At 42.2% G+C, this 246,763-nt stretch overlaps 5 protein-coding genes across 5 annotated transcripts; 1 reads left to right on the top strand and 4 right to left on the bottom strand.

Annotated features, from left to right (window-relative positions):
* Window positions 1–76,587: 76,587 nt before the first annotated feature.
* On the bottom strand, window positions 76,588–122,855 carry LOC118945281 (laminin subunit beta-1-like). Its single transcript, XM_036967593.1, has 4 exons — window positions 122,357–122,855; window positions 80,692–80,956; window positions 77,279–77,320; window positions 76,588–76,916 (listed from the first exon to the last, which is right to left on the bottom strand). Exons 2-4 carry the CDS (start codon window positions 80,882–80,884, stop codon window positions 76,912–76,914), a joined length of 240 nt encoding a protein of 79 aa, XP_036823488.1. The 5' UTR covers window positions 80,885–80,956; window positions 122,357–122,855; the 3' UTR covers window positions 76,588–76,911.
* On the top strand, window positions 120,897–127,418 carry LOC110509525 (actin-related protein 2/3 complex subunit 5-like protein). Its single transcript, XM_021590445.2, has 4 exons — window positions 120,897–121,330; window positions 123,003–123,075; window positions 125,011–125,187; window positions 125,401–127,418. The coding sequence occupies exons 1-4, from the start codon at window positions 121,191–121,193 to the stop codon at window positions 125,461–125,463; spliced, it is 453 nt and encodes a 150-aa protein (XP_021446120.1). The 5' UTR covers window positions 120,897–121,190; the 3' UTR covers window positions 125,464–127,418.
* Window positions 127,419–133,839: 6,421 nt separating this feature from the next.
* Window positions 133,840–152,824, bottom strand: LOC110509524 (protein SCAI). The gene is made up of 16 exons (XM_036968173.1): window positions 152,669–152,824; window positions 152,447–152,594; window positions 152,163–152,364; window positions 151,306–152,056; window positions 145,411–145,507; window positions 145,016–145,114; window positions 144,460–144,612; window positions 144,261–144,362; window positions 143,969–144,070; window positions 140,810–140,888; window positions 140,627–140,726; window positions 140,328–140,409; window positions 139,825–139,897; window positions 136,856–137,029; window positions 136,667–136,767; window positions 133,840–136,530 (listed from the first exon to the last, which is right to left on the bottom strand). Exons 4-16 carry the CDS (start codon window positions 151,362–151,364, stop codon window positions 136,381–136,383), a joined length of 1,371 nt encoding a protein of 456 aa, XP_036824068.1. The 5' UTR covers window positions 151,365–152,056; window positions 152,163–152,364; window positions 152,447–152,594; window positions 152,669–152,824; the 3' UTR covers window positions 133,840–136,380.
* Window positions 152,825–157,414: 4,590 nt separating this feature from the next.
* LOC118945358 (protein SCAI-like) lies at window positions 157,415–170,606 on the bottom strand. The gene is made up of 13 exons (XM_036968277.1): window positions 170,453–170,606; window positions 170,231–170,378; window positions 169,947–170,148; window positions 169,090–169,840; window positions 163,205–163,301; window positions 162,810–162,908; window positions 162,258–162,410; window positions 162,059–162,160; window positions 161,767–161,895; window positions 158,611–158,689; window positions 158,395–158,494; window positions 158,096–158,177; window positions 157,415–157,665 (listed from the first exon to the last, which is right to left on the bottom strand). The coding sequence occupies exons 4-13, from the start codon at window positions 169,146–169,148 to the stop codon at window positions 157,546–157,548; spliced, it is 1,020 nt and encodes a 339-aa protein (XP_036824172.1). The 5' UTR covers window positions 169,149–169,840; window positions 169,947–170,148; window positions 170,231–170,378; window positions 170,453–170,606; the 3' UTR covers window positions 157,415–157,545.
* Window positions 170,607–183,946: 13,340 nt separating this feature from the next.
* LOC110509523 (serine/threonine-protein phosphatase 6 catalytic subunit) lies at window positions 183,947–208,204 on the bottom strand. The gene is made up of 7 exons (XM_021590440.2): window positions 208,049–208,204; window positions 193,120–193,215; window positions 192,914–192,979; window positions 190,017–190,158; window positions 186,591–186,670; window positions 186,274–186,483; window positions 183,947–185,751 (listed from the first exon to the last, which is right to left on the bottom strand). The coding sequence occupies exons 1-7, from the start codon at window positions 208,121–208,123 to the stop codon at window positions 185,503–185,505; spliced, it is 918 nt and encodes a 305-aa protein (XP_021446115.1). The 5' UTR covers window positions 208,124–208,204; the 3' UTR covers window positions 183,947–185,502.
* Between the last annotated feature and the right edge of the window lie 38,559 nt (window positions 208,205–246,763).

Raw genomic sequence — 246,763 nt, 5'->3', positions numbered from 1 at the left:
CCTTCATCTGCATGGGTATGGAAAACGAGACAGGCGGGAGCATCATTCCTTGTAGACATCCAGCAAATTGCTCTCCCTATTCTGTGACCTCAAATGAGGTACACATGAAGGAGAAGAGATGAGAGGTAGCCACTGTGGAATATTTGGACATACTCACACCATTTAGACCTGACATGTAGTTTCTGACACTCATCTCTTCTCTCCAATCTCCCCCCAGGGAACCAACCTTCTGCTCTCTATCCTCCCTTTCCATCTCAATCTGGGGATCTGGGAAACTAATTAACAGAAAAATCACATGGACTGACAAGGGAGTCATTTGCATATTAAATTAATTGGTTCTTCACTTGGGTCTCTGTCTACTGGTGACATTGCAAAAAGGAAGGCGTGGAGAAAAAAGTGGGTTTGTATCTTGACAATTCTCTGTTGGTCGTGTCAGGCTAGTCGATATGGCAATGTTTTTATTTTGCTTACTTGTCGTAGGAAGAGGTTAGGTACATCATAACAACAAACATTTATTTCCCGATGTCTTTTATTTCAGGACCACTGATAAATTAGAAAACTGAAGAGGTTTCCACCGTAGATGCTAACGTGTTAGGATTGACCTGCAATTACAGCAGAGCCAGTTGCCTATTGGAGCCATGCTGGGGTTTCAGTGCCTGATCTGAGTCTGGCAGTGATATTCCTCTAGTGCAAGAAATGGATGGATCCATCCATCCATCCTTCCCAGAAGCAATCACAGAAGTAATGGGAATAATATGTAACCTGAAAATGTGCTGTTATTGGTAGAGAGGTTTGGAATTCACTTTGTTTATTGGTCTATTAACTTATGCATTGTCACCAGGCAAGCAAAAACTCCACCCATGCAAAAACCTGCTGATTAGAAGGTCCTATGTAGATTGTATTTTCAACCAGCAACTGTTGGGAAATAACACTGATAAAGAAAACACTTTCAGTGTAAATATGAAACGTAACAGAGAGGGGAAAATATTTTGACTGTACTGGGCCTTTAGCAAGACCTTTTGCAGCCAGTCCAACAAAGTTCAAGTCTCGCTCTCGTTTCTCAGTTAGCCACCGTATCATCATCATCATCATCATCATTGCCAAAAGGACACCCACCCACGTTGAAGGGCATGTGTTGGCACAGCAGATGTCGTTACCACAGCACACACTACCACGTTGACCTCAGGTCAGTGCCCCCTCCTGCTGCGATCAGACTCTAACGGTCTAACGCAGTGGTTCCCAAACGGTGGGTCGGGGCTCACGTGGGTCGTTGAAAAAAACCAAAACATTTTTGCGATGGAAAAATGCGTTCAGTGTGAAATTAATCGACTTAAACCAAATAGAAAGTATGTAGAAATTATAATGGACCTACATATGTTTTAATAATAGCTTAGAATCTTTGAAAATGTATAATCAACCAAATAAAAACTAGAAAATCAGGCCTCAATTGATTTTATTTTTGAGCATAGTAGCACAACATTAGCCATGTCAAAATGTGTAGAATTGCAGGAAATGTGGACTTATTCTTTGGTCTGTATGTTTTTTCACCTCTCAACCCTTATGGTGGGTCGCGACTCAAAAGTCACCTCAATTGGTGGGTCACAAAGAAAATATTTTGGGGAACCCCTGTCTAACGGATGGGTGACCGCCCCACGCAGCAGATCCCAGGTCAGTTTCCAGAGGCCACAGTGACCCTTGGAGCTAATTAAGGCTAAAGATAAGGGTATTAATGAGCCAGGGGCCCTGATCAAAGGAGCATGACAGCTGAGCCTGGGAGGGGGGTGAGGAAGAGGGGGGGGACTGCTCTGTTTACACGAGTTACCCGCAGTAATTGGGAGGGATGGGGATAAGATACAGGCTGATCCTTTTGTCAAATGGGGGTGGGGGGGGGACAGCTGTCACACACACACACTGTTGTCGTTACTCAGAGCATGTGTCGCCTCGATGCTTTGGCACTTGGAGGGTCCTGGGAAACATGTACCGGCTGGTGAATGACATTGGTCGGAACATGTGTAACCTTGGAGACCAAAAGTGGAATGTCTTGGCACTATCTAGCTTGAGTTTCTTAAGGCCATGACGGTCTACAGTGGATCAGAGCACAGAGAGGGTACAGTATATTGAGGGTAGTTTGATGGATCTAAAGTCCACAGAGTCATGCAAATACAGTGCCTTGCGAAAGTATTCGGCCCCCTTGAACTTTGCGACCTTTTGCCACATTTCAGGCTTCAAACATAAAGATATAAAACTGTATTTTTTTGTGAAGAATCAACAACAAGTGGGACACAATCATGAAGTGGAACGACATTTATTGGATATTTCAAACTTTTTTAACAAACAAACTGAAAAATTGGGCGTGCAAAATTATTCAGCCCCCTTAAGTTAATACTTTGTAGCGCCACCTTTTGCTGCGATTACAGCTGTAAGTCGCTTGGGGTATGTCTCTATCAGTTTTGCACATCAAGAGACTGACATTTTTTCCCATTCCTCCTTGCAAAACAGCTCGAGCTCAGTGAGGTTGGATGGAGAGCATTTGTGAACAGCAGTTTTCAGTTCTTTCCACAGATTCTCGATTGGATTCAGGTCTGGACTTTGACTTGGCCATTCTAACACCTGGATATGTTTATTTTTGAACCATTCCATTGTAGATTTTGCTTTATGTTTTGGATCATTGTCTTGTTGGAAGACAAATCTCCATCCCAGTCTCAGGTCTTTTGCAGACTCCATCAGGTTTTCTTCCAGAATGGAGCCAAATACAGGACCATCCATCTTCCCATCAATTTTAACCATCTTCCCTGTCCCTGCTGAAGAAAAGCAGGCTCAAACCATGATGCTGCCACCACCATGTTTGACAGTGAGGATGGTGTGTTCAGCTGTGTTGCTTTTACGCCAAACATAACATTTTGCATTGTTGCCAAAAAGTTCAATTTTGGTTTCATCTGACCAGAGCACCTTCTTCCACATGTTTGATGTGTCTCCCAGGTGGCTTGTGGCAAACTTTAAACAACACTTTTTCTGGATATCTTTAAGAAATGTCTTTCTTCTTGCCACTCTTCCATAAAGGCCAGATTTGTGCTATATACGACTGATTGTTGTCCTATGGACAGAGTCTCCCACCTCAGCTGTAGATCTCTGCAGTTCATCCAGAGTGATCATGGGCCTCTTGGCTGCATCTCTGATCAGTCTTCTCCTTGTATGAGCTGAAAGTTTAGAGGGACGGCCAGGTCTTGGTAGATTTGCAGTGGTCTGATACTCCTTCCATTTCAATATTATCGCTTGCACAGTGCTCCTTGGGATGTTTAAAGCTTGGGAAATCTTTTTGTATCCAAATCCGGCTTTAAACTTCTTCACAACAGTATCTCGGACCTGCCTGGTGTGTTCCTTGTTCTTCATGATGCTCTCTGCGCTTTTAACGGACCTCTGAGACTATCACAGTGCAGGTGCATTTATAGGGAGACTTGATTACACACAGGTGGATTGTATTTATCATCATTAGTCATTTAGGTCAACATTGGATCATTCAGAGATCCTCACTGAACTTCTGGAGAGAGTTTGCTGCACTGAAAGTAAAGGGGCTGAATAATTTTGCACGCCCAATTTTTCTGTTTTTGATTTGTTAAAAAAGTTTGAAATATCCAATAAATGTCGTTCCACTTCATGATTGTGTCCCACTTGTTGTTGATTCTTCACAAAAAATACAGTTTTATATCTTTATGTTTGAAGCCTGAAATGTGGCAAAAGGTCGCAAAGTTCAAGGGGGCCGAATACTTTCGCAAGGCACTGTATATTATAGAATGTTGTGTGTGCTGAATTTGCACGTGCAAGCCAAGCGCCACCACTACAATCAGCACTGTCAAAGCTGTATAAAAAAAGTTGTCAAACAAGCACACACCGGGCCACGAACCATGTGCTTACAATACCGCTTTGGTGAAAATAGACCAAATTATTATGATGAGGCACATGGGCGACTAACAGCTTACTTACTACACAACACACACTTAGTATTACTTTCTTAGCTACAATATACAGTAAATATCTCCCTTGGATTTAACATAATTTATGCAGCAGCATACAAGACATTTTTGGACTCACCTTGTGAAGGTGGCGCAGCAGTCCTTTGTGGACAAATTTTGTCATCAAAATCTGGCATTCTCTGGATCTATGGTGGGAACTTGGGGGGGGGGGGGGGGGGGGGGACACACAGCCACTCCATTGAATAGCAGGCTAACGTTAGTGGTTGCTTTGCAACTCTTGGAGTTAGCCATTGATTCCTTCCAAACGACTCATTGTTGAATTTGCGAATTCCAAATTGTTGTGTCATCTTTATGTCCAATGGCCGATGAGCACCGATACGTTTTATCTATAATTTCTCTTCACATGACAAGAATAAAAAAGGATTTAGCAGTAGATTGTCGACTTGATTCATGATGATGACTGCTAGAAAAGACTTTGAAAGTAAGATGGACATGATCAGTCCAATCAAAGCTAGTGTACATATAAAGTGATTTGACGTTACTTTGTCTGTGGCCAATGACCTTGAGCCTTCTGGGAAGGGCACTTGTAATATAACTCTGTCAGGACCCAAAGGGCTGAAATGTTGGATGTCTACCCTTTCTAAGCACTTAAACTTGGCGATGACGTACTGTCCCTATGAGTGACAGAACACTGAGCCAATCACGGTGCAACGCTGCGTATTTTCTTCCGGCTCGCCCCACCACAGATAGCACTGAGCTACTTACTTACTCGAGAAAACAAAATGGAGACCATGTGTGTATGCAGCTTTATTAACTGAATGATATACAGTTGAAGTCTGAAGTTTACACACACTTAGGTTGGAATCATTCAAACTCGTTTTTCAACCACTCCACAAATTTCTTGTTGACTAACTATAGTTTTGGCAAGTTGGTTAGGACATCAACTTTGTGCATGACACAAGTAATTTTTCCAACAATTGTTTACAGACAGATTATTTCACTTATAACTAACTCACTGTATCACAATTCCAGAAAATTATGTCATGGGCTTAGAAGCTTCTGATAGGCTAATTGACATAATTTGAGTCAATTGGAGGTGTACCTGTGGATGTATTTCAAGGCCTATCTTCAAACTCAGTGCCTCTTTGCTTGACATCATGGGAAAATCAAAAGAAATCAGCAAAGACCTCAGAAAAAAATGGTAGACCTCCACAATTCTGGTTCAATCTTGGGAGCAATTTCCAAACACCTGAATGTATCACGTTCATTTGTACAAACAATAGTACACAAGTATAAACACCATGGGATCACACAGCCGTCATACCACTCAGGAAGGAGACGCGTTCTGTCTCCTAGAGATGAACGTACTTTGGTGCGACAAGTGCAAATCAATCCCAGATCAACAGCAAAGGACCTTGTGAAGATGCTGGAGGAAACAGGTACAAAAGTATCTATGTCCACAGTAAAACAAGTCCTACATCGACATAACCTAAAAGGCCGCTCAGCAAGGAAGAAGCCACTGCTCCAAAACCACCATAAAAAAAGCCAGACTACGGTTTGCAACTGCACATGGGGACAAAGATCATAATTTTTGGAGAAATGTCCTCTCGTCTGATGAAACAAAAATAGAACTGTTTGGCCATAATGACCACTGTTATGTTTGGAGGAAAAAGGGGGAGGCTTGCAAGCCGCAGAACACCATCCCAACTGTGACGCACCGGGTGGCAGCATCATGTGGTGGGGGTGCTTTGCTGCAGGAGGGACTGGTGCACTTCACAAAATAGATGGCATCATGAGGTAGGAAAATTCTATGGATATATTGAAGCAACATCTCAAGACATCCGTCAGGAAGTTAAATCGTGGGTCTTCCAAATGGACAATGACCCCAAGAGTCCTTCCAAAGTTGTAGCAAAATGGCTTAAGGACAACAAAGTCAAGATATTGGAGTGGCCATCACAAGGCCCTGACCTCAATCCTATAGAAAATGTGTGGGCAGAACTGAAAAAGCGTGTGCAAGCATGGAGGCCTACAAAACTGACTCGGTTTACACCAGCCCTGTCAGGTGAAATGGGCCAAAATTCATCCAACTTATTGTGGGAAGCTTGTGGAATGCTACCCGAAATGTTTGACCGAAGTTAAACAATTTAAAGGCAATGCAACCAAATACTAATTGAGTGTATGTAAACTTCTGACCCAGTGGGAATGTGATGAAAGAAACAAAAACTGAAATAAATAATTCTCTATACTATAATTCTGACATTTCACATTCTTAAAATAAAGTGGTGATCCTAACTGACCTAAGACAGGGAATTTTAACTAGGATTAAATGTCAGGAAATGTGAAAAACTGAGTTTAAATGTATTTTGCTGAGATGTATGTAAACTTCCGACTTCAACTGTACACTACCGTTCAAATGTTTGGGGTCACTTAAAAATTTCCTTGTTTTTTAAAGATAAGACCATTTTTCGGCCATTAAAATAGCATCAATTGATCAGAGATACATTGCAGACATTCTTAATGTTGTAAATTACTATTATAGCTGGAAACGGCTGATGGAATGATGTAATGGAATATTTACATAGGCGTACAGAGTTGATGGCCAAAAAGCTACATTTTTGTCTCATCTAACCAGAGTACCATCTTCCACATGTTTGGGGAGTCTCCCACATGCCGTTGGCGAACACCAAACATGTTGGATTATTTTTTTCTTTAAGCAATGGCTTTTTTCTGGACACTCTTTTGTGGAGTGTACGCTTGGTGGTGCCCAAGCAGGACCACTTTTCCATGATTTTTTAAAAATTTGTTAAAACAATTTTTTTTTTTTTCACTTTACCAATTTGGACTATTTTGTGTGTGTCCATTACATGAAATCCAAATAAAAATCAATTTAAATTACAGGTTGTAATGCAACAAAATGGACAGCCAAATACCTTTCTCATTTCCTGACATTTCCTGGCATTTAATCCTAGTTAAAATTAACCTGCACATTTTAGAGTAATTATTTAGAGTAACTTTTTAATTTTATGGTATTTATTATTGCAAGGCAGAACACTTCTAATAAACAAGCCACATTTAATGTTTTTAATTATTTTAAAGACTTCTCTCGAATGAATAAGAAAAATATGCTACATTATCAGCTGCCTCCCCAATGTCTTTACAGTCTGCTGTGAATTAATAACTTTTCAATATTCTCAGGTCCACTCCTCCGAAGGCAGGGAGGCAGCGGCATTGCAGGCAGCAAACAGCTCAGCAGAAACAAAGGCTATTTTTTGAGAGCCACCACATTGATTAAAAAACATCAACTAATTTCCTGTGTCTCTGTGTTTATATGTTAAAGCTAGAATCCTTAGTTGCTACATCCATTTTTGGGCTTCTAAATGAATACCCATTGATCCCGTTGCTTCTTGAAGAATAGCACCCCATAAGAACCCAAAATACAAGCTTGTTTTACTCCAATAAATATTTGTAAACAATGTTAAATGTAACTGTATAGCCTCAAAAACATGGTTAACTATTTATGACTACTACAATTTTGATATCACAGATGCTTTGAACCCCGGCCAAATACTTACTGTTAAGATTCCCTAACCTCAACCCCAAACTAATTTAATCTATTAGTTAAACGCCAGGAATTTGAAGCATCTCAATATCTCATATGCCACTGCAAGCTAACAGTCTCAAAGAAGGAAAGTAGAAAGACTCAAGTGGATCTTCCACAGCCTGCCAAGAGATTACACCATGCAATCTTTGAGGCTAACTGTCCTCTTGAAAGTGTCAATAATATGAGTCAACTGCACATTAGTGCAGCAATAATATTGAAGCGTAGTGGATTTGCACACTTTACTATTGACATTTACCTCACGAGTTTGAATGTTGCATGCAGCAAGCTTGATTTTTCATTTTTTAAGCATTTTATATTAGATTTTTTTAGGCAATGCATGTCACTTCAATGTTATTAATATATCTAGTGAAATATGTCAATTAGATAGATCAGCACTGTATTGTCAGTAACAAGTATCTGGAATCCTCATTCCTTTAGATAGAACAGCCACAAAGTCAAGGAAATATTAAACATTTTCATTTGTTATCGTGCTGCCACCTTATGGTACAATTGAGAATTGCAGTACCTGGTTGATGAATTTGACAATGAACTATTCGAAAATACTTTTTCTCGACCAGAGGTGACTGAATTAACGTTCAGGGTTATTGATAATCGTTATTGAAATAGTAATCAAGTATAACGTCAAAACTTAGGAACAATTCAGATAATAATAGTAATGAATCATCATTATATTAATTCACAGTCATACATTTTTTTACCTTTATTTAACCAGGCTAGTCAGTTAAGAACAAATTCTTATTTTCAATGACGGCCTAGGAACAGTGGGTTAATTGCCTGTTCAGGGGGAGAATGACAGATTTGTACCTTGTCAGCTCGGGGGTTTGAACTTGTAAACTTCCGGTTACTAGTACAACGCTCTAACCACTAGGCTACCCTGCCACCCTCACAGTAATCTGTTCAAATACTTTTTTAAACACTATTATGTTGCTGTGTAATATCTCAAATGTAGCACAGAGACACATACAATGAAAATGATCCATGTTTAAAATTGTTGCACCGACACTCCTATTCTAGTGAATGTAATCGCAAGAACAGCACGTTTTTGAGGCATTTTACTATAGTCCACATTAGAGCTAGTGAGAGGCAGACATTCAAAACAATATACCAAAAAAGTCATACAAATATAATACACTGCTCAAAAAAATAAAGGGAACACTTAAACAACACAATGTAACTCTAAGTCCATCACACTTCTGTGAAATCAAACTGTCCACTTAGGAAGCAACACTCATTGACAATAAATTTCACATGCTGTTGTGCAAATGGAATAGACAACAGGTGGAAATTATAGGCAATTAGCAAGACACCCCCAATAAAGGAGTGGTTCTGCAGGTGGTGACCACAGACCACTTCTCAGTTCCTATGCTTCCTGGATGATGTTTTGGTCACTTTTGAATGCTGGCGGTGCTTTCACTCTAGTAGTAGCATGAGACGGAGTCTACAACCCACACAAGTGGCTCAGGTAGTGCAGCTCATCCAGGATGGCACATCAATGCGAGCTGTGGCAAGAAGGTTTGCTGTGTCTTTCAGCGTAGTGTCCAGAGCATGGGGGCGCTACCAGGAGACAGGCCAGTACATCAGGAGACGTGGAGGAGGCCGTAGGAGGGCAACAACCCAGCAGCAGGACCACTACCTCCGCCTTTGTGCAAGGAGGAGCAGGAGGAGCACTGCCAGAGCCCTGCAAAATGACCTCCAGCAGGCCACAAATGTGCATGTGTCTGCTCAAACGGTCAGAAACAGACTCCATGAGGGTGGTATGAGGGACCGACGTCCACAGGTGGGTGTTGTGCTTACAGCCCAACACTGTGCAGGACGTTTTTCATTTGCCAGAGAACACCAAGATTGGCAAATTCGCCACTGGCGCCCTGTGCTCTTCGCAGATAAAAGCAAGTTCACACTGAGCACATGTGACAGACGTGACAGTCTGGAGACGCCGTGGAGAACGTTCTGCTGCCTGCAACATCCTCCAGCATGACCGGTTTGACGGTGGGACAGTCATGGTGTGGAGTGGCATTTCTTTGGGGGGCCGCACAGCCCTCCATGTGCTCGCCAGAGGTAGCCTGACTGCCATTAGGTACCGAGATGAGATCCTCAGACCCCTTGTGAGACCATATGCTGGTGCGGTTGGCCCTGGGTTCCTCCTAATGCAAGACAATGCTAGACCTCATGTGGCTGGAGTGTGCCAGCAGTTCCTGCAAGAGGAAGGCATTGATGCTATGGACTGCCCCGCCCGTTCCCCAGACCTGAATCCAATTGAGCATATCTGGGACATCATGTCTCGCTCCATCCACCAACGCCGCGTTGCACCACAGCCTGTCCAGGAGTTGGCGGATGCTTTAGTCCAGGTCTGGGAGGAGATCCCTCAGGAGACCATCCGCCACCTTATCAGGAGCATGCCCAGGCGTTGTAGGGAGGTCATACAGGCACGTGGAGGCCACACACACTACAGAGCCTCATTTTGACTTGTTTTAAGGACATTACATCAAAGTTGGATCAGCCTGTAGTGTGGTTTTCCACTTTAATTTTGAGTGTGACTCCAAATCCAGACCTCCATGGGTTGATACATTTGATTTCCATTGATAATTTGTGTGATTTTGTTGTCAGCACATTCAACTATGTAAAGAAAAAAGTATTTAATAAGAATATTTCATTCATTCAGATCTAGGATGTGTTATTTTAGTGTTCCCTTTATTTTTTTGAGCAGTGTATATATACATATTCTGTATATAGTCCTGTAAAGAGAGTATGATTAGCATATCTTTGAATTAAGTAAAATATTAAATAATAATAATAATAATAATATAAACATACAGTACCAGTCAAAAGTTTGGGCACACCTACTCATTCAAGGGATTTTCTTTATTTTTACTATTTTCTACATTATAGAATAACAATGAAGACATCAAACTATGAAATAACACATGGAATAATGTGGTAACCAAAAAAGTGTTAAGCAAATCAAAATATATTTTATATTTGAGATTCAAAGTAGCCACCCTTTGCCTTGATGGCATTCTCTCAACCAGCTTCATGAACTGGAATGCATTTCAATTAACAGGTGTGCCTTGGTAAATGTTAATCTGTGATATTTCTTTCCTTTTTAATGCGTTTGAGCCAATCAGTTGTGTTGTGACAAGGTAGTGGTGGTATACAGAAGATAGCCCTATTTGGTAAAAGACAAAGTCCATATTATGGTAAGAACAGCTCAAATAAGCAAAGAGAAACAACAGTACATCATTACTTTAAGACATGAAGGTCAGTCAATCTGGAAAATGTCAAGAACTTTGAATGTTTCTTCAAATGCAGTCGCAAAAATCATCAAGCTCTATGATGAAAACTGGCTCTCATGAGGACCAATCTTAATCAAATCAAATTGTATTTGTCACATGGGCCGAATACTTGGGGGTAGAAGCTGTTGAGAGCCTTTTGGTCCTAGACTTGGCGCTCCAGACCGCTTGCCGTGCGCTCCAGTACCGCTTGCCGTGCGCTCCAGTACCGCTGGAGTCTTTGACAATTTTATGGGCTTTCCTCTGACCAAGGAATTTGAAACTCTCGACCTGCTCCACTACAGCCCCGTCGATGTTAATGGGGGCCTGTTCGGCCCGCCTTTTCCTGTAGTCCACGATCAGCACCTTCATTGCTCACATTGAGTGAGAGGTTGTTGTCCTGGCACCACACTGCCAGTTCTCTGACCTCCTCCCTATAGGCTGTCTCATCATTGTCGGTGATCAGGCCTACCACTGTTGTGTCGTCAGCAAACTTACTGATGGTGTTGGAGTCATGTTTGGCCACGCAGTCGTGGGTGAACAGGGAATACAGGAGGGGACTAAGTACACACCCCTGAGGGGCCCCAGTGTTAAGGATCAGCGTAGCAGACTCTTACCACCTGGGGGCGGCCCATCAGGAAGTCAAGGATCCAGTTGCAGAGGTATTTAGTCCCAGAGTCCTTAGCTTAGTGATGCGCTTCGTAGGCACTATGGTGCTGAACGCTGAGCTGTCGTCGATGAACAGCATTCTCACATAGGTGTTCCTTTTGTCCAGGTGAGAAAGGGCGGTGTGTAGTGTGATTGAGATTGCATCATCTGTGGATCTGTTGGGGCAGTATGCAAATTGGAGTGGGTCTAGGGTGTCCGGGAGGATGCCGTTGATGTGAGCCATGACCAGCCTTTCAAAGCACTTCATGGCTACAGATGTGAGTGCCACGGGACGGTAATCATTTAGGCAGGTTACCTTCGCTTCCTTGGGCACAGGGACAATGGTGGTCTGCTTGAAACATGTAGGTATTACAGACTCGGTCAGGGAGAGTTACCTCTGCTGCAGAGGATAAGTTCATTAGAGTTACCTGCACCTCAGTTTGCAGCCCAAATGCTTCACAGAGTTCAAGTAACAGACACATCTCAACATCAACTGTTCATAGTAGACTGCGTGAATCAGGCCTTCATGGTCGAATTGCTGCAAAAATAATACTACTAAAACGGACACCAATAAGAAGAAGACACTTGCTTGGCCAAGAAACATGAGCAATGGACATTAGACCAGTGGAAATCTGTCCTTTGGTTTGATGAGTCCAAATTTGATATTTTTGGTTCCAACTGCCGTGTCTTTATGAGATGCAGAGTAGGTGAATGGATGATCTCTGCATGTGTGGTTCCCACCGTGAAGCAGTGAGGATGAGGTGTGATGGTGTGGGGGTGCTTTCCTGGTGACACTGTCGTGATTTATTTAGAATTCAAGGCAAACTCTACCAGCATGGCTACCACAGCATTCTGCAGCGATATGCCATCCCATCTGGTTTACTCTTATTGGGACTATCATTTGTTTTTCAACTGGACAATGACCCAACACACCTCCTGGCTGTATAAGCGCTATTTGACCAAGAAAGAGAGTGATAGATTGCTGCATCAGATGATCTGGCCACCACAATCACCCTACCTCAACCCAATTGACATGGTTTGGGATGAGTTGGACCGCAGAGTGATGCAGCCAACAAGTGCTCAGCATATGTGGGAACTCCTCTTAGATTGTTGGAAAAACATTCATCATGAAACTGGTTGAGAGTATACTAAGAGTGTGTAAATCTGTCATATAAAATATATTTTGTTTTGTTTAAAACGTTTTTGATTACTACATGATTCCATATGTGTTATTTCAAAGTTTATAGGTATTCCTCTTGTCCAGATGGGTTAGGGCAGTGTGCAGTGTGATTGTGTCGTCTGTGGACCTATTGGGGCAGTAAGCAAATTGGAGTGGGTCTAGGGTGTCAGGTAGGGTGGAGGTGATATGATCCTTGATCCTTGAGTCCTAGTTCAAACTACAAAATGTAAACCACAAAAAAGGAAAATGGTAGCAGATAAATAATTAGCTGCTTAAATAAAAGACTGCTCTTAGAATTTTGAGTCTGCCATTGTATTGGGGAAATAGGGACATGTCTATTTGGCCAAATATCTCAAAATGTATGTATTTATTTATGAAAACGTTAAAAACGTACATTTCTACACATGGAACTCTAAAGGTCATCCCATTGTTTCTTTTAGGTGAAATAGGTGTACGTCTGTCTTTTCCCAAAATATCTCAATGTGCATATTTGGATTTTTTTCAAGTCAGACACCATTTCAAATCAGGAGAATCTCTGTTGTCATCAAAAGCTGGCTGTGTGACTACAGGAAACGAAAGACAGATCACTCCCCCATTTACATTGACAGGGCTGAAGTGGAGTGGGACTAGAGCTTAAAGTTCCTCGTTGTCCTCATCACTAAGGATCTATCATGGTCCAAATACACCAACACAGTCATGAAGAGGGCACAGCGATGCTTCTTCCCCTCAGGAGGCTGAAAAGATTTGGCATGGGCCCTCAGATTCTCAAAGGTTATACAGCTGCACTGTTTTTACTCATCACACATGTCTCTGCTGTTTACTATCTGTTACTTTATTCCTACTTATATGTACAGTACATACACTGCATGACCAAAAGTATGTGGACACCTGCTCAAACATCTCATTCCAAAATCATGGGCATTAATATGGAGTTGGTCCCCCCTTTGCTGCTATAACAGCCTCCACTCTTGTTGGAACATTGCTACGGGGACTTGCTTCCATTCAGCCACAAGAGCATTAGTAAGGTCAGGCACTATTGTTGGCCAATTAGGTCTGGCTCGCAGTCACCATTCCAATTCAACCTAAAGGTGTTCGATGGGGTTGAGGTCAGGGCTCTGTTTAGGCCAGTCAAGTTCTTCCACATCGATCTAGACAAAACATTTCTGTATGAACCTCGCTTTGTGCACTGGGGCACTGTCATGGTGAAACAGGAAAGGGACTTCCCCAAACTGTTGCCACAAAGTTGGAAACACAGGATCGTCTAGAATGTCATTGTCTGATGTAGCCTTAAGATTTCCCTTCACTCAAACTAAGGGACCTAGCCCAAACCATTATTCCTCCTCCACAAATCTTTACAGTTGTCACTATGCATTGTAGCGTTTACTGGCATCCACCAAACCCAGATTCGTCCGCCTGACTGCCAGATGGTGAAGTGCGATTCATCACTTCAGAGAATGCGTTTCCACTGCTCCAGAGTCCAATGGCGGCAAGCTTTACACCAGTCCAGACAGCGCTTGGCATTGAGCCTGGTGATCTTAGGTATTTGTGCGGCTGCTCTGCCTTTTAAAACCCATTTCATGAAGCTCCTGATGAACAGTTCTTGTGCTGATGTTGCTTCCAGAGGCAGTTTGGATCTCGGTAACAAGTGTTGCAACTGAGGACAAGACGATTTTTACACTCTACGCACTTCAGCACTCAGCGGGCCGTTCTGTGAGCTTATGTGGCCAACCACTTCACGGCTGAGCCGTTGTTGTTCCTAGACGTTTCCAATTCACAAAGAACAGCTCTTACAATTAACCAGGGTAGCTCTAGCAGGGCAGACATTTTAAAAACTGGCTTGTTGGAAAAGTGGCGTCCTGTGACGGTGCCAAGTTGAAAGTCTTTGAGCTCATCAGTAAGGCCATTCTACTGCCAATGTTTGTCTATAGAGATTGCATGGCTGTGTGTTTGATTTTATACACCTGTCAGCAACGGATGTTGCTGAAATAGCAGAATCCACAAATTTGAAGGGGTGTCCACATACTTTTGTATATATAGTGTATCTACCGCAATTACCTCGTCCCCATGTACATCGACTCCGTACTGGCATCTCTTCTATATTGCCAAGTTATTGTTTCTCATTGTGTATCTATTATTACGTGGTTTTACTTTTCTATTATTTCAGAGCCAGAGCTCTGATGTCATGTATAGCATGTTACTGTACAGCAACTATGTTCCAATGTAGGCACTAATTAGTGCCCAAATCTCCCATTTTTAACATGTATACAGGTACAAGTGAAAAGGGCTACCCCCCTAAAGTCAGTGCGTCAACCTAAGTAACATAATCAAAAAATCCCCATCAAAATCAGTCAGTTTAAACTTGAGATATCTGTTTTTTTTTTGCATGGGCTGCGTCTCAATCTAATACTTCTGCCTACTGAGGCCAAGAAGGTGGCCAAGATACAGCAGTGTTTGTCAGACCATGAGACATCCCGAAAATCGTTCTTCTCACGGAAACGCTGTGGCGTCCCGAACGGTTTGGCTAATGTGACTCCGGCCCACCATCACCACTCCCCTGGCGGTGGGAGAACTTGTCAGCTGAGAAATGCCTGCTAATTACATCCGCTGCATTCATCAGCGTCACACACACATTGGGCCAAGGCCCTGAGACCTCTGGCATACAGTGCAAATGAGAACTTTGACACAGGTTAAAGCTACTGTGAGGGTAAGCTGTATGTGTGTGTGCATGTGTTTATTGACAATGTGTGTATATTCAACATTCTTGCAACCCCATAAAGGACAACCAAACAAGGCTATAATTCCACACAAATATCTAGGTTTAACTCACTCTTTCTATCTTTCCCACTGTCCTCTGTTTTCCGCACGCTGTTTCCGTCTTTCTCAATGTCTGTCTCTCTATACCTCTTTTTCTCACTCTGTTTCTTTCTCCCTCTTTTTCTCCCTGCTGCTCTCTCCTATCCTCTGCTATGACACAGAGGCTAGGGCCAGGCTGGTTCTCAGTGGGCCCACTAGGAACAAGGGCCTTAATTAGCACTCTGTAATTAGGAACAGATGCAATTTGCAGCACGGGACCTCAACACACACGCACACGGCTCGGGTGGCATCTCTCTCTCCCCTCTCTCTCTCTCTTTCTCCTCACCTTTGAAACCAAATCACTCCCTCTGTTACTCCTTCTCAGTCGCATGCACACACACACACACACACACACACACACACACACACACACACACACACACACACACACACACACACACACAGAGTTCGGAGCCATATGTGTAATTAAGAAAACTTCCAACTTGATAAGATTGAGCTGCTCTCCCTCTGCTCTATCCCTCACTCCTCAACTCATTCTTCCTCTCCAATTTCACTCAACCCCTCTTCACACAGTGTCTGTATTTCTATACAGTAGGAATACTTGTAATCTCTTAAACTATTGTGTCCTAGTTAATGAAATGTTGCATTGATCTGATAATAGATTATTGCTCAACTGCATTACAGCTGCCTACCCAGAAACTGTAGGAGGAATGCATGGTGTGTGTGAGTGTGCTGGGGGTAGCTATGTGTTGCTGAAGCAGCAGATATCCCTGTGGGAATTAATAGGAAATTCAAAGGATTTTTATCCTGGTTTACAAAAACAGCTCCTGCTGCTCCTAACCAAACCTCAGATCTGAGGATAATACGGATCAATATCTACATTTAGTTATGTCATGTTGCTACTTGGCTTGTGTTTTGTGAATGTAGGCCGGGGCAACTGAGGTCAGCATTTGTTTTGTTTTATCATGGGAAGATCAGTTCTAAATAAGGGTTTGATAAATTCCTGGTTTACATAGCTGGCTTGATAAACTCCTGATTTCAAGTGGATTACATAGCTGGCTTGATAAACTCCTGATTTCAAGTGGATTACATAGCTGGCTTGATAAACTCCTGATTTCAAGTGGATTACATAGCTGGCTTGATAAATTCCTGATTTCAAGTGGTTTAAATAGCTGGCTTGATAAATTGCTGATTTCAAGTGGTTTACATAGCTGGCTTGATAAATTCCTGATTTCAAGTGGTTTACATAGCTGGCTTCTTAAATTGCTCAATATAGGCATTACAGGGTTTAATAAAAAAATATATATTTTATTTCAAATTTATTTAACCAAGTTCTCATTTACAACTACGACCTGGCCAAGAAAAAGAAGAAGAAGAAGATAAATAATAATATGGGGATGAGGTAGTTGGGTATGCTATTTACAGATTGGCTGTGTACAGGTAGAGCTGATGCTTAAAGTTAGAGAGGGAGATATAAGTCTTCAGCTTCAGTGATTTTTGTTTTTTTTTGTTTGCAATTTGTTCCAGTCATTGTTAGCAGAGAACTGGAAGGAAAGGCTGCCAAAGAAAATGTTGGCTTTGGGGATGACCAGTGAAATATACCTGCTGGAGCGTGTGCTACGGGTGGGTGTTGCTATAGGGACCAGTGAGCTTAGATAAGGCGGGGCTTTATCTAGCAAAGATTAATAGATGCCCTGGAGCCAGGTTTGTCGACAAATATGTAGCGAGGGCCAGCCAATGAGAGCATACAGGTCGCAGTGGTGGGTAGTATATGGGGCGTTGGTGACAAAACGGATGGCACTGTGATAGACTACATCCAGTTTTCTGAGTAGTGTTGGAGGCTATTTTGTAAATGGCATCGCTGAAGTCAAGGATCGGTAGGATGGTCAGTTTTACGAGGGTATGTTTGGCAACATGAGTGAAGGAGATTTTGTTGCGAAATAGGAAGCTGATTCTAGACTTATTTTGGATTGGAGATGCTTAATGTGAGTCTGGAAGGAGAGTTTACAGTCTAACCAGACACCTAGGTATTTGTAGAAGTCAGAACCGTCCAGAGTAGTGATGCTAGTCAGGCGAGCAGGTGCGGGAAGCAATCAGCTGAAGAGCATGCATTTAGTTTTACTAGCATTTTAAAGCAGTTGGAGGCCATGGAAGGAGTGTTGTATGACATTGAAGCTTGTTTGGAGGTTAGTTAACACAGTGTCCAAAGAAGGGCCAGAAGTATACAGAATGATGTTGTCTGCATAGAGGTGGAACAGAGAACCACCAGCAGCAAGAGCGACATCATTGATATATACAGAGAAAAGAGTCGGCCCGAGAATTGAACCCTGTGGCACCCCATAGAGACTGCCAGAGGACCGGACAACAGGCCCTCCTATTTGACACACTGAACTCTATCAGAGAAGTAGTTGGTGAACCAGGAGAGGCAGTCATTTGAGAAACCAAGGCTATATTGTCTGCTGATAAGAATGCGGTGATTGACAGAGTCGAAAGGCTTGGCCAAGTCGATGAATACGGCTGCACAGTAATGGCTCTTACCGATGGCGGTTATGATTTCGTTTAAGACCTTGAGCTTGGCTGAGGTGCACGCATGACCAGATCAGAAACCAGATTGCATAGTAGAGAAGGTACAGCGGGATTCTAAATGGTCGATGATCTGTTTATTAACTTTGCTTTCGAAGATTTTAGAAAGGCAGGGCAGGATGGACATATAGGTCTGTAACAGTTTGGGTCTAGAGTGTCTACCCACGGCAGCTTTCCAATCATTGGGGATCTCAGACAATACGAAAGATAGGTTGAACAAGCTAGTAAAAGGGGCTGCAATAATGTCGGCGGATCATTTTAGAAAGAGAGGGTCCAGATTGTCTTGCCCAGCTGATTTGTAGGGATCCAGATTTTGCAGCTCCTTCAGAACATCAGCTGTCTGGTTTTGGGTGAAGGAGAAGCGGGGGCAGGGGCGGCTTGGGCAAGTTGCTGCAAGGGGCGCAGAGGTGTTGGCTGGGGTAGGGGTAACCAGGTGGAAAGCATAGCCAGCCGTAGAAAAATGATTGTTTAAATGATCGATTATTGTAGATTTATCAGTGGTGACAGTGTTTCCTAGCCCCAGTGCAGTTGGCAGCCGGGAGGAGGTGCTCTTATTCTCCATGGACTTTACAGTGTCCAAAAACATTTTGGAATTAGTGCTACAGGATGCACATTTCTGGTTGAAAAATATAGCCTTTTCTTTCCTAATTCCCTGTGTATATTGGTTCCTGACTTCCTTGAAAAGTTGCATATCGTGGGAGATATTCGATGTTAATGCAGAACGCCACAGGATGTTTTTGTCCTGGTCAAAGGGAATTCAAGTCTTGAGTGAACCAAGGGCTATATCTGTTCTTAGTTCATCATTTTTTGAATGGGGCACGCTTATTTAAGATGGTGAGGAAAGCACTTTTAAAGAGCAACCAGGCATCCTCTACTGACGGGATTAGAAAGGGCTGCTCGCAGAAGAGTTTTAGGGAGTATTTGACAGTGTTTGACAGTGTAGAGGGGTGGACGTTTGACCGCGGACCCATTACGGACGCGGGCAATGAGGCAGTGATTGCTTAGATCCTGGTTGAAGACAGCAGAGATGTATTTAGACGGCAAGTTGGTCAGGATGATATCTAGGATGATGGTTACAGATTAGGGTTGTACCTGGTAGGATCCTTGATAATTTGTGTGAGATTGAAGGCATCCATCTTCGATTGTAGGACGGTCGGGGTGTTAAGCCTATCAATTATATAGTAATTGTAATAATTTGCGTATACTTTTGGAATTATGTGGCACCTTTTTCACAAAATGTGCCATATTACAAACAACGTGCCACATGGAACCACTATCTTTATTTGCCAAACCTTTGAAAGACAGTATGGTAAGAGCTTGTATGGCAAAAATAGAGAATTGTGAAGGATTATTCCTGCATGACTATTCCAAATCACATGACAGAATGCTTATCTCACTCATCTGAGTTAAGATCAACTGAGAAAATAAAATTGGCTGAAAATTAATATGACAACACCTTCCTCTAACAGTCAAGTGGGAACTCTTTTTCACCACAACACCATTTCAGATGGAACACCTGTGCTGTTTGATATCGCTCACAACAAACTAATTCCCTTTAACTCTTGCAACAGACAGGTTTGTATTGTTGTAATGGAAACCTTTTTAGTCTTAGAATCCTCTTATCCTGACTAATCATAGTCAGGATCTGTTTCCCTGTACTACCATCCTTAAAAATGGCTGCCTCCTGGAGTTAGTACCAACACGCCCGCAACCCTACACCACTCTCTCCCTCACACACACACTACCCCCTGCCCAGCAACCCCCAACCCTTTCCCGAAATCTCCTGTAGCAGGAGGGAGGCAGTCCAGACACGTCACCAATTGCCTTGTTAAAGTCGGCACACAGAATCCAAGCCAAGGACCCTAATTAGACACCTAAAATAAAGGAAGGGGACTTCATGGCGGAACGTGGCCGGTTTGGGGAATGTTTTAATGAGGAGAAAGAGCTGAGAATAGCGTTGGAGTAATTTGTTGACGCAGGCCGGGTCTCCTTCCATGCACACACACATACACCACCCCAAGGGCTTTCATAAACTGGCCATGTAATCCAGAGATTCTTCAGTTGCCTCCTGAGTGACGCAGCGGTCTAAGGCACTGCATCGCAGTGCTTGAGGCGTCACTACAGACCCGGGTTCGATCCCGGGCTGTGTCGCAATTGGCTGCGATTCGGAGACCCATGAGGAGGCGTACAGTTGTCCCAGCGTCATCCGGGTTACGGGAGATTTTGGCCGGCCGGCATACCAATTGAATATAACAAAAAATGGGTAAGAATTACAAAATTCAATAAAAAAATTAAAAACATACAAGCTTGTTGTTAGCTACATCTTTGCACAGCGTGTGTATAGTTATCCCATACAGTGATGATCTTGTTTGCTCCAAGGCGTTTTTAGTTGGTCAATTACACCAACACTTTGTCTATGTAACCCAATATTCAGACTAAGTAAGATATTGTCACATACACAGGATAGGTGCAGTGAAATGTGTTGTTTTACAGGGTCAGCCATAGTAGTACAGCACCCCTGGAGAAAATTAGTGTTAAGTGCCTTGCTCAATGGCACATCTGCAGATTTTTTTACTTTGACATTCTAACCACTACGCTACCTGCTGCCTCTATGAAGTGTGCCAGTCTAAGTTCTGTCTGGATGAGGTAACCCACTAATGGACTGAATTTAATTGATCTGAAAGCTCTTTAAGGTTCACCTCTACAGAAGTACGTACAAAGAATCAATCAATTGCAGATAAAGGAAAACCGAGAGCTCGCTTCATCTGTTTATGTTGTATCAGAGGTGTTAACCACTTTATAACAACACACCCCACAAGCTGTTCCTTCTCGCATACATTTTCCGTGGGTTAGATAAAAAAAACTACACCGGTACTTAAAACACAAACATTCACAATGCGGGTTTACTTTATCTGCAACTGATTTAATTAATGTCTATACTCTATAGTGTCCATGTCTCTGTCTCTAAACTCTCTTGAATGGCAGTTTTCCCTGCATTCTCTACAGGGCTTTGTGGTTTCCACTGCTTGAGACATCTGTTCCACTGAACTTTCTAAAAGTAGAGAGAGAGAGAGCAAGAGGAGAGAGATAACATGTTATCCAAGAGTGTTGGCCAACAGTGTCTCCCTCCCTCCTTCATTTGCAGACTATCTTTGTCTTTATCTGGCTAGACTCCATTTGGTTAGCAGTACTCTAACCCCAGACAGGATCCATGTCTGGCCACCAAGCACTTCAGAGAGAGACCGCTCCAGAAGTGGAGTCTGGCTGAAGAAGCCAAATGCCACAAAGAGCCTATTCACTAAATTGAGAGTGCTCTCCAGTGCCCTCACCATTGAAGTTCTGACTTTTTGTCCTCTAAATTGTGAAACAATACAGTCATGTCTGTTTCCTCAATGTCAGCTTTTGGTATCTGTTAAGCAATGGGACAGCCCACTCAAATTGTATGATTTCCCCCGGTCTTCTCTTACCCTTGGAAGAATAATTTGTTGTTAATGCCTGAACTTAAAACCTGTTGGGGCAAGGCGTTCCCCTCAGGGAACTCCACCCCCTCCCCCCGTTCAGCTGAAAAGGTGGCGCAGGGAATTCATCCAAAGTGAAAATACTGCCCCCTATCCCCAACAAGTTTTAACCCTAACCTTACAAATTTGGAGTTAATGCCTAAACTTAACCTTAAACACTTTGAAATTTGACCTTTGCGAAACATGGATGAATGTCTAATTCTGACGTGAGACTGTGAGAGCTGGTAGAAAATTCTAGCTGGTCACTTAACTCAAAACATTGTTTTTGGTGACAGCTAAAACCATGATTTGGTCAAACAGTAGCATCCGAATTCCAGATGGAGAGAAATGGAGATGGAGAGAAAGGGAAGAAGAGAAAAATGTATTCTTATTGCACAACATTTAAAAAGACAATAATGTGAAAAAACAGTAGGCTGTTGTGGTTTAGGTTTAGAGTTTCCCCTTCCTCAGTGATTAGCCCCAAGTGAGTTAGCCTATGTGATATTTGTACACAACAACATGTAAGCAAATTAATCTAAATTGAACAAAATACATCTGTAATTCGTATTTTAACAGTAAAACTATAGCAACAATAGTCTAATTGTCAACCCAAAATGGTCTAGGTGTTGCACATCAAAATACCGTTATCATGCATTCCTGCTTGGACACACTGTAGATGATATTACTTATTTCTTGAATCATACCATATCAATAGCATTGTGAATTACTTTACATTCTTAGGAAAAGAGGTGCTATTGCATCTAGAACCTAAAAGGGTTCTTCATCTGTCCCCATAGGGGAACCCTTTAGGGTTCCATGTTAATTTATTTAACTAGGCAAGTCAGTTAAGAACAAATTCTTATTTTCAATGACAGCCTAGGAACAGTGGGTTAACTGCCTTGTTCAGAACGACATATTTTTACCATGTCAGCTCAGCAATCTTGCAACCTTTCGATTACTAGTCTAACGCTCTAACCACTAGGCTACCTGCCGCCCCATGTATCAATTAATAAATCAAATGTATTTATAAATCCCTTCTTACATCAGCTGTGGTCACAAAGTGCTGTACAGAAACCCAGCCTAAAACCCCAAACAGCAAGCAATGCAAGTGTAGAAGAACGGTGGCTAGGAAAAACTCCCTAGAAAGGCCAGAAACTAGGAAGAAACCTAGAGAGGAACCAGCCTATGAGGGGTAGCCAGTCCTCTTCTGGCTGTGCCGGGTGGAGATTATAACAGAACATGGCCAATATGTTCAAATGTTAATAGATGACCAGCAGGGTCAAATAATAATAATCACACTGGTTGTAGAGGGCGCAACAGGTCAGCAGCTCAGGAGTAAATTTCAGTTGGCTTTTCATAGCCGATCATTCCGAGTATCTCTACCACTCTTGCTGTCTGAAAACAGCAGGTCTGGGACAGGTACCCCTTCCGGTGAACAGGTCAGGGTTCCATAGCCGTAGGCAGAACAGTTGAAACTGGAGCAGTAGCACGGCAAGGTGGACTGGGAACAGCAAGGAGTCATCATTTCAGGTAGTCCTGAGGCATGGTCCTAGGGCTCAGGTCCTCTGAGAGAGAGAGAGAAAGAAAGAGATAAAAAGAGAGAAAGAATTAGAGAAAGCACAATATATATTCACACAGGACACCGAATAAGACAGGGGAAATACTCCAGATATAACAGACTGACCCTAGCCCCCCGACACGTAAACTACTGCAGCATAAATACTGGAGGCTGAGACAGGAGGGCTCGGGAGACACTGTGGCCCCGTCTGATGATACCCCCGGACAGGGCCAAACAGGCAGGATGCAACCCCATCCACTTTGCCAAAGCACAGCCCCCACAACACCAGAGGGATATCTTCAACCACCAACTTACCATCCTGAGACAAGGCTGAGTATAGCCCACAAAGATCTCCGCCACGGCACAACCCAAGGGGGGGGGGGGGGGGGCGCCAATCTGGACAGGAAGATCACGTCAGTGACTAAACCCACTCAAGTGATGCACCCCTCCTAGGGACGGCATGGAAAAGCACCAGTAAGCCAGTGACTCAGCCCCTGTAATACGGTTAGAGGCGGAGAATTTCAGTGGAGAAAGGGGAACCGGCGAGGCAGAGACAGCAAGGGCGGTTCGTTGTGCCAGTGTCTTTCCGTGTGAACTCCTGGGCAAGACTACACTTAATCATAGGACCTACAGAAGAGATGAGTCTTCAATAAAGACTTAAAGGTTGATACCGAATCTGCGTCTCTCACATGTGTAGGCAGACCATTCCATAAAAATGGAGCTCTATAGGAGAAAGCCCTGCCTCCAGCTGTTTACTTAGAAATTCTAGGGACAATTAGGAGGCCTGCGTCTTGTGACCGTAGCGTACGTGTAGGTATGTACGGCAGGACCAAATTAGAAAGATAGGTAGGAGCAAGCCCATGTAATGTATTGTAAGTTAGCAGTAAAACCTTGAAATCAGCCCTTGCCTTAACAGGAAGCCAGTGTAGAGAGGCTAGCACTGGAGTAATATTATCAATTTTTGAGGTTCTAGTCAGGATTCTAGCAGCCGTTTTTAGCACTAACTGAAGTTTATTTTGTGATTTATCCGGATAGCCGGAAAGTAGAGCATTGCAATAGTCTAACCTAGAAATGACAAAAGCATGGATACATTTTTCTGAATAATTTTTGGACAGAAAGTTTCCGATTTTTGCAATGTTACGTAGATGGACAAAAGTTGTCCTTGAAGCAGTCTTGATATGTTTGTCAAAAGAGAAATCAGGATCCAGAGTAACGCCGAGGTCCTTCACAGTTTTATTTTAGACTACTGTACAACCATCAAGATTAATTGTCAGATTCAACAGAAGATCTCTTTGTTTATTGTATCCTATAACAAGCATCTCTGCTTTGTCTGAGTTTAAAAGTAGAACATTTGCTGCCTTCCACTTACTTATGTCTGAAACACAGGCTTCAAGGGAGGTAAATGTTGGGGCTTCACCATGTTTCATCGAAATGTACGGCTGTGTGTCATCCTCTTAGCAGTGAAAGTCAACATTATGTTTCCGAATGACATTACCAAGAAGTAAAATATATAGTGAAAACAATAGTGGTCCTAAAACAGAGCCTTGAGGATCACCGAAATTTACAGTTGATTTGTCAGAAGTCAAAGTGATATCTTTCCGACAGATAAAATCTAAACCAGGCCAGAACTTGTCCGTGTAGACCAATTTGGGTTTCCAATCTCTCCAAAAAGAATGTGATGATCGATGGTATCAAAAGGAGCACTAAGGTCTAGGAGCACGAGGACAGATGCAGAGCCTAAGTCTGACACCATTAAAAGGTAATTTACCACCTTCACAAGTGCAGTCTCAGTGCTATGATGGGGTCTAAAACCAGACAAGCATTTCGTATACATTGTTTGACTTCAGGAAGGCAGAGTTGCTGCGCAACAGCATTTTCCTTTTTTTTGTTGAGAGGACTGGGAGATTCGATATAGGCCGATAGTTTTTTAGATTTTCTGGGTCAAGGTTTGGCTTTTTCAAGAGAGGCTTTATTACTGCCATTTTTGTACAACCCTTTCCACTGAAGAACCCGGTTTTGTAAGAGTTTATAACATTATTACAACATTTTTTAATTGCATGGGTTGGTGCCTCAAACTTAAATTGTTAATGGCTGATTCATAAGCTCAAATCTTGATGATTAGTTGATTTGAATCAGCTGTGTAGTGCTAGGGCATAAAGCAGAATGTGGACCCCTAGGGGTACCCAGGACCGAGTTTGGGAAACCCTGGCTTAAGGCCATGTCGAACAGGGGTCTCTAACTCTGTTTCTGGAGAGCTATCCTCCTGTAGGTTTTCACCGAGGTTGTAACTAAGACTGTGCCTTTAAACAGCTTGGAAAATTCCAGATGCTGTCATGGCTTTAGAAGCTTCTGATTGGCTAATTCACATAATTTGAGTTAATTGGAGGTGTACCTGTGGATGTATTTGAAGGCCTACCTTCAAACTCTGTGCCTCTTTGCTTGACATCATGGGAAAATCAAAAGAAATCAGCCAAGACCTCAGAAAAAACTGTAGACTGGTAAACTGGTTCATCCTTGGGAGCAATTTCCAAACGCCTGAAGATACCACGTTCATCTGTACAAACAATAGTACGCAAGTATAAACACGGTGGGACCACGCACCCGTCATACCGCTCAGGAAGGATACGCGTTCTACCTCCTAGAGATGAACGTACTTTGGTGTACTTTGCCGCTCAGCAAGGAAGAAGCCAATGCTCCAAAACCGTCATAAAAAAAGTCAGACAACAGTTTGCAACTGCCCATGGGGAGAAAGATCATACTTTTTGTAGAAATGTCCTCCGGTCTGATGAAACAAAAATAGAACTGTTTGGCCATAATTACCATTGTTATGTTTGGAGGAAAAAGGGGGAGGCTGGCAAGCCGAAGAACACCATCCCAACCGTGAATCACGGGGGTGGCAGCATCATGTTTTGGGCGTGCTTTGCTGCAGGAGGGACCGGTGCACTTCACAAAATGGATGACATCATGAGGTAGGAAAATTATGTGGATATATTGAAGCAACATCTCAAGACATCAGTCAGGAAGATAAAGCTTGGTCGCAAATGGGTCTTCCAAATGTACTATGACACCCAAGCATACTTCCAAAGTCGTGGCAAAACAGCTTAAGGACAATAAAGTCAAGGTATTGGAGTGGACATCACAAAGCCCTGACCTCAATCCTATAGAACACATATGTCAGAGTCAAGGCCCGCGGGCCACATTCGGCCCGCAAGAAGGTTTTTTACGGCCCCTGGGATGATCTTGATTTATTATTAGAACCGGCCCGCAGCAAGCCGGCAGCCCGCAGATCTTTTACACGCACCAATACTACATTTCCCACAATGCAAAGGTGACGCACCGAGCAGTAGGCTGCTTCATTTCAATATTTATTGGCACAGCAGTCGTCAGCATCACAGTAAAATTAACTTTCAGATACCCATCAAAAATGGCAAAACGGAAGGTGGATACTGAGAACCGGGGGTTTCAAACAAGGTGGGAGTCGGAGTATATGTTCACGAAGGTAGCTGGAAAACCTGTGTGTCTTCTGTGTGGAGAAAGTGTGGCGGTACTGAAAGAGTATAATCTGAGACGACATTATGAAACGAAACACGCGGACAAAAACAAGAATATGGACATGGAACAAAGGCTACAAAAGGCAGAGGAATTAAAACGAGGCCTCAAATCTCGACAGGCTCTGTTCAAAAAAGCCAAATCACAAGGCCAGGCTGCTGTCAAGGCCAGTTTTATTTTGGCAGAAGAGATCGCTAAATCAGCCCGGCCATTTACGGAGGGGGATTTCATCAAAAACTGCATGATTAAAGTTTGTGACGAAGTTTGCCCAGAAAAAAGGCAACTCTTTTTAAATGTGAGTCTGAGCAGAAACACCATTGCCGAGAGAGTAGACCAGTTGTCCATCAATCTAAAAGAGCAGCTTGTGAAAAAGGGAAAAGATTTTATTGCATATTCCTTGGCTGTGGATGAGAGCACCGACATTTCTGACATTGCCCAGTTGTCAATTTTCATCCGCGGAGTGGACTCCAACCTAAGCGTGACAGAGGAGTTTTTGGCTTTACGTCCTATGCATGGCACAACTACGGGGCATGATTTGTATGAAGAGGTGTCAAGATGTGTAAATGAGATGGAGCTGCCTTGGGAAAAACTCGTGGGTTTGACAACCGACGGAGCACCTGCGATGTGTGGACACAGGAGCGGACTGGTGGCGAAGATACGGGAAAAGATGCAAGAGGAAAACGCGACAGGTGAGCTGACAGCTTATCATTGTATCATACACCAGGAAGCGTTGTGCGGTAAAGCCTTGAAAATGGAGCATGTAATGAGCATCATCACGCGCACAGTTAACTTTATCAGAGCCAAAGGTTTGAATCACCGCCAGTTCAAGGCATTTCTGACGGAGTTAGAAACGGAGCATGGTGATTTGCCTTATCACACAGAGGTGCGATGGCTAAGCCAGGGAAAGGTGCTTCAAAGATGTTTCGAGCTTCGTGAGGAGATTTGTCTGTTCTTGGACAGCAAAGGGAAAGACACAACACAACTCCGAGACGAAATGTTTCTGTGTGAAATGGCTTTTCTGTGTGACATTACGAGTCATCTGAATGCAATAAACTTGCAGCTGCAGGGTCGGGATCGTGTCATCTCTGATATGTACAGTACAGTGAAGGCATTTAAAACCAAACTGACTCTGTGGGAGACGCAGATGCGGAAAGAAAATTTGAGCCACTTTCCCAGCTGCCAGACCATGAAAGAGAAGCTCTCTACCAGTGCGTTCCCGAGCACACAGTTGGCTGATAAAATAGGTATGCTTGCCGCTGACTTTCGACGCCGATTTGCTGACTTTGAAGCACAAAAAAGCAGGTTGGAACTGCTCGGTAACCCATTTGCTGTTGACGTGGAAAGCTCACCACCAAACCTCCAAATGGAGTTGATTGACCTCCAATGCAATGATGCACTGAGGGCAAAATATGCGGCAGTGGGTGCTGCGGAGTTCGCCCGTTTCCTCCCCGGCACAATGCCCCAGCTGCGCATCCAGGCTGCTCAAACGTTGTCTATGTTTGGCAGCACATACCTGTGTGAACAACTGTTTTCTTTGATGAACCTGAACAAAACATCACACAGAAGTCGACTTACTGCTGAACACCTCCACTCAATTCTGAGGATTTCTTCAGCTCAGAGCCTTACCCCGAACATTGATGAACTTGTGGAAAAGATGGGACACCACCAAGTATCACCCTCAACCTCAAACAAGTGAACATTACTGTGCAATCACATATTTAGAGTTTTTACTCAGTTCAAGTTTAAAAGTTAAAATTTAATATTTGTTTTCACTGCATGTTACTTCTCCTTAAACAAAGTGTTGTTTTTGATTAATAGATTTTTGCACTTTATTTTTTTGTATTTCAATCCAATTATATTTTTAAAATATTTCAGTTGAGTGGATGATAGAAAATTGCTATTATTGTTTTTTCTTTGAAGTAAATTTAGCCCACTTTTGCTAAAATAGAAAATATAGTCTACTGATGGTGCCTTGAATACCGGTTTCTTTCATTTAATGTTCATGTTATGGGGATATTTATATAAAGGAAATTTGTCTTTTGTGTCTGTTGAAAATTAAAGATTACTGACAGAGCCATAAGAAAATATTGCTTTATTTATCTGATCATATTGTAATATATTTGTTAGGTTTTCAGTAGGTTCAATTAGGTTCACTAGACTATATGCGTCATTTAAAAATTTTTCAATGAACATTCGAACAGTCCGGCCCTCGTCTTGTAGCTGATTTTTTTATTTGGCCCTCCGTCCATTTGACTTTGACACCCCTGCTATAGAACATTTGTGGGCAGAACTGAAAAAGCGTTTGCGAGCAAAGAGGCCTACAAACCTGACTCAGTTACTCCAGCTCTGTCAGGAGGAATGGGCAAAAATCTTTTGGAAGGCTACCCAAAACATTTGACCCAAGCTAATCAATTTAAAGGCAATACTACCAAATTCTAATTGAGTGTATGTAAACTTCTGACCCACTGTGAATGTGATGAAAGAAATAAAAACTGAAATAAATCATTATCTCTGATATTATTCTGACATTTCACATTCTTAAAATAAAGTGGTGATCCTAACTGACCTAAGACAGGGAATATTTTACTAGGATTAAATGTCAGGAATTGTGAAAAAACTGAGTTTAAATCTATTTGGCTAAGGAGTATGTAAACTTCCGACTTCAACTCTAGCTCATCCCTTTTTCCAACTGATCTGTCGATAGCACCTGCTAAATTCAGAGCATCAATGTTGTTGAGAAAAGTATCAAAACTTTTGCAGTTCTCAATGGCTAACGTTATATCTTTCAAAAACGGCCCAGTAGAAAGGAAGGTCAACACGTACTGAACAGCAAACGTTATAGACAGAAGCATGCTAGATGGCAGACCAATCCAAACTCATCTCCCGACATGTCCAGCCCATCGATTATCTCAGCCAATCATGACGAGCGGGAAGGTTCCTATCTTGTTCCATGGCTAAACCAACTAGGCTGGTAATTTAACCATTTTATTCGTATTTATGAATGGAATACAAGTTTGTTGTTAAGGCACATGAAAGTTAATATCTTCCAGAAGGCATTTCTGCCAAAAGAAAAATGCAATTTGGTTAAAAAGAAATGTTTATGTTCAAATGCCTTCTGTAGTTTTGTGTGACATACGTCTAGTTTCCCAAAACAAGTCACATATTCATCATTGCTCTAACACACAAACAGAGAGTGACTTAGCAATATTGACAATTCTATTTTTAGAAACTGAGTTTTTTCCAGACAAGGTTGGAATAGGTTCTACGAAATTGAGATTCTTATTTGGTAACATTAGCTAGTTTACATTAGATAACATCAGTCAAAGACAGAACAAACATGTTTACTCTGCTGAAGGCCAGTCTAGCAGTGACTACCATAGCATAGGTCAAATTGATTGACAGTGTGTATACCAAAAGATAGCTATATGATTTAGCTGATGGCTTTCAGAGTTCAATACAGGACAGTAACATTAGCTAGCTAGCTAACTTATTTATGTTAGGTTACCTTAAATTGAGAATCTTCCATTTTGTTGTAAAGGAAAAAACTAGCAATGTCGACGAAAACTCCGCTGTCGACGAAATGGATTCCCCATCAGTTCTGCCTGAAAATCCCTCTGATAATCTTTGAACACGGTATCATTCTTGATATCCACAACTCAGAATAGGGGTGAATCACTGGTAGGTAGAACGGTGAAAGATAACACATTTTAGCACAGAACACCACATGTGCATCTTTTTCTTCTTCTTCTCTGAGGTTTATTGGCAGACTCATAAGGTATATTGCTGCCACCTACTGTACGGGGTAGTAAAAAATACCCCAAAAACAAAAAATGCTTTGGACGAACAAATCATCATGCCACTACCCTGAATTTCGAACAAAAAATGTACTATTGAGATCCCTACACAGGCTCAGGAACCTGGGATGGGGGAACCTCTTCATTAAGTACTTTTCCCACATTTAATTACTTTGTAGCCTTATTCTAAAATTCATTCATTATTTTTTTTCTCAACAATCTACACACAATACCCCATAATGACGAAGCAAAAACAGTTTTTAAGAATTATTGCTAATTTATTACAAATAAAAAACTGAAATATCACATTTACAGCATTCAGACTCTTTACTCCAGCGTTGTCTCGGCTGTGTGCTTAGGGTCGTTGTCCTGTTGGAAGGTGAACTTTTGCCCTAGTCTGAAGTCCTGAGTGCTCTGGAGCACTTATCAAGGATCTCTCTGTACTTTGCGCCGTTCATCTTTTCCTTGATCCTGACCAGTCTCCCAGTCTCCTCCCTGACCAAGGCCCTTCTCCCCCTTATTCATGACCTCATTACATGAGGTGCAACAAGACCACTCATGATCTGTAAAGTTCTCTACTTTTGATCAATTTAAAAATAACAATATTTGAATCACCATAGCAACAACCTTAACTTTCAACTTCATCTGCCATCTCCATCTCTCCATCTGCTACCAAGGCGGAGTCCCACTAGTACTACCGCTGGTGTTGCACACAACCCACAAGCTTAATATAGAATATGAATGTTGATTCAAATATGTTACACTGAAGAAAAATTAAATTGCTACTCTGTTGAATAAAGAATAAACCACTTGAATGAAGAAGAAAAATGCCATTCTTGTCAACTCCATAAATCATCAAAGTCAGACGTTTGTCTAACGTCAACTCCATCAGAGTGCTGAAAGATCTGATAGAACGGTTATGTTTTTATTGGGGAATCATTTTCCATAATTTACAAATGTTTGTGTTGAAGTTTTATGTTCAGAGGCAGAAATACAGTATGTCTGTTTTGAGTATCTCTTGTCAACTCTGTCACGGATGCTAAAATTGTGTAATCACTGTTCTGCAACATATGCTTAAATAATTTAAAGTATTTGCTGTGCTAGACCTAATAGATCATGTTTGCTTTATAAATGTTGTTCTATGTTCTAAATGTACAAAAACATGCTAAAATGCTAACACAATTAGCCCTAGAGTATTTAATAGATAATAATAAAACAAACTAAACAAAAAGACGTTTGGTGATTTGTATTACGTATTTAAATAATTTAATGTTATAATTTAGACAATCAAGGCCTTTAAACACTTGTTGGACAATAATTGTAAAAATGAAATGCCTTTTATGTTATCTGACAGAGTTGACATGAATCCAGAGATGGCCGCCTCGCTTCGTGTTCCTAGGAAACTATGCAGTTTTTTGTTTTTTTTACATGTTATTTCTTACATTGGTACCCCAGGTCATCTTAGGTTTCATTACAGTCGAGAATAACTACTGAATATAAGAGCAGCGTCAACTCACCATCAGTACGACCAAGAATATGACTTTCGCGAAGTGGATCCTGTGTTCTGCCTTTCACCCAGGACAACGGAATGGATCCCAGCTGGCGACCCAAAAAAACGACTTCGTAAAAGGGGGAAACAAAGCGGTCTTCTGGTCAGGCTCCGGAGACGGGCACATCGCGCGCCACTCCCTAGCATTCTTCTCGCCAATGTCCAGTCTCTTGACAACAAGGTTGATGAAATCCGAGCAAGGGTAGCATTCCAGAGGGACATCAGAGACTGTAACGTTCTTTGTTTCACGGAAACATGGCTCACTGGAGAGACGCTATTGGAGTCGGAGCAGCCAGCTGGTTTCTCCAGACAGAAACAAACATCTTTCTGGTAAGAAGAGGGGCGGGGGCGTATGCTTCATGGTTAACGAGACGTGGTGTGGCCACAACAACATACAGGAACTCAAGTCCTTCTGTTCACCTGATTTAGAATTCCTTACAATCAAATGTCGACCGCATTATCTACCAAGGGAATTATCTTCGATTATAATCACAGCCGTATATATTCCCCCCCAAGCAGACACATCGAAGGCTCTGAACAAACTTTATTTGACTCTTTGCAAACTGGAATCCATATATCCTGAGGCTGCATTCATTGTAGCTGGGGATTTTAACAAGGCTAATCTGAAAACAAGACTCCCTAAATTGTATCAGCATATCGATTGCGCAACCAGAGCTGGAAAAACTTCCGCAACGCATATAAGGCCCTGCCCCGCTCTCCTTTCGGAAAAGCTGACCACGACTCCATTTTGTTGATCCCTGCCTACAGACAGAAACTAAAACAAGAAGCTCCCGCGCTGAGGTCTGTTCAACGCTGGTCCGACCAATCTGATTCCACACTCCAAGACTGCTTCCATCACGTGGACTGGGATATGTTTCGTATTGCATCAAACAACAACATTGACGAATACGCTGATTCGGTGTGCGAGTTCATTAGAACGTGCGTTGAAGATGTCGTTCCCATAGCAACAATTAAAACATTCCCAAACCAGAAACCGTGGATTGATGGCAGCATTCACGTGAAACTGAAAGCGCAAACCACTGCTTTTAATCAGGGCAAGGTGTGCGGAAACATGACCGAATACAAACAGTGTAGCTATTCCCTCCGCAAGGCAATCAAACAAGCTAAGCGTCAGTATAGAGACAAAGTAGAATCTCAATTCAACGGCTCAGACACAAGAGGTATGTGGCAGGGTCTACAGTCAATCACGATTACAAAAAGAAAACCAGCCCCGTCACGGACCAGGATGTCTTGCTCCCGGGCAGACTAAATAACTTTTTTGCCCGCTTTGAGGACAATACAGTGCCACTGACACGGCCCGCAACCAAAACATGAGGACTCTCCTTCACTGCAGCCGACGTGAGGAAAACATTTAAACGTGTTAACCCTCGCAAGGCTGCAGACCCAGACGGCATCCCCAGCCGCGCCCTCAGAGCATGCGCAGACCAGCTGACTGGTGTGTTTACGGACATATTCAATCAATCCCTATCCCAGTCTGTTGTTCCCACATGCTTCAAGAGGGCCACCATTGTTCCTGTTCCCAAGAAAGCTAAGGTAACTGAGCTAAACGTCTATCGCCCCGTAGCACTCACTTCCGTCATCATGAAGTGCTTTGAGAGACTAGTCAAGGACCATATCACCTCCACCCTACCTGACACCCTAGACCCACTCCAATTTGCTTACCGCCCAAATAGGTCCACAGACGATGCAATCTCAACCACAATGCACACTGCCCTAACCCATCTGGACAAGAGGAATACCTATGTGAGAATGCTGTTCATCGACTACAGCTCGGCATTTAACACCATAGTGCCCTCCAAGCTCGTCATCAAGCTCGAGACCCTGGGTCTCGACCCCGCCCTGTGCAACTGGGTACTGGACTTCCTGACGGGCCGCCCCCAGGTGGTGAGGGTAGGCAACAACATCTCCACCCCGCTGATCCTCAACACTGGGGCCCCACAAGGGTGCGTTCTGAGCCCTCTCCTGTACTCCCTGTTCACCCACGACTGTGTGGCCACGCACGCCTCCAACTCAATCATCAAGTTTGCGGACGACACAACAGTGGTAGGCTTGATTACCAACAATGACGAGACGGCCTACAGGGAGGAGGTGAGGGCCCTCGGAGTGTGGTGTCAGGAAAATAACCTCACACTCAACGTCAACAAAACTAAGGAGATGATTGTGGACTTCAGGAAACAGCAGAGGGAACACCCCCTATCCACATCGATGGAACAGTAGTGGAGAGGGTAGTAAGTTTTAAGTTCCTCGGTGTACACATCACAGACGAACTGAATTGGTCCACCCACACAGACAGCATCGTGAAGAAGGCGCAGCAGCGCCTCTTCAACCTCAGGAGGCTGAAGAAATTCAGCTTGTCACCAAAAGCACTCACAAACTTCTACAGATGCACAATCGAGAGCATCCTGTCGGGCTGTATCACCGCCTGGTACGGCAACTGCTCCGCCCACAACCGTAAGGCTCTCCAGAGGGTAGTGAGGTCTGCACAACGCATCACCGGGGGAAAACTACCTGCCCTCCAGGACACCTACACCACCCGATGTCACAGGAAGGCCATAAAGATCATCAAGGACAACAACCACCCGAGCCACTGCCTGTTCACCCCGCTATCATCCAGAAGGCGAGGTCAGTACAGGTGCATCAAAGCTGGGACCGAGAGACTGAAAAACAGCTTCTATCTCAAGGCCATCAGACTGTTAAACAGCCACCACTAACATTGAGTGACTGCTGCCAACACACTGACTCAACTCCAGCCACTTTAATAATGGGAATTGATGGGAAATGATGTAAAATATATCACTAGCCACTTTAAACAATGCTACCTAATATAATGTTTACATACCCTACATTATTCATCTCATATGTATACATATATACTGTACTCTATATCATCTACTGCATATTTATGTAATACATGTATCACTAGCCACTTTAACTATGCCACTTTGTTTACATACTCATCTCATATGTATATACTGTACTCAATACCATCTACTGTATCTTGCCTATGCCGCTCTGTACCATCACTCATTCATATATCTTTATGTACATATTCTTTATCCCCTTACACTTGTGTCTATAAGGTAGTAGTTTTGGAATCGTTAGCTAGATTACTTGTTGGTTATTACTGCATTGTCGGAACTAGAAGCACAAGCATTTCGCTACACTCGCATTAACATCTGCTAACCATGTGTATGTGACAAATTAAATTTGATTTGATTTGCATTTTATGAAGGAAAAATAGGTTGTTCCTTACATGGTGTGATAGCTGATAGTTTGGTCTTTAATTGAATTTGCATATATCCTGACCATTCTCCTCCCCATATCAGAATTTGTGCCACCCATAAGTTAGAAACCAAGTTAGTATGCCAAGCATACACAATATATTGTGTTCCCTTACAGGTTATAGAAAAGAGCAGAAGCTAAATATCCATTCAGACCTCATTCCTACCTCCACGTTTTGGAATATTAGCTTTTGAGTGTCTAGTAGGTGTTCTCAAGGACAAAGCCCCCACTGCTATGCCAAAGAGATTAAAATATATATATAGATATATATATATATATATATATATATATATATAGTAAATACAACAGTATACTACAGTCTGAAAAAACACTGCAGTAATTGTAAATACTATAGTATATATTACTGCTTTTTACTAAGGTATACAATAATAAACTGTAAATACTACTGTATACTACAGTCATGTCCACAACAGTACAGTGGATACTTCAGTAAAACCCACAAAAACAATACAGTGAATACTATAGTATTTATACCATAGTATAATATAGTACATTTTCATGTTGGTGACTCCTAGCGAATATAGCTGTAAAATATGAGCTCACTTGTATGATTCAAAGCTGGTCTACATCCCCAATTTCCCTGGGATAAGGCCGTCTGTTGGGTAAATAAACCACTTCATTGAGTGTGAGGTAATGCAATTTGATTTCATGTAATGTGATATTCATCTGTAGGAAATTACTCAGCATAAAAAACTGCAGAGGCCTTGGGGTGGGGGGGGGGGTCTGAAAGATTGAGGGAAGTCATTTAAAGTGATATACATCTGTCCCCATCTATCCACTTTTTCATACTGTATATTAGTATTTCCCTAAAACCATTCTTTGGTTCACAACTGAATAACGTAGGAGTGTTAGGCCAGTAACTGAAAGGTTGGTGGGTCGAATCGAAGAGCTGACAAGGTAAGAATCTTTCGTTCTGCCCCTGAGCAAGGCAGTTAACCCACTGTTCCCTGAAGACGTGGATGTCGATTAAGGCAGCCCCCCACACCTCTCTGATTCAGTTGAATGCATTCTGTTGTACAACTGACTACGTATCCCCTTTCCCCTAACATGTCAGCCAGGCAAGCCATACCTGTGTGTGTTCTACCTCACCCAGCCTCTAATCTAACCATTTAAGAGGCATTTACTTCGATAGACATCTCTGCCAACTCCTCTCTCCCTCCACTGTTCCTCCTCTTTTTCCTCCTTCTGCATGCGCTGTGACAGGGAAAGTCTTTCCACTCCAGCTTGGGTTGGTGGGACTGATTAGCATTGCAGGGACAATTAGCGGCACTCTAAATAACCACAACCACCATTATTAGCCTACCGAACATGATGGAACAGTGATGGAAATCTCTTGGCCCCAAAGTCAGATGACCACACCACCACAAACACTGTTGCTGAAATTAAAAGTTTGTTATGGGTGATTATATTTCCTGTCTTGTTCTTATGGTATACAGCATATTGTCGGTTCAACCCAATGTCACAAATTATTGTGAAATAGAGACAAATTACTTAATTAGCAACTTTGCAACTACTTACTACTTTTTAACTACTTAGCTAGCATGTTAGCTAACCCTAACCTTAACCCTAACTTTAACTCCTAACCCTAACGTTAACTCCTAGCCTAGCTAACGTTAGCCACCTAGCCAGCCTACCCCACACACAATAAGTGCATTGATGATGTCGTCCCAACACAGTGACCGCACATACGTACATACCCCAACCAGAAGCCATGGATTACAGGCAACATCCGCACTGAGCTAAAGGATAGAGCTGCCGCTTTCAAGGAGCGGGGCTCTAACCCAGACGCCTATAACAAATCCTGATATGCCCTACGACAAACCATCAAACAAGCAAAGTGTCAATACAGGACTAAGATTAAATCCTACTACACCAGCTAAGACTTGTCGGATGTGGCAGGGCTTGCAAACTATTACGGACTACAAAGGGAAGCCCAGCCGCGAGGTGCCCAGTGACACGATCCTACCAGATTAGCTAAATGACTTCTATGCGTACTTCGAGGCAAGCAACACTGAAGAAATCATAAGAGCACCAGCTGTTCCAGACAACTGTGTGATCACTCGCTCCATAGGCAATGTGAGTAAGACCTTTAAACAGGTCAACATTCACATGGTAGTCCCTGTTCCCAAGAACACCAAGGTAACCTGCCTAAATGGTTACCGACCCGTAGCAGTCACGTCTGTAGCCATGAAGTGCTTTGAAAGGCTGGTCATGGCTCACATCAAAACCATCATCCCAGAAACCCTAGACCAACTCCAATTCGCATACTGCCCAAACAGATCCACAGATGACGCAATCTCTATTATACTCAAAGCTGCCCTTCCCCAGCTAGACAAAAGGAACACTGACAGTACCAGTCTTGGTTTCGACACACTTACTCATTCAAGTGTTTATCTTTATTTTTACTATTTTCTACATTGTAGAATAATAGTGATGACATCAAAGCTATGAAATAGCTCATATGGAATCATGTAGTAACTAAAAAAGTGTTGAAGAAATAAAAATATATTTTTGAGATTATTCTTTGATGACAGCTTTGCCCACTCTTGGCAAAAGGCTTCTTAACAGCTTCCAAGCCATAAGACTGTTGAACAGCTAATCAAATGGCTACCTGGACAATTTCCATTGACCTCCCCCCTTTTTTTATGCTGCTGCTACTCGCTGTTTATTATCTATTCATAGTCACATTACCCATTACAGTGCCTTGAAAAAGTATTTATCCCCTTTGGCGTTTTTCCTATTTTGTTGAATTACAACCTGTAATTTAAATGTATTTTTATTTGGATTTCATGTAATGGACATACACAAAATAGCATTTTATGGTCAGGTCACCTGTTGTATTCGGCACATCTGACAGATACAATTTATATTTGCATTATGGCATGTGACAAATGCAAATCATTAGGCGTTATGAAGAGGAAAATGGTGTGGTGGACACAGACATGTTTACTTTTTCCTTTGCCATAATTTCATTTGAAGAGGCCGGGCAAAGTTGATAAATAAGCCAATCAAGCTTCTCGAATGTTATTGTCATGCAGTGGAGGCACCCCATAGGAGGAAGGGGAGGAAAACATTAAAAAAGTTATCCTTTTTAGATAAAACTATACTAAATATCTTCACATTACCAAATAATTGATTAAAACACACTGTTTTGCAATCTACAGGTCTACAGTAGCCTCAAAAGCACTCTGTCGGGTAGCACCATGGTATAGCCGGAGGACAGCTAGCTTCTTTCCTCCTCTACATTGGCTTCAATACAAAACCTAGGAGGCTCATGGTTCTCAACCACTTCCAAAGATTTACACAGTAATTATGATAACTTCTGGAGGACGTCCTCATGCAGCATGAAATGTTGTCCACCCAATCAAAGGATCAGAGAATGAATCTAGTACTGAAAGCATAAGCTACAGCTAGCTAGCATTACAGTGCATGAAATATGGTGAGTAGTTGATTCAAAGAGAGAGAAATAACATCGTTTGAACAGTTTTTAACAAATTAATTTCTTAAAAAATGAATGAGAAACAGGAGAGTTTTTTTCCCCTTTCACTTTCACATAATTAGCTAGCAAATACAGCTAGCTAGCTATTTTAGCCTACTCAATGGCTGGCTATGACTATCCAACACAACACTGGAACTCTCCCAAGTCAAGGTAAGCTTTTGGTTTTTACCTTTTACTGAACTGTTTACTAACTGTACACTATAACGTTACTGCATGATTGTTGCAGGTTTACTAACACATTACTTCTATTAGCTATGTTGACTATGACGTTACTTTAGCTAATATGATGACAACAATGTAGGCTGTGTGTAGCAGTTATGATATGGTTTGTCTTGAAAAGTGATTTATGCCTGGTCACATACAGCTGATGTGTTGTGCATTGAAGTCCATAAGCAAAGAGAAAAGGTGAAAGGAGGAGAGCCCATAGAAGCGTGAAGGAATACACCTTGGCTGCTATGAAAGTGAACTGTGTTTACGTGTGATCAGGTGTGTATTCATTCTGCCGATGCTGTTGAAAAACGTTTAATAAAGGGAGCAAACAGAACAAAATGGGGATAAACATACCTGAATTTGTCCAATAGAAACTCTTGTTTGCAACTGTTGGAATAATGTTGGACGAAGGAATTTGGCCCGCTTCTGTTTTTTTTTATGTTCATCGTTAGACACAAAAGACTGTAAAAACACCAGGAAATCAGCTACAATTGATTTTAATTTTGGAAATCTGGAAACCCATGTATTCCCACTCATAATAGAGAGACCTGATCATATACAAATGTAAGGTTCGAAATGATGATGTTTTATGTTTGCGGTCAATTTGCAGTCTAGAAATGATTTGAAATTATGTGTGTGTTCATAAATCCACTCGGGAGTGGGTATATTCAGATTGCGGTCAGATTGTCCGTTTTTAAATTCAGAGCGTTTTACTCCTGGAGTGTTCAAAACGCACCCTGGACGCTCTGGCCAAGGAGTAGGGTTGATCCGAATGTTCTGACCTCACAACGGCAGTCAAGCACCCAAGCTAACTGGCTAAAGTTGGCTAGCTTGCTAGCTACTTCCAGACACAAATGAGATAATACCTCACTAGGCTGTTTTCATGTTATCTAGAGTGTTGGTGACTGTAACTGTGCTGCAGACGGCAATTTAATTATGTTTTTTTGCCGACGTTTACTGACACCAGGCATATTCGTGGGTGTTGCACATTCGTAAATTAATAAATTATTCTGCGCTGTGACACACTTAGATGAGAGTGCTCTCATAATGGAATAGATAGCCAGAGTAAATTCATCTTCTGTCCCCCCGACTATCCGCTCAAGAAAAAATTGCCTGCGGCTGAATCTAATTGATGATCCCTGGACTAGGTTGTAGCAACATCGTGATGGGTGTAGGGAACATTTGAGTATAATGGAGTAGCCTAAACCTATCGATGTTACATTGAACTGGGCTTGTGGAATATAAATGACAGTCATCCAATATGCTGTAAAAGGAATAAGGCCATGCTTATGAAAAAATATATCATCCTCACTCCTGGGCTCCCGAGTAGCACTGCATCTCAGTGCTAGGGGTTTCACTGCAGACCCTGGTTCGATTCCAGGCTGTATCACAACTGGCCGGGATTGGGAGTCCCATAGAGCTGCACACAATTGGCCCAGCGTCATCCGGGTTTGGCCGTCATTGCTAATAAGAATTTGCTCTTAACTGACTTGCCTAGTTAAATAAAGGTCAAATTAAATCTTAAACGGAAGCGACTATCACTGTTGTCACGTGTTGCTGCTTTGTGTCACGACTTCCACCGAAGTCGGCCCCTCTCCTTGTTCGACGGTCGACGTCACCGGTCTTCTAGCCATCGCCGCTCCACTTTTCATTGTTCCATTTGTTTTGTCTTGTTTCCCCGCACACCTGTTTTACATTCCCTAATCACACTACATATATATTCCCTCTGTTCCCCCCATGTATTTGTGTGGAATTGTTTTGTTACGTGTTTTGTGTGACAGGCCAGGCTGGTTTTCCCCGGGTACGAAGTATGTTTAATTGTTAAACATTTGCATCATTGTGACTGTTGTCGCGCTTTTCACTTTTGCCTTTGGCTGGAGGTTTCTTGACCCAGTTGCATCCGTCTGTTGTTGCTTCTGCCAAATAAAGTGTGCAGCTGATCACAACTCTGTGCTCTCCTGCACCTGACTTCAACACCAGTAGATCACAACTCTGTGCTCTCCTGCACCTGACTTCAACACCAGTAGCGCACAACCTGACACCTTGCTATGTTGTTGTCTTAGGTCTCTCTTTATGTAGTGTTGCCTCTCTCGTTGTGATGTGTGTTTTGTCCTATATTTATATTTAATTTGACTTGCCTGGTTCAATAAAGGTAATAAAATCTTAAACGGAACTGACCGCCACTGTTGTCATGCCATGTTCAACAGAAATAGGCACACAATCAAATATTGCCTTTGACTCTCAATTTTGTTTTGTCTGGTTGTATTTCTGCCAGCGGGAGCCTCATTCTAAAAGTCCAAACAGTCATTTTGACTGATGATCTTCCCCCATGTTTCCCAGCAGCATGAATGGTTGCTACAGACAACAGGATGAGATTCTCTAAACAATTGGTAACTAGAGGTCTGGATCAGGGAATACCTGAAAATTACCTTTCAACTTTGCACCCCGCTCAGTCGACGTGGTGCGTGAAAGACGCCAGCGTTGTTTTTGATCCGTGAGAAGCGAACCATACCAGAGATTTAGGCGAGTGATGGATATAGTTATTACAAGAGAGAAAGAGGGGGAAGGAAAGAGTCAGTTAGGCTCGAAGCCACCCAATCAGCTCACTCCTCTTTCCATCTGCCCCATTTTCGCTCCGTTTTTTGTCCATCTCTCAAAGTTTTGAGAACAGTACGACTTTCTATTTTGCTGTGCTTTCACAATCCCTGTCAAACGACTTTGTAGACGCCCACTAAAATCTGCAGCAGCATCAATGGTCAAGTACAAACGCTCAACTACAGCAACTGAATGAACACCAGCATCAGTGAACATGACATGTGAACACGATGAGACAGTGGCAGAGTTAGTTTGTTGTTCCCGCTAATGTGCAAGTGATGCCTACGCCCTTTGAACAAGACAACATCAAATTTGGTTCTGATAGATTGGCATTATTGACAGTGTGAACAATCCATTTTCCAAGATAGCAGAGAGGGAAGGACAAGTCATATGGGTGGGAGAGTGTGGTTTTTGGTGGAATATAAGGACAGTGGGCCCTCTCAAAAGAGACGTATGGAGAGGGAACAAAATATATCTTATCTGTGAAGATGTGGCTCTGATTACAATACAGCGGAAATTAAACCATAACACTGCATTACACAGCTCAATCTCAATTTGTCCAGGGCTGAACACACACTCAGACAGACACACACACGATTGACCCTCATGACCATCTTATTACAGACAGCTGACAGTGTCCAAATGTAGTATGTACTCTACGGCTAACTGACTTTACCTCAAGAGGACACAAACACACACCACATGTCCTCAGAGGCCACACACAAGTCAGGCCGCCTCGGCCCTCTCATGCAGTTCCCTGCACACATAATCCCCAGATTTCCTGCAACAAACCAGTACCAGCCACATACTATAGTATTCACTGTAGTATTTTTGCAGACTTTACTGTAGTGTTGTGGAACTGACTACTGTAATATTTACAGTTTACTGTAGTTTAAATACTGTAGTATTTTTTTGTTGTTGTACATACTATAGATATTTCTGTAGTGTTTTTTTGTGGACATTAATGTTAATGTTTTTGTTGTATTATCTTTGACAGAAGTGGGGTATTTCTCCTTGAGGAAACTTACTGGACAAATACTAAAAAAGCAAATGTCCATTACCTGTAGGTAGACAGGACTGGGGTCTGAAGGGATAGTTCAGCGATTCTGCTCTTTTCTATAACCTGTAGGTAAACAGGACTGGGGTCTGAAGGGATAGTTCAGAGATTCTGCTCTTTTCTATAACCTGTAGGTAAACAGGACTGGGGTCTGAAGGGATAGTTCAGAGATTCTGCTCTTTTCTATAACCTGTAGGTAAACAGGACTGGGGTCTGAATGGATAGTTCAGAGATTCTGCTCTTTTCTATAACCTGTAGGTAGACAGGACTGGGGTCTGAACAGATAGTTCAGAGATTCTGCTCTTTTCTATAACCTGTAGGTAAACAGGACTGGGGTATGAACGGATAGTTCCGAGATTCTGCTCTTTTCTATAACCTGTAGGTAAACAGGACTGGGGTCTGAAGGGATAGTTCAGAGATTCTGCTCTTTTCTATAACCTGTAGGTAAACAGGACTGGGGTCTGAAGGGATAGTTCAGAGATTCTGCTCTTTTCTATAACCTGTAGGTAAACAGGACTGGGGTCTGAATGGATAGTTCCGAGATTCTGCTCTTTTCTATAACCTGTAGGTAGACAGGACTATGGTCTGAATGGATAGTTAGAGATTCTGCTCTTTTCTATAACCTGTTGGTAGACAGGACTGGGGTCTAACGGATAGTTCAGAGATTCTGCTCTTTTCTATAACCTGTAGGTAAACAGGACTGGGGTCTGAATGGATAGTTCAGAGATTCTGCTCTTTTCTATAACCTGTAGGTAAACAGGACTGGGGTCTGAACGGATAGTTCAGAGATTCTGCTCTTTTCTATAACCTGTTGGTAGACAGGACTGGGGTCTGAAGGGATAGTTCAGAGATTCTGCTCTTTTCTATAACCTGTAGGTAAACAGGACTGGGGTCTGAAGGGATAGTTCAGAGATTCTGCTCTTTTCTATAACCTGTAGGTAAACAGGACTGGGGTCTGAATGGATAGTTAGAGATTCTGCTCTTTTCTATAACCCGTAGGTAGACAGGACTGGGGTCTGAATGGATAGTTCAGAGATTCTGCTCTTTTCTATAACCTGTAGGTAGACAGGACTGGGGTCTGAATGGATAGTTAGAGATTCTGCTCTTTTCTATAACCTGTAGGTAGACAGGACTGGGGTCTAACAGATAGTTCAGAGATTCTGCTCTTTTCTATAACCTGTAGGTAGACAGGACTGGGGTCTGAAGGGATATTTCAGAGATTCTGCTCTTTTCTATAACCTGTAGGTAGACAGGACTGGGGTCTGAATGGATAGTTAGAGATTCTGCTCCTTTCTATAACCTGTTGGTAGACAGGACTGGGGTCTGAATGGATAGTTCAGAGATTCTGCTCTTTTCTATAACCTGTAGGTAAACAGGACTGGGGTCTGAATGGATAGTTCCGAGATTCTGCTCTTTTCTATAACCTGTAGGTAAACAGGACTGGGGTCTGAAGGGATAGTTCAGAGATTCTGCTCTTTTCTATAACCTGTAGGTAAACAGGACTGGGGTCTGAACAGATAGTTCAGAGATTCTGCTCTTTTCTATAACCTGTAGGTAGACAGGACTGGGGTCTGAAGGGATAGTTCAGAGATTCTGCTCTTTTCTATAACCTGTAGGTAAACAGGACTGGGGTCTGAACAGATAGTTCAGAGATTCTGCTCTTTTCTATAACCTGTTGGTAGACAGGACTGGGGTCTGAATGGATAGTTCCGAGATTCTGCTCTTTTCTATAACCTGTAGGTAGACAGGACTGGGGTCTGAATGGATAGTTAGAGATTCTGCTCTTTTCTATAACCTGTAGGTAAACAGGACTGGGGTCTAACGGATAGTTCAGAGATTCTGCTCTTTTCTATAACCTGTAGGTAGACAGGACTGAGGTCTGAATGGATAGTTTAGAGATTCTGCTCTTTTCTATAACCTGTAGGTAGACAGGACTGGGGTCTGAAGGGATAGTTCAGAGATTCTGCTCTTTTCTATAACCTGTAGGTAGACAGGACTGGGGTCTGAACTGATAGTTCAGAGATTCTGCTCTTTTCTATAACCTGTAGGAAGACAGGACTGTTGCTTGAAATGATAGTTTAGAGATTCTGCCCTTTTCTATTACCCGTAGGTAGACAGGACTGGGGTCTGAATGGATAGTTAGAGATTCTGCTCTTTTCTATAACCTGTAGGTAGACAGGACTGGGGTCTGAATGGATAGTTAGAGATTCTGCTCTTTTCTATAACCTGTAGGTAGACAGGACTGGGGTCTGAATGGATAGTTCAGAGATTCTGCTCTTTTCTATAACCTGTAGGTAAACAGGACTGGGGTCTGAACAGATAGTTTAGAGATTCTGCTCTTTTCTATAACCTGTGGTAAACAGGACTGGGGTCTAACGGATAGTTCAGAGATTCTGCTCTTTTCTATAACCTGTAGGTAAACAGGACTGGGGTCTGAAGGGATAGTTAAGAGATTCTGCTCTTTTCTATAACCTGTAGGTACACAGGACTGGGGTCTGAATGGATAGTTTAGAGATTCTGCTCTTTTCTATAACCAGTAGGTAGACAGGACTGGGGTCTGAATGGATAGTTTAGAGATTCTGCTCTTTTCTATAACCTGTAGGTAGACAGGACTGGGGTCTGAACAGATAGTTCAGAGATTCTGCTCTTTTCTATAACCTGTAGGTAAACAGGACTGGGGTCTGAATGGATAGTTTAGAGATTCTGCTCTTTTCTATAACCTGTTGGTAGACAGGACTGGGGTCTGAATGGATAGTTAGAGATTCTGCTCTTTTCTATAATCTGTAGGTAGACAGGACTGGGGTCTGAATGGATAGTTTAGAGATTCTGCTCTTTTCTATAACCAGTAGGTAGACAGGACTGGGGTCTAACAGATAGTTCAGAGATTCTGCTCTTTTCTATAACCTGTAGGTAGACAGGACTGGGGTCTGAAGGGATAGTTTAGAGATTCTGCTCTTTTCTATAACCCGTAGGTAGACAGGACTGGGGTCTGAATGGATAGTTAGAGATTCTGCTCTTTTCTATAACCTGTAGGTAGACAGGACTGTTGCTTGAACTGATAGTTTAGAGATTCTGCTCTTTTCTATTACCCGTAGGTAGACAGGACTGGGGTCTGAATGGATAGTTCAGAGATTCTGCTCTTTTCTATAACCTGTAGGTAGACAGGACTATGGTCTGAATGGATAGTTAGAGATTCTGCTCTTTTCTATAACCTGTTGGTAGACTGGACTGGGGTCTAACGGATAGTTCAGAGATTCTGCTCTTTTCTATAACCTGTAGGTAAACAGGACTGGGGTCTAACGGATAGTTCAGAGATTCTGCTCTTTTCTATAACCTGTAGGTAAACAGGACTGGGGTATGAACGGATAGTTCAGAGATTCTGCTCTTTTCTATAACCTGTAGGTAAACAGGACTGGGGTATGAACGGATAGTTTAGAGATTCTGCTCTTTTCTATAACCTGTAGGTAAACAGGACTGGGGTATGAACGGATAGTTTAGAGATTCTGCTCTTAGGGTCAAACATTTTTATTTGGTTGCTTGAAATAGCGTTGTGAATCTTTTCAAAGCAATCTACATCTCATTTGAGAGAAACAGAAGTTATATGACCCTAATCCCCCAGACACGGAAAAGAAAAAGGCAGTTAGAGAGGCCGACCGCCTCTACGCTATGTTCTATTGGAGGACGTACAATCACTGTAAAACTGGATGTGCTCCGTTCTAAACTGTACTATCAACTAGACCTGAAGAACTGTAATATCCTGTGTTTCACAGAGTTGTGGCTGAACAAGGACATCAAATCAAGTCACATGAGCCTAATACAACAGGTGTAGTAGACCTTACAGTGAAATTCTTACTTACGAGCCAATAACCAACAGTGCAGTTTAAAAAAAATATGGATAAGAAGAAGAGATAAAAGTATCAAGTAATTAAAGAGCAGTAGTAAAAAATAACAATATATACAGGGGGGTGCCGGTGCAGAGTCAATGTGCGAGAGCACCGGTTAATTAAGGTAGTGTGTACATGTAGTTAGAGTTAATTAAAGTGACTAGATGTTCAGGAGTCTTATGGCTTGGGGGTAGAAGCTGTTTAGACGCCTCTTGGACCTAGACTTGGCGCTCCGGTACCGCTTGTCGTGTGGTAGCTGAGAGAACAGTCTATGAATAGGGTGGCTGGAGTCTTTGACAATTTTCAGGGCCTTCCTCTCACACTGTCTGGTATAGAGTTCCTGGATGGCAGGAAGCTTGGTCCCAGTGATGTACTGGGCCGTTCGCACTACCCTCTGTAGGCCGAGCAGTTGCCATACCAGGCAGTGATGCAACCAGTGGCTCTCGGTGGTGCAGCTGTGGATCCTTTTGAGGATCTGAGGACCTGTGCCAAATCTTTTCAGTCTCCTGAGGGGGAATAGGTTTTGTTGTTCCCTCTTCATGACTGTCATAGTGTGCTTGGACCATGTTAGTTTGTTGGTGATGTGGACACCAAGGAACTTGAAGCTTTCAACCTGCTCCACTGCAGCCCTATCGATGAGAATGGGGGCACGCTTGGTCCTCTTTTTCCTGTAGTCCACAATCATCTCCTTTGTCTTGATCACGTTGAGGGAGAGGTTGTTATCCTGGCACCACACGGCCAGGTCTCTGACCTCCTCCCTATCGGCTGTCTTGTTGTTGTTGGTGATCAGGTCGGTGATCATGACACTGTTGTGTCATCAGCAACACTGTTGATGGTGTTGCAGTTTTGCCTGGCCATGCAGTCATGAGTGAACAGGGAGTGCAGGAGGGGGCTGAGCACGCACGCCTGAGGGGCCCCCGTGTTGAGGATCAGTGTGGCCGACGTGTTGTTGCCTACCCTTACCACCTGGGGGCGGCCCATCAGGAAGTCCAGGATCCAGTTGCAGAGGGAGGTGTTTAGTCCCAGGGTCCTTAGCTTAGTGATGAGCATTGATGGCACATTGGTGTTGAATGCTGAGCTCTAGTCAATTAATAGAAATCTCACATAGGTGTTCCTTTTATTCAGGTGGGAAAAGGCAGTGTGGAGTACAATAAAGACTGCCTCATCTGTGTATCTGTTAGGGCAGTATGCAAATTGGAGTGGATCTAGGGTTTCTGGGATGATGGTGTTGTGCTACGGGTCGGTAGTCATTTAGGCAGGTTACCTTAGTGTTCACAGGCACTATGGTGGTCTGCTTGAAACATGTTGGTATTACAGACTCGGACAGGGAGAGGTTGAAAATGTCAGTGAAGACACTTGCTAGTTGGTCAGCGCATGCTCGCAGTACACGTCCTGGTAATCCATCTGGCTCTGCGTCCTTGTGAATGTCTTACTCACATCGGCTGCGGAGAGCGTGATCACACAGTTGTCCGGAACAGATGGTGCTCTCATGCATGTTTAAGTGTTATTTGCCTCAAAGCGAGCATAGAAGTAGTTTAGCTCGTCTGGTAGGCTTGTGTCACTGGGTAGCTCTTGGCTGTGCTTCCCTTTGTGGTCCGTAATGGTTTGCAGACCCTGCCACATCCGACGAGTGTCCAAGTCAGTGTAGTACGACGTGATCTTTGTCTTGTATTGCTGCTTTCCCTGTTTGATGGTTTGTCGGAGGGCATAGCAGGATTTCTTATAAGCTTCCAGCTTAGAGTCCTGCTCCTTGAAAGCGGCAGCTCTAGCCTTTATCTCAGTGCGGATGCTGCCTGTAATCCATGGGTTCTGGTTGGGGTATGTTCGGACAGTAACTGTTGGCACGACGTCATCGATGCACTTGTTGATGAAGCCAATGACAGATGTGGTATACTCCTCAATGCCATCGGAGTAATCCCGGAACATATTCCAGTCTGTGCTACCAAAACATTCCTGCTTCATTTGATCACTTTTTTATTGATCTAGTCACTGGTGCTTCCTGCTTTAATTTTTGCTTGTAAGCAGGAATCAGGAGGATGGAATTATGGTCAGATTTTCCAAATGGAGGGCGAGGGAGAGCTTTGTATGCATCTCTGTGTGTGGAGTAAAGTCCCCGACTACTAGGAGCGCTGCCTCTGAGTGTATAATATACAGTGCAATCGGAAAGAATTCAGTCCCCTTTCCATTTTCCACATTTTGTTACGTTGCAGCCTTGTTCTAAAATTTTATAAATACTATTTTCGTGTCATCAATCTACACACAATACCCCATAATGACAAAGCGAAAACAGGTTTTTAGAAATGTTTGAAAATGTATTCAAATAAATACCTTATTTACACTATTCAGACCCTTTGCTATAAGACTCGAAATTGAGCTCAGGTGCATCCTGTTTCCATTAATCATCCTTGAGCTGTTTCTACAACTTAATTGGAGTCAACCTGTGGTAAATTCAATTGATTGGACATGATTTGGAAAGGCACACACCTGTCTATATAACGTCCCACAGTTGACAGTGCATGTCAGAGCTAAAACCAAGTCATGAGGTTGAAGGAATGGTCCGTAGAGCACAGATCTGGGGAAGGGTACCAAAACATTTCTGCTTCATTGAAGGTCTCCAAAAATACAGTGGCCTCCGTCATTCTTAAATGGAAGAAGTTTGTAACCACCATGACTCTTCCTAGAGCTAGGCATCCAGCCAAACTGAGCAATCGGGGAAGAAGGGCCTTGCTGGGGAGGTGACCAAGAACCCATTGGTCACTCTGACAGAGCTCCAGTGTTTCTCTATGGAGATGGGCGAACCTTCCAGAAGGACAACCATCTCGGCAGCACTCTACCAATCAGGCCTTTATGGTAGAGTGGCCAGTCGGAAGCCACTCCTCAGTAAAAGGCACATGACACCCCGCTTGGAGTTTGCCAAAAGGCACATAAAGGCCTCTCAGACCATGAGAAACATGATTCTCTGATCTGACAAAACCAAGATGGAACTATTTGGCCTGAATGCCAAGCGTCACATCTGGAGAAAACCAGGCCAACCTGGTCAATACCATCCCTACGGTGAAGCATGGTGGTGGCAGCATCATGCTATGGGGATGATTTTCCGTGGCAGGGACTGGGAGACTAGTCAGGATCGATGGAAAGATGAACGGAGCAAAGTACAGAGAGATCCTTGAGGAAAACTTGCTCCAGAGCGCTCAGGACCTCAGACTGGGGCGATGGTTCACCTTCCAACAGGACAACGACCCTAAGCACACAGCCAAGACAACGGACTTTAACCAGATCGAACATCTCTGAAGAGACCTGAAAAAAGCTGTGCACCGACACTCCGCATCCAACCTGACAGAGCTTAAGAGGATCTTCAGGGAAGAAGACTCAAGGCTGTAATCGCTGCCAAAGGTGCTTCAACAAAGTACTGAGTAAAAGGTTTGAATACTTATTTAAATGTGATATTTAAGTTTTCAAATTTTTATACATTTGCACACAAATTTAAACAGATTTTGCTTTTCATTATGGGGTATAGTGTGTAGATTGATAAGGGGGGGGGGAACAATGTAATCCAATTTAGAATTAGGCTGTAATGCAATAAAATGTGGGAAAAGTGAAGGCGTCTGAATACTTTTCAAATGCACTGTATATTCTACAGTAAGTACTGCATTATTGTATAGTAAACTGTAGTAAATCTTTATGTGGGTATGCTCTCTCTCCTTCTCTCTCTCTCTCTCTCTCTCTCTCTCTCTCTCTCTCTCTCTCTCTCCCTCTCTCTCTCTCTCTCTCTCCCTCTCTCTCCATCTCCCTCTCCATCTCCCTTGCCCCTCCCCAAGCCTGTATGTTTAGGGTTACATCTGTCTCTGTCTCTCACTCCCCCTCACTCACACTCCCTCTCTCTGTCTCTGTCTTTCTCCATATGCCTCTGTCTCTCTCTTTCTTCTTTCCTACCCCCACACACACACCTGGCCACGTCCCAAGTAGGAAGGAGAGAGGGGGTAAAAGAAAACTCCAAGAAACCTTCCTCAGGGGACTTCTAAAGCGTCCCTGAAGGATTTACGGCACATGTTCTCAGCTTTATGCCATTTCCCCTGCACTCAATAACGCAGGTGTAAAGCTGATGTGAGATGTGTTGAAACATGGCCCTTTGTCTGTTGCACTGTGCAAAAATCCCTCCCCTGGCTAGATGTTATTATTTCCCACAACGTTTGTTGTCGGTTAGAGAGTTAAATGTGCGTTCCAAATGGCTCCCTATCCCCTATATTGTGGACTACCTTTGACCAGGACCCACAGGGCCCATAGGGCTCTGGTCAAAAGTAGTACATTATGTAGAAAATAGGGTGCCATTTGGAACACAGCCATGATTATGTTCCTCTATCTTATTTGTCCAGTTTTTTTCTCCGTGACAATTCCCCCCGCTCTAACATTTCCCAACGTTTCCTTGCGTTCCAGCAACGTTTCCAAAACATTTCCGGGATGTTTCTGTAAAGTGGCTCCTTGTCTTTGTTCTATGGCTGCTTGGAATTGAATCCAACATTCTTTAGAAATGTTTTCACAGTGCACATAAACGTCATTCGTCTCTCCATTCCCCAGGGTTGTGGGTTTGATTCCTATGGGGGACCATGAAATGTTTGCACTCACTACTGTACGTTGCTCTGGATAAGAGCCTCTGCTAAATGACCAAAATGTCTCCCAGTTGGGCCAACATAATCATGGTATCTCAATAACATTACAATCACAGGGATGTCATGAGAAGTCAGTCCAAAGTAAGTGATGTGACTTCCACAATAGTCCTTAGCAACATTCTGACCAATACAATATCTCCTTCACATAAAATAGCCCTGAGCAATGTGAGTTTTCAATGACTGACAATGCTGAGGTGTTATCAAGTTATCATCTGGCCCACGGTGAACTTGTGTGTGTGTGTGTGTGTGTGTGTGTGTGTGTGTGTGTGTGTGTGTGTGTGTGTGTGTGTGTGTGTGTGTGTGTGTGTGTGTGTGTGTGTGCATGCGTGCTTGTTTGCGTGTGTGTCAGAACAGTATGGTTTTCTTTTAAATACTTGGTATAGTTTGCTCAGCGCAACTAATGGAGTCGTCCCAAAAGTACACACCCTGCCCACCTACCCGGCACGCACTAAGGAGGGTAAATCAAGCGCACCTAAAACATTTTTGGCACAGGTAGGCATGTGTGAGCGTATGTGACAGCCCTTGTGGTGTTTATGTAGTGTGCATACAGTATGTGTGTGCATACTAGTGAGCATGTGTATTTGTTTGGTGGGTGTGGTCCCAGTGGATGAGGGAGTATAGATAGAAGGTGCCCAACTGCACAGATTCAGGATCAGATTATTTTTCACCGGACAAAATGGCTAAGGTTAGGACTGGGGGGTTGGTAATCTGTTCCTAGATCTATGGTTACTGGCAGATCGAGGGCTCTCACATTAAAATGCAGTGTTGGAGTTGCTGGGAGGTTTCAATAAAGCTCTTTAATTGCATAGGTGAGTCTCCATTTACAGCGTTGGAGCTAATTGGCTATAAATGAGTCCATCTGGTTTAATTTGCAGATCGGAGGCAGCGGGGGAGTGTACGTGAATGTGTGAGGTAGGTTGGTGGTGGCTGAGTTTAACCTGAACCATTATTTTTCTCTGCACACAAGCCTCCAGAGTGTGTGTGGGTCTGTGCATGTGTGAAAACGTAATCTACTCTGTAAATATGAGTGACCTCACTGGGTGGCAACCAACTGGCTTGTCAGATGCCCAGAGAGAAACAGACAAGAGAAGCAGAGAGAGGCAAAAGGATAAAGCGATTGACTAATGCAGGGATAGAGGCAGACATAGGAAAAGAGTCGATAGAGACATTGGGAGAGTGAGAAGCAGAGAAAGAGAAAGAAGAGCAGATGTAGACAGAGAAAAAGACTGAGATAGAGAGTGAGAAAGACATAAACACAGACATTTGGAAACAGAGGGAGAAGCGTGGGTATAGGGCTGATGATAGGCCTGGGCCTCTGCCATTGAAAACAGAGCGGCCCTCTCATTGCAAAGCCCCACCGCCTCGGTGAGTTGAGGAGAGAGCAGAACGGCACGCTCTACCAAACCCACAGAGGGATTCTCCAGGAGACTACTGTGTGTGTGTGTGTGATGTATGCTCTCTGGAGCTGACTAGAGAGACGAGGGCTTCGTGGCCTGGCAAGAAAAAGAGAGAGTAAAGAGCAGGCTGGGGGGGGGGGGGGGGGGGGGGTGAAAGACACAGAGAGAAGGCCTTGTGTATGCAGTGAAAAGTGATGTCCCAAAGAGAGGAGGGTAGGAGGTGTGATCGTGTGATTGTGCTTGCACATGCACATGAGAAGTGTGCCCACTACGCTTTCTGGTCTGTCTGTTTATCTACATGTGTCCTTGCCCGTACACGGCTGGATGTATGGGATCAGGCTGGTCTCATAGATGAAACGTAACATAGTAAATTAGTATGACATGTTACGTTGGTATGGTTACATACTCCCCCACCCCAACTAGACGGTACAATTTTAGCCATCTTGGTTGATGCAAATCGTACAATCTGGCCAGGTTGATATCAAGATTTGGACAAATCGCACAGTGTGACATAATAATTGTAAAAGACTGAATCTGACATACAGTCTGCAAAGGCCTTTAGACAGAAGGTTACTTATTAAGGCAAAAACTAAATGGGGCTAGTTGGTCGGGGTGGAAGGGTAGGCGTATATAGCGAACGTCTAGCAAATCAAAGGATATTTTGGTTGCATGTTCGAATTTCATCATGGACAACCTTAGCATTTTTGCTAATTAGTAACTTTACTACCTTTAGCTACTTTGCATGTTAGCTAAGGAAAGGGGGAATACCTAGTCTGTTGCATTCAATTATAATTCGCAACATATCTTATTCGAAATGGATGATGAATATCCCAAAATTAATACATACCATACCAAATGTAACATATACTAATTTTGTTTACTATGTTACGTCTTCCCCTGAGTCCAGGTTGATGTGATAGCGGTGGTAGTGGAGGGGGCTTTGGGGGGTGAGTGTCAGAGGCGTCTTCGCAGATTGCCTGTTATTTTCTTTACCAGTGTTTGCGCAGCTCGTTAATTAATCAGCTTGTGTGTGATTACCACTGAGCCACACTGATCAAGCCCTGAGGAGAGGAGCCAAGTCATCCCCCATCCTTTCTCTTCCTGATCCTGATCCTGCTCCCCACTCCCCCCGCACACAGTCACAGACAAAATCCCAATAGTCTAAACTGGCCTCTCTCTCCTCGTATTCTCTCCTTCATCTGCACCGATCTGACAACAGGTAATGGTAATGGTCCATTCCAGGTATTTGCGGTCATTAAGCCAAAGTCAACCCAGTGCCCTTTGCAGGTCTCACGGAGAAAGTTTCCTCTAACTCAGAACATGGAATCAGTTATAACTTGACTTATGGAAGTGTGGTTTTCCTGGTTTGGGTCATCAACAGGTATGCACAGTTTTCCTTATACAGTATCCCTTGTTACTTCGGACTGTTTCAAACCATTGTCAATTTTGACGGATCCCAAAATACGTAGTGAAACCAGTTGCTCAGGTGGTAATTCCTAAACTATTTTTTTTTAACACATTTGTGCTCACACTCACACTCACATTCACATAAAAAAAACATTCAACAACAGATAGGGCTCTAAAGTGCGACCATTTAGGTCATACCTGGTCATTCCTGGTCAACTGTAGGTGCTGTTATTGTGAAGTGGAAACGTCTAGGATTAACAACCAAAGGAGCAGCCACAAAGTGGTAGGCCACACAAGCTCACAGAATGGGACTGCCGAGTGCTGAAACTCGTGGAGCATAAAAATTGTCTGTCCTCGGTTGCAACACTACAGAGTTCCAAACTGTCACTGGAAACAACATCAGCACAAGAACTATTCACCTGGAGATCTTCACAAGCCTAAGATCAATGCCAGACATCGGCTGGAGTGGTGTAAAGCTCACAGCCATTGGACTCTGGAGCAGTGGAAACACGTTCTCTGGAGTGATGAATCAAAGCCTACATGTAAATATTAAAGAATGTATCAGTGATTTGTATTTCTTGCAACTTTCTGAAGACGGAACGGCATGGGAATGCCTGTTTGTGTAGCCAGTTAGTAGTGCTGAGTGATTAGTGCGGTGTAGCCATTTAGTAGTGCTGAGTGATTAGTGATGTGTAGCCAGTTAGTAGTGCTGAGTGACTAGTGATGTGTAGCCAGTTAGTAGTGCTGAGTGATTAGTGCTGTGTAGCCAGTTAGTAGTGCTGAGTGATTAGTGCTGTTTAGCCATTTAGTAGTGCTGAGTGATTAGTGCTGTGTAGCCATTTAGTAGTGCTGAGTGATTAGTGCTGTGGAGCCATTTAGTAGTGCTGAGTTATTAGTGCTGTGTAGCCAGTTAGTAGTGCTGAGTGATTAGTGCTGTTTAGCAAGTTAGTAGTGCTGAGTGATTAGTGATGTGTAGCCAGTTAGCAGTGCTGAGTGATTAGTGCTGTGTAGCCAGATAGTAGTGCTGAGTGATTAGTGCTGTTTAGCCATTTAGTAGTGCTGAGTGATTAGTGCTGTGTAGCCATTTAGTAGTGCTGAGTGATTAGTGCTGTGGAGCCATTTAGTAGTGTTGACTGATTAGTGCTGTGTAGCCAGTTAGTAGTGCTGAGCGATTAGTGCTGTGTAGCCAGTTAGTAGTGCTGAGCGATTAGTGCTTTGTAGCCATTTAGTAGTGCTGAGCGATTAGTACTGTGTAGCCAGTTAGTAGTGCTGAGTGATAAGTGCTGTGTAGCCAGTTAGTAGTGCTGAGCGATTAGTTATGTGTAGCCAGTTAGTAGTGCTGAGTGATTAGTGCTGTGTAGCCATTTAGTAGTGCTGAGTGATTAGTGATGTGTAGCCATTTAGTAGTGCTGAGCGATTAGTGCTGTGTAGCCAGTCAGCAGTGCTCAGTGATTAGTGATGTGTAGCCATTTAGTAGTGCTGAGTGATTAGTGCTGTGTAGCCAGTTAGTAGTGCTGAGTGATTAGTGCTGTTTAGCCATTTAGTAGTGCTGAGTGATTAGTGCTGTGTAGCCATTTAGTAGTGCTGAGTGATTAGTGCTGTGTAGCCAGTTAGTAGTGCTGAGTGATTAGTGCTGTTTAGCAAGTTAGTAGTGCTGAGTGATTAGTGATGTGTAGCCAGTTAGCAGTGCTGAGTGATTAGTGCTGTGTAGCCAGATAGTAGTGCTGAGTGATTAGTGCTGTTTAGCCATTTAGTAGTGCTGAGTGATTAGTGCTGTGTAGCCATTTAGTAGTGCTGAGTGATTAGTGCTGTGGAGCCATTTAGTAGTGTTGACTGATTAGTGCTGTGTAGCCAGTTAGTAGTGCTGAGCGATTAGTGCTGTGTAGCCAGTTAGTAGTGCTGAGCGATTAGTGCTTTGTAGCCAGTTAGTAGTGCTGAGTGATTAGTGATGTGTAGCCATTTAGTAGTGCTGAGCGATTAGTACTGTGTAGCCAGTTAGTAGTGCTGAGTGATAAGTGCTGTGTAGCCAGTTAGTAGTGCTGAGCGATTAGTTATGTGTAGCCAGTCAGCAGTGCTCAGTGATTAGTGATGTGTAGCCATTTAGTAGTGCTGAGTGATTAGTGCTGTGTAGCCAGTTAGTAGTGCTGAGTGATTAGTGCTGTGTAGCCAGTTAGTAGTGCTGAGCGATTAGTGCTGTGTAGCCAGTAGGTAGTGCTGAGTGATTAGTGCTGTGTAGCCATTTAGTAGTGCTGAGTGATTAGTGCTGTGGAGCAATTTAGTATTGCTGAGTGATTAGTGCTGTGTAACCAGTTAGTAGTGCTGAGTGATTAGTGCTGTGTAGCCATTTAGAGGTGCTGAGTGATTTGTGCTGTTTAGCCAGTTAGTAGTGCTGAGTGATTAGTGATGTGTAGCCAGTTAGTAGTGCTGAGTGATTAGTGCTGTGTAGCCATTTAGCAGTGCTGAGTGATTAGTGCTGTGTAACCAGTTAGTAGTGCTGAGTGATTAGTGCTGTGTAGCCAGTTAGTAGTGCTGAGTGATTAGTGCTGTGGAGCCATTTAGCAGTGCTGAGTGATTTGTGCTGTTTAGCCAGTTAGTAGTGCTGAGTGATTAGTGATGTGTAGCCAGTTAGTAGTGCTGAGTGATTAGTGCTGTGTAACCAGTTAGTAGTGCTGAGTGATTTGTGCTGTTTAGCCAGTTAGTAGTGCTGAGTGATTTGTGCTGTTTAGCCAGTTAGTAGTGCTGAGTGATTAGTGATGTGTAGCCAGTTAGCAGTTCTGAGTGATTAGTGCTGTGTAGCCATTTAGCAGTGCTGAGTGATTAGTGCTGTTTAGCCAGTTAGTAGTGCTGAGTGATTAGTGCTGTTTAGCCAGTTAGTAGTGCTGAGTGATTAGTGATTTTGAATGTTTTTTGAGGGTCAGTTCGGTTTCAGTTTAGATTCTGAAAAAATTATCAAGGTTTTCAATGTCGGTTTTGATAATTGTTTTGAACCATTAAAATCCGTATGCATTATGTGGGTTGAATGTTGTAACAACACAGAATAAAACAATTCATACAAATCCATGATGGTAGAGACCGCCCATTACTGCTTGTCACTTATTAACCATCATTTATTCACATTACTTTAATCAAATACAGTGCCTTGCGAAAGTATTCGGCCCCCTTGAACTTTGCGACCTTTTGCCACATTTCAGGCTTCAAACATAAAGATATAAAACTGTATTTTTTTGTGAAGAATCAACAACAAGTGGGACACAATCATGAAGTGGAACGACATTTATTGGATATTTCAAACTTTTTTAACAAATCAAAAACTGAAAAATTGGGCGTGCAAAATTATTCAGCCCCCTTAAGCTAATACTTTGTAGCGCCACCTTTTGCTGCGATTACAGCTGTAAGTCGCTTGGGGTATGTCTCTATCAGTTTTGCACATCGAGAGACTGACATTTTTTCCCATTCCTCCTTGCAAAACAGCTCGAGCTCAGTGAGGTTGGATGGAGAGCATTTGTGACATGATTGTGTCCCACTTGTTGTTGATTCTTCACAAAAAAATACAGTTTTATATCTTTGTGTTTGAAGCCTGAAATGTGGCAAAAGGTCACAAAGTTCAAGGGGGCCGAATACTTTCGCAAGGCACTGTATTTCAGTTCTTGTGTATATTACATTTGTTTTATTTGATGAATTTATTATTTCATTCCAAGTCATCATCTCATGTCTATAGAGCTGCTGCCTGTGCTGTCTCACAAAATCATCCCTTTAGTGTAAAAAAACAAGCACATACCGGACAAGTAGGCACGCAATGGATTATGGTCATTGTAGTTAATTACCACGTTTTCTGTTCTAAACTACGTTGAATGGCCTGTTGGAAACTACATTTTCTTACTACATCGCACAGTTCGGGCTTGATCTGATTTATCTCTACAGAAACTCTGCAATGTGTACATTGATCTCACAGAAAAAAAGCTGAATGAAATAGAATTCAAATAATTGAACCAACTTTGGTCAATTAGTTGTTTAAAAAAACAATTAATAACTGACATTTCAGTTCATCGCTCAACACTACCAGTTACCAGTTAGAAACAGTCATTTCTAAAGGCTTTCCCATACAACTTTCAAAATAACATTTCAATTGCAAAGTAGGCTTACCCAGCAGAATGTTATGATATCATGATGGTTTGAATCAATCTCTGCTATTGTGCATGCAGTACAGAAACACAGCCAGCCAAACACCAGTCACTTGATGTGTGCAATTGAAATTAAAGGGCAACCATACCCTCAAAATATTATATTTTTTTCCGCAGATCTCAAAAGTGGTCTCCTGATGTGGTTTAGTATTGTTGTGGACTTGGAAAAACAACTAAATTGGATGTTCTATTTTAAAAAGTGTGATTTTGAGAGTGAAAACCCGAAGAAGAAGAAAAAACGGGGGAAGGGGGGAATCCAAAGCCTGGAAAAACTAAACTTACAACACTTTTTGGTGCTTTGTTTTTGGTGTTCTGGCGAATACAACCAGGTGAGGGGAGTTCCTTAACAATCAGTTCCCTTAATTCATCAACCAAGTACATGTGTGGAGCAAAAACCTGCAGGCCTTCCGTTTGACACACGTTGATGTAATGCATCTCAATAAGTATTGCTTTCACACAATGTAGAAACCTAATATTCCACAAATGACTTTGTAATCTCCAATTGTAGCTTTTTATAATAAACAAATGTCTTTATCGGGTTAAAATGTAGTTTCTAGAGAACAACATGTGCTTCAAAAATAGCTAGAATTCATATAGGCCCAATATTCTATATCTCAATCAATTATAATATACCTGAGTATACCAAACATTAGGAACACCTTCCTAATATTGAGTTGCATTGAGTATACCCCCTCCCTTTTGCCCTCAGAACAGCCATCAATTCGTCAGTGCAAGGGCTCTATAAAGTATCGAAAGTGTTCCACAGGGATGCTGGCCCATGCTGATTCCAGTTGTGTCAAGTTGGCTGGATGTCCTTTGGGTGGGGGACCATTCTTGATACACACGGGAAACTTTTGAGTGTAAAAAACCCAGGAGAGTGGCAGTTCTTGACACAAACCACCTGGCACCTACTGCCATGACCGGTTCAAAGGCATTTAAATATTTTGTCTTGCCCTCCCTGGATTTAAATATTTTGAGCTGACCTCCCTGGAGCTGACCTACCTGGAGCTGACCTCCCTGGAGCTGTCCTCCCTGGAGCCTACCTACCTGGAGCTGGCCTCCCTGGAGCGTGAGCACAAACAGAGGCATCCTGGGGAAGTACAGCGGCTATCGTACAGAGATCGTGTGCCTGTGCACGTTCACGTGTGTGTCGTAGGGAGATTGTGGATTACAGAGAGGATGTGACTAGGCCGTGAGATTTTAGTTTTGAGGAATTTTCCCAGTGTGCGGTCAAAGAATGCTCAAACTTATTTCTGACCTACTGTTGTGTCATAGCTCTGAGGTCAAGGGTTAGGTATCAGTCTGTCTAATTAAATGTGATCTGTATGGAAAACCATACTTGTGTGTGTGCATGTAGATGTATATTTTGCATGTCTCTGTATGTGTGTGTATATGTGAAAAAGACAGTTTTAGCAGACCAGTTGGCAGTTAAGTGTGTTTGAGCGTGTACATGCATTCATGCATGTGTATATAGTGTGCGTGCGTGCATGTGTGTGTGTCTTCATTTCACAGGATATGCTGCAATCCCCACCCTCCTCCCCATGGCTGTGAAGTGAAAAGGCATTGTTTGCATAAGTGTGGAAGGAAGATAACTAGTGGAGTTAGTGAATTAGTAAGCCTCTCGGGTATAAAACGGTCTTGTTAAGAGAAAGGGGTGAGACAAGGAAGGGCTCTGTCCCAGTACTAAATAATGTCCTTAGGAAACGGAGCTACAGTCAAGTATTGTATTGGGACACTGCACAAAGTGGATGGTAAGGGGCAAAGGAGTGGGGAAAGAGAGTGGGAGCAGAGATCTGTGAAGATGCTTCCTTCATAAAAGACTATGGTTTCAATTGTAAGCATTTATCAAATAAATTCAAGTTGGTTTCAAGTGTGGAGATGTATCAAATGAATACAACAAAAACAGCTCGAGACACTTTAATAGTATCTTAATGAAGATTGCTTCTTTCAAACAGCCTCAAAATGACTCTTACATGTTCCTTGTGCCAGCGGGATGAGTCTTCACACAAACGTTTAGAGGGCATTGGAATTCTTGGAGGTCCTGACATGAATTTAATGACACTGAAAGTGACACAAGCTCTTTTATGAAGCACAAACTGGTACAGGTAAACTACTGCCGATGTCAGTTTGTGAAAGTGTAATGTACGCTCCTATGCATAAAGGACAGGTGTTCAATAACAATAAAGACAGGTCCGGTGATGTGACATTCTTATCACAGCATTGTAACGGTCTTACGCAGTGTCTCCCCTCTCTCCCAGGAACTTTCTTAAGCCCTCCACCTTAGTGCCATACTATCTCCCCTTTTCTCTCACCCTTTTTCTCTCTCCCTCTCTCTCTCTCTCCCCCTCCCGTTTCCCTCCCTCTCTCTCTCTCTCTCTCTCTCTCTCTCTCTGCTTTGTTCATTGTGAGTGGTCAACAAAGGAGGAAAGTCCATTGAGACCGAGCACACAAACAGGCCAGTACAGAGTACAGTATCTTTCTTCCCCCTTGCACACAGATGCCGGATGGTGCGTTTGGGCAGTGCTGATACCGCTTCCCTTATCAACTCTATCACTTCCTCTTCCTCCTTCCTTCTCCGATAACCTAGGACGAGCATTGTGATGTCACACCGACCCTTCCTTTTTCCAGGGAGAGTGAGTGCAGCTGGGAGATATCAGCCACCGCCGCACCCGCCGCTCAGTAAACAGAGAAAAGGCTCCGTCTCTGTTTGTTTCTTTGCTGAGTACAGTACGGCAACAATGCTTGCCAGTCAAGGAGTGAAATGTCCAATGCAGACGTTTTCATGTCAATTTCATTTCTAGACAACAGTGAATTACCTTATATAGAAACCATGTTTTAATCCGTTCCATGCATTCCATTCCAGCCATTACAATGAGCCCGTCCTCCTATAGCCTCCCACCAGCCCCATGATTTCTGGGTCACAATTAAGTACCTTACTGTCATTGATTTCAAGTAACTAAGAGCAATTTCTCAAGCAAGAATTTAGCTAGAACTGTCTGGGAATGGATGGAAGGGGGAGAGTGGAGGACTGAAACCCAGCTGGTAATGGCAGAGAGGTTTGGAACCCTTGATCTTTTTATCATTTTATTGTTTAAATCATTTTATTTTACCACTTTTTTCCCCAATTTCGTGGTATCCAATTGGTAGTTACAGTCTTGTCTCATTGCTGCAACTCCCATACAGACTCAGCAGAGGCAAAGGTCAAGAGTGTGTCTTCCGAAACACAACTCAGCCAAGCTCCACTGCTTCTTGACACAATGTCCACTTAACCAGGAAGCCAGCCGCACCAATGTGTCGGAGGAAACACCGTACACCTGGCGACCGTGTCAGCGTGCACTGAGCACGGCCCACCACAGGAGTCGCTAGTGCGCGATGGGACAAGGACATCCCTGCCGACCAAACTCTCCCCTAACCCGGACGACGCTGGGCCAATTGTGCGCCGCCCCATGGGTCTCCCGGTCGTGGCCGGCTGAGACAGAGCCTGGACTCTAACCCAGAATCTCTAGTGGCACAGCTAGCACTGCTATGCCTTAGAGCACTGCGCCACTCAGGAGGCCAGAACCCTTGTTATTATTGGTCTAAGTTACCGCCTAGCAGGCCAAAACTCCATCCCACCACAACAGGCTGAAATTTCTTCCACTAAAAGGGCGTTATCATAATGTTTACAATTTCACCGTATTTTTCCACCCTCATAGTGTGGAAATATATATAAAACACAGGAAAATCTAGTTGACTGCAATGGGCCTTATTGGTTGTTTGATACTATTTAAATGTGTTATCGCTCAGAATGTCCCTGCTGAGAAAGAAATTGCATAGACCAGCATACATTTCACGCTGGTCAATGCTAGTCAAACTGGTCTGACCAGCATGGTCTAGCTGGTTATGCTGGTTTACCAGCATGGTCTAGCTGGGTATGCTGTTTTGGCTACCGTAGTCTAGCTGGTTATGTTGGCCGACCAGCATGGTCAAGCTGGTCTGACCAGCATGGTCAAGCTGGTCTGACCAGCATGGTCAAGTTGGTCTGACCAGCATGGTCGAGCTGGTTAGGCTGTCAGACCAGCTCATGCTGGTGACCAAGCTGGTCCAGCATGGTCTAGCTAGCAAAACAATGCACATCTTTATCATATTTCACAGAATGCTGTATTGCAGTTAGATTTTACAGTTGTTTGTTTCAATATCTGTGTTTTTAGGAAAATGAATTAAACATCACTTTGCAAACAAGCATAATATCACTTGCAGGCCTGTTGTGGCCACTGTATTAGGGAAAAACTAGGCCCTCAAAGTACGGCCTTATGATATACAGTGCATTCAGAAAGTATTCAGACCCCTTGACTTTTTGACACTTTAAATCAAACCAAATTTTATTTGTCACATACACATGGTTAGCAGATGTTAATGGTCACATACACATGGTTAGCAGATGTTAATGGTCACATACACATGGTTAGCAGATGTTAATGGTCACATACACATGGTTAGCAGATGTTAATGGTCACATACACATGGTTAGCAGATGTTAATGGTCACATACACATGGTTAGCAGATGTTAATGGTCACATACACATGGTTAGCAGATGTTAATGGTCACATACACATGGTTAGCAGATGTTAATGGTCACATACACATGGTTAGCAGATGTTAATGGTCACATACACATGGTTAGCAGATGTTAATGGTCACATACACATGGTTAGCAGATGTTAATGGTCACATACACATGGTTAGCAGATGTTAATGGTCACATACACATGGTTAGCAGATGTTAATGGTCACATACACATGGTTAGCAGATGTTAATGGTCACATACACATGGTTAGCAGATGTTAATGGTCACATACACATGGTTAGCAGATGTTAATGGTCACATACACATGGTTAGCAGATGTTAATGGTCACATACACATGGTTAGCAGATGTTAATGGTCACATACACATGGTTAGCAGATGTTAATGGTCACATACACATGGTTAGCAGATGTTAATGCGAGTGTAGCGATAGGCTTATTCTAAAATGCTTTATTTTATTTTATTCCTCATCAATCTACTCACAATACCCCATAATTACAAAACAAAAACAGGTTAAAAATAAAAAACTTAAATATCACATTTACATAAGTGTTCAGACACTTTACTCAGTACTTTCTTGAAGCACCTTTGGCAGCGATTACAGCCTCGAGTCTTCTTGGGTATGACGCTACAAGCTTGGCACACCTGTATTTGGGGAGTTTCCCATTCCCCTCTGCAGATCCTCTCAAGCTCTGTCAGGTTGGATGGGGAGCGTTGGTGCACAGCTATTTTCAGGTCTCTCCAGAGATGTTCGGGTTCAAGTCCTGGCTCTGGCTGGGTCACTCAAGGACATTCAAAGACTTGCCCCAAAGCCACTCCTACGGACAATTCCTTTGACCCCATGGCTTGGTTTTTTTCTCTGACATGCACTGTCAACTATGGGACCTTATATATTTATATTTATATTTATATATTTACCTTATAAGACATAACCTTATATAGACATGTCCAATCAATTGAATTTACCACAGGTGGACTCCAATCAAGTTATAGAAACATCTCAAGGATGATCAATGGAAACAGGATGCATCTGAGTTTAATTTCAAGTCTCATAGCAAAGGGTCTGAATACATATTTAATAAGGTATTTTTGTTTTTCATTTTGAATACATTTACAAACATTTCTGAAAGCCTGTTTTTGCTTTGTCATTATTTTGTGTGTAGTGTGTAGATTGCTTATTGTGTGTAAATTGCTTAGGATTTATTTTATTTTATATCAATTTTAGAATAAGGCTGTAACGTAACAAGAGATCAAGGGATCTGAATACTTTCCGAAGGCACTCTATGTAAAGTATTGTCTTAAATAACTAAGCACTTTGATGCTGGTTTTGCATGCTTGTATGCTGGTAGTGGCGGACTTACCATCAGGTCTCACATTATTAAGGAGATTTGTAAACTGGGCATAATGAAAAAGAACAATAGGCCTACTGCTGGAATTATTTTGGATGAACGTGTGAAGGCTACTTTTTGAAGTGATTTGTTTGACAATCAGATGAAAACATCATGACCGGTTGTGTTCATGGCACATTAAAATGTAATACATTTTAACAGTTAAATTACATGTGTGCACACGCTCAGACTGGCCTCTGCCTGGGGCCTCCAAATCACTAAGTCCGGCCCTGTATGCTAGTTACCAATAACGCTATGCTGTTTTCTTCAGCAAGGGACTGTCTGACGTTTACTTTGTAGGGGCACCACGTTGTGACATGATTGACAATGAGGTTGTTGCTTTGTTTATGACATTTGTGACTTTGTTTCTGACTGGAACAGATTAAAAAGTGATGGACGACAAGTTCAAAAGAAGTTCAGTACTGGGTAGAGAGGGAGACTGTGTTCCGTCACTCATTTTCATTACACATCTAACACAGACTAGTGTGGGGTTTCAGAGGTCCATAGGGATGGAGGGAGTTGTGGAGGAGGAGAAGAAAGAGGAGTAGGAGGGGAAAATGTACAGAACCCTGTCTGATCCCAATCTGAACCACGGTTGGAAATGAGTGTTGTAACAGAACACTGCAAGACCCCTCCGGCAACGACCGTAATATCCAACCAAACAAAACAATACACCCTTCAAACATAACTCCAGCCCTCTTCTCCCACACGTTTTCCATATCTTATCCCCCTCATCCTCCCCTTTCTCCCTACCTCCTCCTCTTTGCCCGCTCTTCTCCTGAACAGGAAATGAAAACCATTTTTAAATAATTTCTAAACCGCAGGGGCTTCAGTCCAGGAAGTAATTAGCATGGGAGTGAGGGCTGGGGAGTGGACGAGGGCCAAGGATGATCGCGGGATTTGGGTTGGGACAGGGCTACCATCCTGTCCCTGTCTCTCTCGCTCAAATCCAAACAAGCTTTATCAGCATGAGGAGAAACGTAAATTGCAATTGTGGCCCAAAATAGATCGATTATACAAAGTTACAGTAAAAAACAAATAGGGAATTAAATCAGAAAATGCCCTAAATACCTTAAGTGAAGCTTCCATCCCTGTGTTCTATCCACTAGTCCTTTTGGATCTGAAAGTGCTGCAGTAGCCTACTGTAGGTGGTAGAGGCCAAGGTGACAAAATCAGGCCATCTTCCTTTCAACTGCATTTCAGTGGCATCTAGGGAATAGCACGTAGGAAGGAAAAGCTGAAAAGTTTTCAGAGCGATAGCAAATCTCCTTTACATCTTTCTCTTTGTCTGTCTGTCAGATCCTCCCTCTCTTTTTCCTCAGAGGAGGGGTGTACAGTAAATTGGAAGATGTTAGCATTCGTCTGAGTTATCATCCCCTTTTCCGTCCCCTTGGCGACCTCCACCGACCTCGGCGCAAAGTCACCAAAGTGGGCCACCTAGGGGACGCTCTTCATTGAAAACCAGCTGATAACATCTCCTCTGACATTTCCCCCTCCATTCTATCTGAAAGGACCCAGCCACTGAAATTACAGCTAAGCAGCTCAAAAGCCCAGTTAAATGGTTCTTTCTTAGATGGCTGGCAGGTCAGTCTCTCTGGGAACCCTGGCTGAGGAATCACATAAAGGGGGAGATGACAGGCCCAGTCTGGGTCTCAGAGGCTCAGAGCCATCACACCAAAGCAGGATGGTTCACACGTAACGTTGGGAGAACATTAGGACAATGTGACCTCAGTTATTCATAAATATATTGCCATGTGCATGGTTTCATAGCTGTGTGGTTTGATATAGCGATACATAGGCCTTGAGCAGCCTACATGTTTTCACGTCTGGTTTGGACCATGACAACAGTAATGGTTTGGACCATGACAACAGTAATGACAACAGTAATGGTTTGGACCATGACAACAGTAATGGTTTGGACCATGACAACAGTAATGGGTTGGACCATGACAACAGTAATGGTTTGGACCATGACAACAGTAATGGTTTGGACCATGACAACAGTAATGGTTTGGACCATGACAACAGTAATGGTTTGGACCATTTTGTTCCCACCAGGTTAATAAAGGTATAAGTAGTTTTCACTGCAGAAAATAGACACTTTTCATGTAAAACACTGTGTCCAGGCTCACTCTATTACTGTTTACCCTCCACTGCCTGCCCCCTGGTGGGAAGAAACACCTGTTAGCTGTCTCCTTGGGAGAGCACATAACAGAATTTACTGGAATTTTGATGGAATGCTTACAACCTTTTTGTCTGTCAGCACACAAACACCTGAACATCATTTAATCTCCACTGCTTTAATTCCAATTTGTCTACAAATGAATCATTAACATGTTGGAAAATCTAAGTAAAATAATAATACTAAATCAAATCAAACTTTATTTAAAGTGGATCTAAAGTTTGATTTAACGTGGTCCTAATCTTTAACTTTGGTTTTTGGTTGAGATGGAGACATGAATCCAAAATCAATGATACATTTGTAGACAAACTGGAATTAAAGCCAGACTTAGTCAGTGGCACAGACAGAACTATCCAAGCAGTAGATACATCTCCTTCAAATGTTGATATTTGGTTGTGTTGTCAACCAAACACAATTCAATATTACTTTTGTAATACAGTAAATATCCTAAAGTTAGGGCTATCTTACAAACTAATGTAACCTTCAACATTAAAATGAGCAACACATTGAGGTTACTGTAACTATTAATGTCTTCTTATGTAATCATATAATGCCTGCATGTTCAGGATAGCACGCATAGGTTGTCACAGGTCTGTGGAGATCTTCACAATTGCTTTAATAATCCACACAGAATATCCAACGGCATTGATCATTTGCACCATGCACTTTTAGTGTCATCTCAACTGCAATCCAGTTCATTTGGTACTGCTATTAGATGAAGTAATAACGCATTAATCTGTTGTATAAATAAACAAAATATCTGACATTGTAAATGGTTGAAAGCACTGTGATAGACATTTGGATGACAACGAAATAAAACATCTGCCATTGTTTTTCCATTGGAGTTTGGTTGTGCTTTTAGATGGTTGAAAGCACAGTGATAACACATTAGAAATGCAACTAACTTTTGGATGTATTTTTGAGTGGGTGAATATAAGTTGTAATCTCATTGATCAATGTCTCTACCGTTACCCAATTATCCACGTTGAAATGACGTGGTGTGCCCAGTGGGTTTCTACAACCTTGGAAAGAGGTAATTCATTTAGAATTGAATAGCAGAATGCGGTTCGAAAGACCTTTAAACAAAGTTTACCGTAACTGGGAATGAGCCACATCCCACAGAAACATTTGATAGATAAAGTCAAACCACGCTGCAGCTTTACTCAGACTGTTCACACTATATTCTAAGGACAGGTGTGGTTTCGCGTCACTATCCAATGATGATGTCCGCAAGAGGAACAGCTTGTTGAGAGTGTCGGTTGTACAGTAATATGATTGCCACCTCGTATACAGAGTGAACATTCTAAGTGAACCGCGGTGCAATTTTTCCTCTATTTGCTTTTGATTGAATTGGGGCCTCGGTCTGGGTAAAAACAGACACCCTGGTGTGTCATGTTCTATATGTGCTATCAGAAACTCAGAAACTCTGCCATCCTCAAACATGTCAATACTCTAAGCTTCCGGTGTTCAAAATTGTTCGTACTGAGCCTCCAAGTGGTAAATACCAATGGGAAACTCAGATAGCATTTTTGTAATCCCAGAGTTTCCTAGTTCCGAGTAGCACATGAAGGCAGCATTAGCTGATTCTGATTGACTGAACCAGTGGGAGGTGGGTTTTAGCCTGAAGGGATTGAAAGAGCAGTCTTGTGCCTGAAACACTGAGTATCACAATATTCCCAAGCTCAAGCTCCTACTACTAGGAGTCCCAACTTTGAGGTGACACCATGGGTATTTTGGTAACACTTTCTTTCTACAAAGTGTAATCCATTGGGAATACGTTTATGTACCGGTAGTTTAGTATTAGGAGTTGTGAACTGGGATAATGCTTACAGCATATCATATAATGCACTATATTGTTCCACTTTTTAAGTACTGTTTGAAGTGTTACCTTTTTGGTGTTTACTTGGACTGTATGACATTTCTCTGCATGTCAGTGTTCATGTGTCTGAGTGTTTGTGAGTATGTAAGCATCTGAAAGTGTGTGTTCGTCAATGTGTCAGTGTAATAGAGAGTGCCTTGGACAGCGCCTCCTCTGTGTGTCTTGGAGATGTCTCGCACACACCCATACATACCCTGCACCCCAGGATTTAGACAGCTCCGGTGAGGCGGGCCGTGATTGATAAGCCCATTCCAAATGTTTTTTCATCCAAATCAGTGGGAGTTTAGCTGCAGCATACATTTTAATACCAAACAAAACGTTAGCCTGAGAGTCCCTTGGCTGCCTCCCTCTCCAGATTTCATTAGTCATCTCTCTGTGGCAAACAAACCCGCTGCATGGCTCTGGGACACGCAGGGGTAGAGAGGGTACCCCACTGTTAGGGAAAACCCCTGAAAGTACTGTCGAGAATGTCTTCTTCTTTCCTTGAGCTGGTTTCAACCAGGGTTTTTGATTTTCACCTCAGGGCCTTCTCACTATCACTGTTTTAAGATACTCTGTTGTTAAGCCAAATAGAGTGGTTCCCATTTAGCATATGGGTCATGGCTAATAGTGGAGTTGTAGAGGGCTTTCGATTTTTATTTTTGCTTTATTGCCAAAAAACACAAAAAAGCACAGCAAATAAAAAGAACAATGTTCCCTGCTTGATTCCAGGGTTTCCTGAAAGTACAAGTGCAAATTAAATAAAATGTCAAAAATGAGTCACTCTCCCAACTCACTTTGTCACTGTGGAAAGGGAGTATACAGCCAGTCAAGCCTTCGCATTAAATGATCATCTATGCAACTCCGCCACAAGCCATACGTGTGTGACTGTGTGTGCTCCCCCACCCAAAACAAAACAGATTTCTGTGTGGCTATTGGCTCCAGACTGTGTTCATTTCAGCATAACCCCGCTCATGCGCTCCCTCCTGGGCTCTGATGAAATTACACCCCCCAGATCTGCAGGGGGCTCTCTCTCCGTTGCCCTGGCCCCCATTTTTAGAAGGGCGAGTCGGCAATGTGGTGTTGGAGGGATTGATGCGGGAGGCTCGTGCTCACGATTTGTAGTTAATCAATCATTGCAACGCCTTAAGGGTGTCCCGCTGCTCCCCTAATGTCTTCTGGCAGGGGCTGGCTCTGAACTCACGCAGGCACACATATGGCCGCCTCTCGAGTGAGTGACAGGACCCCTTTTGCGCGAGGCACCCCTCGTGTCGGATGCCATCAGCCACACACAGCCTCCACAAGCAAGGAGTGAAACGGTGGAGAAAAATAAGAGAGAGGGAAAGAGAGAAAGAAGATGAGAGAGCCTCTTGAGTCCTGCCTGCCTGTTTGGCTGGGCTCTGCTGTAAAAGTGAGATGTGGGGAACAAGGCGAGCAGGGCACATTCTGTATCATCTCCAACTTTATTTTCTAACACCCCAAAGAAGTGTGAACTCTGTTTATTAACTTGTTCGCAGAATATCAGATGGTTGCAGCCTGAGAGACAACATTTTTGTTTTCTTTTTTTAAAAGCTATGGAGGAAGATACTGAAATTGTAAGTGTGTGACATTTAATCATATTCATGTCAAAACTACTATTTTCTTTCACATTCTTTTAGGATGGCAGGTATTGTAGAGGTTAAAGAGGGTCTAATCCCTTTTTTGAAATTTCAAATCAATCACCTAAATGGACTACAATGAAATGGATATGACCCCACAACAAGTGGTGGAGATAATCAATAGTGTTGTTTCATGGCAAGATGGGAAGGAAGGAAGGAAGGGGGACTCTTTGGGCCCTGGAATTTGCATGCAGAGGGAGCGATCGTAGCCCCCATCTGTCCACCAAAATGCTTCCTAATTCATGTTGGCTGTTGTCACCGCTATCTAGCTATCCCTCTCTCTCTCTCTCTGTCTCTGTCTCTGTCTCTGTCTCTGTCTCTCTCTGTGCTTCTTCTTGTCTTTGGGCTGGGTCAGGCCAGAGCACTTCATTGACATCACAAGCATTATTGTCCCTCCTGAGGCAACGGGGGAAGAAGCCTCTTGTGTGCCTTATCCAGCCCTGACATGATTCCTCACCTATATCACCACAGGCTAAATCCATGGCTGGCAGCAGATTTACTCTGGTGTGGGGTTGTGTTCTCTATTTGTATTTGATTGTTGCCACTTGTTCTTACCAGTATGGATGACATGTGCATTAGAGTGCAGAATGTGTTTTGAGAATGAGAATGTGTTTAGAGTTTTGATGAAAAGTCTAAGTGAGATCTGCAAATTGTGTTTTACCATGTGAAATGGTTTAAGGTATTGACAACCGACTGCATAATAAGCTAAATGAGTCCAGGCAACTGAGAACTTTGTTCAGCCAATGGGTTTTAGTGTTTTAGCAATTAAGAAAAACTGTAAAACTAAGGGAACTCAGGTGATTGGTGCACGGTAGAGGATGCGGAAACATCTGATGACAAATAGACATCCAAGTCTCAAACACAGAAAATCAGTGGTCAAGGTTTAGCAGATCTGTTTGCGCTATCATGTCAACTCCTTGCCTGCTAAAGAAGTGTCAAGGAGTTAGATTATGGCACAAACAGACTGCTACCTGGGCTACCATTTCTGCCACTACAGTGCATGAAACAGCAGGTGTTGATGTTTTGACAGGGCAACTGTCGTGATGCAGAGGAAAGATTTTGGCAGAACTTGTCAGGGATGTGTCTCGCTGTCTATCCCAATGTGATGGTCATTGTTCAAGACATGAATGCACATCGCAAACATTCCGAGAAAAATCTGTTGCTTTTAAAGAGTAAAAATATTGCATAATTGCTGATCTAGTGGAGAAAGTGACTTCAGCTGGCACAAATGAGACTAATTACTGAATGCCATGTGTGGTATCAAATGCTATTGTTTTTGTAATGAGGCAGGCTCACTTCTGTGCTCTGTATACACCATACAGATGATTTAATGAATGTTCCCTCCTCTCCCTTTTGTGCTCTGGCAGTTGAAAGGCAATGCAACGCAGCGCTCCCTTGATGTATCATGAAATTAGGCCATATTGTTGCGTCTCTTTTAAGTAATGCACCATCGCCTCCGGGGTAATTATTTGTCTTTCTTGGGATACTCTCTTGTGAGGTGACTTCAACACCTCACACACCTCGTATGCAAACTAAATACACACTCAATAACATGTCATACTCTCATACACTTGTCTACCGACTCTCAAATGCACACACAACCATACAAAACCATGGGCACACGCATATCGCTGTTTCATTGCACCACCTGCAAGGCTGCCCCCCTCCCTAAAAAACAACCAAACAGCCACTCACAAAGTAAAGACTACCGATCGATGCCCATGGTGCTGAAATTGCGACATTGACTCTATGATAGACTTTCAGTGGTGCCAGAGTATGTAGCCTATGGCTTTGCTTGCTAATGGTTAAATGTTTGTTGGTAGGCCTATTTGGTCGTAATTTTTTTCATGTTAAACATAACAAGGTTATAAGGTTATACACAGGAGGAGGCAGGTAGCTGGGTCCAGGGGCAGGCAGAAGGTTATACACAGGAGGAGGCAGGTAGCTGGGTCCAGGGGCAGGCAGAAGGTTATACACAGGAGGAGGCAGGTAGCTGGGTCCAGGGGCAGGCAGAAGGTTATACACAGGAGGAGGCAGGTAGCTGGGTCCAGGGGCAGGCAGAAGGTTATACACAGGAGGAGGCAGGTAGCTGGGTCCAGGGGCAGGCAGAAGGTCATACACAGTAGGAGGCAGGTTGCTGGGTCCAGGGGCAGGCAGAAGGTTATACACAGGAAGAGGCAGGTAGGTGGGTCCAGGGGCAGGCAGAAGGTCATACACAGGAGGAGGCAGGTAGCTGGGTCCAGGGGCAGGCAGAAGGTTATACACAGGAGGAGGCAGGTAGCTGGGTCCAGGGGCAGGCAGAAGGTCATACACAGGGGGAGGCAGGTAGCTGGGTCCAGGGGCAGGCAGAAGGTTATACACAGGAGGAGGCAGGTAGCTTGGTCCAGGGGCAGGCAGAAGGTTATACACAGGAGGAGGCAGGTAGCTGGGTCCAGGGGCAGGCAGAAGGTCATACACAGGAGGCAGGTAGCTGAGGGCAGGTAGGTGGGTCCAGGGGCAGGCAGAAGGTCATACACAGGGGGTCCAAAAGGGCAACAGTACAGGCAGGGAAAAGGCTAGTAACGTAGTCCGGGAGATCAGACAATAGGTAGATAGGAAATCCTATAGGCTAAAATACAGGCATGGAAAAGGCTCGTAACGTAGTCCGGGAGATCAGACAATAGGTAGATAACAGGAAATCTGATAGGCTAATGTACAGGCAGGGAAAAGGCTCGTAACGTAGTCCGGGAGATCAGACAATAGGTAGATAACAGGAAATCCTATAGGCTAAAGTACAGGCAGGGAAAAGGCTCGTAACGTAGTCCGGGAGATCAGACAATAGGTAGATAACAGGAAATCTGATAGGCTAATGTACAGGCAGGGAAAAGGCTCGTAACGTAGTCCGGGAGATCAGACAATAGGTAGATAACAGGAAATCCTATAGGCTAAAGTACAGGCAGGGAAAAGGCTCGTAACGTAGTCCGGGAGATCAGACAATAGGTAGATAACAGGAAATCCTATAGGCTAAAGTACAGGCAGGGAAAAGGCTCGTAACGTAGTCCGGGAGATCAGACAATAGGTAGATAACAGGAAATCCTATAGGCTAAAGTACAGGCAGGGAAAAGGCTCGTAACGTAGTCCGGGAGATCAGACAATAGGTAGATAACAGGAAATCTGATAGGCTAATGTACAGGCAGGGAAAAGGCTCGTAACGTAGTCCGGGAGATCAGACAATAGGTAGATAACAGGAAATCTGATAGGCTAATGTACAGGCAGGGAAAAGGCTCGTAACGTAGTCCGGGAGATCAGACAATAGGTAGATAACAGGAAATCCTATAGGCTAAAGTACAGGCAGGGAAAAGGCTCGTAAGGTAGTCCGGGAGATCAGACAATAGGTAGATAACAGGAAATCCTATAGGCTAAAGTACAGGCAGGGAAAAGGCTCGTAACGTAGTCCAGGAGATCAGACAATAGGTAGATAACAGGAAATCTGATGGGCTAAAGTACAGGCAGGGAAAAGGCTCGTAACGTAGTCCAGGAGATCAGACAATAGGTAGATAACAGGAAATCCTATAGGCTAAAGTACAGGCAGGGAAAAGGCTCGTAACGTAGTCCAGGAGATCAGACAATAGGTAGATAACAGGAAATCTGATGGGCTAAAGTACAGGCAGGGAAAAGGCTCGTAACGTAGTCCAGGAGATCAGACAATAGGTAGATAACAGGAAATCCTATAGGCTAAAGTACAGGCAGGGAAAAGGCTCGTAACGTAGTCCGGGAGATCAGACAATAGGTAGATAACAGGAAATCCTATAGGCTAAAGTACAGGCAGGGAAAAGGCTCGTAACGTAGTCCGGGAGATCAGACAATAGGTAGATAACAGGAAATCTGATGGGCTAAAATACAGGCAGGGAAAAGGCTCGTAACGTAGTCCAGGAGATCAGACAATAGGTAGATAACAGGAAATCTGATGGGCTAAAGTACAGGCAGGGAAAAGGCTCGTAACGTAGTCCAGGAGATCAGACAATAGGTAGATAACAGGAAATCCTATAGGCTAAAGTACAGGCAGGGAAAAGGCTCGTAACGTAGTCCAGGAGATCAGACAATAGGTAGATAACAGGAAATCCTATAGGCTAAAGTACAGGCAGGGAAAAGGCTCGTAACGTAGTCCGGGAGATCAGACAATAGGTAGATAACAGGAAATCTGATGGGCTAAAGTACAGGCAGGGAATTGGCAAAAGGAGTTGTAAGTGAGGCAGGAAAAACCCATACATGGGAGGAGTAAATCACAGAGTAAAACAAACATTATCTTACAATGATGGCGTGCAAAGACCTGAACTAAATAGTGTGTTTCATTATGCAGTGTAGCCTACTATCTATAGCTATATAGCCTACCGTATTTACTGTGGCTGCTATTTAGGTGCTATTTATAAAGGGGAAATGAAGGAGAATGAGATGCGCAGTTAAAGATGTTGCAGAACTGCTGTAACTGAAGCACCACTCCCTTCTGCCCAGTTTCCCTGATGTTGCTACGGCAATCAAGCTGTTTTTACCATCCCTGTAACTGTCGCTTCTGCGGAGATCGTTTTCTAAACTAAAAACCCACAAACAACTACTTAAGAAGCATTAGGCTTTCGGTCTGATGTGCGGTTCTGAACACCCTGGTAAGCGCCACTCATTGCACTGCCGCTGTCGTAACCTCGACCACGGCATTTGTTCAGCGATATCACCTTACGTTCAGTCACTAAAAAAAAAAAAAAAAACATGGCCTGATGCACTTTTTCAGTCACATTCCAGAAGCCCAAGAAAAATAGCACATCGGTTCATCCTAGTAAATATGAAACATTTAAAAAAAGGCTTATGAATGGCTCTTTGGGGGGTTACTGTCAAAATCAGTTATTCTATTACAAACAATTGACATCGATGACAGGTGCATGGGCCCCCAGAGCTCATATGTCGTCGCCCCTCCACTGTGCGGGGGTATCCGGTACGCCAGTGTGCACACGTCAGTACACACACACACACACACAAATTCAAACACCCACTACTGACCAGGGGTTGGAACCGGTTCAGGAAAAAAAACAAGCCGGAAATGTTTGAGTAACAGAATCAGAACCGGGAACGTAGGTGATCTATACTATTCAAAAACTGAACTGTTATTTTAAGAGCATGGAAACTGGTTAATAATGTTATTTTACGTTCTGGGGATTTCTTTCAGTCCCACAAAAAAACTGCTAAACAAAGTGCCTATGCAAAATCCTCACTATGTCACTCAAAAACGTATTCCAATGTCTGCCTGTCAGCTGAAAATCCTTGCCACTGTGTGTGCGTGCGTGTGTAAGCTACCTACCCCTCCCTCTCCGAAGCATAGGCTACTGGAGCCAACTGACATTACAAGCTTGATTCAGAAATTAGGGAAAGAGATGTTTTATTAGAGAAGGATAAACTTTGTCAATGCTAGTTAGGGGTACAATAGTTATCACGTTTCACATTGTATTTATTAACTAAAAAGGTTATTTGAACTCTGCTGCCACTCTGCACATACATGCTTGATTGCTAGCTAGGTAGCTCAGGTCCAATGTTAAGCCAACTCTCGGAAGTTAAAAGACATTCAAATAGATGATCTCATTGTATTTCATTGCACCTTTTCATTGTTGTTACACGTGTACACTGAATGATCTAATTGTACCTACAGTTGAAGTCGGAAATGTACATACACTTAGTTCGGAGTCATTAAAACTAGTTTTTCAACCACTCCACAAATTTCTAACCCTAACCCTAACTATAGTTTTGGCAAGTCGGTTAGGACATCTACTTTGTGCATGACACAAGTAATTTTTCCAACAATTGTTTACAGACAGATTATTTCACTTATAATTCACTGTATCACAATTCCAGTGGGTCAGAAGTTAATATACACTAAGTTGACTGCCTTTAAACAGCTTGGAAAATTCCAGAAAATTATGTCATGGCTTTAGAAGCTTCTGATAGGCTATTTGACATAATTTAAGTAAATTGGAGGTGTACATGTGGATGTATTTCAAGGCCTACCTTCAAACTCAGTGCCTCTTTGATTAACATTATGGGAAAATCAAAAGAAATCAGGCAAGACCTCAGCAAAAAAATTGTAGATGTACACAAGTCTGGTTCGTCCTTGGGAGCAATTTCCAAACGCCTGAAGGTATCACATTCATCTGTACAAACAATAGTACGCAAGTATAAACACCATGGGACCACGCAGCCGTCATACCGCTCAGGAAGGAGACGTGTTCTGTCTCCTAGAGATGAACGTACTTTGGTGCGAAAAGGGCAAATCAATCACAGAACAACAGCAAAGGACCTTGTGAAGATGCTGGAGGAAACAGGTACAAAATGATCTATATCCACAGTAAAACAAGTCCTATATCGACATAACCTGAAAGGCCGCTCAGAAAGGAAGAAGCCACTGCTCCAAAACCGCCAATAAAAAGACAGTCTACGGTTTGCAGCTGCACATGGGGACAAAGATTGTACTTTTTGGAGAAATGTCCTCTGGTCTGATGAAACAAAAATATAACTGTTTGGCCATAATGACTATTGTTATGTTTGGAGGAAAAAGGGGAAGGCTTGCAAGCAGAAGAACCCCATCCCAACCGTGAAGCACGGGGGTGGCAGCATCATGTTGTGGTGGCAGCATCATGTTGTGGTGGTGCTTTACTGCAGGAGGGAGTGCTGCACTTCACAAATTGATGGCATCATGAGGATGGAATATTTTGTGGATATATTGAAGCGACATCTCAAGACATCAGTCAGGAAGTTAACGTTTGAGGAGCACTTGGCTTGTAGACAGTTTAGTGTATTGGGGATTTTGTTTTCTCAAGAGGGTATTGTGCTTTCATAAATACATTTGGCTGTCCTGGCTTGTTTTGGAGTCTAATGATGTTGAGTTTGAGCTTGTTCCTGCCTGAAAGCTTTCATCCAATGGGTCTACAGGCTCTTTTCTACTGAAGCTGGTTTCAAGGTCATCATCAGCAGCAGCAGGAGCAGGATTAGTCTGTAGGACACACAGTAGTCAGTGATTAGCCAACATTTTACTACTTTGTCCGCATCACTCAAACAAGGTACTATATCCACCCACCCCCCTCGTGTCAATAGATCATGCATACTAACCTTCACACACAATACCCACCCCAGCAGACACCAGTCAGCAGACACCAGTCAGTCACCCACACCATCCCCTCCTTGCTAATATCCCCTTTTCTGCATGAACAATCAACCTCCATAAATCCAAGAAAACTAGCCTACTTATAAACAGACCAACTCTGACGACAAGACACAGACCTTGTTTATGCATAGCTCCAGTATATGTATTTGCTCATTCTGGTGTCATGGAAAAATTTAGCAAAGGTGACTTACACTTGTTCCTGGTGCTGAGCTTGATGTTGATGGGATTGGACTCTATATAGAACACACAGTCAAATTAGCTTCTGTGAAAGTCTGTAGCTAACGTAACATGACCAAACTAACATGTTTTATTTATTTCACCTTTATTTAACCAGATAGGCAAGTTGAGAACAAGTTCTCATTTACAATTGCAACCTGGCCAAGATAAAGCAAAGCAATTCGACACATACAACGACACAGAGTTACACATGGAGTAAAACAAACATACAGTCAATAATACAGTGGAAAAATAAGTCTATATACAATGTGAGCAAATGAGGTGAGATAAGGGAGGTAAAGGCAAAAAAAGGCCACGGTGGCGAAGTAAATACAATATAACAAGTAAAACACTGGAATGGTAGATTTGCAGTGGAAGAATGTGCAAGGTAGAGATAGAAATAATGGTGTGCAAAGGAGCAAAATACATGAATACAGTAGGGGGAGATGTAGTTGTTTGACCTAAATTATAGATGGGCTATGTACAGGTGCAGCAATCTGTGAGCTGCTCTGACAGCTGGTGCTTAAAGCTAGTGAGGGAGATAAGTGTTTCCAGTTTCAAAGATTTTTGTAGTTCGTTCCAGTCATTGGCAGCAGAGAACTGGAAGGAGAGGTGGCCAAAGGAAGAATTGGTTTTGGGGGTGACCAGAGAGATATACCTGCTGGAGCGCGTGCTACTGGTGGGTGCTGCTATGGGGACCAGCAAGCTGAGATAAGGGGGGACTTTACCTAGCAGGGTTTTGTAGATGACCTGCAGCCAGTGGGTTTGGCGACGAGAATGAAGCGAGGGCCAGCCAACGAGAGCAGTGGTGGGTAGTATATGGTCCTTTGGTGACAAAACGGATTGCACTGTGATAGACTGCATCCAATTTATTGAGTAGGGTATTGGAGGCTATTTTGTAAATAACATCGCCGAAGTCGAGGATCGGTAGGATGGTCAGTTTTACAAGGGTATGTTTGGCAGCATGAGTGAAAGATGCTATGTTGCGAAGTAGGAAGCCAATTCTAGATTTAACTTTGGATTGGAGATGTTTGATGTGAGTCTGGAAGGAGAGTTTACAGTCTAACCAGACACCTAGGTATTTGTAGTTGTCCACATATTCTAAGTCAGAACCGTCCAGAGTAGTGATGTTGGACAGGCGGGCAGGTGCAGGCAGCGATTGGTTGAAGAGCATGCATTTAGTTTTACTTGTATTTAAGAGCAATTGGAGGCCACGGAAGGAGAGTTGTATGGCATTGAAGCTCGCCTAGAGGGTTGTTAACACAGTGTCCAAAGAAGGGCCAGAAGTATACAAAATGGTGTCGTCTGCGTAGAGGTGGATCAGAGACTCACCAGCAGCAAGAGCGACATCATTGATGTATACAAAGAAGCGAGTCGGTTCAAGAATTGAACCCTGTGGCAACCCCATAGAGACTGCCAGAGGCCCGGACAACAGGACCTCCGATTTGACACACTGAACTCTATCAGAGAAGTAGTTGGTGAACCAGGCGAGGCAATCATTTGAGAAACCAATGCTTTCGAGTCTGCCGATGAGGATGTGGTGATTGACAGAGTCGAAAGCCTTGATTGCATAGCGGAGAATGTATGGTGGGATTCAAAATGGTCAGTAATCTGTTTGTTGACTTGGCTTTCGAAAACCTTAGAAAGGCAGGGTAGGATAGATATAGGTCTGTAGCAGTTTGGGTCAAGAGTGTCCCCCCCTTTGAATAGGGGGATGACCGCAGCAGCTTTTCAATCTTTGGGAATCTCAGACGACACGAAAGAGAGGTTGAACAGGCTAGTAATACGGGTGGCAACAATTTCGGCAGATAATTTTAGAAAGAAAGGGTCCAGATTGTCTAGCCCGGCTGATTTGTAAGGGTCCAGATTTTGCAGCTCTTTCAGAACATCAGCTGACTGGATTTGGGAGAAGGAGAAATGGGGAAGGCTTGGTATAGTTGCTGTGGGGGGTGCAGTGCTGTTGACTGGGGTAGGGGTAGCCAGGTGTAAAGCATGGACAGCCGTAGAAAAATGCTGATTGAAATTTTCAATTATAGTGGATTTATCTGTGATGACAGTGTTTCCTATCTTCAGTGCAGTGGGCTGCTGGGAGGAGGTGTTCTTATTCTCCATGGACTTTACAGTGTCCCAGAACTTTGTTGAGTTTGTTTTGCAGGAATCAAATTTCTGTCTGAAAAAGCTAGCCTTGGCTTTTCTAACTGCCTGTGTATATTGGTTTCTAGCTTCCCTGAAAAGTTGCATATCACAGGGGCTGTTCGATGCTAACGCAGAACGCCATAGGATGTTTTTGTGTTGGTTAAGGGCAGTCGGGTCTGGTTCATTGATAATTTGTGTGAGATTGAGGGCATCAAGCTTAGATTGTAGGATGGCTGGGGTGTTAGGCATGTTCCAGTTTAGGTCACCTAGCAGCACGAGCTCTGAAGATAGATGGGGGGCAATCAGTTCGCATATAATGTCCAGAGCACAGCTGTGGGCAGAGGGTGGTCTATAGCAGGCGGCAATGATGAGAGACTTGTTTTTAGAGAGGTGGATTTTTAAAAGTAGAAGTTCAAATTGTTTGGGTACAGACCTGGATAGTAGGACAGAACTCTGCAGGCTATCTTTGCAGTAGATTGCAATACCGCCCCCTTTGGCCATTATATCTTGTCTAAAAATGTTGTAGTTAGGGATGAAGATTTCAGAATTTTGGTGGTCTTCCTAAGCCAGGATTCAGACACGGCTAGACATATTAGCTTGCGAAATTACAAATCACATCGCCAGATAGCATCTGGCTAATTACATTGATTTGCTTTTTAATGTGAGAGCTAGCTAGCTAGCTAGATTTTAGTTTAGATACCTCAGCTCAACTTCTTTCTGCTATGCTGATGTTGGCTGATCGAATATCTTCCTCTTTGAAGGTGAAGAGGAAAATCGATGGAATAGCATCACTTTTCAATGTTCAACGACTTGGGCTCCCCATGAGTTGAGACTTCAGCTCCATTTCAAAATCCTCTGGCTGAAAGGGCTGGATACAAATAGATATTTCTCCAAATCAACTGTATACACCGGGGCGGTTCTACGTCCTGTAATCGCTAGGAATTCTGAATATTGTGGTTTGCTTACAACAAGGAAATGTAGATAGCGGTGAGATGCAGAAGCGTTCGTATTTGTGTGTAGTGAGGAAATCCACAATGTGTATTACATATATGATATGTTAAGAACATATTCAGGGAAATGTATAGTGAAATAGAGCAGTGGTGAAATGTCCCTTTAATTTAACACAGACAGTAAGAGAGTTAAATGTAACTCTGACAGAGTTAATTGCTTTCAAGCACTCTGGTTTGCCTCATGAAAAGGTGCTTGATTGAAACAAAGATGAAGATGATCATTATTCTAAAATGATTCTGACCTTCGCAACTCTGGATGATGGCACTACCCACGCAGCCCTCTGCGCAGTGCTCACAGTGTTTCCCTGTGGTGCTGTAGACGCAGCTCAGGCAGTGGGCGTTCTCTGAGTTACAGATGCGGGGGTGAGGTCCCGGGGTCGGCGTTCCCGCTGCAGTTGCAGGGCAGGCAGATGCTGACAGCGTTGTAGAATCCATCCCTGCACTGGTCACAGTTGGGTCCCTGGTACTCTGGCTTGCACTGGTCACACACGGAATGTCCACTCGGGTCTGAGAGGAAGATAGAAATATCACAGCAGGGTTTCAGAATGGGGAGTCAAGAAGACCTTCTGCCACTAGGTGGTGGTAGCGTACTGTATGATAAACGTGAGTTTGTAGAGATTGAATGTAGCGCACTGTAGGGTGTTTGCATGATAAACAATAGAACACTGAATAAAACTAAAACGAATAATCCACATTGACATTTTATTGTGAGAAGGAATAGACCATTTCAAACAGTTTCTGTTTCCAATCCTCCCCTATGTTTTCAAGATAGAATCTCTGCACAAAACAACATTTCTCAGGATGCACTGATAACTGTGGCAGAGATGGATATATACACACTAAAGAAAAAACTGTGAAGCATTGACAAATTTGTTGGGGGAAAGTGTTACATTTGCTCTTTCTGTGGATAACTCAACAAACGTCATTGCCTTGCTCAATGTGTTTTGCTAAATATGCTAGGAGACTATCACTAACTTCCAATACCCCCATACTGGACCTCCTATATGTGCACATGCACCAAACATAAATAGGATCTCTGTTTGCCTTGTCGTAAAGATTTGTCACTTAACTTTTGTGGCAAACACAACCAGTCATTATGTTTTCATCTGATAGTCAAACAATCACTTCGAAGGGCTCCTTTACTAGGCTACACATGCACGTTCATCCACTCGCAACATACACTATACGGTGCATTCCGAAAGTATTCAGACCCCTCCACTTTTACCACATATAGTGTATGTTGTGAGTACCAAAATATGGAAAAAGCCAAGAGGTCTGAATGCTTTTCTGATGGCACTGTATACAGAAGAATGTGGGCACCCCTTCAAATGAGTGGATTCGGCTATTTTAGCCACACCCATTGCTGACAGGTGTATTAAATTGAGCACACAACCATAGACAAACATTGGCAGTAGAATGGCCTTACTGAAGAGCTCAGTGACTTTCAACGTGGCACCGTCATAGGATGCCACCTTTCCAACAAGTCAGTTCATCAAACTTCTGCCCTGCTAGAGCTGCCCCAGTCCTGTACGTGCTGTTATTGTGAGGTGGAAACGTCTAGGAGCAACAACGGCTCAGCCGTGAAGTGGTAGGTCACACAAAATCACAGCCTGGTGCTGATGCACGTAGTGTGTAAAAATTGTCTGTTCTCGTTTGCAATACTCACTACCAAGTTCCAAACTGCCTCTGGAAGCAACTCAGTGCAATAACTGTTTGTTGGGAGCATCATGAAATGGGTTTCCATGGCCAAGCAGCCGCACACAAGCCTAAGATCACCATGCGCAATGCCAAGCGTCGGCTGGAGTGGTGCAAAGCTTGCAGCCATTGGACTCTCTGAAATTATGAATCACGCTTCACCATCTGGCAGGAGAACGCTACCTGCCCGACTGCATAGTGCCAGTGGTAAAGTTTGGTGGAGTGGGAATAATGGTCTGGGGCTGTTTTTCATGGTCCCTTAGTTCCAGTAAAGCGATATCTTAATTCTACAGCATACAATGACATTCTAGACGATTCTGTGCTTCCAACTTTGTGGCAACAGTTTGGGGAAGGCCCTTTCCTGTTTCAGCACAACAATGCCCCGTGAACAAATCAAGGTCCATAACAAAAATGTTTGTCAAGATTGGAGTGAAAGAAGTTGACTGGCCTATACAGAGCCCTGACCTCAACCCCTTCGAACACATTTGGATTGAATTGGAACGCCAACTGAGAGCCATGCCTAATCGCCCAACATCAGTGCCCGACCTCACTAATGCTCTTGTGGCTGAATGGAAGCAAGTCCTCGCAACAATGGTCCAACGCCTAGTGGGAAGCCTTCCCAGAAGAGTGGAGGCTGTTATAGCAGCAAAGGGGAGAACAACTCCATATTAATGCCCATGATTTTGGAATGAGGTTTTCGACGAGCAGGTGTCCTCATACTTTGGTCAATGTAGTGTATTTCCAGCCTCCAAACCAATGCTCGACTTGGGCTGTAGTTCACCGGAGCAGAGTACCGAACCTCCAAATGATGTATTGTTTGAGCTCCTGTTCCTCGTATAGAATATTATCTTGCACTGAAATATAAACAGTACCGGCACCCAATTCCAGTCCAAGTCAAGCACTGCTCTAAACAGTCGTGAATGGAAAGAGACATCTGTTACACAAAACACCAAAAAGTGCAATGACATTTGGCAATTGTCATTAGGCTAGAATGTGTTCTTCCACTGCTGTCTGCAACCATCTCTGCCTTGGCAAAATTTCAGTGTTCTGATCGAGCCACATCGGATTTTGGAGCATAGGCTATACCACCAATTTTCAAGTCCATTCACTCATTTTGTTGCCTCTTACATGCGGTAATGATAAGTGGTGTAATAGCCTACAGTTTCCTTGACATTTTGTTTAAATTATTGTGATAGACTCATGTTTTACCTGTACGGCGTACACCCACTGTGTATTTTGCTGGGACACGTACCAGACCCCCTTACTTTCATCCCTGCTTTCAATGCAGATCCTACCACACTCGTTTCAGATTATAGTTGACCATGCCACTGCATATTCTTCACACTCTTTTTGGCCACAATCCTATATCACCAGACACATTTTAATAGCAGAAGTAGACAGGGCCCACCAGTTCATAACACTAAATATTACAAAGGCTTAAGAAATTCTCTCATTCATGCACCTCCTAAACAGTGGAATTACATGACCAGCTTGTCTTGCACTATTGAACTGAAGCCCTACATTTGAGTGCTACATTTCTGTTCTACATCTGAGCTCCATAATCCGTGTGGTTAGTTCCTCTTCTTTCCTTTGTTTCAGTGCTCCGCTATCATAGCTGATTGTATCGACTTCAAAACAGTCTGAATGGCAATAATGAAGCCTATGGATTGAGTAGAATGTACTAGAACTTTATTGTGCCAAGGATGCAAGTCGTATATACAGTACCAGTAAAAAGTAAAAAAACACACCTACTCATTCAAGGATCTTTCTTTATTTTTTACTATTTTCTACCTCGTAGAATAATAGTGAAGACATCAAAACTATGAAATAACACATGGAATCATATAGTAACCAAAAAAGTTTTAAACACATCAAAATAAATATTTTAGATTTTAGATTCTTAAAAGTAGCCACCTTTTGCCTTGATGACAGCTTTGCGCACTCTTGGCATTCTCTCAACCAGCTTCATGAGGTTGTCAAGGTTACATTGCACATTCATTGTCAGGTAGAGACACAGTAGTGCATTGGGACCCAAAAGCATAATCAGTGCTCTAACTCCCCCTTGGTCGTTAGGGCAAATCTGGTCTGTGATAGGAGGGGGGTTCACACCTAGTTCGGCTATTAGACTATTCTTTAGTAAAGGTTGAATAGTCTAATGTTCAGCTATTAGCCCCCCTCCCCAACTTGCAACAAATTGTTGTTACTCCCATCTCGTTCCTCGACCTCTTCCAGGAGTCATTCCCCACCTGACTGGCTTTTTGTCGAGATAAAAAATAAATATGAAAGCAACTTTTTTCTTTTCAATCAAAAATAATTTGTCTGAAAGAAGAAACGAGGCTTCAAAGCAACAACAAAAACATTTGCAATCAAATATTTTGAGATATAGCGCAAAAATGCATTTTATTCCCCAAAAATATATTGAGAACAAAAAATGTATTTCAAAAGAAAATATTTCGCTATCAACCACCCTCCATTTTGTCAGTTTGGCTACAACCAATACTGTTCAGCCTTTCTTTCTGACACAAATGAAGTCATAGCGGACACCTACGAAGGACTGTGTGATGAAGGCATCTCAGGTAAGCAGCACTGGGCGTTCTTCCGTCAAACTTCTACATAGCTAGTAGTTAGCTTCTACGATTCAGTGTATGTTCATAACATTCTACTATATTACATACATGCATACCGTAGAATGATAAATCATGCAATTATTATTCTCAAGCTAACCAAAAACATTTAGCTATGATCGCCTGTTCTCGCCATTTTCAGTTGAATTATTCTAACTTTCTTTCATGACAACTCATAAGCAAGCTATGTCATATGTTTCATAGTCGATATATAACCATATTTCATGACAGTGTAACGGTTAGATGTTTTTTTACAGAAGGATGAAAGAACACAATATGTCTGTCAGGGAATGCTATTTGGATATGTCAGATGAAGAGTTAGTCCAGAAAGTCAGGACCATTAAGGCAAAGATGTCCCATGCGGGCTTTAGAATGGTCAAAGGAAGTCTCAGAGCAGTGGACCATTGTGTACAATGGCGAAGAGTTAGGGAGTGTTTGCAGCGTGTAGATGGTGCAGGTATCATTACTAGACATTTTTTTAATGATGTATGAAATTGGAGTTGTTCTTCATCAACTGGTAATACATAAATAACGAAGCAGGTTAATAAGTTAAACATTTCACTTTTGATTCCAATGCTTTTTTTTCAAGATACAATATTGTCATCTTTAGCAGTATAGATGGATTTTCAAGGAAGGTAAGTATAGTATTTTGTATGCATATTGCATATTTCCCATCACCTAATGAACAACCACAATACCAGTCTGGTGTTAAGCTTTCTGTGCTGTATTGACGTATCCTGAAATATGACATCTGCTGCTTTATATCTCAGTTATTGTTTTCATATCTACAAAAAATAAGACATTTTCTTTACTTTCAGAGAGCGAGCTGATCAAGGGGTCGAAAATGTAGCTATTTCCAGATGTTCACGGTTTGAGGAACAGGCCTTGGAAGCTTTACTGTGGCAAAAGTGTCCATAACCAGAGGTAATTGAAATGTTCTGTGTTATTTTTCTCCATCTCTGCCTGTCTTGTTGTACATGGAACCTGTCTCACATGCATTAATTAAAAAAACCTAAAGATGTCAGCTGCTCATTTTCAGATTTACACCACATAAACACACATTCATTTTCACTGGACTATCAAGCCCCTGTTGCTGCCAAGTCTTGATTTCCCTGGGGGTTAGCCTTGTAATAACCAAGTGGTGAGACACATAGCCCTCTATATTTAAATGTTTCAGGTGCACTCAGATAGGTGTCTGCATCACATACAGTTAGTAACCACTCACAGAGGCACACAGAACTTGCATTTTTATAACCTCGGACCCACCTCAGTGTTCACTATTCATGGAGGAAGACCACAGAGATTATGCCCCCCCCCCCACACAAAACCTTTTCTTTCTCTCTGTTAGAGTGGAACGCTATGGAGAGATGTTTGGAGTGCTGTGACACATCAGTATCACAACTTGCTGCACAGTTTGGAGGAAGACGGCTACCCTGACCTGCCAAATTCTATCCACCTCTTCTGTGTGGGATATGTGTTCCTACCTTGTCTGCGGGTAGATCTGCAGCATTTCACAGAGAGTTGGAATAATCACCCTTTAAGTACAGAGGCGAACCTGACGCCTCACCAGCTGTTGCCTTAGCACTACACAACAGATTCAAATGATCAAGTCATCATCAAGCTTCAAGTGGTATTTATGTTTTCATTTGTGATCTGGTAATGTAAAAGTTTAATAATGACATTATCTTCTATTGTTTGTCCTCATGTGTCTGTTTTTCAGCATAAAGTACTCTGTAGCCACTTAGTATGGACACCAGGTGAGACTACACACACACAGTTATATCAGCTGTATTGATGAACACCTCCCGCATCTGAACTGGCTGACACAGAGGGCACAGCATGATCATAGGTGAGTGGTCACTTGGTCGGGTCAACAGGAAGTATTATTAAGGAGATGCTTTACATTGAAATACAGACAGAGATGTAGTAGTCCCAGAGTTAATGATCCCAGGTCAGTTTATATTATACAGGAAGTATTATTAAGGAGATGCTTTACATTGAAATACAGACAGAGATGTAGTAGTCCCAGAGTTAATGATCCAAGGTCAGTTTTGCATTTCACCTCCTGATGATTATGATGACTGGCCGTGTTAGAATAAAAACACAAGGCTTAATCATGCTCTCTCTCTATCTATCAGTCTCTCGTCTGCAGGGGTGATTTGATGTGAGAGAGGAAGCCAGTCCCGTCATCGACACCTCACCCGCTCTTAAGATAACCTTCGGGCTGACTGGGAGCCCAAGGCTGGTTAGGAGACACCGCTAGAGACTCTATGTAATTGTGATGAACTGAGAGAATATTAGGGTAGCCCTGTAATTCATTAATCATATGCTGTCTGCCTCTGTTCTTACCTCTCTCCCAACCTCGTCTTTCTTACTCGGTTTTTATGCACACCATATGTGCATTGAAGTACAGAATGAACTTGTATTTATAATATAACATCACAATTTTCATAATTATAATGCATCTATGTATTTATAACACCTGGATAATGAACTTTCAATAAAGCGTTTCACATTCTCCGCTGGTTGAAATTAAGTGTCTCATTGAAATTCTACACCTATCCTGTGTCCTCAGATTAATGCAGATGAAGGGAGTTAGATATGCATAGGAAGTGTAGTGTACTGTTTTTTTCCTTGTATATATGAATTACAAATCAGCCTTTACTTAAATCATGTTTCCAGTCTATTGCATAGTTACAATGTGTAATCATTGATGTCCCAGGAGCAGGAGTGGTAAACACTGTTGAAGTGTATAATTGTAATACACACCTGCAGACACAGCATCATTCAACGAATGGAGTTTGATACACCTGGTATTGGATATGAGAGTACATGATCAGTGAATATATTCAATGTACAGGCTACATTGTGGAAATCTCATGCGTGGTAATAACTACAGTACATGTATATAGGACTTGCATCCTTGGCACAATAAAGTTATTATATTCTACTCAAACCATAGGCTTCATTAATGCCATCCAGACTTGAGGTTGATACAACAACTATGATAGCTGAGGTTAATAGGTTCTGAACTAATATTTATAACAAACGTTTTAGTTTCCATACACAGATCGGCTACATACTGTAGCTTGCTACACATCCATAGGCACACAGATCGGCTACATACTGTAGCTTGCTACACATCCATAGGCACACAGATCGGCTACATAATGTAGCAAGCTACAGATCCATAGGCACACAGATCGGCTACATACTGTAGCTTGCTACACATCCATAGGCACACAGATCGGCTACATACTGTAGCAAGCTACAGATCCATAGGCACACAGATCGGCTACATACTGTAGCAAGCTACAGATCCATAGGCATACAGATCGGCTACATACTGTAGCAAGCTACAGATCCATAGGCACACAGATCGGCTATAAAATGTAGCAAGCTACAGATCCATAGGCACACAGATCGGCTACATACTGTAGCTAGCTACAGATCCATAGGCACACAGATCGGCTACATACTGTAGCTAGCTACAGATCCATAGGCACACAGATCGGCTACATACTGTAGCTTGCTACACATCCATAGGCACACAGATCGGCTACATACTGTAGCAAGCTACAGATCCATAGGCACACAGATCGGCTACATACTGTAGCTTGCTACAGATCCATAGGCACACAGATCGGCTACATACTGTAGCTTGCTACACATCCATAGGCACACAGATCGGCTACATATTGTAGCAAGCTACAGATCCATAGGCACACAGATCGGCTACATACTGTAGCAAGCTACAGATCCATAGGCACACAGATCGGCTACATACTGTAGCAAGCTACAGATCCATAGGCACACAGATCGGCTACATACTGTAGCAAGCTACAGATCCATAGGCACACAGATCGGCTACATACTGTAGCAAGCTACAGATCCATAGGCACACAGATCGGCTACATACTGTAGCAAGCTACAGATCCATAGGCACACAGATCGGCTACATACTGTAGCAAGCTACAGATCCATAGGCACACAGATCGGCTACATACTGTAGCAAGCTACAGATCCATAGGCACACAGATCGGCTACATACTGTAGCAAGCTACAGATCCATAGGCACACAGATCGGCTACATATTGTAGCTAGCTACACATCCATAGGCATACAGTTCTTTTTATACTCCACTACACAATAATCAAGTAAACAGTTAGCTAGATATCTTACTTCAGTTGCATTGCAAGGCAAGCGTACATAATTGTTCATTCAATTTGCAGTAAATGCTTTAGCTAGCTAGATTCTTTACATCCACTGTTTCACATGACGATAGCCTGGTTTGCTGGTTTTCTCAGGAGTCCCTAAAACATTAAACAACATGAATTACAATTTCATACTTATGTCATAACACTAGCTAGCTGGCTAATGTTAGATAGTCAGTTAACTTGCTAAATAGCGATTTTCGTAAATGAACTTTGACAAAAAAATAGGCACAATCGTTTGTCTCTACATTAACTAACATATTCCTCTCAATTGTAAATGTTTTGCTTGACTCGTTATGACGTTATATTTACTTGCATCATAACGTTTTGTTAGCCATCTTTGCTGAAGAAAGTCACCAGGGACAGATGGGAGGGGTGGCTCGCATCAAATTCATCATTGGAACCACCCGATATGATTCGTCATATGAAAACCTTTAGACCCAAATCCATAAGGAGTTCTCTAACTCCCCCTTGTGGTGGTCTGGACAATGAAGCCGTGACGCTGGGTACCTCTGAGTCCCGCAGTGTAAGCTCACATCTTTTAAAGGACCAACCACTGTATGTTGTTATCTTAGGTCTCTTTATGTAGTGTCTCTCGTCGTGATGTGTGTTTTGTCCTATATTTTTATTTACTTAATTCTTGTTTTTAATCCCCAGTCCCCGCAGGTGGCCTTTTGCCTTTTGGTAGGCCATCATTGTAAATAAGAATTTGTTCTTAACTGACTTGCCTGGTTAAATAAAGGTTAAATAAAAAAATTTAAAAAGTTGTTGCCTGTACATTGAATATATTCACTGATCATGTACTCTACCTTGGCAAATAAAGGTGCGGTTCAGGTATGAATGTCTGTGAAGTATTTTCAGTCAGTCCTATCCAACACCAGGAGTAAAAATAATGCCAGTCTTTGAATGATGCTGTGTCTGCAAGAATGTACAGTATTACAAGTATACACTTCAACAGTGTTTACCAATCCTGGTCCTAGGACATCAACGGATACACATTGTGTACTCATATACATATGCAATAGACTAGAAACATGATTTAAGTAGTTAAAGGCTGATTTGTACTTCATACATACAGAAAGAGAATTTAAAAAACAGTACACTACACTTCCTATGCATCATGTAAATACTCTATAATCGGTTCATCTCAATATCAAATTTCCTTAATTTGCATTGATCTGAGGACACAGGATAGCTGTAGTATTTCATCAAATGAGAGATTTCATTTCAACCAGTAGAGAATGTGAAACATTTTATTGAAAGTGAATTATCCAAGTGTTATAAATGCATAATACATGCATTATAAATATAATAATTGTAATTTATTATAAATACAAGTAAAATCTGTACTTCAATGCACATCTGGTGTGCATTATAAAAACAGGAAGAAAGAGGTGTGAGAGTGTAAAAGAACGAAAGGGAAAGAGGTAAGACCAGAGGAGCAGGGAACACAGCATATGATTCATGAATTACAGTGCCACCCTAATTTCCCTCAGTTCATCACAATGACATAAGTGTCTGTACCAGTGTCGCCTAACCAGCCTTGATCCCCCAGTTGGCCCGAAGGTTAGGAGACACCACTAGAGATCGCACCTGTACTACCATTACTGTACCTCAATTGCGCCTCGCAAAGTTGGTCAAAGTGCCATAGGGGACTTCGCTGCGGTCACTTGTCTGTCGCTGCCATTTTTCCAACTGTTAACGACGATAACGTAGTACTGGAGAGTCGACTCCAAAATAATTGATTCCTCAATTCCTTGCACGTCGACTCCCGGTGTCAACTCCCATTTCTGAGTGTCAAGACTAGAGGTTGACCGATTAATCGGAATGGCCGATTTTCAAGTTTTCATAACAATCAGAAATCGGTAATTTTGGACGCCGATATTGCCGATTATTATTAATTATTTATTTTTACACCTTTATTTAATCTTTATCAATGACGGCCTAGGAACGGTGGGTTAACTGCCTTGTTCGACGGATTTTTACCTTGTCAGCTCAGGGATTCAATCTTGCAACGTTACGATGAACTAGTCCAACGCTCTAACCACCTGCCCCATGAGGAGCCCGCCTGTTATGCGAATGCAGTAAGAAGCCAAGGTAAGTTGCTGGCTAGCATTAAACTTAATCAATCATAATCACTAGATATAACTACACATGGTTGATGATATTACTAGTTTATCTAGTATGTCCTGCGTTGCATATAATCAATGCAGTGCGCATTCGCGAAAAAGGACTGTCGTTGCTCCAACGTGTACCTAACCATAAACACCAATGCCTTTCTTAAAATAAATACACAGAAGTAAATATTTTTAAACCTGCATATTTAGCTAAAAGAAAATCCAGGTTAGCAGGCAATATTAACCAGGTGAAATTGTGTCACTTCTCTTGCGTTCATTGCAACCAGAGTCAGGGTATATGCAACAGTTTGGGCAGCCTGGCTCATTGCGAACTAATTTGCCAGGATTTTACATAATTTTGACATAACATTGAAGTTTGTGCAATGTAACAGGAATATTTAGACTGATGGATTCCACCCGTTAGATGAAATATGGAACGGTTCCGTATTTCACTGAAAGAATAAACGTCTTGTTTTCGAGATGATAGTTTCCAAATTTGACCATATTAACCTGTTAGAGCTCTAGGGGCGCTATTTCATTTTTGGATAAAAAACGTTCCCGTTTTAAGCGCGATATTTTGTCACGAAAAGATGCTCGACTATGCATATTCTTGACAGTTTTGGAAAGAAAACACTCTGAAGTTTCAGAATCTGCAAAGATTTTGTCTGTAAGTGCCCCAGAACTCATTCTACAGGCGAAACCAAGATGATGCATCACCCAGGAATTAGCAGAATTTCTGAAGCTCTGTTTTCCATTCTCTCCTTATATGGCTGTGATTGCGCAACGAATGAGCCTACACTTTCTGTCGTTCGCCCAAGGTCTTAGCAGCATTGTGACGTATTTGTAGGCATATCATTGGAAGATTGACCATAAGAGATTACATTTCCCAAGTGTCCGCCTGGTGTCCTGCGTCGAATTCGGTGCGCAATTGCCAGCTGCTTCCACTTTACCATTTGATTCAGGGGAGAAAGCATGTGTCCAAGAACGATGTATCAATGAAGAGATATGTGAAAAACACCTTGATGATTGATTCTAAACAACGTTTGCCATGTTTTCAGTCGATATTATGGAGTTAATTTGGAAAAAAGTTTGCGTTTTGAGGACTGAATTTATGGATTTTTTTTGGTGGCCAAATGTGATGTATAAAACGGAGCTATTTCTAATACACAAGGAATCTTTTTGGAAAAACTGAGCATCTGCTATCTAACTGAGAGTATCCTCATTGAAAACATCAGAAGTTCTTCAAAGGTAAATGATTTTATTTGAAGGCTTTTATGTTTTTGTTAATGTTGCGTGCTGGATGCTAACGCTAATGCTAACGCTAAATGCTAACGCGAAATGCTAACTCTAGCTAGCTACTTTTACACAAATTATTGTTTTCCTATGGTTGAGAAGCATATTTTGAAAATCTGAGATGACAGTGTTGTTTACAAAAGGCTAAGCTTGAGAGATGGCATATTTATTTCATTTCATTTGCGATTTTCATAAATAGTTAACGTTGTGTTATGCTAATGAGCTTGCTGATAGATTTACACAATCCTGGATACAGGGTTTTTTTCATAGCTAAACGTGACGCAGAAAACGGAGCGATTTGTCCTAAACAAATAATCTTTCAGGAAAAACTGAACATTTGCTATCTGAGAGTCTCCTCATTGAAAACATCTGAAGTTCTTCAAAGGTAAATGATTTTTTTGAATGCTTTTCTGTTTTTTTGTGTAAATGTTGCCAGCTGAATGTTAATGCTAAATGCTACGTTAGCCATCAATACTGTTACACAAATGCTTGTTTTGCAATGGTTGAGAAGCATATTTTGAAAATCTGAGATGACAGTGTTGTTAACAAAAGGCTAAGCTTGAGAGCTAGCATATTTATTTCATTTCATTTGCGATTTTCATGAATAGTTAACGTTGCGTTATGGTAATGAGCTTGAGTCTGTATTCACAAACCCGGATCCGGGATGGGGAGATCAGAAAGGTTAATGACCTAAGGCTCACATTTCTGTGTGTTATTATGTTATAATTAAGTCTATGATTTGATGGAGCAGTCTGACTGAGCAATGGTGGGCAATGGCAGACTAAATAACTTTTTTGCCTGCTTTGAGGACAATACAGTGCCACTGACACGGCCTGCAACGAAAACATGCGGCCTCTCCTTCACTGCAGCCGAGGTGAGTAAGACATTTAAACGTGTTAACCCTCGCAAGGCTGCAGGCCCAGACGGCATCCCCAGCCGCGCCCTCAGAGCATGCACAGACCAGCTGGCCGGTGTGTTTACGGACATATTCAATCAATCCCTATACCAGTCTGCTGTTCCCACATGCTTCAAGAGGGCCACCATTGTTCCTGTTCCCAAGAAAGCTAAGGTAACTGAGCTAAACGACTACCGCCCCGTAGCACTCACTTCCGTCATCATGAAGTGCTTTGAGAGACTAGTCAAGGACCATATCACCTCCACCCTACCTGACACCCTAGACCCACTCCAATTTGCTTACCGCCCAAATAGGTCCACAGACGATGCAATCTCAACCACACTGCACACTGCCCTAACCCATCTGGACAAGAGGAATACCTATGTGAGAATGCTGTTCATTGACTACAGCTCGGCATTCAACACCATAGTACCCTCCAAGCTCGTCATCAAGCTCGAGACCCTGGGTCTCGACCCCGCCCTGTGCAACTGGGTACTGGACTTCCTGACGGGCCGCCCCCAGGTGGTGAGGGTAGGCAACAACATCTCCTCCCCGCTGATCCTCAACACTGGGGCCCCACAAGGGTGCGTTCTGAGCCCTCTCCTGTACTCCCTGTTCACCCACGACTGCGTGGCCACGCACGCCTCCAACTCAATCATCAAGTTTGCGGACGACACAACAGTGGTAGGCTTGATTACCAACAACGACGAGACGGCCTACAGAGAGGAGGTGAGGGCCCTCGGAGTGTGGTGTCAGGAAAATAACCTCACACTCAACGTCAACAAAACTAAGGAGATGATTGTGAACTTCAGGAAACAGCAGAGGGAACACCCCCCTATCCACATCGATGGAACAGTAGTGGAGAGGGTAGCAAGTTTTAAGTTCCTCGGCATACACATCACAGACAAACTGAATTGGTCCACTCACACAGAGAACATTGTGAAGAAGGCGCAGCAGCGCCTCTTCAACCTCAGGAGGCTGAAGAAATTAGGCTTGTCACCAAAAGCACTCACAAACTTCTACAGATGCACAATCGAGAGCATCCTGGCGGGCTGTATCACCGCCTGGTACGGCAACTGCTCCGCCCTCAACCGTAAGGCTCTCCAGAGGGTAGTGAGGTCTGCACAACGCATCACCGGGGGCAAACTACCTGCCCTCCAGGACACCTACACCACCCGATGTCACAGGAAGGCCATAAAGATCATCAAGGACATCAACCACCCGAGCCACTGCCTGTTCACCCCGCTATCATCCAGAAGGCGAGGTCAGTACAGGTGCATCAAAGCTGGGACCGAGAGACTGAAAAACAGCTTCTATCTCAAGGCCATCAGACTGTTAAACAGCCACCACTAACATTGAGTGGCTGCTGCCAACACACTGACACTGACTCAACTCCAGCCACTTTAATAATGGGAATTGATGGGAAATGATGTAAATATATCACTAGCCACTTTAAACAATGCTACCTTATATAATGTTACTTACCCTACATTATTCATCTCATATGCATACGTATATACTGTACTCTATACCATCGACTGTATCCTTATGTAATACATGTATCACTAGCCACTTTAACTATGCCACTTTGTTTACATACTCATCTCATATGTATTTACTGTACTCGATACCATCCACTGTATCTTGCCTCTGTACCATCACTCATTCATATATCCTTATGTACATATTCTTTATCCCCTTACACTGTGTACAAGACAGTAGTTTTGGAATTGTTAGTTAGATTACTTGTTGGTTATTACTGCATTGTCGGAACTAGAAGCACAAGCATTTCGCTACACTCGCATTAACATCTGCTAACCATATGTATGTGACAAATAAGATTTGATTTGATTTGATTTGGGCACCAGCAGGCTCATAAGCATTCATTCAAACAGCACTTTCATGCGTTTTGCCAGCAGCTCTGCTGTTTATGACTTCAAGCCTATCAACTCCCGAGATTAGTCTGGTGTAACGATGTGATGTGAAATGGCTAGCTAGTTAGCGGGGTGCGCACTAATAGCGTTTCAAACGTCACACACTCTGAAACTTGGAGTGGTTGTTCCCCTTGCTCTGCATGGTTAACGCTGCTTCGAGGGTGGCTGTTGTCGTTGTGTTCCTGGTTCAAGCCCAGGTAGGAGCGAGGAGAGGTACGGAAGCTATACTGTTACACCGGCAATACTAAAGTGCCTATAAGAACATCCAATATTCAAAGGTATATGAAATAGAAATGGTATAGAGAGAAATAGTCCTATAATTCCTATAATAACTACAACCTAAAACTTCTTACCTGGGAATATTGAAGACTCACGTTAAAAGGAACCACCAGCTTTCATATGTTCTCATGTTCTGAGCAAGGAACTGAAACGTTAGCTTTCATACATGGCACATATTGCACTTTTACTTTCTTCTTCAACACTTTGTTTTTGCATTATTTAAACCAAATTGAACATGTTTCAATATTTATTTCAGACTAAATAGATTTTATTGATGTATTATATTAAGTTAAAATAAGTGTTCATTCAGTATTGTTGTAATTGTCATTATTACAAATACATTTTAAAAATCGTCCGATTAATCGGTATCGGCTTTTTTTGTCCTCCAATAAACGATATCGGTATCGGCGTTGAAAAATCATAATCGGTCGACCTCTAGTCATGTAATGGAGGAGCATCTTTCATAGCGAGCCAGCGAGGGTATCCACTAGATAGCCCAACCACAAAGTCAAAATTGGCTATTTCGTAAACATGAATGAAAACTAAAATTAGTTTAATGTAAGTTTATAGTTAGGCATAAAGTTAGCCATGTGGTTAAGGATAGGATTCAAATAAAATTTTAAGAAGAAAAATGGTAGAAATATGCAGGATTTTTGACTTTGTGGCTGTGGTATTTAGTGACAACCGCTAGCGAGGGACGGAGAGAGAGGGGAGTGGCAAAGTATATGCAGGTCGGCCACTAGGCAGTCAGAGCTGTGCACTCGGCCTATCTATAGGCAATAAAAAGGCTTGCAATGTCTCGCAACTTCAGTAAAGCAGGGCCTATCAGCGGCAGGTAAGCCTAGCGGTTAGAGCATTTGGCCCAACAACCGAAGGGTTACAAGATCAAATCCCAGAGATGACAAGGTAAAAATCTGTTGTTCTGCCCCTGAACAAGGCAGTTAACTCACTGTTCCTAGGTCCTCACTGTAAATAATAATTTGTTCTTAACTGACTTGCCTAGTTAAATAAAGGTTAAATAAAATGTAAAAATGAATAGGCTAGGATATTGAAATGAGAGAGATGCAACACTTTGCTCTCACACAGCATGTGCAAGGGTTTGCTTCACGCTGTGGTCAGGGGCCTCATTTATAAATGTTGTGTACACACAAAATATGGCCCAAAACATACATGCAGCAGTTTTCTAGCAAAAGACAAAGACAGAAAACAATCACCCACAAACCCCAACACAAAACAAGCTACCTTAATATGGTTCCCAATCAGAGACAATGACTAACACCTGCCTCTGATTGAGAACCATATCAGGCCAAACACAGAAACAGACAAACTAGACACACAACATAGAGAACCCACCCAGTATTGTAGTGTATTTCTGTCTGTAAAAAGCCCCCTTGTGGGTTAAAGACTCATTCTGATTGGCTGGGCCTTGATCTGGCTCCCAAATGGGCGGGCCTATGTCCTCCCCCCTCCCCCTTTGTCCCTCAGAACAGCCTCAATTCGTCTGGGCATGGACTCTACAAGGTGTAGAAAGCATTCCACAGGGATGATGGCCCATGTTGACTCCAATGCTTCCCACAGTTGTGTCAAGTTGGCTGGAAGTCCTTTGGGCGGTGGACCATTCTTTATACACACGGGAAACTGTTGAGCGTGAAAAACCCAGCAGCGTTGCAGTTCTCGACACAAACCGGTGCGCCTGGCACCTACTACCATACCCTGTTCAAAGGCACTTACATTTTCAGTCTTGCCCATTCACCCTCTGAATGGCACACATACACAATCCATGTCTCAATTGTCTCAAGCCTTAAAAATCTTCTTTAACCTGTCTCCTCCCCTTAATCTACACTGATTTAAGTGGAGTTAACAGGTGACATCATAAGGGATCATAGCTTTCACCTGGATTCACCTGGTTAGTCTGTCATGGAAAGAGCACGTGTTCTTAATGTTTTGTATATTCAATTTATGTTTGAGGCTTTACTGAGCCAGACAAACTTTTCTCTTCGAAGAGAGCCCAAGCACTTCCCCTGTGTTTCCCCAGATCAAGTATGAAGACATTGCGCATCTCTAGTCAGAAAAAGCCTTCCACAAAGCTTTTCCTCCTGGCACATTTTCTGGCTGGCGCCCGCATTGCCTTCATTGTTGTTTTCCTTACAAATAATAACTTTGGACATGTGTGCATTCCTATCAAAGTAAGTGCTTTATTTTCTGTATATCGTCTTGTCGTTTCTACTGGAGCATACCGTACGCATGCATAGAACATAATGTATTTACTGTTTAATTCACTTATTTTCAAGTTCGGGTGACAAATTATGCATTCTGATTCTTGCATATATTGTAATGGACACATATGATGTTTGGGAAGGATACCTCCGTTATCTGTCAAGTTTCCATCCAAAACTTTGTCGATGTGATATGATAATGGATCAAAGTATTTTTGTAAAGATAGGAATGTGATTGTAGGAGTCATAAGAAATAACTTCTTATCACATCCTTTGCACAGTAACTAGCCACGCCCCAAGTGAGGTCAGAAGAGCGTGTCAGTGTGATGGAACCGCCCTTTTCGACCAGAGTGCTTAAAAGGATTGGAAGAGAAATTATCAGACCAGAAAGATGTGAGACCATGGTCAACATGTTTGAAATTATGAGAAATTAACCTCAATACCAGAAGAAGATAAACTCTCCAGAATAGACCCGAACACTGACAGGCTGCAGCTGTGCATGTAACATGTTTAAAACTCTTGACTATCCACACGAGCAAAGAACAAGCTCTCAACAAAAGACACCACTGGTGACACACTGGTGTTTCTGATCAATTTGATGTGATTTTAATGGACAAAAAAATTGCTTTTCTTTCAAAGGCAAGGACATTTCTAAGTGACAGTGTAGACATTGTTAATGTTGTAAATGACTATTGTAGCTGGAAACGGCAGATTTTTTAATGGAATATCTACATAGGCGTACAGAGGCCCATTATCAGCAACCATCACTCCTGTGTTTCAATGGCACGTTGTGTTAGCTAATCCAAGTTTATCATTTTAAAAGGCAAATTGATGATTAGAAAACCCTTTTGCAATTATGTTAGCACAGCTGAAAACTGTTCTGATTAAATAAGCAATAAAACTGGCCTTCTTCAGAATCTGGCGCATCAGCATTTGTGGGTTTGATTACAGGCTCAAAATAGAATCAAATATTCTTTCTTCTGAAACTCGTCAGTTTATTCTTGTTCTGAGAAATGAAGGCTATTCCATGTGAAAAATTGCCAAGAAACTGAAGATCTGGTACAACGCTGTGTAATACTCCCTACACAGAACAGCACAAACTGGCCCTAACCAAAATAGAGTGGGAGGCCCTGGTGCACAACTGAGCAATAGGACAAGTACATTAGAGTGTCTAGTTTGAAAAACAGACGCCTCACATGTCCACACCTGGCAGCTTCATTAAATAGTACACGCAAAACACCAGCCTCAACGTCAACAGTGAAGAGGCGACTCTGGGATGCTGGCCACCTAGGCAGAGTTCCTCTGTCCAGTGTCTGTGTTCTTTCACCCATTTTTATATTTTCTTCTTTTTTTATGAGCTGGATAACCTGTCCTTACAATTAGCTTGTTTTCATTTGCGCTTGTTAGTATATTTAGCTAGCAGCCTTTATGGAAAGGCACTAGTACTTGTGCTAATATTGTTAGCATTCTGTTAAGCCAATGGGCTTTTTATGTTTTGAGAGCCCCCTTGTGTACTAAGCCGGAAATACCGGAAATCCCAGGATGAGAGAAGGACGTTATGACTATATGAAAATTTTGATACCGCCCAAACCTAATTCAATTCATGGATGGATTATTTCCATTCAAAATAGCCTTTCGCAATCTGCTTGAGGTGAAAGGAAAACTCCAGATGTACTGGAATTGAGGATCTATGACCGGTACTATAGAAATATAGGAGTGAATCATGCTATTACATACATGTGCAAATAATGACACTGTACAGATCATCATAAAGCAAGATGACCAAAAAATAGTAAGTGGTTGTGCAATCAAGGTCATGTCAAGGCCCAATAACTAGAACTTTAGCTTTCAAGGGCCTTCCATATCTCTGCTCCTTAGCTAACAAAACATACAGTGAAAAGGGGACCTGAAGAGAGGTTCTGTCTTGAGTGCACTTCTCCATCCCAACAGCATTTACCTGCAGTACGCATGATCAAACAAAGGCCTAGGGCAGAGACATGGGCCGAGTCCAAGGCAGACAACATTGCAGTTGCCTGCCATATCAAACAATACATGGATAGGTTTTTGACATCAGCTAACCACATCATCTAATATAGCAATATGACGCCCGACTGTGAAGTCGATGACATGGCACGCAAGCATTGGTTGATGCGTGCAGCTCATCTGAGATAGCCTGGAACGCCACCCTTGGGAGATGTTGATGGATGTTTGAACCGGACACACATCTCCTCTTCTCTGAATATACACAAGGCATGATCTGATTGTAGAGTGTGCACTTCTATTTGGTATCGCTGTATGGTTAGATGTGTGCCTTGTCCTAATCATGTGCTTTGTCTGCAGAATGTATTGCAGTAGCCAGTATGATGGAATTGTTCCTTCTGTGTAAATACCAGAGGTATGTAGAGTCCTAAAATCTGCACTTAAAGGTACAGTTACTTTTTAGGATGTGCATCTTGCCACTTCAAGGCAATTAGATATATAGACTGCGATACGATACAGAAACGACACATTTTGGTTTGAAACAATTCTGTGTGATTTGGTTTGATTAGAGGAATGCAATTCGGTTCGATGCGATACGGTGCACTAACATTTGTTGCAGAAACACGTTCATTTTCCATTCTAAAATCAAATCTGCTGCTGATGGAGCGCATGAGTTGGGCCTGTCTGAGCTGACTTTTTTGCAGATTGTTAGAGCTAGTAATGTATCAACATTTATCTTTTAAATGAGCTATTACATACACTGTAGCAGCATTCGTCCTCCTCTGTCGAGGAGTATGAGAGATCGGACGGTAAGTGTTCATGATATTTAAAAGAACAGAACACTTAAATACAAAAACAACAAGAGACCGAAAAAATGAAACCGAAACAGTTCTGTCTGGTGCAGACACAAAACAGAAAACAATCACCCACAACTAAAATGGGGAAAACAGGCAACCTAAGTACAGTATGATTCTCAATCAGAGACAACGAACGACACTTGCCTCTGATTGAGAACCCTACCAGGCCAAACACATAAACACAACATAGAAAAAAGAACATAGACTACCCACCCCAACTCACACCCTGACCGAACTAAAACAAAGACATAACAAAGGAACTAAGGTCAGAACGTGACATGCACGGTGTACACGGTGTCGCAAGGCTGCCATTTAGACTGCTGGCTGGCAGCAATAATGTAATTGCTTGTTCAGTAATTAAAGTTGAAAATTCAAACATTGCAACCAATTATTATTTGTTTTAATATACAACTGTTCTGTATAGCCTACATGAACCTGCATGACATGAGCCGTCCTTGCACTCTCTCCCAGCTTGGACAGAAAGTTGTGCATATAACCAGGCTATTAATGCCAAAAAATAGTCAGTCCACCCTCAAAACACTAGCTTCCTATGGATTGTTTAATTATGCACTGTAGCCTACTATCTATAGCTACATTGCATTCGGAAAGCATTCAGACCCCTTGACTTTTTCCACATTTTGTTACGTTACAGCCTTTTCTAAAATTGATTTTTTTCCTCATCAATCTACCCACAATACCCCACAATGCCAAAGCAAACACTGTTTTTTTTTTTTTTTACATTTTTGCTAATGTAAAAAAAAAAGAATAACAATATCACATTGATTAAAACTTTTTTTGAATTCATTTTAGAACAACATGTTGAAAAAGTCAAAGGGTCTGAATACTTTCTGAATAAACTGTATATACAGTATTCAGCTGCTATTTATAAACGTTTTATACAAATCATATCAAATAGCCTAACAAATTTGTCGGCTTGAGGATACCTTTTGCCACTATTGTTGAACTCAGCAGGATTTGTCTGGCTTGTAGCCTACACAAATGGGCTGCAATTAAGGTAAATTAAATTAAATCCAATTTGAGAGACTCCATTGGTCTAATGAAATCCTCCTTCCTGCTTCTTTCTGCGTCTCTTTTTAACTTTGAAAAAGTCTCTGTCTGTGCTTCTCTATTTGTTTCTACGTTGAGGCCTATAGTAGCTACAGTATGCAACTGCGTCACCTTGTATTTTTATGTGCAAATGTTTTCACCATGATCTGTGGGTCCAGGTTGTGCGCCCAACTGTTTTCTATACTGAGTCTTTCCTGAAACATTGTGCATTATATGTCCATTGCACTGCACACAATTTTGTCTTGAATGATGCATGTCAAGATATAGCAACGATTTATTTTCAATGTTGTTTCCACGTCATTTCAACAACAAATAAATCAATGTGATGACATCAAATCAACGTGGAAAAATGATTGGATTTGCAAAAAGTCATCAACAGAAGGGCATTTAATCTTTTTTTCCACCTAACCTTTACCCTAAATTCAATGACATTACATTTTTTGTTTTGTAAATCAAAACTAGACATTGAACTGACATCTGTGCCCAGTGGGAAGAACTATTGCCCACTGAAGATGACAATCTGTTTGCATCTGCCTCTATGCAGTTAAACTCTTCCATAACGTGTTGAGACCGGCAATGAAGGAGAATTTGATGGGCTGAATTAACAATGTTGCAGAACTGGTGTATTTGAAGCGCCACTCCCTTCTTCCCAGTCTCCCTGGGAATACATTCTAGCAAATTTATTGAAAATAAAATACAGAAAAAACTCATTTACATAAGTATTCACACCCTTGAGTCAATACCGTGTAGAATCAAATCAAATTTTATTTGGCAGCGATTACAGCTTTGAGTCATCTTGGGTATGTCTGTATCAGCTTTGCACATCTGAATTTGGTCATTTTCTCTCATTCGTCCTTCCAGATCTTTTTCAAGCTCTGTTAAGTTCGAAGGGGAGCGGCGGTGAACAGCAATCTTCAAGTCTTTCCACAGATTTTCAATGTGATTCCAGCTTGGGCTTTGGCTGAGCCACTCAAAGACTTTTACACTATTGTTCTGAAGCCATTCCAGCATCGCTTTGGTTGTATGTTTGGGGTCATTGTCCTGTTGGAACATAAATCTTCACCCCAGTCTAAGATTGTTTGTACTCTGAAGCAGGTTCTCATCAAGGATTTGCCTGTATTAGGTTCCATTCATTGTTCACCCTATCCTTACCAGTCTCCTAGTCCCTGCCGCTATAAAAGCATCCTGAATAAAGATATAAAACTGTTTTTTTTGGTGAAGAATCAACAACAAGTGGGACACAATCATGAAGTGGAACGACATTTATTGGATATTTCAAACTTTTTTAACAAATCAAAAACTGAAAAATTGGGCGTGCAAAATTATTCAGCCCCCTTAAGTTAATACTTTGTAGCGCCACCTTTTGCTGCGATTACAGCTGTAAGTCGCTTGGGGTATGTCTCTATCAGTTTTGCACATCGAGAGACTGACATTTTTTCCCATTCCCCCTTGCAAAACAGCTCGAGCTCAGTGAGGTTGGATGGAGAGCATTTGTGAACAGCAGTTTTCAGTTCTTTCCACAGATTCTCGATTGGATTTGACTTGGCCATTCTAACACCTGGATCTTGTTGATTCTTCACAAAAAAATACAGTTTTATATCTTTATGTTTGAAGCCTGAAATGTGGCAAAAGGTCGCAAAGTTCAAGGGGGCCGAATACTTTCGCAAGGCACTGTATGTGCGTAGGTTAGAATGGTATATAAACTAATGTACCTGGTATTTTGAGCAGAGCTCTCGGGAATAAACGTTATTGATTGATTTTGAGACTGATCTTTGTCTATTTTATGCAAATAAGAACTTTACAAATTCTTAGAAACGGACAAAGTGTTTTGCTTTGCTATAATTTAATTGGTTAATGAACATATAGGAATTAAATTCCTCCAACAATACCACAGGTATGACAAAACATTACTTTTACAGGGGTGCGTGCTCAGTCCCCTCCTGTACTTCCTGTTCACTCATGACTGCACAGCCAGGCACGACTCCAACACCATCATTAAGTGTGCCCATGACACAACAGTGGTGCACCTGTAATAGCGGGGTGAACAGGCTGTGGCTTGAGTGGTTGATGTCGTTTTTGGCCTTCCTGTGACATAGGGTGCTGTAGGTATCCTGGAGGGCAGGCAGTGTGCCCACGGTGATGTGTTGGGAAGACCGCACCACCCTCTGGAGAGCCCTGCGGTTGCGGGCGGTGCTGTTGCCGTACCAGGTGGTGATACAGCCCGACATGAAGCTCTCAATTGTGCATCTATAAAGGTTTGTGAGGGTCTGAGGGGCCAAGCCTAATTTCTTCAGCCTCAACGTTAAAGCTAGCTAGCTAAACAATGAACCATAATCCCAACTCATGATGTTACTACCCTGCATGAATCTGCAGGTAGCTAACCAACCAGATTCAATGTTCTGAGTAAAAGGTCTGAATACTTTATGTAAATGTGTTTTTTTTTTTACAATTATATACACTAAAGTGTGGAAAAAGTCAAGGGGTCTGAATACTTACTGAATGCACTGTAGGTGCACCAAAACATTCAAGGGCAATTTTCTCAAAAGCGGGGTTACAAGTTTATCAACTTTGAAATCAGATTTACTTTTCCATGTTTCCTCAACTGTAGTGTATGATACAATTTTCTAGCGCTGAGTCAATACTTTTATTCAATGTATAAAAAAAAACACAATTTCATATTTTGCTACGTAAGATCGAGCCGGGCGCAGCGCTTGTTCCTTACCACCTTTTTCTTGATCTTTATTTTCCACAGCAAGTCAAATTTATTCCCTACACCTGACTTCCCCTTTACCTCCTGAGCAACCAGTAACACAGCAAATCTAAGCCTGGCCCTGCAAAATCAAATCAATTGCGGTTGTACTCTAATAATTTGTTCTTTAATTATTGAATCAAACATTGCGCTTAAAACATCAGACAAGCTCAGTGCATATCGTTGATTTGATTAAAACACAGAATGTCTATATGGGAAAACTACACATTTTAAAATTTAGACCAATCGATTGAACGAAAGAGCAGACGACTCTCGATTGACAAATTTATTATTTTTTAAAAGTCAGGGACAGCCCGCATGCATGGCACACCAGCTCAATGAGAGCGTTGTGACGGTCAGTGTAGTGGGTTACCAACTCATTTAAATTAAGCCAATTGTCACCTCGCCAACCGACACTCCCAAATCTGCCAACTCCAGACATGGAATTTGCCACAGTTCTTTAAAAGCAAACCGCAGACACCTGCCTAATGTTGCCCAGTGTCTGAATAACATTTAAATAATATAGTTAAATCCCAAACCTGTTAAGTCTACCCCCTCCTTTTTCGAACATTCTGTTAAAAATTGCGCAACATTTCAGCGTCCTGCTACTCATGCCAGGAATATAGTATATGCATATGATTAGTATGTGTGGATAGAAAACACTCTGAAGTTTCTAAAACTGGTTAAATCACGGCTGTGACTATAACAGAGCGTGTGTTTCATCGAAAAGCGCAAGAAAAACTGGTCACTGAAAACTGAAAAAAATATCCATGCGCCACTTGCATGTATTGTTTAAGGGGCACCAAATTAAATAGGGCCGAGATTGCAATTCCTACAGCTTCCACATGAGGTAGCCAAAAACGTAATTTTCATTGACAAAAATTCTTTGTGTCATGACAAATAGATCCTTCATTCCGTCCAGCAAACAGCAATCGATTTTGGAAAAGAGAAAAAGGGACATTGTTTTCTTGAGTAGCTGCTATTGAATACAGATCGCCCAGTGATCAATTTGATCGCTTATTAACGTTTACAAATACCTAAAGTTGGGTTACAAAAGTAGGTTGAAGTGTTTTGTCAAAGAATATAGGCAACTTATATAATTTTTAAAAATGACGTTGCGTGTTGGAAGAGAGCTTTTTTCCTGAACCAGACAGGCTATACAAATGGATATTTTGGGCATACATGGACGGATTTAATCGGGAAAAAGACCCAATTGTGATGTTTATGGAACATATAGGAGTGCCAACAAAGAATATCATCAAAGGTAATGAATGTTTTATATTTTATTTCTGCGTTTTGTGTAGCGCCGGCTACGCTAATTCTTTTGTTTACATCCCCTTCAGGTATATTGGGGTGTTGCATGCTATCAGATAATAGCTTCTCATGCTTTCGCCGAAAAGCATTTTAAAAATCTGACTCGTTGGCTAGATTCACAACGGCTTTGGCTTTAATTCAATACCCTGCATGTGTGTTTTAATGAACGTTTGAGTTTTAACGAGTACATTTAGCGTAGCGCATTTGCATTTCCAGGTGCCTAGTTGAGACTTCTGCGTCTCAAGTAGAATCAACAGGTTAATGCCATCTAAAACATCAAATGTTCATGTGTAAATGAGCCAGCAGTGCTAAGAGCTTCCAGCACCTGACGATTTCTGGGCCAATTAATCCCCCTGACTTTTTGTCTGGCTTTTCCAATCAATGAAAACGATGGACATTTTCACTGAACTGTGAAGCTCAAAAGCAGAGAGCGACAAGAATTTTGAATGACAACCTATGACCAATGTCATTATGCATCCCCTGAAACCTTTAACGTTCACACAAACTTACTCCGATATTGACCAATCGTCAGATATTGGCCAATGTACCCAGACTTTCCTTTGTCACCTCTATGTATGAAGCCTACTGAAATGACTTCATCAAATTCTCCCATACCCAGTCATCATAAGGCCCTAGACCCAGACCATAGCCCGTGGGTTGGTGGCCAACAATACTGGTGGTGTTCTGAAGAAGCGGGCTATTCCACACTGTTACAGTGGTTCCACCTTTAAAAGTTGCGAGCTTACACCGCAGGACTGAGAGGTACCCAGCGTCACAGCTTCATTGCTCCAGACCACCACAAGGGGGAGTTAGAGCACTCATTATGCATTTGATCCCAAGGTTTTTATATCACCAATCATATCGAACACTTTCCAGCTACAATAGTCTTGCAGGATTCAATAGTTGGAATTGTAAGAGTTCTTGCCCTGTCCAATTCTCTGCGATTCTGGATTCCATTAGAATGACAGAGAACAAAACCCTGTCCTCAAACGTTTACACCAAAAGCTGCAAAGTTATGGGCAAAGACAAAAACAGCCACGTCTTTTCACAAGTGAGTGGGGTTGCAAAGGGTCGGAAACTTATTTATCTGGAAAGTTAAGCCCAGGAATTCTGGGAATTTTGCTTAAATTCATCAAAAAAAGTTAGCTTATAACAGTGAACTTTTTTGTGGGATACACAAGGTCTTGTGGCATATTTTGGTTAAACTATCACCAATTCAATGGAATTGCAACCCTCTGCATGCACAGTGCATTCTTCCATCACATGTGCAGTGCACTCTTCCATCATATGTACAGCTGATAGGATGCTATTGAGCCCACATTACTACACTGAGCCAAGGACTACATGCTTTCTGGTATGTTTTGATTACAATACTGGGTGGGGGTGAATACATTTTATATGACATATATTTTTTTTGTTAACTAGTAAATAGTAGCCTACAGCAAAGTGTGATTAAATCATTTCTAACTTGTTAACAATTTCTGCTAGTTAGTTTTTGCTACCATGTGGGTTTTAGCTTGCTTGAGCCTACTAACTGAGTGTTGATTCACCTGTTTCCATACATGTTTCATTTTAAAACATGTATCTTATGAAGGAGTTGTTTAATCTAACTGCTTAACTATTTATCTGCACACATATTTGGAGTTTTCTTAACAATTTGTTTTCTAATCTTTACAGGAAAATGCCACAGGCACTATCTGATGTGTGGAGACATTTCACTGCAGCAAATGTAGAAGGAAAATCTGTGTACATTTGCAAATATTGTGCCAAATCATATGTGAAGAATGCAACAAAGATGCAGAATCATCTGGCCAAGTGCATAAAGTTCCCTCAGCGCTCACAACAAGCAACCTCTGACAAAAGCCCCTCTACTTCTATTCGAGGTGAAATTTATGAATCAGACACCTTATCGATAGCAACAGCTCATGGCCCTCCTGGAATCAGAAGTGTTTTTAACTCAATGGAGGAACGTAGTCAGAGAAATGCTGATGAAGGTCTTGCTCGAGCTGTGTATGCAACTGGTTCACCTCTGATGCTCACAGGCAACGTGTATTGGAAGATATTGCTGAATGTTCTTCCCCCAGCATACACCCCTCCAACCGAGTTCAAGTGAAGGTCAAGCAGAGAAAGAGAGAAAGCAATGACCTTGGACCACAGAAGGTATTTGCACTGGTGACAGACAATGATGTGAACATGAAGGCTGCTTGGTCTAAAGTAGAGGAGTCCTTCCCTCACATCACACCCATAGGCTGTGCTGCTCATGCATTGAATCTGCTCCTCAAGGACATAATGGCACTGAAAACAATGGATACACTCTACAAGAGAGCCAAGGAAATGGTTAGGTATGTGAAGGGTTATCAAGTTATATCAGCAATCTACCTCACCAAGCAAAGTGAGAAGAAAAAGAGCACCATATTGAAGCTGCCCAGCAACAAACGTTGGGGTGGTGTTGTCAACATTTTTGACAGTCTCCTGAAGGGGAAGGAATCTCTCCAAGAAATGGCCATATCACAGTCTGCTGATATGGACAGCCCCATCAAGAGGATCCTGTAATGCCCGGGGTGTTGTGGAGGAAGGAGTCAGACGCAGGAGACAGAGAGTTCAGAGTAGCGCTACTTCTTTAATCACCAACCAGGTGAAAACAGACGGCACTCAAAACAAATGCCCCAACAACATAGGGGAACTAAACAGTCCCAAAAACAACTCACGTACATGAACAACCGTGACTTACAGGCGTGTATAATGAGTACACATAAAACAATCCCGCACACCCAGCAGGGCTGGCTAATAAAGCCCAACTAATAAACCTAATTAACAACAGGTGTAACTAATAAACAGACAAGGAGGGGGAGGAAAAGATCAGTGGCAGCTAGTAGGCCGGTGACAAAGACCGGCGAGCGCCACCCAAACGGGAAGGGGAGCCACCTTCGGTAGGAGTCGTCACAGATCCTCCTGGATGATGTATTTTGGGAGAGAGTGGTAAGCAGCCTGAAACCAAAAGCAGTAGCCATTGCACAGATTGAGGGAGACAATGCCATCCTGTCTGATGTTCAGACTCTGCTTGAGGATGTAAGAGAATAAATCCGTACTGCCCTGCCCACTTCACTGTTGCTCCAGAGGAAACTGCAGTTCTGAAATACATCAAAAAGTGTAAAGACTTGCCTAAAGACCTGCCTGAAGCCCAAACACGCCGCACCGTACATGTTGGACCCCAAGTATGCTGGCAAGAGCATCCTGTCTGGTGCAGAGGTCAACAAGCCCTATCGTGTCATCACTACTGTGTCTCGCCACCTTTGCCTGGATGAGGGCAAGGTTCTTGGCAGTCTGGCGACGTACAGTTCCAAGCAAGGGCTTTGGGATGGAGATGCAATATGGCAGTCGTGCCAACATATCTCATCAGCCACCTGGTGGAAGGGACTTTGTGGATCTGAGGCTCTTTCCCATGTTGCCTCCATCATACATACAGTACACACACACACACACACACACACACACACACACACACACACACACACACACACTGCAAAAAACATCTACATTTAAATGTTATTAATATAAATGTTCATATATTTCCGTTAATTTCCATATATTCCCACGGAAAGTTTCCACCTCTGAATATTAACTAAAATGGCCAACCCTACGCGTGAGTTTCAAATATCTCTAACGGTCGTCCCCAGCGTGAGTTTTTTTTATGCGTGTGATGTCAGAAAGCACTCACTGTTCCAAAATGTGATTATTACACCACAGGACAGTTAACCCGCGGTGCCCTCAAACCAAAACATACTGCCTGCTAATTGTCTATAGGCTATATTTCAACTTTCGAACAAGTTGTATGTTTTAACAGTGTGAATTGAGGTGTGTTCCGCCTCCACATTAATTCACATAGAAGTAACCTCTTCCCCTGTTGCGGACAATTTATGTTTGAGGCTTTACTGAGCCAGACAAACTTCTCTCTTCGAGGAGAGCCCAAGCACTTCCCCGGTGTTTCCGCAGATCAAGTATGCAGACATTGAGCAGTCTTGAACAAACTTTTCCCCCGGCACATTTTCTTGCTGGTGTTCGCATTGCCTTCATTGTTGTTTTCCTTACAAATAACTACTGTGGACATGTGTGCATTCTTATCAAAGTAAGTGCCTTATTTTCTGTATATCGTGTTGTTGTTTTTACTGTAGCACACAGTATGTATGCATGTATGGAGCATAAGGTATTTACTGTTTAATTCACGTTTTCAAGTACTGGTGACAAAACATGCATTCTGATTATTGCATAGATTTTAATGGTGTGTGTAAAATACTTTTTTGAAGGTTGTACTGATTATGATGCGCTTATACTAAGCTATTTGCCAGCTATGTGTGGCACCATGTTTGTTGACATTATACAATGCATTCTGGGTGTCACAAACATCTGTCAGACCAAAGATGTTATAACAAAATGAGGTGAAGGGGATGGTTCACTCTTCTTTCAATGAAAACTTCCAGAAGTGAATGAAGAGAAGTGAATGAGCGTAGACAACACACCCTCTTCAGCATGCAAACAGACCAAACTCATCTTGTCTCCTATTCTCATCTTTGGTTGACTCGAAAAAACAACAACATGGTGGCGTGCACAAGCTACCCATCGTCATTTTACTTTCTATTTTTAGGAAGTATTTACTCAATTATTTCGATCAATGGTGAGATCACCCGTGATGTGGTGAATTGAAAATAGTAATTGCTATTAGCTAATTCATATGTGGTTTCTGTCAGAGGAGAGTTCTTTAAATATGACCGCTTGTGTAATGTCAGTCTTTCTTCAGTTAGCGCTAGGACTAATGTAGCCTACATTTTCCAGTTTGGATGATTGTGTCATGCTTTCCCTACTTCTGTGAATGTCTGAACATTGCATCCAAAAATAAACTGGTCACATTCAGGATATAATGTTGTAAGGACTGTGTTTGTGCAAAATGTTTCTGTGAAAAAACAGTGTGGCCAGCTCAAACGCGGACTTTTGCGTCAATCTAAACTGGATGTTCTAAATAAGTGTTCTAATTTCTAATCACACTGGTTAGAGCGTACGCTGCAGGGACTACTGTAGAATGATCACACCCATTTGTTGGAAGGTGTCAAAGGGTTCAATATTTTTCTTGATCAAATAACATGGAAAACAACTACTTTTGTGCAGTATTAATTGACCATCCTTACAAACCACATAATGTAAATGTACATTACTGTATTGTACATAGGCTGGTCATCTAGGTTTGTACCTGTGGACTTTCCATCACCATGAAGACAAACAATGCACAATACAGTAATTGACTACATTGAAACATCAAGTGGTTTGTGATGATGTGGCTTAGTTGGGAGAGCATAACGCTTGCAATGCTGGAGTTGTGGGTTCGAATCCCATGGGAAAAATGTATGCACGTACAACTGTAAATTGTTCTGGATAAGAGTGCTAAATACATCTAGTAAAAGGAAAAAACTAGTGCACTGGGCCTTTACTAGTTCTGTATTAGAGGACCAATATGGACCTCTTCAGCATGGGCATTTTTTTATTTATTCAATACCCCCCCAATACCAATTAATTGTGTATTACAGCTTGATTAATCAGAGTAAGAGAGACTTACTTTGTTGCCTGTCAGTGGTGAGGATGGGTGGGGGCTGAGAGGTAGGCTTAGAATTTGTCTTTGTTTCAGAAGCCATCGATGTAGAAATTGTCAGAGCAGTTGGTGTTGAAGTTCAAATTATTCCAGTATACATTGTTGACGTTATGTCATTGCTTTATACTGAGGGTTTCTTGGATAGGGTCTCATTTATGGTGGTCTTTTCTGCTCAGCTCAATTTGTTTGTTTGGAAAGATTGAGTGGTTTTACCATTAATTCTGTTTGGTGTCGTGGTAGAAACTGGGTTGAGTGCAGAAATAGTGGACAACCTCACCTTGTCCTCAAGTAAATAGTTGCGCATTTGTAACCGATGTCAAATGGCTAGCTAGTTAGCGGTGGTGCACGCTAATAGCGTTTCAATCAGTGATGTCGCTGGCTCTGAGACCTTGAAGTAGTTGTTCCCCTTGCTCTGCAAGGGCCGTGGCTTTTATGGCGTAACGATGCTTCGTGGGTGTCAGTTGTTGATGTGTGCAGAGGGTCCCTTGTTCAAGGCGAGGAGAGGGACGGAAGCAAAACTGTTGTATGTTTTACCAGTTTGAATTGAGGTGTGTTCCGCCTCCTCATTAATTCACATAGAAGTAGCCCCTTCCCTTGTTGCGGACAATTTATGTTTGAGGCTTTACTGAGCCAGACAAACTTCTCTCTTCGAGGAGAGCCCAAGCACTTCCCCAGTGTTTCCGCAGATCAAGTATGCAGACATTTGCACAGTCTTGAACAAACTTTTCCCCCGGCACATTTTCTGGCTGGGGTTCGCATTGCCTTCATTGTTGTTTTCCTTACATTAACAACTGTGGGCATGTGTGCTATGCAAGGGCCGTGGCTTTTATGGCACGATGGTAATGATGCTTCGTGGGTGTCAGTTGTGGATGTGTGCAGAGGGTCCCTGGTTCAAGGCGAGGAGAGGGACAGAAGCAAAACTGTTACATTTTATGCCGTGACCCGGATCACTGGTTGCTGCGGAAAAGGAGGAGGTCGAAAGGGCGTGAGTGTAACCGATGTGAAATGGCTAGCTAGTTAGCAGTGGTGCGCGCTAATAGTGTTTCAATCGGTGACATCACTCGCTCTGAGACCTTGAAGTAGTTGTTCCCCTTGCTCTGCAAGGGCCCCGGCTTTTGTGGAGCGATGGGTAACGATGCTTCGAAGGTGGCTGTTGTCGATGTGTGCACAGGGTCCCTGGTTCGGGGCAAGGAGAGGGACGGAAGCTATACTTTAACACATTGTAGTGATGAGCTGCCTGAGTGTGATTTCGGACACGATAGGTTGCCTTGAGTCAGACAGTTCATTGTTGTAGTAGGCGCACGGTGCAGCACGACATAACCCAGCTGTCAATGAAAACAAAAGTAATTCCAGCAATGTTGATGTTAACATAGTTCTGCCTTCACACTTCATCCTGTTCTTCCACCTCCCCATGTGAAAGTCCAATTTAATTCCAATTAAATAGCGGTTGAGATCAGAGTACATTCAGCACTAATTCAAGCTTCGTTACCAGCTCGGATTCTACTATCGGTTGCACCATGCTTTGGGTAATATAATTGACAAGTAATCCAACCAATGCGGAGAGCCCTATTAAGAGATACTTTTTTAGATTTGTATTTGTAGAGAAATTGCTCATTTATTGCGTACCTAAACAGTTTACACTTTGTGTTTTTTTACTGAGTGGCCTAGAGTAGGGTTTCTCCAACTCTTATCAGGGATCACTAGATATTTCACGTCTTTGTTGTAATCGAGCCCTAAATTGGCACACTTTATTCTACTCGTCACCAAACCCTTGATAGTCCAGCAAGCGGCTAAGCGATTTTTTGGGGGGCTTTTGTGATAGAGGCAACAAATATCACATACAGCTAGGGCATGTCTAAGTATTTTTGGTTATAGTGTCTTTGCAGATTTTGTCCATTACCCCCTTGGCGGCCATATCAATCAACTCCATGGGACAATATTGGTCAGAAGTCGCATGGCCGTATCTCCATAAAAAAAGTAGCCTACATACAGCCCAATGATGGAAAACACAATCAAATTGCCAAAATCTGACATATACTGTATGTATCCTTCAAAATGTTAGTAGTAAAGTGTGAAAAATTCGACCCAAATTACAGATTCTTGAATATGCTTTCATTCTCATTTTCAGTATTTTACTTTTAGACACACCACTGTCATATTGGTGTTCTATTAACTACTGATTGCAATGATATGATATGCTGTATCAGGGACATCACCAGAACCCGGCTTTCAGGGATTTAGCCCAGAATGATTTTGGCAGTGTTGTACGAGACCACATATTGAGTGTCCGGTAGTGATTTTAGCATGTAAATATTCGGGGATGCATGCCAGCAAAGCAACTACACAACACTAAACAATACATTAATTGCACTATAAACGGTGACAAACGGTGCCCACAAAATGTTACGGTCTACATAAAGCTGTCCCAACAGCAGAGCTTTCTTTTTAGCACCATGGAGTGAAATCTTAGCCAGGTGTAGCAGTGGTATCAGAGGAGCATTGTCTGGCAGCGAAAAAGTTAATTCAGCCTCATTTACTGCCTTTAAAAAAACATAGCTGATATGGCTGACTTGCTTAAACAAATGTGGTTTCTACTGATAATTGAGATGTACAAACTATGGCATAAGGGAACGATGAGCGGATGAGGCAATCTGTAATTTTGATGAAGACATTAATGAGTGAGCTAAGATGGACGTAGTTATTAAAACTTATTTTTCAACACTTTTTAAATGTACAGCGACATAATTCAGAACACGGGTTGTTCTAAAAGTATTCTCCCTGTACACTAAGTCAGAACCGTAGGATAAATACAGGGGCCATATAAGCAGACAATGAAAGCTCTTACAATATTTGATCATTACATTTCTTTAAAACAGGCTATAGGTCACATGTGCACCACCAATTCAGAACAGTAGGCTAAGTTATGAGAGGAAAGATACCAAATTATTAGGGTGAGGCACATAGTGGCTTGCGAAAATATTCACCCCCTTGGCATTTTTCCTATTTTTTTGCCTTACAACCTGGAATTAAAGTTTGTATCATTTGATTTACACAACATGCCTACCACTTTGAAGATGCAAAATATGTTTTATTGTGGAACAAACAAGAAATAAGACAAAAACACTAAAAACTTGAGCATGCATAACTATTCACATAGTGAGACCACTGTGTTTTGAGGGACCTTCAATGCTGCAGAAATGTTGTAGTACCCTTCCCCAGATCTGTGCCTTGACACAATCTTGTCTCTACACACAATTCCTTTGGCATCATGGCTTGGTTTTTGCTCTGACTTGCACTGTCTTTATTATCATTATTATTTTAACGTTATTTAACTAGGCAAATCGGTTAAGAGCAAATTGTTATTTACAATGACTGCCTACGAAAAGGCAAAGGGCCTCCTGCGGGGACGGGGGCTGGGATTAAAAATCCTAAATTAAATACAAATATATTACAAAACACACATCACGACAAGAGAGACAACACCACATAAAGAGAGACATAGACAACATGACAACAAGCATGGCAGCAACACATGAAAACACAACATGGTAGCAACACAATATGGCAGCAAAACAACATGGTAGCAGGCCAAAGCATGGCGCAAAACATTATTGGGCAAAGACAAAAAAAAGGGCAAGAAGGTAGAGACAACAATACATCACGCAAAGCAGCCACAACTGTCAGTAAGAGTGTCCATGATTGAGCATTTGAATGAAGAGATGGAGATAAAACTGTCCAGTTTGAGTGGTTTTGCAGCTCGTTCCAGTTGCTAGCTGCAGCGAACTGAAAAGATGAGCGACCCAGAGATGTGTATGCTTTGGGGACCTTTAACAGAATGTGACTGGCAGAACGGGTGTTGTATGTGGAGGATGAGGGCTACAGTAGGTATCTCAGATAGGGGGAGTGAGGCCTAAGAGGGTTTTATAAATAAGCATCAACCGGGGGTATACAGAGATGACCTGTTTACAGAGTAGTATAGAGTGCAGTGATGTGTGCTATAAGGTGCATTGGTGGGAAATCAGATGGCCGAATGGTAAAGAACATTTAGCCCCTCGAGAGCACCCTTACCTGCCGATCTATAAATGATGTCTCCTTAGTCTAGCATGGGTAGGAAGGTCATCTGAATCAGGATTAGTTTGGCAGCTGGGGTCAAAGAGGAGCAATTACGATCAAGGAAACCAAGTCTAGATGTAACCTTAGTCTGCAGCTTTATATGTGCTGAGAGAAGGAAAATACACCATCTAGCCTCCTGAGGAATTGAATGAGGTGACTAACTCAAGCTCTAAACCCTCAGAGGTAGTAATCACACCGGGGGGAGAGGGGCATTCAGAGAAAGCTTGTTGGAGACTAAGAAAGCATTGTTGGAGACGTTTAACACAAAATCCAGGGAGGGGCCAGCTAAGTATGAGACTGTAACATCTGCATATAAATGGATGAGAGAGCTTCCTACTGCTCAAGCTATGTTGATGTAATTTGAGAAGAGCGTGGGACCTAGGATCGAGCCTTGGAGTACCCCCTTGATGACAGGCAGTGTCTGAGACAGCAGATGTTCTGACTTAATACACTGCACTCTTTGAGAGAGGTAGTTAGCAAACCAGGCCAAAGACCCCTTAGAGACACCAATAATCCTTAGCCGGCCAACAAGAATGGAATGGTCTACCATATCAAAAGCTTTGGCCAAGTCAATAAAAATAGCAGCACAACATTGCTTAGAATCAAGGGCAATGGTGACATCATTTCGGACCTTTTAAGTTTGCAGTGACACATCCATAACCTGAGCGGAAACCAGATTGCGTACCCGGGAGAATACTATAAAAGTCAAGAAAGCCAGTCAGTTCATTTATTGACAAGTTTTTCCAACACTTGATAAACAGGGCAAAATAGAAATAGGCCTATAACAGTTAGGATCATCTTGATCTCCCCCTTTAAAGAAAGCATCCCACCGTAGCTGCCTTCCAAGCAATGGGAACCTCCCCAGAGAGGAGAGACAGGTTAAAAAGGTCAGAGATAACATTGGCGATGATAGGGGCAGGTCTAAACCATCTGACCCAGATGTCGTTTTGGGGTCAAGTTTCAGGAGCTCCTTTAGCACCTCGGAGGGGCGGGGGAAAAAGAGGGAGGAGCATCGGGGATAGTTGCATTACACGGAACCCAAACCGGCTGCGCGAGTGCGCCATCGTGCACCATCGTACATACATTTATTTTGTCCCCCTACATTTTTATGCCAATTTAGATAGTTAACAGAATGTGACTGGCAGAACGGGTGTTGTATGTGGAGGATGAGGGCTACAGTAGGTATCTCAGATAGGGGGAGTGAGGCCTAAGAGGGTTTTATAAATAAGCATCAACCGGGGGTATACAGAGATGACCTGTTTACAGAGTAGTATAGAGTGCAGTGATGTGTGCTATAAGGTGCATTGGTGGGAAATCAGATGGCCGAATGGTAAAGAACATTTAGCCCCTCGAGAGCACCCTTACCTGCCGATCTATAAATGATGTCTCCTTAGTCTAGCATGGGTAGGAAGGTCATCTGAATCAGGATTAGTTTGGCAGCTGGGGTCAAAGAGGAGCAATTACGATCAAGGAAACCAAGTCTAGATGTAACCTTAGTCTGCAACTTTATATGTGCTGAGAGAAGGAAAATACACCATCTAGCCTCCTGAGGAATTGAATGAGGTGACTAACTCAAGCTCTAAACCCTCAGAGGTAGTAATCACACCGGGGGGAGAGGGGCATTCAGAGAAAGCTTGTTGGAGACTAAGAAAGCATTGTTGGAGACGTTTAACACAAAATCCAGGGAGGGGCCAGCTAAGTATGAGACTGTAACATCTGCATATAAATGGATGAGAGAGCTTCCTACTGCTCAAGCTATGTTGATGTAATTTGAGAAGAGCGTGGGACCTAGGATCGAGCCTTGGAGTACCCCCTTGATGACAGGCAGTGTCTGAGACAGCAGATGTTCTGACTTAATACACTGCACTCTTTGAGAGAGGTAGTTAGCAAACCAGGCCAAAGACCCCTTAGAGACACCAATAATCCTTAGCCGGCCAACAAGAATGGAATGGTCTACCATATCAAAAGCTTTGGCCAAGTCAATAAAAATAGCAGCACAACATTGCTTAGAATCAAGGGCAATGGTGACATCATTTCGGACCTTTTAAGTTTGCAGTGACACATCCATAACCTGAGCGGAAACCAGATTGCGTACCCGGGAGAATACTATAAAAGTCAAGAAAGCCAGTCAGTTCATTTATTGACAAGTTTTTCCAACACTTGATAAACAGGGCAAAATAGAAATAGGCCTATAACAGTTAGGATCATCTTGATCTCCCCCTTTAAAGAAAGCATCCCACCGTAGCTGCCTTCCAAGCAATGGGAACCTCCCCAGAGAGGAGAGACAGGTTAAAAAGGTCAGAGATAACATTGGCGATGATAGGGGCAGGTCTAAACCATCTGACCCAGATGTCGTTTTGGGGTCAAGTTTCAGGAGCTCCTTTAGCACCTCGGAGGGGCGGGGGAAAAAGAGGGAGGAGCATCGGGGATAGTTGCATTACACGGAACCCAAACCGGCTGCGCGAGTGCGCCATCGTGCACCATCGTACATACATTTATTTTGTCCCCCTACATTTTTATGCCAATTTAGATAGTTAGCTTGCACTTGCTAGCTAATTTGTCCTATTTAGCTAGCTTGCTGTTGCTAGCTAATTTGTCCCGGGATATAAACACTGAGTTGTTATTTTACCTGAAATGCACAAGGACCTCTACTCCTACAATTAATCCACACATAAAACGGTCAACCGAATAGATTCTAGTCATCTCTCCTCCTTCCAGGCTTTTTCATCTTTGAACTTATATGGTGATTGGCATCTAAACTTTCATAGTATTACTACACCGATCGGCAAAACAGTTCGTCGTTCAATCACCCACGTGGGTATAACCAATGAGGAGATGGCACGTGGGTACCTGCTTCTATAAACCAATGAGGAGATGGGAGATGCAGGACTTGCAGCGCGATCTGCATCAGAAATAGGATTGAGTTCTATTTTAGCCCTTGGCAACGCAGACGCTTATTGACGCGCGCGAGCAGTGTGGGTGCAATAATTGAATGACATAGATTTCTACATTTATTTTGCTACGCTCGTGCACACGACCCGAGCAGTGTGGTCAGCCTATTAGAAGGCGTGGGAGATGAGGAAATGTTGGAAGGGCAAGGAGGCATGGCAGTGTCAAATAGGAATCCTGACTTAATGAAGTGGTGATTAAAGAGCTCAGTCAGGTGCTTCTTGTCAGTAACAACCACATCATCAACATTAATAAGGGACATGGGGCAGCTGTGAGGAGGGTTTATTCTCCAGGTCTTTAACCGTTTTCCAGAACTGCTTGTGGTTAGACCCACAGAGAGAGAACTGCTCCTTAAAGTAACTAACTTTGGTCTTCCAGATAGCCTGAGTACACTTATTTCTCATTTGCCTGAACGATAGCCAGTCAGCCTTAGTATACGTGTGCCAAGCCTTTCGCCAAATGCAATTCTTGAGGTGGAGTAACTCTGCCAGATCACAGTCGAACCAGGGGCTCAACCTGTTTTTAATTCTCATTTTCTTTATGGGGGCGTGTTTGTTAACAATACCACTGAAAATAAAAATGAAGGTCCAAGCGTCTGACAGAGGGGATCAAGCTGATTCTATACCAATTGACAATTGACAGCAAACCAATTGATTGCTTTAGGTCAGGTATGTCCCAGTTTAGGTCACCTAGCAGGACAAATTCAGACTTGAATTTGTGTAAGGGGCCAGGAGAGTGCTTAGGGCATTTAGGGTACAGGCCGGTGCTGATGACGGCCGACAACACCCAGGAACAATCAAATCTAGACTGTGGGACCTTAAATAGACAGCTGTGTGCCTTTCCAAATCGTGTCCAAACAATTGAATTTACCAGAGGGGGACTCCAATCAAGTTGAAACATCTCAAGGATGATCAATGGAAACAGGATGCACCTGAGCTCAATTTTGAGTCTCATAGCAAAGGGTCTGAATACTTATGTAAAAAGGTATGTTTTTTATGTTTAACACATTTGAAAAAAAGTCTAAACAGTTTTTGTTTTATCATTATGGGCTATTGTTTGTAGATTTGGAAAAAAATATTGAATACATTTTAGAATAACCTAGCAAAATTTGAAAAACATACACAGCATGTTTGATGAAATTGGCCTGATCACGGTGCTGTGCCAAATCAAGGATATATGTAAATCATCTTTGTACCCAAACTCATTATGTGAACATTAGCACCTTGCTCAGGTGTATCCCCTCGAACATGAGGGTACATTTGGCTCCTTTAATATCAGTTCTTGAAGAAATCTTTCAAATGTTCATCCTATTAGTAACAACAACAAAAAATATAGGCTACGGTTGTTTTACTCCACTTCATGCTTTGGTTGTCACTTTAATCTTTCGACTGTCAGTCTGGGTTCTTGCATCCATAGGCATATAGTTCGGTCAATGAGTGCATTTAAGAGAATCCGTTTGGATTGCAAGATGATTTGTAGATCAGTAATTCTGCAGTCAGACTAAAATGGAGTATCAAAACGCAATATATGAATTTGAGTGGTAACTTATGCTACATTTTCCCAACAGCCCCATTACTCAACTTCACAGCCAACCAGAGGAAAAGCATAAATTGAACTAGGGAGGAATAGCGAAGGCCTATAGACAAACACAAAATCAGGGGTGTGTTCAGTTCAACGTTTGCTACGTTGCGTGACAGTTTTTACTGAATTACGTGTTTCCCCGTTTTGGATGCAACAGCTTTTGGGGTACATTTGCTCCCATTTGGTGGGTGTGGCGAGGTGTGACCTGATCAATTTGGATGTGACGATTTGAAATCGCAAAACTCTTGCAGTACTCCAAACACTTTCTCCCTCTGGGCCACCACTGTTTCTGTTAAATTCAACTTTGCACACCGTTCTGTCGTACTGAACACGCCTCAGGGTTGTGCCTTTCATTCCATTAGTTGGCCACAAAAATCGAAATGTATTAAGTTTGATGACTAGAATAATTTAGAATGACAATGGTGTACTACTGTATACTGCACTATCCAGGGTTGGGTAGGTTACTTTCTAAATGTAATCTGCTAAAGTTACTCGTTACCTATCCAAAATTGTAATCAGTAACGTAACTTTGGGAATACAACCTCAGTAACGTTATCTGATTACTTTCCATTACTTTTGGATGACTTTCCCCTTGAGGCATTAGAAGATTACAAAAAGGATCCATGAAACGCTTGTATCATCATAGTGGTCTCTGACTTGTAGTCAGACTTGCTCAGGTGCAACGAATTTAAACTTGTACCTTTTTTCAATGCTGCATTGAAGGTAGTTGAGAAAACAGAGTGGTGTCATTTTTTTTCTTCTCCTTTCTGAATTTAAAAGTAATCCAATAAATAATCCAGTTTGTAAAATAATCTAATCTGATTACAATTAGTTTTTTTATGATTGGTTTGCATGTAACTGATTAAATGTAATCCGTTACTGTTACTCCCCAGTCATGACAGCAGTACTCTTATTGTGAAGGATTAAAAATATATATTGGACTCGGAAGTGACGACAGGTGCCGCTGGCTTCACCTGAGTGAAAATAATTTAGGCAACACTATTGCGTGTCAAACGAGTTAGCTAGGTACATGGTGGTGAAATAATGTGTGTAACACTGGCAGATAATATTATCTAGACAAATTACAATCAGAACACCGTTAGCGAAGACGGTGGTTGCTAGATAGCAGGAGAACCGATCCAGAGCAAGTACCCTGTACTTGGCTCGCGTTGACGCAACAGCGCTGTGTGTAGGACTAGCTTTAGCTTGCTAGCTACTATTTCTGATGGCGAAAAACACTCTTTCGTCGCGATTCAGGAAACTCGACATAGATGAATTTGATGAGAACAAATTCGTTGATGACCACGATGAGGCTGTCGATAATCAGGGACCGGACGCCACGGAGATAGACAACCTCATCAGGATATATCCTTTACGTTCATGCCCCCATGTTCGTTAGCTAAATGTGCTAGCTAGCTTGCTAACAGCCGATGTGATTTGATAATGGATTTTGTTTTAAACTCAAATCAAAATGCTCATTTAATTTCTGCTCGTGTTGACATGTATCTTGCTAGGTAGTTAGCTGATGTTATGCAACTATATCGGTTTAGGTTGTTAGTTAGCCAATGCCTGGAGGATATCCCTGGCTGAACTATCCTAGCGCTGGTCCAGACCAGGGCGCCCTCCAGAGCTATCGGAACCCGAGTCTCTAGCTACTCGTTAGCTAGGTAACTTAGTTATGTCTAAACATAGTTGTCTATAGCTAGCATGCAAAGCACCAGCAGCTGCTGCACTGTTAATGAGGGAATCACTATGCCGTTTGATTTGGGTGAGACAGGAGTTGCAGGGTGTCAGGAGGTTCTTCATGGCCCTCTTATGAGGGATGTTTATTTCGAGTGAGCCACATTCAGGGCAATGACACCAGTAGAGGATTTGCTTGAGGCTATTGTTAGCTATTGTTCCTCACATTTGAGGTACCACTCTGGTCAGGTGAGCTGGAACCGGCTGTGTATGATCAGACACCTCAGGGAGCTCTTGAAATGGATCTCACATTAGATAGTGGCAATGGCATCAACACCCTCTGTGATGTCGGTCAGCTTATCACTAGCCGGCTACCACCTGGCTACTCAACCCTGCACCTTTAGAGGCTGCTGCCCTATTTACATGGAATCACTGGCCACTGTTTACATACTGCTTTACTCATCCCATATGTATATACTGTATTCTATTCTACTGTATTTTAGTCAATCCCACTCCGACATTGCTCGTCCCAATATTTTTTTTTACTTTTAGATTTGTGAATTGTTAGATACTACTGCACTGTTGGAGCTAGGAACAGAACCACTTAGCTACTGCTAAAACTACTAAATATGTGTTTGATTAATACAATTTGATTTGGTGAAAAGAATCTCTGAGCATCGTAGCACCATTAGCTGCAAAAACTTGACGTACCCAGTTGCAGCCCACTTTTTGGAAGCAAACCACTCCATTTCGTCCCCTCGGTATATCGGCATTGAACACATAACCTTCCCTAGGAGAGGGGTTGACCTTGACAATTTATTAAAATGAGATGCCACCAGGATCTTTCATTTAAAGACCCTTGCTCCCTTTAGTCTCAATGTAGACTTTTAATCTGAAGCCATTCTTCTTATTATATTTTTGCTATCCATTGTAAATGTTTGTTTCTATGATTATATGGTGGGATGTTTGCTTTTTTTTCCTTCCATTTCAACCAATGAAATCAAGCCACACCCGGCTATGATTGCAGGCACCTGTGTGTCTTTTAAATGTATATCAATTAGTGACCAGCATTAGGTTGTCATTATACCCTGATGAAGACCGCTTGTCTGTCAAAACATTGGTTCTGAAATGATTGCATCTGAGCGCCCAGTGAGGCTCTCCTTTTCTTACTCCGTTAGCCAGCACCTCGCCTAAACAGGTGTGTGTTTCTTTTGCCTCTGGTGGCGGGGCGGGGCGGGGCGGGGCGGGGGGGGGGGGGGGGGGGGGGGGGATGTGGAGAAGTACAATGTTCCTGCCTTTCAAACCTATTTAGGATATGGCAATAGACGGTGTTAAGTTCCTTAACCGACTAATGCACAGGAGACACGATGACAGCTTTTCAGCTTGCTCTGCGGAACCCTCCTCTCAACACTAAGAATCCAGCAATAAAGGTGAGGGGCCAAGACTTTCATCTGAAATTCATGTAACTTTGTGGGAAGGTACACGATATATACAAAAGTATGTGGACATCCCTTCAAATGAGTTTATTCGACTATTTCAGCCACACCCGTTGCTGACAGGTGTATGAAATTAAGCCCACAGCCATGCAATCGACCTTAGAAAACATTGGCATTGGAAAAGCATTACTGAAAAGCTCAATAACTTTCAATGTGGCACCGTCATAGGATGCCACCATTCCAACAAGTCAGTTCGTCAAACTTCTGCCCTGCTGGAGCTGCCCCGGTCAACTGTAAGTGCTGTTATTGTGAAGTGGAAACGTCTAGGAGCAACAACGGCTCAGCCGCGAAGTGGTAGGCCACACAAGCTCACAGAACGGAACTGCTGAGTGCTGTAGTGCGTAGAAATCATCTGACCTCCGTTTCAACACTCACTACAGAGTTCCAAACACAAATCAAATTTTATTAGTCACATGTGCCGAATACAACTGGTATGAAGAGTGAAATGTTTACTTACGAGCCCCCCAACCAACAATGCAGTTTCAATAAATACGGACAAGAGTAAGAGAAAAGTAACAAGTAATTAAAGAGCAGCAGTAAAACAACAATAGCGAGACTATTTACAGGGGGGGGTACCGGTACAGAGTCAATGTGCGGGGGCACCGGTTATTTGAGGTGGTATGTACATGTAGGCAGAGTTATTGAAGTGACTACGCATAGTTGACAATGAGTAGCAGTGGTGTAAAGAGGGGTGGTGGTGCATATAGTCTGGGTAGCCATTTGATTAGATGTTCAGGAGTCTTATGGCTTGGGGATAGAAGCTGTTTAGAAGCCTCTTAGACCTATACTTGGCGCTCCGGTAGCAGAGAGAACAGTCTATGATTAGGGTGGCTGGTGTCTTTGACAATTTTTAGGGCCTTCCTCTGACACAGCCTGGTATAGAGGTCCTGGATGGTAGGAAGCTTGGCCATTCGCACAACCCTCTGTAGTGCCTTGCGGTGGGAGGCCGCGCAGTTGCCATACCAGGCAGTGATGCTCTCGATGGTGCTTCTGGAAGCAACGTCAGCACAATAATTGTTTGTCTGGAGCTTCTTGAAATGGGTTTCCATGGCCGAGCAGCTAAGATCGCCAAGCGTCGGCTGGAGTGATGTAAAGCTCGTTGCCATTGGACTATGGAGCAGTGGAAACTTTTTTTTCTTTTCCGAAGGACAAATCTGGGTTTGGTGGATGCCAGGAGAACGCTACCTGCCCAAATGCATAGTGCCAACTGTAAAGTTTGGTGGAGGAGGAATAATGGTCTGGGGCTGTTTACCATGGTTTGGCCTTGGCCCCTTGGTTACAGTGAATGCCAATCTTAACATTACAGCATATAATGACATTCTAGACAATTCTGTGCTTCCAACTTTGTGGAAACAGTTTGGGTAAGGTCCTTTCCTGTTTCATCATAATGCCCCAGTGCACAAGCGTAGGTCCATACAGAAATGGTTTGTCGAGTTTGGTGTGAAAGAACTTGACTGGCCTGCACAGAGCCCTGACCTCAACCCCATTGAACACCTTTGGGATGGTAACTGCGAGCCCAATCACATTAATGCTCGTGGCTGAATGGAAGCAAGTCCCTGCAGCAATGTTCCAACATCTCGTGGAGAGCCTTCCCAGAAGAGTGGAGGCTGTTACAGCAGCAAAAGGGGGGGGGGGGGCAGCTCCATATTAATGCCCATGAGTTTGGAATGAGATGTTTGACGAGCAGGTGTCCACATAGTGTTGGTCATAAAGTGTGCTTGTAGTCTATATTAACATTGGTTTAGAATGCTAGCTCATTGCTGGAGAGGCTTAGCAAGAATCCCAAACACGTTGCCTCTCTTGGGAATCTGCACTGGTGTAAATAACTTTTGTAAACATACTTTCTTGCTGTCTTGTTCTGTCTTTCAGGAAAGGGCTCTGGCAATAGTGCTGAGAGTGTTGACATCATTTAAGTCAAGTGATATTGAGCCAGCCGTCAAGTCTCTTGACAGAAGCGGGGTGGACCTGCTTATGAAGTACATATATAGAGGCTTCGAGAAGCCCTCCGACAATAGCAGTGCCATTCTCCTACAGTGGCACGAAAAGGTGTGAAAGCTATATCTGAACTTGTGCAATCTTTAAACTCTAGTTCATCTAATGTTCATGGAAATATGATGCACAGGAGGCTACTGAGGGGAGTTTGGCTCATAATGGTATCAAACCCAAAACCATGTTCAACCATTACTATGAGCCCGTCCTCCCCAATTAAGGTGCCACCTGTGTTTTATCATTTGTTTCTTCCCCTCTTTCTTCACTCAGGCTTTCGCAGTTGGGGGCTTAGGGTCAATCGTACGAGTTCTGACGGCCCGAAAGACCGTTTGAAGGGAGGGGCTTTATCACGTGGAGTGTCTCGGATGACCACTGGCAAGAGGAGTGACTGCCTTCTGTGGAAGGGAAAGTAGATTATCACAATTTCTTACTGAAAAAACCCTTACACTACATAAGTTAAAGACAAAACACAAAGGGAACATTTATTTTTAGTTTCAAAATGTATGGGATAGCTGTAATTTAGGAAAGGATATGTGTTCATGTATAGGATTATCATTTTTACCCTATCACGAGTTATTTGGTCGTTCTTTGTTGCATTTCTGTTCTAATACCATTGAGAAGCATCAGCATGTTTCTTTGAGGGTGGGGAAAGGAAGGAAAAGAGACATGAACATGGCCGGTCAAAGGAAGGGTGTACATTAAGTGGTACTGTACCTTTATACCAGTGTGTGTGTGTGTGTGTGACATTCAGTGTGCTTGCGAGTGTATGTCTGATATGTTAGTGTAGTATTTCATTTTTTCTCATTGTCATTTTTGTACAGACAGAAGTACATTTTAATATAAAGAGATTGAGATTCAATTAATTGGTATGCAGGGTGGGGTATATTGAACAATGGGGGATTTTGTTGTGAAGTGCCTGCTGCAATAAAACTGGAAACAAGTGTCCTTGTCATTTGCCCTCTCTATGGGAGCCAAATTTAGTTGTTTTGACCAATCACAATCGGATATTTTCAGAACTGATTAGTGGGGAAAAAACAGTTGGGCTGGCTGTAAAGTGCCGTGTTGTATATTTAGAATAGTGGTAGTGAATTTGGCTGTGGAACCTGTATTCCTGTTCAGATTGAACACAACCAATGCATGTGTGACGAACTGCTCTTTCCACACTAGGGCTAATATTCTTGTGAATCTACAAACTTTAGTTCCAGAGCAAAATCAGTCATCCAAAGAGTATAAATTATTTTTAGTTTGCATATTCTACGAGCAGAGTATTTTCAGGAACCCAGGCTGCCCTATGCACTTGTGGAGAGGTGTGAGGATTACAATATGGTGAAAATTCCATTTAGTCTACCGGAGGGTGAAGTGGAGCTAGATGATAACAAGTGCATAGGGGTCAATTTGGTATTGGGTGTTTGCGTGACAATAGCCCTTAAGTGCAAAATCATGTATATTTGTGAACTGTCAATTTCAGGGTAGGACATCAGGAGGCAAATTTGGTGTAAAAGGTTAAATTTGATTAAATGTGTGAAGTTGTGTTAGCGGTAAACAAGAGGAAACAAATTAATGAAAGCTGCCTCCTATGCTTAACCAGAAACATCAAGCTCCAAATTACATCTCACAGCCACCCAGGGGTGTCTAATTTTAACAGATACATAGACATAACTACCATTGTCACATCAACAACATGTCTACATAAAACCCTTCGAGAAATATATCAGCTAAACTGAATTATGCTGTCAGCATCAACTGGAGGACTTTTATATTTAGTTTTTCTTGAGCAAGAAGAAACTGGTATAAATCATCTCTGTGCCCATCGTTGACTAGTGGCATATAATAAATGCTATGGAACAAGATGTGGTTTACCATGTAGCTGTTTAGCACGAAATATCATGCTAAGTGGGGGACATTGACTTAGGGCTCCATTCAAGCCGTATTGCGTAAGTTCAGCGCTACAGCCTGATTTAAAAGCAATCTACGTTAGCGGAGAGCGCATTCACGGTAAACACTGCATACAGTATGTCGGCTCAATCAAAAATGACCTGTACGTTGCTATTGTGCAATCTAACACTTCAGTGATACAGATCAAATAGAGTTCTCACATTGGTTTTGGTTAGAAAACTTTAACCTTTACACTCCCGGGTTCTGGAACACATTGCAAATTAAAATCAGTTAACATTTCCGTGGTGTTTGTAAATGAATTCATTATCCGAAACAAAATTTCAGTCCAAAAGTATCTTGCCTATGCCTACTGTATTGTTGATTTGATGTATTAAATAAAATGTTTCATTGCTGCTTTGGGACATGTCTCATTTTTAGAAGAGAGCAGTCAAAGCAATAACATTTATTTAATAATCTGTCAGAAGATTATTAAATAAAGACAATACATTTCACACAAACTAAACAAAAGTCAAACTTTACATTTTCTTAAGGATTGGCCCCCTTTTTTAAATTTTTGCCTAAAGTGACATACCCAAATCTAACTGCTTCTTGCAAGGATATGCATATTCTTGGTACCATTTGAAAGGAAACACTTAGAAGTTTGTGGAAATGTGAAAGGAATGTAGGAGAATATAACACAATAGATCTGGTGAAAGATAATACAAAAAAAAATAAACGTATTTTGTATTTTTTGGTACAATCATCTTTCAAATGCAAGAGAAAGGCCATCATGTATTATTCCAGCCCAGGTGCAATTTAGATTTTGGCCACTAGATCACAGCAGTGCATGTGCAACGTTTTAGACTGATCCAATTAACCATTTTATTTCTGTTCAAAATGTATCAAGACTGCCCAAATGTGAAAATTTGTTTATTAATAACTTTTCATGTTCAAAACTGTGCACTCCTCAGCCAATAGTATTATTTCACTGTAGTAGCTACTGTAAATTGGACAGTGCAGTTAGATTAACAAGAGTTTAAGCTTTCTGCCAATTTCAGATATGTCTATGTCCTGGGAAATGTTGTTGTTACTTACAACCTCATGCTAATTGCATTAGCCTACGTTAGCTCAACTGTCCCGCAGGGGAGCCACCAATCCTGAAGAAGTTTTAAAGAGCATTCAAAAAACCTTGCATGCTTTGGTATTTTAGTCACATAACTAATTTTTCCTTCATACTTAATGACATCAAATATAATTGGCAACAAATGGGACAGAACCATTTAAAGGATAAATACAGAATGTCAAACAATGTTTTAACAAGCATCCCTTGGATTTTTCCACATTTTGTTACGTTACAGACTTATTCTTTTTTTCCCCTCAATCTATGCACAATACCCTATAATGACAAAGCAAAAACAGGTTTCTATACATTTTTGCAAATATATATATAAAAAAAAAAAAGGAAATATCACAATTCCATAAGTATTCAGACCCTTTGCTCAGTACTTTGTTGAAGCACCTTTGGCTGAGACTCACCTTTGGCTGAGACTACAAATTTGGCACACCTGTATTTGGGGAGTTCTCACATTCTTCTCTGCAAATCCTCTCTAGCTCTGTCAGGTTGGATGGGGAGTGTCGCTGCACAGCTATTCTCAGGTCTCTCCAGAGATGTTCGATCAGGTTCAAGTCCGGGCTCTGGCTGGGCCACTCAAGGACATTCAGAGACTTGTCCCAAAGCCACTCCTACATTGTCTTGGCTGTGTGCTTAGGGTCGTTGTCCTGTTGGAAGGTGAACCGTCACCCCAGTCTGAGGTCCTGAGCGCTCTGGAGCCGGTTGTCATCAAGGATCTCTCTGTACTTTGCTCTGTTCATCTTTGCCTCGATCCTGACGAGTCTCCCAATCCCTGCCGCTGAAAAACATCCCCACAGCATGATACTGTCACTACCATGCTTCACCATAGGGATGATGCCAGGGTTCCTCCAGATGTGAAGCTTGGCATTCATGCAAAATAGTTTAATCTTGTTTTCCTCAGACCAGAGAATCTTGTTTGTCATGGTCTGAGCGTCCTTTAAGTGACTTTTGGCAAACTAAGCAGGCTGTCATGTGCCTTTTACTGAGGAGTGTCTTCCGTCTGGCCTCTCTACCATAAAGGCCTCATTGGTGGAGTGCTGCAGAGATGGTTGTCCTTCTGGAAAGTTCTCCCATGGTCACAGAAGAACTTCTAGAGCTTTGTCAGAGTGACCATCGGGTTCTTGGTCACCTCCCTGACCAATGCCCTTCTCCCCTGATTGCTCAGTTTGGCCGGGCAGCACGCTCTAGGAAGAGTCTTGGTGGTTACAAACTTCTCCCATTTAAGAATGATGGAGGCCACTGTGCTCTTAGGGACCTTCAATGTTGCAGACATTTCTTGGTATCCTTCCCCCAGATCTGTGCCTCGACACAATACTGTCTCGGAGCTCTACGGGCAATTCATTCGACCTCATGTCTTGGTTTTTGCTCTGACATGCACTGTCAACTATGGGACCTTATATAGACAGGTGTGTGCCTTTCGAAATCATGTCCAATAAATGTAATTTACCACAGGTGGAGTACAATCAAGTTGTAGAAACATCAAGGATGACCATTGGAAACAGGATGCACCTGAGCTCAATTTCGAGTCTCATAGGGTCTGAAGGGTCTGAATACTTATGTAAATAAGGTATTTCTTAATTTTAATACATTAGCAAACATTTCTAAAAACCTGTTTTCACTTTCTCATTATGGGGTATTGTTTGTAGATTGATAAGAATAAAAAAATGTTGAATAAGGCTGTAACGTACATTTTTTGGGAAAAAGTCTAGGGGTTTGAATGCTTTCCAAATGCACTGTATATCACTTTGAAATCGTTCCCTCCCACAACAGTAGGAACTATTAGAAAGAACACAAAGTAACAGGGAGGACAGTCACATCACACGATTTGCAAGTTTACCGGTATTATAACATAAATGGTGTCTAGGGCTTCATCATGATCCATAAATATCATATGTAATTTACATGTACTATCATCACTAGTAAGACCTATTTTGGGATGGAGATACACGGTGAAGGGGTTGCTTCACTTCAAGTTTGCACATGATGCTTTCTGTTCCTCTCTTACTCCTCGTTCCTAACTACAATGCAGAATTACACACTACACGGAGGAGAGGAAAGTCACCACAAGATTAAAACAGGGTGGAAACAAAGGCCGTAAGACGAAGCGGTTTGTCCTGAAACTGCATACAATTCAGTGTTATGCGATGACACAGTCACAATGCTTCAACTCTAATCCTCTTTGCATCAGGTTTAGTTAAGTAGGGATGTTTAGAAATGAGGATTTCGTCATGTTTGTAAATTCATGATTCAGGCATAGTCCAAGAAGACATGGGTAATATTCTCAACTGGACAGTAATTCTTCATGGTCTTCCCTTAGCAGCTTATCAGTCAACTTGTTTTGGCAGTGATAACTCTTATGGGAATTTGATTGTGATGACGCGGTCCATGATGTGCTTGAGGAAGAAAAAAAAAACATGAATAAAACCAAAAGGCAGTTTGAATGAGACAGTCCACAGAGGCTATGAAGATACAGTTGAAGTCAGAAGTTTACATACACTTAGGAGTCATTAAAACTTGTTTTTCAACCACTACACAAATTTCTTGTTAATAAACTATCGTTTTGGCAAGTCGGTTAGGACATCTACTTTGTGCATGACACAAGTCATTTTTCCAACAATTGTTTACAGACAAGATTATTTCACTTATAATTCACTGTATTACAATTCCAGTGTGTCAGAAGTTTACATGCACTAAGTTGACTGTGCCTTTAAACAGCTTGGAAAATTCCAGAAGATGACGTCATGGCTTTAGAAGCTTCTGATAGGCTAATTGACATCATTTGAGTCAATTGTAGGTGTACCTGTGGATGTATTTCAAGGCCTACCTTCAAACTTTGCTTGACATCATGGGAAAATCAAAAGAAACCAGCCAAGACTTCAGAAAAAACATTGTAGACCTCCACAAGTCTAGTTCATCCTTGCGAGCAATTTCCAAACGCCTGAAGATACCACGTTCATCTGTACAAACAATAGTACGCAAGTATAAACACCATGGGACCACGCAGCCATCAAACCACTCAGGAAGGAGACGCGTTCTGTCTCGTAGAGATGAACGTACTTTGGTGCGAAAAGTGCAAATCAATCCCAGAACAACAGCAAAGGACCTTGTAAAGATGATGGAGGAAACAGGTACAAAAGTATCTATATCCACAGTAAAACGAGTCCAATATCAACATAATTTGAAAGGCCGCTCAGCAAGGAAGAAGCCACTGCTCCAAAACCACCATAAAAAAAGCCAGACTACGGTTTGCAACTGCACATGGGGACAAAGATCGTACTTTTTGGAGAAATGTCCTCTGGTCTGATGAAACAAAAATATAACCGTTTGGCCATAATGACCATTGTTATGTTTGGAGGAAAAAGGGGGAGGCTTGCAAGCTGAAGAACACCATCCCAACAGTGAAGCACGAGGATTGCAGCATCATGTTGTGGGGGTGCTTTGCTGCAGGAGGGACTGGTGCACTTCACAAAATAGATGGCATCATGAGGTAGGAAAATGATGTGAGTATATTGAAGCAACATCTCCAGACATCAGTCAGGAATTTAAAGCTTGGTCACAAATGGGTCTTCCAAATGGACAATGACCCCAAGCATACTTCCAAAGTTGTGGCAAAATGGCTTAAGGACAACAAAGTCAAGGTATTGGAGTGGCCATCACAAAGCCCTGACCTCAATCCTATAGAACATTTGTGGGCAGAACTGAAAAAGTGTTTACGAGCATGGAGGCCTACAAACCTGACTCAGTTACACCAGCTCTGTCAGAAGGAATGGGCCAAAATTCATCCAACTTATTGTGGGAAGCTTGTGGAAAGCTACCCGAAACGTTTGACCGAAGTTAAACAATTTAAAGGCAATGCTACCAAATACTATTTGAGTGTATGCAAACATCTGACCTGCTGGGAATGTGATGAAAGAAATAAAAGCTGAAATAAATCACTCTCTACTATTATTCTGACATTTCACATTCTTAAAATAAAGTGGTGATCCTAACTGACCTAAGACAGGGCATTTTTACTAGGATTAAATGTCAGAAATGGTGAAAAAAAATTGTGAGTTTAAATGTATATGTAAACTTCTGACTTCAACTGTATATATTTATATGAACGTGGGACCTATTGGGGCGGTAAGCAAATTGAAGAGGGTCAAGGGTGACGGGTAAGGTGGAGGTGATATGATCCTTGACTATCCTCTCAAAGCACTTCATGATGACAGAAGTGAGTGCTAGTCATTTAGTTCAGTTACCTTTGCCTTCTTGGGTACAGGAACAATGGTGGCCCTCTTGAAGCATGTGGGGACAGTAGACTGGAATAGGGAGAGATTGAATATGTCCGTAAACACACCAGCCAACTGGTCTGTGCATGCTCTGAGGACACGGCTAGGGATGCCGTCTGGGTCGGCAGCCTTGCGAGGGTTAACACGTTTAAATGTCTTACGTCGGCCACGGAGAAGGAGAGCCCACAGTCTTTGGTAGCGGGCCACGTCGGGGGCACTGTATTATCCTCAAAGCGAGCAAAGAAGGTGTTAAGTTTGTCTGGAAGCAAGTGTCTGGTGTCTGTGACGTGGCTGGTTTTCTTTTTGTAGTCCGAGACCGTTAGACCCTGCCACATACATCTTGTGTCTGAGCTGTTGAATTGTGACTCCACTTTGTCTCTATACTGACATTTCACTTGTTTGATTGTCTTGCAGGGGGAATTATTACACTGTATTTGGCCATATTCTCAGTCACCTTTTCATAGTTAAATGCGGTGGTTCGTGCTTTCAGTTTTGCGCGAATGCCACCATCTATCCACGGTTTCTGGTTACAGTAGGTTTTAATAGTCACAGTGGGTACAACATCTCCTATGCACTTCCTTATAAACTCACTCACCGAATCAGAGTATACGTTGATATTATTCTCTGAGACTACCCGGAACATGTCCCAGTCCGCGTGATCAAATCAATCCTGAAGCGTGGATTCCGATTGGTCAGACCAGCGTTGAATAGTTATTTGCACAGTTACATCCTGTTTGAGTTTCTGCCTATAGGAAGGGAGGAGCAAAATGCAGTCGTGGTCAGATTTGCCAAAAGGAGGGCGGTGGAGGGCGTGATCCAGAGTTTTGCCAGCGCGAGTACTAGAGCGCGAGTACTACAGTCAATACAATGCCTTGCAAAAGTATTCATCCCCTTGCTGTTTTTCCTATTTTGTTGGATTACCCCTGGAGAACGGAACGGGCAACGAGAACAGATTGTGGACTGTGAACTGGTTGCTGAATTCCCCACTTTCCCACAGTGTGCAAATCTCCCTAATAAAATTCCCCATTTGTATTCTAGTTGTGCTTCATGTGCGTGTTTGGTTATTGAACTTGGTAACGTGGAAACCCCACCCCCGTGAGCCTGCTACATTTGTTATCTAGAGACTGGACATTAGCGAGTAATATACTCTGAAGCGGTGGGTGAGCCTCCTAAGTCTGACTAGGCCGCTCCAACACCCTCTTCTTCAGCGCCGTTGTTTTAGGTCTGCCTTTGGAATCAGTTCAAATGCCCTGGGTAGTTCGGACAAAGGATCCGCTTCGGGAAAGTCGTATTCCTGGTCATAGTGCTGGTAAGTTGACGGCGCTCTGATATCTAATAGTTCTTCCCGGCTGTGTGTAATAACGTTTAAGATTTTCTGGGCTAACAATGTAATAAATAATACAAAAAAACTAAGTGAGTCAGCCCTCTCTGTCGGCACCATTTTTATTATGAATCTTCTGCAATACGGATTGAATCTAGTCCTTAAATGCACAACAGGGCTCACAGGGATCCACAGTACTCCATTAATGATCTAGTTTTCAACTCTATGCTTCAAAATAAAATGTACGTATGCACTGTCATTAAGATTTAAAAGGTCAAAATGTGGACTCAAATGTAATTTCCCAGGGCCCGAGACTTGGTTAGTCCTGCCATCTGCTGCAGAAGTCATAGTAAAACTCCTTGTATGCCATTTTTAAATGCAGTCTAAAGTCGGAGTCATGTTCTGATTTTGAAGGGGTCCCTGATGAATTTGCTATCACAAGACCCGGACCAAACAAGTTTGGGAACCCCTGGCATAGGGAACAATGGAATGGATGGTCTGGCATGTATTTTTTACCGACAGCACGGCAAATGAGATTAGATCATCATTCAATACAGTAAAGTGCAAGGATACAATTGATATCATCATAAATGTCAACAAATAAACAAAAATATAATTTCCCATGTTGAAATGATCCACTTTTGCGGTCAATGCTACAATGGGAAGAAATGTCAGTTTTCCCCTGGCTCTCCCCATGTCCTTGGAATGTATGCTGGCTGAACTTGACCAAAACAACTAATGGGGGGCCCGGATTAGAGAATGTGCAGTTCATTCATTAAATTGCTATGCTAACAGGATATCTTTTTCACAGGTAATACAATACACTATATGACATATGTACAAAAGACAAACATCTCTCTATTACATACTGTTATTTTCAATTATACATAAATATACACAGAAATAAATAAAACATCTCAGTGAATACGAAAACAGAATCTGTTTGGCCATCTTTGTTCATCACACGTACTTAAAACTGATTGCCCTGGGGGTCTGTTTCAGCACTAGCCGTTTCCATTGCTTCAAGCCCCCATCAATATAAGGAAACAAGACTATGCTTGATGCCATGCAGGGCACAGACTGCACGGCTAATGCTGGAACTCATCTGCCATCAGGCTAACATGAACTCGACTGAGTAAACTCTATGGACAGTAATACTGAGAAGCCAAAGAGGGGGGAAAAAAGCAGCATGTCTCATCTCTCCAGTAAACCATCATGCTTCAGAAATCCACTTAAAGGAATAATCATTATGGGGGCTTAGGAATGAAGAATGACACAGGGCCTCTGAAAGTCGTACATTTCCCAGAAGCCAACAGATTTTGAATCAGGAGCGGTGAATCTCAATAGAATATCCCCACTTTACTTAATTTCCACTGGTCTGAAAGAACTGGTCAGGAGAGTGCAGGTAAAGGAAAGAATACGTATGACTATTGAGATGCATTTCCCAAAACATATAGGCTACAGCAAAGAGAAAGAGGCCGCTTCCAACCCTACAATGCTCGAGTCTCACAAGATATGCTGCCAACATCTTATGAAATCCAATCAAGGCCAAAGGAAAATCTTTGAAAAGAGCCACCCTGGTTCCTCAAGTGAATTCTTTGAAAAAGCAGATGATTGGGCAAGGTTTTTCTATTTAGCCTGTGTGAGGGTGGGTAGCTGTGTACCTGCAGGGTGCTTAAGCCTATACCCATGTTAAACCCAGTCCGAAAACTTCCTCTGATACAAGGAGTAACAGACAGTGAAAATAGATTAGTGACCACCCGCTTGCCCAGTCACTGCACTACAGGAGCTGACATGTTTGCAGACCCAGAGCCGCTGACTGCCCCACCACCCTATGTTAGTACCTAGAGAGTAAGAGCTAGTGCCTACGCAGTAGGGGCGGTTTCTAGAAAGGGCTAAACTGTTCATTAGGGTCTGCATAGACATCTGTTAGTTGACCCCTCCAGGCCTCAGTTTTACAGAAAGGACTACTGAAACAAAACAAAAAAAACAACTTACAGGCAATTACGTTTGAATTAGATGTTAAAAACAGCAAATCTAGTCCGGTAAACAAAAACATGCCAGTGGTCTCTCTAAACCCTACAGCCAGTAAACTTGGCCAACACATCTACCCACACATAGAAGAGGAGACTTCCCTACAGCTTGCATTGAAGTCCATTTGCAGTGAACCAATTGCAGGCAGTGCAGTCGTAAAACTACGTTAATCTATTTTACGTCTTTTTAAGTTTAAAATCCCTTGATATCTTCATGTGTCCTCCTGCTGCCCTCAGACCTCTAAAATAGCTACACCACGTGTTCATTTGAGTTGAGTTTGTTTTTATGAGTAACATGCTCATCTCATGTGTATTTAAGTAGATGGGTGACTTGTTCATGTTTTTTATTGTGCATGGTGCACTGTTGACTTCCACAAGTAGCTGTATGACTATTCAAAATAAATATAGCTGATATGCTAAAAAATTGTTTTACATAAGGTGGGGGAAATAAGGGGGTCTTGGGTTCCAAAGAAACAGACACTATAGCAGTGTGTTCAACAAGTAACATGATTACCTCTGAAAGATGATGAGGACTCTCCCCTGTGAGAGTGTGTATAGTGGTGGTCTGTGTGTCTGTAGTTGGTCTGTGTTTGTAAAGTTGTGGTGGTCAGCTAAAAGTCAGTAGTTCACGTCCAGCGCTCCGTCCCAAAAGAGGCGCTGCACATCCAACATGGCGGCCAGCTCCAGGACGTGCTTCCGCAGGAAGCTGCTCTCCACCGTGTCCTGTTTAGGTAGCTGAGGGTACGATTCTGGGAAGCTCCTGGACTCCTGCAAAAGGCAGACAGAGAGAGACGGATATTACATTTACCCCCAAATGATCATAACTTCTGTGAATAACTATGGGAGATGTGAATAACTATGGGAGATGTAACTAAGTACCAAAGGCACAGTAAAACCGATTTACCTGGAAGAGCTTGTGCATTCTCAGTGTAGCCGAGCAGAACACAAAGCGGATCAGTAACAATCGAAGGAACTCGTCACCGTAGAACTGTAAAAATGCTTGGTCTGTGAAGGAGAAATTCCACCGTTATGGTTGTGACATTTGCACTTAAAATGACAAAACGTATCACAGAATTGACTAAACAAGAAGTACCTATAGCTCGTGAGCGTGTAATCATCTGGCCAATGTCACGGAACACCTTGCATAGAAACTCCTCAGCCTTCTCCCACAATCCTTGGCGAAGGCTGCTCAGGCCACACACGGACAGGAAAGCCAGAAGGGGGCAGTACAGGAAGAGTGTGAAGAGGCTGCCGCGCTGGGACTGGTCTGCGAGAAGGAGACAGAGGGTGACAGAGATTAGGCATTTATCAGTCTTTCTCAGAACACCTGTCTCATCTCACATGGCTTATTCGGACCACACAGTTCTAAACTAATCAATACAATGTATTCAAATAATTGCAGAATCCAATGGAAAATAAGTAGGCCTAAACAAGGACCAGCCGTTTTAATAGGACAACGGCTGGTTTTAATAGGCCAACACATGGGAGAATCAACTGACGAGCTCTGAGAGCCATTTTCTAGGATAGTTTACACACTAATTGCAGACTTCAACAATGAAAGTAACTGACTGTTGCCTGTAACATGCTAATTAAGAGGAGTACTTGTCACTGTTCTATCCGGCTACCACCCGGTATTCTACCCTGCACCTATGTACATAGTCATTGAACATTGGTCACTTTAATAATGTTTACACACTGTTTTACCAACTTCATATGTACATACTGTATTCTAGTCAAGGCTCATCCTATACAACTACTGCTGTACACACCTTTTCTTTTCATATACTGTCCATTTAGACACCATTATACAATATGTATATACAGTGCCTTCAGAAAGTATTCATACCACTTGACTTATTCCACATTTTGTTGTGTTACAGCCGGAATTCAAAATTGATTAAACATAAAAATTGTTCTCACCCATCTACACACACACACACACACAATACCCCATAATGACAAAGTGAAAACACATTTTTAGACATTTATTGGAAATGAAATACAAAAATATCTCATAAGTATTCCCACCCCTGAGCCAATACATATTAGAATCACCTTTGGCAGCGATTACAGCTGTGAGTCTTTCTGGGTAAATCTAGGTGCTTTGGACAATATCCAAGCTCTGTCAAATATTTCCTTCTTTTTATTTAACCTTTATTTAACTAGGCGAGTCAGTAAAGAACAAATTCTCATTTACAAATCACGGCCTACCCCGGCCAAATCCTAACGACGCCGGGCCATTTGTGCGCCGCTCTATGGGACTCCCATTCACGGCCGGTTGTGATACAGCCTGCTTCCTGCTTACAGCCATTTTCAAGTCTTGCAAAGATTTTCAAGCAGATTTAATTCAAAACTCTGCCACTCAAGTGTCACGTTCGTTGTATGGATGAGACCAAGGCGCAGCGTGAGATGAATACATCTTCTTATTTAATGAAACGAAGAACACTCAAACAAACTTACAAAACGAACGTGGCGCTATATATGAAAAGTGCAGACACAGGCAACTAACACATAGACATAGATAATCACCCACGAAATACTCAAGGAATATGGCTGCCTAAATATGGTTCCCAATCAGAGTCAACAATAAACAGCTGCCTCTAATTGAGAACCAATCTAGGCAACCATAGACATACAAAACCCCTAGACTGGTGCAACCCCATAAACATACAAAACCCCTAGACAGGACAAAAACATATAATCACCCATATCACACCCTGACCTAACCAAAATAATAAAGAAAACAAAGATAACTAAGGTCAGGGCGTGACACTCAGGAACATTCACGGTCTTCTTGGTAGGCAACTCCAGTGTAGGTTTGCTCTTGTGTTTTAGGTTATTGTCCAGCTGAAAGGTGAATTCCTCTCCCAGTGTCTGGTGGAAAGCAGACTGAACCAGATTTTCCTCTAGGATTTTGCCTGTGATTTGCTCCATTCCGTGTATTTTTTATCCTGAAAAACTACCCAGTCCTTAACAATTACAAGCACACCCATAACATGATGCAGCTGCTACTATTCTTGAAATTGTGGAGAGTGGTACTCAGTAATGTGTTGTATTTTCCCCAAACATAACACTTTGTATTCAGGACAAAAAGTGAATTTGCTTTGACACATTTTTTGCAGTATTACTTTAGTGCCTTTAAGCAAACAGGATGCATGTTTTTGAATATTTGTATTCTGTACAGGCTTCCTTTTCACTCTGTCAATTAGGTTAGTATTATGGAGTAACTACAATGTTGTTGATCCATCCTCAGTTTTTTCCTATCACAGCCATTCAACTCTGTAATTGTTTTAAAGTCACCACTGGCCTCATGCTGAAATCGCTGAGTGGTTTCCTTCCTTTCTGGCAACTGAGTTAGGAAGGATGCTTATATCTTTGTAGTGACTGGGTGTACTGATACACCATCCAAAGTGTAATTAATAACTACACTATGCTCAAAGGGATATTTGATGTCTGCTTTACAAAAAAAAAAAGCAGTTATTTACCATTGGAAAACATCCCGGGTCTGTGGTTGTATCATTTTGAATTAATAAGTAAAACATTTGAACAGCATAATTCCACTTTGATATTATGCGGTATTCTGTGTAGGTCAGTGACCAAAAAAAATGATCTAAATTTAGTACATTTCAAATTCAGGCAACAAAATATGGAAAAAGTCAAGGGATGTGAATAGTTTCTGAAGACATTGTACAGTGCCTTGCGAAAGTATTCGGCCCCCTTGAACTTTGCGACCTTTTGCCACATTTCATTCTTCAAACATAAAGATATAAAACTGTATTTTTTTGTGAAGAATCAACAACAAGTGGGACACAATCATGAAGTGGAACGACATTTATTGGATATTTCAAACTTTTTTAACAAATCAAAAACTGAAAAATTGGGCGTGCAATATTATGTCTTTATTTATTTGAATTATTGATAGGTATTACTGCACTGTTGGAGCTAGAAACACAAGCATTTTACTGCACGTGAGACAAGATCTGCAAATTTGTGTATGCGACCAATAAACTTATATTTATTTTGAGTTTGAGTACAAAGCTAAAATAATAGTGACAAACAAACCCTGCATGCTCTGTGGATAGACTGTGGGAGATAGAAGACACACCAGCGGCTGACCAAAGAGATTGGAGAAATTCTACATGGAGATACAAAAAAAGCATTAAATATCAGCATTAGTAAGGATCACACCAAAGTGAATTCCCAAAAGGAATAGCCCACTTTTCCGTAAATGCATCTTAAAATGAGTCAAACAAGTTGTTAACAAAAGGTGATCCCCTAAGTAAGCTCTACATGCCTTGTTCTCCATCTTGACTCTATATCTTGAATACTGGTTGCTCCCCCAGCGTTGTGTTTTGGCACCTTGATTATTTTGTTTTTATACAACTAATAATAATGAGATGAAAATCCAGTGAACTACCATCAACCAATTTAAGTATGCTGATGAAAATCTTAATGAAAACAACTTGTAAAGTGTTTTGGCAACGTCTGAAAAGCGCCTCAAAGTTACCATTACCATCATCTTATCACATTTGTTTTTCATTGTGATGAATGTAATTCTCACCAACCTTATAGGCTGTGCTGTTGGAGGAGTCCACAATGACAAAGAGAGGCTTCCGGGTGAAAGGGAACAAGTCCCCAGGGTGAAGGCTAAGGCATACAGGAGTCAACAGTCATTGCATGTACACACGCACACATTGTACAAACAACAATATCTGGCAAATGTCATAGACTGTGTTTAGAAATAACATGGGCTGTGCGAAAAGTTCAATGTAACTTTTTAAAGGCCAATACTGTATATGCATCTCATGTCTGCCAAACGTTAGAAAACATTGAGGACAGTGGACTGTCAGCGCCTGATCTTTACCAGTGCATCTCTTTTTGGGCTTGGTTCCTTTTCTGCACCGTTTCCCCGTTTACCACATCACGGTTCGTGTTGGTGAGGACTCCTCCAAAGTCATATGGTCCTGATAGAAAGACTAAGTTAAATACAGTTTTGGGAAGAAATGATCAGATTAATTGTGTGTGTGTTTACAAAATGCTGTTGTACCCTCATAATCCAAGCATCCAGTAGGGAAGACTCCAGTAGCTGAAAGATAGACGAGCAGCACACTGTTCACTGGCAACTCCTACAAAACAACACCACCTCAAAATCAGCTTTACCATCCTAAATGTTTTGAGCTTGGTCAAACCTACATGAATGTATTTAAAATATAAGGTAAACTCACCCCATTCCGTACAAATGTGCGCAACTGCAACATTCAAACGAGGCTACATAGAAAACTAATGGGACTGTAGCGACTGTGTTGACTTCAAAACCTGGGGTGTGAACTAGGTTTCTATTCAAGCGTTGATCGACATGCTAATGGCCCGATACTATTGGAGAAAAGTTGAAAAAACTGACCCTTGTTGGGGATGAATCAGAATAGTTGGGTAACATAGATAAGATGTTTTATTTTCATTATATGCTTGTGAGTTACTTCTCATTTAGAATGTATCTTGTTGTACTATAGTGGTGGCCATTTGCAGTTATCCTTGCTCTGTCCTGGGTTCAGTTACTTGTGCCACAGAAAGGGGAGAGGTCAAGCTTGTCTTCATATGTAAACATATCTTTTAAACCATGTGAAGGGGTGATTGAGGGGGAACCAATTATCTCTTGGCTCCACAATGTCTGTGTGCCAGTCACTGTGTCTCTGTGATCTTGTCCAGGAGGGGTGTATTTGATATATGCTAGTGGATGAGGTAATGTCTTGGTACTATGTTGTACCAAGAATGAGAAGTAGAACTTCGTTTAGAAGACCAAACTGAACGATAATTTATAGCTAATGCTGTCTGGCTATGGGATACTCCTCTCTCAAGTAAAGTCTTCCTTTGTAATGTTCATAAGATCTGTTATTCATCATGTGAGTTGAGATGGGTGTGTCTTGGCTATAAATGATACTAAGAACTGTTTTGTAAGCACTCTCAGAGAATTCATTTATAGACACTGAATTAATTTGAGAGTCACAGGGTTGTGATGGAGCTCATATAATTAAAGATGGACTTCATGATAACTCTGACTTGTGTGTGGTTTGCTCTCATGATTTGGTAATACAGGACATTTCCACTACACCCTCCGCTACATCTTGACGTGTCATGTCGTAACGTACAGCACGCATAAAGCAACTATTTCTGTCTTACAATCTCTCTCCACCAGGTGTAGCACTTCTCTCATCGTTTAAAAACAAGAAATGGACAGTGACGGGGGTAAGGGGGGATAACTAGTCATTATTTGCGTCATCATTGCATGCGATCATCATTCTCAAAGCCGCTCAAATTCGACACAATAGGTATGTAATGACACATTATATAAACTCTTTATAGTGTTTTATTTACATTTTAGAGGTGATAAGGGGATAAATTGGACAGATCGAGTGAAAAAAAGCAATTTTCCCACACAACATCTCTCCTTCTCAATATCACGCATTAGTTTCGCTTCTCCACCCGCCATTTTTAAAAAGACCCGACGGGGCTCATTGCCTGCTTGAATTATGCAGAAACGGGCAGCGTTTAGGTCATGTAATTGATTCTGTTGGAAAGGGGAGAAATTGTGCTTTACAATGGTATTGACATTACAGTTGATCTGGAAGTATTACGTTTTTGGGGTGCTAAAATAAGGGCAATTGTACGGACCAAGGCGATGTATGAGTTTACGTTACATTTAAAGAAAAAATATATATATTTACAGTGTTCAATAAACACATATGTGAGAACAATATTTTTGGAGAATTCTTTTTTCATTTTGGATTTATAATAAGGTTGGTTTGCAACATGGAAAATAGTTGTGGAAATCTGTTGCACCTTAAGTTGACTAAAAAAATCCACAATGCGATGCACTCTATGGGCTGACTGACTGGCTAGCTAGCTAGCAAACGTAGCTACACATAATAATACCAAAGACAATATTAGCATGTAAATTAGCTAGTTAGTGCAGCTTGTTTAGGTGATTTTACGGCTAACAATTTAGGAGTCTACAATATCACCATGTTCAACCTGCAGATCAATGTTCCTCACAGAGTGGAGTCTGACATTAGCAATGGCAGATATACTTTTGAGGAGATGGGAAATGTTGCCATTGCTACGGCAATGGGCTGTGCGGTGCAATCTGGGCGATTCTGGGACAAGTACCACTCTTCTTCAAGGAGTGAATGGGAGTCTATTGGGTGCTAGCTCAAAACCCAACATTAGCACAAATTTAGTCAACAACAAGTACAACATTACAAATCTTTTCAGAGATGTGAGATAATTAACTTGCTATCTGTAATATAGTATAGCTTTCGAATCGTGACATTACGGAAAATAGACACGCTCCTCGACATAAACACTGACTTTGAGAAGGGATTGCATGGAGATTAGCTTAACAACCGTGTGACGCAGAATGACAAAATGAACGCGATTGGTCAACAGTCTGCTGGGTGGGGCGTTATACGTTCCTTCATTCATTGGATTCCTATCTCCTTTCTATAATATCTCTGGCAACGACACCATGCAATGCACCCTGGACTAAAGTGCTAGACCTTCTGTTAAATTACACATTTCTCGAGGTAGGAATATCACTCGAATGAGCCATTGCTCATATTTTAGAGAAGACATCTTCCTGAGTTATGACATCTGTCAGTATTGAAATCTGACATGTATGATATATGTTTTAGTGATCTAAAATTCATATCCCTGTTAACTTCCAGTGTAGTGAGTGCGAATTTATCACAATGCTACGTCACACCAGATGGATTTCTGCCTGCTTTAACGCCAATAACACATGAAAACATGAAATGGCCCAGGGAATTGATAGAACCTTCCATTTAAATTTGGTTGAATTCTGATAGGATTCCATTGGGTTGTACTCTAAAACAGGATATGTTGTTTCTTCCGTTCAGCGGTTACATTTCCATTGGGTAAGACTTGATTTGATGTAAAATTATCTGAGGTAATCTAGACTGATCATTTTTAGCACAGGACAGTACCACTAAAATGGACTACATAAAAGCTACTGGCAATTTCCAAAAACCACCAGAGCTTAAAAAAGGCAGATACAGGTGGGGGTGATGAAAAATAGATTAAAAGTAGCAACAACTTTGTTCAGCTCAGCCAAGCATGGCTAAGCCGACATTTTGGAACATGAAGGCAGAGCAGAGGGGACAACGGGGGAGACAGTCAGATGGAGACTGACCTTAAAGGAGGCAGACAAAAAGGTGAAGAGCTGGCTCAACGTTGGCTTGTACAGCAGGTACTTGTGAGGGTTCTCTCTCTTGGCTGGCTTCTCGCTGGGTTCCTGTGAAGGAAGACATGGGGTAAGGGCCTGTGAAGGAAGAAAGTGAGTAAGCAGCTGTTTAAAGGACAGGTTTCATGCCAGCGCTGCCTTTCACCCGAAATCGCATGAGACTTTTACATTTGCAATATTCTGGATGTGTCGTTGTCCACAAGACATTCATGTAATAAGCATTTTCAGTATTCCCCCTCACCAATGTTCCATATTTAGATGTCGTTGTAGCCAGATTGACTGGTTCCCGCTCCAAAGCTTGGAGAATGCGGAACATATCGATGGTTAGCTCACTGAACTTCACCTGACAAACACAAAATAATATAGTTTAGAATGTGGGTCTACAGTCTAGGGGTTGTTTTAGGGCTGGGCTTTAGACTAGAATGTATGCGTTCAAACACCTGGTTGTTGCAGTTGCCAATGATTAGTGCATCTGCCAGGGTGAGCTGACCAACCACCATGCCCTGTTCCAACGGAGACATGCCCCCCTCCTGCAGCCGATTGGATATGACGACCACAGTATTTTCATTGTTCAGCACCACAACTGGGTCTGCCTGCTCACAGAAACAAACACACTTTACAATTGTATCATGCACAGCTTCCCTTGTACTCCATTGTGCACACCATTCCAGTAGCACGTGTGTGGTACACATTATCTTTCACTCAAATGAAAGACTTACAGAAATGTACAATCATAATCCCCCCCCCCCCCCTCCCTGAATGAAATACAATACTTCATGTTGAATAGGTTAGTCACTGGTGTATGTTCTTTAGTAATGGTCGTTGGGCAACATCCTTCTTTTCAAATGTTTGCTGACCTGTGGAGGCCTCCTTTAAGTGCTGCTATATCCTTCATTCATAAGTTATGATGACATCTCCCCCTTTCATAGTAGGCAACAGGCAGTAGAAACAGAAGGTAAAAGGCATCAGGTGATTCATTATTCTTTGGGATCTGACCTCCACAAAAGCTGCCACTTCCTGTAAGACCAGATTCCACTCTAATTGATATTCTGTGTTGAATCGCTGCGTATAGTCCTCAATTTCCTCTGACAGCTCCTACAGGGGGGTAGACAGATATTATGTACACAAAGATACTAATGCATGTACAGTTTAAAAACTATTGCTGCTTGTAGGATCTTAAAGGAAATATACTTCAATTACAGTCAAAGGTTTACCAGAATAAACATTTCAGGCTGAAACTTGTGTTCTTTGTTCCTGTGTTTTCTGCATTCCGCTTCATACTAAACCCCAATATAATAAAACAATACAAAAAAAGGCCTAAATAAATACAAATGAGATTGAAGGATTCAGAACTTCCTCTGGTTCTTGTTTGTTTTTCTCAGGTTTCTTACCTTGACCAGCACTTTCACCAGATCCATCTTGTTCAGAAGTAAACAAACTACAATGTAGCGGGCATAATACCGGAGTTTCTTCACTACCAACTCAGGCCTAACATGAGGGGCGGAGACAATAGAAGGAGAGTTGTGTTACAATCTAAGCAAAATACAGTGAGTCATCCCTGGTAAGCACAAAAACACACAAGTAAAATGTTTAATCTAGCTTTTGGAACATTCACACCGTCATCAACAATTTTGTCACTGCAGGAATTCTACCATTACAGTGCATTTGGAAAGTATTCAGATCCCTTCACTTTTTACGCATTTTGTTACAGCCTTATTCTTAAAAATGTTTAAGAATTTCCCCTACACACAGACACACACACACACACACACACACACACACACACACACACACACACACACACACACACAAAATCCCATAATGACAAAGTAAAAACAGGTTTTTAGAAATTCTCGCTAATATATTTTTTTGAAGGACTCTGACCATGAGAAACAAGATTCTCTGGTCTGTTGAAACTAAGATTGACCACTTTGCCACTGAATGCCAAGCGTCAAGTCTGGAGGAAACCTGGCATCATCCCCACGGTGAAGCATGGTGGTGGCAGCATCATGCTGTGGGGATGTTTTTCAACTGAAGGGATTGGGAGACTAGCCAGGATCGAGTCAAAGATGAACTGTGCAAAGTACAGAGCGATCCTGGATGAAAACCTGCTCCAGAGCGCTCAGGATCTCCAACTGGGGCGAAGGTTCACCTTCAACAGGACAACAACCCTAAGCACACAGCCAAGTCAACACAGGAGTGGCTTCGGGACAAGTCTCTGAATGTCCTTGAGTGGCCAAGCCAAAGCCCGGACATGAACCCGATCGAACATCTCTGGAGAGACCTGAAAATAGCTGTGCAGCGACGCTTTCCATTCAACATGACAGCGCTTGAGAGGATAGGATCTGCCAAGAAGAATTGGACACACTCCCCAAATACAGGTGTGCCAAGTTTGTAGCGTCATACCCAAGAAGACTCAAGGCTGTAATCGTTGCCAAAGGTGCTTCAACAAAGTACTGAGTAAAGGGTCTGAATACTTACGTAAATGTGAGATGTCCTTTAAGTGCGTTTTGGCAAACTCTAAGCGGGCTGTCATGTGCCTTTTACTGAGGAGTGGCTTCCATCTGGCCACTCTACCATAAAGGCCTGATTGGTGGAGTGCTACAGAGATCGAGTTCAGGGAAAAGAGAGAGAGAGATACAGCTGCATGTAAGCTCTCACATTTTCCAACATGTTTTTTACAAAAATATATATTTGGAGTTAGATAAACTTGAATTTTTTTGGAAGGGACATATACAAGATGTTACCCTCCACAGCATAACCTTCACTCCAGATCAAAACTCCAAACATACAACCTAATTTTGGACAAAATTACCTGGAAGGATTAATACTATCAAGGACACCATCAAACCTGGAACTGAGACAGACCAGACAGACCAGATACAACTTCAATTAGCACTGAGGTGTGAAGTGAGAGGTGTCGAAGCCTTTGAGCCCAACAAATGGCAGGCTACCCCACCCAAATCCGGAGTCCTTGAAACCACATCCCGCTCAGAGACCATCCACTGGCATTTGCTCCAAGAAATCTGCCTCCAGAAATAAAAGCTTCTCCCAAGTGGGTGTGACACCTACTCCTGTAGCCTGCTGCACTGCTGCTTGGATTCCACCTGGCGATCTGTTCACCGTCTGCCCTGTCTCCTCCTGTCTGGTACATGTACCGTCACCACACTCCCCCCTCTCCTCTCGCTCTCCTTCAGCACAAACTCACAGGTGGGGTGAGTGACTCTGAACTTACAATGACTAGCCCCCAAGTCGTTATATTGTATTTCTTGTGCATTTTGCTATTTGCCTCATGACTCCTGCATGCTTTGTTGACTATGAACTTTCTTGTTTATTGACTAGCCCTGATGCTTCTCCCTCTTTTCCCACTGCCCCACTACATAGGTTCTCCCTGCAGGAGGTCACTGAGTCCAAGGTGCTAAAGGAGCTTCTTAAACTTGACCCCAAAATGACATCTGGGTCAGATGGTTTAGACCCTTTATCACCAAGGTTATCTCTGACCTTTTTAACCAGGAGAGACAGCCTCCCATTGCTTGGAAGGCAGCCACAGTTCATCCATTATTTAAAAGGGGGAGATCAAGCTGATCCTAACTGGTATAGGCCTATTTCTATTTTGCCTTATTTATCAAAAGTGTTGAAAAAACTTGTCAATAATCAACTGACTGGCTTACTTGATGTCTGTAGTATTCTCTCTGGTATGCAATCTGGTTTCCGCTCAGGTTATGGATGCGTCACTGCAACCTTAAAGGTCCTCAATGATGTCACCATTGCCCTTGATTCTAAGCAATGTTGTGCTGCTATTTTTATTGACTTGGCCAAAGCTGTTGATACGGTAGACCATTCCAATCTTGTTGGCCGGCTAAGGAGTATTTGTGCCTCGGAGGGGTCTTTGGCCTGGTTTGCTAACTACCTCTCTCAAAGAGTGCAGTGTAAAAAGCAGGGATGCAAACTGGTGAGGGCCCAAAAAGGTGACATATTTTCATTGCACTGAAACACAAAACATCCCTGCTGAGGGGATTTTTTATTTTAAATCAGCTTTAAAATTCTAATTTCTAGTGACTTTTAGGCTGAATCCCTTCTTGAAATGCAGGTTAACTGTGTACTAATTAAACAACAGAATATTATCTATATGATCAGTTTCTGTTTGTAAAGTGGTTAATGTGAACCTAACTCACAACTAAACATTTTAAGGAAAACAATTCAATGTTATTTCAAATCAAATGTTATTTGTCACATGCACCGAATACAACAGGTCGCGCCCTAACCAACAATGCAATTAAAAAATAAATAATAATAACAATATCAAATAAAAGTAACAAATAATTAAAGAGCAGCAGTAAAATAACAATAGCGAGGCTAGGCTATATACAGGGGGTACCGGTACAGAGTCAATGTAGGGGCATCAGTTAGTCAAGGTAATTGAGGTAATATGTACATGTAGGTAGAGTTAATAAAGTGACTACGCATAGATAATAACAGAGAGTAGCAGCAGTGTAAAGGGGGTGGGGGCAATGCAAATAGTCTGGTTAGTCATTTGATTAGATGTTCAGGCTTGAGGGTAGAAGCTGTTCAGAAGCCTCTTGGACCTAGACTTATACTCCGGTACCGCTTGCCATGCGGTAGCAGAGAGAACCGCCTAGGACTAGGGTGGCTAGAGTCTGACCATTTTCAGGGCATTCCTCTGACACCGCCTGGTAAATAGGTCCTGGATGGCAGGAAGCTTAACCCCAGTGATGTACTGGGCCGTATGGACCACCCTCTGTAGTGTCTTGCGGTCGGAGGCCGTAGAACCTTTTGAAGATCTGAGGACCAATGCCAAATATTTTTTGTCTCCTGAGGGGGAATAGGTTTTGTTGTGCCCTCTTCACAACTGTGCTTGGACCATGTTAGTTTGTTGTTGATGTGGACACCAAGGAACTTGAAGCTCTCAACCTGCTCCACTATAGCTCCGTCAATGAGAATGGGATGTGCTCGGTCCTCCTTTTCCTGTAGTCCACAATCATCTCCTTTGTCTTGATCACGTTGAGGTAGAGGTTGTTGTCCTTGCACCACACGGTCAGGTCTCTGACCTCCTCCCCATAGGCTGTTGTGTCATCGACAACCTTAATGATGGTGGTGAAGTTGTGCATGGTCGTGCAGTCACGAGTGAACAGGGAGAACAGGAGGGGAATGAGCACGCACCCCTGAGGGGCCCCCGTGTTGAGGATCAGTGTGGCCGACGTGTTGTTGCCTAACCTTACCACCTGGGGGCAGCCCATCAGGAAGTCCAGGATCCAGTTGCAGAGGGAGGTGTTGAGTCCCAGGGTCCTTAGCTTAGTGATGAGCTTTGAGGGCACTATGGTGTTGAACGCTGACCTGTAGTCAAAGAATAGCATTTTCACATAGGTGTTCCTTTTATCCAGGTGGGAAAAGGCAGTGTGGAGCGCAATAGAGATAGAGATTTCATAATCTGTGGATCTGTTAGGGCGGTATGCAAATTGGAGTGGGTCTAGGGTTTCTGGGATAATGGTGTTGATGTGAGCCATGACCAGTCTTTCAAAGTACTTCATGGCTACAGACTTGAGTGCTACGGGTCGGTAGACATTTAGGCAGGTTACCTTGGTGTTCTTGGGCACATGGACTATGGTGGTCTGCTTGAAAAATGGTATTACAGACTCAGACAGGGAGAGGATGAAAATGTCAGTGAAGACATTTGTTAGAAGGTCAGCGCATGCTTGGAGTACACATCCCGGTAATCCGTCTGGCCCTGCGGGCCTATTTAAAGGTCTTACTCACATCGGATGCGGAGAGCGAGATAACACAATCGTCCGGAAACGCTGACGCTCTCATGCATGTTTCAGTGTTATTTGCCTCGAAGCGAGCATAGAAGTAATTTAGCTCATCTGGTAGGCTCATGTCACTGGGCAGCTCTCTGCTGTGCATCCCTTTGTAATCTGTAATAGTTTGCAATCCCTGCCACATCTGACGAGCGTCGGAGCCAGTGTAGTAGGATTCCATCTTAGCCCTGTATTGATGCTTTGCTTGTTTGATGGTTCGTCGGAGGGCATAGTGGGATTTATTATACATTTCTGGGTTGGAGTCCCGCTCCTTGAAAGCGGCAGCTCTACCCTTTAGCTCAGTGCGGATGTTGCCTGTAATCCATGGCTTCTGGTTGGGGTATGTACGTACAGTCACTGTGGGCTATTGATGAAGCCAGTGACTGACGTGGTGTACTCCTCAATGCCATCGGAAGAATCCCAAAACATATTTCAGTCTGTGCTAGCAAAACAGTCCTGTAGCTTAGCATCTGCTTCATCTGATTACTTTTTTATTGACTGAGTCACTGGGGCTTCCTCCTTTAATTTTTGCTTGTAAGGAGGAATCAGGAGGATAGAATTATGGTCAGATTTGCCGAATGGAGGTCGAGGGAGAGCTTTGTCCGTCTCTGTGGAGTAAAGGCGGTCTAGAGTTTTTTTCCCTCTGGTTGCACATTTAACATGCTGGTGGAAATATGGTAAAAGGATTTAAAGTTTCCCTGCATTAAAGTCCCCGGCCACAAGGAGCGTTTTCCTGTTTGCTTATGACGGTATACAGCTCATTAAGTGTGGTCTTAGTGCCAGCATCGGTCTGTGGTGGTATGTAGACAGCTACGAAAAATACAGATAAAAACTCTAGGTAGATAGTGTGGTCTATAGCTTATCATGACCTCAGGCGATCAAAACCTCAAGACTTCCTTAGATATCGTGCACCAGCATGTTTGCCAATAGAACGTCATGGCAGTGGAGGTTTAGTCACTCGCCTACGAATTCTCAGAAGGCAGCCTGTTCCCGGGAAAGCAGTATATCCTTCACATCGGACTCGTCAAACTCATTAAAGGAAAAAGCTTCTACCAGTCCGTGGTGAGTAATCGCTGTTCTGATGTCCAGAAGTTATTTTCGGTCATAAGAGATGGTAGCAGCAACATTATGTACAAAATACGTTTTATTTTATTTTTTACAAACAGCGCAAAAAAACAAACACAATACACAGTTGGTTAGGAGCACGTAAAACGTCAGCCATCCTCTCCAGCTGTCACTTTCTGACCTTAGTTCCTTTGTTATGTCTTTGTTTTAGTATGGTCAGGGCGTGAGTTGGGTGGGTTGTCTGTGTTCCGTTTTCTATGTTGTGTTTTGCGTTTGGCCTGGTATGGTTCTCAATCAGAGGCAGGTGTCGTTAGTTGTCTCTGATGAGAATCATACTTAGGTAGCCTTTTCCCACTTGTGTTTCGTGGGTGTTTATTTTCTGTTTAGTGTTGTGTTGCACCTTACCTTCTTTTTCTTAGCCCGGACAAGTATTTCAAGTGCCCACTTGCGCTGTTTTGCAGCATGCTTGAGCCTTGACCTCTTCTCCTTTCAGCTGCCGCCCTCTTGCTCTCCTGAGCACTTCCAGATGGCTGACAGCCATACTCGAGATGTCGTCTTCAGTCTTCCAGCAGACTCTGCTGTCACTGTGTCTTGTCTACTGTTCCTGCTGACCTGATGTTTCTGCAGAGCCTTTTGTCCACCTCCCCAAACCTTGCATCCTCCCATTTAAACATCTCCACTGCAGTCTTCTGCTTGGAGTGCAGGGTGTACTTCAGTCTGTCTTGCATTGAACGTTGAGATGTTCATGTTGGGGCTTCGTGTATCAATGATGTCATTCATCCAGCTAAACAAAGACTCAACCCTGGTACCATGAAAGACGGAGAGGGCACCTTTCACCACATTACCCAGGGCTGGATACTTCAGTGTCTGGGCCAAGACATGAGCCCAGCACTCCACCATGTCATGTCACTTCACCATGTGAAGCTGGCCAGGCATGGATTGATGTTGTATCACATGATCAGTGCTGGCTGGTGAGAGGTGGCCCAACATTGCGCTCAGCTTCTTCAACTGGATCGCTGCCTGCGAGTGGCCTATCAAAATCGTGTCCAGAGCAGACAGTGACCTGTGTGTGACTTTACAAGGGAAACTTCTTCTGCATGTAAAGTTCAGGGGTGGTGTAGGCTTTGGTGACCTGTTCCATGAAAGACTTCAGCAGCTGAAATATAGACACACCACAAAACTGACAATTACTACATGTTTTGAAACAATGACAAAAAATGATATCAACGTATTAAATGCAATTTCAATTGCAGGGTACTAACAGCATGATTAGGATTCCTGGTTCTGAATCCATCTGCTTCCCAGACCACATACATCTCCCTGGCAGACAGCAGCATCTTCTCCTGAAGTACCATCAATCCCATAGCCTTGGGTGACACTTTAGTTATGTATTCAGCTTTGACGAAGCAAGAAAAAAGCTGAAAGCTGTTTGTCGTGGAGCTTATGTACCAACATCTGGCTACCCTGTGAATGTTAAACAAACTGTTGTGAACTACAATATTGTATATACAAGTATAGCCAACAGTCGCAGATAGAAAATACCCACCTGAAAAACCATTACGTACTCCAGTACACCCACGTAAATGCTGAGTTGTAGATCACTTGTAGTTCCCTCATGCCACACCTTCCTGTTCACCCTCTTCCTTCTGACTTTTACCTTCTTTGTTTAAAAACTTTTACTTTTACTTTCATGCCTGTGAAAACAGAATCAGTAAGTTAAGTGTCAATAAGGTACATTTTGCTAGACAACCAGCGATGGGACACAAACCTCTGAGGGTTGGAGGCAGGGATGTTCAGGTACCGGCATATCTCCTTGAGGTACATCACCTGACAAAAAGAGACTATGAAATTAGTTATTTCCATATACTGCCCCTTTATTGTTCTTTATCATTTAAGGTTGGATTGCACAGAAACAAGATAGATTTGGAATAAATTCAGTATTCAGATGAATTAATGAATCAAATGAATAAAGATTTCATTAATTTCAGTGGTAAGTAAATACCAAACATTCAAATATACTTGTTTTTACTTGATCTGGAGACCACTGATGATCAGTGTGCAGATCATTGAAGAGCTGCTGAAGGGATCTGCAAACTTCTTTGCCACATTGTGGATGTGATGACAGGAGTCTCCATCAATGTCGAGCAGGGTTGGACATTGCATCTGACGGACCTTTGTCTCGATGCAGGTCTCGCTACCTCTCAAGATGCTACAGGAATCCATCGTCATGCTCACCAGAATTTTCCATGGGATGTTATGGTTGAAGAAGTTCCCTCTCCAAGCTGACAGCATTCACCTTGATGACCTCCAGGGACCCCAAGTGCTCCACCACCACCTTCCTCGTGTCATCATGGTAGTAGCTTACCAGCATGGAGAGGACCTTCAAATCAAACCAAATAAAATCAGGATTTGTCAAATGCACAGGAAAAATATGTTGACTGGACAATGAACTGCTTGTTCCTTGAGCTTTCTCTTCAACAATGTAAGACAAGAGAAGATTAAAACAAGATAAAAGTAGCGCAAATAGAGTAGAGACTATAGAATGGCAAATAGATATAAGAAAGCAATTATTAAATATGAGAACAACCTTCTTGTTGCTGTTAGATGTGCTCTCATCCAAGTTCAAAGAAAAGGGAAACCTGCTCAGGTTTGAGACGGTCCTTTTGGAGAAGGTCCGCACTAGGCCACGGACCATCTTGTAGGATGCCACGGTTGTTCATCCTCTCCAAAGCCACCTTGTCAATGGCAAGACTTTGCGCTAGCTCAACAATTACTGGAGAAAACGAAGGGGAGGGAATGCTCTGCTAGGACACCAAGGACCATAGCCTAGAAGACACAAATTATGAAATTAACTAAAAGTAGGAAAACAACATATTTTTTTATCTTGTGTAAATTGCTCAACAGTGTTTATTTACCTATACTAACAGTTTGAGTGACATGTGCTATGCTGACTTCTCAAATAGTGATGCTGCTGACCTAACACACCTACCACTGCATTTGCTATGCGGTCTATAGTGGGCACGGGAAGCTGAGCCTGTTGATCCCTAATCTTCTCTGGCCCCTGGTGGAATGGTGCTGGTGGTGTGGCCCTGGGCAGTATCTGAGCTACACTGCATGTTGTTATTACATTGTACATGTTCTGCCTGTGTACATCTGTTCTACAATGTGCCAGCAGAGCATTAGACTGAGCATGTTGGCAGAATTTATCTCTTTCTGGCAGAGAGTACACCTGGCATACCCCTTTTTATCCACTGTATTTAAAAAGTGAGAAAGTTCCTTTCACCTCTACAGTTTAAACCAGGCCCAGCTCCAGCTACACTTGATCCCTGAATCCACTTGTTTAACAACGCCTCGTCTTCACCTAACTCTCATTCTGAAAATTAACCACAGAGGGAAAACATTAAGTCGTTAATTCATAGATAGCTAAGTACTAACTATCTAGAAAACATTTCTCACAGATTTCCATCAGGGTCCAGTGAGCAACTAACGTTATAGCTTGAGGAACGTTAAGGAGTCTATCAGTTAATACTTTGGCTTCAAGGAAACTATCGACAGCTTTGTTTGTTGGCCTCAATGGTGTGTGCTACGCTGCTCCTCTGAAAGTAAGTACTATCTTGCTTTTTCATCTGACATTTTGACATCAGTGTTACAGGAAAGTTGCTTGTCATTTTTACATGACAGTAGGTTGTCGTAAGACAAGGCTGCATGAAGTGTGAACTGCAGCTTTCTTGGATCCATAAAACAATGTGCTTTTGGAGAATGCAGGCATCGATCCCACTACCTCACGCATGCAAAGCATTTGAGCTAATTCCCCAGCCGTTTGGAATTTCCGCAAGAAGCAACCAAGAGGGTCCAGTCTTGTCAGGCTATGATGAGTGTCAAAATTATGAGTCACATGCATGTGAATTGTCAAGGGTGCCACAGAATTAAGTTTAGTGAATTCCCGAAATAGCTCACTTGGGAGAGCGTTAGACTGAAGATCTAAAGGTCCCTGTTTTGATCCTGGGATTTGGCATTTGTATTTGTTCTTTCTTTATGCTCTGGCTTCAAGGAAACTTTACAGAACAGCGCAAACTGGCTCTAACCAGAATAGAAAGAGTGGGAGGCCCCAGTGCACAACTGAGCAAGAGGACAAGTACATTCGAATCAAAAGAGATCTCAGTTTCAAGGTCTCATGCAGGAACCAAATGTTAATGATGAATTAATGGTGAATAATGAAAAGCAAATGAAGATATAACTTGGAGTCCATGGTGGTGAATTTCCATTACAGCATGCCCTCTTCACCCGCTGTCTGGGCAACCTACCTGCTCCATGAGCACTTCAGTAAGGCCTCCACGACGCCAAGAGGGATGGCAAGGAGAGGACAAGGGCCTTAATGACATCCTCACATCCCTCGCCTTCGTCAACAACTTGGGAGAGTGATGTACAACGCTTTGGTGGAGTCGAGTGACCTCTCCCGCCAGTTCCAGCGGCAGGACAACTCTCCCTGTAGCTGACAAGTAGCAAAATCGAGCAATACAGGTGTTCGAGTCAATGGTGAACATTACGGGTACAGGTACAGTGACCGGGAAGCTGCTCAGACAGCAGATGCTTAAAGTTAGAGAGGGAGATACAAGACTCCAGCTTGTAGCAGAGAACTGTAAGGAAAGGCAGTCAAAGTAAGTGTTGGCTTTGTGGATGACCAGTGCAATATATCTGCTGGAGCATGTGCTACGGGTGGGAGTTGCTATGGTGACCAGTTAGCTGAGATAAGGCGGGGCTTTACCTAGCAAAGACTTATAGATGACCTGAAGCCAGTGGATTTGGCAACGGATATGTAGTGAGGGCCAGCCAACGAGAGCATACAGGTCGCAGTGGTGGGTAGTATACAGGTCGCAGTGGTGGGGCTTTGGCGACAAAACGGATGGCACTGTGAAAGACTGCATCCAATTTGCTGAGTAGAGTGTTGGGGGCTATTTTATAAATGACATTGCCGAAGTCAAGGATCGGTAGGATAGTCAGTTTTACGAGGGTATGTTTGGCGGCATGAGTGAAGGAGGCTTTGTTGCGAAATAGGAAGCCGATTACAGATTTGATTTTGGATTGGAGATGCTTAATGTGAGTCTGGAAGGAGAGTTTACAGTCTAACCAGACACCTAGGTATTTGTAGTTGTCCACATATTATAGGTCAGAACCGTCCAGAGTAGTGATGCTAGTCGGGCGGGAGGGTGCGGGCAGCAATCGGTAGGAATGTTGTATGGCGTTGAAGCTCGTTTGGAGGTTTGTTAGCACAGTGTCCAAAGAAGGGCCAGTATACAGAATGGTGTTGTATGCGTAGAGGTGGATCAGAGAATCACCAGCAGCAAGAGCGACATCTTTGATACAGGTATATACAGAAAAAAGAGTCGGTCCGAGAATTGAACCCTGTGGCACGCCCATAGAGACTGCCAGAGGTCCGGACAACAGGCCCTCTGATTTGACACACTGAACTCTATCTGAGAAGTAGTTGGTGAAACAGGCGAGGCAGTCATTTGAGAAGCCAAGGCTATTGAGTCTGCCGATAAGAATGCAGTGATATCATATAACTATTAAGTTGACCGTTTAAAATGTGCTAAATGCTCTTCAGTTGTGTGTTTAGTTTGCTAATATAGTAGCCAGTTAACTAACTAATGAAATTGTGGAGAGTGGTACTCAGTAATGTGTTGTATTTTCCCCAAACATAACACTTTGTATTCAGGACAAAAAGTGAATTTGCTTTGACACATTTTTTGCAGTATTACTTTAGTGCCTTTAAGCAAACAGGATGCATGTTTTTGAATATTTGTATTCTGTACAGGCTTCCTTTTCACTCTGTCAATTAGGTTAGTATTATGGAGTAACTACAATGTTGTTGATCCATCCTCAGTTTTTTCCTATCACAGCCATTCAACTCTGTAATTGTTTTAAAGTTACCACTGGCCTCATGCTGAAATCGCTGAGTGGTTTCCTTCCTTTCTGGCAACTGAGTTAGGAAGGATGCTTATATCTTTGTAGTGACTGGGTGTACTGATACACCATCCAAAGTGTAATTAATAACTACACTATGCTCAAAGGGATATTTGATGTCTGCTTTACAAAAAAAAAAGCAGTTATTTACCATTGGAAAACATCCCGGGTCTGTGGTTGTATCATTTTGAATTAATAAGTAAAACATTTGAACAGCATAATTCCACTTTGATATTATGCGGTATTCTGTGTAGGTCAGTGACCAAAAAAAATGATCTAAATTTAGTACATTTCAAATTCAGGCAACAAAATATGGAAAAAGTCAAGGGATGTGAATAGTTTCTGAAGACATTGTACAGTGCCTTGCGAAAGTATTCGGCCCCCTTGAACTTTGCGACCTTTTGCCACATTTCATTCTTCAAACATAAAGATATAAAACTGTATTTTTTTGTGAAGAATCAACAACAAGTGGGACACAATCATGAAGTGGAACGACATTTATTGGATATTTCAAACTTTTTTAACAAATCAAAAACTGAAAAATTGGGCGTGCAATATTATGTCTTTATTTATTTGAATTATTGATAGGTATTACTGCACTGTTGGAGCTAGAAACACAAGCATTTTACTGCACGTGAGACAAGATCTGCAAATTTGTGTATGCGACCAATAAACTTATATTTATTTTGAGTTTGAGTACAAAGCTAAAATAATAGTGACAAACAAACCCTGCATGCTCTGTGGATAGACTGTGGGAGATAGAAGACACACCAGCGGCTGACCAAAGAGATTGGAGAAATTCTACATGGAGATACAAAAAAAGCATTAAATATCAGCATTAGTAAGGATCACACCAAAGTGAATTCCCAAAAGGAATAGCCCACTTTTCCGTAAATGCATCTTAAAATGAGTCAAACAAGTTGTTAACAAAAGGTGATCCCCTAAGTAAGCTCTACATGCCTTGTTCTCCATCTTGACTCTATATCTTGAATACTGGTTGCTCCCCCAGCGTTGTGTTTTGGCACCTTGATTATTTTGTTTTTATACAACTAATAATAATGAGATGAAAATCCAGTGAACTACCATCAACCAATTTAAGTATGCTGATGAAAATCTTAATGAAAACAACTTGTAGAGTGTTATGGCAACGTCTGAAAAGCGCCTCAAAGTTACCATTACCATCATCTTATCACATTTGTTTTTCATTGTGATGAATGTAATTCTCACCAACCTTATAGGCTGTGCTGTTGGAGGAGTCCACAATGACAAAGAGAGGCTTCCGGGTGAAAGGGAACAAGTCCCCAGGGTGAAGGCTAAGGCATACAGGAGTCAACAGTCATTGCATGTACACACGCACACATTGTACAAACAACAATATCTGGCAAATGTCATAGACTGTGTTTAGAAATAACATGGGCTGTGCGAAAAGTTCAATGTAACTTTTTAAAGGCCAATACTGTATATGCATCTCATGTCTGCCAAACGTTAGAAAACATTGAGGACAGTGGACTGTCAGCGCCTGATCTTTACCAGTGCATCTCTTTTTGGGCTTGGTTCCTTTTCTGCACCGTTTCCCCGTTTACCACATCACGGTTCGTGTTGGTGAGGACTCCTCCAAAGTCATATGGTCCTGATAGAAAGACTAAGTTAAATACAGTTTTGGGAAGAAATGATCAGATTAATTTCAGCTCCTGCTTCAAGAAGCTGACCAGTGAGTGTGTGTGTGTTTACAAAATGCTGTTGTACCCTCATAATCCAAGCATCCAGTAGGGAAGACTCCAGTAGCTGAAAGATAGACGAGCAGCACACTGTTCACTGGCAACTCCTACAAAACAACACCACCTCAAAATCAGCTTTACCATCCTAAATGTTTTGAGCTTGGTCAAACCTACATGAATGTATTTAAAATATAAGGTAAACTCACCCCATTCCGTACAAATGTGAGCAACTGCAACATTCAAACGAGGCTACATAGAAAACTAATGGGACTGTAGCGACTGTGTTGACTTCAAAACCTGGGGTGTGAACTAGGTTTCTATTCAAGCGTTGATCGACATGCTAATGGCCCGATACTATTGGAGAAAAGTTGAAAAAACTGACCCTTGTTGGGGATGAATCAGAATAGTTGGGTAACATAGATAAGATGTTTTATTTTCATTATATGCTTGTGAGTTACTTCTCATTTAGAATGTATCTTGTTGTACTATAGTGGTGGCCATTTGCAGTTATCCTTGCTCTGTCCTGGGTTCAGTTACTTGTGCCACAGAAAGGGGAGAGGTCAAGCTTGTCTTCATATGTAAACATATCTTTTAAACCATGTGAAGGGGTGATTGAGGGGGAACCAATTATCTCTTGGCTCCACAATGTCTGTGTGCCAGTCACTGTGTCTCTGTGATCTTGTCCAGGAGGGGTGTATTTGATATATGCTAGTGGATGAGGTAATGTCTTGGTACTATGTTGTACCAAGAATGAGAAGTAGAACTTCGTTTAGAAGACCAAACTGAACGATAATTTATAGCTAATGCTGTCTGGCTATGGGATACTCTCTCAAGTAAAGTCTTCCTTTGTAATGTTCATAAGATCTGTTATTCATCATGTGAGTTGAGATGGGTGTGTCTTGGCTATAAATGATACTAAGAACTGTTTTGTAAGCACTCTCAGAGAATTCATTTATAGACACTGAATTAATTTGAGAGTCACAGGGTTGTGATGGAGCTCATATAATTAAAGATGGACTTCATGATAACTCTGACTTGTGTGTGTTTTGCTCTCATGATTTGGTAATACAGGAAATTTCCACTACACCCTCCGCTACATCTTGACGTGTCATGTCGTAACGTACAGCACGCATAAAGCAACTATTTCTGTCTTACAATCTCTCTCCACCAGGTGTAGCACTTCTCTCATCGTTTAAAAACAAGAAATGGACAGTGACGGGGGTAAGGGGGGATAACTAGTCATTATTTGCGTCATCATTGCATGCGATCATCATTCTCAAAGCCGCTCAAATTCGACACAATAGGTATGTAATGACACATTATATAAACTCTTTATAGTGTTTTATTTACATTTTAGAGGTGATAAGGGGATAAATTGGACAGATCGAGTGAAAAAAAGCAATTTTCCCACACAACATCTCTCCTTCTCAATATCACGCATTAGTTTCGCTTCTCCACCCGCCATTTTTAAAAAGACCCGACGGGGCTCATTGCCTGCTTGAATTATGCAGAAACGGGCAGCGTTTAGGTCATGTAATTGATTCTGTTGGAAAGGGGAGAAATTGTGCTTAACAATGGTATTGACATTACAGTTGATCTGGAAGTATTACGTTTTTGGGGCGCTAAAATAAGATCAATTGTACGGACCAAGGCGATGTATGAGTTTACGTTACATTTAAAGAAAAAATATATATATTTACAGTGTTCAATAAACACATATGTGAGAAGAATATTTTTGGAGAATTCTTTTTTCATTTTGGATTTATAATAAGGTTGGTTTGCAACATGGAAAATAGTTGTGGAAATCTGTTGCACCTTAAGTTGACTAAAAAAATCCACAATGCGATGCACTCTATGGGCTGACTGACTGGCTAGCTAGCTAGCAAACGTAGCTACACATAATAATACCAAAGACAATATTAGCATGTAAATTAGCTAGTTAGTGCAGCTTGTTTAGGTGATTTTACGGCTATCAATTTAGGAGTCTACAATATCACCATGTTCAACCTGCAGATCAATGTTCCTCACAGAGTGGAGTCTGACATTAGCAATGGCAGATATACTTTTGAGGAGATGGGAAATGTTGCCATTGCTACGGCAATGGGCTGTGCGGTGCAATCTGGGCGATTCTGGGACAAGTACCACTCTTCTTCAAGGAGTGAATGGGAGTCTATTGGGTGCTAGCTCAAAACCCAACATTAGCACAAATTTAGTCAACAACAAGTACAACATTACAAATCTTTTCAGAGATGTGAGATAATTAACTTGCTATCTGTAATATAGTATAGCTTTCGAATCGTGACATTACGGAAAATAGACACGCTCCTCGACATAAACACTGACTTTGAGAAGGGATTGCATGGAGATTAGCTTAACAACCGCGTGACGCAGAATGACAAAATGAACGCGATTGGTCAACAGTCTGCTGGGTGGGGCGTTATACGTTCCTTCATTCATTGGATTCCTATCTCCTTTCTATAATATCTCTGGCAACGACACCATGCAATGCACCCTGGACTAAAGTGCTAGACCTTCTGTTAAATTACACATTTCTCGAGGTAGGAATATCACTCGAATGAGCCATTGCTCATATTTTAGAGAAGACATCTTCCTGAGTTATGACATCTGTCAGTATTGAAATCTGACATGTATGATATATGTTTTAGTGATCTAAAATTCATATCCCTGTTAACTTCCAGTGTAGTGAGTGCGAATTTATCACAATGCTACGTCACACCAGATGGATTTCTGCCTGCTTTAACGCCAATAACACATGAAAACATGAAATGGCCCAGGGAATTGATAGAACCTTCCATTTAAATTTGGTTGAATTCTGATAGGATTCCATTGGGTTGTACTCTAAAACAGGATATGTTGTTTCTTCCGTTCAGCGGTTACATTTCCATTGGGTAAGACTTGATTTGATGTAAAATTATCTGAGGTAATCTAGACTGATCATTTTTAGCACAGGACAGTACCACTAAAATGGACTACATAAAAGCTACTGGCAATTTCCAAAAACCACCAGAGCTTAAAAAAGGCAGATACAGGTGGGGGTGATGAAAAATAGATTAAAAGTAGCAACAACTTTGTTCAGCTCAGCCAAGCATGACTAAGCCGACATTTTGGAACATGAAGGCAGAGCAGAGGGGACAACGGGGGAGACAGTCAGATGGAGACTGACCTTAAAGGAGGCAGACAAAAAGGTGAAGAGCTGGCTGAACGTTGGCTTGTACAGCAGGTACTTGTGAGGGTTCTCTCTCTTGGCTGGCTTATCGCTGGGTTCCTGTGAAGGAAGACATGGGGTAAGGGCCTGTGAAGGAAGAAAGTGAGTAAGCAGCTGTTTAAAGGACAGGTTTCATGCCAGCGCTGCCTTTCACCCGAAATCGCATGAGCCTTTTACATTTGCAATATTCTGGATGTGTCGTTGTCCACAAGACATTCATGTAATAAGCATTTTCAGTATTCCCCCTCACCAATGTTCCATATTTAGATGTCGTTGTAGCCAGATTGACTGGTTCCCGCTCCAAAGCTTGGAGAATGCGGAACATATCGATGGTTAGCTCACTGAACTTCACCTGACAAACACAAAATAATATAGTTTAGAATGTGGGTCTACAGTCTAGGGGTTGTTTTAGGGCTGGGCTTTAGACTAGAATGTATGCGTTCAAACACCTGGTTGTTGCAGTTGCCAATGATTAGTGCATCTGCCAGGGTGAGCTGACCAACCACCATGCCCTGTTCCAACGGAGACATGCCCCCCTCCTGCAGCCGATTGGATATGACGACCACAGTATTTTCATTGTTCAGCACCACAACTGGGTCTGCCTGCTCACAGAAACAAACACACTTTACAATTGTATCATGCACAGCTTCCCTTGTACTCCATTGTGCACACCATTCCAGTAGCACGTGTGTGGTACACATTATCTTTCACTCAAATGAAAGACTTACAGAAATGTACAATCATAATCCCCCCCCCCTCCCTGAATGAAATACAATACTTCATGTTGAATAGGTTAGTCACTGGTGTATGTTCTTTAGTAATGGTCGTTGGGCAACATCCTTCTTTTCAAATGTTTGCTGACCTGTGGAGGCCTCCTTTAAGTGCTGCTATATCCTTCATTCATAAGTTATGATGACATCTCCCCCTTTCATAGTAGGCAACAGGCAGTAGAAACAGAAGGTAAAAGGCATCAGGTGATTCATTATTCTTTGGGATCTGACCTCCACAAAAGCTGCCACTTCCTGTAAGACCAGATTCCACTCTAATTGATATTCTGTGTTGAATCGCTGCGTATAGTCCTCAATTTCCTCTGACAGCTCCTACAGGGGGGTAGACAGATATTATGTACACAAAGATACTAATGCATGTACAGTTTAAAAACTATTGCTGCTTGTAGGATCTTAAAGGAAATATACTTCAATTACAGTCAAAGGTTTACCAGAATAAACATTTCAGGCTGAAACTTGTGTTCTTTGTTCCTGTGTTTTCTGCATTCCGCTTCATACTAAACCCCAATATAATAAAACAATACAAAAAAAGGCCTAAATAAATACAAATGAGATTGAAGGATTCAGAACTTCCTCTGGTTCTTGTTTGTTTTTCTCAGGTTTCTTACCTTGACCAGCACTTTCACCAGATCCATCTTGTTCAGAAGTAAACAAACTACAATGTAGCGGGCATAATACCGGAGTTTCTTCACTACCAACTCAGGCCTAACATGAGGGGCGGAGACAATAGAAGGAGAGTTGTGTTACAATCTAAGCAAAATACAGTGAGTCATCCCTGGTAAGCACAAAAACACACAAGTAAAATGTTTAATCTAGCTTTTGGAACATTCACACCGTCATCAACAATTTTGTCACTGCAGGAATTCTACCATTACAGTGCATTTGGAAAGTATTCAGATCCCTTCACTTTTTACGCATTTTGTTACAGCCTTATTCTTAAAAATGTTTAAGAATTTCCCCTACACACAGACACACACACACACACACACACACACACACACACACACACACACACACAAAATCCCATAATGACAAAGTAAAAACAGGTTTTTAGAAATTCTCGCTAATATATTTTTTTGAAGGACTCTGACCATGAGAAACAAGATTCTCTGGTCTGTTGAAACTAAGATTGACCACTTTGCCACTGAATGCCAAGCGTCAAGTCTGGAGGAAACCTGGCATCATCCCCACGGTGAAGCATGGTGGTGGCAGCATCATGCTGTGGGGATGTTTTTCAACTGAAGGGATTGGGAGACTAGCCAGGATCGAGTCAAAGATGAACTGTGCAAAGTACAGAGCGATCCTGGATGAAAACCTGCTCCAGAGCGCTCAGGATCTCCAACTGGGGCGAAGGTTCACCTTCAACAGGACAACAACCCTAAGCACACAGCCAAGTCAACACAGGAGTGGCTTCGGGACAAGTCTCTGAATGTCCTTGAGTGGCCAAGCCAAAGCCCGGACATGAACCCGATCGAACATCTCTGGAGAGACCTGAAAATAGCTGTGCAGCGACGCTTTCCATTCAACATGACAGCGCTTGAGAGGATAGGATCTGCCAAGAAGAATTGGACACACTCCCCAAATACAGGTGTGCCAAGTTTGTAGCGTCATACCCAAGAAGACTCAAGGCTGTAATCGTTGCCAAAGGTGCTTCAACAAAGTACTGAGTAAAGGGTCTGAATACTTACGTAAATGTGAGATGTCCTTTAAGTGCGTTTTGGCAAACTCTAAGCGGGCTGTCATGTGCCTTTTACTGAGGAGTGGCTTCCATCTGGCCACTCTACCATAAAGGCCTGATTGGTGGAGTGCTACAGAGATCGAGTTCAGGGAAAAGAGAGAGAGAGATACAGCTGCATGTAAGCTCTCACATTTTCCAACATGTTTTTTACAAAAATATATATTTGGAGTTAGATAAACTTGAATTTTTTTGGAAGGGACATATACAAGATGTTACCCTCCACAGCATAACCTTCACTCCAGATCAAAACTCCAAACATACAACCTAATTTTGGACAAAATTACCTGGAAGGATTAATACTATCAAGGACACCATCAAACCTGGAACTGAGACAGACCAGACAGACCAGATACAACTTCAATTAGCACTGAGGTGTGAAGTGAGAGGTGTCGAAGCCTTTGAGCCCAACAAATGGCAGGCTACCCCACCCAAATCCGGAGTCCTTGAAACCACATCCCGCTCAGAGACCATCCACTGGCATTTGCTCCAAGAAATCTGCCTCCAGAAATAAAAGCTTCTCCCAAGTGGGTGTGACACCTACTCCTGTAGCCTGCTGCACTGCTGCTTGGATTCCACCTGGCGATCTGTTCACCGTCTGCCCTGTCTCCTCCTGTCTGGTACATGTACCGTCACCACACTCCCCCCTCTCCTCTCGCTCTCCTTCAGCACAAACTCACAGGTGGGGTGAGTGACTCTGAACTTACAATGACTAGCCCCCAAGTCGTTATATTGTATTTCTTGTGCATTTTGCTATTTGCCTCATGACTCCTGCATGCTTTGTTGACTATGAACTTTCTTGTTTATTGACTAGCCCTGATGCTTCTCCCTCTTTTCCCACTGCCCCACTACATAGGTTCTCCCTGCAGGAGGTCACTGAGTCCAAGGTGCTAAAGGAGCTTCTTAAACTTGACCCCAAAATGACATCTGGGTCAGATGGTTTAGACCCTTTATCACCAAGGTTATCTCTGACCTTTTTAACCAGGAGAGACAGCCTCCCATTGCTTGGAAGGCAGCCACAGTTCATCCATTATTTAAAAGGGGGAGATCAAGCTGATCCTAACTGGTATAGGCCTATTTCTATTTTGCCTTATTTATCAAAAGTGTTGAAAAAACTTGTCAATAATCAACTGACTGGCTTACTTGATGTCTGTAGTATTCTCTCTGGTATGCAATCTGGTTTCCGCTCAGGTTATGGATGCGTCACTGCAACCTTAAAGGTCCTCAATGATGTCACCATTGCCCTTGATTCTAAGCAATGTTGTGCTGCTATTTTTATTGACTTGGCCAAAGCTGTTGATACGGTAGACCATTCCAATCTTGTTGGCCGGCTAAGGAGTATTTGTGCCTCGGAGGGGTCTTTGGCCTGGTTTGCTAACTACCTCTCTCAAAGAGTGCAGTGTAAAAAGCAGGGATGCAAACTGGTGAGGGCCCAAAAAGGTGACATATTTTCATTGCACTGAAACACAAAACATCCCTGCTGAGGGGATTTTTTATTTTAAATCAGCTTTAAAATTCTAATTTCTAGTGACTTTTAGGCTGAATCCCTTCTTGAAATGCAGGTTAACTGTGTACTAATTAAACAACAGAATATTATCTATATGATCAGTTTCTGTTTGTAAAGTGGTTAATGTGAACCTAACTCACAACTAAACATTTTAAGGAAAACAATTCAATGTTATTTCAAATCAAATGTTATTTGTCACATGCACCGAATACAACAGGTCGCGCCCTAACCAACAATGCAATTAAAAAATAAATAATAATAACAATATCAAATAAAAGTAACAAATAATTAAAGAGCAGCAGTAAAATAACAATAGCGAGGCTAGGCTATATACAGGGGGTACCGGTACAGAGTCAATGTAGGGGCATCAGTTAGTCAAGGTAATTGAGGTAATATGTACATGTAGGTAGAGTTAATAAAGTGACTACGCATAGATAATAACAGAGAGTAGCAGCAGTGTAAAGGGGGTGGGGGCAATGCAAATAGTCTGGTTAGTCATTTGATTAGATGTTCAGGCTTGAGGGTAGAAGCTGTTCAGAAGCCTCTTGGACCTAGACTTATACTCCGGTACCGCTTGCCATGCGGTAGCAGAGAGAACCGCCTAGGACTAGGGTGGCTAGAGTCTGACCATTTTCAGGGCATTCCTCTGACACCGCCTGGTAAATAGGTCCTGGATGGCAGGAAGCTTAACCCCAGTGATGTACTGGGCCGTATGGACCACCCTCTGTAGTGTCTTGCGGTCGGAGGCCGTAGAACCTTTTGAAGATCTGAGGACCAATGCCAAATATTTTTTGTCTCCTGAGGGGGAATAGGTTTTGTTGTGCCCTCTTCACAACTGTGCTTGGACCATGTTAGTTTGTTGTTGATGTGGACACCAAGGAACTTGAAGCTCTCAACCTGCTCCACTATAGCTCCGTCAATGAGAATGGGATGTGCTCGGTCCTCCTTTTCCTGTAGTCCACAATCATCTCCTTTGTCTTGATCACGTTGAGGTAGAGGTTGTTGTCCTTGCACCACACGGTCAGGTCTCTGACCTCCTCCCCATAGGCTGTTGTGTCATCGACAACCTTAATGATGGTGGTGAAGTTGTGCATGGTCGTGCAGTCACGAGTGAACAGGGAGAACAGGAGGGGAATGAGCACGCACCCCTGAGGGGCCCCCGTGTTGAGGATCAGTGTGGCCGACGTGTTGTTGCCTAACCTTACCACCTGGGGGCAGCCCATCAGGAAGTCCAGGATCCAGTTGCAGAGGGAGGTGTTGAGTCCCAGGGTCCTTAGCTTAGTGATGAGCTTTGAGGGCACTATGGTGTTGAACGCTGACCTGTAGTCAAAGAATAGCATTTTCACATAGGTGTTCCTTTTATCCAGGTGGGAAAAGGCAGTGTGGAGCGCAATAGAGATAGAGATTTCATAATCTGTGGATCTGTTAGGGCGGTATGCAAATTGGAGTGGGTCTAGGGTTTCTGGGATAATGGTGTTGATGTGAGCCATGACCAGTCTTTCAAAGTACTTCATGGCTACAGACTTGAGTGCTACGGGTCGGTAGACATTTAGGCAGGTTACCTTGGTGTTCTTGGGCACATGGACTATGGTGGTCTGCTTGAAAAATGGTATTACAGACTCAGACAGGGAGAGGATGAAAATGTCAGTGAAGACATTTGTTAGAAGGTCAGCGCATGCTTGGAGTACACATCCCGGTAATCCGTCTGGCCCTGCGGGCCTATTTAAAGGTCTTACTCACATCGGATGCGGAGAGCGAGATAACACAATCGTCCGGAAACGCTGACGCTCTCATGCATGTTTCAGTGTTATTTGCCTCGAAGCGAGCATAGAAGTAATTTAGCTCATCTGGTAGGCTCATGTCACTGGGCAGCTCTCTGCTGTGCATCCCTTTGTAATCTGTAATAGTTTGCAATCCCTGCCACATCTGACGAGCGTCGGAGCCAGTGTAGTAGGATTCCATCTTAGCCCTGTATTGATGCTTTGCTTGTTTGATGGTTCGTCGGAGGGCATAGTGGGATTTATTATACATTTCTGGGTTGGAGTCCCGCTCCTTGAAAGCGGCAGCTCTACCCTTTAGCTCAGTGCGGATGTTGCCTGTAATCCATGGCTTCTGGTTGGGGTATGTACGTACAGTCACTGTGGGCTATTGATGAAGCCAGTGACTGACGTGGTGTACTCCTCAATGCCATCGGAAGAATCCCAAAACATATTTCAGTCTGTGCTAGCAAAACAGTCCTGTAGCTTAGCATCTGCTTCATCTGATTACTTTTTTATTGACTGAGTCACTGGGGCTTCCTCCTTTAATTTTTGCTTGTAAGGAGGAATCAGGAGGATAGAATTATGGTCAGATTTGCCGAATGGAGGTCGAGGGAGAGCTTTGTCCGTCTCTGTGGAGTAAAGGCGGTCTAGAGTTTTTTTCCCTCTGGTTGCACATTTAACATGCTGGTGGAAATATGGTAAAAGGATTTAAAGTTTCCCTGCATTAAAGTCCCCGGCCACTAGGAGCGTTTTCCTGTTTGCTTATGACGGTATACAGCTCATTAAGTGTGGTCTTAGTGCCAGCATCGGTCTGTGGTGGTATGTAGACAGCTACGAAAAATACAGATAAAAACTCTAGGTAGATAGTGTGGTCTATAGCTTATCATGACCTCAGGCGATCAAAACCTCAAGACTTCCTTAGATATCGTGCACCAGCATGTTTGCCAATAGAACGTCATGGCAGTGGAGGTTTAGTCACTCGCCTACGAATTCTCAGAAGGCAGCCTGTTCCCGGGAAAGCAGTATATCCTTCACATCGGACTCGTCAAACTCATTAAAGGAAAAAGCTTCTACCAGTCCGTGGTGAGTAATCGCTGTTCTGATGTCCAGAAGTTATTTTCGGTCATAAGAGATGGTAGCAGCAACATTATGTACAAAATACGTTTTATTTTATTTTTTACAAACAGCGCAAAAAAACAAACACAATACACAGTTGGTTAGGAGCACGTAAAACGTCAGCCATCCTCTCCAGCTGTCACTTTCTGACCTTAGTTCCTTTGTTATGTCTTTGTTTTAGTATGGTCAGGGCATGAGTTGGGTGGGTTGTCTGTGTTCCGTTTTCTATGTTGTGTTTTGCGTTTGGCCTGGTATGGTTCTCAATCAGAGGCAGGTGTCGTTAGTTGTCTCTGATGAGAATCATACTTAGGTAGCCTTTTCCCACTTGTGTTTCGTGGGTGTTTATTTTCTGTTTAGTGTTGTGTTGCACCTTACCTTCTTTTTCTTAGCCCGGACAAGTATTTCAAGTGCCCACTTGCGCTGTTTTGCAGCATGCTTGAGCCTTGACCTCTTCTCCTTTCAGCTGCCGCCCTCTTGCTCTCCTGAGCACTTCCAGATGGCTGACAGCCATACTCGAGATGTCGTCTTCAGTCTTCCAGCAGACTCTGCTGTCACTGTGTCTTGTCTACTGTTCCTGCTGACCTGATGTTTCTGCAGAGCCTTTTGTCCACCTCCCCAAACCTTGCATCCTCCCATTTAAACATCTCCACTGCAGTCTTCTGCTTGGAGTGCAGGGTGTACTTCAGTCTGTCTTGCATTGAACGTTGAGATGTTCATGTTGGGGCTTCGTGTATCAATGATGTCATTCATCCAGCTAAACAAAGACTCAACCCTGGTACCATGAAAGACGGAGAGGGCACCTTTCACCACATTACCCAGGGCTGGATACTTCAGTGTCTGGGCCAAGACATGAGCCCAGCACTCCACCATGTCATGTCACTTCACCATGTGAAGCTGGCCAGGCATGGATTGATGTTGTATCACATGATCAGTGCTGGCTGGTGAGAGGTGGCCCAACATTGCGCTCAGCTTCTTCAACTGGATCGCTGCCTGCGAGTGGCCTATCAAAATCGTGTCCAGAGCAGACAGTGACCTGTGTGTGACTTTACAAGGGAAACTTCTTCTGCATGTAAAGTTCAGGGGTGGTGTAGGCTTTGGTGACCTGTTCCATGAAAGACTTCAGCAGCTGAAATATAGACACACCACAAAACTGACAATTACTACATGTTTTGAAACAATGACAAAAAATGATATCAACGTATTAAATGCAATTTCAATTGCAGGGTACTAACAGCATGATTAGGATTCCTGGTTCTGAATCCATCTGCTTCCCAGACCACATACATCTCCCTGGCAGACAGCAGCATCTTCTCCTGAAGTACCATCAATCCCATAGCCTTGGGTGACACTTTAGTTATGTATTCAGCTTTGACGAAGCAAGAAAAAAGCTGAAAGCTGTTTGTCGTGGAGCTTATGTACCAACATCTGGCTACCCTGTGAATGTTAAACAAACTGTTGTGAACTACAATATTGTATATACAAGTATAGCCAACAGTCGCAGATAGAAAATACCCACCTGAAAAACCATTACGTACTCCAGTACACCCACGTAAATGCTGAGTTGTAGATCACTTGTAGTTCCCTCATGCCACACCTTCCTGTTCACCCTCTTCCTTCTGACTTTTACCTTCTTTGTTTAAAAACTTTTACTTTTACTTTCATGCCTGTGAAAACAGAATCAGTAAGTTAAGTGTCAATAAGGTACATTTTGCTAGACAACCAGCGATGGGACACAAACCTCTGAGGGTTGGAGGCAGGGATGTTCAGGTACCGGCATATCTCCTTGAGGTACATCACCTGACAAAAAGAGACTATGAAATTAGTTATTTCCATATACTGCCCCTTTATTGTTCTTTATCATTTAAGGTTGGATTGCACAGAAACAAGATAGATTTGGAATAAATTCAGTATTCAGATGAATTAATGAATCAAATGAATAAAGATTTCATTAATTTCAGTGGTAAGTAAATACCAAACATTCAAATATACTTGTTTTTACTTGATCTGGAGACCACTGATGATCAGTGTGCAGATCATTGAAGAGCTGCTGAAGGGATCTGCAAACTTCTTTGCCACATTGTGGATGTGATGACAGGAGTCTCCATCAATGTCGAGCAGGGTTGGACATTGCATCTGACGGACCTTTGTCTCGATGCAGGTCTCGCTACCTCTCAAGATGCTACAGGAATCCATCGTCATGCTCACCAGAATTTTCCATGGGATGTTATGGTTGAAGAAGTTCCCTCTCCAAGCTGACAGCATTCACCTTGATGACCTCCAGGGACCCCAAGTGCTCCACCACCACCTTCCTCGTGTCATCATGGTAGTAGCTTACCAGCATGGAGAGGACCTTCAAATCAAACCAAATAAAATCAGGATTTGTCAAATGCACAGGAAAAATATGTTGACTGGACAATGAACTGCTTGTTCCTTGAGCTTTCTCTTCAACAATGTAAGACAAGAGAAGATTAAAACAAGATAAAAGTAGCGCAAATAGAGTAGAGACTATAGAATGGCAAATAGATATAAGAAAGCAATTATTAAATATGAGAACAACCTTCTTGTTGCTGTTAGATGTGCTCTCATCCAAGTTCAAAGAAAAGGGAAACCTGCTCAGGTTTGAGACGGTCCTTTTGGAGAAGGTCCGCACTAGGCCACGGACCATCTTGTAGGATGCCACGGTTGTTCATCCTCTCCAAAGCCACCTTGTCAATGGCAAGACTTTGCGCTAGCTCAACAATTACTGGAGAAAACGAAGGGGAGGGAATGCTCTGCTAGGACACCAAGGACCATAGCCTAGAAGACACAAATTATGAAATTAACTAAAAGTAGGAAAACAACATATTTTTTTATCTTGTGTAAATTGCTCAACAGTGTTTATTTACCTATACTAACAGTTTGAGTGACATGTGCTATGCTGACTTCTCAAATAGTGATGCTGCTGACCTAACACACCTACCACTGCATTTGCTATGCGGTCTATAGTGGGCACGGGAAGCTGAGCCTGTTGATCCCTAATCTTCTCTGGCCCCTGGTGGAATGGTGCTGGTGGTGTGGCCCTGGGCAGTATCTGAGCTACACTGCATGTTGTTATTACATTGTACATGTTCTGCCTGTGTACATCTGTTCTACAATGTGCCAGCAGAGCATTAGACTGAGCATGTTGGCAGAATTTATCTCTTTCTGGCAGAGAGTACACCTGGCATACCCCTTTTTATCCACTGTATTTAAAAAGTGAGAAAGTTCCTTTCACCTCTACAGTTTAAACCAGGCCCAGCTCCAGCTACACTTGATCCCTGAATCCACTTGTTTAACAACGCCTCGTCTTCACCTAACTCTCATTCTGAAAATTAACCACAGAGGGAAAACATTAAGTCGTTAATTCATAGATAGCTAAGTACTAACTATCTAGAAAACATTTCTCACAGATTTCCATCAGGGTCCAGTGAGCAACTAACGTTATAGCTTGAGGAACGTTAAGGAGTCTATCAGTTAATACTTTGGCTTCAAGGAAACTATCGACAGCTTTGTTTGTTGGCCTCAATGGTGTGTGCTACGCTGCTCCTCTGAAAGTAAGTACTATCTTGCTTTTTCATCTGACATTTTGACATCAGTGTTACAGGAAAGTTGCTTGTCATTTTTACATGACAGTAGGTTGTCGTAAGACAAGGCTGCATGAAGTGTGAACTGCAGCTTTCTTGGATCCATAAAACAATGTGCTTTTGGAGAATGCAGGCATCGATCCCACTACCTCACGCATGCAAAGCATTTGAGCTAATTCCCCAGCCGTTTGGAATTTCCGCAAGAAGCAACCAAGAGGGTCCAGTCTTGTCAGGCTATGATGAGTGTCAAAATTATGAGTCACATGCATGTGAATTGTCAAGGGTGCCACAGAATTAAGTTTAGTGAATTCCCGAAATAGCTCACTTGGGAGAGCGTTAGACTGAAGATCTAAAGGTCCCTGTTTTGATCCTGGGATTTGGCATTTGTATTTGTTCTTTCTTTATGCTCTGGCTTCAAGGAAACTTTACAGAACAGCGCAAACTGGCTCTAACCAGAATAGAAAGAGTGGGAGGCCCCAGTGCACAACTGAGCAAGAGGACAAGTACATTCGAATCAAAAGAGATCTCAGTTTCAAGGTCTCATGCAGGAACCAAATGTTAATGATGAATTAATGGTGAATAATGAAAAGCAAATGAAGATATAACTTGGAGTCCATGGTGGTGAATTTCCATTACAGCATGCCCTCTTCACCCGCTGTCTGGGCAACCTACCTGCTCCATGAGCACTTCAGTAAGGCCTCCACGACGCCAAGAGGGATGGCAAGGAGAGGACAAGGGCCTTAATGACATCCTCACATCCCTCGCCTTCGTCAACAACTTGGGAGAGTGATGTACAACGCTTTGGTGGAGTCGAGTGACCTCTCCCGCCAGTTCCAGCGGCAGGACAACTCTCCCTGTAGCTGACAAGTAGCAAAATCGAGCAATACAGGTGTTCGAGTCAATGGTGAACATTACGGGTACAGGTACAGTGACCGGGAAGCTGCTCAGACAGCAGATGCTTAAAGTTAGAGAGGGAGATACAAGACTCCAGCTTGTAGCAGAGAACTGTAAGGAAAGGCAGTCAAAGTAAGTGTTGGCTTTGTGGATGACCAGTGCAATATATCTGCTGGAGCATGTGCTACGGGTGGGAGTTGCTATGGTGACCAGTTAGCTGAGATAAGGCGGGGCTTTACCTAGCAAAGACTTATAGATGACCTGAAGCCAGTGGATTTGGCAACGGATATGTAGTGAGGGCCAGCCAACGAGAGCATACAGGTCGCAGTGGTGGGTAGTATACAGGTCGCAGTGGTGGGGCTTTGGCGACAAAACGGATGGCACTGTGAAAGACTGCATCCAATTTGCTGAGTAGAGTGTTGGGGGCTATTTTATAAATGACATTGCCGAAGTCAAGGATCGGTAGGATAGTCAGTTTTACGAGGGTATGTTTGGCGGCATGAGTGAAGGAGGCTTTGTTGCGAAATAGGAAGCCGATTACAGATTTGATTTTGGATTGGAGATGCTTAATGTGAGTCTGGAAGGAGAGTTTACAGTCTAACCAGACACCTAGGTATTTGTAGTTGTCCACATATTATAGGTCAGAACCGTCCAGAGTAGTGATGCTAGTCGGGCGGGAGGGTGCGGGCAGCAATCGGTAGGAATGTTGTATGGCGTTGAAGCTCGTTTGGAGGTTTGTTAGCACAGTGTCCAAAGAAGGGCCAGTATACAGAATGGTGTTGTATGCGTAGAGGTGGATCAGAGAATCACCAGCAGCAAGAGCGACATCTTTGATACAGGTATATACAGAAAAAAGAGTCGGTCCGAGAATTGAACCCTGTGGCACGCCCATAGAGACTGCCAGAGGTCCGGACAACAGGCCCTCTGATTTGACACACTGAACTCTATCTGAGAAGTAGTTGGTGAAACAGGCGAGGCAGTCATTTGAGAAGCCAAGGCTATTGAGTCTGCCGATAAGAATGCAGTGATATCATATAACTATTAAGTTGACCGTTTAAAATGTGCTAAATGCTCTTCAGTTGTGTGTTTAGTTTGCTAATATAGTAGCCAGTTAGCTAACTAAGTGGTTAGCTTCTTCCAAAAACAAACATTCACCTATTAGAATTTGTTATTTAACCTTTATTTAACTAGGCAAATCAGTTAAGAACAAATTCTTATTTACAATGATGGCCTACATGGACCAAACCCGACGACGCTGGGCCAATTGTGCGCCACACTATGGGACTCCCAATCATGGCCAGTTGTGATACAGCTGGGATTTGAACCAGGGACTGTAGTGATGCCCCTTGCACTCAGATGCAGTGCCTTAGACCGCGTGGTAAAAGCAGAAAATCCCCTCCTAGATGAAGAGCAATGCTGGCTAATATTTGTTTTGTGTGAGTAGCATTTTTGAGTTACTTGAATACTTCTATAGTGTAGGTCAGAAACTGTACAAAATGTTAGCAATGCGCTTGTTAGCATTTAGTTAGCATTCTCTATGGGATTTTACATGTACTTGTTAGTATTGCTAACCTTCGGATTACAGCCCATCAGTGGGGTTTGTGTTCAGTGCCAGTATTACCGAATATCCCGGTATGGCACAAGGTCAGTATGACAATCTGGATACCGCCCAAGCCTAGAGCTGGACATTCTGTTAGGAGACAATGCAATGAGACACCTGTGCGAGGTGTTCAGAGTAGATGGTACGGAGAGTGTTCGGGGATTCCCTGAGTTCAAGGACTCCAAAGCTACAAAAAAAATGCCAGTCTCCTTGTCACCTCTGATGAAAGCAGTAGAAACCATCGCCATATCCACCAGTGAATGCGAGCGTGCATTCAAGCAGCATGAATGACATCGTGAAACGCGCTCGCAGTGAGCTGCCTCTCCAATTTGCTTTTCCTCAAACGCAACGATCAACCACTGCTGCTGTTCCATATGTGAAGACATGGCTGAGTAAAGGAAGGAGACACGCCAACACAACCGACTGCCCTACCAAAGAACACACAGAGCAATGTGGAGCTTGTTTTGATATGATAAGGCGAAAGTGGGAAGATTGTTATTTTTATCTAAGTGATTTGAAAATTATATGCTAATAACAATTGTCTGTTCAACCTACTTTACACACCAGTCCTCCTCCCGCTCTTCACTGCATTTCAGCACCATGGCCAGCTCCTCCAAACAAGCAGTTAAAGTGCTTGGAGCTTCAGCACCTGGACAGTGACTTGTTTAACATCATTAATGTTATGTCAGTCCTGGCACGCAGGGTCCTTCTGTTAACTAGACCTAATCTGTTTATGAAACATGTTTGTAGGCGCTAGTGTACAGTGGTACTGATATGCTTGTGTTTGTAAGCCTATGAAAAAGTTCACAAAGCCTTAATAATAGCAATAAGGGACCTCAGGGGTTTGTGGTATATGGCCAATATACCATGTCTAAAGGCTGTTTCCAGGCACTCCCCGTTGTGTTGCGCTTGAGAACAGCCCTTAGCCGTGGAATAGTAACCCCCGCTGGGCCTTATTGCTTGATTATGTGAAGATGCGTGGATACTTGAATGCTGCCTTTATGAATTACCTCTGCTTATAATGTGCTGATCTGTTCTTGAACCAACTGAACCATTTAAAATCATTCCTTATGAAGACCAGATGTACTACTGTTAAAACTATTATTTGATACTATACCGTATATCTTCTTGATAGCACTGATGCCTTTGCTTTTTAGGAATTATAGCACTCAATACTTAAGTGGCATTTCATGGAGGTATTCCATATGTTTATCAGTGTTTTATTTTGTCCTGGTACAAAGGGTTTTGTTTATTAATGTTTATGAATTTGAGAGCTTATAAAAATGTAATATTGAATTACAATAACAAACTCTTGAAGTCAGTATTGTATAGTACATTTTAAGTGTATATTATTGTTGTCTGATAGGCTACTAGACCTCAATGGAATAAGACGTATTTACAGTGAATAATCAAAAGGTCTCTATAGCATAATGTCATTTGTGAACTTCGGTGAACAAGACAGCTCCTGCAACTCTTCCATCCCAAGTGAATAACTGTATTTGGTTCGATTGTCATCAGCAATGAATTAGGACATGTCAGGATCAAGGGGAAAGTTGATAACACTGACATTGCAATCAGGACACCAAAATGTGACAACTGTGCAAGGGGGTGTATGCCTTCTAGTCAACTAGGTTCCATTCAAATGAATAGCTCCCTCACCAGACTGGAGCTGGAAGTCGAGATTTTTGGGGGGGACAATTTGCTTCATTGTCATTTCTTTTCAGTGGACTTTTTTTTAAAGCACTTTCAACTCAAAATGCTGTAAGAAAGCATCTCAAATCCCCAGAGCAAGAGTGACCTAGGCTACAGAATATGACATGTACTCACCTTAAAGAACAGTCCGGCTTGTGTCAAGTCCGAGTCCACTTGAAAGCAGTTGCCTATATGTCTTAAAATTAGACAAATCGTTTTCACAAAAATGAAGGGGTATTGAGAAAAACGACAATCAGTGCAGTAATTTGTAACAGGACACACGCGAGTCTTTGCAGTGACACAAGCAGGGCACTGCTCGTTGCACTATTACATAACTTAACGATGAGCTAGTGTTACATTCAGCGTGCACGATGTTATGTTGGTGATTTAACGTCCATAGCTAGCCAGCGAAGGGTAATGTCTGGACTCATCACATCAATAATGCATTTAGTAACTAGCAAGCTAGCTAGTTCGCCTAACGTCGTTAGTTGTTAACGTTGTAACGTTAGATTTAGAATCGTTCATGCGAAAATAGCCTCAATCCAATCAATTAGCAGCAATGCATTTAGCTAGGTAGCTATTAACAGTGCATCCATTTAAGCAGCATGATTCAGGCAAAGGTTGAGATACTCTGTGATACAGCAGGTAGCTAACTAACAATATCCAGCTACTGTAGCTAGTATGATGTGCAAGTAATTTAATCTGGTTACTACCGCTAAGTAACGTTAGCTGCGAGAACAGCTGGGCAGTGGGAGACGTAGCAACTAACGGTAACGTTGGCAAGCTAATATACTACCTAGCTAACGTTAACGAACTGACTCGTTCCTACTGTTGTTGTCTCCATCAGTCGTCCTCTTGTCAACCGTATCCAGGTGTAAAATGTATGTAGCTAAATGTATAAACCGTTTTAAATCAGAGCATCCAATGCAGTGCCGCGCCGTCATATACAGCTGTTTCACAGTTAACGGACCGGTGTTGCACGGTTGCCAGCCTCAACTAGCTGGCAACCGAAGGTGAAGGTGTGTGCTCTGGCTGTGGTACAGGAGGGTGGGCCAGAGGAGAAAAACCCTAAACGTTCTGCACGAGGGGATGTATGATCAATCAAGTTCGCGTTTTCAGTCAGTCCTCTTTGCTAACTGGTTAAAGGCACAGTCTGTAAGACTTTCTGTCGTTTCAATAAATATAAACATCTTGATACTGAATAATTAACTTATACTTTCATTAGATACTTTCATTTGTAAAACTGCCTCAACTCATAATAACCCAAAACCTAAGTATATTCCTTTGACACTTGATGAAAGCTTTAAATCATGTAAGTATTAAAGTAAAGTAAAATATTGCTGTGAGCAGCAATTAACGGGGTTCAAAGGATGACAGAATGTACACAAGATCAGTTGGATAACAAACAGAGAATTCTATCAGGTAGGAATTATCCTCCTTCATATGCAATCAGTGAAAGCATTACCATGTTTATCAATACCACAAGGATGACGCAAGTAAAGTTTAGTCTAGCAGTGTAGGTTAGTTACCTTTGAATGCAGCAGGTAATCATTCTTAATGTCATTACTTAATATATTACATTTATACAGTGCATTCAGAAAGTATGCAGAACCCTTGTGTTTTTCCCTAATCAATCTACTCACAATACCCCTTATTACAAATCAAAAACAGGTCTTTAGAAATTGTGAAATATACATTCACATAATTATTCAGACCCTTTACTCAGTACTTTGTTGAAGCACCTTTGGCAACGATTACAGCCTCGAGGCTTCTTGAGTATGACGCTGCAAGCTTGGCATAACAGTATTTGGAGAGTTTCTCACATTATTCTCTGCTGATCCACGCAAGCTCTGTCAGGTTAGATGGGGAGTGTCACTGCACAGCAATTTACAGGTTTTCATCAAGGATCTCTCTGTACTTTGCTCCGTTCATCTTTCCCTCGATCCTGACGAGTCTCCCAGTCCCTGCAGGTGAAAAACATCCCCACAGCATAATGCTGCCACCACAATGCTTCACCTTAGGGATGGTGTCAGGTTTCCTCCAGACATGACGGTTGGCATTCAGGCCAAAGAGTTCAATTTTTGTTTCATCAGACCAGAAATTCTGAAATTTACAATTCAAATCAAATGTTACTAGTAACATGCACCGAATACAGTGAAAACAGTGAAATGCTTACTTACAAGCCCCAACCACCAATGCAGTTTTAAAAAATACAAATAAGGATAAGAAATTAAAGGAACAACTAATTAAAGAGCAGCAGTAAAATAACAATAGCAAGACTATATACAGGAGGTAACGATACAGAGTCAATGTGCGGGGGCACCGGTTAGTCGAAGTAATTGAGGTAATACGTACATGTAGGTAGAGTTACTGTTAAGGGAATTTTTATCTATAATGACTAATTATGTATACATTTCAATCAGGATGTACTAATCAGAATACTATTATGTTACTGTATATGTACTAATCAGAATACTATTATGTTACTGTATATGTACTAATCAGAATACTATTATGTTGCTGTATATGTATGCGTTTTCTTTCTTAATCCTAGTACTGAATATAATGTGTGTAAATGTGGTCAAGTGTTAGAACAATGACTGTCTGTTCCTTGGTAGAAATGAATGAACTAAATCTTCAGACTGGCTAGAATGCTTATCTACACCGGAAGACCTTGGCTCAGCCATAAATTAAATTAAATTGGTAGGGAGACAATGTGGGAAGGCTTGAGATACTGCCTTTGTACCAGGGTGGGAGAAGAGACGGGTTGGTACTGGAACTAATGACGTCATTTTCAGTTTATAACCTGTGGTAAACTGTATCGTGTTCAGTACTCTCGTGAATAAACTCTGCTGATTGACTTTAAGACTGGGCTCTGTCCATTATTATAGATTAAGGGTCTTACAAATCCTTATGAATTGACAGAGTGTTTAATTTTAATTGGGTATTAAAACATAGCGCAATTTAATTCCTGTAACAGTTACTAAAGTGACTATGCATAGATAATAACAGAGAGTAGCAGCGGCGTAAAATAGGGGGTGGGGGGGGGGGGGAAATACAAATTGTCTGGGTAGCCAATTGATTAGATGTTCAGGAGTCTTATGGCTTGGGGGTAGAAGCTGTTGGCCTCTTGGACCTAGACGTGGCACTCCGGTACCGCTTGCCAGAGTGCTATGACTAGTCTATGACTAGGGTGGCTGGAGTCTTTGACAAACTTTAAGGCCTTCCTCTGACACCACCTGGTATAGAGGTCCTGGATGGCAGGAAGCTTGGCCCCAGTGATGTAATGGGCCATACACACTACCCTTTGTCATGACTGTCTTGGTGTGTTTGGACCATGTTAGTTTGCTGGTGATGTGGACACCAAGGAACTTGAAGCTCTCAACCTGCTCCACTGCAGCCCTGTCAATGAGAATGGGGGCATGCTCGGTCCTCATTTTCCTGTAGTCCACAATCATCTCCTTTGCCTTGATCACGTTGAGGGAGAGGTTGTTGTCCTGGCACCACACGGCCAGGTCTCTGACATCCTCCCTATATGCTGTCTCATCGTTGTCGGTGATCAGGCCTACCACCGTTGTGTCATCGGCAAACTTAATGATGGTATTGGAGTCGTGCCTGGCCGTGAAATCATGAATTAACAGGGAGTACAGGACGGGACTGAGACCACGCAAGCTTTAGATTGCATTCTGTTAAGGCACTTGTCTCCCTCTACATCGGTCAGCTACATTGGGGAACGTGGTGGGATCCTTTCGATTCGTCAATGAGGCCTAGGAACACAAATGCTCCTAGTGCGGAGGGGGAATAATTAAGCATGCATTGTTGACAGCTATACAGTATCCATCAGAGGCCCAGGCTTTGGAAATAGATGGTAAAGCTTTCATTTCTAGACTGCAACATTATAAGATTGTGCCCTCGACAGCACTTGATATGCACTGATTGGTAGGTTGCACTATATCAAATCAAATTGTATTGGTCGCATACACATATTTAGCAGATGTTATTGCGGGTGTAGCAAAATGCTTGTGTTCCTAGATCCAACAGTGCAGTAGTATCTAACAATTCACAAAATACACACAAATCTAAAAGTAAAATAATGGAATATATAAATATATAAAAATTAGGACGAACAATGGCAGAGTCCGGAGAATATATATACACAGTACCAGTCAAAAGTTTGGACACATCTACTCATTCATGGGTTTTACAATTTTTTAAAACATTTTCTACATTGTAGAATAATAGTGAAGACATCAAAACTATGAAATAACACACATAATTTTGCACGCCCAATTTTTCAGTTTTTGATTTGTTAAAAAAGTTTGAAATATCCAATAAATGTCGTTCCACTTCATGATTGTGTCCCACTTGTTGTTGATTCTTCACAAAAAATACAGTTTTATATCTTTATGTTTGAAGCCTGAAATGTGGCAAAAGGTCGCAAAGTTCAAGGGGGCCGAATACTTTCGCAAGGCACTGTATATATGTAGTATATACCCACTACCGGCCAAACGCTTTAGAACACCTCATTCAAGGGTTGTTCTGTATTTTGACTATTTTCTACATTGTAGAATAATAGTGAATACATCAAAACTACGAAATAACACATATGGAATCATGTAGTAACCAAAAAAGTGTTAAACAATTCCAAATATATTTTAGATTCTTCAAAGTAGCCACCCTTTGCCTTGATGACAGCTTTGCACACTCTTGGCATTCTCTCAACCAGCTTCACTCTCCTTATTGGTCAAATAGCCCTTACACAGCCTGGAAGTGTGTTGGGTCATTGTCCTGTTGAAAAACAAATGATAGTCCCACTAAGCGCAAACCAGATGGGATGGCGTATCGCTTCAGAATGCTATGGTGGCCATGCTGGTTAAGTGTGCTTTGAATTGTAAATAAATCACTGACAGTGTCACCAGAAAAGCACCCCAACACCATCACACCTCCTCCTACATGCTTCACTGTGGGAACCACACATGCGGAGATCATCCGTTCACCTACTCTGCATCTCACAAAGACACAGTGGTTGGAAACAAAAATCTCTAATTTGGCCCAAAGGACAGATTTCCAACGGCCTAATGTCAATTGCTCGTGTTTCTTGGCCCAAGCAAGTCTTTTTCTTATTGGTATACTTTAGTAGTGGTTTCTTTGCAGCAATTCGATCATGAAGGCCTGATTCACGCAGTCTCCTCTGAACAGTTGATGTTGAGATGGGCCTGTTACTTGAACTCTGTGAAGCATTTATTTGGGCTGCATTTTCTGAGGCTGGTATGTATCCTCTGCAGCAGAGGTAATTCTGGGTCTTCCTTTCCTGTGGCGGTCCGCATGAGAGGCAGTTTCATCATAGCGCTTGATGGTTTTTGTGCAAATTCAAATGCACATTTTCCGCATTGACTGACCTTCATGACTTAAAGTAATGATGGACTGTCATTTCTCTTTGCTTATTTGAGCTGTTCTTGTCATAATATGGACTTGGTCTTTCACCAAATAGGGCTATCTTCTGTATACCACCCCTACCTTGTCACAACACAACTGATTCGCTCAAACGCATTAAGAAGGAAAGAAATTCCACAAATTAACTTTTAACAAGACACACCTGTTAATTGAAATGCATTCCAGGTGACTACCTCATGAAGCTGGTTGAGAGAATGCCAAGAGTGTGCAAAGCTGTCATCAACTCAAAGGGTGGCTACTTTGAAGAATCTCAAATCAAAATTTGTTTAAAACTTTTTTGGTTACTACATGATTCCATATGTGTTATTTCATAGTTTAGACGTCTTCACTATTATTGTATAAAATAGTAATAATAAAGAAAAACCCTTGAATGAGTAGGTGTCTTTTGACTGGTACTGTATACAAAAGTATGTGGGCCCCCATTCAAATTAGTGGATTCGGCTATTTCAGCCACACCCGTTGCTAATAGGTGTATAAAATCGAACACACTGCCATGCAATCTCCATAGACAAACATTGGCAGTAGAATGACCTTACTGAAGAGCTCAATGACTGTCAACGTGGCACCATCATAGGATGCCACGTTTCCAACAAGTCAGTTCGTCTAATTTCTGTTCTGCTAGAGCTGCCGCGGTTAACTGTAAGTTCTGTATTGTGAAGTGGATATGTCTAGGAGCAACAATGGCTCAGCTGCGAAGTGGTAGGCCACAAAAGCTCACAGAACGGGACTGCCGAGTGCTGAAGCGTGTAACACTTCTTTCCTCAGTTGCAACACTCACTACCGAGTTCCAAACTGTCTCTGGAAGCAACGTCAGCACAATAAATGTTTGTCGGGAGCTTCAAAATGGGTTTCCATGGCCGAGCAGCCACACACAAGCCTAAGATCACCATGCGCAATGTCAAGCGTCAGCTGGAGTGGTGTAAAGCTCGCCGCCATTTGACTCTGGAGCAGTGGAAAAGTTCTCTGGAGAGAGGAATCACGTTTCACCAACTGGCAGTCCGACGGACGAATCTGGGTTTGGCGGATGTCAGGAGAACGCTACCTGCCCGAATGCATAGTGTCAACTGTAAAGTTTGGAGAAGGAGGAATAATGGTTTGGGCTAGGACCCTTAATTCCAGTGAAGGGGAATCTTGACTCTACAGCATACAATATGATGTTAATAACATTGATGCGTTTGAAGATGAACTCTTTAGGGACTATTGTGATGAGTCCAAAGACCACATTTCGAATGAATATGACTTTTAGTCCTAATTATTTTAAGAATTAGCATTACATAGTCAAAAAAGTGAATTGTTAATAGTTTTAAAAAATAAGTAAAGATATCAAAGCCAAACAACCTGGTTCATCATGGTAATGTCTTTGATGATCATAAGTTTCAAGTTGGTAGGCCATTGTGGAGGGGATTTACAAAGGATTTAAATAGACACGTAAAATCAGATTTATCAATAACTGGGCCAGCTCTTAACCGATCACTTAGATTTTCACAAACTAGGTTAAGAGATGTACCATGAGCCTACGTACTGAATGGTGTCATTTGGATTTTATGGTTCATGAGAAGTTTTTCCAAAGGTTTTCCAAAATGTCCAAGATGGAGGAAAATCTATCCTGGCAGACCTTATGGGTCCTTGGGGCAAATTTGTTCAGCGTGAGGAAAGAAACCGATACAAAGTGTCAAGTCTCTAGGTCAAACAGGTGATGGATGAGGGTTCAAGTGAGACTGCATATAGGCACCACCTATAGGCCAATCAGTGCCATTCTTTTTGACAAAGTTACTTATGGGCTCTAGTTCAAGTGCGCCAAATTAGAAAGTTTGCTGTGAATCTCTAAATTATGCAACCACTGCAGGGCTGAAACCCTGACTTCAAGCCAAGGCAAGTTTAGAGTTTACACCCTTGCAGGGAGTTGCGCCACCCCACTTCTAACACCAATGCATCAACCACCATTAGAAGAGATTTCTCAGATCTTTTTCAACAAAATACAAACAGGTACTTAAGTTAGTAAAGGCCTTTTATTTTCAATTGGTATATGGGTTGCAATCTACAATAATAAAATACAACAAATCAGAGCAGAAAAAAATAGGAACAATAATCAATACAATTTGAATGTACAAAAGCATCATCACCCACTCAGTCCCCATCGACTGTGATCTGGTTTAAAAAACAACAACGAGATACTTAAATTGTTGTCTTTGGTGGAAATAAGTTTTCTATAGATTACATCTGAGAAAGACCATATTATCAGGTGACATGCTTTTAGCATAATTGCAATATCGACCCAGTTGGAACAATAACACTCAAAACACACCACTGAAACTCCATTCAATAGTTAACATGGAATTCTGTGACACAGTGCAATCAAAGGAATTCACTCCGAGACATCATATGATAACCCTATAAAGAAGCAGAGCAGATGAATGACTTAAATGTGCACAAAGCTGCAGAACATTGAGTATTCATACAATTCAATTTTATTGGAAATGCATGTCCCATTTACTACCATCGAATGGAATTTGAGGGAGTATAAATTAAAGCAGGTGCATTGGCACGTAGTAATGTATGAAGATGGGGCTTCAATTGAAATGAGGGGCCAACAGGACTTTTGACTCAATTCATACAATGCAGCAATGTTATCTGTAAAAAAAAAAAAAAAAAAGCAAATAAAAACACATTAGGCAACATCAAATACTTTCAAGGGAAGGTCTGAGAATGTATATTTCAAGACAAAAATCGAGACAAACAGAGAGATGCAAGTCCCCTTGGGAGAAGCTGGGGGGTTCCCCAAAACCGTTAACCTAAACCTCTTTGCAGATAACAAGGAACCAGATAGGTATAACAAAATATATAGATAGCTGCCCTAAACACATTAGAAGATTCAGCCCAGAAGCATCTGCTGTTCCGCCAACTGACATGTACTCGAGGTGCTGACCTGTTGCACCTTCTATAGCCAGACTATTTTTTGACCCTGCGCTGGTCATCTATGACTGTTTAAACATCTTGAAGAACAATCTGGCCAAAATGGACATGTACTCTTATAATATCCACCTGGTACAGCCAGAAGAGGACAGGCCACCCCTCAGAGCCTGGTTCCTCTCTAGGTTCCTGCCTTTCTGGAGTTTTTCCTAGCCACTGTGCATCACGATCTGCATTGCTTGCTTTTTGGGGTTTTAGGCTGGATATCTGTTAAAGCACTTTGCGACAACTGCTGATGTGAATCAATTGACTGATTGAAGCATCTATCACTTTGGTGTTTGTAGATCTGAAAGGATCAGACAGGCGTAAAGTAAACAAACTAGTGACCGCTCCACCTAGCTTTCTAATTAGGTATAGGGGAGCTTCTATCATATTGAAAACACCCATCTCATTCCCTCAGATCTGTAAACATTGAAGGGACAAGAGCTATGGTCGTGGACCAGACCATTGTGAAGCCATTGTGATATTTCTTAGTTACACCAATCCCTTCCCTTAAGACTGCAAACACCAAAAGGGATAGGGGCAAGGGGAAGAGGCTGGGGGTTATTTTGGAACTGAACAAAATGGCTCTTGTAATTAGAGGAAGTAAGGTGTTGTTGTTCGGGGAGGGATGACCCGCTCAGAGTCGGGCACGGCACGGAACAGCTTGGGCTCCCGTGTGTTCACGTCCTTGAAGACCATGATGGAGGCAATGTTTCCACAGCGGTAACAGTAGTTGGGCGCAGACCACACCGTCACCAGCTTCTCATCGAACATGAACTTGTAGCCCTCGTGGACCAGCTGGTGTGCACGGCAGATCAGCTTCAGATTGTTGATGTGAACAAACTGAAATTGGGAAAGAAGGATCATGGATGTAACTCTGTATTCAACATAGGTGAGGTGCGGCCCCAAAGAGTCCGTTCCACTTGGACCTCCATCAAGGCTACAGATGAACTTTTCCCACATGTGCGATCAAAAGTTGCCCCCTTAACCCCCCTAGATCAGGGTTTCCCAAACACGGTCCTGGTGCCCACCCTGGGTGCACGTTGCTTTGCCCTAGCACTAGAGCGGATTCAAATAACCAACCCATCTTTAACCTTTGATTATTTGAATCGGCGGTGTTGTGCTAGGGCATAAACCCCAGGACAGTCACCCCCCTCAGTTTACAATTCAAGCACTGAAGGTGTCGATAGTTAGAATGACCATGTCACTTACTCTCTCATAGGCAATGACGCCTTGTGATTGACAGGAGGCGAGACAATAAATGCAACCAAAACAGTCAGTCTGGAAGCCCGTCTAGGCCTGCATTTATCATAATCCCCTTTGGTAGTTACCCCTCGCCGCAGGAGAACAATTTGATGCATTTACCTCATTAGTGACCTTGGCGCCAAAGAGCCAGCCTGCACCTCGCGGACTGATGGCCCAGGTGTCCACATCCTCTGGGTCCGACCACACCAGGTCACAGAAGGCCCCCTTGTGGGGAATCTCTTGGTTGCGCTCGATTGTGCGGATCTGGTCCAGGGTCTTGATGTCAGGTGAAAGACCACCATGCACACAAAGGACCTGCTCGTCTATCAACTGTGGTCAGAAACTCCTATTAGTTATAGACTCATAAGTGTGGGAAAATGTAACATAACAAAAGCACCCATTTTTTTTAAATAATTGAAATCAATGGCTGGACTTACAGCAGCTACTGTTAGCATGTCAAACACTTTAGTGCAGTATCGCCAGGCGTTTGCATTTCCGTATTTCGTTTGGCACTCATCTGCAAAAAAATATATATATATTACACTTCACACACAATTCTGGTAGTGCTTCTTTTTATGGTACAACATTAATAGATAATGGAAAAAAATAGATAATTACACAGTAATAACCTATAAATTGGTTCCCCAGGTTGGGGGTTGTGCGCAGGGCTAACAACCCTGTTGTGTAAAACAAAATGCTGTTACAGAAATGTAACAATGCAAATGCAAAAGCAGAAAAAAAATGGAGCCCACACCTTCCCGAGGGGACTAATGAAGTAGACTGGTGAAAGCCTTTGGGGAAACCAGCCTGTGGAAAAATCTTCTTACAACCAAGACCTCAATCCAACTTGGGACCTGGAATGTCTGTACAACGAACTAAGCAGGAAAAGCAGCACAAGAAGCCCAAGTTATAAAGGAATACAACAACTAGCTGAAGCTTGCTGGAATGGTGCAGGTTTGACCACACTATCAAAACGGGAAGTGATTGCCTATTCAGGACACAAGAATGAAGACCACACATAATGGGAGGCAGTTTCAACAAGGACCATCACACCAAGGTTTAACTACAAAGCCAGGAAAGTCCCCATTGTCCAATGCTACACACCTATAAACAATGCAGTGGAGGAATCAAAACAACTATAACGAGAATCTACAAGCAGTTTATGATGCAACACCCATAAGAGACATCAAGATCCTAACAGGAGACCTAAACGCCAAGATAGGTTCAGACAACACAGGTAAAGACACCATAATGGGGGTTCATGGCCTTGGTCAGACAAAATGGTCCCCTGGTTTTGGAGAGCTATTCACTTCTGTGCCAAAAACAACCTAGTTGTAGGAGAGAGCATCTTTCCCACAAGAGAATCCATAAAGCAACCTGGGACTCGACAATATCACCAGAGGGCAAATGAAGGAGGAGCTTACTTGACATCAGGGTTAGGAGAGGCACTGACATTGCCTCCGACCACCACCTGGTCGTGGGAACCCTCAAAACCAAGCTGAGAGCCTTAAAAAGATGCCAAGTAAAAAACCACATCACAAGTTCAATACCCAGAGCCTCAGAACACAACCGATGTAGGAGACATAAGCTGTCACGCTGCAGAACAGATTCAGCACCATCTCACACTTCACTGAGGAAAAACACACTAGACGAGCAGTGGACCATGTTAACAACACCTGGTCAGAAAGTTGGGCTGTACGTCCACGGGCTGTAAGGAAAACAATCGGAAAGAGTGGCTCTCAGATGCAACCTGGATTCTTATAGAGGAAAGCAGGTAGCTGAAACAGAACCTCTGCAGAGATATCCAAAACGTAATGTTCTAACTATAATTACTGTTCCCTGAAGGAGGGAAATTAGGTACAACATACTAAGAGGAGTCGCAATCTCACGACTTCGGTTGAAGGGTCTAAAAATCACACTTCCCAAGGCCAATGAAATCCACGCCTCGCTGGAAGCCCAACCTTCCACAGGTGATAAGCATGAGGCTCGGATTTATTCCTTCAATTTAACACCACTCTTCACCAAGCACAGGAACAAGTGGCGCGGGGCCAAACAGGTGTTTCAGTGGTTCATAAATCACACCCCCATTTTAGAATAAGGCTACAACGTAATAAGTTGTGGAAGGAAGGGGTCTGAATCATGTCCGAATGCACTGTATATAGACAAAAAACAGATTCCATATGGGATCGAATGTTGGGCTTTTGCACAGATGGGGCTCCATCTACCCCGGGACAGCAGCCAGACCTCTGCACTCTAGTTATGAATGAGTCTCTCTCTGCCATATGGACGCATTGTATGATACACCAAGAGCAACTGGTGGCAAATGAGCAGAGCACAGAACTCGGAGATACAGTATACAGCAGCAGGTAACTTCAATAGTGAACTACATCAAACCACAGCCACTTTGTGCACACCTGTTTGCAAAACTATGTGGAGATATAGGTGCAGAGCATGACAATATTCTATTTCGCACAGACACTTGGTGGTTATCGGGTGGGAGAGTTGGAAAGATTTTTCACATTGAGAGAGGAACTGTTGTCATTCACAATGGATGTAAAGAAAATAAATGAATGGAAAAAAGCATCAGTAAGTGTCCCACACGAGTGATGACTGCTCATCTCCAACGCTTGGAAGAGCAGTTTGGGTTGGACCTCTTTCCCAATCCAAAGCTGGAGTCAGTGCTCTCGTCTCCATTAAAACCAAATATCGATCCAGGTTGGCTGTGATAGCAGTGATGAGGTGCGCACTGTCGACCATGCCCACTCACTTTGAGAAGCTCTGACGTGACATGCATCAAAGCACACCCATCTCATTAGTGGTGGTGATATAAGAGACTTCATTTCAGACTAATTTGCAATTGACTGCCAAACATTAAAAAGTATGTGATGGTGAAGACAATCAGAAATACTGTTAGAATGCATTTTAATTGACTGCCATAGCGCCAAATAAAAAAGTTAACATTGGCTGTTAATTACATAATTGTTTTTACATAGGTGGGGCCGCAATAGAATTTTCAGATATGAAAATGGGGGTCGTGGGCCAAAAACATGAGGAACCCCTGGGCTAAGCAGAGCCGGGAACCAAATACCCTCCGCGTGGCTAGAAAAGTGTGATACGTGAGTGAGTCTTGCTCGAGACCCAGAAAAGGAATGCGCTGAGATGGAGTCAGACAGCTTTGAGACTGAATACGGGACAGTAGCATGGATGTGTTTTGCCCCCTCGACTCCGCTGCCACCAGCCAATCAGCTGTAATAGCCAGCAGCTCGTGATCATTCTTAGTTTGTAGACGGAGGTGCTTGTTGAGGGCACGTAGGTCTAAAATAGGGCGCAAAGTCCAGGCCGTTTTCGGAACCAGGAAATACCGGCAGTTCCAGCCGTCCTGGATCTTCGACATAGGAACCACTCGGATTGCCTGCTTCTGGAGACCGGAGAATTTTTCCTCCCTCAAAGGGCGCTGAGGCCTCAGGAACAGTCGATGTCATGATGCTGCAGAAGTGTGGGGGGATGCACAACAAAATTGTAGCCAGTACCCTGACGTCACTGTTCACATGATCTAGGGCGACACTGAGCATGCGGGCCAAATGAAGAGGAGACAAAGAAGGCAGGAACCACCTGGAATGAGGTCAAGAAAACCCCTCCGAACAGAGTCTGCTGGAGATGCACTCGAGGCCCTTCGTGCCACTAGGGGCTTAAAGGAATAAGCCAAGAAAGTCAACTTATAAATGACTTATTTGTTTGTTAATTTAGTCAGAACCAGTAAGTTAGCAGTCACAATAACTAGGGCACGAGACCCTAGAAGTATACATATGGTCTTATGTGTTGTTAGAGTTGATGTGCCCCCAGCAATTAGGCATGTTGCTCACCGTAAAAGCCGTACACCTGTGTGATCTGCCTGCTTTCGTGATTTCCTCGTAGAAGCGTGATGCGGTCCGGCCACTTGGCTTTTAAGGCTAGCAGGTACGTGAACGTCTCCAAGCTGTAGTATCCCCTGTCCACAAAGTCTCCCTGAGGAAACAGAGACCGTCACTGACCAGGGTTCAGATCAATCTCAAGTCATCCAGTTTCTAAACAGAAATCACTAACTCAAAAAGGCTGCTGTCTACATTGAGGCCCAATCACTGGCCACTTTAATAAATGGATCACTAGTCACTTCATACAATGCCACTTTAATAATGTTTACATATCTTACATTATTCATATCACATGTATATACTCTATTTTATTTATAATGTTTACATATCTTACATTTCTCATACACTTTATTTGCCACATGATATGACTACAAGTGTAGACTTTACCGTGAAATGCTTACTGAAAAGCCCTTAACCTCTTAGAGCTCTAGGGGCGCTATTTCATTTTTGGATAAAAAACGTTCCCGTTTTAAGCGCGATATTTTGTCACGAAAAGATGCTCGACTATGCATATTCTTGACATTTTTGGAAAGAAAACACTCTGAAGTTTCAGAATCTGCAAAGATTTTGTCTGTAAGTGCCCCAGAACTCATTCTACAGGCGAAACCAAGATGATGCATCACCCAGGAATTAGCAGAATTTCTGAAGCTCTGTTTTCCATTCTCTCCTTATATGGCTGTGATTGCGCAACGAATGAGCCTACACTTTCTGTCGTTCGCCCAAGGTCTTAGCAGCATTGTGACGTATTTGTAGGCATATCATTGGAAGATTGACCATAAGAGACTACATTTCCCAAGTGTCCGCCTGGTGTCCTGCGTCGAATTCGGTGCGCAATTGCCAGCTGCTTCCACTTTACCATTTGATTCAGGGGAGAAAGCATGTGTCCAAGAACGATGTATCAATGAAGAGATATGTGAAAAACACCTTGATGATTGATTCTAAACAACGTTTGCCATGTTTTCAGTCGATATTATGGAGTTAATTTGGAAAAAAGTTTGCGTTTTGAGGACTGAATTTATGGATTTTTTTTGGTGGCCAAATGTGATGTATAAAACAGAGCTATTTCTAATACACAAGGAATCTTTTTGGAAAAACTGAGCATCTGCTATCTAACTGAGAGTATCCTCATTGAAAACATCAGAAGTTCTTCAAAGGTAAATTATTTTATTTGAAGGCTTTTATGTTTTTGTTAATGTTGCGTGCTGGATGCTAACGCTAATGCTAACGCTAAATGCTAACGCGAAATGCTAACTCTAGCTAGCTACTTTTACACAAATTATTGTTTTCCTATGGTTGAGAAGCATATTTTGAAAATCTGAGATGACAGTGTTGTTTACAAAAGGCTAAGCTTGAGAGATGGCATATTTATTTCATTTCATTTGCGATTTTCATAAATAGTTAACGTTGTGTTATGCTAATGAGCTTGCTGATAGATTTACACAATCCTGGATACAGGGTTTTTTTCATAGCTAAACGTGACGCAGAAAACGGAGCGATTTGTCCTAAACAAATAATCTTTCAGGAAAAACTGAACATTTGCTATCTGAGAGTCTCCTCATTGAAAACATCTGAAGTTCTTCAAAGGTAAATGATTTTTTTGAATGCTTTTCTGTTTTTTTGTGTAAATGTTGCCAGCTGAATGTTAATGCTAAATGCTACGTTAGCCATCAATACTGTTACACAAATGCTTGTTTTGCAATGGTTGAGAAGCATATTTTGAAAATCTGAGATGACAGTGTTGTTAACAAAAGGCTAAGCTTGAGAGCTAGCATATTTATTTCATTTCATTTGCGATTTTCATGAATAGTTAACGTTGCGTTATGGTAATGAGCTTGAGTCTGTATTCACGAACCCGGATCCGGGATGGGGAGATCAGAAAGGTTAACCAACAGTGTAGACTTTACTGTGAAATGCTTCCTGAAAAGCCCTTAACCAACAGTGTAGACTTTACTGTGAAATGCTTTACTGAAAAGCCCTTAACCAACAGTGTAGACTTTACTGTGAAATGCTTACTGAAAAGCCCTTAACCAACAGTGTAGACTTTACTGTGAAATGCTTACTGAAAAGCCCTTAACCAACAGTGTAGACTTTACTGTGAAATGCTTACTGAAAAGCCCTTAACCAACAGTGTAGACTTTACTGTGAAATGCTTTACTGAAAAGCCCTTAACCAACAGTGTAGACTTTACTGTGAAATGCTTACTGAAAAGCCCTTAACCAACAGTGTAGACTTTACTGTGAAATGCTTACTGAAAAGCCCTTAACCAACAGTGTAGACTTTACTGTGAAATGCTTACTGAAAAGCCCTTAACCAACAGTGTAGACTTTACTGTGAAATGCTTACTGAAAAGCCCTTAACCAACAGTGCAGTTCACGAAGAAGAAAATATTTATCAAGTAGACCAAAATAAAAAGTAACAATAACGAGGCGATATACACAGGGGGCACCGGTACCGGGTCAGTGCGCAGGGATACAGGCTAGTTGAGGTAATCCGTACATTTAGGTGGGGGCAAAGTGACTATGCATAGGTATGCATCACATGTATACTGTACTGTATTTTATTTATAATGTTTACATATATTACATTACTCATATCACATGTATATACTGTATTTTATACCATCTATTGCACCTTGCCTATGTCGCTCGGCCATGTGTGTATTAGGTAGTTGTTGGGGATCGCTAGATTACCTGTTAGATATTACTGCACTGTCCAAACTAGAAGCACAAGCATTTCGCTACACTCGCATTAACATCTGCTAACCATGTGTACGTGACAAATAACATTTGATTTCTTACCATACTCAATATTATCCCTACTACAGAACAGTTAAAAAAATAACTTCTTACCATAAAAATGTAGTTTGTGTCTGGAACTTGTCCGCCAGTTCTGAAGAGTTCACATAGGTCATAAAACTGGAGACAGGGATCAGAAAGACAATTTCACATTCACGGCAAGTGGATCATACTACCATAAAAATGGAGATGTTTAAAATGAGCATAGTAAGAGAACAAAGGAATTTGGGAAAGGTATCAAAAAGAGAATGAGATAATACCTGGCCATGAATGTCTCCACAAACAGTGACGGGGGTGGATACTGGTTGAACATTTGATTCCTCGAGCAGCAAATCACATACGTAGTCACATAATCTCTGTAAGGGGTGAAACACATGTCAAAATATCAGTAGGCCCAACGTGCAAGTGTTATTTGGCTGCCTGATAATTTTGTCACAATCATATTTGAATTTGTTAACGTTAGAGGTATCAAAATTGAAATAATGTTGCAGGGCAACGGTATTTAACTCTTACGCCATGAGGCCCGAAGCCTGCTGGTTTTCTGTTCTACCTGGTCTAAAATCAGTCCCTGATTAGAGGGGAACAATAAAAAAAACACAGTGGAACTGGCTTCGAGGTCCAGAGTTGAGTTTGAGGGTTGTAGAGTGTGTTCCCCTCTGCCCAGAGTGGGAGAAAACCCATTTTGGTGATGACTTTTTACTTACTTGTGTCCTAATATACACCAAGACAAATATGATTGTTCATGTTCTGAATCATTCAGTGGGGTCTTTAACATATCGTTATAGCCCAATAGTCAGATTTCGTAGCCTACAACATCAGATAATAAACATTGAGCTCTGTTGTCAGAGCAGTGCAGCTTTCTTTGCGAAACTTTTGAGAAATTCGCATTTTGTGGTCGTCTCGTCTTCTAAGTTGTTTCCGCGGGTCACAAATAGCTACATTAGCATGACATGAGCAGAATTAAATGTAAAAGGCTTTGAAAAATAAAAAGCTTGCAGTACACGCTCACACGGAACCCAAACCGGCTTCGCGCGTGCGCCATCGTGCATAAATGTATTTTGTCCCCCCACACCAAACGCTATCACGACACGCAGGTTAAAATATCAAAACAAACTCATAACCAATTATATTAATTAGGGGACAGGTCGAAAAGCATTAAACATTTATGGCAATTTAGCTAGCTTGCACTTGCTAGCTAATTTGTCCTGGGATATAAACATTGAGTTGTAATTGTACCTGAAATACACAAGGTCCTCTACGCCACCAATTAATTCACATATAAAAACGGTCAACCGAATAGTTTCTAGTCATCTCTTCTCCTTCCATACTTTTTCTTCTCTTGACTTTATATTGTGACTGGCAACTTTCATAAATTAGGTGCATTACCGCCACCGACCTCATTCGTCTTTCAGTCACCCACGTGGGTATAACCAATGAGGAGATGGCACGTGGGTACCTGCTTCTATAAACCAATGAGGAGATGGGAGATGCAGGACTTGCAGCGCGATCTGCATCAGAAATAGAACGGGCTTCTATTTTAGCCCTTGGCAACACAGACGCTCGTTTGCATGCGCGAGCAATGTGGGTGCAATAATTGAATAATATAGGTTCCGGAATTTATTTTGCAATGCTCGCGCACGCAACACGAGCGGTGTAATCAGCCCGTCAGGGCGCCGTTGACATTTCACAGCGTTACGCTTGTTTTTGTGAGAAGTCTGAAAAAGAACAGGAACTTCAAATTAAAATTGCAGAATGCAGACATCGCTCCGCCATTTCCTGGTTACTAAAACGAATAGTTAGCCTAATTTTAGTGTTTGACAAAATAAGCTAGTATAGTGTGTAGAGATTCATTGTACCAGCTAAACAGCTGTGAAATATTTTTGATCAGGGGCACAACTTTCATTGGGGACAGGAGTCATGTACCTGAAACGCCACCAATCAATCTGAACAATCTGAAATTGCATTTTTGTCCACCCCCAGATTTATCATTCCAATGTGATACAAATAGCAGCTTTAGGACCATGCAGGCACATCAGAGTGTTCAGCCGGCTGGATTTAGGACAGCAAGGACACCACAGTGAGGGCTGACAGGCTGTGTGAATGCTGAACTGTGTGAACGCTGGCTAAACCAGTACAGGGAGAGTTGAGCATAGTTCAGTGTGTGTGCATGGATGTATGTATGTATGTATGTATGTATGTGTGTATGTGTGTTGCGCTCCTTCGCTGAGTTGTAAAAGTAAGCAGAGCATTAACTGGCTACTCTTTAGTTGACTGATGTCGCTGGCAAGGTGAACTGCTGTTTAACTTCACAGGAAAAAACAAAACTAGTGTGTATTGGCTATTATTGATAGTACTACTAACAGCTGTTGTTTGTATGGAAATGTTTTGTAGCCTTTGTTTTGTTCCGTTTCAGAAGTAAATGAACTTGGCTGGCTTTCGCAAGTTGATGTACTGTATGTATCATGACTGGCCTGTAAGGATCCAAATAGATTAGATCAGCTTTGCAATAAATGGATTTAAAAAAAGACCCTCTCACCCACAGAGGGGGGAGGAGGGAACTGGTGTGGGGGGGGGGGGCAGCTTACTCCTTAATGAAAATCAAGGACATAACATTCAGCTGCCACAGGAATGTGCCTTTGTCTATATAGAAATTTTTCTGCCAAAACTAACACGTTCTAAAACAAATACTGGAACAGAACTTCAAACATAGAACGTGGGAATGGTCAGAGGCGATCTAAAGAATGTCATTCCGGCTGTTATTTTGTTTTGTCGTTAAAAAATGTTACAACTTCTGTAACTTGAAAAGTATACACACTATACAGTGGGACAAAAAAAGTATTTAGTCAGCCACCAATTGTGCAAGTTCTCCCACTTAAAAAGATGAGGCCTGTAATTTTCATCATAGGTACACTTCAACTATGACAGACAATATGAGGAGAAAAAAATCCAAAAATCACATTGTAGGATTTTTTATGAATTTATTTGCAAATTATGGTGGAAAATAAGTATTTGGTCAAGCAAGCAAGCAAGATTTCTGGCACTCACAGACCTGTAACTTCTTCTTTGAGAGGCTCCTCTGTCCTCCACTCGTTACCTGTATTAATGGCACCTGTTTGAACTTGTTACCGCCACCTCAAACAGTCACACTCCAAAACTCCACTATGGCCAAGACCAAAGAGCTGTCAAAGGACACCAGAAACAAAATTGTAGACCTGCACCAGGCTGAGAAGACTGAATCTGCAATAGGTAAGCAGCTTGGTTTGAAGAAATCAACTGTGGGAGCAATTATTAGGAAATGGAAGACATACAAGAACACTGATAATCTCCCTCGATCTGGGGCTCCATGCAAGATCTCACCCCGTGGGGTCAAAATGATCACAAGAACGGTGAGCAAAAATCCCAGAACCACACGGGGGGACCTAGTAAATGACCTGCAGAGAGCTGGGACCAAAGTAACAAAGCCTACCATCAGCAAGGGCATTGAAGATGAAACATGGCTGGGTCTTTCAGCATGACAACGATCCCAAACACACCGCCCGGGCAACGAAGGAGTGACTTCGTAAGAAGCATTTCAAGGTCCTGGAGTGGCCTAGCCAGTCTCCAGATCTCAACCCCATAGAAAATCTTTGGAGGGAGTTGAAAGTCCGTGTTGCCCAGCAACAGCCCCAAAACATCACTGCTCTAGAGGAGATCTGCATGGAGGAATGGGCCAAAATACCAGCAACAGTGTGTGAAAACCTTGTGAAGACTTACAGAAAACATTTGACCTCTGTCATTGCCAACAAAGGGTATATAACAAAGTATTAAGATAAACTTTTGTTATTGACCAAATACTTACTTTTTTGCACCATCATTTGCAAATAAATTCATTAAAAATCCTACAATGTGATTTTCTGTGAAAAAAAAGTTATCATTTTGTCTGTCATAGTTGAAGAGTACCTATGATGAAAATTATCTTAATAATCATCTTTTTAAGTGGGAGAACTTGCACAATTGGTGGCTGACTAAATACTTTTTTGCCCCACTGTATGTGTGAAGTGTCCATGCGTTGTGTATGGAATATGAAAAATGTGTGTTTTTGTTAATAGAGGGATGTGATTTTAGAAACTCAGATGAAATGGTTTCTATAACCTTGTACAATTAAGTAGTCACCAACCCCTCCACTGAGGTCAGAGAGCGTTTCAACCTCACAAACCGCCTTTTTGAACAAACTGTATAAAATGGTTTAAGAATGAACATATCAGACCAGAAAGATGGCAACCTGCACGCGTCCAAAGTGGTTCGAACAGATTATGATTTAACGCCAATACCGATTATTGGAGGACCAAAAAAAGCCGTATCCGATTAATCAAATGATTTTCACACACACACTTTTTTTGTAAAAATGACAATTACAACAATACTGAATGAACACTTATTTTAACTTAATATAATACATCAATAAAATCAATTTAGTCTCAATTAAATCATGTGAAAGTAAAAGTGCAATATGTGCTATGTAAAAAAGCTAACGTTTAAGTTCCTTGCTCAGAACATGAGATCATATGAAAGCTGGTGGTTCCTTTTGACATGGGTCTTCAATATTCCCAGGTAAAAAGTTTTAGGTTGTAGTTATTATAGGACTATTTCTCTCTATACCATTTGTATTTCATATACCTTTGACTATTGGATGTTCTAATAGGTACTGCTTGAAGCATTGCGAAGAGCTGCTGGCAAACGCAGTAAAGTGCTGTTTGAATGAATGCTTACGAGCCTGCTGCTGCCTACCTCCGCTCAGTCAGACTGCTCTATCAAATCATAGACTTAATTATAATATAATAACACACAGGCCGTAGGTCATTAATAATGGCCAAATCCGGAAACGATAATTTTGAAAACAGAATGTTTATTCTTTCAGTATTTTATCTAACGGGTGGCATCCATAAGTTTAAATATCGCTGTTACATTGCGCAACCTTCAATGTTATGTCATAATTACGTAAAATTCTGGCAAATTAGTTCGCAACGAGCCAGGCGGCCCAAACTGTTGCATATGTCATAACTGCGTGTAATGAACGCAAGAGAAGTGACACAATTTCCCTAGTTTAATATTGCCTGCTAACTTGAATTTCTTTTAACTAAATATGCAGGTTTAAAACAATATACTTCTGTGTATTAATTTTAAGAAAGGCATTGACATTTATGGTTAGGTACATTCGTGCAACGATTGTGCTTTAATCACAAATGGGCTTTTGTTTGTCATTCCGTTTGGCAAAGTTGGCTATCTTCACACAGTTCGCAACGAGCCTGACTCTGATGCACAGAACGCAAGGCACTGCATCGATTATATGCAACGCAGGACAAGCTAGATAAACTAGTAATATCGTCAACCATGTATAGTTAACTTCTTAACCTTTTAAGGTATAGGGGGCAGCATTTTCTCTTTTGGATAATTAGCGTGCCCAATTTCAACTTCCTGCTACCCATGCCAGGAATATAAGATATGCATATTATTAGTAGATTTGGATAGAAAACACTGAAGTTTCTAAAACTGTTTGAATCATGTCTGTGAGTATAACAGAACTTGTGTAGCAGGCAAAACCCCGAGGACTAACCGTTAAGATTTTATTTTTTTGGTCTCTGTCTGTTCACTGATTTCTCATTAGCAAATTATATTTCTTAGGAACCTGTTTTCAGTTCCTACAGCTTCCACTGGATGTCACCAGTCTTTGGAATTTGGTTGAGGTTATTAATTTGTACAATGAAGAAGTAGGCCATCTAGGAACTGGGTAACACTGTTGAGAGTTGAGCAAGACGTGAAAAGTAGCGTTGGTTTGTTGTCTTCCTGTATTGAACACAGATAGACCAGTCGAAAATTTGATTGATTATTAACGTTTAAAAATACCTAATGTTGTATTACAAAAGTAGTTTGAAATATTTTGGCAAAGTTTATAAGCAACTTTTGAAATTTTTTGTAGTGACGTTGCGTTTTTTGGAAGCTGTTTTTTTCTGGATCAAACGCGTCAAATAAATGGACATTTGGATATATATGGACTGAATTAATCGAACAAAAGGACCAATTGTGATGTTTATAGGACATATTGGAGTGCCAACAAAAGAAGCTCGTCAAAGGTAATGCATGTTTTATATTTTATTTCTGCGTTGTGTAGCGCCTGCAGGGTTGAAATATGCTACTCTTTGTTTACTATTGTGCTATCATCAGATAATAGCTTCTTATGCGTTCGCCGAAAAGCCTTTTAAAAATCTGACATGTTGGCTGGATTCACAACGAGTGTAGCTTTAATTGAGTATCTTACATGTGTGATTTAATGAAAGTTAGATTTTTATATCATTTTTTTGAACTTGCCGCGCTGCATTTTCCTTGTTTTTTTGCCCAAGTGGGACGTCCCCTATCCTAAAGAGGTTTTAATCATAGGCCTAGGGATGAAACGGTTACCAGTTTCACGATAAAATTCCCGACGGTTAGTATTAGCGGTTCAAATGTTTAGTATCATTAAAACAGTGTTTGATTACCGCAGTTTGAAAAACTCACGGTGAATACTGTCTAGCATCAACCAAAGTTAGCAACAGTCTGATGCAGCATGCAATGTGGGTTTTGCTTTGTGTGAAAACATGGCGGCAAGCAGTGACAGCTCAAGGGAGATTTTTCAAGCCTTTAAGAGGACCAAATCTGAAGTGTGGTCGTATTTTGGGTTTTACAAGAGTGCTGAGGGAAACTTAAAATTAAAACATGGTCACCCTGCCTGTAGAACATGCACAAAAACATTTTTTATTTAAGGGGGCAACACTTCAAATCTCATGACCATCACCCACTACTTTATAGTGAAGGAAAGGTATGTTAACTTTTAGCTCAAAGAATAATGTGGGGACTTCGGAATGGGGGAACGTGCTAATAGCTTGTCAATAATGTAAACTGAAGCTTTCAGTGTTACCTAGTCTTGTAAAAACATTACACGTTGTTCTGCTGCTGTATGTGTCGTGTGTCTGCAGACTCTATTTGCCCATTGTACACAATAACATGTTATGTAGTTTAGTCACCCAACCAAGATCCTCAAAAGGTTATACAGCAGCAACATTGAGAGCATCCTGACCAGTTGCATCACTGCCTGGTACGGCAATTGCACGGCCTCTGACCGCAAGGCACTAGAGGGTAGTGCGTACGGCCCAGTACATCACTGGGGCTAAGCTGCCTGCCATCCAGGACCTCTACACCAGGCGGTGTCAGAGGAAGGCCCTACAAAGTGTCAAAGACCCCAGCCACCCCAGTCATAGACTGTTCTCTCTACTACCGCATGGCAAGCGGTACCGGAGTGCCAAGTCTAAGACTAAAAGGCTTCTCAACAGTTTTTACCCCCAAGCCATAAGACTCCTGAACAGGTAATCAAATGGCTACCCGGACAATTTGCATTATGTGACCCCCCCCCCCAACCCCTCTTTTACACCTCTGCTACTCTCCGTTTGTCATATATGCATAGTCACGAACTATACATTCATGTACATACTACCTCAATTGGGCCGACCAACCAGTGCTCCCGCACATTAGCTAACCGGGCTATCTGCATTGTGTCCCTCCACCCACCAACCCCTCTTTTACTCTACTGCTACTCTGTTCATCATATATGCATAGTCACTTTAACCATATCTACATACTACCTCAATCAGCCTGACTAACCGGTGTCTGTCTGTCTGTATGCATGTAGCCTCACTACTTTTATAGCCTCGCTACAGTATATAGCCCATCTTTTTACTGTTGTTTTATTTCTTTACTTACCTTAAAACACCTTTTTGCACTATTGGTTAGGGTTAGTAAGTATGTAAGCATTTCACTGTACACCTGTTGTATTTGGCGCATGTGACAAATAAACTTTGATTTGATGCTACTGGTCCCTTCTCATCTACAGTTGTGAAAGACACTCCAGGAAGCATTTAAAAAGGCAGGCTGCTTATGCACCCACATCAAAACATGCTCAAGACCTCACTGCAGCCCTTTCATATTACATTGCAAAGGACATGATGCCATTTCATATTGTTGAGTGGCCTGGCTTTCTGAGGCTGATGAAGGTTGCCGTGACTCACTACAAAGTGAGATCACAAAGATTATTTTCGAAGACTGAAATCCCAAATCTGTACAACCAGGTTAACGCTAATGTTGGAAAAAGTTTGGCTCAAAGGCACAAGGTTTGCTGCAACCACTGACCTCTGGACCAGTGAAAGCATGAGTGGTCAACCCTACATCAGCTTCACTATCCATTACCTCACCCCAGACTGGCAACTGGAATCAAACTGCCTGGAAACACAGTTCTTCCCAGAAGATCACTCCTCTCACAACAGAGAGTTTTTGGAGATTATGCTGGAAGATTTGGGAATCAACAAGAAAGACCTGGTCTGCATAACCACAGACAATGCAACAAACATGATCAAGGCTTTTGAAGAGTTCCCAGTTCTGTGGCTTGGGTGCTTTGGCTATCATTTGAACCTGATCATCTTAAAGGCTCTGAAAATTCAGAGAGTTGACACAGCAGTCAAGGCCTGCCGTCAACTGGTCCAAGGCTTCTCACGGAGCTGGAAGAGAAGGCGAGAGCTGCCCTCAACATGCCACAGAAGGCTCTGATCCATGATGTGGTGACCCGATGGGGAGCTACACACAAGATGCTTGAGCGTTTCCTCAGCCACCAGCAGACTGTTTGTGCGACACTGGCTGGAGAAAGAGGAAGATGGCATCTGATGCCCAAGGATGCTGACATAAGTGTCATGGAACAACTGTGCCAGCTCCTTGAACCTCTGAGCAAGCTTACAGATGCACTTGCCTCCGACACAAGCCTGTCCTGGACCACATCACCTGTGATATTCTGGTGGAAAAGGATACGGAGCCAACTCTGACCAAGGAGATGAAAAGGATACGGAGCCATCCCTGACCAAGGAGATGAAAAGGGTAATGAGAGAAGACCTTAACAACAGATACACAGAGAAGGCAAAGAGAGTCATGCACATGGCTTGTTTCATTGACCCACGCTTCAAAATGAGCATTTTGATGAGCCTGAGGCTGCAAAAGTTGACGCTGACAGCTGCGTCCAGGAGGCCTTGACGCTGACAGCTGCGTCCAGGAGGCCTTGACGCTGACAGCTGCGTCCAGGAGGCCTTGAAAGCTGGTGGTTCCTTTTAACATGAGTCTTCAATATTCCCAGGTAAGAAGTTTTAGGTTGTAGTTATTATAGGAATTATAAGACTATTTCCCTCTATACCATTTGTATTTCATTAACCTTTGACTATTGGATGTTCTTATAGGCACTTTAGTATTGCCAGTGTAACAGTATAGCTTCCGTCCCTCTCCTCCCTGGGCTCGAACCAGCAACACAACCACAACAGCCACCATCGAAGCAGCGTTACCCACGCAGAGCAAGGGGAACAACTACTAGAAGGCTCAGAGCGAGTGACGTTTAAAACACTATTAGCGCGCGCTAACTAGCTAGCCATTTCACTTCGGTTACACCAGCCTCATCTCGGGAGTTGATAGGCTTGAAGTCATAAACAGCGCAATGCTTGACGCAGAACGAAGAGCTGCTGGCAAAACGCACGAAAGTGCTGTTTGAATGAATGTTTATGCGCCTGCTTCTGCCTACCATCGCCCAGTCAGATAATTAGATACTTGTATGCTCAGTCAGATTATATGCAACGCAGGACACGCTAGATAATATCTAGTAATATCATCAACCATGTGTAGTTAACTAGTGATTATGATTGATTTTTTAGAAGATAAGTTTAATGCTAGCTAGCAACTTACCTTGGCTTACTGCATTCGCGTAACAGGCAGCCTCCTTGTGGAGTGCAACGAGAGAGAGGCAGGTCATTATTGCGTTGGACTAGTTAACTGTAATGTTGCAAGATTGGTTGCCCCAGAGCTGACAAGGTGAAAATCTGTCGTTCTGTCCCTGAACAGGCAGTTAACCCACCGTTCCTAGGCCGTCATTGAAAATAAGAATGTGTTCTTAACTGACTTTCCTAGTTAAATAAAAGGTATAAAAAAGAATAATATTACATTTAAAAAATCAAAAAAAAAATAATAATAATAATAATTTTAAAAAAAATGCAAATCTGCGCTAATTAAATCGGCCATTCGACCTCTAGTTTATGCAAAAAGTGCATAGTGCTGCTAATTTTATTTGTTTGTTGGTTTTCAATATAAAACTTGGTGAAATTATTTCAGTGTGTGTATCAGTACTTTTTGAACATTTCAACATTACTGCGATAATACTGAATACCGTGATAATTTTGGTCACTATAATCGTGATATGAAATGTTCATACTGTTTCATCTCTACATAGGCCTATTTAGGAAGTACATTTCATTGGAAAGATAACTGCCCCATGCTTCTCCGCCCATACCTAGGCTATAGCCTACTCTATTTAATAGAGAACACACGCACACACCTGATCTCACAGGTATGGCTACTGAACTTAAAGCAGCAAGAACGATGACAGCAACACTTGCTATGTTTGCATAGGCCTATACGATATAGACTACCTTTTATGAGGACGATTTGCAGGCAGAGACAAAAAAATGGTTAATCAATACTTATTGAAATTGAAAAGGCGCAATGCTCACTCACTACAGTAGTCTAACCTATGTGCGCGTTGTGCCTTTTCAATGATGATTACATAATTTATTAGTGCACTTAGTCTATTTACAGACACTGTAATAAGCTAGTCTAATCGTATTTAAGAATTTCCTACTCAAGTTAACTGCCACATAATTCTCCACCCATGCAAGCAGCTTGCTCTATTTCAATGAGACCACACACACTAGGCGCATTCACGACCGTACTAGGAGAGGTAGGCTACTGAAGTCGAAGCTGTGAATTCTGTGTGTGAATAATGAGGAAAATATGTGCTTTTAACACAATAAATCGGCTGATGCATACAAAGCAGGAAGAGGAACGTTTCCAAATAATCTGTAGGTCAAAAATATTTTCAAACCCGGTCCCAGCATGAAAGATGCAGACCGCATTGTTCTCCATGGACCCGCAGGAATGCAGCCCTCTAGTACACAACAGTACGCTCATCATGTCTTTGCAGGATCAGATGGTGACAGGGGTTCCAGCAGGGTCAGACAGCCAGGGAAGACCAGACTACAGAGCTCAGGGGAATTTTGCAGTATATTAACACTACCAGTGAATGATACAAAGTTCCATCTTAAGATAGGTAGAGCTACAGTAGCTACAGGACAGCAGCTTAAAGCTACAGTCTGGGATCTGGGAATGATGGTCATTATGTGGGGAAGACATGGAAGAAGCCATTGAAGATGATGACTGGATACAGATGTGTTTGAATGCCCAGTCATGTGCATATCATCTCAGTCATAGATTACTGCAGTTTAAGACCATCCTTAGAATGTAATATATGCCAGTGAAACTGAATTACATGCACTCAGAAATGTCATTCCTCTGCTGGAGATGTAAACACAAAAGGGGACATATTTGCATATGTTATTGTCTTGTGAAGGCTGGCTGAATTCTGGCAAAGAGAATGATCTTTTATCTCAGCAGGTCTACAGATTCTCCCATCTCCCTGTATTTTATTTTTTTTTGCTTGGAAATGTTGATACTGGAGACTTATCTTAAACTGTGTAACCACGCATTTATAGCAGCTAAGAAATGCATTGCCATTAATTGGAAGGTTGGTTATCCTCGCACAATGTCAAGAAAAGTATCACTAGATTTAATACAAGATTAAGGGTATACTAGGCAACTGTCATAAGGTCTGGGTGGCTTACATGGAATACAGTACGACTAAAGGAGTATGTATTGAAAACATGTCCATGTCAGTGGAGATACCGATTTAGGCTGTCTCTAGCTGCTGGGCTGCTCAGTCCTGGCCCTGGTGGATCTAACATCCTGTGGGTTGTCCCTCTGGCCTTGGCCTAACACACTCAAAACCAATGAATGATTCATTAAGATCCTAAAGCTAAGTGTGGTGTATTGGATTGGGGTTCTGCAGGGTGGTGGACTCCTAGGGACAGGGCAACCCAGCTATATTGTGTGCAAGTAAAAAGAGCTCTACAGTACTATTAGGCCTATAAACTGGCAAACTCGTTATAATGTACGTGCTGATATCCTTCCCAGATAGTTAACAATGGTTTGTGAACTAGCTCTAGAGTGAACGTCAGTAAGCGCCCTCCACCCCATGAAGCCAGCTAGCTATTTAAGTCAAATGTCACGGAACATTAGCTACACAGTTTACAGCGGGTATAAAAAGTTGTAGCAAAATGCTTGTGTGCTAGCTCACTCAACATTGTAGTACAATAATAACAATAGAAAAAGAGTATAATCAAAAATAAAATAAGAGGTAGTAGTGTGCATAATAGCCTGATACAGTGCATTCGGAAAGTATTCAGAGTCCTTCCCTTTTTCTACATTGTTACGCTACAGCCTTATTATAAAATGGATTTAATAAATAAAAATCCTCAATCTACACACAATACCCATTGATCATCCTTGAGATGTTTCTACAACTTGATTGGAGTCCACCTGTGGTAAATTCAATTGATTGGACATGATTCTGAAAGGCACACACCTGTCTATATAAAGCTCCCACAAACCATGAGGTCAAAGGAATTTTTCGGAGAGCTCCAAGACAGGATTATGCCAAGGCACAGATCTGGGGAAGGGTACCAAAACATTTCTGCAGCATTGGAGGTCCCCAAGAACATAGTGACCTCCATCATTCTTAAGTGGAAGAAGTTTGGAACCAACAAGACTCTTCCTAGAGCTGGCCGCCCGGCCAAACTGAGCAATCGGGGGAGAAGGGCCTTGGTAAGGGAGGTGACCAAGAACCCGATGGTCACTCTGACAGAGCTCCAGAGTTCCTCTGTGAAGATGGGAGAACCTTCCAGAAGGACAACCATCTCTGCAGCACCCCACCAATAAGGCCTTTATGGTAGTGGCCAGACGGAAACCACTCCTCGGTAAAAGGCACATGACAACCTGCTTGGAGCTTGCCAAAAGGCACCTACTTGACCCTGAACAAATATCTGTGGAGACCTGAAAATAGCTGTGCAGCGACGCTCCCCATCCAACCTGACAGAGCTTGATAGGATCTGCAGAGAAGAATGGGCAAAATTCCACAAATGCAGGCGTGCCAAGCCTAAATACTTATGGAAATGTGATTCATTTTATTTGTAATACATTTACAAAAATGTTAACTTTTAGATTCGTCATTAATGTCATCGATGTCATTTACAAAATAGCCTCCAATACCCTACTCAACAAATTGGATGCAGTCTATCACAGTGCAATCCGTTTTGTCACCAAAGCCCCATATACTACCCACCATTGCGACCTGTACGCTCTCGTTGGCTGGCCCTCACTTCATACTCGTCGCCAAACCCACTGGCTCCATGTCATCTACAAGACCCTGCTAGGTAAAGTCCCCCCTTATCTCAGCTCGCTGGTCACCATTGCATCTCCCACCTGTAGCACACGCTCCAGCAGGTATATCTCTCTAGTCACCCCCAAAACCAATTCTTTCTTTGGCCGCCTCTCCTTCCAGTTCTCTGCTGCCAATGACTGGAACAAACTACAAAAATCTCTGAAACTGGAAACATTTATCTCCCTCACTAGCTTTAAGCACCAACTGTCAGAGCAGCTCACAGATTACTGCACATAGCCCACCTATAATTTAGCCCAAACAACTACCTCTTTCCCTACTGTATTTAATTTATTTATTTATTTTGCTCCTTTGCACCACCATTATTTTTATTTCTACTTTGCACATTCTCCCATTGCAAATCTACCATTCCAGTGTTTTACTTGCTATATTGTATCTACTTTGCCACCATGGCCTTTTTGCCTTTACCTCCCTTATCTCACCTCATTTGCTCACATCATATATAGACTTGTTTATACTGTATGTTTGTTTTACTCCATGTGTTGTATGTGTCGAACTGCTTTGCTTTATCTTGGCCAGGTCGCAATTGTAAATGAGAACTTGTTCTCAACTTGCCTACCTGGTTAAATAAAGGTGTTCTCAACTTGCCTACCTGGTTAAATAAAGGTGAAATAAAAAATAAATAAATAAAAAAATGGGGTATTGTGTGTAGAATGATGCGGGGGGGATCTATTTCAGAATAAGCTGTAACGTAACAAAATGTGGAAAAAGGTCAAAGGGTCCGAATACATTCCGAGTGCACTGTATTATATACATAATAGGATATACTGTATAGATAATGAATGTGCTATAAGTGACTATTTAGAAATATAAAGTGGGAATCTAATGCCTTGGTCACACGTTTCTGTGTTTGCAAGCATTTCCGTAAGAGGGCGCTGCACGCAAGGTGGTGGCAGAACATGGAAGTTCTTACAGAATGCCAGCAAAAAAAAGCCTCCATTAACATGTTGGTTAAGAGTGCATTTCAAACTACTTTTGGATTATAATTGGATTTTAAGGCTTGTATAAATGCCCTGCTTAATGTTTGTGTCATCATCGCAAATGAACTGTATTTTATTTTTAAAACACTTCAACCAGTAAAATGTATCTTCGGCTACAGACTGTCAATGAGCGTTAGCATTCTGGCTAACAACTGCTGCATCCAAAATAGTTACTTTGCAAAGATCACAACCAAATGTAATCTTATCGACTGATAAAGCAAGAATCGAATCATTGTAAGCATATGAGAACCCAAAAAAGTTATTTTATTTAGAAGTCATAAAGTAAATCTAGGCTGTTGAATGTGCGCAGATGGCGTCCTTACAGCAAACCAAGAGTCGGGCGCATCCGTCAGTGCCGTCAGAATGTCGCGTACTGGAAAGGGGTTTATGTTGTGTAGTAACCGTTGAACAGCAAGGTTGACTGCGTGTGTGTTTATAATACCAGTGGTTGTAAGAGTTGAATGTGTGGAGTACATAACGTTAGTCTCTAAGGTGCATATCCATCACAGGTCTAGCTAGTTAACTACTAGCGAGAATATACAACATCTCTTCTACCTTGATTACCCCCTAGGTTTGTCCCCAACATTTGTGACGTGCACAACTAACAAACAGGCAAGTTAAAGTTACTTGCTAGCTGACGTTACCTAAATTAGCTGCTTCCGTTTCTTTGAATATTGATGTAGCAATAAGATGGCTATTGGCCTGATCGAATGCACTAACATAACGGTATTCGTTAAGTACACGAATAAAACGTAAATTCTTGCTCACCTTTAGGTCGTTTTCTGGTAAATATTTGCACTGTCTTGCAATCTCAACATACTTATCTAAGTCCAACGGCGCCATTTTAAAAATAATAACCGCAGACAAATCGGAAGTAACTGAGTATAACTTCCTGTTCTCAAGCGAAGTGAGTTTCTACAAAGATGATCTACTATATTGATCGTCGACGAACCGCTCTAAAAATGGAAATACAACTCACGAAAGGCAGTTCGGGAGGAGGCGAGATCAGATGGGAACGTTCTAGCAGTCTAGCTAGACAATGCAAACATATCAACAGGGCTGGGCAGGTTGCTTTCTAAATGTAATTAGTTAGTTACTAGTTCTTTGTACAAAATTGTAATCAGTAACGTAATTTTTCGATTACCCAAACTCAGTAACATAATCTGATTACATTCAGTTACTTTTATATGTATTTCCCCTTAAGAGGCATTAGGAGACAAAAATGTATGTTACCAATTGAACGTCTATTGCAGGATAAATCATTGTTAAAATTTACATAGCTGGCCATAAATGGATGTTAAATAGCAATTTATTGGTTGGTTATGTAGGCTTCTTCTAACCCATCACGTTCTACCACAATACGATTAAATTATATCTTTACATTAAAAACACATTCTATCAGAATTCCAGTCATTCCAATAAATGTTATACCCCTTGATCTTCAAGAATAGGACTTGGAAATATGGAAGTATAGATCAGCCAAATTGTTTTACCTGAGCATAACCCCAAAACTAAGGACTTATTAACCAGCCCTACTCTGTTATGATTTTGTTGTCATGGAAGACTGATTGTGCTCATTGATTCGAGTTGGAAATAAATGCTGTGCAAATGGAATGGCATGCTTTGAGCACTACTGTGAAAAATGAATGCCATATGCTGCATTTGCTATAAGCCTATTGTTTACCTTTTTGTTGGTCACACTTTGATATATTGCTAATATGCAGCTGTTTAAAGGGCAAATCCAAACAATAACAAAACAGTCGCCCCGCCTCTGTTTTAGTAAAAAGCTGAGGGATGGCCCTGGAGAAATGTAACCACTCTCAGATGAATAGACAGAGCTACGTATGCAATGACTATCAAAATGATTGTTAAAACCATGTTATGAGGCTACACAGTGTTTGCTTACATTGAATGTTTGCTAACATTGGAGTAAAACAAGCTAATATTTGGGGTTCTCATGGAGTGTGACAGTTGAACTAAGCTCATGAGGCATTTATAAGTTATATTCTTCAAGAATCAATGGATATATATATATGTATAAGTTTATATACACTTAGGTTGAAGTCATTAAAACTTGTTTTTCAACCACTACAAATTTCTTGTAAACAAACTATAGTTTTGCAAGTCGGTTAGTGCATCTACTTTGTGCATGACACAAGTATTTTTTCCAACAATTGTTTACAGACAGATTATTTCACTTATAATTCACTGTATCATAATTCCAGTGGGTCAGAAGTTTACATACACTAAGTTGACACTGCCTTTAAACAGCTTGGAAAATTCCAGAAAATGATGTCATGGCTTCAGAAGCTTCTGATAGGCTAAATTATGTAAATTAGCCTAAGTCAATTGTAGGTGGACCTGTGGATGTATTTCAAGGCCTACATTCAAACGCAGTGCCTCTTTGCTTGACATCATGCGAAAATCAAAAGAAATCGGCCAAGACCTCAGAAAAAAAATTATAGACCTCCACAAGTCTGGATCATCATTGGGAGCAATTTCCAAAGGCCAGAAGGTACCACGTTCATCTATACAAACTATAGTATGCAAGTATAAACACCATGGGACCCCGCAGCAGTCATACCGCTCAGGAAGGAGACGCGTTCCTCCTAGAGATGAACGGTCTTTGGTGCGAAAAGTTCAAATCAATCGCCATAAAAAAGCCAGACTACGGTTTGCAACTGCACATGGTCTGGTCTGATGAAACAAAAATAGAACTGTTTGGCCATAACGATCATTGTTATTTTTGGTGGAGAAAGGGGGAGGCTGTGCAAGCCAAAGAACACCATCCCAACTGTGAAGCACGGGGGTGGCAGCATCATGTTGTGGGGGTGCTTTGCTGCAGGACTGCAGACTGGTGCACTTCACAAAATAGATCATCATGAGGAAAGAAAATTATGTGGATATATTGAAGCAACATCTCAAGACATCAGTCAGGAAGTATAAGTATTCTATAATACATTCTCTTTAATTTCTATAGCGTTTTCTCTAGTCCACGCAGAACTTTCTCTTTTAGGCCTTAATTAACTAGTCCTCACAGGGTCTAGTTATACAACCGGTACACACAGTTTTTGTCATCTGCCCACAGGTTCTAGTTATACATACCGTACACACAGCTTTGGATGTTCACTTCTTAACTAGTTCACACAGATTCTAGATTTCATCACATACACAGATTTGGATATTGACGTTAGATGTTCCCTCTGAACTAAATTTTCAAAAAAATAATAATAGTAATTGTTTTCAAGAAATGTGTTTATGATGTCTTCACTATTATTCTACAATGTAGAAAATAGTTCAAATAAAGAAAAACCCTTGAATGAGTAGGTGTGTCCAAATGTCACGGTTTTCTGTATGTGAAGGAGAGTCGGACCAAAATGCTGCGTGTAGATTGCGATCCATGTTTATTAAACTGAAACAACGTGACTCTAAATACAAACACTACAAAACAATAAACGTAACGAAAACCGAAACAGCCTAATACTCGTGCACATAAACACAGAATACGGACACAAAGGACAATCACCCACAAACACACAGTGAAACCCAGGCTACCTAAATATGGTTCCCAATCAGAGACAATGACTAACACCTGCCTCTGATTGAGAACCATATCAGGCCAGACATAGAAATAGACAAACAAGACATCCAACATAGAATGCCCACCCAGCTCACGTCCTGACCAACACTAAAACAAGGAAAACACACACGAATGATGGTCAGAACGTGACAATATATATATATATATACACACACACACTGCTCAAAGAAATAAAGGGAACACTAAAAATTACACATCCTAGATCTGAATGAATTAAATATTCTTATTAAATACTTTTTTCTTTACATAGTTGAAAGTGCTGACAACAAAATCACACAAAAATTATCAATGGAAATCAAATGTATCAACCCATGGAGGTCTGGATTTGGAGTCACACTCAAAATTAAAGTGGAAAACCACACTACAGGCTGATCCAACTTTGATGTAATGTCATTAAAACAAGTCAACAATGAGGCTCAGTAGTGTGTGTGGCCTCCACCTGCCTGTATGACCTCCCTACAACGCCTGGGCATGCTCCTGGACATGATGTCCCAGATGTGCTCAATTGGATTCAGGTCTGGGGAACGGGCAGGCCAGTCCATTGCATCAATGCCTTCCTCTTGCAGGAACTGCTGACACACTCCAGCCACATGAGGTCTAGCATTGTCTTGCATTAGGAGGAACCCAGGGCCAACCGCACCAGCATATGGTCTCACAAGGGGTCTGAGGATCTCATCTCGGTACCTAATGGCAGTCAGGCTACCTCTGGCGAGCACATGGAGGGCAGTGTGGCCCCCCAAAGAAATGCCACCCCACACCATGACTGACCCACCGCCAAACCGGTCATGCTGGAGGATGTTGCAAGCAGCAGAACGTTCTCCACGGCGTCTCCAGACGGTCATGTCTGTCACATGTGCTCAGTGTGAACCTGCTTTCATCTGTGAAGAGCACAGGGCACCAGTGGCAAATTTGCCAATCTTGGTGTTCTTTGGCAAATGCCAAATGTCCTGCACGGTGTTGGGCTGCCAGGGCTCTGGCAGTGCTCCTCCTGCTCCTCCTTGCACAAATGCGGAGGTAGCGGTCCTGCTGCTGTGTTTTTGCCCTCCTACGGCCTCCTCCACGTCTCCTGATGTACTGGCCTGTCTCCTGGTAGCGCCTCCATGCTCTGGACACTACGCTGACAGACACAGCAAACCTTCTTGCCACAGCTCGCATTGATGTGCCATCCTGGATGAGCTGCACTACCTGAGCCACTTGTGTGGGTTGTAGACTCCGTCTCATGCTACCAATAGAGTGAAAGCACCGCCAGCATTCAAAAGTGACCAAAACATCAGCCAGGAAGCATAGGAACTGAGAAGTGGTCTGTGGTTATCACCTGCAGAACCACTCCTTTATTGGGGGTGTCTTGCTAATTTCCTATAATTTCCACCTGTTGTCTATTCCATTTGCCCAATAGCATGTGAAATTTATTGTCAATCAGTGTTGGTTCCTAAGTGGACAGTTTGATTTCACAGAAGTGTGATTGACTTGGAGTTACATTGTTGTTTAAGTGTTCCCTTTATTTTTTTGAGCAGTGTATATACAGTTGAAGTCATATATATATATATATATACAGTTGAAGTCAGAAGTGTACTTACACCTTAGCCAAATACATTTAAACTCAGTATTTCACAATTCCTGACATTTAATCCGAGTAAAAATTCCCTAAGGTCCGTTAGAATCACCACTTTATTTTAAGAATGTGAAATATAAGAATAATAGTAGAGAGAATGATTTATTTCAGTGTTTATTTCTTTCATCACATGCTCAGTTGGTCAGAAGTTTACATATACTCAGTTAGTATTTGGTAGCATTGCCTTGAAATTGTTTAACTTGGGTCAAACGTTTTTGGGTAGCCTTCCACAAACTTCCCACAATAAGTTGGGTGAATTTTGGCCCATTCTTCTTGACAGAGCTGGTGTAACTGAGTCAGGTTTGTAGGCCTCCTTGCTTGCACACGCTTTTTCAGTTCTGCCCACACATTTTCTATAGGATTGAGGTCAGGGATTTGTGATGGCCACTCCAATACCTTGACTTTGTTGTCCTTGCCACAATTTTGGAAGTAAGCTTGGGGTCATTGTCCATTTGAAAGACCCATTTGTGACCAAGCTTTAACTTCCTGACTGATGTCTTGAGATGTTGCTTCACGTAATTTTTCCACCTCATGATGCCATCTATTTTGTGAAGTGCACCAGTACCTTCTGCAGCAAATCACCCCAAAACATGATGCTGCCACCCCCGTGCTTCACGGTTGGGATGGTGTTCTTTGGCTTGCAAGCCTCCCCCTTTTTCCTCCAAACATAACGATGGTCATTATGGCCAAACAGTTCCATTTTTGTTTCATCTGACCAGAGGACATTTCTCCAAAAAGTACGATCTTTGTCCCCATGTGTTGTTGCAAAACGTAGTCTGGCTTTTTTATGGCAGTTTTGGAACAGTGGCTTCTTCCTTGCTGAGTGTCGATAATATTGCTGAAAGATTGTTGCTTCCATCAATGTAATTGTCTGCATAATTTCCAATCCCCCATATATTTTTGGGGTAAATATATATGTCCATATACATACACGCATGCATACATATACACATATATACCTACACATACCTATATGTTTTTTAGAATATACATTTATTATTCCTCGCAAACCCTACCACCCTTCCCCCATTTGGAGTAAACCAATAATCACTTAGGCTTCTACCTTCAGTTTATATATCTTATACACATGTTACAGACACATATATTGTGCAATAGTTATATATTTTTTGTTTTTAGTCCTTCCTCTATTTCTGTTGTCCGTCCAGTTTAATTTCTATTTGTAACTGAGCTATTTCACAAAAGTTCTGAACATATATACATTTTACAGACCCTGTATGTTCTACATGTTTTATCTTGCTATTAGTCCCACCCTTCAGCTCCATTCAACCCCTCCCATCTGTCTCTCAACATCATCCACTTTGGATTTCTATTTGCCATATATTTTTCAACTGTGCTGTGATGCTTCACAAAAGTATTGAACCTTTCCATTCTCATAGCTTTTATAGATTGTAAATTAAAAATATATGTTTTTGCTAAAATAATTATTATATTATTGATTGATTGACTATGGCTTTTCAAATCACCCAGTATTGCTATCTGCAGTGTTAGTTCTAGGCAAATGTTGAAATTCTTCAGCCATTCCTGGACCTGTGACCAAAAACGAGCTACACATGGACAATACCAAAATAAATGATCGAATGACTCTGCCTCCTCACAGCAGAATCTGCAGAGCTGGGAAGATTGTATCCCCCATATATATAACATTGTATTGGTTGCAAGAATTTTGTATAGTCATTTAAATAGAACAATGTGAAGTTCTGAATCCGGCGTTGTTTTGCGTATCAATTCATAATCCATGTATATCTCACTAGGTTAGGGTATTTAAGTCTCCATATATCCACTAATTCCAATATATCCATGACATTCATGATTTCCTGAAGTGCCCGAGGGTGATAGTTTGTAGTGCGATTTCCTTTCCGGTCCATAGAGGTATTTAAGACCGTATTCAAATCTCCCACCATTATAATAGAGTCTAGTGTTGCTTGTAGAGTTGATCAATTCTTATATATATTTTCAAAGAAGCTTGGATCATCATTATTCGGACTGTATAGGTTAATAAGCCATATCTGTTTATTGTCCAATAACATATTTAAATGAATCCATCTACCTTAATGATCTGTTTGTAAAATTTCACATTTGGATCAAAATTACTGTTAATTAAAACCATCACACCTTTTGAATTTCTTTGCCCATGGGAGAAGTATATTCACCCCCCAGTTCTTTTTCCACAAAACTTCATCTAAAATTGTTGAAGGGGGTTCCTGTGAACAATAGATATTATATTCTTTCTCTTTTAGCCAGATAAATACTGATCGACTTTTCTTATTATCGGCTATGCCATTACAATTGTAACTGGCTATACTTATTTCACCACTTACCATAATGGAACAACTTTCAATTCTATTTGTCAAAATATATGTTTATACATGTACCATTAAAAAGAAACATGATGATCGAGTGTCTATATAGTTGTACCATGATATTTTCATTGCTACTAAGTAATTCCCCTCTATTCCACCCTCTAAAAGCCCTCCTCATCCCGAGTTGGGTTGTCATCCCAATGCCCGGCAGACCACCCCTGACCCCCCGTATCCCATGACCCTGAAGAGACTGGGATCCATCCTTCGAAAAGAGCACAGAGTGCAATTTACAGAACAGAAGTACATCAACTGCCAAATGCATTTCCATCGCCCTCACCTCGATTTGTATTATAGATAGCCATCTAAAAATACATATATATTTTAAGAATCCTGTTTCTTATTTTCCATAATTAGCTATTCATATTTGTAGTAATGTAGGCAATTTATAAAAAGGATTTACCTTTCACCAGTCTCGCCATTATCAAAATGACATTATTACAAGCAATTATTATATTAGCAAACAATTGTTGTGAATCATCCTCTATTGTCCCTAACATCTTTTACTCCTTCACAACAGTTGTGGGATACACACATACACCCACACACTCATACATACTCAACCCTCTTCTCCCACACAACCATAGGCTCACATTCTCAACAGTTGCACTATCCCAGAGCCCAACATAAGAAAGGTTTAGATTTACAATTACATATACAGTTGCAGCTGTGTGAGACGGCCTGCAAGATCGTGCGGAAATAGGCAGAAATGGAGAGATTTTATGAACCATTGTCACATCCTAGATGATGGAGGTCAAATGTACACCTTTTCTCTGAAACACCCACAACACGGTATCCCCCGTATTGACCATATTCCCAAGTGTAACAGTTGTTAAAGTACTTTGTGAATTTCACCAGGTTCATATATCAATATGTTGTGTTGATTTGTTATGCATGCCTGCATCCTGGGAGAAGGGGAGTGTGTACTTACGTTTTGCCTGGCGTGCTCGTGCTCAAATCATTTTGATGCACTGAGAGAGGTAGGCACGCTTTTTCTGTCTTCAGAAAAGTTTGATTCTTTTAAGTACAAAGTTGTACACACAGTGTTTTGTTCATGAATAATGTTGTATATTTAGAGGTTACTAATAAGTGGTTTGTCTTGTTAAGATGCAGTTGTAACTGTACTTTTTAGGATGATATCAACATTCTAAATTCAACATGTGGATAATAGCTAGCTAATGTATTAGCAGGCTATTGTATGTGTGAACGATGGCTAGCTCCTCGAATGATCCCAATCCCTCCTATTGTGCATCTGTTGTAGAAAGGGGAGACGATTCTCAGAACATATGTGCTCTACAAATGTTGTGTTTCCTTTTGAATGCAGGTATGTGATTTTATCTATGTTATGTGTTGATGCATAATAAGGAGAGGCTGTACTAATTTTTGTATTCTAAAATCATTTTGATGCACTATGAGGGAAAGAGGCAACGATTCTCAGAACATATGTGGCTCTATAAATGTTTTATTTCCTTTTGGATGCAGATGCAAGATGCAGAGAGTGAATTCTGCTTAATTAAAACTACCTGATCTCCAAAGTCCACGTCTATAGTCTCAATCAACCACACACAACGCAGAGTTACAGCGGTGCAGTACAGCACCGGTTACACAAGCATCTCCACACAGTCAGACTTTTGACTGGGCCACAATAATATACCCCCTCCCTGAATGTCCGAGTCTGACCCCCTCCCCATGGGTTACTGCAGCTAGTGTTACCGGAGCCTCCACCGGCCAGGTACAATGTCGTCAAGGTTCTCATTAGCAGCTTTGAGAATGTCCTTGTATAGTATGCTCTCCCTTCAGGGGGCTTTGGCTTTGCAGGACCAACCCTGCCAAGCAGGCTCAGAATCTTGAGGGGGCAGTGCTGCTCTCGGTCAGACCGCATTTTGGCTGCATACAGACCGCTTACAGCAGGCTCATAAAACTGTTAGGGACTTCTTAGTATCTGGGTGATTCAGGTGGGTGTCTAGGGTATAAGGTTGTGGACCATTCCATCAATATAGGATCATAAATAAATAAAATGTATATATTTTAAAACTGTTCCACCATGACAGGACAATAAAAAAATAAGACGTATATGTTACGACTTCTATGAATGGTGAGTGGAGGAGTCAAGCGCAGAGAGCAGGTCATTCCTTACGTGGATATTTTATTCCAAAGACAGTGGAGCCACGGACATGCAAAACACAAGGGCGCATGAAACAACCCGTCCAAAATACAAAGGACTAAAACTGTCCGGAAAAAATATAGATCACACTAAAACACCAAATAACAGAATCACCCACCACAATAGGACCAGGCGGCGTGGTGACAGGCAGCGGCAACAGCAGCAGCGAAATCCAGATTTCTGGACATGGGAGGAAATATTGGATGGTAAAGGACCCTGGGCACAGCCAGGAGAATATCGCCGCCCCAAGAAGAGCTGGAGGCGGCGAAGGCGGAGAGGCGCTGGTATGAGGAGGCAGCACGGTGACGCGGATGGAAGCCCGAGAGTTAGCCCCAAAAATGTATTGGGGGGGGAACACAGGGAGTATGGCGAAGCCAGGTAGGAGACCTGCGCCAACTTCCTGTGCTTACCGGGGGGCTAGAGAGACCGGGCAGGCACCGTGTTATGCTGTGGAGCGCACGGTGCGTACATACCAGCTCCTCGTATCGGCCGGGCTAGAGTGGGCATCGAGCCAAGTGTCATGAAGCGGGCTCTACGCATCTGGTCTCCAGTGCGTCTCCTTGGGCCGGCTTACATGGCACCAGCCTTGCGCACGGTGTCCCCGGTTCGCCTGCATAGCCCAGTGCGGGCTATTCCACCTCACAGCACTGGCAGGGCGACCGGGAGCATTCAACCGGGTAAGGTTGGGCAGGCTCGGTGCTCAAGAGCTCCAGTGCGCCTGCACGGTCCGGTCTATCCAGTACCACCTCCACGCACCAGCCCTCCGGTGGCAGCTCCCCGCACCAGACTTCCTGTGCGTGTCCTCGGCCCAGTACCACCAGTACCAGCACCACGCACCAGGCCTACAGTGCACTTCGCCTGTTCCTGTCTCTGTGTTTGTTTGCACCAGATATTTCGTTTTTTCACGTCACATTGTTCGTTATCATCTTTATTAAAGATGTTTAATAGTAATCACGCTGCATTTTGGTCCACTTCTCCTTCGACACAAGAAAACCTTAACAGTATAATTCATTATAAAAAGTATATCCATCATCTGAACAACATTGACAGCTCTCTCACACCCCCCCTCACAGCAACACATTGGTTTTGGGATATGCAACCATTTCCTTTCTCACTCAACGCCACACTTTCCCAAACATAACAAATAAATAAACACACACCACACCAACCATGCCTTCTTCTTACTGAGTTTTTATCTTCACCATGCTGAATTAGTGCTTGTGTGTTCCAATTAGTTATATTTGAACATATATAGAAAAGCTGTTATTTTTTATTGTATTGTTACAATCCACAACAGGGCAAAAATGTTGTTTCATTATTTTCCTCGTCTATGAGAACTTTGTAATTCTTAAAATAACCATGGAGTTGTCTTTGTGTCTCTGAACAACTGGTTATCAATATATAGTTTATCGACGACAAGAGCTACTCAAAAATTGGATACAGAACTTTACGCCATTCTGCAATTTCCTTCGGGAACTGATCGTTCATCCCAATTTTGGTCCCAGCAAGTCTTTTACCCAACCATTATTTTATCTTTAAAGGAAGCAAATTTGGCAATGATTGGGCGTTCATACCTTTGCCCTCTCTGTCCGAAGCGGTGTACACGTAGGAGTTGGATTTTGTCGACAGCTTCGCGTGGAATCTGAAGCGCTGTCAGGAGGAACTCTCTAACTACAGATTCAGGAACTTCTCCTACTTTCTCTTGGATACCTGTAAGTACCAGCATCCCTCTCATGGATCTAGTCTGTATGTCAAGTAAAACTTCTCTCTGGATATAGTAACTTTGTACCTGTTTCTTCCAGCATCTTCACAAGGTCCTTTGCTGTTGTTCTGGGACTGATTTGCACTTTTCGCATCAAAGTACATTCAAATCTAGGAGACAGAACGCGTCTCCTTCCTGAGCAGTATGACGGCTGCATGGTCCCATGGTGTTTATACTTGCGTACTATTGTTTGTACAGATGAATGTGGTACCTTCAGGTATTTGGAAATTGCTCCTAAGGGTGAACCAGACTTGTGGAGGTCTACAATTTTGTTTTTGAGGTCTTGGCTGATTTCTTTTGATTTTCCCATGATGTCAAGCAAAGAGGCACTGAGTTTGAATGTAGGCCTTGAAATACATCCACAGGTACACCTCCAATTGACTCAAATGATGTCAATTAGCCTATCAGAAGCTTCTAAAGCATGACATCATTTTCTGGAATTTTCCAAGCTGTTTAAAGGCAGTGTCAACGTAATGTATGTAAACTTCTGACCCACTGGAATTGTGATACATTGAATTATAAGTGAAATAATCTGTCTGTAAACAATTGTTGGAAAAATGACCTGTGTCATGCACAAAGTAATGTCCTAGAAGATTTTTGTTAACAAGACATTTGTGGAGTGGTTGAAAAACGAGTTTTAATGACTCCAACCTAAGTGTATGTAACCTTCCGACTTCAAATCTATATGCTTAGCAATAGTAGGAGATTCTCATAACTATTAATGCCATGCTTCTGTAAAGGGATGGTTCCTCTCTAGCTCCCTGCAGCTGGTCTGTGAGTATAGTCAAGGGGGGGGGGGGGCTGTTCACCACAAGATGAACACAAGGTAGCTCATGATGCCCCGATCTGCATGGGTGGAGTGGAACTAAGCATTTTTAGGTCTGCTATATAGGACCTCTGTTTCTTCTCTCGAGTGTGGGGTCGACCAGCTGCATTATTGCAATTATTTTTAAATAAAGATGATTGTTTGAAGAAATGACAAAGTCTCAATCACTTAGTTACAATTTCCACCACAGTGGGCACCACACATGCGGAGATCACCCATAGCCAGTTTCATCAAAGCGCTTGATGGTTTTTGCGACTGCACTTGAAAAAACATTAAAAGTTCTTGAAATGTTCCGCATTGACTGACCTTCATGACTTAAAGTAATGATGGACTGTCGTTTCTCTTTGCTTATTTGAGCTGTTCTTGCCATAATAGGGACTTGGTCTTTTACCAACAAGGGCTATCTTCTGTATACTAACCCTACATTTTCACAACACAACTGATTGGCTCAAACGCATTAAGAAGGAAAGAAATTCCACAAATTAAGAAGGCAACCTGTTAATTGAAATGCATTCCAGGTGACTACCTCATGAAGCTGGTTGAGAGAATGCCAAGTGTGTGCAAAGCTGTCATCAACTCAAAGGGTGGCTACTTTGAAGAATCTCAAATATAAAATATAGTTTGATTTGTTTTTTTGGGGGGTTACTACCTGATTCCATATGTGTTATTTCATAGTTTAGATTCTACAATGTAGAAAATAGTAACAATAAAGAAAAACCCTTGAATGGGTTGGTGTGTCCAAACTTTTGACTGGTACTGTATACATATTTCATCCGTCCAAAAATGGATGTAGCAACTACAGATTTCCCCTTTAAGTCTATCAAAAATTATGTGAGTTTGAGCATGTGTTCATTTTTTATCAGCATGAATTAGATTGACCAAAAAAAGCCCCACTATTGTTCCAAAGGCTGGGATCCGCACTATGCAGCTGAGCGCATTTTTCACTGGCTGTCCACTGGTTTCAAAAACTTATTGAATTCAACCACTATACACATTTGGATGTGTGAACAGTCATCCGCAACAACCCCAATCCATAAGGCGCAAAGAGCTAAATGAGAGAGCAGCAGTGTGATTCCCATCAATGCGCTGTGTAGATATCAATAATAAGTCATATCCATATCACCTTAGACTACATCAATGCTGTCATCCTTACCTCCAAGCGTTTATTCAAGTTGGATAATCTTTGGATACCGACAGCAGTCACTTGTGTTATTGACTGTACATTTGTTTATCCCATGTGTAACTCTGTGTTGTTGTTTTTGTCACACTGCTTTGCTTTATCTTGACCAGGTCGCAGTTGTAAATGAGAACTTGTTCTCAACTGGCCTACCTGGTTAAATAAAGGTGAAATTAAAATTAAAACAATTTAAAAAATAGTTTGGACTGTAGCCTACAATAGCATATTTCTGCTCCTTTCCCGCGATCCATCAAACCCATTTGGTGTGTCATCATAGTGGTCTCTCTCAGTAGCTAGCTGGCTAGCTCCCCCTTAATCAGATTAAAACTCATCTGATTTCTTTACTCTCCTTATCCTCTTCTTTTTCTGTGGCGTAATATATATCCATTAGTATCCGTATCGCTTTTGGGTGGAGTCGACCCTCTCGCTTCACCTCTTCCTCTGGTTTCTACATTGCGACAATATATCAAATGTAAAACCAAAAAGTAATATTTAGTCCAAGATTAAGTCTTGGACTAAAATACATGTCTAGATTCTTTGACTTTGTCCTGGAACTCAGCCCAAGCACATTTTAAAATAATAATAATTCTTCCAAGGTATCGCCGAGTCCCCTAGAGGGCGTAGTTCTTCCTGATACCTCTAGGTGTCGACGCAGTCCAGCCGGTAACACACTCATGTCCCCCATGGACCGGCTCATATATAAAACATCCTCCATTCAGGATGCAAAGGCGTCGGTTTCTTCCTGAACTTGACTTAATGGCTCTCTCTGGTTGAGAGAATGCCAAGAGTGTGCAAAGCTGTCATCAAGGCAAAGGGTGGCTACTTAGAAGAATCTCCTATAAAATATATTTTGATTTGTTTAACACTTTTTTTGGTTACTACATGATTCCATGTGTTATTTCATAGTTGTGATGTCTTCACCATTATTCTACAATGTAGAAAATAGTAAAAATAAAGAAACTCTGGAATGAGTAGTTGTGTCCATATATTTTGTGCCACCAACTTAGTCTGGTTTTAATTCCAATGTATCTACAAATTAATAATTGAAATTGAAAAAGTGTGCCACAACCTAGTGGTGGTCTCAAAGACGTGCAAATTTAGAATATAGTTACAACTGCCCCAGTGTCCTGGTTAGAAGATGGAAATTACCAATAGGAGACAAGTGTACAGAACACATGTTTATTGCCATGCTCAAGACAGGCAGACAGGGAGTGGACTAGTGAAAGTGTATACTGTTGTATTGGTTTCTGTAATGGAACAGAAGAAACAAGGAATCTATTACACAACTGCAAAGGTTGGAAGAGTCTGGTTAACTAAAAAGGTTAATAACAATGTAGCATGTAGCACAGGCTAACAGTAATTGCACCACTATTGTAACAGTAATAGCTATAATGTATACAATCTAATGACTAGTATTAAGTATAGGCAATAACTGTAGGCTAGCACAGGCCTCAGGCTTTAAGCCGTTATAGCAAAGTGTATACAGGGTATCAGCAGATAGCGGCTAGAGGTAGCATGCTATGGGCTAACAATGATAATAAGTAAACAAACAGCTATCTTGGTAGAGGCTAGGGACGTATGAGGAAGTGGCATCACCGATTGGTAATTTTAGATGAGTAACAAGAAGGACTAGCTGGTAGCCATCTTGGGTTACATTATGAATAAAATAATAATAATAATTCAACAGTAGAATTCACACATCGTATAATAAAATCTTGGTGCAAGTAATGGGCTCTGTTGAGTTATATCAGGTATGAAGGTAAAACCCAGATGCAGACAACATCGAATTAACAAAGGTTAAATAATCCAACAGGGGCAGGCAATAGACAGGTCAATGCAGGCAGGGGTCAGTAAACCAGAGGTGGGTCAACGGTACCAGACGGCTGAGACAAAACCGCTGGTTGACTTTACAAACAAGACGAACTGGCAACAGACAGAGAAGACAGGCATAAGTACAACGGGAATAATGGGGAAGCTGTTACAAATAACATAAACACACCTCAACTGTCTAAATCTCAACGCTTGTATTGAGCAATTCCAATGATTATGTGAAAGTGCATATCACTTTTGAGCTATAGGGCGTCTATTCGGTGTTAGCATTTTCATGTTGTGACGCACCTCTTCAACTCGAGAGATGAGCTTTTCATTGAGAGGCATCCGATTAGACTACAATCACACCATTAAACGGTGGAAAGCATCACATGATTCACATGGTGATATGTGGTACCACGTGTGCCACATATGGGGTATGTGATACCTTTGAATTGTGATTCAGAACCACACATCGGACTGTGATAGGCAACTCTTTCAAAGCTGATTTTTGATGATTTCAAAGAAGTCCATCTGTCACAGCTGTCAGTAAGTTTCCATTTCTTTCTGCTCTAGCAAGCTTTTTTATTATTTTAAATGCTTTTTTGGAAACTATTGTCCAAGTCATTATTACCAGGAGATTGATATCAGTGTAAATCTAACTTCTGCTACCAAAATCATTTAGGTAAAGTTAATTTGTAAGCTAGCATAATCATTTGAAAATGAATAATTCACCTGCTAAGACCTCGCAACTGACATATATCCCATGATTTATTGATTACCCATTTAGATCTGTCTTTTAGTAGAAGCATGACAGAAATGAGGAAATCATTTTCTTGGTTTTTACATTGGCTGCCTTTATGTAAAGCCCTATGGAAAACCATTTAAAATTGCCTGTCCCCACTCCGCAGGCTGCTATTCAGTCCTAGTTAGGCGGGGTGCATACAGTTCTCAGTCATATGTCCAAAAGCCTGTTTATTTGAAACCATACAGGATGGTAGCTCGCGATCATGACACTCTAGACCCAAACTGCTTTAGACCTATATCCATCCTGCCCTGCCTCTCTAAAGTCTTCGAAAGCCAAGTTAATAAACAGATCACTGACCATTTCGAATCCCACCGTACCTTCTACTGCGGGGAATCCGGTTTTCGAGCTGGCCACGGGTGCACCTCAGCCACGCTCAAGGTACTAAACGATATCATAACCGACTTCATAGAACTGGCCAAGGCTTTCGACTCTGTCAATCACCATATTCTTATCGGCAGACTCAGTAGCCTCGGTTTTTCTAATGACTGCCTTGCCTGGTTCACCAACTACTTTGCAGACAGAGTTCAGTGTGTCAAATCGGAGGGCATGTTGTCCGGTCCTCTGGCAGTCTCTATGGGGGTGCCACAGGGTTCAATTCTCGGGCCGACTCTTTTTTCTGTATATATCAATGATGTTGCTCTTGCTGCGGGCGATTCCCTGATCCACCTCTACGCAGACGACACCATTCTGTATACTTCTGGCCCTTCCTTGGACCCTGTGCTATCTAACCTCCAAACGAGCTTCAATGCCATACAACACTCCTTCCATGGCCTCCAACTGCTCTTAAACGCTAGTAAAACCAAATGTATGCTTTTCAACCGTTCGCTGCCTGCACCCGCACGCCCGACTAGCATCACCACCCTGGATGGTTCCGACCTAGAATATGTGGACATCTATAAGTGCCTAGGTGTCTGGCTAGACTGTAAATTCTCCTTCCAGACTCATATCAAACATCTCCAATCTAAAATCAAATCTAGAGTCGGCTTTCTATTCCGCAACAAAGCCTCCTTCACTCACGCCGCCAAACTTACCCTAGTAAAACTGACTATCCTACCGATCCTCGACTTCGGCGATGTCATCTACAAAATAGCTTCCAATACTCTACTCAGCAAACTGGATGCAGTTTATCACAGTGCCATCCGTTTTGTTACTAAAGCACCTTATACCACCCACCACTGCGACCTGTATGCTCCAGGTCATCTTGTCACGCCCTGGTCTTAGTATTTTGTGTTTTCTTTATTTATTTGGTCAGGCCAGGGTGTGACATGGGTTTTTTATGTGGTGTGTTTTGTCTTGGGGTTTTTCGTAGGTATTGGGATTGTGGCTCAGTGGGGTTTTCTAGCATAGTCTATGGCTGTCTGGAGTGGTTCTCAATCAGAGGCAGGTGTTTATCGTTGTCTCTGATTGGGAACCATATTTAGGCAGCCATATTCTTTGAGTGTTTCGTGGGTGATTGTTCCTGTCTCTGTTTTGCACCAGTATAGGCTGTTAGGTTTTCATGTTACGTTTCTTGTTTTTGTATTGTTTGTTTTTTCATCATTATTAAACATGTATGAAAATTACCACGCTGCATTTTGGTCCGACTCTCCTTCGATGGAAGAAAACCCTAACGCATCTACAAGTCCATGCTAGGTAAAGCTACGCCTTATCTCAGTTCACTGGTCACGATGGCAACACCCACCCGTAGCACGCGTTCCAGCAGGTGTATCTCACTGATCATCCCTAAAGCCAACACCTCACTTGGCCGCCTTTCCTTCCAGTTCTCTGCTGCCTGTGACTGGAACGAATTGTAAAAATCGTTGAAGTTGGAGACTTTCATCTCCCTCACCAACTTCAAACATCTGCTATCTGAGCAGCTAACCGATTGCTGCAGCTGTACATAGTCCATCGGTAAATAGCCCACCCAATTTACCTACCTCATCCCCATACTGTTAATATTTATTTACTTTATTTACTTTTCTGCTCTTTTGCACACCAGTATCTCTACCTGCACATGACCATCTGATCATTTATCACTCCAGTGTTAATCTGCAAAATTGTAATTATCCGCCTACCTCCTCATGCCTTTTGCACACAATGTATATAGACTCTTTTTTTTCTCTACTGTGTTATTGACTTGTTTATTGTTTACTCCATGTGTAACTCTGTGTTGTCTGTTCACACTGCTATGCTTTATCTTGGCCAGGTCGCAGTTGTAAATGAGAACTTGTTCTCAACTAGCTTACCTGGTTAAATAAAGGTTAAACATTTTTTTTTTTTAAATAAAACATTTGCAAGTTTGTTTACTAATGACCATCAGCAGCATCAGAGCTTGGAGAAGCCTAATTACCGTGACTAAACGGTCAATCCCTGTCTCAATTGTCTCAAAGCTTAAAAATCCTTCTTTAACCTGCTTCCTCCCCTTCATCTACACTGATTGAAGTGGATTTAGCCAGTGACATCAATAAGGGATCATAGACTGATCAGGTGGATCCAGGTGAAAGCTGTCATGGAAAGAGCTGATGTTCCTAATGTTTTTTTCACTCAGTGTACATCAATCATTGCAACAAAACATTAAGTTGTCTAGTGTGGTCAGGCACTTTATTTCTCTGCAACACATTCCATTGTTGAATATATGAAAAAAGTTACCAGATTTAACATACAAAATGCATGGTTAGATTTTTCAGCCCACATAAAATCCTGGCTTTACTGTAGTCTTCCTATTGAGATGCACTGTGCTAGAACCCTAACATCACTATTTTGTCTTCAATGCAGACATTCAGTTTTGGGAAGACAAATTAGTCAGAAAATTAAGAGGAAGAAACTTAGCATCCCATACACCCTTCCCGCTTGCCTCGTGCCAGTGACTATATTCATGTCTATCAGCACCACTGATCCTAACTACAGTTTCTCTGTCACACGTCATAAACAAGCCAGCAGTGACCTATTGACAGCTCATGATAAGAGCACAGGTTTTAAAAATGTTTTGCTTGCCAGTGAAATGTAAAGGTAATTTCCCATTGAGCCGACATATGCAGTGTTTACCGTGAATGCAGTCTCTACGAACGTGGGAACATTGCCTTTAAATTTAAATCATGTTGTAAAGGCTGTCATGTCTGGACTATCATTAAATGTGAGGACTGTATATTATAAAATCAATTCTCTATGTGTAATTTAATTACGCAATTAAACGAATCATGTAACTTTAATTAACTAGGAAGTTGGGGCACCATGGGAAAATGTTAATAGAGTGTTAATTTCTCGACTATAACTCATCAGATGTTTTTATATCTTATCAAAACAGTCGCTTATTAATGAATTATTACCTCATCAGTTCTCATTACTGAATGTTGCAAACCCTTGCACGAACCCTAGCATAAATTATGAATCAGCGATATACAAATTGGTTTAATTATTTATTTACTAACTAACTAATCAAGTCACAGAAATACATGAAAACACACACAATTAGTTCATACAAACTCATGGCTGATAAATACACTCATAGAAATTGCTAATATCTGACATGAACGACCGCTCATTTGAAAAGACATTTCAATTTACAAACGTATGAGTGTATGTCTTGTTGTCTCTCTCTGTGGTCGCCGGTCTGTCTGCTGGAGAGAGTCGACAGAAAGTCTCTGATTGTGTTCATAAGAGATCAAAGTCGTAGGTTGTTAGAATGGGTACTTCAGAATGCCATTCGGAAATCTTAGAATCAGATATGTTTACCAGACTAAAGTATTCACAGTTGAAGTCTGAAGTTTACATACACTTAGGTTGTAGTCATTAAAACTTGTTTTTCAACCACTCCACAAATGTCTTGTTAACAAACTATAGTTTTGGCAAGTTAGGGCATCTACTTTGTGCATGACACAAGTAATTTTTCCAACAATTGTTTACAGACAGATTATTTCACTTATAATTCACGGTACCACAATTCCAGTGGGTCAGAAGTTTACATACACTAAGTTAAAAATTATGTCATGGCTTTAGAAGCTTCTGATAGGCTAATGCTACCAAATACTAATTGAGTGTATGTAAACTTCTGACCCACTCGGAATGTGATGAAAGAAATAAAAGCTGAAATAGGTCATTCTCTCTACTATTATTCTGACATTTCACATTCTTAAAATAAAGTGGTGATCCTAACTGACCTAGGACAGGGACATTTTAGTAGGATTACATGTCAGGAATTGTGAAAAACTGAGTTTAAATGTATTTGGCTAAGGCGTATGTAAACTTACGACTTCAACTCTATGCACCAACTCTTCCTAACTGTTTCAGCTGGGAAGCATTCGGTCACCTTTACACTGATATTCAGCTTAGAGATTGAATCTAGGCCTGTCTTTGGTCGTGGTGACGTACTTGTTTCTTTCATTGTTAAGTGTGGGCATTTGATTGGCATACAGACAGTGATTCCAAAGCTAGTAGACCTTGGCCCACACGCCAGCCCAGTTTGGCTAGTCAGAGCATCTAATGATGGTGATGTAGGTGGAGACTGGTCTCCTCTCATAATCAATCAGGGCCCTGTGGCTTGCCAGGACAGACAGTCTATTCTCCGGCCCCACCCGCACAAGGACAGAGAAACTCAGAGTGGCGTCTTGCTCCTCTTCCAGCAACTGCCGTTTGTTGAAGGCACTGGCAATCTGGTCCGTCTGTTCCGAATAGGTGAAATCCAGCCTTAGCATTAGGTCTCTGGTCTCCTTCCCTGCTGGCAGCTTGAAGGTGACTTGGACAAAGACCAGGTACCAGCCTGACTCAGTCACCTGGATGTGGGTCCTACTCTTGGTCAGGAACATACTGTCCATCTCCTTCCTCTCTTCCTCCCACTCCAGCTCACCTAGCTCAGCAAAGCTCTGTTTGATGGGGAGAGCTGCGGCAGAGAAAACCAAAAAATAGGTCAACTTAGGGAGTAAGTAACTTTTAATATTCAAATTAGTTTTTTGTTTCACACAGTACACACTGAGTATACCAAACATTAGAAACACCTTATTAATATTGAGTTCAGCCCTCCACTTTTGCCCCCAGAACAGTCTCAATTCATTGGGGCATGGACTCTACAAGGTGTTGAAAGCATTTCACAATATGGGATGCTGACCCATATTGACTCCAATGCTTCCCACAGTTGTGTCAAGTTGGCTGGATTCTTGAAGCACACAGGAAACTGTTGAGCGTGAAAAACCCAGCAGCGTTGCAGTTCTTGACGCAAACCGATACGCCTGGCACCTACTACCATACCCCGTTGAAAGGCACTTAAATCTTTTGTCTTGCCCATTCACCCTCAGAGTGGTCAGACAGGCAGGCTCAGAGTCCAGACAGGCAAGGGTCAAAACCAGGAGAGTGAGAATAAGAGAGACTGGGGAAAAGCAGGAGCTGAGACAAAACGCTGGTTGACTTGACAAACAAGATGAACTGGCAACAGACAAACAGAGAAAACAGGTATAAATACAAAGGGGATAATGGGGAAGATGGGTGACACCTGGGGGGGCAGGTAAGGGCAGGTGAAACAGGGCAGGTGAACAGATCAGGGCGTGACAGGATAATAGCTTTCACCTGGTCAGTCTACATCATGGAATGGCCAGGTGTTCTTAATGTTTTGCATACTCAGTGTACATTTTGCTGTCCTGAGAAAGATATACAGGTATGGTATACAGGAGGCTTTGGAGTTACTTAGTGGATATTATTCTGTTTTCCTGTTTTCCTGAGAGCATGCTAGATGAGTCATGTCATGCTGCTATGATTTTTATTATCTGACAAGGCAAATGCCAATTGACCCAAATACAGTGCCTTGCGAAAGTATTCGGCCCCCTTGAACTTTGCGACCTTTTGCCACATTTCAGGCTTCAAACATAAAGATATAAAACTGTATTTTTTTGTGAAGAATCAACAACAAGTGGGACACAATCATGAAGTGGAACGACATTTATTGGATATTTCAAACTTTTTTAACAAATCAAAAACTGAAAAATTGGGCGTGCAAAATTATTCAGCCCCTTTACTTTCAGTGCAGCAAACTCTCTCCAGAAGTTCAGTGAGGATCTCTGAATGATCCAATGTTGACCTAAATGACTAATGATGATAAATACAATCCACCTGTGTGTAATCAAGTCTCCGTATAAATGCACCTGCACTGTGATAGTCTCAGAGGTCCGTTAAAAGCGCAGAGAGCATCAAGAAGAACAAGGAACACACCAGGCAGGTCCGAGATACTGTTGTGAAGAAGTTTAAAGCCGGATTTGGATACAAAAAGATTTCCCAAGCTTTAAACATCCCAAGGAGCACTGTGCAAGCGATAATAAGCGAAATGGAAGGAGTATCAGACCACTGCAAATCTACCAAGACCTGGCCGTCCCTCTAAACTTTCAGCTCATACAAGGAGAAGACTGATCAGAGATACAGCTAAGAGGCCCATGATCACTCTGGGTGAACTGCAGAGATCTACAGCTGAGGTGGGAGACTCTGTCCATAGGACAACAATCAGTTGTATATTGCACAAATCTGGCCTTTATGGAAGAGTGGCAAGAAGAAAGCCATTTCTTAAAGATATCCATAAAAAGTGTTGTTTAAAGCTTGCCACAAGCCACCTGGGAGACACACCAAACATGTGGAAGAAGGTGCTCTGGTCAGATGAAACCAAAATTGAACTTTTTGGCAACAATGCAAAACGTTATGTTTGGCGTAAAAGCAACACAGCTCATCACACCATCCCCACTGTCAAATATGGTGGTGGCAGCATCATGGTTTGGGCCTGCTTTTCTTCAGCAAGGACAGGGAAGATGGTTACAATTGATGGGAAGATGGATGGAGCCAAATACAGGACCATTCTGGAAGAGAACCTGATGGAGTCTGCAAAAGACCTGAGACTGGGACGGAGATTTGTCTTCCAACAAGACAATGATCCAAAACATAAAGCAAAATCTACAATGGAATGGTTCAAAAATAAACATATCCAGGTGTTAGAATGGCCAAGTCAAAGTCCAGACCTGAATCCAATCGAGAATCTGTGGAAAGAACTGAAAACTGCTGTTCACAAATGCTCTCCATCCAACCTCACTGAGCTCGAGCTGTTTTGCAAGGAGGAATGGGAAAAAATTTCAGTCTCTCGATGTGCAAAACTGATAGAGACATACCCCAAGCGACTTACAGCTGTAATCGCAGCAAAAGGTGGCGCTACAAAGTATTAACTTAAGGGGGCTGAACAATTTTGCACGCCCAATTTTTCCGTTTTTGATTTGTTAAAAAAGTTTGAAATATCCAATAAATGTCGTTGTACTTCATGATTGTGTCCCACTTGTTGTTGATTCTTCACAAAAAAATACAGTTTTATATCTTTATGTTTGAAGCCTGAAATGTGGCAAAAGGTCGCAAAGTTCAAGGGGGCCGAATACTTTCGCAAGGCACTGTAAACGGTCTGGGTCAAATAACAACAGCCAAAGTAAGTTCAAAAAAGTAAAGAATGTTTGTGTTTGTATTTTTGGTGAACTATCCATTTTGAGTTACTTACACTACCGTTCAAAAGTTTGGGGTCACTTAGAATTGTCCTTGTTTTTTTACTTTTGAACAGTAGGGATTATTTAAGGAATAAACAGACACAGTATCAACAATGCAAAGTCATGACTGGGTCACCAACCTTTAAAGAACACACTAGAATTGGAGGAGGGACTTCTGAGGAATTTGGCCAAGTCTGTGGGACAAAGAAGACACTTTTGCTTTTTATTTTCAAAAATGCATAATAAAACTGCAAACACGCTCACTAAAAAGTTATCATTCTTCTTATGCAATTAAGGCTTCTTCAGTTATATACTGTACGATCCGTAGAGGTGCTGTCTTCATTATAAAAGTATCATAAAAGCTGATAGTATTTCAAACACATAATTATGCATCAAAGCTGAACTGAAATCTTAACAGAAACACATTGTGTCGTTTTCACAGCTTTCTTTTTCAGGTCAAACTGATGTCATTTGGACAATCAATTACATTATTCTGTTGAGCAAGGGTTTATTTAGTCTTCTAGGGCAACATATAATGACAGAAGAGAAGCTACACGTATCTAATTATAGAGAAGTTGACTAACAAATAGCCTACCAAAATGTTGGAAACTATAAGCAGAAACACATCTAAGCAAAACAAAATCCTGCACCCCCTGTCAAAAAATTATTCTGCTGTCTTTGACTGCAGCCTATAGTGCATTTTCTGTATTTGAGGGTTAGGGTTTGGTGCCGGCCTCAGATATTCACTTTATCACATATAGTGGGACGGTCACGGATGGGTTATTAGCAATTGCCAAACAGCTGACACACGCACCGCTAGTTTACATGTCCATGTACATGTCCATTTCCATACATGTCCATACATGTCCATCATTTGAAAGATTGCTCAGAAACCAGGTCCTTTAATCAACGTATGCTTACTTCAATTGTGACCTTACGCCAATTAAGATAAGCAGAGTAAGGTGTTTACTTGACTATTGTATAATCAGTTTAATATCTAATTATTACTGTGTATGTAAATATACTTTGATTTATACACTAGATGACTGGTAGGGGGCGCTGTGTTAAAGCCACCGTGACTCCATCTTGGCACTTCCTTACCATTCGTTTTTGCCTCATTACAGACACCATAATGCATTCTTTTAAATTATATTATGTGAGCTTAACATAAAAAGTGTATATATATTTTTGTTAACATATCATTTTTAGAGATTACTAATGTTACTGGCCTTGAAACATTTAATTGAAATACTGTAGAATTCCATGAATTCTAGATATACTAGAGAGTGCCAATATTACCAACAGGTGGCTTTAAAGCCTTTCAATGGCCAATACATAGCATCAGCAATTAAGGGTTTATATACAGTGCATTCTGAAAGTTTTCAGACCCCTTGATTTTACCCACATTTTGTCAAGTTACAGCCTTATTATAAAATGTTTTAAATAGTTTTTCTCCTTATCAATCTACTTTCAATACCCCATAATGACAAAGCAAAAACAGGTTTTTTGAAACGTTTGCAAATTTATTGAAAATAAAAACTGGAAATATCACATTTCCGTAAGTATTCAGACCCTTTGCTTAGTACTTTGTTGAAGCACCTTTGGCAACGATTACAGCCTCAAGTCTTCTTGCGTATGATGCTACAAGCTTGGCACACCTGTATTTGGGGAGTTTCTCCAATTCTTCTCTGTCAGGTTGGATGGGGAGCGTCGCTGCACAGATATTTTCAGGTCTCTCCAGAGATGTTCGATCGGGTTCAAGTCCGGGTTCTGGCTGGGCCACTCAAGGACATTCAGAGACTTGTCCCAAAGCCACTCCTGTATTATCTTGGCTGTGTGCTTAGGGTCGTTGTCCTGTTGGAAGGTGAACCTTCACCCCAGTCTGAGGTCCTGAGAACTCTGGAGCAGGTTATCATCAAGGATCTCTCTGTACTTTGCTCCATTCATCTTTCCCTTGATTCTGACTATTCTCTCAGTCCCTGCCTCTGAAAAACATCCCCACAGCATGATGCTGCCACCACCATGCTTCGCCGTAGGGATGGTGCCAGGTTTCCTCCAGACGTGACGCTTGGCATTTAGGCCAAAGAGTTCAATCTTGGTTTCATCAGACCAGAGAATTTTGTTTCTCATGGACTGAGAATCCTTTAGGTGCCTTTTGTCAAATTCCAAGTGAGCTGTCATGTGCCTTTTACTGAGGAGTGTCTTCTGTCTGGCCACTCTACCATAAAGGCCTGATTGGTGGAGTGCTGCAGAGATGGTTGTCCTTCTGGAAGGTTCTTCCAACTCCACAGAGGAACTCTGGAGCTCTGTCAGGGTGACCATTAGGTTTTTGGTCTCCCTGAGAAAGGCCCTTCTCCCCCGATTGCTCAGTTTGATGGAAGGCCAGCTCTAGAAACTTCCTCCATTTAATGATGGAGGTGACTGTGTTCTTGGGGACCTTCAATGCTGCAGAAATGTGTTGGAACCCTTCCCCAGATCTGTGCCTCAACACGATCCTGTCTCGGAGCTCTACGGACAATTCCTTCAACCACATGGCATAGTTTTTGCTCTGACATGAACTGTCAACTGTGGGACCTTATATAATCAGGTGTGTGCCTTTCCAAATCATGTCCAATCATTTGAATTTACCACATTTGGACTCAATTTGTAGAAGCATCTTAAGGATGGAAGCAGGATGCACCTGAGCTGAATTTTGAGTCTCATTGCAAAGAGTCTGAATACTTATGTAAATAATATGTTTCTGTTTTTATTTTTAATAAATGTGCAAAAATATCTAAACCTGTTTTCACTTTGTCATTATGGGAGATTGTGAGATGAGGAATGAGGAATTTGTATCCATTTAGAATAAGGCTGTAACGTAACAAAATGTGGAAAAAGGGAAGGGGTATGAATACTTTCCGAATGTGCTGTAAATCATTGAGGAAAAACACTTTCCGTAGACCAAAGCGTCACGAAATGTCACCATTATATATACACAAACTGTTCCGAACTGTTTTCAGGTGGGCGCCAGTGTGGGGGTGCAGTTTCCTGTAACTTTATAGGGGCCCAGGTGCCAGGCTCAGTAATTCATTTGTCAATAAGTGTCAGTGAGACAAATAAATGTTTTAGCATAGTTTTAACAGACAAGAACATATTTCACTGCCTTCAAACAAAATGATGGTTATGTCTGTTAAATTGCCAAATACATGTATAACTTCCCCTTCCCCCCACAGAATGACGCTTACCATGACCTGGAAACACTCCAGCTCCTGACGACCATTCACCATGCTAAAATAAAAAACAGGAGAACCAATTAACCAATCCTCTCCAGCGCTGTTACACCTCAAAGAATAGAACAATCATGTCACATCAAAAATAGGAAAACATGTTGATGGAATATATTGCACAGACAATTCTAAATGTTATAATGTATTTATTTTTAGAGAAACATTTAGGAGCCTGGATCGAATGAATCTATCGATTTTGCTGTGATTTGGCAAATAGGCCTTATAGAACCCTAACAGATCTGTGACCAAATACAGCCTTGTATGTCTTGAGTTTAACTCTGGGCTTGGTGATGTTTATAGTATGTTTTGCCCTGGTGCACCAGGTCTCTTGTAACCTTATATAAGATATAGAAATCATCTCATCTCAAAGCCCAAGAATCAGACTCATGCAGTAACAAAGCAATTTTATTTTGAGATTGAACAAAAATGGTCCACTTTGCAGCGCTAGAGAAGCATAGACCACATAGAGTAAATACCTTAAGATGTATAGCCCAATGACCTCGAACAGCGAACTCATTTAAGTAACGGTTCACGACAACTTCCTAATATTGAGTTGTACCCCCCCCCACTTTTGCCCTCAGAACAGCCTCAGTTCGTCGGGACCTGGGCTCTCCAAGATGTCAAAAGCATTCACAGGATGCTGGTCCATGTTGACTCCAATGCTTCCCACATTTGTGTCAAGTTGACTGGATGTCCTTTGGGTGGTGGACCATTCTTGGTACATACAGGAAACTGTTGAGTGTGAAAAACCCATACGCGTTGCAGTTCTTGACACAAACCGATGCGCCTGGCACCTGGTCCATTCACCCTCTGAATGGCACACACACAATCCATGTCTCAATTGTCTAAATGCTTAAAATCCTTCTTGAACCTGTCACCTCCCCTTAAACTACATTGATTGAAGTGGCATCAATAAAGGATAATAGCTTTCACCTGGATAGTCTATGTCATGGAAACAGCAGGTGTCCTTAATGTTTTGTGCATTTAATGTAGTCTATACAGCATTAATCAGCATAGCATTTACATTTTAGTCATTTAGCAAACACTCTTATCCAAATCAACTTACAGGAACAATTAGGGTTAAGTGCCTTGCTCAAGGACACAGACAGATTTTGGTTACTGACCCAACGCTCGTAACCGCTAGACTACCTTACCTTAACAGAACAAATCCAGATCAAACACACTGCATTGACAGTCAATGCTGCAAGGACCAACCCAACAAGTCGAAAGCGAGAAGAAGTGAGAGAAGTGTCATGTGCCATCCCCTTGGCATTCAGGCTCTTGCAGAACTGTTGACGTGACTAGAAATGAACTGTAGATCTCTGACTTTCTGCTACTATAGGATTTCCTATTCTGTGTTAAGGAGTTCCAGTAAGACTGATGCATGAGAAGGGGGCGTGTTGCAAGTGTGATCATGTCAATAAATGCAGACATTTACTGACTCATGTATTTGGGAGCATCCTCTGAGAAATTCCTCTCACTTTTTACCATTCAGCTGACTCATTAAGTTCATAAATTTTGCTGCATTCCTGAGCCGAACTCAAGAAATAGTGCAGAGAACGACTTTCCTAGCTTTGAAATAGATTAGCATTCTTCTCGCCAATGTCCAGTCTCTTGACACCAAAGTTGATGAAATCCGAGCAAGGGTAGCATTCCAGAGGGACATCAGAGACTGTAACGTTCTTTGCTTCACGGAAACATGGCTCACTGGAGAGACGCTATCGGAGTCGGTGCAGCCAGCTGGTTTCTCCACGCATCGCGCCGACAGAAACAAACATCTTTCTGGTAAGAAGAGGGGCGGGGGCGTATGCTTTATGGTTAACGTGACGTGGTGTGGCCGCAACAACATAGAGGAACTCAAGTCCTTCTGTTCACCTGATTTAGAATTCCTCACAATCACATGTCGACCGCATTATCTACCAAGGGAATTCTCTTCGATTATAATCACAGCCGTATATATTCCCCCCAAAGCAGATACATCGATGGCTCTGAACAAACTTTATTTGACTCTTTGCAAACTGGAATCCATATATCCGGAGGCTGCATTCATTGTAGCTGGGGATTTTAACAAGGCTAATCTGAAAACAAGACTCCCTAAATTGTATCAGCATATCGATTGCGCAACCAGGGCTGGAAAAACCTTGAATCATTGCTATTCTAACTTCCGCGACGCATATAAGGCCCTGCCCCGCTCTCCTTTCGGAAAAGCTGACCACGACTCCATTTTGTTGATCCCTGCCTACAGACAGAAACTAAAACAAGAAGCTCCCGCGCTGAGGTCTGTTCAACGCTGGTCCGACCAATCTGATTCCACACTCCAAGACTGCTTCCATCACGTGGACTGGGATATGTTTCGTATTGCATCAAACAACAACATTGACGAATACGCTGATTCGGTGAGCGAGTTCATTAGAACGTGCGTTGAAGATGTTGTTCCCATAGCAACGATTAAAACATTCCCAAACCAGAAACCGTGGATTGAAGGCAGCATTCGCGTGAAACTGAAAGCGCGAACCACTGCTTTTAATCAGGGCAAGGTGACCGGAAACATGACCGAATACAAACAGTGTAACTATTCCCTCCGCAAGGCAATCAAACAAGCTAAGCGTCAGTATAGAGACAAAGTAGAATCTCAATTCAACGGCTCAGACACAAGAGGTATGTGGAAGGGTCTTCAGTCAATCACGGATTACAAAAAGAAAACCAGCCCCGTCACGGACCAGGATGTCTTGCTCCCAGGCAGACTAAATAACTTTTTTGCCCGCTTTGAGGACAATACAGTGCCACTGACACGGCCCGCAACTAAAACATGCGGACTCTCCTTGACTGCAGCCGACATGAGGAAAACATTTAAACGTGTCAACCCTCGCAAGGCTGCAGGCCCAGACGGCATCCCCAGCCGCGCCCTCAGAGCATGCGCAGACCAGCTGGCTGGTGTGTTTACGGACATATTCAATCAATCCCTATCCCAGTCTGTTGTTCCCACATGCTTCAAGAGGGCCACCATTGTTCCTGTTCCCAAGAAAGCTAAGGTAACTGAGCTAAATGACTACCGCCCCATAGCACTCACTTCCGTCATCATGAAGTGAGCAATCTCAACCACAATGCACACTGCCCTAACCCATCTGGACAAGAGGAATACCTATGTGAGAATGCTGTTCATCGACTACAGCTCGGAATTTAACACCATAGTGCCCTCCAAGCTCGTCATCAAGCTCGAGACCCTGGGTCTCGACCCCGCCCTGTGCAACTGGGTACTGGACTTCCTGACGGGCCGCCCCCAGGTGGTGAGGGTAGGCAACAACATCTCCACCCCGCTGATCCTCAACACTGGGGCCCCACAAGGGTGCGTTCTGAGCCCTCTCCTGTACTCCCTGTTCACCCACGCACAGGGTAGTAAGTTTTAAGTTCCTCGGCGTACACATCACAGACAAACTGAATTGGTCCACCCACACAGACAGCATCGTGAAGAAGGCACAGCAGTGCCTCTTCAACCTCAGGAGGCTGAAGAAATTTGACTTGTCACCAAAAGCACTCACAAACTTCTACAGATGCACAATCGAGAGCATCCTGTCGGGCTGTATCACCGCCTGGTACGGCAACTGCTCCGCCCACAACCGTAAGGCACTCCAGAGGGTAGTGAGGTCTGCACAACGCATCACCGGGGGCAAACTACCTGCCCTCCAGGACACCTACACCACCCGATGTCACAGGAAGGCCATAAAGATCATCAAGGACAACAACCACCCGAGCCACTGCCTGTTCACCCCGCTATCATCCAGAAGGCGAGGTCAGTACAGGTGCATCAAAGCTGGGACCGAGAGACTGAAAAACAGCTTCTATCTCAAGGCCATCAGACTGTTAAACAGCCACCACTAACATTGAGTGGCTGCTGCCAACACACTGACTCAACTCCAGCCACTTTAATAATGGGAATTGATGGGAAATGATGTAAAATATATCACTAGCCACTTTAAACAATGCTACCTAATATAATGTTTACATACCCTACATTATTCATCTCATATGTATATACTGTACTCTATATCATCTACTGCATATTTATGTAATACATGTATCACTAGCCACTTTAACTATGCCACTTTGTTTACATACTCATCTCATATGTATATACTGTACTCAATACCATCTACTGTATCTTGCCTATGCCGCTCTGTACCATCACTCATTCATATATCTTTATGTACATATTCTTTATCCCCTTACACTTGTGTCTATAAAGTAGTAGTTGTGGAATTGTTAGCTAGATTGTTGGTTATTACTGCATTGTCGGAACTAGAAGCACAAGCATTTCGCTACACTCGCATTAACATCTGCTAACCATGTGTATGTGACAAATAAAATTTTATTTTATTTTTTTTATTTTTTATTTGATGTTATCATTACTCAAGCTGAAGAAAACACACTATAGACTTGTGGAAGTTTATGGTAAAAATTATCTGATGAACTGATTTACTGAAGTTGCTCACCCCATCAAGAGAATGAGGTCATGACATATCAGTGTCTTATCACTGTAGGTGTGTGGGTGTAAGCAAACGCACACATGTAATTGGAAGCTGTTTTTTAGGCTGAAAGACACTACATTGGCATTTCCTTTTCTGGGGGGGAACTCATACAGTGACTCATACTGATCACATGAACAAACCTGTCAACTTTCCCCTCTGGAGGGGATTTATAAGAAATAACCCACCACTGTTCCCACCACATGACCTTTCCAAGGTCTCTAAATTTGTGTTTTCTCCCCGCAAGTGCTGTACAATGTTAGAGAAGTCAATAAGCCACTTCCGTAATAGTTTGCTGACATTAGTAAACTACCATCAACTCATAACATCCAGATGAAGTTGCTAGGTGCAGATGAGGCCCTAACCATAAGATACAGGAAATAGGTGAGCTTCGCCAGGAAAGAGGACATTGGGGTTAGATGCATCTACCCATACTGTATAATGCATAAACATTCATGGCCTATGAGCATACTCCATACCAACACAGAGACAAGAGTTGATGCAAAATTGCCGATGTTTATTGAAGTACACTACCAGTCAAAAGTTTTAGAACACCTACTCATTCGAGGGTTTTTCTTAATTTTTTACTATTTTCTACATTGTAGAATAATCGTGAAGACATCAAAACTATGAAATAACACATATGGAATCTTATCGTAACCAAAAAGGTGTTAACAAAAATCTATGCATATATTTTATATTTGAGATTCTTCAAATCGCCACCCTTTGCCTTGATGACAGCTTTGCACACTCTTAGCATTCTCTCAACCAGCTTCATGTCTCAAAATACAGCACTGCCCTTTAAGACCAAAAAAAGCTCTTTTTCTGACTGGCTTTCAAAACAATCACTCCCCTATTGCTGACTACAAATGATCTATAACTGGGCTAATAACTCACTAACTAGCAAAGGATATGAACAAAATGTGCACATGTGGCTAAATGCAGCTATTGTTTTGATATCAAAACAAGCAAATCTACTCATGACCACAGCCAGTAGCGGACTGGCCACCGGGAGCACCGGGAGAATTCCTCTGGGCCAGTGACCCACCTGTGTTATACATTTTTTTACTAATAATAAAAAAGTTAACAGAAGGTTGAGCGACACTTTCCCCCAGGCCCGTTGGTCTATTCCAAACGAACGTTGACGCAACCCTTAGCCCCACCCCCTTTGTCTCGCTCACACACACACACATTGACATTGACAGTGACAGCTCGAAAACAAGCTACAATAAAAAAATGGAAGAGCAGAGTAAAAAATGTAAGGGTGGGGCTGAAAAGTTAAGAGACAAAAGAGTCAAAAGTCTTCACTCAAATGCAAGTAAATGTAAAAAATTAACCAACTTTATTCAGCAGTAGTAGTAATACCAGTGCCACCGACGCTAACATCGAAGTGCTAGACCGGCAAGTGGAAGATGCCACAACCCAGTTCGCAGGGTAAAAGAGTAAACGGAGAGGACAGCGAAGCCAAAGACAGTGCAGCCGAAGCTGTAGATATGTGCCTAAATGTGTTACAAATACATCATGTTATATCAGACTTTATGAGTGAAATGCAAATACTATTGGTCAGCTACTGCTCTGTAAATCTACCAGAAAGAAAGATTTGAGGTAAAGACGTACAGTAACTGGGTGTTCAAACCAGATAGCGGAAAAACTACAATTTGATGCCTAGCAAAGCTCTGAATGCCTAGATTTTGCCATTCTGTGGGGATTTTGTTGGAAATGGCAATCACTTGAGTATCAGTGATTTACTGCAGTATAATTTACTTAGCTAAAATAAGCATTTTAATTTGATTCTGATTGCTTCTGCCTTGCGTTCTAAACGCTAAATAGCATTTGACATATCCAAACGTTAATTAGCTAATTTTATTTCATGTCTATACAGCCATTGGTTGCAAATAGTATACATATTGTAAAACCAGTCAAGTCCTTTCCCTCTCAAATTCATATTACGTGCGGGAGAAAATGGCTACAGTGATTTGCTAGCTATGATCCTCATCGCCATGGTTCCTACCACTTCACCTCTTACTAGACAATGCATTGAAACTCATCACCGTGCCAACAGTCTGTTGTGAACGGCAAGAAAAGCCACACAAAAAAACGTGTTGTGTCGTCATTCATTCACTTGATATGAAATAGTGGGGCTGCTGCTGTGTTTCTGTAGTTTTTCAAAATTGGGCCTTTATTAGTTCATTTATATATTATTTTATTCATATCCAGGATGATGACAGGCCCAGTCCAGTTTCAGTGGAAGTGAGCATTGATGTTGACAGGCCCAGTCCAGTTTCAGTGGAAGAGAGCATTGATGTTGATGACAGGCCCAGTCCAGTTTCAGTGGAAGTGAGCATTGATGTTGATGACAGGCCCAGTCCAGTTTCAGTGGAAGAGAGCATTGATGTTGATGACAGGCCCAGTCCAGTTTCAGTGGAAGTGAGCATTGATGTTGATGATAGGCCCTGTCCAGTTTCAGTGGAAGAGAGCATTGATGTTGATGACAGGCCCTGTCCAGTTTCAGTGGAAGTGAGCATTGATGTTGATGACAGGCCCAGTCCAGTTTCAGTGGAAGAGAGCATTGATGTTGATGACAGGCCCTGTCCAGTTTCAGTGGAAGTGAGCATTGATGTTGATGATAGGCCCTGTCCAGTTTCAGTGGAAGAGAGCATTGATGTTGATGACAGGCCCAGTCCAGTTTCAGTGGAAGAGAGCATTGATGTTGATGACAGGCCCAGTCCAGTTTCAGTGGAAGTGAGCATTGATGTTGATGACAGGCCCAGTCCAGTTTCAGTGGAAGAGAGCATTGATGTTGATGACAGGCCCAGTCCAGTTTCAGTGGAAGAGAGCATTGATGTTGATGACAGGCCCTGTCCAGTTTCAGTGGAAGTGAGCATTGATGTTGATGATAGGCCCTGTCCAGTTTCAGTGGAAGAGAGCATTGATGTTGATGACAGGCCCAGTCCAGTTTCAGTGGAAGAGAGCATTGATGTTGATGACAGGCCCAGTCCAGTTTCAGTGGAAGAGAGCATTGATGTTGATGACAGGCCCAGTCCAGTTTCAGTGGAAGAGAGCATTGATGTTGATGACAGGCCCAGTCCAGTTTCAGTGGAAGTGAGCATTGATGTTGATGACAGGCCCAGTCCAGTTTCAGTGGAAGTGAGTATTGATGTTGATGACAGGCCCAGTCCAGTTTCAGTGGAAGAGAGCATTGATGTTGATGACAGGCCCAGTCCAGTTTCAGTGGAAGAGAGCATTGATGTTGATGACAGGCCCTGTCCAGTTTCAGTGGAAGAGAGCATTGATGTTGATGACAGGCCCTGTCCAGTTTCAGTGGAAGAGAGCATTGATGTTGATGACAGGCCCAGTCCAGTTTCAGTGGAAGTGAGCATTGATGTTGATGATAGGCCCTGTCCAGTTTCAGTAGAAGTGAGCATTGATGTTGATGACAGGCCCAGTCCAGTTTCAGTGGAAGTGAGCATTGATGTTGATGACAGGCCCAGTCCAGTTTCAGTGGAAGAGAGCATTGATGTTGATGACAGGCCCAGTCCAGTTTCAGTGGAAGTGAGCATTGATGATGACAGGCCCTGTCCAGTTTCAGTGGAAGAGAGCATTGATGTTGATGACAGGCCCAGTCCAGTTTCAGTGGAAGAGAGCATTGATGTTGATGACAGGCCCAGTCCAGTTTCAGTGGAAGTGAGCATTGATGTTGATGACAGGCCCAGTCCAGTTTCAGTGGAAGTGAGCATTGATGTTGATGACAGGCCCAGTCCAGTTTCAGTGGAAGAGAGCATTGATGTTGATGACAGGCCCAGTCCAGTTTCAGTGGAAGTGAGCATTGATGTTGATGACAGGCCCAGTCCAGTTTCAGTGGAAGAGAGCATTGATGTTGATGATAGGCCCAGTCCAGTTTCAGTGGAAGTGAGCATTGATGTTGATGACAGGCCCAGTCCAGTTTCAGTGGAAGAGAGCATTGATGTTGACAGGCCCAGTCCAGTTTCAGTGGAAGAGAGCATTGATGTTGATGACAGGCCCAGTCCAGTTTCAGTGGAAGTGAGCATTGATGTTGATGACAGGCCCTGTCCAGTTTCAGTGGAAGAGAGCATTGATGTTGATGACAGGCCCTGTCCAGTTTCAGTGGAAGAGAGCATTGATGTTGATGACAGGCCCAGTCCAGTTTCAGTGGAAGAGAGCATTGATGTTGATGACAGGCCCAGTCCAGTTTCAGTAGAAGTGAGCATTGATGTTGATGACAGGCCCAGTCCAGTTTCAGTAGAAGTGAGCATTGATGTTGATGATAGGCCCTGTCCAGTTTCAGTAGAAGTGAGCATTGATGTTGATGACAGGCCCAGTCCAGTTTCAGTAGAAGTGAGCATTGATGTTGATGATAGGCCCAGTCCAGTTTCAGTGGAAGTGAGCATTGATGTTGATGACAGGCCCAGTCCAGTTTCAGTGGAAGAGAGCATTGATGTTGATGACAGGCCCAGTCCAGTTTCAGTGGAAGAGAGCATTGATGTTGATGACAGGCCCAGTCCAGTTTCAGTGGAAGAGAGCATTGATGTTGATGACAGGCCCTGTCCAGTTTCAGTGGAAGTGAGCATTGATGTTGATGACAGGCCCAGTCCAGTTTCAGTGGAAGAGAGCATTGATGTTGATGACAGGCCCAGTCCAGTTTCAGTGGAAGAGAGCATTGATGTTGATGACAGGCCCTGTCCAGTTTCAGTAGAAGAGAGCATTGATGTTGATGACAGGCCCAGTCCAGTTTCAGTGGAAGAGAGCATTGATGTTGATGACAGGCCCAGTCCAGTTTCAGTGGAAGAGAGCATTGATGTTGATGACAGGCCCTGTCCAGTTTCAGTGGAAGAGAGCATTGATGTTGATGATAGGCCCAGTCCAGTTTCAGTGGAAGAGGGCATTGATGTTGATGACAGGCCCTGTCCAGTTTCAGTGGAAGAGAGGATCTTTGGGTTTGATGACAGGCCCAGGTTTCAGTGGAAGAAAGAGTCAGGGAAGGCCAGGATGCTAGACCAACTTTTGATTATTTCAAGAGACCCAAGTTATTTTTATGTTTCCACCCAATGCAGGAATCAAAACAAAACTGTTTTAAAGACGGCACCAATCGGAAATGGCTGTCATGCAGTGAAGAAAGCCATGCGTTATGCTGTTCAATTTGTATGGCATTTGCGAAGCCTACTGACAACAATATTTTTATGAGTGGAATGACGGATTGGAAACATTTTCACCAAAGTGTAGAAGAGAGTGAGATGAGCAACATGCACAGAAGTAGTGCTGAGGAAAACTTTTGAAGGTCTTCCAAAGCAGACATTCAAAGTCTGCTCAGTGGCAGTCAGGTGTTCTTGCATGCGTTTAACTGAATGAGAGTGTGTGTATATGCATGTGTACAAACACCTGCACGGCATCTGCCTCAGGCAAACCGGCATTAGTTGTAAAAACACTGCCCCTCAGAGTCATTCAAACATACTTTTTATTATGCTTTATTTAGACTTTTTAATAACTTTTATCTTTGACCATCATTCTATCTCCCGCACAGCAAATCCACCCCCACTTGTCTCCAATTCCACATCCCAACCCTCAGCTTCCCTCAGCCCATCCCATCTATCTCTGCTGGCCACCCACTTCGGGTTTCTATGCAACACATATCTTTCAACTATGCTGTGATGTTTAACGTGCAATTTCATCTATCTAATCGAACAAAATCCACAGATTGCGAGTTGAAGATAAATACTTTTACTAAGAGTATTAGTATATTGGTAATTGACTGACCCGGTCTCTACAGATCTTCTAACAGTACTATTTCTAGGGTCAATTTTTAGATCAATGCTATGCATTTTCAGCCATTCCTGAACCTGAGACCAGAAACAGGCTATCTGAGGGCAATACCAAAATAAATGGTCTATTGATTCTGTATCCTCACAACAAAATCTGCAGAGCTTCATTGATTTTATGCCCCAAATATTCAACGTTTTGCTGGTGGCAAGAATTCTACATAATAATTTTAGGTGAAAAGCACAAAGTCTTGAATTAAACTGGTATACTTTTATATTTATGCAATTTTTTATTCCTCCGCCAGTTTTGATCCTTTATATTGGGCATACAGACCAGTTCCCCACCTCCTCCCACTGCCACCTGCCTCCTCTATTTTTGGGGTAATGCTGTAATCAATTGGTTGTACTCTTGTACAGTTTACCCATTTTATAGGTAAACTGCAGGATAATGTAAAAGTTTACATTTTTAAAGATCCAACACGTAATATTGTACACTTATCATAATTTTGTTTTAGTCCAGAGAGTACAGAAAAGTTATCTAGATTTTCAATGAGACATTGCAGGGATCTAGCTTGCGGACTTAATATAAAACTTGAGTCTAATCCTCTAATGTTATTGGATCTGATTTTAATAGCTAGCAATTCGATGGCCATAACAAATAGATATGGTGACAGCGGACACCCTTGTTTAATAACTCCTTTTTACAATTCAAAACTCTCCGAGAAGTAGCCCTTATTTACTATTTTACACCTGGGGTTGCTATACATTATATTTTACCCATTTTATAAGAGAATTACCAAATTTGAAAAAATCCAGGCATTTATGAATAAAGTCCAGTCTTACTTTATGAAATGCCTTTTCAAAATCTGCTATAAATACCAGACCTGCTTCTTAGATGTTTCATGATGTTCTATTATTTCTAGTAGTTGTCGTGTATTATCTCCAATGTATCGTCCATGTAAAAAACCTATACCTGGTAAAACCCTTTTAATATTGAGTGCTATGCATTTCGCTAACTCGCTAACTCACAACATTGAAGTGTAAGGGGCCTCCAGTTTTTTTTTAGATAGACTGGGTCTTTATATTTGCCATCTGGGTCTTGTTTTAATAATAGAGAAATCAGACCTTCCTGCTGAGTACCTGCCAGACTACCATTTCTATCGGAGTAGTTAAAACAATCAAACAATGGAGCTTTAAGTAAATCAAAAAAGGCTATATACCTCTACCAATATGCCATCAAACCCTGGGTTTTTCCAGACTGAAAGGATTTAACAGCCTCAAAAAGTTATTCCTCTGTAATTTGGCCTTCGCACTAATCTTTACATTTGTTAATTTTTTTATTTTTAATATTATTTGGAAAGAATTCCTTACGGTAATCTTAATTTAGTGGGAGGATGAGACTAAAAATAATAAAAATAATTAGCTTCCTCTTTTAAAATATAATTCGGAGAATCATAGATGACTCCGTCTTCAGTAACGAGTTTCTGCAAATTATTTTTGTTAGCGTTGCTGTATTGGAGATTCAGGAAGAATTTTGTGCAATTCTCTCTATATTCCATCCAGTTTGCTTTATTTTTGTAATAGATTACAAACCGTTCTTGAATAAATGTTCCTCGAGTTCTTTTTGTTTTTCCTCTTATTTTGTATCTCTGTAGTATCATTTGTATTGCTATCTACCTGTACTATTAGTTCATGGATTTCCCTTGTCAGACTTGTCTCTTTAGCCAGAAACTGTTTTTTTTTTTATTATTGATGAATATTGAATTGAATGACTTCTGAAGGTACATTTTTAAAGGTATCCCAAACAATAAGGGGATTTGCTGAACCTATATTATGCTGGAAAAATTCAGTTATAAACTATTTTGTCGTAGTTAAAAAATAATAAGTTTTCCTTCAGTAAACTTGGATTAAATTTCCAATATCCCCGTCCACGTGGAAAATCTAAGAGTTATGTGAATGCCAATTTGACGATGATCCGATCGCATTCTGTCTCCTATTAAAACTTTTTAACCTTTGATGCAAGAGAGAAGGAGACAAGAAAGTAGTCAAGACGACTAGCTTGATTAAGTCTCCTCCATGTATATCTCACTAGGTCGGGGTTTTTCAGTCTCCAAGTATCCACAATTTCTAATGTCTATAATATTTGTGATTTCCTTAAGGGCACGGTGATGATAGTTTGTAGAGTGATTACCTTTACGGTCCATTGAGGTACTTAACACTATATTATAGTCTCCTACCATAATGATTTGATCATTTGTTGCCTGTAAGTTCAATAAATTGGTATAAATGTTTTCGAAGAAGTATGGATCAT

This window comes from Oncorhynchus mykiss, chromosome Y (genome assembly GCF_013265735.2).
Source record: "Oncorhynchus mykiss isolate Arlee chromosome Y, USDA_OmykA_1.1, whole genome shotgun sequence".
Classification (NCBI taxonomy): domain Eukaryota; kingdom Metazoa; phylum Chordata; class Actinopteri; order Salmoniformes; family Salmonidae; genus Oncorhynchus; species Oncorhynchus mykiss.
Note: the sequence above shows the minus strand (reverse complement) of the source record. Positions and strands in the feature narration are given on the sequence as shown.

Coding starts and splice junctions, on each gene's coding strand:
- LOC110509524 (XM_036968173.1), bottom strand. CDS start 151,364: ATGCTGCAAAACAGCGCAAGTGGGCACTTGAAATACTTGTCCGGGCTA. Junction 145,115..145,410: donor TGGTGAAAGTGCTGGTCAAG/GTAAGAAACCTG, acceptor ACCCCCCTGTAG/GAGCTGTCAGAGGAAATTGA. Junction 144,613..145,015: donor AAGTGGCAGCTTTTGTGGAG/GTCAGATCCCAA, acceptor TTCTGTGAGCAG/GCAGACCCAGTTGTGGTGCT.
- LOC118945358 (XM_036968277.1), bottom strand. CDS start 169,148: ATGCTGCAAAACAGCGCAAGTGGGCACTTGAAATACTTGTCCGGGCTA. Junction 162,411..162,809: donor AAGTGGCAGCTTTTGTGGAG/GTCAGATCCCAA, acceptor TTCTGTGAGCAG/GCAGACCCAGTTGTGGTGCT. Junction 161,896..162,058: donor CATCTAAATATGGAACATTG/GTGAGGGGGAAT, acceptor CTTCCTTCACAG/GCCCTTACCCCATGTCTTCC.
- LOC110509525 (XM_021590445.2), top strand. CDS start 121,191: ATGGCGAAAAACACTCTTTCGTCGCGATTCAGGAAACTCGACATAGAT. Junction 121,331..123,002: donor ATAGACAACCTCATCAGGAT/ATATCCTTTACG, acceptor CGACTAATGCAC/AGGAGACACGATGACAGCTT. Junction 125,188..125,400: donor TCCTACAGTGGCACGAAAAG/GTGTGAAAGCTA, acceptor TTCTTCACTCAG/GCTTTCGCAGTTGGGGGCTT.
- LOC110509523 (XM_021590440.2), bottom strand. CDS start 208,123: ATGGCGCCGTTGGACTTAGATAAGTATGTTGAGATTGCAAGACAGTGC. Junction 190,159..192,913: donor ACACAAACTACATTTTTATG/GTAAGAAGTTAT, acceptor CTGTTTCCTCAG/GGAGACTTTGTGGACAGGGG. Junction 186,671..190,016: donor ACAGGTGTACGGCTTTTACG/GTGAGCAACATG, acceptor ATTTTTTTGCAG/ATGAGTGCCAAACGAAATAC.
- LOC118945281 (XM_036967593.1), bottom strand. CDS start 80,884: ATGGATTCTACAACGCTGTCAGCATCTGCCTGCCCTGCAACTGCAGCG. Junction 77,321..80,691: donor CATCATCCAGAGTTGCGAAG/GTCAGAATCATT, acceptor TGTTCTATATAG/AGTCCAATCCCATCAACATC.